General features: G+C 47.3%; 22 protein-coding genes and 2 pseudogenes across 27 annotated transcripts; 7 read left to right on the forward strand and 17 right to left on the reverse strand.

The window, feature by feature from the left end:
* Positions 1 to 22629: 22629 nt before the first annotated feature.
* CCKBR (cholecystokinin B receptor) lies at positions 22630 to 32465 on the reverse strand. Its single transcript, XM_047753789.1, has 5 exons — positions 32286 to 32465; positions 25174 to 25425; positions 24770 to 25019; positions 24300 to 24472; positions 22630 to 24104 (listed from the first exon to the last, which is right to left on the reverse strand). Exons 1-5 carry the CDS (start codon positions 32428 to 32430, stop codon positions 23566 to 23568), a joined length of 1359 nt encoding a protein of 452 aa, XP_047609745.1. The 5' UTR covers positions 32431 to 32465; the 3' UTR covers positions 22630 to 23565.
* Positions 32466 to 44282: 11817 nt separating this feature from the next.
* CNGA4 (cyclic nucleotide gated channel subunit alpha 4) lies at positions 44283 to 50705 on the reverse strand. The gene is made up of 6 exons (XM_047754063.1): positions 50246 to 50705; positions 50022 to 50123; positions 49716 to 49822; positions 48802 to 49447; positions 47713 to 48062; positions 44283 to 45375 (listed from the first exon to the last, which is right to left on the reverse strand). Exons 1-6 carry the CDS (start codon positions 50305 to 50307, stop codon positions 44867 to 44869), a joined length of 1776 nt encoding a protein of 591 aa, XP_047610019.1. The 5' UTR covers positions 50308 to 50705; the 3' UTR covers positions 44283 to 44866.
* A 4009-nt stretch (positions 50706 to 54714) lies between these two features.
* Positions 54715 to 77414, forward strand: FHIP1B (FHF complex subunit HOOK interacting protein 1B). 6 transcript variants are annotated; one of them, XM_047754064.1, is made up of 12 exons: positions 54716 to 54848; positions 64026 to 64354; positions 64484 to 65122; positions 65487 to 65645; positions 65820 to 65906; positions 66098 to 66265; positions 70014 to 70093; positions 70316 to 70521; positions 70918 to 71697; positions 74089 to 74267; positions 74438 to 74600; positions 76891 to 77414. In XM_047754064.1, the coding sequence occupies exons 2-12, from the start codon at positions 64217 to 64219 to the stop codon at positions 77250 to 77252; spliced, it is 2961 nt and encodes a 986-aa protein (XP_047610020.1). In that variant the 5' UTR covers positions 54716 to 54848; positions 64026 to 64216; the 3' UTR covers positions 77253 to 77414. The 6 variants fall into 6 exon arrangements, with proteins under 6 accessions (XP_047610025.1, XP_047610020.1, XP_047610024.1 ...); XM_047754068.1 differs by having other exon boundaries at positions 54717 to 54848; positions 70316 to 70479; XM_047754067.1 differs by lacking the exon at positions 54716 to 54848 and adding an exon at positions 62750 to 62889.
* Positions 77415 to 77535: 121 nt separating this feature from the next.
* On the reverse strand, positions 77536 to 82777 carry C11H11orf42 (chromosome 11 C11orf42 homolog). Its single transcript, XM_047754070.1, has 3 exons — positions 82638 to 82777; positions 78097 to 78895; positions 77536 to 77869 (listed from the first exon to the last, which is right to left on the reverse strand). Exons 1-3 carry the CDS (start codon positions 82707 to 82709, stop codon positions 77739 to 77741), a joined length of 1002 nt encoding a protein of 333 aa, XP_047610026.1. The 5' UTR covers positions 82710 to 82777; the 3' UTR covers positions 77536 to 77738.
* A 4794-nt stretch (positions 82778 to 87571) lies between these two features.
* On the reverse strand, positions 87572 to 88564 carry LOC125111886 (olfactory receptor 52W1). Its single transcript, XM_047754035.1, has one exon. The coding sequence runs from the start codon at positions 88532 to 88534 to the stop codon at positions 87572 to 87574; it is 963 nt and encodes a 320-aa protein (XP_047609991.1). The 5' UTR covers positions 88535 to 88564.
* Positions 88565 to 101216: 12652 nt separating this feature from the next.
* On the forward strand, positions 101217 to 102744 carry LOC125111140 (olfactory receptor 52B2). The gene has a single exon (XM_047752973.1). The coding sequence runs from the start codon at positions 101666 to 101668 to the stop codon at positions 102632 to 102634; it is 969 nt and encodes a 322-aa protein (XP_047608929.1). The 5' UTR covers positions 101217 to 101665; the 3' UTR covers positions 102635 to 102744.
* A 7022-nt stretch (positions 102745 to 109766) lies between these two features.
* On the forward strand, positions 109767 to 111542 carry LOC125111245 (olfactory receptor 52B2-like). The gene is given in 2 exon segments (XM_047753140.1): positions 109767 to 109865; positions 109868 to 111542. Coding segments are annotated over 2 exon segments (945 nt in total). The 5' UTR covers positions 109767 to 109834; the 3' UTR covers positions 110782 to 111542.
* A 4705-nt stretch (positions 111543 to 116247) lies between these two features.
* LOC125111364 (olfactory receptor 688-like) lies at positions 116248 to 117225 on the reverse strand. The gene has a single exon (XM_047753306.1). It carries the CDS (start codon positions 117223 to 117225, stop codon positions 116248 to 116250), a length of 978 nt encoding a protein of 325 aa, XP_047609262.1.
* Positions 117226 to 122563: 5338 nt separating this feature from the next.
* LOC125111735 (olfactory receptor 688-like) lies at positions 122564 to 123529 on the reverse strand. Its single transcript, XM_047753792.1, has one exon. It carries the CDS (start codon positions 123527 to 123529, stop codon positions 122564 to 122566), a length of 966 nt encoding a protein of 321 aa, XP_047609748.1.
* A 12182-nt stretch (positions 123530 to 135711) lies between these two features.
* On the reverse strand, positions 135712 to 136808 carry LOC125111367 (olfactory receptor 56B4-like). Its single transcript, XM_047753309.1, has one exon. It carries the CDS (start codon positions 136765 to 136767, stop codon positions 135712 to 135714), a length of 1056 nt encoding a protein of 351 aa, XP_047609265.1. The 5' UTR covers positions 136768 to 136808.
* A 10568-nt stretch (positions 136809 to 147376) lies between these two features.
* On the forward strand, positions 147377 to 149073 carry LOC125111198 (olfactory receptor 56A1-like). The gene has a single exon (XM_047753066.1). The coding sequence runs from the start codon at positions 147542 to 147544 to the stop codon at positions 148052 to 148054; it is 513 nt and encodes a 170-aa protein (XP_047609022.1). The 5' UTR covers positions 147377 to 147541; the 3' UTR covers positions 148055 to 149073.
* Positions 149074 to 158209: 9136 nt separating this feature from the next.
* LOC125111645 (olfactory receptor 56A4-like) lies at positions 158210 to 159313 on the forward strand (annotated as a pseudogene).
* Positions 159314 to 166652: 7339 nt separating this feature from the next.
* LOC125111613 (olfactory receptor 56A4-like) lies at positions 166653 to 167605 on the forward strand. Its single transcript, XM_047753617.1, has one exon. It carries the CDS (start codon positions 166653 to 166655, stop codon positions 167592 to 167594), a length of 942 nt encoding a protein of 313 aa, XP_047609573.1. The 3' UTR covers positions 167595 to 167605.
* Positions 167606 to 174998: 7393 nt separating this feature from the next.
* On the forward strand, positions 174999 to 178303 carry LOC125111445 (olfactory receptor 56A4-like; annotated as a pseudogene).
* Positions 178304 to 182567: 4264 nt separating this feature from the next.
* Positions 182568 to 183509, reverse strand: LOC125111732 (olfactory receptor 56A3-like). The gene has a single exon (XM_047753788.1). It carries the CDS (start codon positions 183507 to 183509, stop codon positions 182568 to 182570), a length of 942 nt encoding a protein of 313 aa, XP_047609744.1.
* Positions 183510 to 194577: 11068 nt separating this feature from the next.
* LOC125111700 (olfactory receptor 56A3-like) lies at positions 194578 to 195525 on the reverse strand. Its single transcript, XM_047753749.1, has one exon. It carries the CDS (start codon positions 195523 to 195525, stop codon positions 194578 to 194580), a length of 948 nt encoding a protein of 315 aa, XP_047609705.1.
* A 10060-nt stretch (positions 195526 to 205585) lies between these two features.
* On the reverse strand, positions 205586 to 206545 carry LOC125111372 (olfactory receptor 56A3-like). Its single transcript, XM_047753315.1, has one exon. It carries the CDS (start codon positions 206543 to 206545, stop codon positions 205586 to 205588), a length of 960 nt encoding a protein of 319 aa, XP_047609271.1.
* Positions 206546 to 217515: 10970 nt separating this feature from the next.
* LOC125111373 (olfactory receptor 56A3) lies at positions 217516 to 218466 on the reverse strand. The gene has a single exon (XM_047753316.1). The coding sequence runs from the start codon at positions 218464 to 218466 to the stop codon at positions 217516 to 217518; it is 951 nt and encodes a 316-aa protein (XP_047609272.1).
* A 9654-nt stretch (positions 218467 to 228120) lies between these two features.
* On the reverse strand, positions 228121 to 229167 carry LOC125111374 (olfactory receptor 52E5-like). The gene has a single exon (XM_047753317.1). The coding sequence runs from the start codon at positions 229165 to 229167 to the stop codon at positions 228121 to 228123; it is 1047 nt and encodes a 348-aa protein (XP_047609273.1).
* Positions 229168 to 238942: 9775 nt separating this feature from the next.
* On the reverse strand, positions 238943 to 239884 carry LOC125111610 (olfactory receptor 56A4). Its single transcript, XM_047753611.1, has one exon. It carries the CDS (start codon positions 239882 to 239884, stop codon positions 238943 to 238945), a length of 942 nt encoding a protein of 313 aa, XP_047609567.1.
* A 7817-nt stretch (positions 239885 to 247701) lies between these two features.
* Positions 247702 to 248685, reverse strand: LOC125110490 (olfactory receptor 52L1). Its single transcript, XM_047751750.1, has one exon. The coding sequence runs from the start codon at positions 248647 to 248649 to the stop codon at positions 247702 to 247704; it is 948 nt and encodes a 315-aa protein (XP_047607706.1). The 5' UTR covers positions 248650 to 248685.
* Positions 248686 to 255225: 6540 nt separating this feature from the next.
* LOC125111764 (olfactory receptor 52E5-like) lies at positions 255226 to 256167 on the reverse strand. The gene has a single exon (XM_047753833.1). The coding sequence runs from the start codon at positions 256165 to 256167 to the stop codon at positions 255226 to 255228; it is 942 nt and encodes a 313-aa protein (XP_047609789.1).
* A 12577-nt stretch (positions 256168 to 268744) lies between these two features.
* LOC125111608 (olfactory receptor 52E4) lies at positions 268745 to 269680 on the reverse strand. Its single transcript, XM_047753608.1, has one exon. The coding sequence runs from the start codon at positions 269678 to 269680 to the stop codon at positions 268745 to 268747; it is 936 nt and encodes a 311-aa protein (XP_047609564.1).
* A 5424-nt stretch (positions 269681 to 275104) lies between these two features.
* LOC125111698 (olfactory receptor 52N2) lies at positions 275105 to 276094 on the reverse strand. The gene has a single exon (XM_047753747.1). It carries the CDS (start codon positions 276076 to 276078, stop codon positions 275113 to 275115), a length of 966 nt encoding a protein of 321 aa, XP_047609703.1. The 5' UTR covers positions 276079 to 276094; the 3' UTR covers positions 275105 to 275112.
* Positions 276095 to 282224: the final 6130 nt, after the last annotated feature.

Genomic DNA, 282224 nt, shown 5'->3' on the forward strand with positions numbered 1-282224 from the left:
TCGCTTTGTCTCAGATGCGGTCCTAAAAAGACCAAAAAAAAAAGACAAAAAAAAAGCACAAAACCCCCCCAAACTCAGCAAACAAAAAAACCGCATCTGGGGCACACTGGGGCTCATAAAGCCAGACCATTTAGTTCCTCATAGGGCATCTCTTCCAGTTAATAGAGGATGGCAACTCATAGCTAAGACAGACGAGCTCTCATTAATGAAGTTTTATCTAAGATTCTCCAAGCTTTATAACTTGGGGGGATTCAAGTACAGATTTAACTTTTCCTTAGAGTCATAACTTGATCCCCGCTTACTCTTTTCACACACACGCAGGTTTTAAAGCATTTTAAGTTTTACTTTAATTGAATTCCAGTTTCTAGAGGAAGCCTCAGAGACGTCTATCTACACACACAGACTCATATACACACCTGTCTGCATATGTGTGACTACACACACGCACACACACACGTATTAATTGCCAAAAACCAGTTAGGAATGTCAAGTTACAACTAAATTAATATAAAATTAAAACACAATAAAATCACCCGAAAAGAGAAGGAAAGGACATTTCTGAGAACGTCAATGAGCAAGTTCAGGCAGCACAATGTAAGTCCAGCTAATTTTCACAAAATCAATTCACAAAAGGCATTTCAGTTTTAGCTCATGTTATCGTGTACATTTGGTTCTCCAAATAGCAAGCCAGACGTTCCAATTTTTAAATCTAAAAGCAGTTAAAGAACATTTAGCTTTTAGTCGTAAGAAATTTCAGTCATTTCAGTTTTACTCTAAGCAACCCTCTGCGTGCCCTGTCTATATCCCCAAATGAATTTTCTGTAATACTTTTCTGGATTACGACAGAAATAAAACATGTGGCCGTCTTCAAGAATTAAGAATTTAAGAACCTGCTAGCCTAGTGGGTTAAGGATCTGGTGTTGCCACATCTGTGGCTTGGGCCACTGCTGTGGTGCAGGTTCCATCCCTGGCCTGGGTACTTCTGCATACTGCAGGTGTGTTCAGAAATATTTTTTTAGAAAAGAATTAAGGCTCATAAATGACTTATCTCACCAATAAACACATTTCTTTTTGGCCACACCTGCAGCATATGGAAGTTCTGGGGCCAGGGATCGAACCCAGGCTTCAGCAGTGACACTGCAGAGACCAGGCCAGATCCTTAACCTGATACACCACAAGGAAACTCCCAGTTTTCTGTTTCAATTAGCAACATTAGATAAGGAAACACGCAAATGCAGAGATAAGACATCTTATACATTTTTGGATACTTTTGGATTTAAAATAAAACTTTTAGAATAAAAGTTGCCAAACTTAGAATTGTACAACCTGATTCAAGAAACCTGGTATAGGAATTTCACTGAAGTGGGAATTGTGGTGCATTCTCTCTCCTTCCTGCTCTGAAGCAGCTGCTTCCAGGTAAAAATTTTAACTGGCTCAAAGACTCCATCCATCCATGTCTCCCCCTCTAGAATTTATATGTGGGAGAAACTTCTCGCTAATTAAGCATATTTCATTTTAAGTATCTTTATTTTTCTCCATGGTATGGTGTTTGATTTGGTCCATTAAGATCATACTTATCCCTGGAGTTCCCGTCGTGGAGCAGCAGAAACGAATCCAACTAGGAACCACGAGGTTGCCGGTTCGATCCCTGGCCTTGCTCAGTGGGTTAAGGATCCGGTGTTGCTGTGAGCTGGGGTGAAGGTCACAGACACAGCTCAGATCAGGTCTGGTATTATTGTGGCTCTGGCGTAGGCCAGTGGATATAGGTCCGATTCGACCCCTAGCCTGGGAACCTCCATATGCCGTGAGGGGTGTGGCCCTAAAAAAAAAAAGTGAAAGCAAATAAATTAATAAACTTAAAAAAAGATCATGCTTATCCCTGAGAGAGAAAATTCATGAAAAAACTGTTATGGGAAAAAAAAAAAAAAAGCCTGACTTTAGATAGGATTTAACTCGTGATCGCATTTTACTTGCCCAGAATGGAGTCCATCCTGCTTCAGAACACTTGAGGACCATAGGCTGTTTTGGAATACACAAAGCTGATGGTAAAAAAAAAAATGTTTTCACAGACAAATCACACATTTCACCAGAACCGGTAAAATTGACAATTTCTTAACTTCTCACTCGTTCATTCGGATCAAGAAATAACTTTCAAGGAGTTCCCGTTGTGGCACAGTGGAAAGGAACCATGAGGTTTTGGGTTCGATCCCCGGTCTTGCTCAGTGGGTGAAGGATCAAGCATTGGCGTGAGCTAGGGTGTAGGGCACAGACACGGCTTGGATCTGGCCTTGCTGCGGCTGTGGCATAGGCCGGCAGCTATAGCTCTGATTCGACCCCTAGCCTGGGAACTTCAATATGCCTCGGGTGAGGCCCTAAAAAGAGCAAAAAAACAAAAAAACAAAAAAAACAAAAACTTCCAAAAAGGAGTATCTCATATTTATGAATGGAAATTTTATATTTCCAATGAACTATTTGGAAGGCCTCTATTTAAGCGAACATATTTTGGAAATGTTGCCACATCATTTCAAGATTGGAACACCCTCTCTCGGCCCCTACTCCTGGGAGACATTCCTCTTCTCGATGGGCAGAGAGAGTGACCACACACATTTCAAACGGAGCAATTCAGAGCTGAAAGCATCCATTTCCAAGCAGCCCGGGTCTCAGTGTTTCCGGCTTCAACGTCCTCATTTGTCTCCAGTTGCCAGCGTTACCCCTTTCACCTCCGCTGATTTCTCTTCGCCTTCCTTTGCTAAGTCACGATTCTTCATGATTTCAGGTCCGCTCCATTTGAAATTGACACGTGGAGGGACATTTTACCTAAAGTTGGAATTATTATTTCTTTGATTTGATAGACCTTGCCTTTACAACTTGCAGACCAGTATGCGGATCTCAGGCAGTTGATGTACTTAAGGTCCCGCTAAGGGGTCAGAGAACAGAGGTACCACTAGCAAAAGGAAAAAATCCCCAGTGGGGAAATCCGTAAAACATCACGTCGCTACCTGCAACCTCATGGGAGAACAGGTTTTTCGGCACCGAGAGCTTGCCGATCTCTGGATAATGGTTTGGACTCAACAGAGGCTATAGTGAAAACAGCAACAGGCGTGAGGTCATTTGCGGAGGAGTGAGAACCCGTCCTGACTTCCAGTGCAGCTTCCTTTCCACGCAGTGAACAGGTGACCTGCACGGAGCGCGCAAGTGCAAGGGCCCTTTGAGGGTCTAGACAAAGAAGGCCACTCGGATTGCTTTTATTCCGTGTTCTGGGAGTTCCACTTGATGTAATAAGAAATAAAAATAAAACTATGTGAAATATCAAATATGTAAATTTGGGAAAAAGTGTCATTAATGTTGACTTAGCAAAAGTAGCACAATAAGAGTTGTGTAATTCCACTAAACAACAGAAGCGCTTCAGGGGTATAAGCTACCTGTTGGCAGTGGAAGGAAAAAGATACCCTCACATTTAAATTTCTGTACTTCTCCTTATTTACACTTATGAATACGTATTCGTTTTGTTAATAAGGGAAAACTCTACCTGACTCCAAGCCCTTAGGCTACAAGTTAAATAGCTCTCTATTTCTTTCTCTTAAACATACATAAATACTTCACAAAATCATTGTCCAAACAAACTTTTATATTTCTTTTTTTTTTTTTTGGCCATGCCTGGGGCATGTAAAATTTCCCTGGCCAAGGATTGAACCTGTGCCACAGCAATGATCTGAGCTGCTGCAGTGACAACTGGATCCCTAATCCACTGCACCTCAATGACAATACCCCAAATTTTACATTTTAATTTTAATTTAATTTTTTTTCTTTTTTAGGGCTGTACCTGAGGCATATGGAAGTTCCCAGGCTAGGGGTCGAATTGGCGCTGCAGCTGCAAGCCTACCCCACAGCCACAGCCACACCAGATCTGAGCCAAGTCTGTGCCCTACACCACAGCTCATGGCAATGCCAGATCCTTAACCCACTGAGCGAGGCCAGGGATAGAACCTGCATTCTCATGGATACTAGTTGGGTATGTTAGCACTGAGCCACAATGGAAACCCCAAATTTTATATATATGCTACATATATATATATAGCAGAAGTATAAGCAGAAATCTTGAATTAAGAATTATATACTTTTTTCTTTGAATACACTTGGCTTTTCCCCCCTTTTTCTCTTGCAACTAGAGGTATATGTATAGTGTAGGAAATTTTTATCATAAAGAGTTAAGCAATCAGCATAGCATATATATATATATATATATATATATACAATGCAAAAACTAACATTTACAATTGTGAAATTTCATGCAGCTATCAAAATTTATTATGTAATTTTAATTATAGAAGGAAATTCTCAAATTATAGTGGTTATAAATAGCAGAAAATATACCATTTGCACAGCATGATCCCACCTACGTTTGAAAATAAAATGTGCATAAGAGGAAAAGGACTAGGCTGAAATGCTGCCAGTGACACCAGGACAGGTCACATTAGCTGCTTCTTTATACTTTTTCCTTAGTTTCCAAATCAAGGAATTTTTGCAATGAGTACATATTGCTTTTGTGAATAGAAAAAAGTGAATTAAAAAAGTTATATGACAGTGAAACATAGATTCGAGAAAATAAAAGCTGTCAGAAATGAGAATGAGCTGTATGGGTATAACGTCAAGGTAGGAGGTTGAGCCAAGTCTACGCTGACAGGTGAAGAATTCGGAGAAGAGCTGAGACTCGGCTTAGTAAGAGTGCCTCATCTGATTTATAGGGAAGGGTGTCTTGAGGCTGGAAATTTATTTTTCCCGCATCCAAATCGGGTACTTTCAAATTGTGCTGAGAGGCTACAACAGGACAGAAGACAGGTCTTCTCTGATTAGAATCCCAGTGTCCCCAGCAGTCCTTCCTCCCCTGACAAGCTTTAAGAACGCAGGGCTCCTCCCTCCCAGCCGGGCAGGCTCATCTCATCTCATCAGCATGGGGAGGAAAATAAAGCTGCAGGTGTCTGAGTTACTCCCCGGGAGCTCAAGCTAAATGAAGAGGTGACCGCTGGGGGTGGACGGCGATGCCTTGGAGCCCAAGTACCGGCCTGTCAGGCATCAATACTCAGGCTGCACAGAGTATCCACAAACTAGGGGACATGGCTGAGCAGACAGAACGAAAAGACAGGCATCTCCGCTGGGGACGAGGAAGACAAGACGGCCACGCAGTGCCCATCCGAGACTCATGCCATCCACCACCTGAGCTGCTGTGTCAAGGCCACCTGGCCACTCTGTCACAGCAGCCAGGTCACTGTCCATTGTGCTGGAGTGTCCAGTGCAGCCAGGACCCAGGGGTGGGAACACAGAGGGCTTCAGCTCAGAGGGACCCGGGACCCCGAAGAATGATGTCTGGAGGCAGGTGTGTTTCTGGAAGCGACACGCACTGGAAAAGGCTTTCGGATCATATTGAGACCGGTGACTGTTTCTGACCTTTGTTTTGGTTAGCAGCCCGGAAGACGGCCGAAGGGGTCCCCAGAGATTCGTAAATGACACCTAAAGTAGATGAATGCTGCATATTACATTCAGCTCTGGCGGGTCAGAAAAAGGTCCAACAACCCTCTGCTCTCCTGGTGGGGACGGCAGCTGACCTGGAACTTACCCAGCGCACTTTCCAACGCCCTGGAGCAGCTCAAAGCTTGCTGCAGCCGTGGTGCCGGCATTCGCAGGGACTGCTAGAAAGAATGGGGGTGGACAGAGGACAAATGACCCATTTTTCTGGTCAGGTAATGAAACCAAACACATCCTGTGGATTTCAATGGTCCAGGGTGGAGGGAGGCGAGAGCTAACATGTGGCCTAGGGCTGGAGGCTGTTGAGCCTGTAATCAGCCACTTTCTGGATTCTTTAAGCATCTCAAAAAGCTGCCAGAAGCCAAGCTCTTTCGGGTAAGTCACAGGGTACTGCTCACTATTTTTTTTTTTAGGTCTTTTTAGGGCCACACCTGTGGCATATGAACGAGCTACAGTTCTGTTTGGACCCCTAGCTTGGGAACCTCCGTATGCCTCGCGTATGGCCCTAAAAGACAAAAATACCAAAAAAAAATTAAGAAGAAATATGGCAAATGCAATGATAATTTGGACCAGTGAAATATGCCCGACTGGGAAATAATTCATAACAGGAAAAAGGTTGGAGAATTGAGGTGCAGGGATTGCCCTTTCTAAAGCCTGGAGTCCAGCCGTAGTAAGCGGAGCAAATGTCCCCCTGATCTTGAGGCAGTGTTTGTCCCCCACTTGGCTTCAGTGAAACAAGTCCTCTCTAAACACAGCATTCTCTCTCTCTCCTTTTTTTTGGGGGGGGGGCCTATGCCTGCAGCTCGTAGAAGTTCCCAGCCAGGGATTGAACCTGTGTCACAGCAAGGTCCAGATCCTCAACTGCTGGCCCACCAGGGAACTCCTAAACCTATCATTGTCTAGGAGGCAGCATGTGTACCTGTTGATGGTCCAGAGGCTGGTCTGCAATGAAGCTGGACATATCCTGTATCTTTCCATCTCTCCATCTTTCAGAGGGATGCTCCATGTGTATAATCCAGCATCTCAGGAGCATCTTCATGTTACAGACCTGATGCTGGTTCTGTCCAAGGGATGTCTTTCATTGTGGCAGCTTTCGTTCTCAATTTGGAAGAGGCAGGTGCCTTCACTGCCTTTGGAAATCTCATGAATAAGCCGTACCTGTTGGCCTTTTTCGGTGTAGACTGTAGCAGGATGCCGAAATATTTTGGAACGCTTGACGTATTCTTTGGGGCAGTCTCTTTACACTTTTCCTTCATATCAAGGAGACTTTTGGTGTCACGCTAGACAAGTATTTGACAGAATGGGTCTTCCTGAGGTATCACAAATCACCATTCTCCTGATTTGGCCTCTCCGGTCTGGGATGTGTTGTGCAGGGCGGCGGGGGGGAGGGGGGGGGATTTTTATTTAGACCTGGGAAAGGTATCGTCCACTCACATGAAGACATTTTCCTACGGGGAGACCTTATTCATACCGCACAGCTTCTAATTGGTGGAGGATGTCACACCAGAAAAGCAGATAGACCGCATCGCGGCCACTTGGATGCAAAACAGCACCAATTAACGGACCAAAGTCTCTGTCGGTAATGAAGGCTATTCAAGGAGACGAGAGTAAGATCACCGCTTCGAACATCTACGCTTCGTAATTGACAGACCAATTAAAACATAAAAAAGCATTTTTTTTGGGGGGGGGTCTTTTTAGGGCTGCACCTGCAGCATATGGAGATTCCCAGGCTAGGGGTCCAATCAGAGCTCTAGCTGCCGGCCTACACCACAGCCACAGCAATGCTGGATCGGAGCCGCTTCTGCAACCTACCCCACAGCCCACGGCAACGCCGGATCCTTAACCCACTGAGCAAGGCCAGGGATGGAACCTGCCTCTTCAGGGATGCTTGTTGGGTTTGTTTCCACGGAGACACAATGAGAACTCCCAAAACGCATTTTTTATGACAGTATTTTGTTCCCTGTGTAAGCCCGACGGAGGCGGGTCGGAGCATTGCAGAAGAACTGAGATGGGAAACAGCTGATTCTGAATTTTGTGTCTGAAGTAAAGGAAATGAGGAACCCATGGGCCGTGTTACCTACAAACATATTCTGCAGGGAGAGCTGTTTCACGAAGGACAAGGAAAAGGTGTAAACGGCCACTTCATGCTCCGTAATTGGGGGTGAACCTTTGAAGGCAATAACATTTTAAAGCAGTTTTTTGGGGGAAAAAACCCACAGTGGTTGGTCATACCTAATTAAAAACACATCATTTTCAAATATGACATTCCAGACAAGGCCTTGGTTACAGAACCATCTTTCCCAGTTTTATTTAGTAAAAGGAGGGTGTATTCTTATTGAATCTATACAAATAACTATGTTGCTAAACCATATGACCATTTCACAGTAAGGATATTTAATAAAAGTTTCTGAATTTGGAAGGGGGTGGTCAAAGCAAGCAGGAAGAATAAAGCATTATCTAAAAATGTTTCAATTCAGGGAGTTCCCAACATGACTCAGCAGGAATGAACCCAAGTAGTATCCATGAGGATGTGGGTTGAATCACCAGCCTCCATCATTGGGTTAAGGACCTGGCGTTGCTGTGGCTGTGGCGTAGACCAGCAGCTGTAGCTCTGATTTTACCCTTAGCCTGGGAACTTCCGTATGCCACAGGGACTGCCCTAAAAGCAAAGAAAAAAAAAAAAAAGGAAAAAAAGTTTCATTTCCGTTTAAAAATCGGAGTCCACTAAATTGTTATAGGTTATATGTTAGTTAATATGAAAGAAAAAGGGCTTTTTTTTGGTTTGTCTTTTTGCCTTTTCTAGGGCTGCTCCTGGAGGTTCCCAGGCTAGGGGTCTAATCAGAGCTGTAGCCACCGGCCTACACCACAGCTCATGGCAATGCCGGATCCTTAACCCACTGAGCAATGCCAGGGATGGAACCTGCAACCTCATGGTTCCTAGTGGGATTCGTTAACCACTGTGCCACGACGGGAAGTCCAGGGCTTTCTCATATACCCAGAAAACAGGACATTAAAGCAGCAACAATAATATTGCAAACAAATAGCTACAATCATCTCTCATTAGTTTATCCAGCCTATATCATCAATTCTTGCTCAGCCGTACCTTGGGTTACAGAGCACCGTGTGCTTCTTGACTGAAAAGAGTTCTGGAAATCCTGACCGAGCCCAACAGTAGGATCTTAAAGCTGTCTGAGTGATGGCAGCAGAAGCCTATACCCAAGGCCTCTCTGTTGAAGGGTCAGCAGTTGGCAGGACCTGGTACGGTCCTTTTTCTTGGGCTCTGGGGACCTTGCATGATGTGATCTGGCCTGAGGCTGATTGCAGAGCCTCCCGGGGAGCTTCCAAGGCAAACAAAAACTATCTGCACGTGCCAGAGACGTAAAATGCCTACAGTGCCTACGGAAGAGGGTTCATATCAAACACGATGCAACTGACAAGGACATTTGCTAGTTTCTGTTTCCTGCAAAATGAAGCGAGTCCAAAGAAAGAAACAAACGCATAAAAACTTTGACCACATGTCTGTGCATATAACGATTAAGGCTGTTTTCAAAGAAGATACTGAATATCACATCCGATTTATAAACAGGGATGAACGTATTTGTTACAGAGGAAAAATTCTTGGGATATGCACAATTTCTGAGCCATAATATAGGTTATATATTTTATATACATAACGTATATAAAATATACACTAAGAATATAGCAAGAATGTATCAAGAATATCAAGGAAAGAGATTTGAAGCAGGCCCTAAACATTTGTATTTTAATAAAATTCTGTAGATAAGGTTGACATTTATCTCCACATGAAACTAGAAGACGCAAATTAAAGAAGATTCCCAGGAGTTCCCGTCATGGCGCAGTGGTTAACGAATCTGACTAGGAACGATGAGGATGCAGGTTTGATCCCTGGCCTTGCTCAGTGGGTTAAGGATCCCGTGTTGCTGTAGCTCTGGCGTAGGCCGGCCGCTGCAACTCCGATTGGACTCCTAGCCTGGGAATGTCCATATGCTGAGGGAGTGGCCCTAGAAAAGGCAAAAAGACAAAAAAAAAAAAAAGATTCCCAGCAAGTGAACATTTTAAATAGTGGCTAAAATGGTCACTGGTGACCCTACATTGTGGTTGCTTCACATCAAGCAAAGCATCATTGGGATGCAGATAAATAGAAACACGGACAAATCTCCAGGGATTTCTCACGAATCATTCAGGTTCTGACATATTTACAGCATTAATAGCTTACTTACACAAATTTAACCTAGGGAAGGCGGAGTGAGCATCTTTTCTTTTCTTTTATCTTTTTTATGGTATGTGTGTCTTTTTAGGGCTGCACCCGTGGCATACAGAGGTTCCCAGGCGAGGGGTTGAATAGGAGCTGCAGCCCTGACAAAACAGACAAACAAACACAGGACTAACAATCCAGATTCTCCATCGTCTCCCACTCAACAGAGAATAGATCTCTATAATCCACTGACCCATTTACAGAGATCACCGACGGGTCAGACCTGAAAAAACAAATTCACTGCTGCCACTGATGGGTTTGGCTCTGTTTGCACCCAAGCGGACATCAAAACCAAAAGACAAAATTAGTAGAGAGGAAAATGAGAATTAGAAAAAGAGGCACGTGCCTTGTCACTGTGGATTTGCCTCTGGGAGCCAAGGGCAGATGAGCTTAGGCTTCAGCCGCTCTTTCCAAGGAACGCACTGGGCGTCTTGGTGGAAGAACCTCCCCAACGGTTAAAAGGCCACCTGCAAAATTAAAAAAGTATGATTCCAACACACACGTCAACGTGTCAAAGATTTTGTATAAGTCGTGAATGCGAAGCCAAAGAACAGACACATTTGCAGATTAGGAAATGTTCAGATGCACGTGCCGGTGGAGCCCGGGCAGTTTTTGCGGGGTGGGCTTTGGCGGGAGGGAGGGTTTTGCTTTTGCTACGGTCTGTGGCTTCTCAGTTGTAAGACAGCGCCTAGAGAATCAGAGGCAGGTCATGGGTAGCATGTACTCTAGACAGTGCATCGTGTTATTGAACCTCCATTTATTTCCCCAAAGGCCATCATTAAGGTTGAGAGCAGACGTCACTCCTAAACTGGGACGATACGGTCCTACTTAACCTGCCTGTGATCCAGTCACTCCCAGGCTCCCGTCACTGCTCTGGGATTATGTTTACAACCCTTCCCCATCCCAGGCCTTTCATCCAATCCTGCCAGGCCCTCCCACCTAAGCACTCGCAATATCACCACCCCAGCCACACACAGTGGGGGAAAAAAAAATCAACTTCTCATGTTTCTGAAACGCTGGTGTGAAAAGCTAAAGATAAAAAAAAAAAAAATTTTTTTTTAAACTCTAATTCATTTAAAACCTCCCTAACTTGAGTTTCCAAAGTAAAAACATCCAGAAATCTAAAAGCATTTGCCTTAAACTGATCTCAACAAGAAAAACAACAGGCTTCCCCTACTTCTCCGTAAAAACGCTTTTTGACTCAGTCGGGGTGAACTGCCCAATCTCACTTCTAAATGGTTAAAAAGAGGGGGAAAAAGACACCTTCACAAAAATATACCGTAAGAAATTGTTAATAAGGACAGAAAGGAAAGAAGAAGGCAGTCGGTCCCTCAGATGTCTGAAACAGTTCTCATAAAAAGATGGAGATGCTCCCCCCGGAAGGCTCTAGAATGAAACCACGTGGGAGCAGAGTGGGGCTGGGAGACAGGACACATGCTGTCCTGGGCTCGCTCTGCCTTCGATGAGGCCGAGGCCCACACGCACAGCAAAACCAGAAACATCTGTCGGTGGCCAAGTTCCCTTCCTTCAAAGTGGGTTTCGAGACCACCTTCTTAGGACCAGCAAAGGAGGAGCCAGTGGGAGAAAATTCTGTGACTCCTAGACCCACCCACGCCCCTCCGTCCCTCACGGTTTGAGGCAGAGGAATCGGAGACGAGACTTTGGAAAAAGCAGTTGAAACCCAGCGGCATTTTCCCTCCCACCTCCTCCCCTTGCAGGAGGCTGGGCGCCTCCTCACCGCAAAGCTGGCGAGAAGGGGCTCTGCCAGGTCCGTACCCTTCCGACGGAGGGGACTGAAGCATCTGGTGTGGGACCCAGGCCGGAGACGTTCAAAGGCCACTGTGGCTGGAGTCAGGTGCAAAGAGGAGGGGGAGGAGGGGGAGGAGGGGGAGGAGAAGGGGGAGGGGGGAGGGGGAGGGGGAGGAGGAGAAGGGGAGGGGGAGGGGAGGGGGAGGAGGAGAAGGGGAGGGGGAGGGGAGGGGGAGGGGGAGGAGGGGAGGGGGAGGAGGGTCCTTCCTTCACAAAGCTTTCCCAGGTCCCCGCAATCAGAAGCTTTACAGAGTCCACCACTGCCGCATCCATGGAGGACCGTCTGCTTGCCTAAAGGTGTTTTATGGACACCTCTGTCTTCCAAAAGTGGTGGACCCCGTCCAGACGTGGGCCACGTTGCATCCACCGTCACAGATGCAGCCTCTTGTATGTCCTGTCCCCTCTCCTTTCCTATGGCAGCAAACATTTGTTCACTCACATTCCTCAGTGGCTTGGCCAGAACCATACTCCTCACCTCTTAGACATAGTCTCACTATTCCACGAGGCTGAGAGTCACCAGGGGGGCTGGTTAAAAAGTCAGACGTCTGGATTTTACCTGAAACCTTACAGGTTGCATTGTTCAGGCAAAGAGAACCAAAACTTGTCGTGCTAACAACGGCCCCGGGTAATTCTTATCATGACAGAAATTCAGAAAAAGCCACGGGGTGTGATTTAGGTCAGGGAATTAGCAGGTGCACCCGAAACCCTAGGTGTTTGCTCATTCACGTATTTTTTTCCCCTGTGGTTGAACAGGTGTTACCGCAATAGGACTTGTTTTTCTCCAGCCCTTTAAAGGGGAAAGAAGGAAAAATGTGTGTTAGATAGAGAAGCATGACGTGGTAGATGTTTGAAACTGGCAAGATAGCCTGGACTGGAGAGCTAGATTAGAGGGGAACTCTGCAAAGAACAGACCGAAACCCAAATTTGGGAGAGAATCAGCCTGGGACAGGAACGCCTGATTAGACGAGGAGTCGTGTCGTATGTATAATTCACTGTGAACTTAATCGTGATGGTTTTCCCTCTAAAGCAGGTTTCCTCATCTACGTTTTACAGGTTAGGAGACTGCGTTTCACACGGGCCAAGGGAACACGCATCACGGAGCTGCTAAGCAGAAAGGGCTCCCCAATATGGTGACTGTTTATTCATTTAACACATATTTGTTGTGTCTGCCATGTACCACGTACCTTTCTTAAACACAACTTGTTCTTTCCTCTAGTGTGTCAGCTTTTCTCTTTGTCTTTGGTTTTATTTATTTTTTGCTCTTGATGTGGTCAATATTAATACATCCAAACATTATGCAGCAACAGCCTACAAGGCTCTGTTCCGAATGTGGCCCACGGCATGGAAAGGAGAACAAGACTTGAGATCAACCGTCAGGAAGCGAACAATTAGCTACCATTTTTCTTTGGTTTCCTGTAGTTTCATTATGAAGACTCTAGGTGTTGATGCTTTTGTGTTTATTGCGATTCATAGGGTTTCTCGAATCTGTGGCTTTCCTTTCTTGCTGGAAGCTGCCTCGCCATGTGTCCACTCTCAAGACTCAGGCTCTGATAGCACAGCCGTCTTCAGAGTGACATCCGTCACTGTGACAGATTCTCCTGGTTCAACTAAAGTCATGCAGGTCCCTCCCCCACACTTGGGGGGCGGGGGTGGGAGACCACCTAGAGCCCACTCACCAGAGTTTCCTAGAGAACTCCCCCCTTTGTCAGCCCCCGGATTTGATTTTCTGTACACTGGATCCACGACACCGTCAATTTATCCTCATTTGGGGAATATGCAAGGACCTTCAGGGCAAAAGTGGCTCCCAGGCCTTCTTGCTCCTTTGAATTGTTCCCTTCCCATGATGGCACGTTATTCCTTTTTATTTTTATTTTTAAAAATCATCTCTTCATTGATCTTAACAAACTGTTTCTTGAATTTTGTCCAGTTTTTCTCTTTCAAGTTGTTTTCAGCCAGAGGGTTGATCCAAATAAACTTGCCCGCCATTCCCGGGAAAAAGAAGGCCTGATGCAGTGTTTCAAAGACTCAGATGGCTGTTTGAGGAACAGTTTGGAAGGACACAAGCGTGGAAGCAGCAAGATAAATTAGTTCGTTATCGCAAGAAGCCAAGTGAGGGATGATAGTGGTTTAGTGTCAGGTGGCAACAGTACAGACACCCCAGACCGAAGGGATAAATAATTGAAAGATAAGCCCTTGAACAACAAACATTTGAGATTTTTATGTCGTCATGTTCTCCCAAGTGAGATAAGTAAGGCTAGGGTTGAAGAGAAGCTCACAGGACCCTGAAATCTACTGGGTGGTGTTGCATTCTAGAATTTTTCACATTTCAGTGGTACCATTATGGTTCCATTGCCAGCATACCTACCATCAGACAGCCAGTTAAAACCTTATATAATTTAGCTGTACATTTTAAACTTTTTTTTTTTGTCTTTTTAGGGCCACACCCGTGGCATGTGGAGGTTTCCAGGCTAGGGGTCCAAACAGAACTGCAGCTGCCAGCCTACACCACAGCCACAGCAACGCCAGATCTGAGCTGCGTCTGCGACCTACACTGCAGCTCACGGCAACGCCGGATCCTTCACCCACTGAGCGAGGCCAGGGATCGAACCCGCAACCTCATGGTTCCTAGTCAGATTCGCTTCCCCGCGCCATGATGGGAACCCTTAGCCGTACATTTCTAGAGGACAGGCCCTGAGCTAGTGAGTAATAAACTGCCTTGTGCTGTCATCAGCATTACGAAGGGTGTCCCTCCCGTTTTTCTGCAGAGAGGGCAGAGGGAAGGTGCATCTCCATCCTCAGAGGTGGACGCCCCACAGGCATCACTTAGGAGGGAAGCCACTTCAGATAGTCTGCAGCTTGGAGATGGGGTTTGTGGTCCAAAGAGCCTCTCAAATACTTCTTATTTTCTGGGTTTGAGAGGTTGGTGTCTCTTGGTGAGTTCTTTAGGTTGCTGGCACTCGGTGTTGCAAACAATTGGTCTTTGCGTTTCCTCCAGTGTGTGCCAGGTCACCTCGTGCAGGAGGCTCCGCCAGGTTAGCCGGGGTTTGTTTCACCGTCTCTGCAGTTCGGCAGCATTAAATTCAGGCCTCTAAGGGAACATTCCTGTCTCTTGGGGCAGCCCAGCCCTGCTCAGATGTTACCCCTAGCCTGCAAGTACCCCCCTGCCCCACCCCCGAGTTGTGGCTGGACCCCTGCCTTTCTCTCTACCGTCCTTTCATGCCACTTTGCCCAGCCTCGTGGCACCTCTGTCTCCCGGACTCACCAAGCTCGTTCCTGCCCTAGAGTCCTCCCTCCCTAGTCCATCTGCCTGGGAGGCTCTCCCCCGAGACCGTCGGGTAGTGGCTCCGCCTCATCATTCCAAAGTCCCCGGACCCTCCCTTGGGTTCGGCATCGGTAGATGAAGCCACACCTACGTTATATGGGTCCTGCACACCAACCAGAAGAAAGGGTAAACCCCGGCTAAGACAACAGGGGAGCAGGCAAGGCGGTCCAGACACTAGAGAGAAGGCCGTCACCCCGCCTCCCCCCTGAGCAAAGGAGCCACGGTTTCACCGGAGCGTATCTGACACCCATAAGCGGGGAGTCCTTTACGGCTCTGGTCTGGTCTGGTTGTTCGTGTTCCCCCCAAACTCATCTGCTGAAGCCTAACCCCCAAGATGATGGTTTTAGGTGTGATTAGAGCATCTAAGCAGAGTCTCATTGTGGGAGCAGTGCCTTTATAAAAGAAGCCCAAGGAAGCTCCCTGGCCCCTTCCACCACGTGAGGGGTGGGTCTTGGGGAGGGTGGCGTGGGAAGCTCACAGATCCAGTTTCCCCGGGGTGGCCCAAGCGAGGTGACCTTCAGGTCTGTCCCAACCGGGAACTCAGAGCTTCCCAGGGCGGGCGTGGCAGGCCCAGCACTGAACCACCCCCTTGGGCACACCTCACGTGTTGAGGTGGCCTCCAGAACCGGCTTGGGTCCGTCTCTCCTTCAGGCCCTGCCCTTGGGACGACTTACTGGGAGGCAAGTTGACAAAGGCAAAACCACAGGCAGGGGCCCAGAACCCCGTGGCGGGCACGTCCTCCTTGGCCTGCTCTCTCTCGAAAATAACTGATTTGTGACGTCTTTATAATTGTCAAATTATTATTGTTATACTTAAAGTGATTATTCAAGGAATGCACTGAATATGCTGGTAATGAAATTCTATTTCCACAAGTGCCAACCGAATTTGCTCCCTTAAAGGTCAAAATTTTCCTCCCCGAGCAACGCATCAGACCCTGGATATTTCAGTAGAAAAACCAAGAGGGGGAGGGGAGGGGGGGGCCTAGGTTCCCTTCCAGGAAAGGTGACACTTTGAACAGAGGCATAAAACTTGCTCTCTTTTTAAGCCCCACTCAAAGGACAGTAAAGGGATTCCCAAAGCATTATTTGCAATATGGGTGAAAGGGAGAGAGAGAGAATAGGATTTTCTTCTCTATCCTAGGACAAAATGTACAACCTGCCCCCTTCTCTTATGCTCTCTTGCCCCTCTGGCTCCGGGCGGAGGAATGCCCTGATCCCTTAACTGAGTTTAAAGGGATTTCTTTCTTTTCTTTTCTTTTTTTTTTAGGGCCGCACCTGCGGCATATGGAGGTTCTCAGGTTAGGGATTATATTGGAGCTATGGCTGCCGGCCTACACCACAGCCACAGCAATGCAGGATTTGAGCCGCATCTGCAACCCATACCACAGCCCAAGGCAATGCCAGATCCCCAACCCACTGGGCGAGGCCAAGGATTGAACCCGCAACCTCATGGTTCCTAGTGGGATTTGTTTCCCCTGCACCATGATGGGAACTCCAAAAGGGATTTCTTTTTAAATCCTTAGAGATGATGAGAGAAAGAGGCAGTGACAAAATTTTGGAAGCTGGGTCACAGGTGGACAGGGGTCTACTGACTTAGCAGACCCACGTCCGCAGAAAGCTAACCCTTTAGGGTAGGCAGGGAGCTGCGTGATGGGATGGCAGGACCCTCAGAACTGGTGGCAGAACCCTCAGAAGGCCTGGGAACTGCTGGTCAGGCTTATCTCTGGAAGTGAGGGTGGAGGGGAAATAAGACTGATGGGAAGCTGTTGAGAAAGGGATTTCTAGGTCCCTTCCCTGACTCTCTGTTGCTCTGCTCACTGGGCGGAAGGCAAATTGGTCCGAAGAAGGTAAAACAGAGAATCGTCCAGACTACTTTACAGTCAGGGAGGCCGTTAAACAACCGGAAGCTTAAGTGCACGTGTGCACACTGCATGCTGGGTCAGCTTCCCACCCGAGGCTTTCTCCCACTTGCTCCCCAAATGCCAGGCCCTGGCTTTTATTTATTTTCTATTTAGGACATTGGAGAAGTTCTCTAGAAGGTCTCACCAGCCGACAAGGAAAGAACTCAAGGTCCTTGTCCCTGGAGTTTGGCAGCAAACAGCCTAACCAGGTCACCCTACCTTGACGCTCCCAGCAGACAACCTCCCTCCACTCTCTGAATTCCAATCAGGGAGTTCCCATCATGGTGCAGTGGAAACAAATCTGACTAGGAACCATGAGGTTGTGGGTTCGATCCCTGGCCTCCCTCACTCAGTGGGTTAAAGATCAGGCATTGCTGTGAACTGTGGTGTAGGTTGCAGACAAAGCTCAGATCTGGCATCGCTGTGGCTGTGGCTGGCAGCTGTAGCTCCGCTCCCACCCCTAGCCTGGGAACCTCCATGTGCCATGAGAGCAGCCCCAAAAAGCAAAAAAAAAAAAAAAAAAAAAAAGATTTTCCAGTCAGCTGTTAGTCCTCCATTGTTAAACTGAATCCTGTCTTAATGCAAATAGGATCAACCCGGACAACCAACAAAATTCCAAAACTGACAGCCACTGCATAAAACAAAGGATCAGAAGTAAAATGACTTTGGTGTTCAAGGGATACCCTCGGAGTTCTCTTGTGGCACAGTGGGTTAAAGCTGCGGCGTCGTTATTGCTGTGGCTCTGGTTCTGTTTCTGGCCTGGGAACTTCTGTATGTTACAGGTGCAGCCAAAAAAAAAAAAAAAAAAAATCCCCAAACAAAAACCCCCATAGCAAAAAAACAAACACACACACACAACTTTAAATATTGATAAAAAAATTCCCGGTTCTAGTATAAGGGTAGATTTACACATATACAGACTTAAAGTTATCAAAAATTTACTTTCCATGCATTCTTTCTCAGAAAGCTTTTAGGGTATGTTAGGGCCAAGGTAAAGTGAGGTGCTTTCTTGTTTGGGGGGCAAAATTTAAAGGAGCATCACAGAATTTAGTGATTGAAGTTCCTTGATGGCTCAGCACGTTAGGGATTCCGCGTTGTCCCTGCGGTGGCTCAGGTCGTTCCTGTGGCTTGGGCTGGATCCCTGGCCTGGCAACTTCTGCGTGCCGCAAGTGCGGCCAAAAAAATTTAGTGATCAAGATAAAAAAAGCATTTTAGCGCAATATTAAAACAATTAAAATTATTGCAAAAAAGTCTGTGATTAACAAAAGCATCAGGATGTTCAAAACAGATCCCCGCAGGTCTGGGATTGAGGCGAAGCTGGGCAAGTGCAGGGTGGGATCCTGCTGTCTTTAAATGTTGTGGTGTCTTGTGGCTCATACACGTCAGCCCCTTCTTAAAGCGGGACGTGCCCACATAGGGTCATGAATACAAGGAGACGAGTATCATCGGGGGTCCCCTGGGAGCCTGGATATCACAATAACAAAAATTATATTCTTATTTTATGGGTCCAAAAGGATCTGGGGTTACCTCTGGTTTGAGGCAAGAGAGGGATTTTTTTTTTCCCCTTCCCACAAACTGAGTTCCCCCTGGAAGGCTCTGCTCCTGTCTGCAAAGGTGGGCCCTCTCCAGCTGCCTTTCTGAGTCCACACGCAGTGTCACGGCCTGGCTCCTTGACACACAGATGGATCTCGCATTCTGGCTGAGTGTCTTGTGTTCCGGCTGTCCCTGTTGCTCAAAACCCATTTATTTCGCCCTGGAAAATGCACTCTCACCAGCCTTATTGTTCAGATAAACGTACATTCCTCAAGAGCCCGTGCATATCTTATCTCTCACTGCTTATCTGTCAAGTGAATGTTCTGGAGCCGGAAACTGTTTGATTAAGACAAGAACTTAATTTGATAAGACAAGCCCTTCATTTGATTAGGACAATGTGCCTAAGATGAGGGGCCTCGTGGGTTAACCATTTCCTTTCTCAAGATGAGGCTACCTCGCGGGGCTGAGGTGCTAAGCTTTGTGCCTGGTGTTAGCACCTGGCTGAGCAAGTGCCCCCTGAGGTTGAGGGAGAGTGAGGGAGGTTGAGAGAATTGAGAGCAGCCAGGAAACCATGGTTTAGGCCTGTGCCAAGGACTGCCTTTGCCAGGATGGCGCTGCCTCCAGGCGTTCTATCCCAGCAACGAAGCTTTGTCTTCGGATGGGGGGCTGTTGTCTTCCCTGCCTTTTCCGCTGGCCTTCCTTCCCTCCCACCTGCTCGATGGAAGAGATGCAGAGGGCAAGGTATGCGGGAAGGGGCACAGAGCTTTTACGCCCTCTCCCCAGATCTTCATGTGGTCACCAACCTGGAACCTCCTCAATCCCTGCCCTTTTTTTTTTGGTCTTTTTTGTTTTTTAGGGCCATACCCTTGGCATACGGAGGTTCCCGGGCTACAGGTCCAATTGGAGTTGTAGCCACCGGCCCACACCAGAGCCACAGTAACATGGGATCCGAGCCTTGTCTGCAACCTACACCAACGGTTCATGGCAACTCCGGATCCTTAACTCGCTGAGAGAGGTCGGGGACCCCTGAACCTGCATCTCATGGATCGTCGTTGGGTTCGTCTCCACTGAGCCACAGCAGGAACTTCTCCTTTTGGGATTTTACGGAGGCTTCATTACGTAGACAAGATCCATTGAATCTTTGGCCGATTTCAATGTCTAGACCCTCTCCCCTCTTCGGAGTTTGGGGAGTGGGAGGGAAACTTAAAGCGCTCTGATCACCAGGTTGATTCTTCTGACAACCGGCTCCCATCCTTAGGCGACCTGGGGGCTTTCTGAGAGTCACCTCATTGACGTAACAAAAGACATCTTTATGGCTCTCTTTACCTGGGGAATTCTGAAGAGTTCCGTGCCAGGAATAGGACAAAGACTGAAGGTCTATTTCTTACTATAATCACAGCATCACATAAGTTAATGTAATTATTCCCATTTTTACAGCTGAGACCGAGACTCACTGAGGTAACTTGCACAAAATCATTCAACGTTTAAAAGGCATCGTCGTGGTCTCTGCACCTGGGTCAGAAAGAAGAACTTTCCAGATTCAAAGCAAGGTGAAGAAAAGACAAATTTATTGAGGTGAGAGATGACGTTAAAACAGTGGGTCAGCTTCCTGATAACGAGGGGGAGAGCCGACCCCGGGCACATGGGCATGTCTGTTTTTATAGCCCCGGAAGAGGAGAGGTCTCAGGATACGCCTGCTGACCTGCTGATTGGTTGGGGAAAGAGGGGTCTTATGATACACTTGCTGGTTGACTGGGGCTGTGTAAGGCCATATGGGGCGGGATGAAGAGTGGGCCCCATATCTTTCTTGGTAGGTATGTAAGAAGGAGTAGGCCAGGGGGCTCAAGGTGGGGGAAGGGGCGTCACAGTGAGATGGGTGAGAAGGGGCTGCTCATTCTTGTCTTGGCCAGAGGCTTTGAGTTCAATCTCTTTGAAGGGACCTTGACGTCCCACTGGCAGGACCACTGGAACCCAGATCTCCAAGGCTTAAAGGAAGGCAAGCAACACAACATGATGGAAAGAAACAAAGCCTTGGAGGCAGATACCTGAGCTCAGGTCCTGCCTCCGTCCTAGCTGCAGGACCTCGTGTAACTCCCCTAAGCGTTCTCAGCTTCACTTTCTTCTTCTTCACTTTCCTCTTCTGTTGTGTTGCAGAGTCCCGAGGATGAAATGAACGGGTGTACATAAACTATGCTCCCTCGGCACCAAGAAGCAGCGGCTCTCACCCCACCGCCTCCATCACCCCACCTCCCAGGGCTGGGCTCTGTCATCTACCCCCTGCCCAGGATGGGAAATCAAGCAGGAACACAAATAACTATGAGAGAAGAGAGAAAGCAGGAGGTGCTCGAAGAGCAGACAAGCCTGGTGAGGATGCCCAAGCAGGACTTTATGGAGACAGTGCTGTTCAATCTGGACCTGACCTGTTTTGTCGGATTTCAGGAGATGGAAATAGATGGGAGGCTGTGAGACTTCACATCTGGTAACTGGATAGGGCGCAGGGTGGAAGGGTGGCTGTGTCGGTTATTCCACGAACGAAAGGGCTGCTTGGTGTGTGACATGGCCTGATTCAGGCCCTGCCTTGGCGCTAGGTTCTAGGTGAGCCCTGGGCCCTGCGCTTAAGCTCACACTCCAGGCTGAGAGGCTGCCTGGATCCCTTCCCCCATGGGGTTCCCCACTGCTGTCTGACTCTGCGGTCAGCAGGACCCCAGGTCCCACCTGGAGGGGCTCCCTCTGGGGCAGCCTCTGGGTTGTATCTCCCTCAGAAGGGATGGGGGGTGGGGGGGCGGGGAGTGTGGCAAGGGCTATGGGCAAGCCTACCTCCACCCCCCTGGAAAAGCTGGCATGAGAGAGAAAGGCCCAGTATCTTGCTTTCGGCATCTCAGACCAGCTGGGATTCTATTTTTAACCAGCACCGTCTTCGCTGACAGCTTGGAACGGCTTCTCCCTCCTCGTCTTCCTTCCTCCTGCCTCTTGCAGCCCAGCGTCCTGCAGGAAGCCCCGAGGGGAGCAGCCTCAGCACCGGTGAACAGAGGACCACGCCTTTCTCATTGTCCCTCACTCCACCCGACCCTGGTCCAGCATCATTAGTGGGTGGATGTTGAAGGTATTATTGGCTGTGACACTAACGAGGTTGAAATTTCAGGGCTTCTCACTTGCCTAAGTCTCTCCCAAGGCCCCGGATCGTGTCCTAGCAATTGTGTATCTGTAATTTTGTATTTTTTTTTTTCTTAAAAGAGACACCCAATTTTATAAGCTCCAGGCCTTGCAAAACTTGGGTCTGCCTCCTGATGGGTGTGGCTTCTCTCCCACCTCCAGCTCAGCCTCTGCGTCAATAGGATTATTTCTGTCTTGCTCTAATGGAGCGCATGACCTTGAGTAGCTTTCTTTCCTGCTCTGGGTCTCGGTTTCCCCATCTGTTTCAAGACGAAGTGTCAAGGAGCCCCCTCCCAGCATATCATGCCTCTGATTATCCATATCTGTCCCCTTTGGTGAGGCCATCTGTTCTTCTCCATTTGTCACTGGGTTCGTGGAGGGGGGATGTTGCAGTCTCTGCCTCTCTCTGGGGCTGGATCAGTCTTATATTCCCAAGGGAGGCTGGGCTCTGGGACTCCTATTCAGGTCCAGCTCCCTGCCTCCCCACCCCGCCCCCTGACCCCCTCCTCCACGTTGCTGACCAGTAAGGATGCTTCCGAGGGGCAGAAGTTTGAGCAGGTTCTGAAGAGGACATTAGAGAGGCCCTGCTCCTGGGAATTCCTGCGGGGATACAGTGGGTTAAGAACCTGACTGCAGCTACTTGGGTTGCTATGGAGGTGCCCAGGTTCGATCCCTGGCCTGGGAGCTTCCTTATGCTGCTGGTGTGGCCACGATTTTCTTTTAAAGGCTTTACTTGGGGTTCCTGGCACGGCTCAGTGGAAATGAATCTGACTAGCATCCATGAGGATGCAGGTTCAATCCCTGACCCCACTCAGTGGGTTAAGGATCCGGTGTTGCCATGAGCTGTGGTATAGGTCGCAGACAAGACTCGGATCTGACGTTGCTGTGGCTGTGGCATAGCTACAGTTCCGATCTGACCCCTAGCCGGGCAACATTCATATGCAGTGGGTGTGGCCCTAAAAAGCAAAAAAAAAAAAAAAAGAAAGAAAGGCTTTACTATTTAATTAATTCTGTATACCTGTCATGGTCTGATCCCTGGTGTTTCTTTCTTTTTTAAATTTAATTTTACAATTTTTATTTTAGATCGGAGTATAGTTGATTTACAATGTTGCGTTAGGTTCGGGTGTACAGCAAAATGACCCAGTTATACATACACACATTGAATAAACTGGGTCTTATCATACAGTGCGTCCTCTTTTCACGAGAATTTTAAGAAGCATCTATGAATACAGGACCTTGACAATGTGCTCCGGGATCACGATGTGTCCTCCCCTCCCACCCCCACTCGCAGCTGCTACGGACAAGGACACTGAAGTGCAGGGGCCAGCGTGACCGCCTGGAGAGAATCCACACCGCCTCACATAGCCACAGACGGTGGGCTTTTGGGCAGGGGTCATGCACAGCAGGAGTGAGCAGCAGGGACCCGACAGAGAGGACGCCACAAAGTCCCCTGTGGCCTCCTCGTGGGCCCCAAAAAGCCCAAAAAAGAACGTTGAGGAGGAAGTCAAGTCTGTTATTATTTCTTGAAGAGGTCGGGTGAGGGAGGCGGGGAAGGAACGAGGGGACTTTTCTGTGCAAAGCAGCCTGTGGGTCTGGGGAGCGTGAGGTTGGGCAGGCTGGTGTCTGCAGCGCTGCCCGGGGAAGGGCACTGTGAGGTCAAGGGGTGGGGGGCAGCCTGGAGCCTCTCAGGCTTCATTCCTGTGCCAGGCTCCAGACCCTAAACCATTCAGTACCAGGACTATACGTGTGAGAGGCAGGTTGGCTCCGGGTGGAGTTTCCACTGCGGCAGGGTAGGTGACAGCTGGGGACGCTGGGCGTTTGCAAGGCCAAGTTAATGTCCTGTCTCCATGTGCCAGGCTCAGTCCCGCGTCCAGAGCGCCTCCTTTGCTGAGGGAGGCTCGGGTTCGTTTCCTCTGTGCACCTTGTCCCGTGCAGGGCAGTGAGTCAGTCTCTTGTGTCCCTTGCTCTGTGTCTCTTGCGTGTCCGGCTGGGACCATGCGTGTAGGAATCCGTCGGTCCTGCCTCGCACCCCTGCTCCCGCTCCACCCCTCAGCCAGGCCCCAGCGTGCTGATGGTGGTGTAGCTCAGCCTGGACAGGGATGCGATGGAGGGGGTGGGGGGGTCCTCGTCTGGCAGGGGTCTGGGGCGAGCTCGCGGAGGCCGGGGGCAGCAGCGGGCGCACGTGTCCAGGCAGGCCTGGCGAAAGCGGCGGTGCATGAAGCAGTAGACCAGGGGGTTGACACAGGCGGAGGCGTAGCTCAGCAAGTGGATGAAGGAGATGGGCGCCCCCGAAAGAGCGCGATGGGCACCCGGGCCGTCGAAGGCGCGCCAGGTGTTGGCGCTGTACACTGGCAACCAACACAGGAAAAAAAGCACGACGATCACCAGCAACATCCGCACCACGCGCTTCTTAGCCAACAGCTTGGCCTGGGCGGGCCGGGGTCCGGATCCTGGCCCGGGCGTGGGCGCCGTCAGCGCAGACATCTCCAGCGCGGGCCGGGAGCGCGGAAGCTGCACGTAGCAGCCATCGCCATCCTCACCCGCCAGCCGCGTCTCCGACCGGCAGTGCCCGTTCGGGTGGGCAGGACCTGAGCACAGACGGTGAGCGGTCGGAAGAGAAGCCGAGGCCTCCAAACCTGCAGCCCTCTCCACGTGCTGCCCTGCGGTTTCCAGCCTCTCAACAGACTCACACGTCTTTCCCAAGCCCCACCCGCCTTTCCCGAGCCCCACCCACTCTAGGCCCCGCCCCTCCCAAAGTCCCGCCCCTCCTGGACTTCACGCACCTTGTCCTGCCCCACCTGGCAGCCCTCCTTGACTTCCGACCTGGCTCTGGCTCTCGCAGTCACTGTCACCGTCAAAGCGAAGCCCCAAGTAGAGCTCTCGGGAGATGAGCCCATAGGCCACTGCCATAACCACCCCTGGCACGAAGAACAAAAGCAGGAGCAGCAGGACCGACCTGGGGACAAAGCACAGACCAGTCACGTGGGTCTCCGTCCAGCTATAATCATAGATGGAGGAAGACCCGAGGATTGATGTTTCTAGAGCTGGTGGCCAGGCCCCAGGGGTACAAGTAGGATTTGGGGGTGCAGCTGGGAAGGGCTTGAGAACTGGGGAGGAGCCCCGAAAGGGGTGCCGAAAAGGAATTGGAGTGGTGATTCTTGGAGAAGCTAGAGGAGGATTCTGGGGGATGGCCGTGATGCTCTGATGGAGACGGAGATGGCAATTCCCAGGAATGGGTACCAGGCACCCTCACCAGGTTTGGCGAATCCGCGCGCTGGGCCAGCGATGCATGCACTGCAGCACACGAGGTCCCGCCGGCTGCACGGCCGTGTACACCGGGTAAGGCACCATGAGCAGCCCCGACAGCATCCACGTGGCCACGATCACCCGAGCCGCGTGGGAGCGGGTCTGCCACACCCGCGCCTGCAGTGGTCGGCAGATGGCGCTGTACCGCTCCAGGGCGATGGCCACGAGGCTCAGCGTGGACACACTCACAGACACCCCTAGCAAGGGGAGAGGAAGGGGTCACCCAGGAAAGTTGCATTACACACTCAGCAGTGTGACCTCCTCACCCCGGTCAGAGACGGACCCCTCCGTCCGGGAAAGGCTTTAGGAGAGGGAGACGGGCAAGGGAGGCAGGGCTGTTGCCTCACTTACCCATGAAGTAGGAAACCGCCTTGCACACGACCGTGCCAAAGATAAACGTGCCCATGAGATTGGGCAGGAGAGTGAAAGGCATGCAGGCCACGGCCAGCAGGAGGTCGCTGACGGCTAGCGAGAGCAGGAAGGCGTTGGTGACGGTCCTCAGGCGGCGGCTCAGTCCCAGGACCACGATGATAAGCACATTTCCGGCGACACTCATCAGAAAGATCGCCGCGTAGAGGGTGATCCGGACGGCCAGCTCCAGTTCTGGGTGGGAAAAAGGACAGGTGGCAGCAAGGGCTCTGGCCCCCACTCAGCGGGGTTCTCCCTTCTCACTTACCCCCACCCCCCACCCCGGGCCAGATGCCCCGCTCCCCAAATCCCCCCTGCGACTCCCAGTGGTCCATGACACTGCCTTAAACAACAGCAATAACGGTAACAACAACGGAAACCCCTTCACCTGCTCTCAACTGTCTGCGACCCTCTAGCTGGGCATCCAGATTCTCCAAGAACTGCCCTGTTCCTCCTCCCACCCCCTCCCTGCAATGCACCCACTTACCTCACCGGATGACTCAGGTTCTAGAAGGCATCACCTGCACCCATGACTTTCCCCCTTGCTCATGATGGTTTCTCAGCCTAAAATGCTTTCACCCCCCGCCCCCCCCCCCGCCGCAATGAACACCCCACATTAATCCCCCCCAACAACAAACTTGGTTTCTGTTATCTGGTGAATTCCTGTTCACCATTGCCTTTCAAGACTCAGAGTGGCTGCCCCCCTCGGCAGGGCCTTTTCGGCCACCTTACTTGGAGCTAATCTCCCCTGCCTCTGACCCGCGGGTGTTCCCTACGCATCTGTTGGAACCATTTTGACTTTCTGCCTAATAGCTGAATTATCTCCAAACATTCATTTTCGTGCCAAAAGCATTTACAGAGGACTCCCGTCATACCGGGTTCTGGGGACAAAGTTGAGCAGGACGAACGCCCCGCCGTCTAAAAGCTCAGTCTAAAGGGAGCCTCAGATGTATACACGGAGAATCGTCACATGCGTGATAAAGCAGTGGGGTTGAGGACTCCACCCAGGACTCTGGGAGCTCACAGGAGGGACACGCAGCGTGGCTGGACTAGACAGAGGGCTGACCCCATTCATTTGCGTCATTGTCTGTTGGAAGAAGGATTCATCTTGGCGCTTCCATGTCACAGCCGGGCAGACCCAGACAAAACGGAATTGAATTAAACTGGACCCAGTCACGCATCCCCATGGCCTCGGCATGAGGGAGATTGGAGCTTGGAGGGAGAGAGGGCAGGGACAGAGCCTCGAAGGCTGCAGGGACGGAAGGGCCCAGAGCTGCAGCTCCGCCTTCTAGGACCCCAAACATTGGCTGACTTTTGCTTTGGCTCCCAAAGTAAACCATTTCTCCATAACAATAACTAGCTTATTCAGAAGCTCCTGTACACTGCAAGAAAGTGCTGCTTACAAGAGAGCCCCTTGCTCAGAGCACACAGCAAGTAAGGGGCCACGTCAGAGTAGAAGCCAGTCTCTAGATCCCGGAGAGGCTTTGCCTTCTTCGGCCCGCCCACTTCTCTGTCATTCATCCGCTGCCCCTCCCTCTCCCTAGACTCTCCCACGGGGCATTCCTCACTGTAGGGTGGGTTCATTTTCTACTTTCCCCACTAGATTGTGGGCTCTCGGGGACAGAGGCAATGACCACCGGGTTCTCCAGCATATCCCCAGCGCTTGGCATAAGGTCCCCCACACAGGAGGTGTGGACCTCTGCCTGCTAATGACTTTGAAATACCCCTCTGTCGCTCCCCACGCAAATGCATCCATCCATCCTTCACCTCTGGGCCTCTCCATCTCCAGCACTCTCTCTCCTGGCTGCCTCTCTCTTTGGAGACCCGTGTTGGAGGATCTTTTGGGTGGTGGTGGGGAGGGGGTCAGTAACAGGCCGTGACTTTGGAGGTGTTACTTTTGCTGTCATCTACCAACTGTGGGTCTCATTTAGAAGCTGGGCCCCCTGTCTTTGGGGAATGCTTATGGAGGGCGTACATGTGACCCTTTGAGGTGTGTGTGTGTGTGGGGGGGGGGGGAAATGACCTTGGGAAGGGGATCTCTGTCAGAGAGGTCCCTGGACCCAGAATAAGAGAGCTGGTGGTCCATCTTGCACCCTGTGTCTCCTCCCGGTCCAGTGCCCTCCCTGCCCACTTACTTTCCCTAACTCTATAGCATCACTTCTTCTGGATGTTTCTTTTCGACTAGTTGGTTCTTGATTCAACAACCACACCTCAAGTTTGTACAGCACTCTAAAGGGTGAAAGGCCCATTTCTCGTTCATTCATCTGGCTAATACACCCCAGGCGTGTGCCCTTGAACTTGGCTAACTGTGGTGGAACTGAAAGATGGGACCAGGCCTTCTATTATGAATTTCCCACACTGCATGGGGACCTCTGAAAACTAGGGGACAACGTCCCAGTAAAAATGACCCACAACTGTGCAATGCTTTGCTGTTGTACTGGACTTTTCCGGCGATTAGCTTATTTCCAGCCACCACTATGTCCCTACGTCTTTGCTGTGGAACAGTTAGGAGATGTGAAAAAGGCCAATTAAAAGCAATCTCAGAGCTAGGGGTCTTGGGAGAGGGCGGGAAGGACGACGAGGTGGAGCACAGGGGCTTTTAGGGCAGTGAAACTACTCTGTATGATGCTGTAATGGGGCTCAGATGTCATTATGCATTTGTGAAACACCATACAACATACAACGCAAAGGGTGAACCCTAATGTAAACTATGGAATTTAGTTCATAAAGCGTCAATATTGGCTCATCAGTTGTAACAAGTGTACCACACACATGCAAGATGTTAATTGGGAAAACTCTGTGTGTGTGTGTGTGTGTGTGAGAGAGAGAGAGAGAGAGAGGGAGAGAGGGAGAGAGGGAGAGGGAGGGAGGGAGAGAGGAGAACGCCCTGTGCTTTCCATTCAATTACTCTGTAAACCTAACACTGCTATGTAAATAGTCTATTAATTTTTTCGGTCAGAAGAAACAATCGGAACGAAGATGTGAAAGTGTGAATGCATCCGTGTGTCTGTGGGTGGCATATGAGTGACCACAGTGGCTTCAGGGCCAGGAGAATGGGAGTTGCACCTCCTGGGTACAGCCAGTAGTGCCTTGGCAGTCTCCCTGTGGGCGTTGTGTCACTGGGGATGCGCGGAGAGCAGGATTCACACTGGGGGACTCAAAAGACTGGGACAGTTCAGTTCTGCCTCTGGGGTCTAGAGGAGCAGCATTTGTTCTGTTCGGATGATGGCAGAGGAGTATGGGTCCAAAAATCCAGATAATGTGACATGAAACAAAAACTAGGCTTTTCTGAGAAAGGACTCCGCAGGCCATTGAAGCTGTTGATGCTTCCAATCTTGCCATTCACTGGCGTGTTTGGGTCTGGTCTTTCATCCCACAGACAGCAAAGTGGTACCCATGCCTCTGTGGTGAGCATGGCTGGTGTCCAGCTGATGGCAGTTAATAGCTGGGTGATGGGGACATCCGAATGCCCACTGGTACTAACTAGGGGAGCAGACGTAATATGCAGGGGTGTGTAGGTAAGATCAGAGCGAGGCTTTGAGACGATGTCTGGGCAGGTGAGAGTAACGTATTTCTGCGGACAATGTCTGGAGAAGGGAACAGCTATGTATCTGTAGGTCATATCTGAGTGACAGTGACAACACTTGAACGGGCAAGGGTCTGCAGGTAACATCTCATTTTATGCCTAACATCTTCAGGAAGCAGGGGTCACATTCGGAGGTCTGCAGGTGAACAGGGCCCTATGCAGCTGACGGTGGTCGTGGCTGACTGAGCAGAGGTCACGTGCAAGGATACGTGGGTGATATTTCAGTGAGCGTGAATGTGAGATGCGAAAGAAACAGACGAAGATGCTGGTCTGATGGAGTGAAATAACTGCGCACCCCGGTGAACAGGTAACATCTGCTTCTCTGCAGGTAATAACTGAACACCTAAGAGCGGTCCCCACGATGTTATGGTCCTCTCTGGAGAAGGGTGCCCGTGAGCACGGGGAATATTCGATTATGTGTGGATAATACCGAAATGAGAATGAGTGTGTTTGATGGATGAGTAGCATCTAAATGGCAGCGGGCAGTGTTACAGTGTGGGTGACATCTGGTTTCCTGTGGGCAGCTTCGGAGTGAACCCGGGTAGCTTTCCAATTGAGGTGGATGATATCAGAATAATATGAGCAACACATCCATATTTCTTTTTTTCCCCCTGTGGTGATGGCATGCAGCAGCTTGAGGTGGGGGTCTTAGTTCTCAGGCCAGGGATGGAACCTGGGCTGCCGTGGTGAAAGCACTGAGTCCTAACCACTAGGCCACCAGGGAGCTCCTGACATCCCCCTTTCTGCTGGTAACACTGCAGGTGGGTGAGATGCATCTCTGGGGTTATTAGCTGAGTGCGTGCGGCTGACAGAGTCCCTGTGGCAGCTTCCAACTGCCCGTGTCACAGCCAAATGTGTGGGCAGCAGTGTCCCCTTGAGGGAGGCCAGTTCTTGCCCCTGTGCCCTGAATCGCTTCACAGACTAGCTGCTGTCTTCTGCACTTCAGCCTTCCTCCTCTCTTGGCCTATCTCCATAAACTTTTAAAAATGCTTTTGTCCCTGTTATGCACACACTCAAAAGACAAACCACACACACACACACACACACACACACACTCTTCCTCAATCTCATGCTATTGCGAGCACTGTCTTGTTTTTCCTTTGTCTCTCTCTCTATCAAACTTCTGATAAGCTTTGTCGACACCCCTTGGTCCCCCTCTCAGAACCCCTCCCTCATGGCCCAAACTTCAGCCTGTCCTAGTCAGGCCTTCACAGCCACAGCTCCTCCTGAGGGCTTCCTTGTCACCGAGTCTGAAGGATGCCAGTCTCTCCTCATTCGACCCCATCCTCATTTAAACTCAGTGGGTTTCCGAGAGAATCATCTCCTCCTTCAAACCTGTTTCTATGTCTCTGTATCCTTCTCACAATATAGGCCCAACATCCAGCCAGCTGTCCATGTCAGAAACTTGGGTGTCACCTCTCGCCCTCTTCTGCCCTCGCCATTTCTAATAAATCATCAAGTTCTGTTGATGCCACTTCCGGAGGTGCCTCTCAGATCCATCCATTTCTCTCCATCCACTGCCAGTCGCTTCGTCTGAGCCAGCATCATCTTTCGCCAGGACCAGTGTCATATAAGAACCTTCTAAAGGAGGCCCCTTTCCTGTCTCTTGGCCTCCAGTCCATCCTCTGCTTTGCAGGACTAATCCTGGCAGTAGTGCTGCAATTTTGGCAGCTCCCATTGCCCTCAGGATAAAACCCGCACGTCTTAGGTCCACACGGCTCTCTGGAAAGCTTCCAGCCCGTTCTTTAGCCGAGTATTCATCACTCTCCTCCCCGGTACTTGTCTCAGGCACTCAGAAACTATGACACACCGAACAAAACGGCCACGGACCTAACCTCTGGGTGTTTGCATCTACGATTCCTTTGCTTGAGATGCTGTTTGCCTTATCTGCCTCTTTGCTTGGCTGGCTTTCCCTTGGCTTTTTAATTTTTAGTTCAATTTATGCTTTACCGCTTCAGGAGGCCAACTTTGATTCCCAAGGCTGGGCCAGGCTGCAGAAATGCCTCGTCTGTGTTCCCACACCCCTTTCAAGGCACTGCCCGCCTTGACTGGCAAGTCCCTGCTTACTTGTCTGTCTCTGTCACTAAGCTGTGAGCTCCCTGAAATAGGAGCTTTGTCAGTTTTGCTCTCCTCACGTCCCTAATGCCTAGCGCCATCTCTGGTTCAATAAATATTTATTGAATAAAAGAATCTCAATGTAATAACAAGAGCGCGTGTAGCGACCGATCTGAGAAGCATGCGATATTTTACGGGGGGAAATAAATACTTGCATTACAATTTATTCCCACTTTCCCTTCCTGAGCTCGGAATCATTTCCTTCTGCTTAATACTCTTCCCTCTCCTGGCATCCTATTTCTTCCTCTTCTGCCCATGGAACTTGAACTTCAAGGAGCCCTCTGTGAAGTTTTCAGACCCCACCTCTTTGACTGCCCATGATTTGCTTGCTTTCGTTGGGGAGTCCCACGCTGATGTCATTTTCCCATTGGTTTTTGTCTCCCGCCTGCACTGGAGATGAGGGGCCAGCCTGGGTCTAGTGCATCCCCGTGTACCCAGCCCGTGGCCCTGGGACTGTCATAGCAGGTGTCCAGGAACCAGTTAAGAAAGAAAAGGTACTGGAAGGGGAAAACCATGACTTGAGCTGGGTCGTCAAGGAAATGTGGGTGTTGGCTGATGGCAAGAGTGAAAGTCACTTTGGGGACTGGGTGTGTGGAAGCAGTGGGGGTGGGGGGGGGGAAGGTGGCACAAAGGGATAGGATGATGAAGGGGGCAGCCGGGCTGTAGGAGGGTGAACCCTAAGGGGAGGTGGGCTGGAGGAGGGGCTTGGAAAGGACTTGGAGACAGCAAAAAGCAGGAGGGTTTAGAGCCTTGAGAAGAGCTCCCACTTGGGAGGCAAGGGGATTTGAGGATGAGAGAAATGGGGACAGCCTCCCCTCGCCCCGCCCCCCAAGCAGTCCCCAGTCCCATGTCCAGCCTGATTCAGGTTAGGGGAACTCTTGCCGGGTGGCAAGGGGTTGTGGGGGGGGGGGGGGGAGCGGGGGGACGCAGGACACTGTAACTCAAATTCCCACGCAGGCCTTCTGGAGTGCTCCCTCCCCCAGCCAGCTCCCCTCTTACCCCAACCTCGTCTTCCCACCTCCCTTCCCTTCCCCGTGGTGGCTCCCCGCACTGGGTGTAAAAGGACAGGAGAGACTTGGGAAGATTGGCCAGAGGCGGTCCTCCCCTTCCCCATCTCTGTCTAGGAGGCGCTGCGTTTTGGGGGTGACCAGAAGCTACAGGGTGGCCAGGGAGCAGGGTGTGAAAGGGCTCTGACCAGGTAGTGCGTAGGTGCGATGGAGTTTTAGGGGGACAAAGGTGGCAGGGGAGCTGTCTGGGGACTGAGGGGGGTACTCCGAGGGGACAGCGCGGGCGTCTGACTACCTCTGTCGGCCTCGCGGGGTGCAGCGTGGAGGGGGCTCGGGGAGGCACCCACCTCGGGTCCCGGCTCCGCGGATGCGTGGAGGCTCGCAGCTGAGATTGCCCGCGCCGCTGCCGTTGAGGAGGGGGCCCCCCGGGCGGCACAGGGCAGCCCCGGGCCCGGGGCCCGGCAGGCTCCGGTTCAGCTTGAGCAGCTCCATGGCCCCGGCCCAGCCGCCGCCTCCCCGCGCTCGGCCGGCCGGGCTCCCGCGGCCGCTCCACCTGCGCCCGCGGCGCCTCCAGCCGAGGCTCGCGCCCCGCCTGGTCCCCGCCCCCAACCTCGAACCCCGCGCCTCGGCGCCTCTTCTGCCCGCCCCGCCCGGGCGCGGGGCCGCCTCCGTCCCGCCAGGTGACTCTCCCTCCGCCCTGCTCTCCGGCTCCGGACTTATTTCCACGCCCCCGCCCCCGGCCACCCCATGTGACTGTCCTCCAGTCCTGGGAAGATTTCCTTCCCGCCCACTCCTCTCTATCACCGTCTCGGTTCTGGGAATTCTCGTGTGTGTGTGTGTGTGTGTGTGTGTGTGTGTGTGTGTGTGCGCGCGCGCGTTGGGTTGGATGGAGAGGTTTCGGGGAGGAAGGTTGGGAAGCAGCGAGCCTAAGAGGGGTGGGGTAGGGGCGCGGCTACCTTGTGGCACCGAGAACGTGGAGGTGGCAGTTGGGACTGGGCTGGGCTGGGGAGGGGCGGTGCACTGGCGGCCCCGCTGATGCCCTGACCCAGCGGAGCACTGCAGGTGACTTACTATGTCGCAGTGGCCGCAGGGACGGCGACACCATCGCTGGCAGTTCCCTGCAGCTCCTCGCCGCGAGCTGGGGTAGCCCCTCCACCTGCTCCCGCACCCCTGCTCCGACCTTAGGCCCAACACCCAGGCTTCTACCCAAAGGGCCCAAGAAGCCCTACGCAACGGTGAGGGTGGGGAGAGGGCGGCATTTGTCCCCGGGGAACCCTGGTCGGGGAGAGGGATGTCCAGAGGAGGAGTGACTCGGGTGTTGAAAGCGGCGTGGGTAGAGGTGAGAGTTGTCCGGGATGAAGGCGGGTAGGGTGGGAAGCGAGCGAGTGGGGCACGGTTCCATTCCCTGCCGAGTGTAGGCATAACCCGGGCAGAGGCAGCTGGCTTCGGCCCTGGTCTCCAGGCAGCGCCCACCCTCACCCGACACACTCACGCTCCCTCTTTGCAGGTGGAGCAACCTGTTGTAGGGCATGGGGTTCCCACGGGAGGGGGCAGGAAGGGGGCGAGCGCGCCCGGGTGCCGCGGGGACGAAACTCAAGGGGGCATGCGCAGCACCGCGGTGGGCTCAGCTTCTGGCATAGGACTTGCCTCCTCTAATATTTCAGCCCTGCTGGATATCATTCTTCTTCATTCCAAAGAAAGGCTCGTAGGACCTGGAATTCCATTCTCCGGCCTCCAGCATCAGCTGTCAGAGGCGGGAGTTCTCTCTCAGTCCGTGAGCACATTAGACGGGGGCTGAAGGCTGAGTTTGGGAGTTCAGAGTCTTGTTCAATCCTTCCTTTGGAGAGGACTCGGTCCGGCGAGCACAGAGTTTGTAGGGGGTGGGAACTGAAGGAGGATTTAATCCTGAGGTTACTGAGATTGGCGTCACCTCACCCTCCCTTCTCCTGGCACTGCCTGCCTTCCCCACCAGAGCAGCCTGATGTGCTGTTTGTTCAGCTCCAGCGCAGGTGAGGCCTCAGATAACCTGCCCGACTTTTCCCACATTGGATGAGGGTAGGGTGTGGGGGCGGGGCAACACAGGCCACGTTAGGGAGGGAGGAATGGAAAAAGAAGTTGGCTGGCATTCACTTATTTAGCAAAGCATGTGCCAGGTATAGGGCTGAACGCTGGCCCTCCGATACAGGTGAGCCAGTGATTACAACCTGTGGTGCATCCCCCAAGCTACGCAAATCAGGCTTTTAGCAATCGTCATGCATGTGCTACTGCCTTAGGTTCCTGCATCCCTGTGGTGACGGCTGTGATGAAAAGCTCAGACTCTTGTTCAAAAATGAAGGATGTCTTCTCCTCCTCCTCTAACCCTCAACGGTCAGCCCCTTTGGGAGCTGTCTGAGCTGAGCAGGCTGGCTCACCTAAGGTCATGTTCCCTTTCTGGGGCATCCTGCATCCCATGACCGATGAGGGGAGAGGACCAAGCGTGCAGCTCCCTCACCCGGGAGAGCACAGCTCCGAAAGGCGGTCACGGCTCCTCATGGGGTTGACTGAGGTCTCCGTTGGGGCTGCTCAGCTTCTGGCTTTGCCCAACCCCACGGTCCCCCCTCTCTCTTACACAGGTGTTGACTGCGAGAGCGCTCCTTGGTAAACATCCTCCCAGTAAGCTCTGTCTTAGAGTCTGCTTCCTGGGAACATAGCAGTCTCACGCCCATGTTCCATCAATCATGAAGGGGTGTTGATTTTAGCTACTGCGTGTTCCTTGAATCGGTTGGCTTGCATCTCCAAGGACACTGACCCACGGGTTCTTGCCCTGCTCTCCCAGCCTCCTAAGGGGTCCGCATTTTACTCATGCCTCCTTACGTCCACTCTCCACCTTATCCCCAAAGTGATAGGTTCAGAATAGAAATCTGATTATGCTGCTCTTTTGACTTTTGCTTTGAGGGTAGAGAAAGCCTTTTAACAGCGTCGAGGAAGCCTGCCTGGCCTGATTTCTACTGACCTGGCTAAATGCCTTGTTTCAGGTCAGTATGCTTCTTGTTCTCTCCCCTGAAGATACTTCGGCCTTCTTTTCATGTCAGTTCTCCGGTGACACGGTTCCCGCCCATGCTCTCTGGAAGCTTTCTTATCTGATGAACTCCAGCGGATCCTTCTGATGTCAGCTCAAGGGCTCAACGTTTCTCAGGGGAGGTTTCTCCTGGTTTCCTCTCTTGGGGAGGCAGAATCACAGGAGGGTGCCCAGGGCCTCTCTCTCTTGTATGACCTCCTTCCCTGCCCTGTGGGCAGAACCTGTGTACGTGATGAGGTGCTACTCCCGCGAAGACGTTATATGCCAAAGGGATTTTGCAGATGTAATGAATGGTGCTGATCCACTGACCTCAAGCTAGAGAGATGATCCAACTTGTCCTAACTGAGTCGCATGGATCCTTTAAGAGCCAAGAGTTTTCTGGGGTTGGCAGCAGAAGAGAAAGTCAGAGAGCTTTGAAGAACAATATTGGATACACTGTATCTGGCCTGAAGAAGGGGGGGTGGGGGGCATGAGGCAAGGAGGTGGTTGGCTTGAGGTTGGAGGAGGGCACAGAATAAGCACTTGAGAGTGGCCTCTGGCTGAGAATCGTCTCTGGCTGACAGCCAGCAAGAAAATAGGATCTTCAGTCCTACACCCGCAAGGAAATAGCACCTGCTAATGACACACGTGAGACTAAGGGCAGATTTTCTCCCAGAGCCTTGGGCAGAGACTTGAGCCTGGCTGGCACCTTGACTTTTGCCTGACGATCCCCACCCTGAGCAAAGAACCCAGCCAGGCTGTCTGTGAGCTAATAAATGGATGTTTTTAAGCTACCAACTTCATGATAATTTGTTATTGTAGCAATGGAAAATAACAAGCCTCTCATCTCAGGAGGTAACAAAGGCAGACACTTGCAAGCCATGCAAGGAAAATGGGAGGCACTGGCAACGTGTTAAGATTGAGAAAGATGTGGAAAGATTGCAGTGACAGCTGATACGGACTGCGACGTGGGGAGTGGGACCAAAGTGGGAATCCAGGACAGGAATCCGGTGGGAGAGATGGCGGTGGCTTGAGCTCAAGTCGGGAGGGTGGCGGAGACGATGGATCTGAGATTCTCGGACGGTTGAGAGAGTTTAGAGACTGTGGAAGGTGAGGGAGAAGGATGAGATTAGAATGTTTCCAGGAACTGGATAGGAACTGTTTGATTAGCACCTACTCTGTTCCGAATATATTACGTTTAATCCTCCCAAAGACCTACGAAATGAGGCACAGTATTATGGACCATCATTTTTATTTATTTTAGTTTATTATTTTTTGCTTTTGAAGGCTGCAGCTGTGGCGTATGGAGATTCCCAGGTTAGATGTCGGATCGGAGCTGCAGCTGCTGGCCTACGCCACAGCCACAGCAATGCGGGATCCGAGCTCGCCCGCGACCTACAGCTCTCTGCAACACCGCATTCCCAACCCACTGAGTGAGGCCAGGGATTGAACCCCCCTCCTCATGGATACTAGTCGGGGTTGTTACTGCTGCGCCCCAAGGGGAACTCTACTGATCACCATTTTAAATGAAAAACCTGGCTTAGAGAGAGTTTTAGTAACTTGCCCCAAAGCCACAAAATTACTAGGTGGAAAAGCCACACTTCAAAGCCAGGGATGTGGAAAATCAGAATTTAAATGCTCCTACTATGCTGCTTCCCAGAATAAGCAGAAATTTTACCATATCTCTGGTCACCTTTTTTTATCATTTTACAATTTTTTTTTTCCAAGTGTTCTTGACTCAGGGTTCCCGTTGTGGCTCAGCGGAAACGAATCTGACTAGTATCCATGAGGATGCCGGTTCGATCCTTGGCCTTGCTCAGTGGGTTAAGGATCCAGCGTGCCCATGAGCTGCGGTGTAGGTCACAGATGCGGCTTGGATCCCACCTTGTTGTGACTGTGGTGTATGTAAGCCGGTGGCTACAGCTGATTTGACCCTTAGCCTGGGAGCTTCATGTGCTGGGGTGCAGTCCTAAGAAAAACAAAAAATTCTGGAGTCATAAAATATCTAAGTCCATTTCTCACCCGGATGTGTATGCGTGTACACACACACACACACACACACACACACACACACATCCCGTCTTCCACTCATAACAAATAACATAACTTACTACTTCATAGAGAAAATAGTAGCTCTTAGACAGCAACCCCCACTGGGGAATCTGGTCCATTTCACATGTAACGTTTCATATTCTCATTGGAAATCTAAGCAGGAGCCCCTGCAGGAAGGGAGGGGAGAGTGACATGACAGAAAGGGCCTGGGTCTCCTATACACTCAAGCCTTTAAATTTCTTTAACTGGAAGGTCCCAGGCTAGGGATCCAATCGGAGTTGCAGTTGAGGCCTACACCACAGCCACAGCAAGGCCAGATCCGAGCCGCATCCGTGACCTACACTGAAGGTTGCAGCAAGGCCAGGTTCTTTAACCCACTGAGCGAGGCCGGGGATCGGGCCACATCCTCATGGACACTAAGTTGGGTTCTGAACCCAGGGAGCCGCAGTGGCAGCTGCTGCTCAAGCCGTTTTGCCACCTCAGGTTCTCCTGTATAAAAAAAGAAAGAGACTAGTCTTAAGGCTCCGCAATTTTTTCTCTCTTTTGTCATAGCAACCTGATCTGTAACTTAATGAAGACAGTGGGTGTGTAGATTTGGAGGGAGCTGCTCTCTGCTAGTTTCTATTTTCTCTATAAAGTTGGAGATCTTTTTGTAGTGAATCTGTGTGTGTGTGTGTGTGTGTGTGTGTGCGCGCGTGCGCACGCATGTAATTGAAATTTTAGAGTTAAGATGTTTTCAGAAAACTGTCTATAATGGGAAAAGGAAGGTGGACCCCTGAGAAATGCAGTAGGATAACTAGGAAAGCGTGAAGGACCCGTTTAGGGGTTGATGACCGTGAATTTCTAGTGGCATCAGTTTCTCTGGCAGGGCTCAGACTGTTGGATGCAAGCATATGGAGAACTGAGATGGTTCGAGTCCTCCTACGCTGAGATTTGACCAGGCAGGTGGGATGGAAAACAAAGGAAAAAGGGTGAAAGGATGGGCCGGGAAGTCTCAGCTGGGCATGGAGAAGGCAGAGCGATAAGGTGGGTGACAAAAATCTACGTAAATCCTAAGTAGGCTCTAGAAGATTGTGAGTTGTCAGCAAGGAGGAAGGGAAGAAGGTGGCCCAGTGAACGGACGGGTGACAGAGGGCAGAGGTCTATGGAGAGTGAGAAGCAGCATCTGCGAGCGTGAAGGATCCCAAAATCTGTGTACCTGGATTACGAGAGGATGAGAAGCAACCTCTTTCTTTGGAGGATGTACCATCCTCAGGAGAACTGGCTGGTTTTAATTAACACGGGAGCTGAGAGAGTGTACCCAGAAGTTGGGGGCAGGACTTCCCGTTGTAGCTCAGCGGGTTAAGAACCCACCATGTTGTCCATGAGGATGTGGCTTTGATCCCTGACCTCGCTCAGTGGGCTAAGGATCCGGCATTGCCCCGAGCTGTGGTGTGGGTTGCAGGTGCAGCTGGGATCCTGTGTTGCTGTGGCTGTGGTGTAGGCCGGTGACTACAGCTCTGATGAGACCCCTAGCCTGCGAACCTCCATATGCCGAGGTAGCCCTTACAAAAAAGAAAAGAAAAGAAAAGAAACGATGTAAGCGTTTGCTGATGGTGGAAAAGGGTTTACAGAGGACGAAACTCCTCTGAGAAGCATTCCTTAATCCCCCACATCCGGGTCAGCTGCCTCTCCTGTGTACTTCTGGGATGACTCCATCTCTCATTACGCTAACTCTTATAATGACATGTCTTGTGATCACCCTTTGGCTTGTCTATGTTCCAAGGCCCTGATGCCTGTCTTTTTCCACAGTATTTCCACAAGCCACGCTGCACAGTACTCTCATTTCTTATTGTCTATCTTTTCTTTATGCTCAAGGAACCATGAGTTGCCTATAGGTTCACGGCGCCACATTGCTTATCCGCTGTGTGACTTGCTCGCCTTCCTCCTTCTAACTGAGAGGCAGATGGGGGAAGGGAGGGGAGATGAGGGCCAGGAATTGGTGGGTCTCAATCGTTTCAAGAAAAACACCAAGTCAGAGGTACAGTAACAGGCACCTCCCATGAGCAGAGGCGCTGGGGGGAAAGGATGCAAACGCAATGCTAAGAGGGTCGAAGCCCATTTCTCAAAATCAGGAAATACGTTAGTCAACGCAAATGATTGCATTGAGAACGGATGGGCCAGGAGGTCCTGCTGGACAGCACAGGGAACTATAGCCGGTTTCTTGGGATAGACCATGACGGAAGGGAGTTTAAGAGAGGGGATGGATATGAATATATGATTGGGTCACTTTGCTGTACAGCAGAATCTGGCACAACACTGTAAACCAACTCTACTTTAAAAAATTTCATGTAAAATATCAAATAAAACATTTAATAAGTAAATTAAAAAGTCTGAAAATCCCATCCATGCCAGGGATTAAGCCAACGTTTGGAGAGGATGGGAAGGCTTAGGGCCCAGAAACAGGGGGACCTTGGCTCAGAGCAAGGGGGGAACTGCAGTGTCAGCATGGGGAGCCAGAGGAAGGAGCCCTGGACCCTTGTCCCATAACAAGTAAGAAAGCTAAGAGGTCAAGGATGCAAGTTCAAGAGGTCATGAAGTGAGACCAGGCTCCATGTCCAGGGAAGGTCTTTCTGACTCAGGCCTAGACCGGTCAAGGTTGTCAGTCTTTTGGTTTTGGGGGCGTGCGTGCGTGTGTGTCTTACAGGGGCTGCTGGCCCACCTCACGTCCCTCCTGTAGCTTTGGACAATCTACCTTGGCCTTGGAGAGGTCTCAGTTGCCCACACTACTTCCCGAGATGGGCACATGACCCTTCTTTCAACAGTTTATATCACACTTGTGATAAGAGGGCCATGTTTAAACAACACTTCAGTGCAAGTTCGAGGGAAAGAACGAAAGAGAGGCGCTCACGGTGCTGGATGCTCAGGCCCATCACCTGCTTTCTAAGGCAGGGCCTCTTCCCGGCATGTGAAGCTCATGGAACAGATTCCGTCTCGGAGGCCCTGGCCCTGCCACACAGCCGCTGGGATCCAGGGCGAGGTGGGACCCGGCACTTGGTCCTCGGGTGCCCACTCGGGGCTCACTGGCCCTGCCCCCCCCCCCCCCCCCCGTGCCCATTAGGCTGCCTTGTCTTTCAAGGCCTTCTTTTCTCTGCATTTCTGCGCTGTGCAGACAGGCTTCTGTGCCGAGCTCCTCCCCCACACTCCCTGCCCACGGAGATGCCCTCCTCCTGGCGTGATTAAACAGAGGCAGTGGGTTGAGGAGACAGATGGGCTGGAGCCAGAGCAGCCAGGGATGGTGGGCAGAGGAGAGAAACCAGGGAAAGGCATGGCCCTTTCAGAGCCAGGGCTTGGGTAGCGCAGAACATGCAGGGGGCTGGGTCCTGCTGGGGGGTTACAGCTGGCTTCGGACGCGGACTCTTACAGGGGGGCCAAGAGGGGTCTGGATCCCCCAAGCCAGGGCCTCCCTGGAGGGCCAAAAAGACCACAGGAAGGCTCACCCGGGAAGTCACCCAGGAATATCTTCGCACCACCAGCTCTCTGTGGGACCTGCTGGTGAAGGGCAAGGCTGAGCACAACAGGCCGAGGTACCGCGAGCAGGAAGGCAATGCCAGACACGGAGAGGGGCTGTGCGTTCTGGGTGAAAAGCCAGGAGGGATCCCAGCCATTCGGTGGTGCTGCCCACAACAGGTGCTCGGGCCCTGGTTGGGTGCTGCTCCCTCTGAAATGTCTCCCAGAATCACCACGGCTGCATGTTGGTCTTTGCTAAAATATGTGAATAGGGTTTTTCACAAATCCCTTGAGACCATGATTCTGTCTCAAAGATTCCCTTCTCCCTGGGTAATTCTCCCAGTTTTGCCAGGCAAGGCAATCCTGAGGCCTGGGAGGGAGGGAGCTGGAAGGAGGGAAGGGAAGGAGAGCCGTGCGCCCTCTGCTGGCCAGACACGGCCACGACCGCACAGCCCCAAGGCCCAGGGCCAAGCAGGACTGCGCACCCCAGGGCCTCAAAGGCATGAGCTGCCAGAAGGATGGGAATAATGGCCGTAGCTATGATTCCTTATCAGCATTTGCTCTCTGTCGGGATCTGGTGGACATTCCTTATCTCATTTACATTTTAATTCTCCGAGCATTTCTTCCAACAACCTTGAAAGATTTTTTAAGAGGCCCAGAGTCCCCGGTAGTTAGCAATCAACTAAAATCTGACTCTGACTGGCTACAAGCACCTGATTGGCTCCGAACTCTGACCTATCTGGGGTGCTCTGAGGCCAGCCAGCCTAATACCTGCCCTGGCTCGGGCCACGCCTTGACCCCAACTCCAGCTTGGCTTGACCATCTGTCTCTGATCCAAGCCTCAAGCCAAACCCTACCTTCAGCCCCGAGCTAGAATCCACCCACCTTGGCTCCTGCTCCTGGCTCTCCGGGTTTGCACCAGCTCCTCCCTGGGTTGGGCGGCCCATCTCCCAGCGAATCTAATTTCCTCCCAAGCTTGATCCTTTACTTCCATCTGTCTTGGGGGCTGGCAGCCAAACCCTCAGGAAGAAAAAGGTGAGGCAGGCTAGGCTGGAGAAGCTTCTGTGGGGGAGTAGCTGGCTGGGAACACTGAGGAGCCATGTAAGTCTCAAATCTTAGCCAGGTGTCTTGAGGTTAGTGACCCCAGGAGGGAAGTGGGTGGGGCCCTAGGTCCCTCGGGAGGGAGAGGAGCTAAGCCAGAAGCAGCCGGGCTCTCGGCAGGAGGGCCCTTGAACAGTTCCTGACACCCTGCAGGAATCTAGCCATGACTCCCCAACCCCTGCCCTCCTCCCACTGCTGCGTGGGTGCAGGCGTGTGCAGGCAGCTGGAACTGGCAGCTCTTCTCCAGAGCAGTGGGTGGTCCCTTGTCTTTGGATCTCACTTCAGCACCCCGGGCAGCGCAGGCTCGCTGGTGATTCACAGGCCCTGCTCTGCTCCGTGACTCTCTCCTCCTCTGGTTACCACCCTGCTACCACTGTTACCGCCCTCAACAGTCATTCTCAAGAAAAGAAGGAGCTTGCCTGGCCTTGGAAATGGTTGGGCTGAGATGGTAGGAAAACCACTTGAGAAATTGGGATGCATCTTCCTCCAACATTGGGCCCTTACCTGCTTTAACGCCCATCTCTTTGATGGCCAAATATATATTTAAGGACCTACTGTACGCCAGGCGCAGTTTTGGCCCTGAGGATACAGGGGTAAACAAGACAGAGCCAGTGCCAGCCTTGTGGATCTCCTCATTTGTGGGGAAATATCACAAAATCACCGCCTATTTTAAAATGACTTAGCAACATGGATGCGTCTAGAGAGCCTCCTATTAAGTGAAGTAAGTCTTAAATGAGAAAGACAAACAACATACAATATCGCTTATATGTGGAACCTGAAATATGGCACAAATGAACCTGTCTATAGAACAGAAACAGACTCACAGACACGGAGAACCGCCTTGTCGTTGCCAAGGGGGAGAAGGAGAGGAGGGGGACAGACTGGGAGTCTAGGGTCAGTAGCTGCAAACTTCTGCGTTTAGGATGGATAAGCAACGAGGTCCTGCTCAGTAGCACAGGGGACCACATCCAGTCTCTTGGGACAGCATATGATGGGGGATGATACGAGAAAAAGAATGTATATATTTATATATGTATGTATGACTGGATCACTTTGCTGTACAGCAGAAATTGGCTCAAGATAGTAAGTCAACTATATTTTAATAAAAAAATACAAAATAATTATTTCATGTGCAATGACTCTCACCATATCTCCTGACACCTCGGCTCCAGCCCCTGCCTCAGTCTCCATGGCCATTTGAAAAAGTTTTAACTCAAGTCCTTCTTGTCTGAGTCCATCTGTGTCACTTGCATCATGTCTGAACCGTCGGTCAGCTTTGAGGACACCAAGAGCTCTGGGCAACACCGTGACCACACATCAGCAGGTGCCGCCTACGCACCCCGCCCTCACGGCACTGAGGGTCCCGCCCTGTGTTGCCTTGGGTCACCTATAATAATCATTCTTGATCGCCTATAATCGATGATTCGGCATCTTGAAATCATGAGAAAAGTCAGTGACCAAGGCTGTTTACCTCTCCCCTGTGGTCTGACTTTCAGGGTCACTTGAAAATCGTATGATGAACCTTTCAACTGTGAGCCCCCCTGTGGCATTTTGCTTCCTGCCTGGTAGGAGAAGTCCCCACCTAACAGCTTTCCACCTCTGTAGTAATAAAGCCTTTTTGCCCATGTTTTCTTCCTGTTCCTTCTGCCTCCTGACCAACCCTGGTGCTTCCCCACATGGCCTCGAATGGCAGAGTGCACCCTCCTGTCGGGGACTGTAAGTAATAAATCCTTCTTTCAATGGCCTTGATCTGTGTCATCAATCAATATAATATAAATGTATCAGTTTAATATTGGTAAGTTAAATTCCAGACATGTTTTAAAATACCAGCTGGCATAGCTGGCACTCAAAGCCTGGCCCGGCCCTGGAGGAGCTAAAGTTGTGCTGAGAGTGAATCTGATTCAGAGGTGACACCTGACTCTGCCTCAAGCCTGCAGACCCCTTCTAGGTGTGCCAAAGATACCCCGGAACTCCCCAAACGCGCATCTCCCGCACTCTCCAAACATGATATTCCATCCTGCCTAGTCTCCATTCAGTGCACTCTGATTTTGAAATACCATAGAGAGGTGGGCTGGATTTCTTTTTTCTTTTTTGTCTTTTTGCCATTTGTTGGGCTGCTCCTGCGGCGTGTGGAGGTTCCCAGGCTAGGGGTCAAATCGGAGCTACAGCTGTCGGCCTACGCCAGAGCCACAGCCATGCAGGATCCGAGCCACGTGTGCAACCTACCCCATAGCTCACGGCAACACCAGATCCTTAACCCACTGAGCAAGGCCAGGGATCGAACTCGCAACCTCGTGATTCCTAGTTGGATTCGCTAACCACTGAGCCACGACGGGAACTCCGAGGTGGGCTGGATTTCTGTCAGGACTAATGCCAGCTCTGACAACCAGCCTGGTAAGACGGGCCAGGTGGGTGCTGCTGGAAACAATTCTCCCCCTGGAGTCAGTCCTGAGTGCAAGGTAGCCCTGGCCCCAGGGCGGAACCAAAGAAAGGAAGAAGGGGCAGGGGTCGGACTCTGACTGCCACGCTAGATCCATCCCCTCAGAGCTCAAGGGGCTGTAAGAGGCAGTGGTCAGTGTGCGTGAGTAGGTCTCTGAAAGCATGTGCTTTCGAGGCAGTGTGATGCAGAAGCCTGCTTTGCCTGGGCTCAGTACCGCTTCTAGAGTCATCAGGGAGCCCTGCCTCTTTGAATCCAAGCCCGTGCCCCTTGCCCCTGGAAATCAGAACTCAGACCTCAGACAGGATCCCCTGGCTTTGCTTTATCCGGTCAGCCCCAGAAATGCTCAGCGAAGAGGCAGATACTTTATTGAAGCACAATCGCAGGGCACCCTTGTCGGCCCCCCATAGGGAGAGGCATTTACAAGCTACCTGGGAACCAGAGGGCTCTGGGAGAGCTTCTGCGGGCTCACCTGTGTGTGCAAACCTGTGCAGGGCATCCGTGAGACTGGCGTGTGACTCCAAGTGTGTATATGATGTGGGTATAAGACACACCCACGTGAGAAAGCATGTGTGCCCTGAGAGGGGGACTCCAGAGCATTTTACTTGAAATGCACAGTCTTGCGGCAGGTGCGTCTATGTGCAACTGGGGTGTGCGTGTGTGTGTGTGTGTGTGTGTGCGTGTGTGTGTGTGTGCACGCCCGTGTGTGCTGGTGAGCTAGGGGTGACGTGTACCCGCATCTCTGCAGACCCAGTCCCCTGCCTTCTCCGTAACCAAGCGGGCAGGATGGCAGTGTCTGCAGGCTGGCTTTCCTACAAGTCGGGACTCCGCTTGGCGGGGGGGTCGCGGGATAGGCCTGGGTCACTCTGGGCCTGGGGTCCCTCCTGGCCAGCTCTGCCCTCCCCCTCCTTGGACGTCCCCTCCCCGGGCTCGGCCTCGTCGTCGGCCTCGGCCAGCTCCTCGGGCAGGGGCCACTCCCGGGTCTGCCACTCCAGCCGCTCGACGCGGTAGGCGATCTTGAGGGCGCTGGACTCCAGCTCGGCCAGGAGGCGAGCGAACTTGGTCTGGAGGTCGTCCAGCTGCTGGTCGAGGCCGTGCAGCCGGGCCTCCGTGGCCTCCTGCAGGGCGATCTCGGCCGCCTCGGCGTTTACGTCCAGCTTGTTCATCTTGAGCAGGATCTCCCGGCCCTTCTCCTCCATGACCGTCTGGGCCTGCGGGTACTCGCTCAGCACTTCCCGCAGGTCCTCTTTGCTCAGGCAAAACAGGTCCGAATAACCCAGACTCTTGATGTTGGCTGTGCGCCGGTTGCCAGACATGTTCCCTGGGGCGCAGGGGCAGACACGCGGGGGACAGTTAGTCAGGGAGGGGGTGGGGGCAGTCTCTCCGGGACCAGGACCCCCGCCCCCAGGGGCGTGCCTGCCAGCCTCTTGCTGCCTCTTTAATTCTTTCATTCAGTGATGCGCCGGTGGGGACAGGGCACCGTGCTGGGTACATGTCAGCGACCTGCCTCTAAGAACACACAGGCTAGAGGATATGGACACTCATTTTTGCGTTTTTTTTTTTTTTTTTTTTTTTTTTGATGTGTGGCCACACCCGCAGCATATGGACGGTCCCAGGCTAGGGATTGAATCAGAGCTGTAGCCTCCAACCTGTGCCACAGCCACAGCAACGCCAGATCCGAGCTGCATCTGTGACCTACACCGTAGCTTTTGGCCATGCCAGATCCTTAACCCACTGAGCGAGGCCAGGGATCGGACCCATATCCTCATGGCTACGAGTTGGGTTCTTAACCTGCTGAGCCACAACGGGAACTCCTAGAGGACACAGACATTTAACCGGATAGTTATATAACAGTATAGCTGATGCAGTGTAGACGCGCATCTGTACTGTGGGAAGACAGGCAAAGAGCCCCTAAAACGCTGGAAGGCAGAGAATTTAGGGAAACCTGGAGGAAACGCTGTCTGGATTGAGTAGGAGGGAGCTGGGGGAGTGGAGGGGGCAGCTAGGCAGAGGGCTGGAGGCAGGAGAGAGGTAGGTAGGTGGTTGCAGGAAAGAGTAAGCAGCCCAGGGTGGCTGAGGAGCAGGGTGCGAGGGGGAGGGAGAGGTGGAGAGAGGCGAGACACAGCGTCTGAAATACTTAAGCAGGGGAACTGGTATCATTAACATTTTAGTATTGGTGGGTGGTGGGTGGGAAGGTAGGTTGGTCTGGATTCTGCAGTCTCAGAGCTAAAAGGACCTTAGCAGGGGCAAGGGTGGAGTGCCCGTTGTGGCTCAGCAGGATAAGATCTAGTATCCATGAGGATGCAGATTCATCCCTGGCCTTGCTCAGTGGGTTAAGGATCCGTTGTTGCTGAGGCAAAGGTTGCAGATGTGGCTCAGATCTGGTGTTGCTGTGGTTGTGGCAGCTTTCAGCTCCAATTCCACCACCCCTGGCCTGGAACTTCCATACAGCACAGGTGCAGCCCCCCCCCCCCGCCCCTGCCAGAAAGGAAAAGAAAAAAAAGAAGGGGCAGGGGAGCCACTGCTTGTTGAGCTCCTGCTATGTGCTAGGCACTGTGCTGAGTGCTTCATGCATATAGCTCATTTAATCCTCACAAATACCTCTTTGGGTTTTATTTTATTTTATTTTTTGCTTCAGCCCATCATGTGCAAGTTCCCAGACCAGGGCTCAACTCTACGCCACAGCAGTGACATCAGCCACGGCAGCGACAATGCCAGATCCTTAACCCACGGTGCCGCCAGGGAACTCCATGCTGGGTTTTTGGTCTCAGCCCTTTGGGTAGGAGAGGAAACCAAGGCCTAAAAGAGGGAAGTGACTTGTCCAGAGTCAGGCAGACAGTGGCGGACGGCAGACATGGGGTGCGGGGAGTTCTTGGAGGAGAGACGTGAGGCCTTTAGGACAACTGGGGAGTGGGACCCCCAGGCGGAGAGCATATCCAGCCTCAGTCAGTGACCGTGTGCTCACCCTCTTTTCAGCTCTTCCCACCCAGCGGCCTCAGCGTCTTTCCCTGTGACTGGGTCTAACAGCTCCCCTGCCCAGGCTGATAAGAGAACAAACGAGCCAGGGTGCAGTACCTGGCCCAGACTGCAGCTGATGGAGTAGATAGGAATTCCTTCCTTCTACCTCCCTTTCCATGTGGCTATGGGAAAGTCGTCCCAGGGATCGGCCCCAAGTGTGTATACTTAGGACGTGTGTGCCCTTGGACAAGCTCCCCAAACTCTTTGTGCTCCCTTTAAAATGGGGATAACGGTACCTATTTTATAGAGCCGCTGGGAGAATTTAATGAGTTGGTGTATGTGGAGCATTTGAACAGGGCGTGTAGTAAGCAGGCAATAAATATTAGCTCTTATTATTATTATTAATTGCTATTATCTTTGCCACTTTCCACTGGTCCGTTGGTGCCTTTGGTGGACACCCACGGCTCAGGTCTGCTCTCTCTTCCGGAGACCCACCTGCTCATGGACCTCGGCTCAGCCTCTTCTCAGGGAACAGACCCTCTATGTCCTGCTTCCCTCTCGAGCCCTCTAGGGACTCAGCAAAGGGCCAGGTGTCCTCGGTCTGTAGGCCCCCAAGTGCCACCTGGTGTCAGCCTGGAGCGCTGCCGTCCCCGTTGCCCCTCCCCTGGCCCTGCCCCTGGAACGAGGGCGGGGTGCTCACCTTTGATGTTGATGATGCTGATCTCCCCAAAGTAGAGCCCTGCGCCAAGCACGGCGTACTGCGTGACACCATCGTCAGCCACCACGGCCAGCTGACCCTCTCGGATGATGTACATCTCTCGGCCGATGTCCCCCTTGCGGCAGACGTATTCGCCTGGCGAGTATGTCTGGGGCTGCAGCTTCAGCACCAGCTCCTCCAGCAGGCTGGCCTCACAGTTCTGGAAGATCTGCACCCGGCTCAGGGTCGACAGGTGCACAGACACGGCCACTTCCGCCCGCAGCCGCTCAGGCAGGTGCTTTAAGATGGCGACCTCATTGGTCATCTTCTTGTTGATCTGCAGGTGCTGGTACCTGGGGGCAACGGTGGCCTCAGTTCCTCCCCAGCCCCCTACGTGCCTCCCTCTCTCTGTGCCTTCCATCAGGACTCTTCAGCCAAGGACCCAACCGCACTGAGAGCTCACGGGGGTCATGGGACTACTTGAGGGTTGGTTGATAGCGAGCTTCGGTCCGCTCTCTGTGGGTCACGATGTTTGGACCTCTCTTCCCTCACACAGGGCCTGGAGGCCGCCACCCGTTGAAGCGAAGGGGACAGACCCTTCCGCTGCGGTCAGGCTCTACCTACCCGCCACTCAGTGAGGTCTTGAACCATCCCTTCAGCCACCAGGCCCCGTCTTCTTCAGAGGTCTGCTCTAGCTCCCCGTCTTGGTGCCTCTTCCCTTTGTCCAGCCTGTGGTGTGGACTCCGGGACAGCATCACCCATTTCTTGGCCACCCCTTGAAGAGCACTGCTCTTCTCACTTACCCCTTCCAGGGCCTTCTGAGTCCTACCTGGGAGTGGCAGTTCCAAGGCCCTGGATGCTGGGTTATCCTTCCTTGTGTAGGAGTCGCTGTCCCTGTCCATCAAACCCAACTCCTCCCCCTAAGTCCACCTCCAGTTGGTGGAGGACCAGCCAGGGAGCCCCCCCAAGGAAGGGCCCAGGCATCCTGATTGCCCTGCCTGGCCCTCGGGCCCGCAAGACCCCAGCCGCGGTCCTCCGACTCTGCGGCTCCACCGGCCCCTGTGCCCGTCTGGATGCCCCCAGCATCCTCACCAGTCAATGACGCGCCGCTCCAGCCGGCGGTTGACGCGCTGCAGCTTCAGGTACTTCTTCACCAGCGCGTGGTCCGGGTAGAAGGCGGCGTCGGCGGTGTTCATGTTGTAGATGACGGAGCTCATGCTGCCCATGATGGTGGCGAAGCCCATGACGGCCAGCAGGAAGTCGCCCACCATGAAGAGGTACTCCTCCTCCCGGGCGGGCAGCGGCGTGTCGCCCACGGTGGTCAAGATCAGCGTGGAGAAGTAGAAGCTGTAGAGGTACTGGCGCCGCAGGCGCTCAAAGCCAGGCTGCGCGGGGTCGGGGTACACCCAGGCGTCGCGCCCGAAGCCCAGGTACCGCGACAGGGCGAAGTACAGGCAGCTGTTCCAGTGGATGACGACGAAGATGTAAAGCATCAGCTTGGCGATGCGGAAGGCGTTGGGGTAGGCGGTGCGGGTCTCCGTGCGGTCGAAGGCCTCGAAGAGGCGCGGCACCCGCAGGAAGCGGTTCAGCCTCAGCGTGGGGACGTGCGGGCCCAGACTCACGTAGGCCACGTCCGTGGGCAGCAGGGACACCAGGTCCAGGAGGAAGCTCCAGGTGCGGACGTAGCGACGGGAGATCCTTCCCTTGTCCTCCACCAGGATGCCCTGATCCAAAAATCCTGGTGGGGGCGGGGCGTCAGCCGTGGGGTGCCGTCAGGGCACCTGCGGGCTCCAGGCGTGAGGGTCAGGGCGGGACAGGGTGGGGTGGGCCTCGCCCTGCTTGGGGCTGGGGGGGGGGGTGTTTCTGGGGTGAGCAGAGGGGTAAATGATAAAACAGAGGGGCTTAGGCCGAGGCTCTCGGGGAGGGGTCGCTTTCTGATCCCTAAGAGGCTCTCTTTAGGAAGGCAGTGTGGACCAAAGGGGCCGTCCTGGGACTCACTCACTGACCAGTGTGGAAGTGAACCGCAATGTCCAGGAGGTAGAGCAGGTCGCTCGTGTAGTCCAGCACAAACCAGGCCACCAGGTAACCGCGCTGCAAGTCAGGGAAGCAGGCTCTGCGCGGCGGGGACAGAAGGGCTCGGCCTAAGGGCACCCTCGGTTGGGGGGGGGGGGGAGGTGTTCTCCCCAGGCCTCGGCTGCCCCCTCGCCCCGGTCTGAGGCGCCGGCTCCTCCACCCCGGGGAGAGCCCGCCCTGGCTCCCGGCCTCACTCTGCAGCCCTGGTCTCTGCCAAGGCCGTTGGCCCAGTGCCACACCTGCACACGACAATGACGAGGTTGTACATTACTGGGAAGACCATGGTGTTCAGCCACCAGTAGTAGTAGTCCCCAGATGGGTCCAGCACGGGCAGCAGCCTCCTGTGGGCAAGGGCGGAAGTCGGGTTTTATCCATGCACCCGTGTGACCGGGGGCACCATGAGGGCATCCAGTGGTACCTAGCGAGGCAGGTAGATCTGACAGAGGGGACCCGCATCTCTCACCTGGCCTTGGATGGGGCGGGGGGGCTGGACTCTGTCGTCTTCACTTTGCTGTTCTGGCTCATGTTTCTGTGCACTGCGCCCTGGGTGCCCAGGGCCTCTGCCTGCAGGTGCCTTCAGGAGGTGCGGGCTGGTCCTGCCTGCCTGGAAGAAGCCGCCCTTGGCCTCCGGCTGCGATGCCTCTGTCTTTGGCTTCCGAAGCTCTTAGCAACACAACCAGGGCCAGCCGCTACGGAAGGGGCGGAGGCAGTGTGGCTCTGGTGCTCTGCCCTGTCTCCTGGGGCCTGGGCTTACACCTGCCCAACTAAACATCTCTAATGAGGCCCCTGGAGATGGTGGGGGGCATGCCTGACAGGGAAGGCTGGGCCCTGTCTCCCCCGCGCCTGACTCCTTCCCCAGAGCTGAACTGCATCGGGGTCCTCTAGTCAGGAGTCCCGGGAAGCCGCGTAGCCTCAGAAATACATTCTGTTCTACCCTGTGCAAGTTCCCTGCTCCAACCCCATTTTTTTATTTACTTAACAACGATTTACCGAATGGCTCACTTCTGTCAGGTGCGGAAGGGGTCTCCAGGGACAAAGAATGCCGGGTCACGTCAGACGTAAGTTCTGTTTCCATTACCTGCACCTTACCTGCGTCTCATCCCTCTCCCTTCCTGCCCCTGGATAGTGTGATGGGGGCCATCCCGTGACACTGCTGTCCTCATTCCCTTCCTGTTACCTCTCATGCCTGATCTTACCAGTTATGTCTTGTGTTTTCTAGAACCTCAACCTCTTCCAGTTTTCCATCTGTGCACATGCTTACATCTCTGCTACACCAGAACGAGCAAAAAGCCCTAAAAATTTCCCCTCAATGTGATGTCTCTTTCACCGCTGTCATCTTTCTTGGTCAACGTCATAACCAGAACACCTGCTATGTGCCAGGTTAATATCGTGCTAAGTACTGGGGATAAAAGATGAATCAAACACATTTCCTGGCCTCCGGACACTCACAGTCTGGTAGGGGAAATAGGTAGACAGGTGATTACACATCTGATGGGTATTCTCTTAGGTGGATATAGAGGGGGTGAATACAGTCCCTAGGAAGGGTCTCAACTGAGGCTGGGTTTTGTAGGATGAATAGGAGTTGCCGTGTTTAGAGATGGAAGAGTGAGAAGCACCACACGCAAAGTGCCTATGAGTATGCAAAGGCAAAGAGATTTCAAAAGATTTGGATGACTGGGGCACGTCAGTTTTTTTTTTTTTTTTGTCTTTTTAGGGCTTTGCCTGTGGCATATGGAGGTTCCCAGGCTGGGGTCCAATTGGAGCCGCAACAATGTGGGATCTGAGTCACGATTGTGGCCTACACCACAGCTCACAGCAACACTGGATCCTCGACCCACTGAGCAAGGTCAGGGATCGAACCCGCATCCTCTTGGATACTAGTTGGATGTGTTACCGCTGAGCCATGATGGGAACTCTGAGATTTGGTTTTTGAAGAGAACCTGAGAGGCTGGTGGTGAATGCTGAGGCTGAATGGCTGACGGAGGACAGCTCAGGGAGAGCTTTGTTAGCCACATTCCAAAGCTAGGGTTTTCTCTAAAGGCAGTGGCAGTCATTCCCTTGTGGGGCACAGTGGATTAAGGACCTGCCGCTGTCATTGCCGTGGCTGGGGTTGCTGCTGTGGTGCAGGTTTGATTCCTGGCCCAGGAATTTTCACATGCATCGAGTGTGGCCAAAAATAAATGAATAAGGAAAGGCAATGGAGAACCTGCAGAGTGTTTTGCACGGTTGAGCCACGTGGCTAGATTTGTGTTTTTGGAGAGTTTCTTGGAAGAAGCAGCTACAGTCCCCAACATTTCGTCTCATTTGTTTTTTGAAATCTTCTTTTCCATGGCTTCTGTTGACACTATCATTTCTTGGTTTTTCTGTTTTCTTGATTCTTCTTAGTCTCTTTCCTCAGCCCCTCTGGCCATCCCTCTTGTCAGGGTGATTTTGAGGCCTCTGTGCCAGGCCTTCCTCTCTCTTTATCCTCCCAACTCTCTCTGGCCGATCTTGGGGACCCACAGGATCTTCTTTAGCATCTCATGACTCCCAAGGACTCTGTTGGAGCTCCGCGCCTATCTCAGATATTCCACAGCCACCTTCAGTGTGTTGGCTCTGTAACCGAGCTCATTCATTTCCCCCATCTGCTCTTTCTCTTATGATCCATATCTCTGGCCTTTTAGCCGAAACACCCAGCAGCAGTATTTATTATTATTATTTCTATTGGATAACATGGTGGCAGTTTTAGAGAACTTATGCTCCTTTCTTGTGACCGTTTCAGCCAAGGGAATCTGGCCGGAGTGAGGCTGTGTGACCTCTGAGACTAGGTCTTAAAAGGCCGTGCAGCTTCCTTCTGGTTTTCTGAGAACATTCACTCCCTGCTGGAAGCTCCCAGAACATTCACTGTCTGGACGCTTCCCCTCAGGATGCTCCCTCTTGGACCCTAGCTGCCACGTTGTAAGAAGCCTGAGCCATAGGAATAGTCATGTGTCTGTCCTTTGTTTGACCATCCCAGCTGAGCCCAGCCTTTAAGTTGTCCCAGCTCAGGTATGAGACTCAGGACTGAAGAAGCCTCCAGATGATTCCAGCCACCAGGCTCAAGTCATCCCCCCCCCCCCCGCCCCCCGCCACCAGGACTGAGCGCTTTCTAGATGAGTTCTCAGACATCATGGGACAGAGACAAGTCGTTCCTGCCCCGTCTTGTTTGAATTCCTAGGATCTGCATTTAGGCCATTGATTTACACTGAATTTGGGATGATTTGTTACACAGCATAGTAACTAGAACATCCATACAGGAAAGTACGCGTTTCCTAAGTACACAGCTTGATACATTTCACAAAGTGGACACACCCATGTAACCAGCACTCACATCACACCACTCTGCCCTCTTCCGGTCAAAGGTTTTCCAGGAGTAATCACTATCCTGACTCCTAATCCCATCGTTTAGCTTTGCCTGTGTTTGAATTTATACAAACTAACTGCCCACTTTTTAATCCTTCCTCTTGTTTTCCTTTCATATCCATTCAGTCATCAAGTCCTGATGATCTAATAACCACATCCTTACTAGTCTACTTTGGGCCTTGTCAAGCTGATCATAAAATTATTTATAGTTCTCTATTATCCTAAGGGTAAAGATCTAAACTCCTCAGCAGGGCCTACAAAGCTCCCTGGCGCCCGACCTCTGTCGGTGCCCCTCAGCCTCATGTTACAGTGTTTCTTCGGCATGCTCCTGAGGCTCGGACAAGCCCTACTGATTGGAGCTTCCAGAGAATCTCTCACATGTTGTCCATTCTTTCTCACTTGTTACGTGCTGATCCTTTGGCCTGAAACTTCCATTTCTTTTTCCTTTAAAATACTTTTTTCTTTGGAATTATTTTTGGGCTTACTGAAAAGTTGCACAGGTAGTATAGAAAGTTCTTGTAAACGCTTTACCTGTGTCCCCCTGTTATTATCTTATACAACTAGAGCACAATGATCAAAACCAGGGAATTAATGCAGATAGAATACTTGCAACTAAACTACAGTCCTTATCTGAAACTTCCATTTCCCTGTTTCTCAAGTCTGTTCCATACATCATCTCCTCCCGGAGGGCTTCCCTAGGCCCCTTTGCCCTTCTTTTCCCTCCCACTCTAAGCGCATGAAACACGCTAAGTGCTGCTCCTCCAGGACAATTACTACGTTGCAATTGCCTGGCTATGAGGGCTGAGATCCTGGAGGGCAAGGATTGGTTCTAATTCATCTGGAATACCGCCAGACCAGGAGTTTACACCGTGTTCCTTGAATGACTGAAAAAGACAGTGCCCGAAGGATCACGGGCAGCCGCTGCAGAGGAGTCCACAAAGGGCGCTCATCGCCGGGTTCTAACCGAGCCCTGAGCGCAGCCGGGGCCAAAGCGGACCACACGGCTCGCCACCGGCGCATGCCACGGCTCCGCTTTGCCACGGGTCCCGCCCACCTACTGACTCCGCCCCTCGGAGCCTCCCTCTGCGTTAGCCCGCCCCCTCCACGCCCCCCTCTGCCCCCGTGAGCCCCGCCAGGACCCCGGGCCCCGCCCCTACCACGTTAGTCTCGCTTTGAGCCCGAGCTCTCCTAAGCTCCGCCCCCCGGTCTTTCCCTGCCCCTTTAAGTCGCGTCACTCTCTAGGTCCCGCCTTCTGCCCTCTGGTTCGACCTTTCCTCCCCAGGCTCCACCCCCACCCCGCGCGCCTCCGCCTCCCCAGAGGTCTTCCCCTATGACACGCCGCAGTTCTTCCGAAGGGCGGGGTTTGCAATGCGAGGGGGTGGAACCCGGGAAGAGGCGGTTCTCCTTGCCCGAGACGCCGTCGGCGACCCCGCCCCTGCGCTCTGCCGTTGCCAGGAAACAGGCATCGACGCTCTGGCCTAGGCCGGGCCCAGCCAATGAGCTGGTACGCCGCTGCCCAGCGGTGCGTCGCTGGGCGGCTACGTGTGGTGCGCGGGGGCGCAGGTTGCGTGTGGCGCGGGGCGGGGCGCGGCCGGTGCGCCTGAGGAGCGATGGCGGCGTTCTGAACTCACCTAGCACCGCGGTGGCGGTCGGGCCTGCTCAGAGCCGGGGTTCTGTGGGTGACGGTACGTCAGGGCCAGAGGGCCCGGCCGGCGCGGGAGAGCGGGTGGAGGCCTGGAACGACGGCCCCCGGACTGGACGGTCCTGCCGTGGGGGGCCGGGTGAGGGGCTGGCATGCGGCGAGGGGCCCGGTGCGAGCGTCGGAGGTCGGGGAGCGGGGTCGAGAGCCCCGGGGAGAGGGGGTTCCTCAGGAGCCGGGTTGTGGGAGGGCTGGGGTGCCCTCTGAGGGCCGGCTGGAGGGGCCGTCTGTACGCGGTCTGCCCAGGGGCTGGGGCTCCGGGGCACAGGTGAGGGGCAGCCTTGGGGCCGGGGCGGGGGGCCGGGGCCTGTGCGCGGACGGGGGGAAGACCGGGCCAAGGGCCGGTGGCGGAGCGGGAGGGAGTCGAGGGCAGGGCGTGCAGGAAGGAACGGGGGTGGTGAGGCTTGGAGGACGGTGAGGGGTTGGTGCCGAAGCCGCCTGGATGCAGGGTCCTCCCCCGTGAGAGCAGAGCTTTAGGTGGAGTAGACAGCTCGCGGGGAAGTGTGCTGTCCGGGGCGCCTGTGCTCCCCGGGCTCTGCGTGTTTGAGACGATCCGAAAATGAAGGCGTCATGGCAGGAGTGGCGACGATGGTGAAAATCGTTCGCGAGGCTTACTCTTGACGGAGTCGTCGCTGCAGTCCCCCGTCCCCTCGAGTTTCTCCCCTGGGACCGCACGCTTGAAGACGGCCCCTCTCGGGGAGGGTTTTTGGCGGCAGCTGCCTGTGCTCGTGTCCTCTCTCCCTGAATCTGGGCAGCCTTCCTCTGCCGCCGCTCCTTTCCCGTGCCGATCCGTGGGGTTTTGATGGGTGCCGTCGATGTTGGACTCACCACTTGGAGTTGCTAATTCTACTTTCGCGGAAGTCATCTGCTCTGTTACATACAACGCTGTGTTTAGATTTCCGAACCGGATGGCTTGGCTCTCATTTTCTTACAGTTAAAATTAAAGAAACCCCGTAGTTTGTGTGCAATAAACTGCTCATCTTTAAAATGTACATCTTTGATGCGTTTTGACACTTGTTCATATCTGTGAATCCATCACTACTTTGAAGATACTAAACATTTCTGCCATCCCTCAAAGTTTTCTCTTATCCCTTTGCAGCGCGTTTCTCCCAGGACATGTTATTGGGTTCATTTGTTACAGGTTTTTTTTTTTTTTTTTTTTCCCTGCTCACCCATAACGCACGTGAAAATTTGAATGTTCTAGAAAGCTGGGTGGGCCCTTGGTGATAATGGCCACTTCCACCCCATTAAAATTTCCTCTCTGTTGACTGCCAGGCACAGAGCAGCTACCTCCCCCACCCTCGGGGAGAGGTAGACCTTCCCCATCCAGACCTTTCTCTGAGAGTTAGTTAGGGCAGCCCGAGTCCCCATTCTGTCTGGAGTCTGAGCCTCTGAACCAGCTGTTCTGTCTTACAGTATGTTTCCTCTCCGGAGGCCAAGCAGGTTTTCGTGCTAGTGGATCCCTTGGCAATTTGCTCAGATGGTGAGAACCCTAGAGAACTTACATGTGTAGTAAAAGGGCTTAGAGAAGTGATTTCTAAACATTGGACCAAAGACAGTGCCAGACCTGATAAAGTTTTTGTCTGTTTAAGGTGGAAGGAGAGAAGGACAACATATGGAACATGAGTTTTTCATAAAGATAAATTTATTCTTAGGTTATCATTCCTGTTCTTTTTTTTGGTGTTAAAGTGCTCTCTCACTGATGAAGTAAAGGTGACAGTGGAGAGTGGGTAGAAAAACCAGTCTGTTTGCCAAAGTAAAGAGTAACAGTTCTATTTTTGAATTTTAAAAACCTATTTCACCTGGTTCATGAAATCCAGAAATTTGGAGGGATTATGGTATGGCTGCTGTATTGTGGAGAAACCATGTATTTATAGAGTAATTCTTCTCTATAACTCCTGACATCTAAATAGCATTCCCAAGTTACAGAGCCATCTCAAATTTTACCGGACTTAGATAGATACCCTTTAAAGTATTCAGGGGCAAGAATTCTTATTTTAGAGATGGGGAATCAAATGCAAAGTTCACACAGTAGCAAAGCGGGGCCCCAGATTTGGTCTCCTGAGAGTGATCGTGCCTTGGGAAAAGACGGTTTGTAGCAGAGTGAAGGCGATGGGCAATGGAAAGCATGTGACGTATGGGAAAGGTGGTGACGATGTGACAAAACCCCTTTTTAAAGTGATTTGTAGTTGTTCTCTTTCCGAAGGAGATTAGAGACTTTGAGGGTGATGAAGATTTGAAATTTCCTCGGTTTAATACTGTGGCAGAGACACAGGAACACGAGTACATGAAACCTGGGTCACGTTGTGAACGTGATCGGGTCAGTCAAGTCCTGTGTCAGAGGGTTCTTAGGGGACTGTTGAGATTCTCGATTGTTCTGGAGAAAGCACTGGGTTTGGTAAGCTCCTTGTCGGTTATACTGACCTCTTTGTTGCATTCAGTATAATGGATTTTGCCTTGTGACGTGGACAGCTGAGTGGAAGGTCTGAGAAGATGAGACCTAGATGAGGAGGAGGGTGGAAACGTGTCTGGAGCGCTGGGTGTAGCCTTCATTCCACATCTACCGTGTGCCAGGCCCTCGGCTGAGAGCTGCGAGGAGAAATTCATTCATTTTTATTCGCAGATTAATTCATGTATTCACTCAGCAAATACTTCTTCGGCAGGTAGTCTGCCCTTGTGATACTCACATTTTATGAGATAACAAGGCCAATAAAATGTGGTCCTCTGAGCTCTTAAGGCATTCGCGGTCTGGTTGGGAGAGCTAGACCCATGAAAAGAGAGTTTCAATGTAGGGAGAAGACGTGAAATATGCAAATATGATATATCCTAGTGCGGTGATTCGTGCTCTGTATCTGGGCTCAGTCTCTCTGTGTTTCTGTCATATTTATTCAGTGATCTCCCTCTGTATCTCCTCAGGCATTGCAAAGTTAACGTGTCCAAAGCGGAACTCACTGTCTTTGCTCTGAAGCCTGCTCTTGCCCCAAATGCGGTATCTCAGTCCAGGCAAAGACTTCAACATCACCTTCCACTTTTTCTGCTCCTCACTCTGTGTGTGGTCTGTCGCTAAAGTCTTAATAGTTCCACTCTGCCTTTTACCTCTGTTCTCTTCCTGTCTGCAGCTCCGTCCTCACTGGTGAGGCTGTAGTGTATTTCCTCTTCGTCTCTCATCTGGATTCCCTGCCCAGTCTTCCGCCTTCGGATTTGGTCTTTTCTGGTCTGTCCCTGGAATGATCTTTCTAAAAATACAAATTCGATCACGGAACTCCTCTGCTTGAACACTTTTGGCTCCTTGTGGCCTGTAGGACACCGTCCAAAGTCCTTAACGTGGCATCACTTGGCCTCGACTCACTTCTCCAGCCTCATCTCCTGCCGCTCTCTCCTCTGTGTTCTAGCTTGAATAAATTGTTCACAGTTCCCTAACAAACATGTTACTTTTTCGAGCCTTGAAATCTTTGTAGTAGCTGCTTCATCTGCTAAGAGGGAGCCAGTGAACGTTCCTCATCCACTGGGATCGAGTTCAGTTTCAGCTCCTCCTTGAATTCTTTGTCCTCCTCCCACAAAAGGGGAGGAGAAAGCCCAGTGTGCCCTGGAGATTCCTGTTTTTTTACTAGGTGTGTTTTTGTTTTTGTTTTTTTTTAAGCGTATAATTGATTTACAGTTTAGGTGCCAATTTCTGCTGTACGGCAAAGAGACCTGGTCGTACGTAGATGCACCTTCCCTTTCTCGTGTTACCTCCCTCGTGGTCTCTGGGATTTACTGTGGTCAGGTGGGGTCCCCAAGCGGAAGCGTTCACGGTGTGGGTTGGAAGGGCTCTGCTAGAGCTGGGTGGTGGGTCCCTACAAGAAGCACTGGGGACGGGGAGGGTGGGAATCGGACCGCGTTACTGGCATCTCATTTGTCTTACATGTAGAGGCTGAGGGATACACGGGGAGGTTCTGTGTAAGCTGAGCTCTGGTTGAGATTGTGGGCTCCTAGGAGGTGGGCTTCCCCCCCCCTTTGTATTCCTTTGAGGTTTTAACCAGATCTTTCCGCTTTCAGAGGGTGACAGCTGATCCTTTCCTCTCCCCTCAGTGAGAGGACGAGCCTAGGAGGAGCCATAGGAGCAGGGGAGAAGCCAAGCTGTTCTTAGAAGGTCCTTTTGGTCGCTCTCTGTCTGCCTAGGTGTTGCAGGTGCATTCCCGCCCCCAGCTCCCTCCCTCTCTTTGCCTCTCCCAGGGCGAAGGTTCCTAAGTGAGGCCCAGCCACTTCCTGCCTTGTGCCTGCTGTTTGGAGGTTAGTGGACACCCTTGCTGGGTGTGCCTGTGAGGCTGTATTTGGAACCCTGTGACGAGTGTCTGACCTTGACCGTGTGGTGGTGGTCGTGGGGTCTGAAAGATCAGCTCCTCCTTTTTTTGCTGCGATGAGTCTGTAGGTAAATTTGGGCAGAGGGGTGACTTTGCTGTGGGAGGAAGGGGCACCCTGATAGGATGGCGCTTTCACTCTGGCTGTTTCCGAACCGTTTTCACTCTGGCTGTTTCAGGGCTTACAGGGAGTGAGGGACCTGTAAGCAGGTGACAGGAACACCGAGCTGTGGCTTTCTTGTGGTTTGGCAGAGTTCGAAGAGGGCCCTGTGTTGGCTTTCGGGTTCTGAGACGCCGCTTTCAGTGCGGCTCTTCTCTTTGCAGAGAAATGGGGGTGGGGTGGGGAGGGCAGGTCCTGGAGGCTGGTGCCCCTGTTAGCTAAGCGCTGGAGCAGGAGCCCCCGGGGAGATCACGAGGTAGAGCTGTCCCTCCGTCATTGGGATTGCGTTCTAGAAGCTGGAGGCAGGGCGGTGTGGCCGTGTCGGGGCCTTGTGTAGCAGAGGGACTGCGTTTATGAAGGTAGGGGAAGCTGAGGGGTGAGCTTCCCCGGGGTGTGAGTGTGAGGTGGTCGGGATGGACGTGTCACAGATGAGGGCTCCTTGGCCCCACGGGATCAGGAGACGGAAGCACGGAAGGAAAATGCCGTTTATAGAGCCTCTGACTGCTGCATAGCTTATCTTACGTCACTCTTCAAACAGTAACCGTGCGTATGTCATCAGGAATTTGTGGGCTCTGACGTGTGAAGAGATTTATTGGAGGTCATGCAGTCGGGGCTGGTGGACTGAGAGTCAGGCCTTTGTTTGAGGGACTCCAGGGCTCATGGCTTAGTTACTCCTTGGTGGGACTTTTGCTTGACCTCAGAGCCTCTGTGTGTTGTCTGTCCTCCCATGAGGTGAGCTTGAGAGAAGCTTTCTGTAGCCAGCAAACACTCTTGGATCAGTCCGGGTCCTCGAAGGCAGCAGGTGGCGCAGATTGGAGCTGGGGGGAATTCAGTAGCAGAGGGACTGCGTTTATGAAGGTAGGGGAAGAGTTTATGGAAACTAGCAGTGTCCCGGGGCTAAGAACAGGGGAGCAGGTCTAGGAGCAGGGGAAATTCCTCAGCAGGTATCTCAGTTGTCGGCTTGGCTTTCACCGGCCCCTGTGCACCTGGGACCCTGAGTGCCAGGGCAGTGCCTTTCCCGGCGCATCCCCGCTGGAGACAGTTCCTGGGCGGCGGGTCACCTTTGGTGGTTTACAGCGGACCCCCCTGCGGCTCTTCCACCTTCTCGCCCCGGCTCCTCTCCCTACCTCCTCTCCCTACTGGCGACTCTGCTGGGTGAGCCAGGGAGGGAGTGGGTAGGTGGGTGGGGGGATGGTGGCGGGAGATAGTAGCTGCCCTCTTGGTGTTTTCAGAGCTCCTGGGAGGGGCACCCGTCTTTATCTTGCACGGTTTTCCTCCTTTCTCAGAGGAGGTAGTACGCTTCGTTTCTCAGACTAATCTTATACTTGATTTTTCTGTCAGTTGTCCCCTCGTATTTATCCACAACCTGTTGCTTTCTTCAGACTCCTTTTCCTCACTTGGCAAACCCTTGAGGCTCCCCATCCAACCAGCCTCAAACCTTGCATCGGTCTTCACTGCAGTCGCCTCTCCGTAGACGGTGCCCTAGGGGCGACCCGGTTTCCTGGAACTTCCTGTCCTCGATTTCTCCATCATCGTTGTTTCGTGGATTTCTCCTTCCAGGTCCGGCTCCCTTCACTCGACTGACTCCTCCTCCTCTGCTTTCCCACATCCTGGTTTTCCCCTAGAACATCCAGGATTTCGCATGGGGCTCCTTTCCTGATGAGCTGCTCTCTTTGGATGGTCCCATCCGCTTCTGTCGCCTCATCTGCCGCGTGTAAGCCGGTGACGCCTAGACCCACATGGCTGGTCTTGATCTTGCTCCTGAGCCCGAGCGTATTGCTTCTTGCTTCTGGACCCCATGGCTAGTGTGTGGGTATCTCAAGACTTAACACGTCCAAAACTGTCCTCATCCTTTTACTGAAACGGTTCCCTTTGTTGCCTGTTCCTGGTCTGTTCATAGAATTACCTTTTACTGCGTCTTTTATACGGGGTAGCAGGGCCTTCTCTTAGCCTCTGTTTATTGGGTAGGTCTCCTTGCTTCTACCTCATGAGTAAGTTAAATCCGGAGGCAGATTATCTGCCTTTGCATCCAATTCTTGCCACTTACGAGCTGGCGAACCTTGACAATCTGTGTAGCCTTTATAGGCTTTGATTTCCCTCAGGTGTAAAATGAAAATAATACTGCATTTGGGGTTTTTATTAGGTGTGAATGAGCTAAAACTTGTTGCCTAGAATGGTGCCTGGCACATAATAAGCGCTTAGTGTGTGTTAGCTGTTATCAGTTTTTCCTTCAGCATTCAGTTCCATAACCGTTTTTGAATGCCAGGTACTGTGTTGGCCCTGGGATTTCAAAGAAAGACTGAAGGATGCGCTCTCTTTTTGTCAAAGAGCTTGCTCTTAGTGACAGAGAGGTTACATGGGTAAATAATTCCATTATCACATGAGGCAGGCGGAGATAGAGGTGACGCTCAGATTTGTCTTTCCTGATTCTGCTCTCACCAGTTTAGTTCGGGCCACCTTTTTCTGTCTGTTCCAGTGAAGTAATGAAGCAGGTTCTCATGAATTGTCTGCTGCCGTCAGTCTCTCTCTGCTTTACCTTATACTGACACATTTTTAAAGGCAAATTTGGTCTTGCCATTTCCTTGTTCAAAACCCTCCTCTGTCTCCAGGGTGTCCCTAGATAAAACCTGAACTCCTTAGCACTCTCAGTGATGTTATAACCTTCGGCCCCGTTGCCCCTTCAGCTCAGTATTGTCTTGTACGTGCCGTCTCTAAATGGTCTGCGATTAAGCTACACCAGACTGGCAACTGTTCTTCCGATTTGCCGCGTTCATTCTCAGGGGCCGTATTTTTGTACATGCTGGTTTTAATATGAAGAAGGCTTTCCCTCTGCCTCTTTGTGGCCAGTGTCTCATTGTGGACGATTTAAGTCCGATACTGCCTTTTTTCTAGAGGCCTCTTGTAGTGTCCCAGGCAGACTTAGTTGCTTTCCTTGTTGCCCCCCGGCACATTTTTGTAAATACCTCTGTTTATAACATTTAGTGGAGTTGGGGTTGTGCTCCTCCAGCTGGTTTTATCCATCTTTGTGTTGCCAGTGCTTGCTTAGCACGGTGCCCAGGCCTTATCCGAGTGTAGTAACTGGAGTTAGTCAGTGAGTGGGCCCCGCCTGGTGTCTAGGACGGCCCCACCCTTCCCGAGTCTGGTTCTCCCAAAGGTTTCCCTGAGCCTAAGGGCGACCTTCCTTTAGTTGTGAGCTGGTAAGGGTGAGAGGGTGTGTCTGGGTGGAAGCCGGGGGTTAACAGACCGGAGGGGGAGGGAGAGTGTGGGGCTCTTGCCAGGTCTCCAGGTTCCTTTGGCCTTTGTTGCGTGTAAAGAGGAAGGACAGCGGGAGCCCCACCTTTCCTCTGGAGTTTTTATTCTTGGGAGAGACAATACTGCTGAGGGGGCGGTGGATGCGAGGAAGAAGGAAGGGGAGCCTTGGCCAAGGCCAGCAGCTGCTCTGGTATCTCCCCCACTCTCTAGTGAGGAAGACGTGGCGTGTGCCCGGCAGGGAGTGTTGGATGCATCTGGCGGGAGCGGGTACCTATGTACGTACCCGTGTCGATGGGCCTGGGTCTTTGCGTTCTTTGCTAGAGTGAACATTCTCATGCTTTTTTGGTGGGCTCCGAGTTTTTACCGCTGCAGAGTCTTCAGCCAGTTAAGGGTCTGTTTGGGTATTTCCTGCTGGGCGCTTCTAGGGAGGGGCCTGTAATAAATAGTTAAAGAGAACTCTTGTCTTCCTCACTGGTCCTAGAGGGCTGGGGTCGGATCCAGACCGAATTTCTCCCTTGCTCATTGTTCGTTCGTTCCTTCCTTCATTCACTTAAGCATCTGTACATCGAGTCTCTAGGAACTGGGGACACAAGAGTAAATAAAATGGAAACGTCTTGCCCTCAGTGAGCTTACATTGCAGTGGGAAAGACACATACGTAATAAGCAAATAAGTATTTTCAGATAGCAAACAAAACTGCTGAGAAGAAAATAGAATTAGGAAGCCAGAGAGCGACGGTGGGAAGATGTGCTATTTAGATAGAATTGTAACGTCGGTCCTCTCCGAGGAGATGGCCTTTGAAAAGAACTGAGCCATGTGAGCCACGTGAGGATCAGGAAAAGAGCGCCGCAGACCCACGGAGGAGAAAGTGTCCAGAGGGCCGGCAGAGGGCGGGTGAGGCGGGGGTGGGGCTGATACAGATCAGGGCGGATGGAGCCCCCGAGGCCAAGGTTAAGGATTTGGAGGCTAAGCTGTGCGGATCGGGAATCTTTGCTGGGCGTTCAGCAGAGGAGGAGGAGGTATTATTTATGTTATTTATGCTTGCTGTGTGGAGAGTAGACTCTCGGGGGCACCACTGGAAGTGTGGGGACCACCCTGGAAGCTGTTGCCATGGTGACACATGCTTGGAGGGTTTAGACGGTAGGCTGAAGACCTAGATGTCGGAAGGAAGGGCAAGAAGAAAGAAGGATGATGCCTGGGCTTTGCGCCTGAGCAAGTAGGTGCATATTGGTAGACAAGGCTGGGGGGTAACAGGTTTGGTGCTGGAATGCGTGCTGTCTTGGACATTTGAGTTTACACGGCTGCCAGCGTACGTGGAGCTTTCGGCCGAGCGGTGGTTCTGTCTGCTTCCTGCTGGGCGGCAGAGAGAGGCAGACTTCTGCTAATCCCTGCCATCCTTTCTCTTTGAATTAGGTCTGTAGGTCTGGATTGGGCCGCGACCTCCGGGCCCACTGCTCCAGCCGGGTGCATCTTCTGGCTCCATGGACAGCTCCTGGCTCCTACAGACCGGATGAAGCAGGCTAGAGACACGCTCGGAGAAAGCCTCCGGCTGGCGGAGTCTCAGAGCGTGGCCCACTGGCCGCCGGCCCTGCCCAGCCTGCCTCATGGAGAGGATGAACTGGCTGAGCAGACTGGCCTCGCGGGGCCCCGGGCACCGTGCACCCCAAGGGGCCAGTCTGCAGACCCCCGTCATGGCCGACCCTGAGACCTGCCTCATGGTCCTCAAGAACCACTGGTCCCAGGTAGGAGACTGCGCCGAGGGGCCTGGTCCGCTGGCCGCTCGAGGCCCTCTGTCCCCGTGTGTCTCTCCCCTGGCCATTTCGCCCCCCTGTCCCCTTAGATGCCTTCTCTCGGCTGTCCTGTTCGCCCAGGTGGTGCGGATCCTGGAGCGGCAGGGCCCTCGGGCGGCCCCCGGGGGTGCGGACGACCTCAGCGCCGTGCGCAACCACACCTACCAGATGCTGACCCTGCTGGCCGAGGATCGGGCGGGCCCCTCGGCGCCCACGGCTCCCGGGCCCCTGCTGGAGTTTGCGCTGCGCGAGGATCTGCTCACCCGTGTGTTGGCCTGGCAGCTTCAGTGGGACGAGTTCGGGGACGGGGTTGAGGAACGGCGGGCTGAGCAGCTGAAACTCTTTGAGATGCTGGTGAGCGAAGCTCGCCAGCCACTGCTGCGGCATGGTCCAGTTCGCGAGGCCCTGCTGGTCTTGCTGGATGCCTGCGGCCGCCCCGTGCCCAGTAGCCCAGCCCTGGACGAAGGCCTGGTGCTCCTCCTCAGCCAGCTGTGCGTGTGCCTGGCCCGGGAGCCTTCGCTGCTGGAGTTCTTCCTGCAGCCACCTCCTGAGCCCGGAGCTGCGCCCCGCCTGCTGCTCTTTTCTCGCCTTGTCCCTTTCGTCCATCGAGAGGGCACCCTGGGCCAGCAGGCCCGTGACGCCCTACTCCTGCTCATGGCTTTATCAGCTGGGAGCCCCACTGTGGGCCACTACATCGCAGACCACTCGTACTTCTGCCCGGTCAGCACCTCCTGGGATGTGGGGAGGGCGTGGTGCGGGCCCCGGAGAGCACCTTCCTGCCCAGCAGGGGAGGAGGGCCTCTCCTTCAGGAAGTGGGCCTCCCTCTCCTCTTCCCCCCTGGGGGGGTTGGAGAGCAGCGCCTGGAATCGGGGTGGGGCTGAGACATGGGCTCATGTGGCTAAGGCGTGAAGGCTCTTCACGGGCCGGTGTCCCCAGGTGCTGTCTTGACACCTCGGGTAACTAAACACCTGCCCTGGTGATAGCTCTTGGCGCGACTGCCATCGAAACTCGGGGCTGGCCGTTCCCGGTTGCCCTCTCGTGTCGCCCAAGCCTGTGGTAACCTGTCCTCGGGGATGGCCCCTAGGTGCTGGCCACAGGGCTGAGCGCCCTGTACTCTTCACTGCCCCGAAAGATCGAAGTGCCCGGGGATGACTGGCACTGCCTGCGACGGGAGGACTGGCTGGGAGTGCCAGCCCTTGCGCTCTTCCTGAGTTCCCTGGAGTTCTGCAATGCGGTCATCCAGGTGGGACTGGGCGCCCGGGAGGTCTGGCCCTTGGTGGTTCTGGGAGGTGGGGGTGAGGGGGCGCAGTCTGCGGAGTTCTGGTTTTCGGCCACGTTGGGGGTAGGGCGCTCTCTTCTGCTCCCCTTCGGACGGCGACCCCTTCAACATCTGCCTTCCCCTCTCTTGCACCTGCAGGTGGCTCACCCTCTGGTGCAAAAGCAGCTGGTTGATTACATCCATAACGGGTTCCTGGTGCCCGTCATGGGCCCTGCCCTGCACAAGGTGAGGGTCCCGGGGGGGAGGCAGATGGAGGGCTGAGGCTGAGGAGGGGTAACCTCGGGGCCAGGAGCTGGGCTGGCTCCTCCTCCCTCTTCCCCATCTGGGCCTGGTACCTCCCCAGAGCCTCAGCAGAGCGGCTCCGTGTGCGCGCGGGGCAGCTCCGCATTTCCACCTGTTCCCTTCCGTTGGTCCAGACCTCCGTGGAGGAGATGATCGCCAGTACCGCCTATCTGGAGCTTTTCCTACGGAGCATCTCGGAGCCCGCGCTGCTCCGGACCTTCCTGCGGTTCCTGCTGTTACACCGGCATGACACCCACACCATCCTTGACACCCTGGTGGCCCGTATTGGCAGCAACTCCCGGGTATGGCCCCCGCCTCTGTCCTGGCTTACGAGCCGTCTCCTCTCTCCCTCCGACCTCTGTCCTGGGAGGGTGTTCCTGCCCTTCTTTGGCCTTTGTCTCTAGCAGCCACTTCAGAGTTAGGTGGCATTTTCTTGTCTTTTTCTTTTTGGCCGTGCCCGCCCCACGTGGAAGGTCCTGGGCCAGGGATTGGACCCGGGCCCCAGCAGTGACCCCCGCTGCTCCTGTGACATCATTGGATCCTTAACCCACCGTGCCACAAGAGAAGTCCCAGCATTTTCTTTCTAGTGTTAAACTTTTAACGGTTTTGGGTACCGTTTGAGTTACTCCCCTGTGCTTGCAGTATATGAATCTAGGACACGGTTTCCTGACTTTGGCTGCTCATCGTGGCTGTAGGTTTTTTGGCCATTGTGTGACGCTCGTGGAGTCTGATTGGCCCAGGGTTCTCTCCAGCCGGGTAGTGTTCTGTGAGTGACTTGAGATCACATCTCCAGGGTTTGTGTCTGCTTTGGTAGGTGGTCCAGCCGCTGCTCGCGGGCGTCCCCTTCCTCCTCTGGGTGTGCTGTATTGACACTGCTATAACTTGGGGCCCCCGTCTGCCTGCCTGCCTGCCTACGTTTCTGCCTCCTGAATGCTTTGACCGCCTGCTCCCTCTGCCACAGTCTTCTCTGGTACTGAGGACGGCGTGGGGAGCGGCGGTTGGTGGGGAGCGGCGGTTGCTGGCTTCACGGGGCTTCCTTCCTAGAGGAGGCGGACATCGAACATACAACTCACATATGTAACTGAAAATCGAGGTGATTCTTATGAAAAAGCCAGTAGGGTGCCTAGGAAACAGGAGGTGGTCGGGAAACCTCTGGACGGGGTGGCATTGAGCTGAGCCCCCGAAGTCCTGGGGGGCTGGCTGGCCGAAGAGCGGGTGGAAGAACAGTCCAGGCGAGGGAGCAGTGCGTGCGGAGGACAGGCGCGGCGGGGGGGGGCTGAATGCGTTTGCAGAAAAGAGAGAGCAGTGTGACTGGAGGTGGAGTGAGCAGGGGGAGATGGAAGGACAGGCGGCCAGGACTCGACTCCCGGGAGGCCTTGTAGCCCATGGGAAGAAGTTTGATTTTAACCAATAGAATCGTGGGTAAAATAGGAGTAAACTGTTTCTAAGTAACTAAGACCTGAAGTCTTTGTGGGGGAATAAAGCAGGAGGTTAGCTGTGGGCTTTATAGTGTTTATTTTGGCTCTGGCACTATTTTCGTTTCCGTCTTTTATTTCAAATAATTGAAGTCCTCTGGCTCCTTGTGTCTAATATAGAAGGTCTCGGATCACTTATGGTTCTAGAAAACTGTTCTAGATAACTGAGATGTCTGGTAGCAGGGCTGCAGGTAGGTAAAGTTCCCAGACAGCTATGTTCTGCGTAGCTGAGTTAGGGGGTATGTGAGCTATCTAGACTGATTCTGTTTCTGAACGAACCGTACACTTGAAAGTATTCGAAGCTCTGCCTTAGATCTCTTGAGTTATCATCCTCGGAAGCGGGCCCACGGCATGTGTGGCATGTGTACTTTCGCAGTGTTCCACATGTAGTGATGATACCCATCTCGGGTTAAGAAATAGTGGTTCACATCGATAGGGGACAGATGCTGAAGCTTTGGTTTTACCCAGATGTCGACAGAGTTGTCTTTTTCATTACGCCCAGGTTAGACCATGGGTCAGTTTGGCCTCATGGAGTGTCCTGTTCATGTTTTGGGACTGTCGATTTTCGTCTTAGGGTTGACCTTTTTTTCCCGTACGGGGCTCTTTCTGTCTTATTTTTATCTTACCTGAATCCCGACATCGTTGATTCTCCCTCGTGGTCTTTAGTCTTTAGTGTCTATTTCTGTGAGTCTCATGTTCGGTCCCCCGTCCTTGGGAGCCTTTCGTATTCTTGGAGTATTCAGTCTTGAGGCCGAGTTCTCGGAGGAACGGCTGTCTTCTGGCTTCAGGACGCCCGTGTTAGATGCTCACACGCCTTCCTTTCCGCCGATGGGCCTTCGAAGCTTGATTCTGTTGGCCTGACCTGTGTAACTGCTCTGGCCTGTGTTTCGTATCTTAAGGTGGATCATGCTGGCTAGCTAGTCTGAGTGCTTGAGGAGCTGTGTTCGTTTCCTATACCTGTCGAAACAAGTCACCACAAACACAGTGGCTTAAAGCAACACACAATTACTCTCTTACATTTCTGTAGGTCATATATCTGACATGGACCTCACCCCACTAGAGAGTCAGAGTGTCAGCAGGGCTCTGTCCCTTCTGGAGGCCTCTAGGAGGCTTGTTTGTGTCATCGGTAGAACTTACTTCGTTGTGGTTGTAGGGGCGAGGTTCCCTCGTTCTTCTCTCTTGGCTGCGGTGTGCAGGGACTTGAGGTGGGATGTCAGCTTCCAGACCAGGGACCGAACCGCAGCAGCGAAGGTGCTGAATCCCAACCATCAGACCACCAGGGATGCTTCCTCTTTTCTCAGGGACTGTCAGCCGCTGGCCCTTCCTAGCTTCTAGAAACCAACCAGATCCTTGAGTGGTGACCCCTTCTTCCATCTTCAAAGCCCTCAGGGGTGGACGGAGTCCCTGTCACGCGTCAGTTCTCTTCTTGTTGACCTGGCGAGCGAAGGTCCTCTGCCTGCGCAGGCTGGCGATTCGATGGGGCCGCTCTCTTCTGGATGGTCCAGGCCACTCTCCCCATCTCAGTGCTGTGCCCTTAGTCATACCTGCACCGTCCCTTCTGCCACGTAAGGGCAGGTATTTACGGGTTCTGGAGATTAAGTTCTGGTCTCTTTGAGGGGCCATCTTTCTGCTGCCGCACAGCCTTTCACCGAGGCCGAATGGGTTCACTGCCAGGCGAGGTGGCCATTTAGGAGAAACATCCATGCGGTCAAATGTCAGCTGCTGGGCCCTCTCTTTGCCCTGTGACTGGCTTTAGTTCTCCCACATGTTTCCTAAGTGGCGGCCCCTCGGCTGGGCAGGTCGTGTCCCGCCCTGAAACCTGGGAGTCTCCGGGAGCTCAGGGTCCACTTGCCGGAAGGGGCCTCTGGAGAAGGTGCTGCGGGGATTCGATGGAGTGAGTCTGTTCTCTTCACCCTGCCAGAGCCACCCACCCTCTTTACGTCTCGGAAACAAAAGATTTCCCTTGTTCTGGACCCACCTATTTTTTCCTTTTCCTGTCGGTGGCCTTGAACTTGTCCTGGTCCCTCCTTCTGTGGGATGCTGCTGGTGGAGAGGTGACTCAGACCCCAGGTTCGCGGCCCCGCCCGCTTCCCTGGGGGATTCTTCCAGCTTTTGGCGCTGGCTTCCTGTGGGAAGGCGCTCCCGTCCGGTCCTCCGCTGCCACGGTCCGCTGCCAGGCATTCGCTCGCCCACCAGGTTGCTCTGGCCTCCTGCTCAGTCATCCGCGCACTCTGGCCGTTTCCTGGGGTCTCTTTGTGGGTTTTCAGGCAAGTCGGGCAGGAGTCTCTGTGGCCAGGTGTGTGCAGCCCGCGTCTGCTGACCTGCGCCTGGGCTCTAGAAATCCCCTCAGTCTGACCCGGGGTTCCTCATTCCTGTCTGAGGAGAATAAAGTTTTGACCCCAAAGATCCTGTGATCCTTTCTTTATATTCGAACGCTTGTTGCGTGTTGGGCCCCGGACCCCTGTGGCTCAAGGAGGGGTCGGTTGCGCCTGGGGTTGGGGCTCCCGCTCCGGCTCCGGCTCCGGCACCGTCTTGGGGGGCGGGGCGCTCTTGTGACTCCCTGCCCTCCCTCCAGCTCTGCATGGTCTCCCTGAGCCTCTTCAGGACCCTGCTGAACCTCAGCTGTGAGGATGTCCTGCTGCAGCTGGTTCTCAGGTACCCGGGGCTGGGCTGAGGGATGGCGAGCCCGACCCCTCGGGGCCCTCGGGCCTGGGGCCCTGCTGGGGCAGTGCGGGGGGCGGGCAGTGGGTCGCACTGGGCTGGCTCGCGTGTGTCCCCTCGAAGCCCGGCTTAGCCGTGCGGTTCCACGGATGTTCTCCCAGGCCCTGTCCTTCCTTCCTGATCCGTCCTGGCCCCCTTTCCTGCGGTCTCTGCCAGGTATCTGGTCCCATGTAACCACGTGATGCTGAGCCAGAAGCCAGCCGTGCGCGACGTGGACCTGTACGGCCGGGCAGCAGACAAGTTCCTCTCCCTCATCCCGCGCTGCTGTCGGCACCGTGCCCCCAGCCCGCCCCGGCCGGAGCATGCCTCGTGGGCACGAGGTGGGCCTAGCCGAGAGGCAGGGAGAAGGGAGGACACGACGGGTATGGCCTGGGTTCTGGGGGAATCTAGCAAGAGGCCGGGCCGAGGCTGGGAGCGGGGAGGGGGCTGCGAGCGGCCTTCATCCCCGGGGAGGTTGCTGAGGGCTCGCAGGGCGGCTCTTGACCGCCAGCAGAGGGGTTTGGCTTCCCAGCCAGGCCGCTGCCTTTCTTCCCCCCGGTCCCCTGTACTCTGCTCTTTCTGTCATTTCTCGGGTGTTGGGGGTGGGAGCAGGCAGCGGATGCGGGAAGGCGTCCTTCGGGGGGTGGCGAGTCCGCGGTCTGGATAGGTCCCGGGTCCCTGCGGCCTTGTGGCCTTCGCTCGGTTCCCGTGGGGTCTCGCTCGAGTCGCCTCCTGCACCTCGGTCTCTGCGATTCCTCTCGTGTGCTTTCCCTCTGCAGGCCCTGGAAGCCCAAGCGTTGACTCCTCTTCTGTGGTGACGGTACCCCGGCCCTCCACACCGTCTCGCCTGGCCCTCTTCCTGCGACAGCAGAGCCTGGGGGGCTCTGAGGCCCCAGCCCCAGCCCCTCGCTCCCCAGGGCTCGCTGCATCCCCAGCCTCCAGCCCTGGCCGGCGGCCCAGCCCCGCGGAGGAGCCTGGTGAGCTGGAAGACAATTACCTGGAGTACCTGCGTGAGGCGCGCCGTGGCGTGGACCGCTGTGTCCAGGCCTGCCGAGCCTGGTCTGCCCCCTATGATGGCGAGCGGCCCCCTCCTGAGCCCAGTCCCCTTGGCTCCCGGACTAAGAAGCGCAGCCTCCTGGCGGAGGAGGACGGGGACAATGCGGGGGAGGGCGAGGAGGAGGAGCTGGGGGGCGGGGGGCTGGCTGGGGGTGCTAGGGAGGGCCCCGGCCACCTGCCCCCTCCCCAGCTCAATGGGGTACCGGGACCGTGGCCTGAGGGGGCCAAGAAGGTTCGTCGGGTGCCCCAGGAGGGAGCTGGGGAGCTGCCGGAGGGCACCCCCGAGGCCGTGGCAGGACTAGAGGGCTTTGGGCAGGAGCTCCGGGAGCTGGAGGTGGCCCTGAGCAATGGGGGCGCCGGCTCAGAGCCCTCCCTAGAGCCTTCACTACCTCTTGAGGAGGAGGAGGCCTACGAGAGCTTCGCCTGTCCCCCTGAGCCCCCCGGCCCCTTCCTCAGCAGCCCCTTGCGGACGCTCAACCAGCTGCCAAGCCAGCCCTTCACTGGTAAGCCACGCAGCCCAGGCCTTCTCCTTTGGGCACTCTCTGCATGTTCTCGACGCGTCTGTGCTGGTCTCCAGACTTCTTGGCCACGTCATGCCTGCGTACTCGCCCCGCTCCTCATCCGTCTGCTTGCGTCCCCTCCAGATACACGTCGTGTCCCGCTCGTGTCCGTGCCTCTCTGTCCACCTCCCCTGCTTGTGCTGGTTTGTAGTGACTGAGGGCCAAGCCTTGCGTGTCTGTCCTGTGCTCTGTCCTGTGCGCATGATCCTCCTCCCCGGCCTGGCCGCTTCCCGGGATGTGTGCTCAGGAGAGTCTGTGTTTGGTGTTTCCTGGTAAATTACAGCAGTCACGGGAGCCACGTGGAGGACATGCGTGCCGTCCTGCATGTGAGGCACCTGTCCCGTGCCGTCCCCCAGTATCCCTCCCTGGGCGGTGGGTCTCCTGTCGGTTCTCCTGTGGCCCGGGGTCCGATCTTTGGTGTTCTTCCCTCTCCAGCCCAGGCCTCCCTTCTCTCAGCCTCTTCAGAAAAGGACTCAATGTCTAGTTTCTTTTGTTCCCTGTCCTTGTACCGTGTTGGTCGCCATGACCGCTTAGTAAAACGTCCTCGAGGGTTTATGGTTAACAGTACAGACCGAAGCAGATGGAAGGAAAAAGGTCTGTTTGGGTAAATGAGATTAGGGACATACCCTATCCGGGCAAAGGGCAAAGCATGGCCCTGAGCCCCCAGCTGAGTTCTTTTGTTTTCCCCCAAGACCCTGGAGTTCGACTTGGCCTGAATGTCCGAGCCGAGCGCCAGCTTTACCCTGCCCAGCTCGCGTCTGGCCTCTATCCTTACGCCATGCGGGGAATTAGGGGGTGGCGAGGGGACTTCGGGGAAGCAGTGTCATGCTTTGGATCAGATGGACCCGGAGGTGGTGTGCCGTCTGTGTCATTGATGCCTGCCAGTCGCTTGCGGGGACCCTGGTGCACTGTGAGGACCCCGCACGTGGAACTGTAGGGCTGTCATCTCTGGGGTGCCTGGCAGATCCAAGTTGACGAAGGCAAGCGCCCGCGCTCCTGTGTGGTAGCCAGGCTATCCCGCGTCGATCAGTCCACGTCCTCACGGGGCCTGGGACGTCCTGCCAGGTGCCTGTGCAGCATCAGGCCTTCTGCTCTGGTCGACTTGCTCTTGCAGACTACAGAAACTCCGTCTTTGCATTTAGTTAGCCTTCGCTCTGTTCTTCCCTGCTCTGTGCCCCTGGAAGAGAGTGTGCAGGTTTCACCACATTCTTGAGGCGTTCATTGGAGCTCTGACCTTTTCCTTCTTTGTAATAAACTCATCTGGGCTTTTTTCTCTTGCAAGAAAGTCCTAGGAACGAGAAGGACAAAGTTATGGGGTCACCTAGGACTCTGCTAAGTGAGAGTTGTTTTTAGAGCTAGAGCTGGTCATGCGCATGTGGGATCTTTTCCAGGCCTCACTGCCTCTTCCCCTCATTGTTCTGCCTCAGGTCCTAGTGCGGTTCCCAGGTCCCGTCCCTTTTCCCTGCAAATCCCTGACCAGACAGGCTGTGGTGGTTCGAGCATCCTCCCGCTGGTGACCTGGCTCGGTTGAGGCCAGTTCTCACAGCAGATGATTCTGATCCCTCAGAGAGCAGCCCTGAGCCCGCTCTTCTCTGGCCCTGAGCTAAGCTCTTTGTTGTACAGATTCCGTTCCACCTTCTTGGTGCCGCGCTCCTGCACAGACCCGATTTCTTCCTTCGTTCACCGAAGATTTCTCCCCTACGACCAGTGTAGCCTCCTTCTTGGCCTTCGCAGGCTTTGTTCTTGTTTGCTTTCTGACCCAGGTCTGTCCTGTGTGTGACCTCATTTCTTCTTTGGGTCCTAATCATTTTCTCACTTGTTTTTCTTTGGTTGTCTCTTGGGTGGAGCTTTTAAAAAACTGAGAAAGATCATAGAGCTTATAGTTATTACTGAATGTTTGTAACTTGCTAGATCTTGCCCTAAATGCCGTGTATCAGTATCTCTCTGCTCCTCCCGATGACCTTAGGAGGTGGGTTTATTGTCTTATTTTGCCTAGTAGGAAACTACTCTCAGAGAGTTTAGATTCATCCAGGACCTCAAATGGTAAAGCTAAGATGTGAAACTGGATCTGTCTGATTCTAGAGCCTGTGGTCTGCCTCCCCAACTCAGATGTGTATAAAGCCGGCTTCTGGACCTCGTCTGGGTCCGTGTGGTGCCTGCCATCTTATTTCCTCCAGGATAGGTGGTCGTAGGACATTTGAAATACCCAGAGGCTGACACATAAAGAGTTTTCGTTTAGTGGGGAGTGGGGGAGGGGGGGCGTCTCTTGTTTTGGGGAGGAAGGCGTGTGGTGTGCCTTGTGTTCAGGCTTTGTGTCCTGTGCCCACCCCCCAGGCCCCTTCATGGCTGTGCTCTTTGCCAAACTCGAGAACATGCTGCAGAACTCCGTCTATGTCAACTTCCTGCTGACGGGGCTGGTGGCCCAGCTGGCCTGTCACCCCCAGCCCCTGCTCCGCTCTTTCCTGCTCAACACCAACATGGTCTTCCAGCCCAGTGTCAAGTCCCTGCTGCAGGTGTGCGATGCATGCATGCATGGGTGCGTCCAGGCTCCATGGTGGGCCAGGCCCACAGCTGGAGTGGCCCCCAGGGTTGGGGGAGGGCGCTGGGAACAGGCCCCGTGGGACCAGAAAGGGCTGTGTCAGTCCAGAGCCCCCCAGAAATGTCATGAAGTCACGCTCCGTAGGTGCTGGGCTCTGTGAAGAATAAGATCGAGAGCTTCGCAGCCTCCCAGGAGGACTTTCCCGCACTGCTCTCCAAAGCCAAGAAGTACCTCGTTGCCCGTGGCAAGTTGGACTGGACCGAGGGCTCGGCAGCAGGACCTGCCCCCCGCCGCTCTGATTCACTGGGTGAGGTCTGCCCCGCCACCCCGCCCTGACCTCCCGGACGGCACAGTAGCTCAGGTTCTTGGAGGTCAACAAGGGTGGAGCCTTGTGCCAGGAACCGGATACTTGGCAGAGAGTGGAGTCTTGATTTTGTCCTCAGGCCTCTGGTCGGAGGATAAAACCCAGTTCTGTCCACCAAGAGCCAAGTCAACAGTACCAGCAAAAACTACCCTAGAAGTTGGGGACAGGCAAGGTGACAGAGCAGTCTCTACGTTGAGATGCTACAGCTTGGTGAAGGACATGGCATTTGACTTGGGCCTCAGGAGATGGGTAGGACTTGGGTAGGCAAAGGAATGAGACGGCCTTATTCTTTCGGTCAGGGGCTAGCACGAACTGTTCAGTTGTAACAGGATTTGAAAGATGGCAGAACAGCTTTGACCAGAGCAGAAGGTTCTCAGAGTAGCAGTTGGGCTGGGTAGACGTCGTGAACGTTTAGGCGGTGAGACACCCTTGGAGGTTCTGAGCTCTGGGAGGGGACAGCTGAGTCTGTTCATTCGCGTGTCGAATGCCCCGGAGCTGTGCACATGGGACCTGTGAGGCTTGAGTTGGACTAGTGGAAATAGGAAGAATTGGCAGAGTTTGGTGAGTGGTTGTGGAAAGAACAAGAGAAGAGTTAAATTTGACCATGAAGTGTTAAATCTAGACCTGTCATCAGCAAGCATCTGGGCACCTGGGTGCTAGGTGTGGTCTTTGGCAGAGGGGACTCAGGGAGCTACAGGACCAGATCTTTGCTTTCAAAGAGCTGGTCGTCTAGACGGTGACTGGCGGATTGTCCTAATGGAGGGAACAGGGCCCCAGAAGGGAGTACGTGGGATTCCGAGCCCCAGCCAAGGCTGTTCCCCTTTGAGACAGAGGAGGAGAGATCAAAAGAGGAGGTGATAGGTGTCAAGGGCGTGCTGAGGTGTGGAGGGAAGCTCAGGACACTGGGCCGTCCTTTCTTGCTCATCAGAGCAGCAGGCAGGATCATAGGCTGACAGCAGGAGGGCAGGTGAGAGGGGGCTCAGGGAGAATAGTGTATCGGTTGGGAGGAGAGGACCGCAAGAGTCGTTAGAGTGGGGAGAGAGGACCAGCGGGGTTATCGCAACGCTCGAGGCTGAGCTTCCTTGGCGTGATTTCCGCCTGCTCCAGTGCCGTGGGTATTTCTGGCTTCCCCGGTCCTGCAGGGCCCAGGATGTGCAGGTAATTCAGACAGCGTCCCCCCGCTGAAGCTCACAGATTAATGTGTGAGGTAGGACACACGAGAACAAGTTATTAAAACACACCGCGGTGGGGCAGTAAAGTGGGCAGTTGAGGGCATAGTAGAGGAGAGCTGGGCATGGGGAGACTGGGCCAAGGATGCCGACGTCGGGGAGAGCAAAGTTAAGGCAGAGGGGCCGCAGAAGCATGGAGAGAGCCTGGAGGGTTGCGGGAAGAGCAGACAGGCGTGGATGCAGAAGCAAGGGCGCTGGACAGGGTTTCGAGACGTGGTTGGAAGATGTGTGTGAGCGGCTTGCAACGGGCCCTGCACGCCGGATTGCAGGTGCATTTGTCCAGCAGGTGTCTGCAGCCAGTACCACAGGTCGAGGACGACCACTGTCTCGTGGTCTGGAGACCAGCTCCCTGGCGTCTAGGCGCTAGGTCTTGGGCATGGGTCTGAGCCCGGAATCTCGGAGAACATCAGAGGAGGGAGGGCAGTGGCTTAAGTGGCTCATTTGACCTAAGGTGACAAGAAGCGGTGTGGCCACGACTAGTGGGAGGTGGCTCGGGTGGGTCTAGGAGAGGGATGGAGGGAAGGCGAAGTGGTGGCCCAGGAGAGCAGATTTTGGAGGGGCAGTGCCGAGTGGCAGATCCGGTGAAGTCCCTGAACTGTGGGCGCCTGTAGCCCGTGGCTCTTGCAGGAGTGAAGGCTGTGGGCGAGCCGGTCCAGCCCGCTGGCGGGGAGGAAGTGCCGCCGCCAGCCCGGGAGGGCGCTGGGACGCAGAAGTAAGGGCACCGTTAGGGACCGGTGGAGAGGGCAGAGCAGCAGGAGGCTCCCTCAGGGGACGGCCTGGAGAAGGCAGCGGGGACACAGGGGCTGAGGTGTCGCTGGCTGGCCCTCATGCCCGTAGGCTGGCTGCTGGCGGCAGGCCAGAGGGGAGGCGGCTGGGCAGCGAGTGCTTTGGTGTGGCGTCCAGGTCGAGCCGGCCGTGAGCCTGGGGGCTGGGGAGGCCGCCCCCCGCCGAGGCGGGGGCCCGGCTGAGCCCAGCCCCCTTGCGACACTGCTGTTTGTTCCCAGTGAAGAGCCGGAGGCCGTCCCTGGGGGAGCTGCTCCTGCGGCACGCACACAGCCCGACGCGGGCGCGGCAGGCGGCGCAGCTGGGCATCCAGCCTGGCAGAGACAGCGGCGGACTGGGCCTGGGCGGGGGCTCCCCAGGGGCGTCGACGCCGGTCCTGCCCCCCCGGGGCGGGACCCCCGAGCGCCAGGGCGAGGCTCTGCGAGTCAAGAACGCTGTCTACTGCGCAGTCATTTTCCCTGAGTTTCTCAAGGAGCTGGCGGCCATCTCCCAGGCCCACGCGGTCACCTCGCCCTTCTTGTTGGATTCTTCCGAGGAGGCCCCCGGCCCTCCCGTCTCAGGCTTCGGGCCCCTCAACCCCTAACTTTCTTCGGTGGACAATCAGGGCCTTGAGTGGCCTGCGCTGGGGCTCGGCCTGTCGGCTCCTTTTTACGTTTGCAGGCAGTGGCGAGAGGACTTTTTAATTTATTTCCAATGAATGTTTTCTGGAGAACTTGTTGCAATATGTATAAAAGGGAAATCTCTATGCTGTGCTCATTCTTCTTTGCCACCCCTCTTCTCTGGGGCTGCAGCCCCCGGGAAGTTGTACGTAGACGGGGAAGTGGTCAGGGGTTTTCTCTCTGCTGAGGACACGGTGCCAGGGTTTCAAGGTACTCTTAGGCCTCTCGAGGGTGAGGAGGCGTGTGGGCTAGGGACAAAAGCTGGGACTTTCCTCCTTCCCCAGACCCCCGCGGGAAGAAGCGGCGTGGGCCCAGGAGGCTTTGGGGGAGCAGCAGCTGATGTTTATTGGGGACCAGAATCCCTAGGTCAGATCTGGGGGGCCTCGCCCCCTGCCCCTCTCGCCGTGGCTTCATTCGTCGCTGTCGAACTCTGAGGACAGACCCTGCAGCAGGGGCAGGGACATGGAGTGCCGGTCGGGGTCCCCGGGGCCCCCACCCTGGGCTCCTGGTGGGGGGTTGCGGGGGCTGAAGAGCCAGTTCTCTGCCAGGGTTGGGGATAGCCACAGCTTGACTCACGCCCTGGTCTCTCTGCCCCCCAGTCCCTCTCCCCGGCCTTCTGTGCTGTGCCCACCCCCTCGCCAGGACCGCGTGCCTGTCTCTGCCCCCCCCCCCCCAACCAGTGCGCCCAGCACATGCCTGGGCTGTATCCCCGTGTGCTCTCCCTCCACCGTGGCCCACCCCTCCCCTCTCCACTTCCCCTCGCAGTACCTGACAGCATCTGGGGTCCCCTGCGGAAGGGGTTTCGGCCCTTGTGGGAGAGTCTGGTGGGTCTGCCCTCTGGCCCTTCCTTGGGGGGTGGCGTAGGTGGGGCTGGGATAGGCGGCGACACCCCAGCAGCCTCGGGGATGTCATCGGGGGCTGACGCTGGGGCCGGAGGTGGTAGGATGTTGAGGTTGGGTCTGACCCAGCTGGCCCCATGGGGCAGGGGGTCTTTGGTTAGGGGCTTCTGCGGCCCCAGCACTCCCTTGGGCTGCAGTGAGAACTTGAGGCAGGAGAAGGCAATGGGCAGTGACCGTTGTAAACGCAGCAGCTGGGGCTCCTGGGCTGTGGGCAGCAGCCCCAGCTGTAGCCAAGAGCAGGAGAAGACCTGGTAGATGACATAGATGCTGTGGGTGCTTCGGAGCCAGGGAAGAGTCTGCCGGAGGCCCACCTGCCCTGGCGGCAGCAGCAGGAAGGCCACTTTCTTGCGCAGGCCGCCCATATGTAAGCGGATCCGGCAGGGCTGCCCGTCCAGCAGCCGCATTTCTTCATAGGCTATCTCTGCCCGGCCGTCGGGTGAGTATTCCCGGGTGCAGTGGGCAAAGGCGCCCTCAGACCCGGCCTGCTCCAGGAGATTCGGCAGTGGCCCCACTGGCTGTAGCACCCGCCGACCCTGCCGACCTGGCAGAGCCAGGCGGGTGTGGGCCGGGCGGGACTGTTTCACCAGCACGCCCAGCAGGTCATAGCAGGCTGCGTCCGACAGGAAGGGCACGGCCACCACATTGGGCCCGAAGCGCTCCTCGGTGACCTGCAGGCGGCCAGGGGATAGATAGTCAGGGGCTGGCTTCGGGGTGGGTAGGAGCTCCCTAGCAGTCCGTTGCAGGTCCCCCCGCCTCCCACCATGCCACGGTTGGAGCCCGTCTCCGCAGTGCGCTCAAACTGTCGTGCGGCCCGCTTCTCTCCCAGTGTCCTGCTGCAGCAAAACCTCGAGTGTCTGCTGTGCCCCAGGCGCTGCTAGAGGCTGGGAGGGATGGCGCAAGGAGACCGTCCTTGGCCTGACGCAGCTCCGTCTAGCGGAGGGGACAGGCGTCAGCAGCAGTTGGCAGGTCGGGTAGGAAGAGGCCAGGCCGTGGGGCAGTGAGAGGGACCTGGCAGCCTTTGTCTGCGGTGGCAAGGCTCAGGGACAGATCCTGGGGGGCTCCTCTAACTTCGAAGGGCTCAGCTGGGGGGGAGAGTGCTCAGTCCAGGCGAGGGAACAGCCGTGAAAAAATCCGAACCCCCAAACTCAGAGGGGCCCAGTCAGGAGCCTATAATTTCACGTTGCTTACGTGTGTGGAGAGGGACAGGCACGCAGGCACTTGCTGATTCAAGGCCTTGTGTGCGCCCGATGGTGGGACTTTTACCTTGGGGACAATGGGAAGCTACTTGAAGGGTTGTGGTTCGGAGGGGCAGGATCAGAGGGACATTCCAGAAAGTTCCTTTTGCAAAGGAAGGCATACATGAAGAGGCAGAAAAATCTGTTCAGAGGGCTGTGAAATTCCAGGCAAGACAGGGCGAGGCTGGGCATGAACGCGGGGGGAAGATACTTGGGTGCAGAGTGATAGGACTTGGTCATTTGGAGGGTGTGGGCCAGGGGATCCTGCAGGAGTGTTCTCAGGGGACGGGTTATGTGGGTGATGGCATTGGCCAAGACCGGTCCCCTGAGCTTGACCTGGAAATCCGTTCCTAACGCGGTGTCCCTAGCCCCGTGTGTCCACCGCCGCCTGAGCGGTGGGGGATCACGCGTGTTGAGATTCGAGGTCTGTGTAATGCGCATTCCAGTATGTACCCTTAGGGGTTACTGTTCCTCTTGGTTTTGTCCTTCTTGCCTTTGCCGTTTTGGGCTTGGGAACCCAGTTCTGAAAAGGTGAACGTCTTGGCCAACCGAGAAACCCTGTGAGGTCCTCCCCAGTGATGGTGCTTCGCTGTGATCTTGGCTCCGCCGGGACATTGTTGACCGAGACACTGTCTGGGTCTGTGCTCTGCCGGGGGCACACACAGTGCCCTCTCGGGGCCCCTTTCACGTTAGAGTCCTGTCTCGAAAATGCTGTGTGCTCTAGTCTCCCCTCAGCCCCCACATGGCATGTCTGCGCTGCTCCCGAAGGCCTCCCCCGCCTGCGCTGCGGTGGAGTGTGCGCCAGTGGCCCCTTAAGGCTGACCTGCTTTTTGCTGCGTAAAGCTGTGTGGCAAGTGCCGCGCCCTCGCTAACTGGTGGAGCTGTGTCTGGACGTCACACAAGCTCAGGTAGCTTGGAGACCGCTGTCTTTTGTCCTCGAGCTGAGGCAGTAACTGGTGCTCTTGGTTGATCTGCATGGAAGACTTTGCCATCATTCTTCACTTCTTCGTGTGTCACTGAGACACGGAGCACTTACTTCTGGGAGGGGGCGTCTGGTTGAAGAACAGGACCCGGAGAAGGGCCCGTGGTTTCCAGGGGTGAGAGCAGAGCAGCGGTGGGTTAGCGTTTTTGTACGGAATGCTCTGCCCCGTGACAGTGAGAAGCATGCCCGTCCAGCATCACTTCCGAATCCCACCCGCGCTGCCCCGATGGTGCCTGGGATCCCGTACAGATGAGGTGAATGAAAATATCTTTGGGAGAGACCTCCCCCCAGCAGGAGTGTGATGTTTAAAGTACCTGGTTCTTGGAGTTCCCGTCGTGGCGCAGTGGTTAGCAAATCTGACGAGGAACCATGAGGTTGCGGGTTGGATCCCTGGCCTTGCTCAGTGGGTTAAGGATCTGGCGTTGCCGTGAGCTGTGGTGTAGATCGCAGATGTGGCTTGGATGCCGCATTGCTGTGGCTCTGGCGTAGGCTGGCGGCTACAGCTCCAATGAGACCCCCTAGCCTGGGACCCTCCACATGCCATGGGAGCGGCTCAGGAAAAGGCAAAAAGACCAAAAAAAAAAAAAAAAAGTACCTGGTTCTTGATGGTCTTAAGTTTCTGCTAAAAGTTGAATCCCTGATTTGATTGGAATTTCTTTCCCAGAATATAGATGTGAATTTGCCCCGGACGTTTCTTGAGTCCTTAGTCTTTCCCTCGAGGGCCCCAGCAATGAGCCTAAACTAGGGCACTTCAAGTGCCCAGGTCTAGGCCAGGGCGACCGTGTTCTTGGCAGAGTCCCCATTTGAGACACTCCCGGATGCCACTGCCCGTGTGTTTCTGGGTGGCGGCTCTGAGGGACTCAGCGGCCGGCAGGTTCCGCTCTCCCGGGGACGTGATGCTGGAAGGTCATCTTCCTGGAGGGACTGTGGCTGTTGGAATTGTGGGTCGGGAGCCCGTGAGCCGCATCTGCTTCGCCAGATGTTCTACCGAGAGCCCGGTAGACCACAGGCAGTTCTGGAGGGAGGGAGCCACTGCTTGAACTTGCCACCTCCCGCCCGTGACTTCCCCGGGGGTCCCTACCTTGACTTTGCTGACGGTTGTCCATGTATGTGGGATGCGGTGTTTTCCTGATGCTCGGCGATGGCGCAGCCTTCTCGTGGCCAGAGGCCCCGCTTACTTCACCCCGGTTTTGACTGATCTGGTCTAGGACCCGCCTTTTACGCTGTGGAAACTAGTTCCTCTCCTCCTGGGAGGACCTTGGCGCTCCCGTTTCTGCTTCCCTGGGAAGCTGCCCTTTGTGGTGAGCAGCTGCCCCGTGTCGTGTGGGAGCCGCGTGCCGTGGAGGTGGCTTTGAGTCTGGTGGGCACTGCTTTAAGCTGATTGTTTTAAAACGGGGTGGGCTGCCTTCTGCAGATGCCTCCCTCAGCACGACCAGAACCCGACCCCTAAATTCTCTAATCGCAGGAAGGACTGGCCGTCTAGCTTTGGGGGCGGTTTTCTGGGCACCTGCCACGCAGATAGAGTGGAGATCTGCCTGCTCCTGGAAACCTGTGTGTTGGGCTCGACGGCTGACTTTCTCATCCTGTGGCAGGGAAGCTGGAGGGCAGAGCTGTGAAGAGGCCCAAGGCAAACTTAAAAGGCCCTTCGTCATCAGCCCCTGTTCCTCCTCAACCTCACTTTCACCACTGCTCTTTTGAGCTCTGTTCGAGAGGACGTTTGCAGTTCGCAGAGACACAGTTGTCTTCTTTCCTCCTGGCTTTTGTGCATATTCTGCCGTCATTTAAGCCACGGTTCATCCACCCCGCCACCCACCTGCTCATGAACGTGTTCGGGGGTTCACGTGGCAGGCGCGCCTCTGGCCTCCGTGAATAGCTCCTACTCGCCGAGCCACAGTGTCCCTCTCTCCGGGAGCCTTCCTGACCTCCTGAGTCTGCCCCTGACTGAGCACTTCTTTCTGCTCTCGCAGCCCCCAGTGGAGTGAGTGTCTTTCAAGGAGTCCTTCTTAGAGTTTTTGCGCTTGGCATCGAAGTGGACGCTTGGCGCAGAGCCCTTAGGGCCGTGCCCGCCACGTGAGCCAGCACTGCCTGACTGACAGTCAGGCCTGTCTTGGGGCTTCCCAGCCCTTCCTCTCGGAAGCTGCTCAGGCCCATTGAGGTCACCTTGTTACTTCCTCCTTAGCCCTCTTTACCCACCTTATCTTTGATGAGGGTCCAGGCGGCATCAGCTTCATCCAGTGTCAACAGGTGGGGGGTACCAGCCAACATGACGGGGCGTGGGAGGGGTTAGGCAGGGCAGTGGCTGCTGCAGGAACCCCACGCTGCCCAGGCAGCTCAGGCCCCGGCCCTGGGCTCTGTCCTGCTTCAGCGTGAGGTCACAGAGGTCCTGCTGGGTGTCAGGGCCTTGGGCGGGGAGGGGGCGGTCTCTTGCACAGCCTCACTCTGCCCGCAGCCCGCAGCCCGAGTGCGTTACCTTTAGTCACCTACTCGTTCCCCTGCTTTAGGGGAGGAAGACGCAGGCATCCTGGAGGGTGTGTTTATAGATGTTTGTGTGTGTGTGTGTGTGTTTCCTTGAGGGTGTGTTTATATATGTTTGTGTGTGTGTGTGTAGTTCCTGGTCTGATCTTTGAGGAAAGAGGATCAGGGCTTTCTTCCTTAAAATAATTTGCTCTGCTGTCTTGTCGGTTGCAGATGCTTCTTTGTGAGGCTGGCTTGGGCTCCTGGGAGAAGCATAGAGATCAGGACTTAAACTGAGAACAAAGCAGAGGGCTTCATCCTTGGCTGAAGGAATTACCTGGGAGGTTTAAATATTCCTGATACCTGGATCCTACTCCCGGAGATGCTGCTTTAATTGGTCTGGAGGATGCCTGCGCATCAGGATTTCCAAAAGCGCCCCAGGCAGTTCTAATGTGCAGCCTGGGTTGAAACCCCTTCTCGGGTGGGTGACACTTGCCTGAGAACCAGGTGTGTGTGCAGGAGGGTGCCATGCTGAGCGGTGACAGCGTGGGAGACAGGCAGTGAGGTGGGATCTTGTTGCCTTAGTAACCGGAGAGAGCGTTCAGACAGCCGCGATCACCCAGATAAGTGGAAGGACGCTTTTCTTCCTCCTCTACGCCCTCTCCCAGGCTGCTTGTGTCTGGTGCAGCTCTGATCTGTGTGTGACTTTCCCTCGTGCCTCTGTCAGAGAGCTCGGTCTGTCTTGCGCTGGAGAAGAGCCCTGCTGGAGAGTCTTTCTAGGAGCTGCTTTCCCGCTGCCCACCTGCGTGCCCAGAGGACCCTTTGTGTGGGAGCATCCCCCTCGCCCCCGCCCGGCGCCGAGGGCCGACCCAGAGCCGGCTGAGGCGTGGAGTGCGGGGCACGGGCAGGCCCTTCCACGGTGGGAGAGGCCGTTGCCAAGAAAAGTTTCCTGCAGGAGCGGGAACTGGCCCCAAGGGAGGGCAGGGCTCCCAAGACCGAGCTAAGGCTTAGGGTGCCAGGCCGTTGGGCGCAGTTGGACGGTGAGCACGGGCCTGTGCCCCAGGAGAGGGGTTAATGTCTCCGTGTTTGTTGAAATCAAATGTGTCAGGGGCTGTTCCGCACGCTTTGAACACGAGGTAATCCTTTGAGGAACCTCTTGAGGTATTATTTCCCATTTTACAAGTGAGTTAACAGGCTCAAAGAGCTTAAATAAACTAGTGCAAGGCACACAGTGAGTTAACGGAGGGCCTGGGATTCAGATGCCTGCCTGATGGTAGCTTTAACCATTAGGCACAGCTCCTTCCGGGGACGGGAGAGCACGGCCTGTTCCTTCCGCTCCCCTGGGTGGGTGGGTGGGTCTGTGTGTGTGTGTGTGTGTGTGTGTGTGTGTCGGGGGTGCCAGGTGGAGGTAGCGCAGCGGGTGGAAAGGGAGCGGGCGGGGTGTGGGAGGAGCTGCAGGAGGCCAACCCGAAGCCCCCAGTTTCTTGTTAGGTGGCATTTGTTGGGTGACAGCAGCTCTCCTGCTTTGGCTGGGAAAGCAGAGCTGGCCTCTCCGTTGGCTCAGAAGGGAACCGGGAGCGAGGCAGGCGGAGGTGGAGGCAAGGACGGGAGACACAGGCCTGGGCAGATCCGACCGTGCCAGGAGCCCGATGCCAGGGGACAGAGACGCGCGTCTGCATCCCGAGGGGCGTCCAGGGTGGGAAGGGGGGTGAGCCGCTGGCGAGATCAGACGGGCACCGGGGTGGGGTGGGGTACGGGGCGCCCTTGAGCTCCTCAGCCTCTGCCTTCTCTCTCCTGCCGTCCGAGGACCCTAATTCTCTGGGCTCCCCGAGTCCCTCCTGCCCGACCCAGAGGGAGCCTGTCTTTCCTTTTGGCTCCCAGAGCCTGCGTCCGGACGTTGCCGCAGGAGAACACAGGGCAGCCGAGTTCTGGGTGGAGCTGAGGAGCCGAGGGCTGGGCAGTTTGGGCCACACGGTAGCGCGTCCTGGGGTCACCGGCCTGGCTGAGGGGGACCCGGGGTGGAGAGCGGAGGCCAGCGGGCGGGTCGGGGCCGCTCGTCCGGGAAGCCCGCCGTCCGCCCTGCCAGAGCCTCCAGGGCGGCGCGCGGCGGTGCTGCGGCCCCGGTAGAGGGATGAAGGGCCCGCTCGAGCCTCTGCCCTCCTCGCAGCCGCACACATGGTCACTCTGGTCCCTCGTCCCTTCCTTGAAACCTTTTGGGGTGACCGTGTTTTGGATGAAGCCGTTTTCAGATGTCGGGGAGGGAGTCTCGTGCCTTTGTGACAGAGGAAGGAGTATCCCAGTGAGACGGAGGGCAGCGGCCTGCCACCAAAGCCGCCAGTGTTTCTGAGGCTAAATGTGTGCCTGTTCACACTCAGTGAGAACATAAAGCCTAGAAATGTGATCACCACGGGCCAGGCCAGATTTGGGGTCAGAGTTATGGAAAAAACCCTATTGTTGAGAGATGTTTTATTTTGGAATTACGGATAAGGGATTGCGGGCTCACAGTTGTTCTCAGGTTGTTGGGAGGAGGAAGAGTGCCAGAAAAGCCTTCTAGACACACCACACGGTGGGTGGGTGTGCAGTCTGAATCCAAAACCAAATCCACACGGCCAGGGGGGTGGGCTTTTGGGCTGAGGGTGAACCGTGTACAGCTCTGGACTCGGCTGCACACCCACAGGTGACGGTGCCTTAGAAGAGAGGCTTCCTGGGGTGGGAGAGAGACGGAAGCCACTGCTTATGAGTCCCCCCTCCATGTACCAGCGGGGGGACAGGAGGTGGTGCGCGTGCGCGTGGCCCAGGACTGTCACACATCGCTTTATATTTCTTATAACAATGTTGTAATAAATATCTTCCTGCCGACGTCTCTGTGCGCGTCTCTCTCGTTATTTTGTCAGGAGACAAATCACTAAGAGAAGGATGGGTACATGGTAAAGACTCACGACCTACTAGGATTAGAATTTCATCACAGTCGGGGTTCCCATCGTGGCGCAGCGGCAACGAATCTGACAAGCATCCGTGAGGACGCAGGTTCGATCCCTGGCCTTGCTCCGTGGGTCAAGGATCCGGCGTTGCCGTGAGCTGTGGTGTAGGTCACAGACACGGCTTGGATCCCACACTGCTGTGGCTCTGGTGCAGGCTGGCGGCTACCGCTCCCATTGGACCCCTAGCCTGGGAACCTCCATATGCTGGGGGTGCGGCCCTAAAAAAGCAAAAGCAGAAACAAACCACACACACACAATGTACTTCATCACAGTTATCTGCAAAATCATTGCCTGGAGGGCTTTTAAACTTAGAACCTCCAGGCAGAGCTGAGTCCTGAGAAGGCCTGGGCCACCCTGGCTGGAGGAGGACGAAGAATTTCCTCCCTGTCCCCTTGGCTTCACGGGATGTGACAGCACCCCTGAAACGCATGCAGAGCTCCTGGGCTGTCCTCAGGTCCCTGTTCCTGAGGATCTGACGGGACCCCGCGTGGCCCTGGAGGTGGCATCGCGTGCTTCTTCAGGCCTGCAGCCTCCTGCGTGGTGCTCCGTCCAGCTCTCTGCCGAGCGGTCCTTCCTGCCCCGGGCTTCCAGGCCAACTCCAGTGCCCGCAGTTGGGATCGTTTTGCCGGAGAGCCTGGGCCCGCGTGTGCAGTCCGTGGCTCTCTCTGACCTCGTAGCGGGACTCGCTGCTTCTGTCTGAGGATGTTCTCCTTCTGGACGTCGTGCTGGCAGTGCCCCTCCCGGCAGCATGGAGGCTTTTAGCCGGCGGGAACCCCATGCGGGCACCACCATGGCACTTCCTATGTGGGATCTGTTCTCTGGCGGCCACAGCAGTGCCAACTGTTGCTGTTTCGTCACGTCGCACCTCCATTGTGTGCTGCTTGTGCCCCTGGCCAGGGCAGACGGGGCGCTGATGAGGCCTGTGTCTGGGGTTCTACGTACTGGGCTGAGGATGCACGGAGGGCAGGTTGCTAAGAGACCCTGATGACCTGGGCCTCGGGCCAGCAGGTCAGGGGCCCACAGTGGTTTCCCAGAAGCAGCAGGCCCAGGGAGCGACATTCTCGTCACTGACTGCCGCGACCTTGGCGGGTGGTGAGGGTTGGGGGATGGGGCTCAAGCACGAGACCGAGAACCTTCTCTGAGCTGAGAGCGTCTTACAGATCAGTGTCTTGGACGCACGTGGGGCTCCAGGGCCCTTTATCCTGGTTCTCAGAAGGGGGGGAGGAAGCTTTTATCTCCTTCCCTCAGGACAGGATCTGACCCCAGGGATACAGGGCTGTGGTCCCAGACAGGACCCCGAGCACCTGCCTCCAGAGGCAGCGTCACCCCCAGACTCCCAGGCCCCGGTCTGGTTCGTGTGGAAACCGAAGCCGACTCAGGCTTCCACGATGGGCGGAGCTGGGGCAGGAAGAGAAGGAGGGTAGTTTTCTTTAAATCGAATCCATGATTCCTGGATCCCTTATTTTCTCTGCCTGGTCGCTTGGTACCCCGCCTCCTGCCGCCTCCCCAGCTGGACGGGCCAGTCTCCAGATGCCACTGTGCCCGCGGCAGACCCTGCCCAGCAAATATCTGCTGAGCGATTGTCACAGTCGTGTGCAGACCGTGGGGCAAAGATGACGTCATCCGCACCCCCAGGGACCCTCTGAACTTCTCCCCACCTCCACCCCCAGGCCCCACGGCTTTCCCTGCCCCTTAGAACCGGCTCTTGCTGGGCGTGAAGGTTTCCAGGAGCCGGCCCCTGATCTGCTTGGTGCGGGCCCCATAGATGAGAGGGTTGAGGGCAGGTGGCAGCAGCAAATAGACGTTAGAGAGCAGGATGTGCACAGGCTTCGGGACGGTGCGACGGCCGAAGCGGTGTGTGAGGTAGGAGAAGAGACCGGGCACGTAAAAGGCCAGGATGACCCCGACGTGGGAGCTGCACGTACCGAAGGCCTTGGCCCGGGCTTCCCGGGTAGGCAGCCGCAGCACGGCGTGGGCGATGAGCCCGTAAGAGCCGGCGATGCCTAGAATATCCACGCTGGACACGGCCAGCGAGAGCGCCAGCCCATACAGGTTGTTGGCCCGGGTGTCCCCCGCCACCAGCTCTACCACCGCCATGTGCGCACAGTACGCGTGGGCTATGGTCCTGGCTCGGAAGTGCCCAAACCGCGCCACCAGCAGAGGGAATGGCACGACAATAGCCACAGCTTTGAGCGCCAGGGCCAGGGCCGCGTAGCCCACGCGGGCCTTGGTGACAAGGCCAGGGTAGTGCAGTGGACGCCCCACGGCCACAGCTCGGTCACAGGCCATGGCCAGCAGCACGCCAGATTCCACAGCAGTCAGTGCGTGGACGAAAAACATCTGGACCAGGCACGCGGCGTAGGGCACCGGCCGGGGCCCAAGCCACAGCACAGCCAGCAGCCCCGGGGCTACCGACGTGGCTAAGCCCAGGTCCGTGGCTGCCAGCACGGCCAGGAGCAGAAACATGGGCTGGTGTAGTGTGGTGTCCGCGTGCAGCACCGCCAGCAGGGCTCCATTGCCCAGCAGGGAAAGCAGGTACATGGGCCCGAAGACCAGTGTCAGCCAGGCCTGGGCGCCCCCCAGCCCTGGCAGGCCGGTCAGTATGAAGAAGGCTGGGCGGGAGAAGGTGGAGTTGGGCTGGGGAGCTTCGGCCATCCTGTGGCGTCAGGGCTTTCGGGCTCATGGAGGCAGGAGTCCTGATACGGGAAGGACAAGGGAGGGGATTTGGGGCTGTCACGGTGGCACGGATCCATCCATGTACGGGTAAGCTCAGTGCAAGGCTGGGAGGCTCGCCACTAGGACCCGTGATGGAAGTTCGGGATGGCTAGTCAAGGTCACAGCCCCGGTCAGGATGGGAGGGTCCTTGTACCTGACATCCACAAGCATCGAAGGGAGAGCCAGGGGGACAGAGGTGACGGACGGGGTGTCTCTGCTGCAGTGGCTGCCCCGCCAGAGCCCTCCCGGTGGAGCTCAGCTGAGAGGGGAGCTGAGAGGAAAGCCTTTTCTGCCCTCAGGGTCCAAGGAGAATCAGTCTCGGTCTCTGCAGGTGGGGAGCAGGCCAGTTCTGGGGGGCTCAGGCCTCAGGATGGCCCTACTCCTGCCTGCGTATCCCGAGGCACGACTCCCGGGCCTCAGCCTCCTCAGCTCTGTCCTGGGGGCAGGACACAGGGACACTACACGTGGCCAGCTTGAACCTTCCGAACCAAGAAGGAGGAGGACGGTGGACAGAAAGGGAGAAACGGGAACAGGAGGCAGACGGGCCTTGAGTGCAGCTGTGAGGCCGACGTGCGCGGAGGACACCTGGTGGGTTTGGGGGTGTGGGGGGCTTACGTTCGTCTTAGCCTGGCGCTGGCGTGGTGAGCTCGAACACGGGTCGGAGAATTGCCCCTGGACCTGGGAAGCCGCCGAGAGAGGGATGGCAGCAAAACGAGTCTTTCCTTCTTCACGGTCCAGAAGCGGGTTGCACTCCAGTCTCATTCCTGGGGTGCCCGAGAGCGTGCAGGTCACGGAGGGGAGGACGTGGCACTCCACCCAGCGTGCCAGCCATACGAGGAAGAAGCAGCCGCAGGAGGAGGAGGCAGGAGCAGCAGAACGGATTCCTTCGAGGAGCTAGCCTGTGGACGCTGGAAGGTTGGATGGGTAAATGCAAGAGAAGGAAGGCAGCAGCAGACGACTTGACCGAGAAGAGAGCTGAGCAGGGCACGCTGGCAGCTCCTCTTCGCCTTGACTGATGCCTGCGGGGCCCTTTATGTGGCTCTTCTACCCGCCTCCCTCAGGACCCTACCCCTCCCACTGGGCCGCATTACCGCTTCCCTGTTGGGCTTCTGAAAGCCTGGGGAACTCGCGAAGTCGAGTGAGGAGGCAGCAGTGGGGGCAGCAGGAACAGAGACTGACTTCTGGCTGCGGGAAGATCTGAGATAGGGGAATGCTGACCCCCTGAGGTCCGGAGGGAAGACCTTGCTCTCTGTCTTCTTTGTGAGTATCCGCCCCCCTCAGCTGTCCTCACTGGTCTCTCTCTGTCCCTCTGGACTGAAAGAGTAACAGGCAGGGCATCTTAGCTTCAGTCTCACCACTGCTTATCGCAATGCCTGATAGTTATTTGCCTATGAATAAATATTGATTGCTCTTAATTGGGGGACAAAACCCAGCAGCAGTTTTGCCAACGAACAGGGGCCATGACAGTTTCAGAAGCTTTAGGTGTCCATGGAAACGAGAAAGAGTTACTCACCATCAACCACAAGTCCCACTGAGCACCATTCTTTCTGTGGGAACCATACATCTTCTAAAAATCACCACACTAGCAAGATAGTCTAACAAAACCACAGAAAAGTGGGAGAAGGCCACAACATTAAAAACTTCATCAGTCACACATTTAACAAGGAGAGGAACCTAATAAAAATGGTGGTACCGTTTTACACAACACACGCTAACTGGCTGGAAAGTACATAAATACACCAATAAATATGACACTTTACCTGGAAAGAGACTTGGAGTTTTCCTTGTGGAAGTGGGTGTTGGAAGCAGCTTGTGAATTACTGTGACGTGGTAGAAAGACAAATTGAGAGTCAGGTGGAATGTTGTAACATTGGATGAGGTTGTGGCTTATGACACAAGTGGTGAATGGAGGCAGGTGTTGGATGTTCGTGGCTGTGCGTGTGTGCATGTTGGAGTTTCCCAGGAGGCTTGGTTCAGCTGGTACAGTTTTCTGCGTTCACTTAGTTTCTTGCAGAGGGACTCACGCATAAGCAAACAGGAACTTCACATTAGGCTCAGTCCCCTAATATACCAATGAACATAAGTGCAGAAATCCTCAACAAATTATTAGCAAACCGAATTCAACAATACATCAAAAGGATCATAAAACATGATCAAGTAGGATTGTTCCTTGGGGTGCAAAGGATGGTTCAACATACGCAAATCAATCAACGTAATAACGTCACTTTATTAGTAGAATGGAAAAAGAAACAAATGGTCATCTCAATAGATGCAGAAAAAGCATGTAACGAAATTTAACATCCATTCATGATAAAAATTCTTAACCAATTAGGCATAGAAGGAACGTATCTCAACATAATAAAGGCCATATATGACAGACACACATTTAATTTCACATCAATGACGAAAGGCTGAAAGCTTTTCCTCTAAGATCAGGTACAAGGCGAGGGTGCCCACTCAGCATGCCCGTTCAGCGTGGCACTAGAAGTCCTACCTAGAGCAAACAGGCAAGAAAACATTAAAAGATACCTGGAATGGAAAGGAAGAAGTAAAATGATCTCTATTTTCAGATGACATGATTTTATATTTAGAACATCCTGAAGACAACCAAAAAGCTGTTAGATTTAATCAATGAATTCAAAAAAGTTGCGGGATATAAGATTAACATGCAAAAATCAGTAGCATTGGAGTTCCCAGTTTGCCTAGCACTTAAGGATTTGCCACTGTCACTGCTGTGGCGATGTTCCGTCCCTGGACTGGGAACTTCCATGTGCCAAGGGTGTGGCCCCCCCCAAAAAAAAATCAGTAGCATTTCATACACTAATGACAATCTTTCTGAAAAAGAAATAAAAAATTGATTCCATTTACAATAGCATCAAAAACAATACAATAATTCGGAAGAGATTTAGCTAAGGAGATGAAAGATCTCTACCCTGAAAACTCAAGACGTTGATCAAAGAAATTGAGCAAGACACAAATAAATGGAAAGATATCTCATGTTCATTGATTGGAAGAATTAATTTTGTTAAAATGTCACTACTACTAAAAACTATAGATTCAATGCAAGCCCTATCAAGATTCCAATAGTATTTTTTACAGTAGTAGAAAGAAATAATCCTAAAATTTATATGGAACCATAAAAGACCCTAACTAGTGAGAGAAATCCTGACGAAGGAGAACAAAGCAGGAGGCATCACGCATCCTGATTTCAAGCTATACTATAAAATTATAGTTATCAGAATAGTATGCACCGGCAGAAAAACAGACAAATGGACCAATGGAACAAAATCGAGAGGCAGAAATAACCCAAACACACACAGTCAACAAATACTTGACAAGGGAGCCAGACATACTCGATGGAGAAAAGATAGTCTTTTCAATAAATGGTGCGGAGGTAACTGGATATTCACATGTAAAAGGACAAAACTGGCTTCATATCTCATACCACTCACAAAAAAATTGACTCAAAATAGATTGAAGACTTAAGTGAATGGACCTGAAACTATGAAACTCCCAGAAGAAAAAGAAGTACATTTCCTTGGGATGGATCTTGGTAATAATTTGGGGAGGTGTGACACTTAAAACACAAGCAACAAATAAAAAGTAAACACATGGCATTACATCAAACTAAAAAGCTTCTGCACAGCAAAAGAAACCATTAGAAAGTGAAAAGACAATCTACAAAATGGGAAAAATGTTGGCGAGCCATGTATCTGATAAGGGGTTAAAATCCAAAATATACAAAGAATTCATACAATTCAGTAGCATCAAACCAAATAACTGATATAAAAAATGGGCAAATGACCTGAATAGACATTTCTTCAAAGACTATATATGGAAGGCTAACAGATACATGAAAAGATGCTCAACATCTCTATTGATTAGGGAAATTCAAATCAAAGCCACAAAAGGTTGGGAGTCTGCACACCCCTAATCCTTTCATTGTTCAAGGCTCCGCTGTCTATCCAAAGGACACGAAAACACTAACTCCAAAAAGATACCTGCATTCCCAAGTTCATAGCTGCATTATTTGCAATAGCCAACACATGGAAATAGCTTAAGTGTTTACTGATGGATGAATAAAGAAGTTGGGATAGACATATATTTTTCATAAATGGATAAAGAAGTTGTGATATATTATACAATGGGATATTTTTCAGCCATAAAAAATGAGGAAAGCCTACTATTTGTAACAACGTGGGTGGGCTTTAAAGGCATTATGCTAATTGAAAAAGGTCAGAGAAGGACAAATACTGTATGATGATGGCACAGTCTAAAGAAAGAACAAAAGAAAGGAAAGAAATGAAAGAAAGAAAAAGAAAGCAAGAAAGCTCTCCCCACCAACTCAGAGCAAAAGAGATCAGAGTGTTGGGTACCAGAGGTGCAGGGTGGGGGGAAGAGAAATTGGAGGAAGGTGGTCAAAATGTACAAACTTTGAGTTATAAGATAAATGAGTGCTAGGAATGTAATGTACAACATGATGGCTCTAGCTCAGATTGCTGTATAATATATAGGAAACCTGTGAAGAGAGTAAATCTTAACTAAAACTTTTACTCAAGTAAACTCTTGAGTTCTCGAAACAAGGAGAAAAAAAAATGTTCCTTCTTTTTATATCTGAATAAGAAGATGGACGTTAGTCAAACCTATGTGGTAATCATTTCACAATATATGAAAATCAAACCATCATGCTGTTTGCCTTAAATTTGTAGTCATGTGTGTCAATTATTTCTCCATAAAACTGGAAAAAATTTGCTAAGGTCTATTTTATGGTTCATAATAAAGTCTGTCTTGGTAGTTGTCCATTGGGGCTACTGTCGGGTGGTCTTCTGTGTATGTCAACCAGATCCTGTTGGTTGATTTTGCCCGTCAGTTCTATACCCTTCTTCCTTTTCTGCCTCGTGCTTCTATCAGTTGCTGAGATGGAAGAACTTCAACACTGAGGGGGCTGTTGATTGTATTTGTGATTTGTCTATTTTTCCTTTCAGTTTATGCTTAATGTGTTTTGAGGCTCTGTTGTTTGTGTGTTTGTGTGTGTGTGTGTGTGTGTGTACATACTTATCATTTTATCTTCCTGGTGAATTGATACTTTTATTATTAAGTAATGTATCTCTCTGTCACTAGCAATTTTCCTTTCTTTGAAGTCTTCTTTTATCTGGTATTGATATAGCCACTCTTGGCTTTTTTGATGTTTGTGTGATATATAGTTTTTTTTGATGTTTGTGTGGTATATAGTTTTTCATCCTTTCATTTGTAACCTAGCTATGTCACTGAATATGAAGTGAATTTCTTGTAAACAGCAGGTAGTTGGGTTGTGTGTATTTTTTAAACCACTTTGCCAGTATCTCTCTCTCTTCTTTTTCTTTCTTTTTTTTTTTTTTTGGTTGCCCTGTGGCATATGGAGTTGCTGGGCCAGGTATCAGAACTGAGTCGCAGTTGCAAGCTACACCACAGCTGTGGCAATGCTGGATCCTTAACCCACTGTGCTGGGCCTGGGATCACACCTGTGTCCAGGGACGCCGCCAATCCCATTGCATCACCGGGAACTCCACTGTGTTTTTAAACTCCACTCCGATCTCTGTTTTTTAACTTGTGTGTTTATGGACCATTTACAGTTCATGTAATTATCAATATTTTAGGGCTTAAGCCTACCATTTTATTATTTATTTCCTGTTTGTTCTGTTATCTTATTCCTCTCTTTCTGTTTTCTTGCTTTTCCATGGGTTACTTGAACATTTTTAGGATTCCTTCTTGATTTATTTATAGAGTTTTTGAGTGGATGGCTTTGTATAGCTGTCTTTGTGGTTATTCCATTAAAATATACACATACGACTCATGGTCCACTGGCACCAACATCTATTGCCATTTGCGTCCCTTTATTCTTCCCATTTTAAAATGTTATCATCTTGAGTATTGGATGGTGTAATAACTTTTGCTTTAATCATTGCATGCAACATAAAAAACTCATGGGAAGAAGCATTCACCATATTCCTTCCTCTTTCATTACTCTTTCTTCCTTCCTGATGCTCCAAAAAAAAAAAAAAATCCTTCTGACGTATGTAGACACCCATGAAGCCCATGCTCCTCTCGAATATAGACTATTGTCACCAGAGAAACTGCCTTCTGCTTCCTCCCACCTCAGAGGCAGTCACTGTTTTCATTGTTATCACTGTAGACTGGTTTTTGTCTTTATGGAACCCCATGTAAACGAAATCACACAGTGTGTAGCCTATACTGTCTGGCTTCTTTCACTCAACATAATGGTCTTGAGTTTAATCTGCATTGTTGCATGTTTTAGTAGTTCATTTTAATTGCTGGACAGTATGCCATTTTATGAATATATCACAATTTTCTCTCCCTTCCTTCCTTCCTTTCTTTCTCTCTTTTGTCTGTACCTGCAGCATATGAAGGTTCCCATTAGGGATCAATCAGAGCCATAGCCACTGGCCTGTGCAACAGCCACAGCAATGACAGATCTGAGCTGCATTGTGACCTGTGCTGCAGCTCACAGCAATGCAGGATCCTTCAGCCCACTGAGCAAGGCCAGGGATCGAACCTGCATCCTCATCGATACTAGTGGGTTCTTAACCTACTGAGCCACAATAGGAATTCCTCTTCTATTTGTTTTTTATTCAAGTATAGTTGACTTACAATGTTGTGTTAATTTCTTCTGTACAGCAAAGTGATTCAGTTATACATTATATATACATTCTTTAAAAAATATTCTTTTCCATTATGACTTAATCACAGCATATTTAATATAGTTTCCTGTGTTAGACAGTAGGACCTTGTTGTTTATCCATTCTATATGTAATAGTGTGTGTCTACTAACCCCAAACTCCCACTTCGTCCCTCTTCCACCCCCCTCCCCCTTGGCAGCCACAGGTCTGTTCTCTATGTCTGTGAGTCTGTTTCTGTTTTGTAGATAAGTTCATTTGTGCCATATTTTAGATTCCACATATAAGTGATATCATATGGCATTTGTCTTCCTCTGTCTGACTTACATCACTTAGTAGGATAATCTCTGGTTCCAACCATGTTGTTGTAAGTGGCAGTATTTTGTTCTTTTTTATGGCTGGGTAATATTCCACCGGATCGTCTTTATCCATTCATCTATCAATGGACATTTAGGTTTTTTCCTGTCTTGGCTCTTGTGAATAGTGCTGCAGTGAACATATATCCATTCTTCTTTTGATGGACGTTTACGTCATTTCTATTTTTTGGCTACTGTGAGTAAAGCTGCTATGAACGTTTTTGTTTGTTTTTGTTTTTGTTTTTTTTAGGGCCGCACCCATGGCATGTGGAGGTCCCCAGGCTAGGGGTCAAATCGGAGCTGTAACTGTCAGCCTACACCACAGCTACAGCAACACCCGATCTGAGCCACATCTGCAGCCTATACCACAGCTCATGGAAATGCTGGATCCTTGACCTTTTGAGCAAGGCCAGGGATTGAACCTGCACCTTCATGGATACTAGTCAGATTCATTTCTGCTTAACCATGACTGGAACACCTGCAATGAACATTTTTTTATAAGACTTTGTGAACTTATGTTTTTAATTTCTCTTGGGTAAATACCTAGGATTGGAATTACTGAGTTGATGGCTTTTTTTTTTCCCTTCCTTGGGTTCCTAGCAACTTCTTTGCTCCAAAAGTTACAAGATGAGCTGGGAAGAATTACTCTCCTCCCAGCAATGTCAGAGGAGAGTATGTTGTAACACTTTTAATCAACCTTTCATTTACTCCTTCTCTCTTGAGTGGCTGACCCTGCAGAGTGGCTTCAAGATTCTCCTTCTCAGTTCCCCTAATCAGTGTTTCTGGACTGAATCCGAACCCTCTGACATGTTCACTGAGGGAGCTTTTGTCTTTCCTCCTTATTAGCTGCTTAGTCTCTCCAAGCCTGTATTTCCTCATCTGTGAAATGGACATAAAAATTATGCTTTAAGTCACTGGGTTGTTCTGGGAATCAAAGGTGATCATTTATCTTCAACCATAACACAGGGACATGGGTTTAGTAAGGGCTCAACAAACATTAGCTGTTATCATGTTACTAGTTTGCTGCCAGGATTTCCATCACAGCTCTTAAGCTGGGTCTTCCAGTACTTTGTGTGCATATTTTTTTTTTTGTCTGGAGCTAATTTTTGTCCCCAGAGTAACAGTCTCTCTTGGCATTAGGGGAGGGTTTCTACTTCTCCTTTGGTTCACTGACCAAAGGAGAATGGATCCCAGGGGTGACTCTGACACCTGCCTCCCGAAGAAGGAAGACAAGGTGGTGTCTCAGTCTCTAAATATAAGCACCCTGTACAGAGCAGGAACAGGGACACCCCCCATGCCAACATGGTCAATCTCCAGCTTTCTCTTTGCTCCTCATTCCTCTTCTCTCAACAAGCAACATTTTCAGCTGTTCTCTGCCACTTTCTCAATCCCTCACCTGGTACTGTGATGTCATAGGTAAGTTTAAGAGAATTGATGGTCGGGGGAGGGATTAGCAGAATTGTGCGTGTGTGTTTCTCTCTTGTGTGTGTGTGTGTGTATTTAGGAGTATCACTAAAGGACAAAGACAAGCTGGGAGAGAGGAAACAGGTATGTGGGAGAAAGAAAAGCAGGAGAGAGGGATTGCAGCACGACAGAGCACGGCAGTGACGGCGGTGGGTGCGGGTGTGGGCACTGGGGGAGATGCAGTGAGTGTAGGAAGTAGCCCTGGTTAGAGTGGAAATGCAGAAAGGGACCTGGAAAAGCACCCAGAGAATGTGTGGGAAGAGAGACGTCTTGATGTAAGGTTTGAGGGCAGTTCATAGAGCCGTCAGAATCAGACTCTACCGGGACAGGGGATCTCAGTGGAGGCTATGCACGAAAAGAGCTCAATTTTGATCACCGCCTTGGAGACACAATCAAAGCTATTGCTGAAAGGTTGATTGACACATTCTATGGTTCATTTGTTGCGATATTTCCTAGGGACCGATGTGCCGGACCCCGTGCTTAGTGCCGTGAGCATCCTCATCTCCAAGGGAGGAGGGCTCTTGCGGAAACGTTCTCTTGGGGATCTGGGTGTCAGGTGAGTATTGACCAGAACGAGCCTCCTTTTGTCTCCCACCCTGCCTTTTGCAGACCAGATACAGAGTCTGGGAGAAGAAGGGGTTGCGTCTTGGAACTGGGGTTCTCCCTGTTTTTGCCGTCGCATCGCAAGACTATTGTGATGACAGTTCCCCCCGACGTACCACCATGTGCTCGCTCGAATGTTGACAAAATCCTCAAACCATTTATAGGGAGTGAAACAAACGGTTGATCCACATTTTTCTTGAGATGTTTGTTTACTAAGAAATGTGAGTCATTCCTAAGGGTGTGTCAGTGGATTAATGGTACCTCAGTGCTTCTACAGCATAAACGGCACTGGCTTTAGATTATGAAAACATGTTACCTGCCGGCTTTAAGTGGACATGAGCAAGGCTGAGGTTACTAGAGCTATAAATCTGAATTTGTTCCAGTTTATTAAAAGAGTGAAACCATCTGCAAAACCGGTACTTTGCTTCTCACAACTAGTGCTTCTATATATTGTGCTGCAAACAGAAGCCACCCTTATAACCCGAAGTGGGGGGCAGGCTGTTTTACCCATTAGGGACATGGCTTCAGTCTGGGCACTTTTGGGGGGCTGCTGTGGTGCCAATGCCAGGTCCTTAGCCCACTGAGCCACAGGAGAAGCTCCCAGACTGTGCATCTTAAAGATTCGAGTGACGAAGGACATTTGAGATCTGAAACACATGTGAAAGAAAAGCGGCCAAATAAAATGAATGCTTGTTTAAATAAATGTCCTGATAATATAACTCGGCAAAAGGCAACGGCCTCAGCTCCTGTTTATCTAAATGTTGTATCTCTTGTGGTTTGTGGGTGCATTTGAATATGTTATGATGATAGGAGAGTCTTCCAAAATAAAGATGCATGAAGAAATGAAGGGACCTTGCATGTCCCCCTAGAGAGGGGAAGGGCGGAACCCCAAACAGAGTTGGGTGGGACTCAGGAAGAAAGGAAGACCTGGGGAAAAGAAGAGAGAGCAGCGTCGGGTCGGGGAGTGCAGGGAAGAGAAGGCTCCCTCCTCCTTGGGCCCGCCAGACTCTTCTGTGATTCCCACTCCTGGCTGTCCTTGGTTCCAGAGCTGAAGCTAGGACCCCTCTGCCCTGTCCTCGGGCACTCTGTCAATGATGCCATACGCTCTCGCTCTGTTTCTGCCAAGGCAGATGAGTGTTTTTCCAAGCACTTGAAGGAAGCCTGCCAGGTGGTTCTGACCCAAGCTAAGCCCATCACTGGTGGCCTTCCTGGTACCACCCAAAGCCCTCAGGTCTTGGTTCTGAGAGATCTCTTTTCAGGCTATTTCTCTCCTTGGGTCCTTTGCTTCTCCTTTAGTCCTGGCAAAGAAATTTCCTCTGGACATATTGTGGGGGAAGAATAAAAGACTTTACTATAGCTGAACTTTAAATTAGTAAAGTTCATTAATAATTTTAATGAACCTTAAACTTCATGATTGTGTTTTGCCTATTGGAAAAAAATAGGATGGTGGCCAAATTGATTTATAGCTAAGAGTCATCTACTCTCCTGAGCGCTTGGTATGAATTGACTTGTTTAATCCTCTTAATTACCTTATAAATTTATTATTCTCCACACTTTACAAATGAGAACATGGAGGCAGGCGGGGGTAAAGGGACCTGCCCAAGACCATCCAGCTGGGAAATTAACCCTGCAAGTCTGGCTCCAGACCAGGGAGCTCACCTGCCGCCCCATCTTCTCTCGCACTCAGCAGGCTCCTGGCTCCAGCTCTACGGTGCTGGCTCTTTTTTTCTCACTCATCTCAGTATTCTCTTGGGACTCAGACAGGTTCTTTCTGTGAGACTTTGGATGTGCCTTCTTGTGCCTGGGACTTCCCTCTCTTCTCACCCTTGACTTTTTCCTAAATGAAACTAGAACCCTCACAGGGTTCTAGGGCTCCTTAGACGGAGGCCCCCCCCCCGCCCCCCGCCCCAAGCCACTGAGATGAAAGTCCTTCTTCACACAGGCAGACCCCCTTTCCAGAACCTACCTCATCAACAGCCAGCCAGGCCTCACCGCCTCTCTCCCCACCCTGCCTTTGGTGTCTCACGGCTCAGGTTATAAGGCACCAGGAGAATTGCAGGCAGAGAACTGGAGTTGTTTTTATGAGAACATATATATCAGGTATTTTTTATTCTCAGAAGTCGTATGCTAATAACTAACGGGCTTGGGAGAAGGGGTGAGAAAATTTTTCAGTAAGTTTCCTTTTTTTTTAGCCCTATAGTAAGTATTCACTGAAAAAAAAAAAAATCTGTGTACAGGAAGACCTGCACAGTTCAAACCCATGTTTTTTAAGCGTCAATATGGTACTTATCTGCAATCTGTAAATATATATATATATATATATTCCCCCCCCCGTAAATTTCCTTCTAAGGTAAATGAATTTGTTCTCTGGTGGCGCTTTTGTTCATAAAAGTTTGGGGCTGGTGCTTGAGGACACAAGCAGGGCAATGGCCCTTTGTCTCTGTGCTTATCCCAGGAAAGCTCAGCCGCTCCTCTAAATAGAAGCTGGATGAGTATTTAAAATACACGAGCTGGAAGGATGTCAACTTACTAGCTCATCTGGGGCCCTTACTTGTCCGACTCCGGCCCTGGTCCCTTCCCCATGCCCATCTGGAGTCCCATCGCCCCCTCCCCACAGCCCATCACACCCTGGCACGCGCATCTGCACGAGGCTGGAGGATGGACTCGTGACCCGGGGCTTCGACCCTTTGGACGTCTTCCTTCCCGGGACTCTGAACAACGAGATCAGTGGAGCCACCTGGAGTTTATTTGGTTCCTTTACCTTCCTGGTTTTATTCTCTCTAGGGTCTCTTTTCCCCGCATTTTGGCTTTTCTGCCAGATTTTTTTCTTTCTTTCTTTCCTTCTTTCCTTCTTTCCCTCTTTCCCCCTTCCTTTCTTCCTTCCTTTCTTCCTTTCTTCCTTTCCTTTCTTTCCTTTCTTTTCTTTTGTCTTTTTAGGGTCACACCCTCAGCATATGGAGTTTCCCAGACTAGGGGTCTAATTAGAGCTACAGCTGCCGGCCTACGCCACAGTCACAGCAACACCAGATCCGAGCCACGTCTGCGACCTACACCACAGCTCACGGCAACGCCGGATCCTTAACCCACAGAGCGAGGCCAGGGATCGAACCTGCATCCTCGTAGTTCCCATTCGGATTCATTCCCACTGATCCACAATGGGAACTCCCAGATAAGGAGATCTCGACATAACATTTACGGAAGCGTTTAGGGAGGAGAAGCTGATAAATATGGTCCCTCTCAATTCCACCAGCGGTCCCACTCCTCGCAGCTTTGTGGGGTGGGGGGGATTTGAACTTGGGCCAGAATGGGAGAATCCATTCCTGAGGCTCCTTCTGGCTTTCCACTTGGTGCTCCACTTCCACAATTGCCAAGACGTTAGGCAGATCTCATGTGAAACCTTCAGCGTACTAGCCAGATAAATCCAATGCGATTCACTTATAATCAAATTCAACATAGTTTAGCTAGGTGTTCAGGAAGGAGATGTTTTGCTGTGAGCAGGGGCCACTGCAAAGCAGTGTGCTTTACGGTATTTTGAGGTTGAATTTTGAGTAAGCAGAAGGGGAAGGGAAATTCAGGTAAACCCAGAAGGAGCAATGACTTAGGGGAAGGAGGAGGAACAGCGGGTAAGAGGTGGCAGCTGCTCGTCCGGAGATGGTAGAAACAAGGTCAGACAGGCAGGCTGGGGCCCAAGTTTGGGAGCAGAGGACCCGGAGGCAGGCTGAAGGCTCTGTTGGCTCCCGAAGCATGACAGCCATGGAAACTCTCCCTGCAAGTCAACACCCAAGGTCAGAAGTCACTCCTCCACCCAGCGAGCCTCTCTGGGAGAACGTTCCCCTGGAGAGCAAGCAGCCCAGTTGAGAAAGCCAGGCTGTCCTCCGCGATCCCTGGGCACACTCAGCGGTGCTTCTGTTCCTCTCGCTTTCAGCAGACTCCTCCGCTGCTGACGCATCCTAGAGGGGACCCCAAAGGGCAGCATGACCCACGCCAACCTGACCCTCGTCCACCCTGCGGTTTTTGTCTTACTGGGCATCCCTGGGTTGGAGGCTTATCACCTCTGGCTGTCGGTACCCCTCTGTTTCATGTACGTCACTGCCGTCCTGGGCAACAGCGTCCTGGTAGCGGTCATCACCACAGAACGTCGCCTTCACGAGCCCATGTACTTCTTCCTCTCCATGCTGGCCGCCACCGACATCTTGCTGTCCACCACCACCGTCCCCAAGGCCCTAGCCATCTTCTGGTTCCATGCTCACGCCATTGACTTCGAGGCCTGTGTCACCCAAGTTTTCTTTGTCCACACGATGTTTGTGGGGGAGTCAGCCATCCTATTAGCCATGGCCTTTGACCGCTTTGTGGCCATCTGCAACCCCCTGCATTATGCCACCGTGCTCACGTGGCCTGTGGTGGGAAGGATTGGTCTGGCCATTGTCACCCGAAGTTTCTGCATCATCTTCCCAGTGATCTTCTTGCTGAAGCGGCTGCCGTTCTGCGGGACCAACCTCATCCCCCATTCCTACTGTGAGCACATCGGCGTGGCCCGCTTGGCCTGTGCCGACATCACCGTCAACATCTGGTATGGCTTCTCGGTGCCCATCGTCATGGTCCTCTTCGATGCCATCCTCATCGCGGTGTCGTACTCCCGGATCCTCCGAGCGGTGTTTCGTTTGCCCTCCCAGGACGCCCGGCACAAGGCCCTCAGCACGTGCGGTTCCCACCTCTGCGTCATCCTCATGTTTTACGGTCCGTCCTTCTTCGCGTTACTGACCCACCGCTTTGGACGGAACGTACCTCGGCACGTCCACATCCTGCTGGCCAATCTGTACGTGGTGCTGCCGCCGATGCTCAACCCCATGGTCTACGGCGTGAAGACGAAGCAGATCCGGGAGGGGGTGGCCCGCCGGCTCTTCCGCATCCGGGTTTGGTGCTGTGCTTCCCCGCTGGGCTGAGGGCTCCCCTCGGAGGCCCACTCCCAGCTGCAGGCGTGAAGCACAGAGATTTCCTAGACCGAGAAGCTTTTCCCCTCACTTCCTCTTCCTTCTTCTTCTTCCTCCTCCACATTTTCTCTTCTGGTTCTTCTTCTATGTCGTCCTCTCCTGTTTCTTCTGTTTCCTCTTCTGGTCTCTTCTCCCCTGACAGTCTCTCCCCAGGAAGAATATGTATGTGCGTACGCCTCTGATATGAGCACTCGGCATCCTCAGCAGAGCACACACACCCCAGAAACACGGGGAGCTGAGCGCCACATGAAGTGAGGGGAGCAGAAATGGATGCACATAATTCTGTATTTGCTATCTGAAGGGATTCCAGTCTTTTCGTCCCCAGATGTGCACTGATTGTTTGCACAAACCTCCGTAGCTCTCCACCCACTTCTGTCCCCTGGAAAAATGCCTGTTCATCTGCTAAAGTTCAGTTCGAGAACTGCCTTCCCTGAGATGTCTTCTCTGGTCTTCTCGGGTAATCCCAGGCTTCTATCTCTGTACGTCTATTGCATCTTGTACCCATCTCAAAATATAGGAAACGAGTTATAATGGGTTGCTTGTTTCTTTGTACCCCGCGTTGACTGTATACGTGAAAGCAGAAGATTGTGTGTCATTCGTATTTGTACCCTCGGTGTGTCCCCGAATGCGTGGAACATAATAACTGTTTGAACAATAACAGGAGCACAATTACCTTCCTCAAGTTAGAACATGCGTCTCTGTTTTGCACTAAGGTGACCAGCCAGATTAGTCCACAAACCCAGGGACTGGTGAACCAGTTTCCTACAAAGGCAGTTTGTCATACATGCGGATTCCTTCCTTTTCAGGTCTTTGCTGTACTTCAAAGACCAGGGAGAAGCCAAGAGGAGAAGGACACAGGGTCCTCTTCCTCTGATATCTGGCTTCTGGCTATATCCCCGATACTAGGAAATAGAGCACATTTTTTTCCTGGCCACGTTAGCCAAGTTAGAGTTCACAGGTTTGTTGTTGTTGTTGTTGTTTGCCTTTTAGGGCCACACCCACGGCATATGCAGGTTCCCAGGCTGGGGGTTGAATCGGAGCTGCCGTTGCCAGCCTACATCACAGCCACAGCCACGCCAGATCCGAGCTGAGTCTGTGACCTATGCCTCAGCAATGCAGGATCCTTAACCCACTGAGCGAGGCCAGGGATCGAACCCAAATCCTCATGGGTACTAGTTGGGCTTGTTTCCGCGGTGCTGCGATGGGAGGAGTTCATGGTTTTGGCCCTTGTTCTTTCATGTTTTCTCAGAAAAGGTCATGTACACTCCTTTCTTCAACCACCACCTGCCTTCGTGGGTCCCCCATCTCTCTCTCTCCATCATGGAATTCTCTTCGAAGGTTTAGACGCCCGAGTCCAACTATCAACTTGTTATCTCCTCCAGGATATAGACTCCCATGCAGGCTGGATTTCCTCCTGTCCCTGTTCCTTTTCTTGGGACACCCGTGAGGCTGATCCTGTCCATTTCACTGAGCTGGAAACCCTGGGGAGTTGCTCAGCTCCTTCCTCTCCAGCCTGCTCCCCAACAATTGACTGCTATTGACCACAGCACTAAATAGTTATCTGGCTGGTATTTGGAGTTGTGTCAGGATTTGAGTCCTATCCACATTGTTTTCTAGCCATGGGAACCTGTGAAATTTATCCAGCGTTTTTAGTCCCCAATTTTTTTTTTTTAATCTATAAAATGGGAGAGCAGTAGAACCTCATGGGGTTGTTGAGAAGATTAAGTGAAATAAACCCTGTATTCACCCTGTTATCTTCAGTGCATCGCACCTGAGAAATGTTTCATTACTGCTATTAGTATTGTTAGTTTTTTCTCCACATTGTCCCTTATCCATTACTTAGACCCCTTATCATCTTTTCACCTCAGATATGGCACAAGCTGCTTAATTAATTTCAATGTTTTAAATCTTTTACACCATAACCTAAATTATAAATTAACCCTCCACATTAAGCATTCTCAAAGGCAGGGCCAATCCTACTTCTTTTTGTCAAGTATTTTCAAGCCGTCTTTGTTTGGGTTTTCCACAGAATATTCCATAGCAATAATGACACATATCATCATGGAGGTTTAAAAGTTCCAGAGTCGAAGAAGCATGAAAAATGCTGACCCCATGAGTCACATAGATGGCCATCCAAGAGAAGACGAGAATTTGCGACATTTCCCACACTTAGGTGACCGTAGATATTTGTATCTGTGCTTACGTAACTTCTTGATAGCACATCCGTTTACAGCTGTAAAATAGCCTCGTGTTCCATCAGTTTGGAAATCACAGGACCGCAGAGCAATATCTAACCTAGACATTGATGTCATGATCTGGTCCTGCTTTACTTTTCTATCACTGTCTCGAAACACGCCACCCCATAGTAGTGACTTCATAATAAAATAACGTTGCTGACAATAATAACTGTGACACTAGCTAGTGTTCAGTAAGAGGTCACTCTGCGTTAGGAAGCGTGTTAAGCGCTCTGCTGCACTAGTGCATTTAATGCTCATACAACCTCATGAAATAGCACGGTTGCTCTCTCTGTTTATACACGGGCCACCCAACGCTCAGCTGGGATAAGTAATCAAGGCCCTCTGGCCGGCAAACGGTCGTGTCCTGAGGCCAACTGCTTTTATTTTTCATTTTTAAAAAATTTTATTTTAATTAGAGTTGATTCACGATGTTTTGTCAATTTCTGCTGTGCAGCAGAATGACCCATTTATACACATATATATATGTATATACACTCTCTTTCTCATAATATTTCCCATCATGTTCCATCACGAGGGATTGGATACAGTTCCCTGTGCTATCCAGCGGGGCCTCATTGCTTATCACCCCAAATCCAGTAGTTTGCATCTACTAACCCCAAACTCCCGGGCCATCCCACTCCCTTCCCTCCCCCTTGGCAACCATAAGTTTATTCTCTATGTCCTTGAGTGTGTTTCTGTTGTGTACACAGGTTCGTTTGTGCCGTATTTTAGACTCCGCACATGAGTGATAGCATATAGTCTTCGTCTTTCTCTGTCAGGATGAGACTTTCTAGTTCCAGCCTCAATTCCTCTTTGATGTCTTTGCCAGGTCCCCTCTGTCCGAGGGGACCACCTTGTCTTCTGGGCCTCACAGCAACGGTATTTATGGTTTCAGCTAAATAGTCATGACTCTGGGAAACCACTTGAGTTGTCGGAGGGCAGAGACTGTGTTTTAGTCACCCGTATAGTTCCAGCATCTGGCACAGGGTTTAAAATGTTGGTGAGGTGGTTGACCTCTGGACACTTCACTGATGATATTATCTAATTTTATGACGGAAAAGCATTTGGGGACAGACAGACAGACACACACACACACACACACCACTCAGCTCTTTCTGACTTACTATTTCTTCTCTATTGCTCAAGTTTCTACATACTGTGAGGTCCAGCAAGCATAGTCAGGGCTTAATGTTCTGTGTCTGAGCAGCAGCAGCTAATGCCTCCTCGCCCACTCTGTGTCCCTATGTTGGCCAGAGACAGAGCATCATTAGCAGCTGCCGTTTGTACAGACTGCTGCCGGGAGGGCACTGATTGCCCACGCTCTCTGGTTCCTGGGTCAGAGATCTCTGGAGACTGGTCCTGCTGGGGTCTGTTTCTGGGCAATTAGGTGAGATGCCCCCTAAAGACCGATGAAGGCAGAAGCTCTCTCCTCCCCAAGGGAGTCCTGCAGACCAGGCACAAAGGCTGCCCTGTTTCACTCTTCATTCTGCCTCTGGTACCTTCCTTCACGTGTTCGGGAAGGACTTTCTCTGGAACTGGGGTAAGTTTTGGGAAGGGAATAAACGTTTGGTTCCTGGGGTTTTTAGGTTTTTCTGGAATAAACCCAATGAACTGTGGATTGAGGCACGATCCTGTTGAGTCCTCTGTGAAAAGGAGTAAAAGTACACACTCTCCGGGGGGGGCATCACAGCGTCTTGAGCGGCTGCACACGGTTTTGCTCTTCTGGGCTGGGACTATGGCTCATCTTTTCCCCAGAATATTAAAGGGATTTAAAAACTTTGAAACACTGAAAAGCAGGTGTAGGGGTAACGAACCCAACTAGGATCCATGAGGACGCGGGTTCCATCCTTGGCCTTGCTCTGTGGATTAAGGATCTGGCATTGCCATGGGCTGTGGTGTAGGTTGCAGATGCGGATCGGATCTCCGATTCAACCCCTCGACTGGAAACTTTCATATGCGGTGGGTGTGGCCCTAAAAAGACACCCACCCCCACAAAAAAGAAAAGAAAAGTAGCTACGGTAAAACCCACAACTTAGTTTAAGTTAAAATATACTGTTTATATGAAAATTAGAAAGTACTATAATTTTACTGGCTTTAATGGAAGACATAAATAATATTTTCAGAATAAAATTATGGAAACATTTAACCATTAAAATCATGTCCAACATGTAGAGGTGGCCCTTTAAAAAAAAAGATTTGAGCCACATGGTTCCACTTCTATGCAGATGTTTTTCCTTTGTAAATACTGCGGTAGTCTACCATCCCTGGTTGGTTTAATCCACGGAGGCAGAACCACCAATAAAGTTATACACAGATTTTCTGCTATCTGGAGGTGGGCGCCCCAACCCCTGCCTTGTTCAAGGCTCATTGATACACAGGGCCTCCTATTTCTCCTTTTGCCTTGAGTCCCATGTGGGTCAGTACAGCACTGTCAATCCTGCCTTTATTTAAAATTTTGATATTTTGTCTATCATGATAGTGTGCAGAATTTTTATTATAAAAGGATTCTATGAAAATATTGTTTATCTTGCTTACTGAGTTTTTTGGTACTTTTTTTTTTTGGAGGGGTCTTTTTAGGGCTGTACCAGTGGCATATGGAGGTTCCCAGGCTAGGGGTTGAACTGGAGCTGGAGCTGCCGGCTTACACCACAGCCACAGCCACATAGGATCTGAGTCAGCCCTATACCGCTGCTCCCCGCAAGGCTGAATCCTTTACCCACTGAGTGGGGCCAGGGATCAAACCCGTGTCTTCATGGATCCTAGATGGGTTCGTTACCGCTGAGCCATGATGGGAACTCTGTTCGGTCCTTTTAAATGTACCCAAAAGGCAAGTGCCTCCACTCGTCTCACCTTAACCTTGGCCTGAGAGCCACACCTGGAAGATAGAGCGGAGAGTCAGAGAGAAATGGAAATCCGGATGATGAGTCTTGCATCTTTAGATAATTCTTCCGACCCTGGAAACATATTTTCAGTTTCAGAAACAAAGACCTTTCCCTTTGTGCTCAAGTCAAATTAGGGTTGGATTTTCTGTTACTTATAGCGTGTCATAACACACACATAGAAAGAAATTATCTTATGTATTTTTAATCTTGAATTTGCTTTTTCACTTAACCATATGCCATGGTTAAGACACTTTTTTTTTTTGGCTGCACCTGTGGCATGCAGAAGTTCCTAGCCATGGGTTGAACCCATGCCACTGAGCCACAGCAGTGACAAAGCCACCAGGGAACTCCATTACTCCTTGAAAAAAAATGGAAACAAGACGTTCCATTGTAATATATGTACCATAATTTATTTATTTACAGATATGGAAGTTGCGGTCATTTACTATTGCAACAATGTAGCAATGAATATTCCTACAGATGTATCTATATGCTTTCACGTGGTGCCATCAGCACTGGGAGCTGATTGTTTATTTTTACGTTTTCCAATTGATAAGAAAACTACCATATTTTATTTAGTATGATACTGATGTTCACTTCTTTACATTTTGAACGTTTGTTCACACATATATTGGCCATTTATTTTCCTTGTGTGAGTTGCCTATTTTGATTCTTGGCACAGTTTATAATTTTCCTTATTCACTTATACCAACTTTTAGGATTTAAGGATATTAACCTTTAGTCGATTACATGCTTTGTAATTTTTTCTCCTAGGATTTTTCTTTATCCTTGACTACATTACATCATTCAACTGTTACTGCTTATGAAGTAGGGTTTTCTTATCTCAGGAAGCGCTTTCCAACTCCCCAAATAGTTTCCTGTGTTTTCTCCTAAGACCCTCACTTTATGTTTTAATATTTTTGTAATTAAAAAAATACATCTTCAATTTATCTGGAGTTTCTATTTTTTACTGAGTGAAGTGGGAACTGATTTTATTATCTGACAACGATAACATATCCCAAGGCCATTGCTTGAGCAGGGCTTCCTTTCCCCCCTAAACTGAAATGCTGCTTTGTTACATTTTAAATTTCAAATATAGTAGTTCTGGACTCTATTAATTTGTACTGATTCACTGAATACTAGGGTTTATTTAGTATTTCTATGCCATGCACTATATTAGGTAGTTTACAGAAAGTATGTAATTTAAACCTTGTAAAATAAACATGAATAGTTCGTTTTCACAGATAAGGCTGAATTTTTGCATTGTGAAAAACTTGCTTATTGTCAATAATCAGAAAGTTGGAAAACCAGAAGTCGAACCTGAGGAAGGCTTCCCAGATGATAAATACTGAACTTATGAATTGAAATATTAATAGGAGTTTAACACACACTAAAGGTGGAAAAGTGTGGTCCAGATTAAGAGAAAAGCTTGAGCAAAGTCATGAAGGTCGGAAAACTCAAATTTTGTGTGGAGAATGAATCGTAGTCTAATTTTACTTTGTTAGCGTGCCTAACGGGGATTAGAGCTAGAGAAGAAAGCATGCCCTCTGCATCCTTGAGAAATTTGGACTTTATCTTGTACACAATAGATCATTATATAAGGCTTGTAAGAAGATGCACAGAAAGATTTGTTTGTTTTGTTTTGAGCATAACGCCTAGGTTGCCACACACCGATGACTGTGGAGAGGTTGAGGATGGGAAGCTGGGAGAGGAGGAGACCCGATTAGCTGTGTGAAGCTATTGCAACAGAGCAGGTGAAGGATGGTCAAAGCCTGAGTAGGACCATGTAAGTGAGAATGGGGAGTTATGTCAGGAGTCTAGACATTGCTGTGTTGCGATCAGGAACCTATGTCAGTATTTATGTTTGCAATGCTAGCACAGGATGTCAGAGCATAACATTACATACTCTAGGTCAAGGCATGCGTGATTGACTCCATTCTCTAATGTTCAACTTTTAGCGAAACTTATAGCTGGTTCTTCTCGCCGACTCCCAGGTTCTGTCGTCTTCATAGAGAGATTCCAAAACAGGCATCATGTTTGGGGCTAACCTCACCATCTTCCACCCCACCTGTTCGTCCTACTTGGCATCCCGGGACTGGAGATCTACCACACCTGGCTTTCCATCCCCTTCTGCCTCATGTACATCGTCGCAGTCCTGGGAAATGGAGCTCTCATCCTTGTTGTCCTCAGTGAAAGCACCCTTCATGAACCCATGCATGTCTTCCTGCCTATGCTGGCGGGCACCGACATCCTGCTGTCCACCACCACTGTGCCCAAGGCCCTGGCTATCTTCTGGTTCCATGCTGGGGAAATCGCCTTTGATGCCTGCATCACTCAGATGTTTTTCATCCACGTTGCCTTTGTGGCTGAGTCGGGAATCCTGCCGGCCATGGCATTTGACCGCTACGCGGCCATCTGTGCCCCGTTGAGATACACAGCCATCTTAACTCCTTCCACAATCGTGAAACTGACCCTGGCCATCTGGGGACGGGGTATTGGGGCCATTTTCCCTATCATATTCCTGCTGAAGAGGCTGCCATACTGTCGGACCAATATCATCCCCCACTCGTACTGTGAGCACATCGGGGTGGCCAGATTGGCCTGTGCTGACATCACTGTCAATGTCTGGTATGGCTTCTCGGTGCCGATGGCCTCCGTCTTGGTAGATGTTGCATTCATTGCTGTTTCCTACACTTTGATCCTCCAGGCCGTGTTCAGACTTCCTTCCCAGGATGCTCGGCACAAAGCTCTCAACACCTGTGGTTCCCACATTGGCGTCATTCTCCTCTTTTTCATCCCATCTTTTTTTACTTTCCTGACCCATCGCTTCGGCAAGAATATCCCCCACCATATTCACATCCTTCTGGCCAATCTCTATGTGTTAATTCCCCCCATGCTTAATCCCATCATCTATGGAGCCAAGACCAAGCAAATCAGAGGTCGTCTGGCTCACATGTTATCTCGCGTGGGGATGTCTTGAGAAAGCTCATAGTTCCTTCATAGTTTGCAGGCTTTCAAAGCCGCAGGAAAAAAGAGAACTCAGCAACCAAGCTTCCAAGTGTAGGCACTAGAGTGTATTGCTGCAGAAAGCACATGGCCTTTGGAATAAGATGTATCTGCATTCAAACCCTGATCCCTTACTTTCAGATGCTTGACTTTGGGCAGCTTCCTATCTTCTGGAAATTTAGTTCTAACCCATAAAGTGGAACCAATTGTACCTCTGCTCTCAGAGCTTTGTAACCAAATTAAATCTGTAAACAACTTGGTACATCGCTTAGCATTTAGTGGACTCTCAATGTTAGCTGTCATTCTAACCCGAAGTTTTTCCCCTGAGGAAGATGTTTCAGATTTGATGTCTATGAGATTCCAGTGTTTTCAAAGGCTCCTCTCCCTTCAAAGGCCATCGTCACCTCCAACACCGTTGTCATCAAACAACAATTTTGCCACACAAACCAAATTAGGTAATGCATATAAAAGAGTGCTTTTTAAAACAAAGGTATTGAAAAAGACTAAAAGGGACATTGATTACATTTTATAGGTAAGGAACTATCGCCATGATTATATTAAAAGAGATATCTTGACTTACGCAACAAAGGGAACAAGTGACACAGGCATTGCCCTGAGAGAGCTGATTGTCTGAGATGGACACATGAGCAAAGACTATGTTATGGGATCACACAGATGATAGAAAATATGCTGCAGCACACAGATATTCGAATGTTAAAAAGATAGAGTAAGCTAATAAATACCCTATGATTTTATGTCCTCTTCTCTCTCTATACACATAGTTTTCTTCTTTTTCTTTTTTTTTTTTTACTTAACTAGAGAGAGTCATGCGGCTTCAAATTCCATTTCTAAATTAAAATGAGTTCTAAATGGCTATCTCCAGACTAGACTTTTCTCTTGAGATCCATGTTCATATATTCAACTATTTCTTGACATCTCTAGTGATCGGTCCAGTAGGCATCTCAAAAATAAACACGACTGTGTCACGATAGCTTCAGTTCTACTTAATTTCAATCCACTAACGACACAAATTCATTCCCATCGCATTTAAAGTGCAGCATGTGTTGACAGGATCTGTTTGCCACGCGGGCACTCAGGGATGCCAGATCCTGTCGTCTTGTGAAGTTGTCCCAACCGTGCGTTTCTCAGAGTGGCCAATGCAGGGAAAGAGAGGGAGGGTGAAGCCCTCCGGGGACGAACCGCCTTGGTCTTGAAGTCACTCGTCGCTTTTGCTCACACGTTCATTGTTGAAGATGTGGCCTCCGCAAGGCCCCAATTCAAGTGCAAGGGGAGGTGAGGCATGTAGGCGTGTTCGTGGGTTCGCAGTGAGTACGATTTGTCTCTGCCACCCTCTGTGCTCTTGACGGCTTAACATTTCTTTTTTCTCTTCTTCGCTCCAAGAGAACACACTCAGGTCCTCTCCATGGGACAGAACCCCAAAGTCCCATCCAGGTACTTCCCCAGCTCCAGTGTAGGCACTTTAATTAACTGACAGTATTTAAGGGAACTTTTGCTTGAAGCTCTTAAAAATCATGTCTTACTCTTTGGTGTTTAGAAACAGGTCATTTTTCCATTTCTGGAAGGCTCTGAGTTTTTTTTTTAAACCCTCTCTGGGAGGCAGAATATGCCCTCTGAAGATATCTCCATCCTAATCCCTAGACCCTGTGTATTAGAATACATGGTAAAGGGGAATTAAGGTTGCAGATGGAATTAAGATTGTGAACGAGCAGATATGTGGATTATGTGAGTGAGGTCCCTGCAATAACAAGGGTTTTTATACGTGAAAGAGGGAGGCAGGAATGCGAAGGGTGAGAGTGAAAGAAAATCATCAGAAAGACAAATAATGTATAGAACATTCACTTGTGGTATCTAACCCCACCCCCCCAAGCTCACAGAAAAGGAAGAATGGTCGTTACCAGGGGCTGGGGGGACCGTGGGGGAAGTGAAAATATGCTGGTCCAAGGATGCAAATTTCCAGTCCTAAGACAATTAAGTTCTGGGGATCTAATGTTCAGTAATGATGATGGCAGCTAAAAATACTGTATTATCCTGAAAGTTGAAAGTTGCTTAGCGAGTAGATTTAACTCTTCACATCCCCCCCAAAGAGAAGATAATTATGTGATATGATGGAGATGTTACAAGGCCGCGTGTCATCATTTTGAAATATACAAGAGCATCAAATCAATACACCAAACACCTAAAACTCAGCATGTCACCTGTCAGTTATGTCTTAGATCTGGGGGAAAAACACGCGGAGGAGAGAAATCAGTAGTCATTCAACCTACAATGTTATTTTTTTTTTCTGTGTGAATATCAAGTAATTTTGTTGGGTTTAATAAATGAAAATTTGAAGTTATATTCATACATTCACTGCATTAGTCTTATTTTGTTTTTCTTTTTCGGCGTGGAGTTCCCGGGCCAGGGATCAGATCTGAGCCTACACCATGGCTGCAGCAATGCTGGATCCTTTAACCCCCTGTGTGGGGCACGGGATCAAACCTGCGTCCTGGTGCTGCAGAGACGTCACCGATCCCATTGCGCCACAGTGGGAATCCTGGATTAGTCTGATTTTCATTATTTTTGAACCATGAGAAGCAAATTTAGCCTATAGGATTTAATGAGGATGAGACGAAGTTGCCTTTGGGGCCATTTTCAAGCCTCCAAACACTCTATATAGGGCACTGCAATTATTCTTATGCCCCCTCCAGGTGGATACATGGGTGCGATTGGGTTAATCTGGAGCCCTCTTCATGATAACGTCTCTCTCTCCTGCATGTTGGATCTGAAATTGCTGACCCCTGAGGGAAGAGCCAGCCTGACCTGTTGGAAAAGAAGGCAGCTTCTCTTCTCATGCTGTCTCCAAACCCAGCCCTCAAATCTGCGCATCCCAGGTGAAGGGCCGGTTACCTGTAGCTCTGCTGTGGGTTTTCTGCCTTCATGTCCTGCCTTGCATTAAACCGCTCAGGCTGGTACCTCGTGGTTCCTAGCACTGCTCACAGCCATCCCGGGTCTGTCTTCCAAGGAGCTGATGCCCACGCGTGGATTCGTCCACCAGCTTCATGAAGGCTGTCCTCAGTGCATGGTCCAGAACCTTCTATTTTACTCTTAAAATACATTGGAAAAGACGCTAAATCTACTCTCCTCTGAGTCCTTCACACAGAATTTGTTAGGTAGTGGGGGGCTGCAGAGGTCCTGTGCTAAACATACTGGTTTTTTTTTTCTTATTTCTTTAAAAGACTTCATTTTTCAACGCATTTTTGGTTTAAGGCATAAGTGGGTGAAAATGGCGGAAGGATTGTAAATACCCCTTGCCCCCATATACGTAATGAACTACCCCAGTATCCGTATTCTACACCACGGTGGGGAATCTGGTGCTGCACATTCTACGAGCGTTTTTTTGTTTTGTTTTGTTTTGATGGGCCAACCAAAGGGTTGGAACTTTTCATTTTTTTAAATTTATTTTTTAAAGATTTTTATTTTTCTATCATAGTTGATTTACGATGTTCTGTCAGTTTCTGCTGTACAGCAACGTGACCCAGTCTCTCTCTCTCTCTCTCTCACACACACACACACACACACACACACATTCTTATTCTCACATTATCCTCCATCATGTTCCATCGCAAGTGACTAGATATGGTTCCCTGTGCTCTACAGCAGGATCGCATTGCTTATGCATTCCGAATGTAATAGTTTGCATTGACTAACCCCAACCTCCCAGTCCATCCCGCTCCCTCCCTCTTCCCCTTGGCAACTACAAGGCTGTTCCCCAAGTCCATGAGTTTGTTTCTTTTCTGTAGACAGGTTCATTTGTGCTGTTTACATTCTATGAGTTTTGACAAAAGTATAATACCACCTGTTCACCACCGTGGTTTGATACGGAATAGCTGTTTGGCAGCCCTAAAAAGCCTCAGTTCTCTGCTAGTTCGTCCCTGCCTCTTATCACATGCTCTTTTGTCCACAGTTTCACTCGAGCAATAAAACCAGTAAACATTCATTTAGACACCACCAAAAAGGCTCTTGGGGCCATTTGTCCAGGCTTTGACTTTTATCGCAAAAATTTTTAAATCACCTCTCTATGGGCTGTGCGTATTTTCTCCCATTATCTTTCAATTTTATCAACCTCCTAATGACACATGGAAATAGTGAATGCTCCCGGTGTACAAATGAGAAAAAAAGCAGGGAGTTTAGGTAAGTTGCCAAAGACTGTGTTCTGTCTCCTGGGATGCAGTTGACCAAAACAGAACACAGGTTGTAAGCAAAACTGGAACTTAGGTTCTCATCAGATTGAAGACTTAAAAGCCAGACTGCAGAAAGGGCAAGGATATTAAACCACGGGGAGGATGGGAACGAGCCTCCTCCATCTGTCATCTCTATTATATCTGTGTGAAAAAACGCCTGAAACGAATATAATTTGGTAAATCAACTATACTTCAATTAAAAAAAGAAATTCACAACAAAAAGATGCAGATAGGTCTAGACTCTGTTGGGATTGTCTTTATCCACTCATCAAGGAAGGTCGTATTATATTAAACTCCAAAACGAAGAGATTATGGGGCAGATGGTCTCATTACGTTTATTCCAAAAAGCTTCTTGGTTCCAGTACAAATGGAGTCCACAGAATGTGAAGGAGGACAGCCTTTGTCAAGCTGTAAAAGAACTTATTACATTCTTGCCACACATAATGATTTTTTACTCCACTGATTGAAGATCTGCTGCTTTGACTGTTAGACAGGAATTTGGCTACATTTAAAAAACAACCACTTAATTCACATACTGTAAATTTAAAGGGTACAATTCAATGGTTTTTCATATAGTCATAGAGTTATGCAACTACTACTCACCAATTCTAGAACATTTTTATCATTGCAAAAAGGGATCTGTTACCCATTTGCAGTCATTGTCACTCCCCATGCCCAACGTCCCAGCCTCTGACAAACACTGTCTGCTTTCTGTCTCTATGGATTTGCCTATTATGCACCTTTCATGTATATGGAAATATACAATATATGACCTTTATGTCTGGCTTCTTTAAGTAGCATAATGTTTTAAAGGTTCGTCCATGCTGTAGCAGGTGTCGGTAATGTCAGTGATTCATTCCTTTTTGTTGCCTAAAAATATTTAAAATATGGACAGACCTTATTTTTTTAAATCTAGTCATCAGCTGATGGACATCTGAGTTATTTCCACGCTTGCAACTTTTAAATGTAATTTTTTTTTCCCATTGAAAGCCATGTATGTAGTTCTGCGTAGGCAGGAATTACCTCTTGTATTTATTTTCATTTATAATTTTTTTTATTTCAAGAGAGGTGAATTTTTGTTCATGTGTTAGCCAACACATTATATTTCCTAATGAAAGGGGGAGATCAAATTCACACCTGTATTTGTTGGACTTTAAAACCTGTGCTCTTTTGCAGCACAGCACATCTTTAAAGTTGTGTCACTTCTGGAGCACATTCTCATGTAACCCAAGCACCCTCCGGAAGCCCACTCTGAGCTCATGGGCCCTCAGAGCATACACCATGGGGTTAAGGGCTGGGGGAATGACAATGTTAAGCACGTTGAGAAGGACAGGGAAGATGGGAACGGCTTTTCCGGCCAGCTGGGCTATGGACACTACAACAATGGTTGTGTAGAAAAAGAAGATGAGGATGAGATGAGAGCTGCAGGTGCTCAGAGCCTTGACTATTGCCTCAGCAGAGTTCAGCCTCAGCACAGAGCGAAAGATCAGAACGTAGGAAATAAAGACTAGAGCCATGTCACTTCCCCCAATGACCCACGCCAAAGCCAGCTGATAAAACCTATTGATGGTGATGTCATCGCAGGCCAAGCCAGTGACCCCCGGGTTTGAGCACATGCAGTGCTCGATTTCGTTCTTGGAGCAGTAGCATCTCTGGGCAGCCAGTACAGGCACTGGGATGGTTAGCAGGACATTCCTAAGCACCATGAACACCACGGCTTTGACCACAAAAACTCCAGTGACGACGGAGGGGTACTGGAGTGGGTGGCAGACAGCTACATATCGATCCACAGCCATGCAGAGGAAGACGCCTGACTCCATGCTGATAAAACAGTGGACAGCGTAGATCTGAGCAAAACACTCAGGGAGGCTAATGGCCTTGGCCTCAAACCAGAAGATGGCCAGAATTCTGGGCATGATGGTCGTAGCCAAGCCAATGTCCACTACAGCCAGGACACTAAGCAATTGGTACATGGGCTGGTGCAGGTTAAGCTCATGGTGGATGGTGATCACGATGAGGAGATTGGCACTGAGGGCTAAGAGGTAGAGCAGAGCCAGCGGCAGGGAGAGCCAGTGCTGCCACTCGTGAATGCCCGGGAGCCCCAGCAGGACGAACTCAGACACCTGAAACCCTGAGCTGTTGGTAGCACTCCGGGAGGTATACACATCTGGAGGCATCTTAATCCTTAGTGTCTGTCTGTAGATACAAGGAAATAAGAGGGAGTCTTGGTTAAGTTTTCAGCTGAGATTCAGATTTAATTTAAAGATGCCCTGTTGACTCACACGTCCATTGATCATGATATTTCCCAGATCTCTTTTGTGTCTGGAAAATTTTCAGAAAGAGCAACTGAGATGGACGAAAGAGGCCCTCAAAGGAAGATTACAGCAGAAACATAGAGTCAGAGAGGAGTCAGTTATTCGCTTCATGTCATTCAACGATGCTTTTTTACTTGGAACAGGAGGATATCGGACCCAAAGCAGGGGACACAATCATTGTGAGCAGTCTGATTTCTCAGGAGGTAAGTACAAAAGACAGAATACAGTCTTTAAATATTAGTATTTAAATATTAATTTAAATATTAAATTTAATATAAATTTATTATGTTAATATAAATATATAAATAGAATATAAAATTATTTTATTATAAAATAATATTAAATTAAAATAGTAAAATATTAACTATTTAAATATTAAATATCCACATTTAATTGGGATCTTATGAAATATGAATATTAATTTATAAAATTGACATCTTAAAAGTGTTTTCTTTATTATTCAGTAATTTGTTGCATCTCTTTCTTTACTTAAATTTTTTTTAATACCTGTCACTAAAGGGTATTATTTATATGTCTTAATGTTTCACATTATTTTCTCTTACAGTATTTAAAATTTTTTTGAGTGGACTTTGTTTCTAGAGTAGATTTTCTAATTAATTGGTGCTAGTGGTAGGAAATCTGCTGATTTCTGTTATTTTGCTTTAGAGTCTGTCTATTTCATCGTCCGTTATAAACACCTTTTACTTCGTTTTTTTCTCTGATTTCCTTGTAAGACCCCATAAATGTTATAAAAATGACAACTTCGACTCCTCCTTTTCAGGTGTTGTATCTCTTATTTACGTTTTTCTGTTTTATTTTAATCAGAAAATAGTGATAGAAGCCCATTGTATTTTCTCCGCTTGGTTGATTTAATAAGCCTGTTAAATTTCACGCTGACAGTGGTGGTGGCGTTTTACTAATAGAACAAACAGTGTATTAGAACAAAGAGTGTAATAGAACAAACAGTGTCGAAATTATGAAAGAATGGAACCTTGCGATTCATAAAATTCTCTGATTTGGGGAATCTTTGCTTTATCATTTATTATTCAAGAATCACTTGGTTTGCCCATTTACTCACCAGTTTTTTATTGCGAGCTTCCTGTGTGTCCGACGCTGTGAGAGCCAAGAGGTTTCCTTCGTGCAGTCCTCTGGCTGGAGAGTCCCATCACGTCCACCATGGACGAGAGCTCAGCCTCATGTCTTTGGCCTTGTTCCCAGATACAGCTCTTACCCTCTGCCCAGGTCAAGAGATGGATGGAAGGCAAAGAAAGACAGCTTGAGAGATCTGAGGAGAGCGAGCCAGATTTCGAGGCCAGGACAGACTCCTAGGGGGATGGACGGCCTCCACCGACGCTGCTCCCACTGCCTTGGCATGGGCAGGCTCACTTGCTGCTGCAGGGGGCTGTGAAGATGGATGGCCACGGGCTGGTGCTTCCTCTCGGGCTGTTTCCCCTCTCCTGCTGCCTCTGCTTGGCCGTTTGTTGCCCAGAGCAGATCTAGCCCTCTCTCTACCACGCCTGGGGTTTTGGTTAAGCATCACCGTGGGAATGACCTGGTCTTGGTCTGACCCTCCCTGGCCCATCCCGTGGCAACCCTCAGTCTCACGGAAGCACCCCTGGGGCGGGCTGTTTACTCACGCTGGCAGGACGGCCCCTGGTGGCTCTGAAGCTTTGTCTTGGTGATCCTGGGAACAGTCCTATTTAAGCCTAGTCCTGGGGGCAGGGCTGCTAGGTGGACAGCTCTGCCAGGTTGAATTGTTGGTGGAGGTGTGTTCTAGGCTTGGGTTCTTCTCCACTTATTCTAGCAAGGGCAGCCAGTTCTTTTATAATGTGGCCCACGGATTCTGAAACATCACCGTGCTGCGCAAAAATCCCACACGAAATCCCCAGGATTTATGGAAAAATGGAGTTATGAGTGCAGTACTCAAAACTTAGTGACATATTTTAAAAAAGAGAGAGAAAACAAACAATAAACAGTACCCGAGTTTTACACATGTTAAGAGCAATATAAACGATGACATTTTTGGAAGACACCGAACTTGCTTGTGGTGGCAGATAAAAGGGTTGCAGCTGGTGGGTTATTTGAAGTGGTAAAAGGAACTTTATCTGAAGTCAGCTGGAGAGCTGTGACGTGAACAAAGCTGGTGGATACTAGAGTGTGTGCACATGTGTGTTTGCTGTACTTCCAGGCGGCTTGTCGCCAGCTTGGTGCAGTTTTCTGCATTCAACCAGTGCAACTAGTGGACAAAGTTGCCCAAAGGCAAATGCGCAATTCAGTTATGCTCATAGGGTTTCGTAACACATCGCTGGTGTTGGGACATATTTCTACGTTCTTACCTAGTGACACAGCAGGACTGAGTGTATCCTTTTCCCCTCCGTCAACCGTCTTCTTCTCTCCCATATTATGCACCTCAGTAAATGAAGATTCTAAGGATGGTCAACTTAAAACAAAATCTCTATTCCACACACTTCTCCCTAAGTCTGTCCATGGCACCTTCCAGTCTCATTCCTGTATCCTCAGGATCTGCCTTTCACGACCTACTCTCTTTTCAGAGTCATCTTTGTGTGTTACCCTGACTTCTTCACTTTTTAATCTATGGTCATGTAAAATCTTATCACTGCATTGAAACTGCGTGTGGTGGTGGGATGGACTTGGAGTTTGGGGTTAGTAGATGCAAATGATGGCATTTAAAATAGATATGCAGGAAGGTCCTATTGCATAGCACAGGGCACTCTGTCCAATCTCAGGGGATACAGCGTGATGGCAGATCATATGAGAAAAAGAATGTATATGTTTGTATAAGTGGGTCACTTTGCTGTAGCACAGAAATGGGCCCAACATTATAAACCAACTCTACTTAAAAAAAAAAAAGAAAGAAACTCTTTTGCTAATGTTTTCCGTGCTAACTACCTGAATAGGCACCATAGCAGAAAGAATCCCAGTAGGGCAGCAATGGCCCACTCAAATTAGAATAAAAAAAAATATTGGTGCATAGTCAACGTATTATATTATGTTCAGGTGTACAATATAGTGATTCAAGATCTGTGTATATTGCAAAATGGTCATAATACGTCTGGTTAACATCCATCCCTACACATGGTCTCAGACTTTCTTTGGTGATAAGGACGCTCTCTTAGCAACTTTCAACTATGCAACACACTGTGATGAACCAGCGCTGCCATGCTGGGCATTACAGCCCTCTGACTTCTTTATCTATGACTGGAGGTTTGGCCCCTGCTGACCCCTCAACCCATTTTGCCCCCTTCCTCAACTTCTGGCAGCCACACATCTGTTCTTTGTGTCTAAAAGCTTGGTTGGGGAGTTCCCCTCAGGGCTCAGCGGAAACGAATCTGACTCGTTTCCATGAGGATGCAGGTTCGATTCTTGGCCTCACTCGGTGGGTTAAGGATCCAGCATTGCCATCAGCTGTGGTGTAGGTCACAGACATGGCTCGGATCTGGTGTTGCTGTGGCCGTGGTGTGGGCTGGCAGCTGTAGTTCTGATTTGACCCCAGCCTGGGAACCTCCATATGAAGTGAATGTGGCCCTAAAAAGACAAAAACACACACACACACACATAATGTATACATATAGGATCATTTATTTACAATCAGTGTGGACTCATGGATATGTATTTTGTACTTTAGTTATAATCCAGTACTAGAGCTTCTGACATACAAAGAACTTGGAATCATCACAGTACTCCTACAACAAAAAACTAAAAAAAAAAAAAAGGAAATTCAATGATTTTCCTTGGACTCATCAAGAATTGGCATTGCAGGCTAGCTCTAGCCCCACATTTGGACAGACGGTGAATACATAGAATGCAGAGAGTCTGGCTAATAGGAGCAGAAGCTGGAGTTCCTATTGTGGCTCAGTGGAAACAAATCTGACTAGTATCCATGAGGACGCAGGTTTGATCCCTGGCCTGGCTCAGTGGGTTAATGATCTGTCATTGCTGTGAGATGTGGTGTAGGTCGCAGACTCAACTCAGATCCTGCGTTGCTGTGGCTGTGGTGTAGGCCAGAAGCTATAGCTCCAATCTGAACCCTAGCCTGGGGCGGGAACCTTCATATGCAGTGCATGCTGCCCTAAAAGAAAACAAAAACAAAAACAAACAAACAAAAAGGGAGCAAAAGCTGCTAGAGCCATAAACTGGTGGGAAGACTTCAAAGGTAATTTTGACAAATCCTGGAGGATGAATGTCGACTAGCACGAAAATGAGAAATACTTGGAGCTGCCGTCTTAGCAAAGCTCCACACTCTACACCCAGCGACTCCAGCAGATTCTCATTGTAAGGATCTGAGAACGGAGCATTCTCCCTGAGAGGGGCCTCCTCTCCAGGAGAAGACATTCACAGAGCCGTATCCCACCCAGGGGGAGGTATTTTCCTGACTCCAGGGTGTTGTTTAGCCCTGCAACCTCAATTCTCCGATGGGTCCAGAAGAGTGGTTAATTTTTAGTTTGTCCAGCTTTGTCTTGATGTAAGGGAGTGACAATTTCTAAGCTTTTGTTATATTTTGGAACTGAAAATAAGTTTGAATTTTCTTTTGCATTCTGGTCGTGGCCCCCAAATTTTCACTAGTTTCTTAGTGTTCCAGTCTCTCTATGTCCCTTTAAAGATTTTTTTTTTTTTGTCTTTTTAGGGCTGCACCTGCGGCATATGGAGGTTCCCAGGTTAGGGGTCAAATCGGAGCTGTTGCTGCAGGCCTACACCACAGCCATAGCAACGCAGGATCCAAGCCACATCTGTGACCTACACCACAGCTCATGGCAAAGCCGGATCCTTCACCCAGTGAGCGAGGCCAGGGATGGAACCTGTGTCCTCAGGGATGCTGGTCAGATTCATTAACCACTGAGCCGCGACGGGAGCTCCAGGTTTGCTTGGATTCCAATCTCACTCTACAACTTCCTTCCCATTTGACCTTGGGCAAGTTTCTCAGCTTTCTTGCCTCATCTGCGAAATGTGTAAATAACAATTGGTCTTGCTTCGTAGGATTGTTATGGCAAGTCCATGAGTTAATGTTTGTGAAGTGTTTCAGTCAGTACCTAGTAAGTGCTATACACAAATAGGTAAATTAATTTGAACGGATGACCCTAGCAAGTGGGAGATGTGGGCTCCAAAGTCTGAACTGTTGGCCTCCAAAGCCTGTGCTCATTCCGCAACACCAAACGATATACTTCTGGCATTTAAAGCGGGCTTATTTCCTAGCCACATTCCCAGCCAACCCAAGCACCTTCTGGAAGCCCATTCTCAGTTCCTGGGTCCTCAGCGCATACACCATGGGGTTAAGGGCTGGGGGGATGACACTGTGCAGCACGTTGAGGAGAACGGGGATGAGGGGAAACTTTCTTCCTGCCAGATGGGTGACCGATACCACAACGATGGCTGTGTAGAAAAAGAGAATGAGGGTGAGATGGGAGCTGCAGGTGCTCAGGGCCTTAGATGCTGCTTCCGCAGAGTTCAGCCTCAGCACGGAGCGGATAATCCAAGCATAGGAAGCAAAGACCAAAGCCATGTCACTCCCAACCATAATCCAGGCCAAAGCCAAATGGTAAAACCTATTAATAGCGATGTCATCACAGGCTAGACGGGTGACCCCCAAGTTAGAGCACAGGCAGTGGTCGATCTCGTTCCGGGAGCAGTAGTGTCTCCGAGCCGCCAGCACGGGCACTGGGAGGGTCAACAGGCCATTCCTGAGTATCATGGACAATGTGGCTTTGACCACAAACGCTCCAGTGACTACGGAGGGGTACCGAAGCGGATGGCAGATGGCTACATATCTGTCCACAGCCATGCAGAGGAAGACGCCTGACTCCATGCCCATGAAAGCATTGATGGCATACATCTGCGTGAAGCACTCAGGGAGACTGATGGTCTTGGCGTTAAACCAGAAGATGGCCAGGACCTTGGGCATGATGGTGGTAGCCAGACCAATATCCACCACAGCCAAGATGCTAAGGAATTGGTACATGGGCTGGTGCAGCATAGGCTCATGTTGGACTGTGATCAAGATGAGGAGATTGGCACCAAGAGCGATGAGGTAGATCAGGGCCAGCGGCAGGGAGAGCCAGTGCTGCCACTCGTGAATGCCCGGGAGCCCCAGCAGGACGAACTCGGACACCTGAAACCCTGAGCTATTGGTTATTCTCAGGGTGGTATCCATCTATAGGCTGTCTGGTCCTCAGAATTTACCTGAATTAAGGAAAACCAGAATAGGCTGTGGTTAGCTCAGCTGAGGGTCAAAATTTGTGTAACATTATAAGAATCACCAGCAATAACTCTGTCCTTTTTATTTTTTTAATTTTTTTGTCTTTTTTTTTTTTTTTTTTTTTTTTTGCTATTTCTTGGGCCGCTCCCATGGCATATGGAGGTTCCCAGGCTAGGGGTTGAATTCGAGCTGTAGCCACCGGCCTACACCACAGCCACAGCAACGCGGGATCCGAGCCGCGTCTGCAACCTACACCACAGCTCACGGCAACGCCAGATCCTCAACCCACTGAGCAAGGGCAGGGACCGAACCCGCAACCTCATGGTTCCTGGTCGGATTCGTTAACCACCGCGCCACGACGGGAACTCCAACTCTGTCCTTTTTAGTGTACTGTATCCTGAACCCACTTGAGACTCTTGAAAAAGTTCATCTAAGAACAATGGAAGAGCCCAAATAGAGTCTAAGATAAAGTTTTTAGCAGAATAAAAGTCAAGATTCATGGCTTTGTGTCCTTGAAATTTTGGGTAGATTTTTTTAATATGTGCAGAAGACATGTGCACATACAAAGAACCCCGACTTTCAGGAGGTAAAGTTTAAGGGCGGAGATTTTTTTTTTTTCCTCTTCTTGGGGAGCTAAAGAAAGAAAGTGGCTACCAGGAGAACCTCGGCTTTCTTTCCTTTCAACAGTGCCTATAGCCGACAAATTGTTTCTGACACAGCCCATTTCATGTAATCCTCACCAAACAAGTGCTATTATTTGCATAGGAGGATGCAGAGGTTGAATGATTAATCTAGACAGGACTACACTGAAAACACTCATAAGGGAGAAAGCCTCAGAAAAACTTATAAGCTTTTTAATTTAAATCTTATCTTTAAATCATAGCGAAAAGGTCAGTACCTCTTTGGAATATCCTTTGTTTCCTGTTTTGATTAATGATCTACTTAAAGTACTGTTTTTATTTTTAATACAATTTTAAAAGGTTCTTTTCCATTTACAGTTATTACACGATATGGGCTGTATTCCTTGCGTTGTGCGGTACATCCCTGAGCCTGTCTCACTCCCAATAGTTTGTATCTCCCAGTCCCTCATCCCCAACTTGTATCTTCCCCTTTCCTCACTCGTAACCACTAGTTTGTCCTCTTTGTCTGTGTATCTGTTACAGCATTATTTTTAAAAGTTCAATTTTGTTAATAAAATAAAATATATAAAGAGAGAAAATTGGAGTTTCTGTATTGGCGCAGTGGAAACGAATCCGACTAGGAACCGTGAGGTTGTGGGTTCGATCCCTGGCCTCGCTCAGTGGGTTAAGGATCTGGTGTTGCCATGAGCTGTGGTGTCGGTCGCAGACGTGGCTCGGATCCTGCATCGCTGTGGCTGTGGTGTAGGCCGGCGGCTACAGCTCCAATTAGACCCCTAGCCTGGGAACTTCCATATGCTTTGGGTGCAGTCCTAAAAAGACAAAAAGACAAAAAAAAAAAAAAGAGAGAGAGAGAGAGCGGGAGAGAGAGAGAGAAAATTATTGAAGAACTTCCATTCATGTCCAGATTTTTGTGTAGCGTAGGTTGGAAATACAGCTGGCATTTACTGCAAACATTGAGATTTTTTTTTTTTTTTAAAGGCTGCATCTGTGGCATGTGGAGGTTCCCAGGCTAGGGGTCGAATTGGAGCTGTAGCCACTGGCCTACACCAGAGCCACAGCAACGCCAGATCCAAGCCACGTCTGCGACCTACACCACAGCTCACAGCAATGCCAGATCCTTAACCCACTGAGCAAGGCCAGGAATCGAACCCTCATTCTCACGGATACTGGTTGGGTTCGTTACTGCTGAGCTGCAACGGAACGCCTAGACCTTTTTGCTTAAGTAATTTCATGGCTCATTCTTGGCCCTTTAAGACTTGGTCTTCCTTGTTCTGGCATTCTTGATTTTGTTTGTTCTTGAATTGCCGTACAATATTTGGAAGTGTTTGTATCCAAAAAAGGACATGGGCATTCAACTTGAGGAATTCTTTAGTATCTTAGAATTCTCTTTGTTACCTTGATCGGGGAATAATTGCTTGCTTTGTCAAATATTTAGGTATCAGTATTTCCTTCCCACGTCTCTGCCTTTGCTTCGTTTGACGGCCTTACGTGTAAGATCAGGGTTCCGCCACCTCTGTGAAGAATGAAGGCCATGCCATTCACAGATGATCATAAACATAAACACCCAGGAAACTGATGAGGAAAAAGAAGAAAAATGGTAACAGTAGCGCTTTTAGAAAACAAAAAAAGTTAAGAAAAATAACTATAAATCAAAATCTCGACAATGGCAGTGGGGTTTAACATTTTAGAATATTTAATTTTCACCCCTTTTCTTTGCAATCTTTTGATACAGATGAAGTTTCATGTAAGTAGAATGCATTATTTTGTGCTTTTTCTTAATAAAGGAGGTATACATTTCCTAATTCATCGGGAAGCTCTTTATAAACACTTGAGCTCATTATAAATGTTCATTTCAATGGCCACTGAAAATTGTCGTATGGTTTTTATAACATTTCCCCCAATTTTTGTTTGGTTTTACATGATGTGCATTTATTTTACCTTCATATTTATACTATTTTCTCTGTATTTTTTTCTATGTCTTTTCAGCTTAAATAGAACTTTTTTACCGATAATTTATGGGTGGTCTCAATGGGAATCCGTGTATTTCCCAAATTTATATGGAAAATTTTTGTCTACATTTGCATAATTCTAGGGCAGGGTCTGTGTAACTTTCATCACACTCTCAAAACATTCTATTTTGCAATAAAAAAAAAAACCATTACAGAAAATTATTCTTTACTCAAAATTTTGACCAATATTAATTTCCGTATGACTTTCAGTTTTTAATGCCTGACATTCTGTTTTGTTTTTGTCTTGTGTATTACCCACTTTGCTAAAGTGTTGTCAATTCTTAGATTTATCCCATTGATTTTCTTTTTCTTTCCTAAATTTTTCTGGGTAGAGCAAAATTGCTTGCACACAATGTTATTTTCTTTTTTTTTACAAATATTAATAGATCTTAATTTTTGTTTTATGTCTCAAAGAAATGGTTGGAAATTCATGATCAGTGTAAAATACGTATCATGGTAAAAAAAAGTTTAATTTTTTGGTTGGATTTAATAGGAATTCCGCTAGAATGTGATCTTCAAAAGTTATGTCTTTCTTTTTATCAGATATAATAGTCCTTTATTTGAAATTGCTTTTTGTTCTGAGAATCTTGAATATAGAATTTATTATTCTAGAGCCCTTGGTTCATCAGTTGTTAACTGAGAACTTTCGAATTCAGCATCATTTCTCTCCTGTTTCCTAATCACTGAGCTCAGTCCCTAAAAACGTGAAGAGCCTGAGAGAAGGCAGGGACTAACGGTGAAGAATCAAAAAAGAAGAGCCGGAGTTCCCGTCGTGGCGCAGTGGTTAACGAATCCGACTAGGAACCATGAGGTTGAGGGTTCGGTCCCTGCCCTTGCTCAGTGGGTTAACGATCCGGCGTTGCCGTGAGCTGTGGTGTAGGTTGCAGACGCGGCTCGGATCCCGCGTTGCTGTGGCTCTGGCGCAGGCCAGTGGCTACAGCTCCGATTCAACCCCTAGCCTGGGAACCTCCATATGCCATGGGAGCGGCCCAAGAAATAGCAACAACAAACAACAACAAAAAAGACAAAAGACAAAAAAAAAAAAGAAGAGCCAACTACGGAAGCCAATGATAAGGCACAACATCAAAATCAGTCAGGACAGAATGATGAGAGCAGGGGAAGCATCCATCCCCTTACCTGTCGGAATGCAGGTCATTCATTGTTTTACTCACCTTTTCCGAGGGAGCTTTGAAGAGGCTCTCAGGCTGCAATGCCTTTTGCTCTCCTGGCTTCAGTGGCCTGTGCTCAGCCCCTTGTTGAGCAGCGAAGATTGCCGTCCTCACCTCCCACCCCTGGAGTCTGGAGTTTTTGTACAGGTATGATGCCTGGGATGCCTGATCCCAACCTGCTCCGCTCTGAGCCCTCCCTGCTCCATTGCAAGCATCCTCCAGGGGTGCTTTTATTTTTTTAACATTGAACCCAAGTGCTCTCGGGGGTTAGCCCCATAATGTCTGGCATGGATCCAACTCTGGTCCCAGGGCAGCCCGCCCGATGGGCAGCTTTTCAATGCAGGATCCTGAGGGATTATGAGGCCACCCTTGTCTGCTGCACGGTGCCCCTCATCCCTGAAAAGTTTGGGAGGCTCCCTCGCTCCAAGTGTGTCTTTACTCCACGTCCTTCCCAGAGACTGCTTCGCAAGTGCTGTGACTCCTTAACTGTCGCTTCCTTGTCCTCATCTCCTTTATGCTTCTTTCTTTCACCGAAATTTAATTTTGTCTCAACATCACATAGAAATTGCTCTTGCTAATGACCTCAGCTGCCAAAAATACCGCATAGTTTTTAGAACGTAATTTTACCTGAACTTCTTTATTTGTCTGGATCGATCAGTTCCTTCCTCCAGGGCCACTGCTCCTCTTGTCTTTCATGACATTGCATTTTCAGTCTTAATTAAATCGGAATAAAAGAGCGATATGGAATGTGTATTCTGATAAAATGCTGCTTAATGAGAGATGCATTCTCTGACCATTCTATCTAAAAGAGCAACTCCAGACTCTAAAATCTCTGCTTTTTTAAAATCTCCTCAGCACATATCATGGCAGGCATATTGTACAGTTATGTTTTTTTTTTTTTCTTCTTCTCATACTAAAATGTCAGTCCCCGAGAGCAGGCTTTTTGTCATTTTTACTCACTAGTCTTTCCCCAGCACCTAGATGAGTTCCTGGCACTTAGTAGTAGGTGTTTGACAACTATTTGTCAAGTAGATGAATGAATATTAGGGAGGAGAGGAGTGGAGCAATCTAGGAGAATTTCCAATTGTGATGCTGGTACTTATACATGGTGACTTTTTACCCTTTTCTCTTCAATATTTTTATTAATTTTTTTGGTCTTTTGTCCTTTTAGGGCTGCACCCGAGGCATATGGAGGCTCCCAGGCTAGGGGTCTAATCAGAGCTGTAGCCGCTGGCCTACACCACAGCCACAGCAACTCAGGATCCGACCCACAGCTGCAACCTACACCATAGCTCATGGCAACACTGGATCCTCAACCCACTGAGGAAGGCCAGGGATCGAACCTGCAACCTCATGGTTCCTAGTCAGATTCGTTAACCACTGAGCCATGATGGGAACTCCTCTGTTCAATGTTACTGTGTTTCTAGCAGTTTATGACTATGAGAATCTCTGACTGGACTCTTTAGGCAACTGAGAGGTAATTGGGAAAGTTTTCTTCCCCCCCCCCCCCCCCCCCCCCCGCCCTGCAGCATATGGAATTCCTGGGCCAGGGTAATATGGTATTAAGTGAGGTGCAGTTTGCTAAAAGTAAGATATACTGAGTCATAAATTGTTAGTATTATTATTCTCTGGCTACGCTAATGGCACGTGAAAGTTCCCAGGCCAGGGATGGAACCCAAGCCACTGCAGTGACAATGCCGGATAAGGAGAGCCTGCTGTGCCATAAGGGAACTCTGTTGATTTTTTTTTTTTTTTACTAGCTCTAATGGTTCTTTTGTGTGTTTTTTAGAATTTTTTGCATGTAAGGCCTCATCTGAAAACAGAGATTTTCTTTGTTCCTTTACAATTTGTATGCCTTTTATTTCTGTTTATTGCCCAATTGCCCAGGCCAGAACTTCAAATGTAATGCTAAATAGAAGTGAAAGTGGCCATCCTTGTCTTGTTCCTGATCTTAGGGATAAAGCTTTCAGTCTTTCGCAATTAAATCTGTTAGCTGTGGGTTTTTTTTTTTTTTTTTTTTTGGTGGATGTACTTTATCCGGTTGAGGAAGTTCCTGTCTATTCCTATCTTGCTCAATATTTTAATCATGAAAGAGTTTTGGATTTTATCAAATATGTTTTCTGAAGTAACTGAGATGAGGTGTGTTTTTTTTCTTTATTCTATTAATATGGTGTACTACATTAATTTTGTATATTGAACCACCCTTGCATTCCTGGGATAAATCCCACTTGGTCATAGTATATAATCCTTTTAATAAATTGTATTTGGTTTGCTAGTATTTTACAGAGAATTTTTGTGTCTATCTTCATGAGGTATTTATCTGCAATTTTTCTTTCTTGTGATGTTTTTGGTTTTGATGTCTTGGTAATTCTAGTCTCATAGAATGAGTTAGAAAGTATCCTGTTCTCTCTTTGGGGGAATAATTTGGGAAGCGCTGGTGTTAATTCTTCTTTGAATATTTGATGCATTTCACCAGTAAAGCCATCTGGAGCTAGGCTTTTCTTTGCTGGAAGTTTTTTATTATTACTGAGTCCATCTTTTTACTTGTTATAAGTCTGTTCCTATTTTCTATATATTTTTGAGCCAGTTTTGGTAGTTTGTATGATCTCAAAATTTGTCCCTCTAATGGAGGTGGTCTAATGTGCTGATGTACAATTTTTCCTAGTATTCTCTTATAATCCTTTTCCCTCTGTGGGGTCAGTAGTAGTGTTCCCATGTTCATATTTAATTCTAGTACTTTGAGTCTTCTCTTTTTTCTTCTAGGTCTTTCCAGCAGTGCACCCAGCCCGGGCACACTTGGTGCCTTTTAGATCCCCAGCAATCTGTGGGAACTCTTCAAAGCTCTTATTCACCAACACACCTCAGCCTTTTGTCCCAAGTTTCTGGTGTATCTATTGTCTGCTTTGACTGTCATTCTTTTTTTTTTTTTTTTTTTTAGTCTTTTTGCCATTTTCCTTGGGCCGCTCTCGCGGCTTATGGAGGTTCCCAGGCTAGGGGTTGAATCGGAGCTTTAGCCACTGGCCTACACCAGAGCCACAGCAACGCGGGATCCGAGCCGCGTCTGCAACCTACACCACAGCTCACGGCAACGCCGGATCGTTAACCCTCTGAGCAAGGGCAGGGACTGAACCCGCAACCTCATGGTTCCTAGTCGGATTCCTTAACCACTGCGCCACGTCGGGAACTCCCTGACTGTCATTCTTACCCAAGTAGCAGAGGCTAACACATTTCCCTTTAAGAATTTTTGCCGGAGTTCCCGTCGTGGCGCAGTGGTTAATGAATCTGACTAGGAACCATGAAGTTGCAGGTTTGGTCCCTGCAGTTGCTCAGTGGGTTAACGATCCGGTGTTGCCGTGAGCTGTGGTGTAGGTTGCAGACATGGCTCAGGTCCTGCGTTGCTGTGGCTCTGGCGTAGGCTGGTGGCTACGTGTCCGATTAGACCCCTAGCCTGGGAACCTCCATATGCCACGGAAGTGGCCCAAGAAATAGCAAAAAGACAAAAAAAAAAAAAAAGAATTTTTGCCAAATGCCCCCAAGTAACCCCCACTCTATCCTGGGAGAGTTCTGAATGAGGTCTTCCATGAGCCACCAGACAGATTAAAAAAAAATAACAATTCTTTGAGAACAAGTTCTGCCCTGCTTCCTCCAGCACCATAAGCCCACGCAGGGAACATAGGCTGCGGGTTTTAAGAATGTCACCAAGCCAGGGAGGGAAGGATGGAGCCTGGGTAAGTTAAAATGCTACAAAACTCTCCTACAGAGATTCGGTCACTTTTTCATGTGCCTTCAGGCTTTGCGGTAGCGTGAACAGCTTCTTCAGCACAGCTTCTGTGTGTGTGGTGCCAGCAGCGTCCCGTGGTCAGCAGCCCCCTGCACCTGACCCCCAGCAACTCCCTGGCCTGGTTGTGTAGCCCACTGCCTCTGGTAGTGCCTCTGTTCCCGTGAACAGCTTAGTCTGGCACCCTGGAAGTTGGATTTCCAGCAAGTTCAGCTGGCACAGCATCACAGCCACTCTCCTGTTCAGTGTAGCAGCCTGTGCCCTTGTCATCGGGGCCTGGATCTCGGCTGGGTGGAGCTCTTTCTTGGACAGCTCGATGCCGTCTGTAGTGGTAGTGGCTGCTTCTCATGTCTGCAATTCTTTATTCTTTAGGACGCTCCCTGCACATGAGCCAATCCCTTGGTGTTTCAATGCCTTGTTATAGCGGACATCTATTTACATTAAATGTTTTCTGTTCAAAAGATGGGGCTTTCCTCTCCTGATTGATACATAGAAGGATGCACTGGGGAAACGTGTACGAGAAATGGCTGTGATTGATGACTTTGGGCAAGCTGCACAGTGAAACCGAAATGAATTTGGGTCATGTGATTGTGAGTGATACGAAAAGTCCCCAAATACTTCTGACCTAGAGGAGACATGCTTTTAGTAAATCTCAACAATGACTGGGACCTAAAAGTCCAAATGATTTCGGCAGGATCCAGTGTTCCAGTTTCCATGCTTGGCGCAAACCATCCCAAACACGAGCGTAAAACGACGCCTCTTTCATTAGTCACAGATTCCGGGGATGAGGAGTTCAAGAAGAGTGCAGTGGAGACGGCTTATCTTCACTCCACACGTTGGCAGCCTCAACTCAGAAGATGCACATAGACGGGGTGACGCATGGCCAGGGCCCGGAGGTATCTTCACTCATGTGGCTGGCTCCTGGAATGGTACGATCTCAACGCTGGGCTCCATTGGGACTTTGGGCTAGAGCAGCTGCCCATGGTCCCTTCATGTGGCTGAGACACCTCATGGCAGGGCAGCTGGGTTTTCAGTGGGGAGAATCCAGGGAACAAAACAGAACAAGAGACACAGGCGGATGCTAGACGCATTTTTCTTTTTTCGTTTTTCTTTTCTTTTTTTCTTTTTGGCCATTCCCTCAGCATAAAGAGTCCCTGGGCCAGGGATCAGATCTGAGCTCCAGTTGTAGCCCATGCCTATGCTGAGGCAATGCCGGATCCTTGACCCACTGTACCCACTGAACCTGAACCTGCATCCCAGCCCTCCAGAGATGCCTCCAATCCCATTGCACCACAGGGGAACTCCTGAATGGGTTTTCCTGGCCTAGATTTCTGCCACATTCTATGGTGAATAAGAATGAGTGAATAAGGCCAGCTCAGATTAAAAGGGGAGGGGAATTAGATTCAACTTCTCAATGGGAAATTTCCCATATTACACTGAAAAAGAGCCTGAGGGTTGCAGATGTCATGCTCACCTCTGGAACAGGCCATACCCAGTGAGATGTTTGATAGGAAACAAAAGCACTATGAAAAGTGCTTCAAGTTCTCAAACTGAGCTTGGAATTAAAAGGAAAAAATATGGAATCACTATTATATAATTTGGGAAGAGAATAAAGAAATATAAGGTTGAATGTATTCATAAATTTATGAATAGAGCAATTTGTCCAAGAGGCATATTCAATAAAACTTGCTAGTCAAGTTAGTGAGCACATGGGGAAACCTATGAAATGGGTCAATTCAGCAACAGTTGGAAGTTTAAAAAAACACCAGAAAATGTAATAAAAACAAATAAGATGATAAAGGCCGATACAAAGATGGCATTGTGACAACTGTGGCTAGATTGAACCGCCCTGCTCAAAGGATACCTTCTTCAGGTTAGGTTAAGTAAGAGAGACACAGCGAGAGCCGTTTTGAGAAGACAGGCCCAAATTAAACCATCAACTGGATATGAAAATAAATGTGTGAGAAAAGATAAATAGGCAATTAAAATAAAATAACCTGATGGTATTAAAATTATATAAAGTGAAACCAGTGCATATCACACATGCAGCAAAGAGGAATAGTTGGTTAAGATGAAACAGAAGGCACGCTGCTTTTTATACACACGGCTCATAGCGCAGAGAGAAAAATCAACTGCTGTGATCTTTCTCTCGTGTCAGAATTTTTGTTGAGTCTCTAGGTTGGATGTTGGATGCTCACATATTTTCAAGAGAACTGAGAGACACCCCTGCACAGCTGTTGGCACTGTCTGCCCTCTGGGCTGCTGCACAGAGACTCGCCCTCTGTGTTTTGAAGGAATAGATGAATGAAAACGTCACAAACCGTGTGACATATGTGTCAATGAAAGTTTAGAGGCAACTTGAGGATGCTTAGCACTGCGATTTACCAGCGGATCAACTTGCATAATGGATCTGCCTGAGCGCCTGTTTCTTGGTGAGAAAGGATGAACAGTAATGCTTCCTCCCGAAGAGGGGTGCTATGAAATTTACATGAAATCCGTCGATTCATTGTGGGAAAGCCTTTTGCAAACTGTAAAGCGAAGTTCAAGGTTAGATGTTGTTGTTACTCATCTCCTTTGGGGTGGAAAGAGGAAGTTGGCTGAAGTTCAGGTTCTTTTCCGCTGTTGCCTCTTTGCCTTTTCTTCCTGGGGAATTGCCCTCAGTCAGGATCTGCGGTCACTGACCGGAAGGGTGAAGCAGCAGCCCCTTTTTGGAGGAAGTTGAAAGCCTCTGACCTTGGGTAAGTTTCTAGGCATACCGTGTAGGATGGCCTGTCCCATGCTGTGCCCTGACTTCCTGCAGGTCTGCTGGGTGGTCCAGCATCCACTTCCCCCGTGGGCTGAGCTCACGGTTTGTGATGATGCTTCAGCCCCAGGACGGTCTTCCCAGAGGCTGTTCTCTGAGGTGGACTGGCAGGCATGCTTCCTGAGGTCACTCTCCAGACTGCAGTCCGGGACGTCTTCTTAGATATCTGGGATTCAGGGGACCATGTGACTCCTGCCTGAGTGACTGTATCACGATTGCATTATTATGCATCTCCCACGTGCAGAATTCTGTACTAGGCTCAGGGAATGTACAAAGTGATCAAGGGTCAGGGTTCTTATACACAAAAAATGTGCATTTTTGTTAGAAGTGCAAATGGCACAATTTCCTTTAGATTGAATTAATTGGTATTTGGAACTATTTTTCCAGGGCATTTTCTGGGACCACTTTTTTTTTTTTCTTTCCTAGGAGGAAAATTTTGCCACATCATTAGATTGATCTTTCCATGGGTATATTGCATCTCAAAGCATGTGCTCTTTATCATGTCTTTTGGTTGCCACGGGGCGCTGCGACTTAGCTCTGCAAACCGTCATGATTGTCACAACTTTTAACTTGAAGAACCGAAGCATAGCAAGGTTTCATAGGTTGTTCAAAATCATACAGAAATTCTGGAACAGAGCATGACTAAGAGAGAGAATGGTGCTAAGGTTACATAATCAGACTCCCAAGGAATTGAATCCCTGCCCCGCACTTGAAGCTGCTGGCTGGGGCCCGTTCTGTAACCCCCAGGGTATGTAAATTACAAATGACCTTGTACCTGCCAGATAGGGTTGTTATGGGGGGTATTAAATCAGATGATATATATGTGTGTATATGTAAAATACATAATATGTTCAGCTCAGTTTTTTGGCCTATAAGAAGTACTTGGCACCTGTTATCCATTCATTAATAATAATAATTTTTATTATTATTGAGGTTTTCTGGTACGAAGATGAAAGTTTTCTCTGCCCTCTCTTAATACACATTTATTTAAAAATTTTTCTTGTTATGAAAATTACCTAAGAAAAACACATACATCTGTAACAAAGTAAATTTACATTAATATTTTTAAAGGCTCCATTTTCTGCTAACGATAATATCACAACCAACTTTTTATGAATGTTTGCTTACATTTAGACTATTGCTTTTGGATATTGTTTTAAAAACAGACTTACTGGGTAAAAGAATTTGAACGTTAATGAATATTTGAAAGTTCTGTCAAATTGCTTTTCGGTCCCTTTGGACAAATTTACGGTCAGTCCTACTCGCCGTGCAGAAGACTGTCAATCACAGGGTGGCATCAGTCGTCAGGGAGAGAATGTAAAAATTTCCTTTTTATTGGTATTTGATAGTAATAGGAACTTTTATTATGTTCCTGTGCATGTTTTGATTAGTGAGACTGACAGGTTACATGAATTTATTGGTCACTTTCTCCCTAGTGAGATGTTTGTTTTGCTTTTTAGGGCCACACTCATGCATATGGAAGTTCCCAGGCTAGGGGTCACATCGGAGCTGTAGTTGCCTCCCTACACCACAGCCACAGCCACAACAACTCAGGATCCGAGGCGAATTTGCAGTCTACACTGCAGCTCACAGTCAATGCCGGATCCCTGACCCGCTGAGTGACGCCAGGGATCGAACCCGCATCCTCATGGATACTAGTCGGAGTCATTTCCATGGTGCCACAACAACAGGAACTCCCCCCATCCATGTTTTGAGAGTTAAAACGTCTGTCCTTTCCTAACACCTTAGCAGCCTTCTAAAACTGAGGTCACTTGTGGACACATCGTCCCCCAACCCAAGCAGCCTCCAGAAGCCCAGCCTGAGTTCACGCATCTGCAGCGCGTACACCACGGGGTTGAGGGCAGGGGGCATGACGTTGTGCAGCACGTTGAGGAGAACGGGGATGAGGGGCGCCTTCCTCTCTGCCAGGTGTGTGACAGAGAGCACGACGATGCCCGTGTAGAAGAAGAGGATGAGAATGAGGTGGGAGCTGCAGGTGCTCAGAGCCTTTGACATTGCCTCTGGTGACTTCAGCCTCAGCACAGAGCGAAGGATTAGAGCATAGGAAGAAAAAACCAGGGCCATATCGCTCCCTGTCAGGACCCACGCCAAGATCAGTTGGTAGAATTTGTTCACGGTGATGTCATCGCAAGCCAGGCTGATCACGGCCAAGTTGGAGCACAGGCAGTGGTCAATTTCATTCTTGGAGCAGTAGTGGCACCGGGCAGCTAGTGCAGGCACTGGGATGGGCAACAGGCTGTTTCTGAGCACCATGACTCCTGTAGCTTTGACCAGAAACATTTCCGTGACTATGGAAGGGTATCGAAGGGGGTGGCATATGGCTATGTATCTGTCTACCGCCAGGCAGAGGAAGATACCAGACTCCATGCAGAAGAAGAAGTGGATGGCATAGATCTGAGCAAAGCACTCAGGGAGGCTGATGGCCTTGGCATCAAACCAGAAGATAGCCAGGATCTTAGGCATGATGGTAGTGGCCAGGCCCATGTCCACGATGGCCAATATGCCCAGAAAATGGTACATGGGCTCACGCAGCGTAGGCTCACGTTGGATGGTGATCATGATGAGGAGATTGGCACCGAGGGCTAAAAGGTAGAGCAGAGCCAGGGGCAGGGAGAGCCAGTGCTGCCACTCATGAATGCCCGGGAGCCCCATCAGCATGAAATGGGAAATCTGGAGGCTGGAGCTGTTGGTAACAGTGGTAGAGGCATCCATGGGATAGGTGCCCAGTTCTCCGCGACTGCCCATAAAACAGAAATAAGAAGGAGTTTGCATTTGAACGTTCAGCTGAGGGTCTTGATTAGGGACTCCCTTCCGCCAGTGACCCAGCTTCTTTTATTCAGGAATGATTCTCAACTTTTTTTTGGCTCTTGGAAATATGCCACCGAGGAGCAATAAAGCAAGCCCGAATTAATCCTAAACGGAAAGGTTTGATCAGCTGCTTGTCATCACCACTTGTCGGTCTGATAAGCATGTCCAAATATATCAGCAATAATAGTATCAGTAACAGATAACAAATAATATTTGGTTTACTTCCATTTTTTTTTTGCTTTATATTCAAGCAGTTTGTATCATTATTTAGAGAGATTACATCTAGCCTCCGTCTTTCAGTAGTGTGCTCCAAGACACAAAATAGGCACTCGTAAAAATTTATTGCATGGATGAATAATGAACCATGATTTTCCAGTCTCATTAAAAGCACTGCAAAATCTGGAGTCCCCGTTATCTTTCAGCAGAAACGAGTCCGACTAGGAACCATGAGGTTGCGGGTTCAACCCCTGGCCTCACTCAGTGGGTTGGGGATCTGGCGTTGCTGTGGCTGTGGTGTAGCCCAGCAGCTACAGCTCCTATTAGACCCCTATCCTGGGAACCTCCGTATGCCACGGGTGCAGCCCTAAAAAGACAAAAGACCAAAAATAAATAAATAAATAAATAAATAAATAAATAAATAAAAGCAATTTGAAATCTTAATTTGAATGACTGCTTCACATTTCCATGTTTGACTCTTTGACAAATTACTCACCAATACTTTACTTTTCAGATTATTTCCTTTGAGTAGAATTTCAAAAAATGATGCAGAAGTGATACATGCAAAGGGCATAGCCATCTTAACGTTTCATTCTTTAGTGTAATTTAGAGTTCCCATTGTGGTTCAGTGGGTTACGAACCTGACTAGTATCCCTGAGGATGCGAGTTTGATCCCTGGCCTCGCTCAGTGAGTTAAGGATCTGGCGTTGCTGTGGCTGGGGTGTAGGTCGCAGACACGGCTGGGATCCCGCATTGCTGTGGCTGTGGCGCAGGCCGGCAGCTGCAGCTCCAACTCGATCCCTGGCCTGAGAACTTCCATATGCTGCAGATGTGGCCCCTAAGAGGAAAAAAAAAGGTGTTAAGTGTCTTACATGTGCATGGGGAAAAAATCGAATCAAATGAAAAATAAAAACAGTGGAAAATAAGACACCTGTATTTGGGTTTCCTAAAACCTTTCTCTCTCTCTCTCTCCTTTTTTTTTTTTTTTTTTTTTTTAACCAGAGGCATCTAGTAATACCAGTTTCTTGGGAATTCTTCCAGAGAAAGTTTTTGCACAGATAAGACTATATATATATTTTTTTCCCATAAAGGAAAAAACAAGTGTTAACATACTAATCTTCCTCTTCTTGTTTTTTTCCTTTCCTTTTCTTTTTTAACTTGATTATCTTGGAGACTGTTCTGTATCATGCTGTAGATATGTCTCCTTGTTTTATGTTGCATATTTTGTATGATTAGTTTCCAGTATTTTGCTACTGTAAAAAATGATTCAGTAAGTGTAATTGTTCATATATCTTTAATCATATATGTAGGTTTATCCATGGGATACTTTCCAAGAAGTGAATTGCTGTGTGAAATGGGGAAAAAATGATTTTTGATATTGCCGTCCTGTCTTTTTAGGAGGTTTTTCTGGCCCCGTGTGGCAGTAGGGGCTCTTATGCTCCTGACATACGCTGAAAGGTGGCTTCATAGATTCACCATAGTGTTTTATGCAGCCAGAATTGTTCATGAGTGTTTATTTCACCACATTTGTGCCATAATTGGAAATTTTAATTAAAAAGTCTTCATTAATAGAATAAGTAGGGAGTTCCTGCAGTGGGTTGATGATCTGGCCTGTCTCTGTGGAGGTGCTACTTGGATTCCCCAGCCTGGCACAGAGAGTTAAAGGGTCCGGCATCGCCACAGCTGTGATGTAGGCTCTAGCTGTGGCTTGGACCCAACCCCTGGCCATGGAACTTCCATATACTGCTGGTGCAGCCATAAAAAAAGTAGAATAAGTAAACATTGATATTTCAATTTTGATTTACCTTTCACATTATTTTGTGAACTTTGACTTTTTTTGAACTTTGACCAATTCAAAGATTCCCCCCCCCCATTCATATGCTTAGTCAATTTTCTCCTTTAATGCATCCTGTGACCTTAAATGAAAGAATGTTTTTCAAGTGCTTAGGATGGAGTCTGGAAGCACAACCTTGTTAACTTTTTTTATGAGTTTCATTATATGGTAAGACAATTACCTCTATCTGATAAATTCTCTGGAAAATTTTCCCATTTTCAATTATCCTCTTGAAAAAATTACATATGAGCCTAAGCAAACCTTTATGTATTCATAACAATTGCACTTTTAATATTAATTATTTCATGACTTTTTAAGCTTTTAATAATTGTAAAATCTGGTATTTTAATAAATGTTGACTTGCATTTTCTTTACAAAAAAAAAAAACTTTAAAATTAACTTTGTAGCCAATTTGAAATTTGACTACAATTTAGGAGTAAGTACCTAAATTAATTCTACCCACAAACAGCTAAATTATTGTTCTGGCACTGTTCAGTAAATAAACTTTACCCTCCCCACTAATTCTCAATGTCCTTTTTTTTACGGTCAAATATTAAATTCAAACATATATTCAAGGGTCATTTCCTGACTAGACAGTCCTCTCTGTTTTTAGGCCAGTACTAACTGAATTAGTATATTTACCATGTGATAGGGAACGGTTTTACTAGTCATTCTTCATAATTTTTAAATTAAAAAAAAGACAATTTGTCTTTTGAGTGTTAAATTGAAAAATAAATTAATTATGGAAGAACTGATATCTTTTCCTCGTTGACCCTTTCTGTTTAGAAATCCAACGTTTCTTTTCTGTTACATAGGTATTTTTATAATTTTTCACCTTATTACTTTTTTATTTCTTGTTTACATTTCCTATTTGGCTGTTCTGACTTAAAACCCTTCTGATGATTATTGCTTTAAAAACATTTCATTAGGAGTTCCCGTCGTGGCGCAGTGGTTAACGAATCCGACTAGGAACCATGAGGTTGCGGGTTCGGTCCCTGCCCTTGCTCAGTGGGTTAACGATCCGGCGTTGCCATGGGCTGTGGTGTAGGTTGCAGACACGGCTCGGATCCCGCGTTGCTGTGGCTCTGGCATAGGCCGGTGGCTACAGCTCCGATTAGACCCCTAGCCTGGGAACCTCCATATGCCGCGGGAGCGGCCCTAGAAATGGCGAAAAAAGACAAATAAATAAATAAATAAATAAAATAAAAAATAAAAACATTTCATTAAATATAGCTAGTTTATACTACTGCTTTCCTAAGCTAATAACTACTAAATTCTCTTTGGACTTTTTTTGGGGGGGAGGTGGTAAAAAGATGCATTACCACATTATTATTAAGGTAATTGTAAATAGTATCAGCTCTTATTTTTATTTTGCATCTTTCAGAAATGTTTGTAAATCTCTAAACAATTTAAAGAAAAATTGGAGTTCTCTTGTGGCTCAGTGGGTTAAGGATCTGCTATCACTGCAGTGGCTTAGGTCACTGCTGTGATGTGGGTTCGATCCCTGGCCCAGGGATTTCCATGTGCCTAGGATGAGGCAAAAAAAAAAAGACAGAAAAAAGGGGGAAAAAAGAAGAAATATTGACAGTGCACACCTTCATCTGGGGTCTGGATTTGAAGCAGAATGTACCCTGGCCCTCCTTCTGCAGTGCAATGCTGCTAACACTTTTCTGATAAATGATCTTTACTAGTTTGGGTAATTTGATGTCTATTTTTGTTCTTGATATTTAATTTAAATTAATTTTTGTCTTTTTAGGGCTGCACTCCAAGCATATGGAGGTTCCCAGGCTAGGGGTCCAATCGGAGCTGTAGCCACCAGTCTACACCACAGCCAAGCAATTGCGGGATCTGAGCTGCGACTGCGACCTACACCACAGCTGACGGCAACGCCGGATCCTTAACCCACTGAGTGCGGCCAGGGATTGAACCTAAGTCCTTCTGGATCCTAGTCAGATTCGTTTCCACTGAGCCACGATAGGAGAGCCTTGATTTTTTTTTTTAATCAGAAATAGGTGAATTAAATGGCTATCTCTGTTCAGGATCTTGGATCTATCATTTCCATGGAAAGCTCCCCCGCTTTCACCAGCCTTTCAGCATTTACCCCAGGTCTCCCCCGCCTCGGGCTCCGTGAGAAGCCTGTTCAGTGGCTCACCGTTTTCACTTGTTCTCCAGACCTCAGGCTCCTGTACAGGTGCAGATCTTAAGAGAGAAGAGGACCAGAATCAGAAGGATCAAACTAAGGAAAGAAAGGGCGAGCACCCGGGAGGGAGGAGGGAGGCGGGAGGAAGAGGGCCGCCGCCAGAACCGAGAGCGGGAAGGCGGAGCTGGGAGCAGCGAGAAGTGCCCTCCGCAGCGGCTTCTGGTCTCCCGGCTCTGCCTCTCCTTTATGGCCTTGCTGTCTAGAGCACATCTTCCTCTTCCCTGGCGCCCGGGATGTTGCACAGATTGGAGCCCCGAGGTGCCCTGGACCGTCTATGCTGCTCCCTCGGTCCTCCGCGGGCTCTAATTTTCCCCCCGTGTGCATCAAAACATGATGTTTCTTCATTGCAGCCTGGCCGTGCCTTCCATGGTTTTAGGGGAATTTGCAGCCTGTCCCAAGGAACAGGAATACTCAGCCCGCTGTCCCCTGGGAAGCACAGCCCCTGCTCATCTCTGTTTTGCTGAAGGTTTAGAAGGAGGTCTCCCTCCCTCGGTGCGACCCCCTCAAGGCCTGTGCCTCCCCCAAGACACATGCTTCTCTCACCCTCTTCAGGGACCACTTCCCAGCAGATACACCCTCTCTGCTTTCGCCTTTACCACCTCCTTTCTCACGGGTTATCTGTCCCATGTAGACACATATATAAGGTATTTCCTCTCTTGGGTGCCGCCTCTTTGCCCTCCTGATCTGCTTTGCACCTGCTCCGTGGGCCGAGAGGCTACTACTGCCTCTGGAAATTCACTGCTGGGGCTCTAGTTGCTGCTGTGTGGAGGGCTTGATCTCTAGCCCAGGAACTTCTGCATGACACAGGCACGGCCAAAGAGAAAAAGAAAAAGAAAAATGTAGGACAGATTTTAAAAAATTTTTTTATTTAAAAAAATTTTTTACTCAATGAATTTATGACATTTATAGTTGTACAATGATCATCACAATCCAGTTTTAGAGGATTTCCATCCCACACCCCCAGCACATCTCCCCCGACCCACTGTACTGTGTCCTTTGGAAACCAAAAGTTTTTCAAAGTCCGTGAGTCAGTATCTATGACAGATTTTTTTTATCCCAGTTATTTCCAGTGGGACTCTAAATGATACACAATATCATATAATTTGAATGTTAGCGTGTCAATGTGTCATGTTGTAATTGGAGGAAAAGTGAGAAACTCCCACGGATGGGGCTGTCTTGTTCAGAGGACAATTCAAGGGGTGAGTAGTGGATGAGTGAGAAAAATGTGTCAGTGTTTCTGTGGAGAAAGCAAAAGTAAGAAGTCAGTGAATTCAGATACTCATTTAAAGGTCATCGGCTAGGATGCTGGAAACAGTACGACTCAGGACGGGAGGAGTGGGAGCTACCCAGCAGCCCTTCCCACTCTCTGGGCTTGGCGGCAGCCCCCCTTTGGAAATCTTTGTCTGTCCGGTGCTGTCTCTGCACAGCCTGGGTGGGATCCAGGGCTCACCTCGCAGCACAGGGAACGGAGCTGTGCTAGGCACAGTGAGTGTCTGCCCATTTTCCAACGCAGGGTGGTGGCTCCTGGGCAATTGTGTCCACAGGTGCATCAGACTACGCAACAAGGAAATCAAACAAATCATTTATTGCCTAAGAAATCGTGTGTCTAAATCAGGGGGACATGCTACAGGCTAAAAATTCACATCTCAGATTATTTCTCTGTTGACCGTATTTTTTGCTTGAAGTGTAAACTTCTCCAAACTTTTCTCAGATTTAGCCTTAATTTAAGAAGTTAGGAGTTCCCGAGGTGGCTCAGAGGAAACGAATCTGACTAGGAACCCTGAGGTTGCAGGTTCTATCCCCGGGTTCTCTCAGTGGGTGAAGGATCTGGCATTGCTATGAGCTGTGGGGTAGGTCACAGACGTGGCTCAGATCTGATGTTGCTGTGGCTCTGGTGTAGGCTGGCAGCTCTGACTCCAACTGGACCCCTAGCCTGGGAACCTCCATATGTTGTGAGTGCGGCCCTGAAAATCTCAAAAAAAAAAAAAAAAGAGAAGTTATACCATATGTAAGCCTCCCATAGTTATCTATTACTTCATTTATATGCATTTATTTTTCATCAGAAGGTCATTTGCATGCAGTGGGTGTCCCATTGCTGCGAAAACTGGAAATGCTTGAATGCTTAGTTCAGCCTGTACTCAAAAGTAACCTTTGTTGTGTTAAACACCCCGTTTTTGACTTACCTCATTTTTGTCCTTGATCCACCTCTAAAACTTAGATTTGAAACATCCTACTTCCTGACTACTGCCTTCTGACCTCAGGTTCAAATTTTAACCAGTGCAGTCACAATTTGTGGACATCAGACTATCAATGCATTGAAAGAATTCCCTCCATTCTATTATTTATCCCCCTCTCTTCTTGACTTTATTCCTTGTCAAGCTTAGATTCTATGGCCCATCATTTAATTACTCTCTTGGAAATCGTCTAACCTACTGTGTTCTCTTCCTCCACTGTAGTTGCAAACGCTGTTTAAATCTAAACATCTGTCTCCTCTGTGGAAGACTGAAGCTTTCTAGAAAAAAAAAAAAATCCTGTAAAGAAACTTGTTGATTTCACATTCAATTTATCATCACTCACTTCACATGTAAACTCAACAATACCCAGAAGCCTTATGATAGGACACCATTGCAGTAAATGAGTCCATATTTACCAGGTTATCAAAGGCAGAAACCTAAGAATTACATTTGATGTCTACATGGAATCCCTCACATCTAATTTATCAGGATATGTCCTTGTCTACTCTTTCAAAATTTGTCTACTCCAATCTATCTCCTCTGCCATCAGTCTGGTTCAGAACAGCATCTCCTGACTGCACAGAAATAGTCTTCTGCCTGACCTCTCTGCTTCTGCTCGTACTTTTCTTCCCACTCCTTCTTCTCTTCATTAAGGCTTTTTGATCCAACCTAACTAAAGTAATGCTCCTGCAGTCATGCTTGTTGATGACATATGACGGGATTTTGTATATTTTCTTTCCTAAAATTATCAAAAGCTTTCTGCCTTTTATCTGTATGATTAAAGAATAAAAGTAAAAGCATATTTAATTAAATGACAGAAACATATGCACTTAATTCAAAATTTTAAGTTAAAAAAGGCATTCAGTAAAGGTGATTCATTCTCTATACCAGTATTATTTCCGATGCATATAATGAAAAACCTAAGTAGTGCTGCCTTAAACAAATTAGAAAACATTTTCCTTCCACATAAAAGCGTTTCAGAGGCGGACCTCCAGGGATGAAACCAGACCATCCCTAAGTGTCTCCGTTTCTGCTTAGCCAAGCTGAGACTCTGCCTTTCATCCTCAACGTTTAAGGGAGAAAATTCGGGCATCAGTCCTGTGCCTGTTCCATGGGGAAGGAGGGAGGGGGACTGACCTTCATTTCTCAGCTGAGTCAGCTCATGTTAAAGAGTTTTGCTGAAAACTCTGGCCAGTGGCATCTACTGATCTGAGAGCTATGGTATTTTGGCAGTGGACATGGGGACCCAAGCAAAATAATGCTTTTTGTTCCTACGGAAGAACCAGGACATCTGGGCAAAGCAGCAGCCATCTCTAACACACCGTCTTGCTCCCGTCTGCCAAGTTTGACCCATTTGTCTTTCTCCGAAGAAACTACTCTTACAGGTTTCCTGCGTATCCTTCTTCAGGTAACTTGATTATACATAAGAACATGTAATAACATGTGCAGGTATGTACCCTAAATAAGTCTCTCTATTCTTGGTATTGCATTCCAAAATGATTTTGTGCAGCGTTCTGTGTACTAATTTGCCTCTTGCTTCTTTGCTAAACCATATATCTTAGAAATTATTCAAAGAGGTACATTTAGAGATGCCTATGGTTTTGAACGATCCCATGATTAGAAGGAGCACGAGGTGAGGACAGGGCTGTGTTTACCGTCCTTACCGTCGTGTACAGGGTCTAATACCGTTTGTGGAGCAGAACAGGGAGTTAGCATTTGTTTAATGGGTGGGCCACGCAAATAGCAAACGTCAGAGCTAGGATGCAAATCTGCTAGTGATTTAAATGATTTCATTTGCATGATCTTATCCACAACCGTGATATGTCAAGTTAGATGGACAGATTTCCTTCTATTGAACTCTCTCCGCGTTCTTTAGGAGATACCTTTATTTATCAGTTAGACCAGTTGTAACAGTTTCTGAACTCGATGGGCTAGGATTTCAGCGCCTGTCGTCATATCATCAGAGCAGCGGTGACATTTAGGACAGCCATTGGGGTCAGATCAACGTGGCTGTGAACGTAGGCTACCTGTGTGACTGGCCGAGGCTCCGTCTCTCTATCTGTCCCCCCTACACAGTAGGGGTAATAGTCCCTACTTCAAGCATTGCACATTCATGTATAAGGGAGATGATTCAATGAAGAAAAAACATATAAACATCTTAGGTAGTTTAGGTCACTGAGAAATCATTCAAAACTTTGGCATTATCATCGTAATCAAGGCCCTTTTGCCTCTTTTCCTGTATCTTCAACCATGGTTGTGTGCCAGGCTTAGGCACCAGATCCCTGGCTTCTGGTTTCTAGGCAAGTTCTTACTTCAGTTTCAAGCCACTCCATCCCTTGCCTCCCAACTCCCCACCTGCAGGAGCCCCACGAGACACAGTCCCAAAGGACTCAGCTCCTTATCTATCAAGACTCAGCTTCCCAAGCCATCTTTTCCCATCTGGGGTCTAAGTAGGAGGTAGGAGAGGAACAGGAGCTCATAAAACTCCCAAGATGTATTTAGCCAAGTCCAAGCAGTTCCTACTACAGCTGACGCATCCTTAGGTCTTCTGTAAGTTCCAGGGCCAAGGGAGGAAAGCAGAGGCTGTACTGGGTGTAGATAGAAAGAATGACAAGGAAGATGGGGGTCCTTTTCTGATACGCAACCTCCAATAAACAGGAAGAAAAAGGCGATGAGGAGGCGGGAGGTGTAGTGACCCTGGATGCGTTAGCATCTGGAAATCCTAAATGTCTGTAAGGAGCCTCCGAGTTTTCTTTCTTCCCTCTGCCTTCCGAGAGGAGGGTCCCATTTCCTTGCTTGGTCAGGAGAGGAAGCGCAAGTAGAGAATCGGGCTTCCTCTCGCCTGCCCAGGAGGGAAATGGGGTCTGTACACCCTACAGTGGGATGCGGAGGGTTTGGATGCTGAGTTTAGTACGTCACCAGACATGGATTTAGGAAAAGTACGGATGAGGAAGTGACCCCTCAACTCGGCCCCAGGAGCGCCGTTTAAACTGGAGAGAAATAACTTTCTTTAGAATGATAGAAATTGCTCTTTCAGAGTTCACCAACCCCAGTTTTTCTGTGGTTTTTCTCTGATGGACCTGGTTTTGCCTTTTCCCCTAAGATAAACATGCAGATAGTTTGAAGTTCTCACTATGTCCTTGTTTTCACATCTATACTTTGGGACAAGGAATCCCCTCTCCCTGAAAGGGAGCAAGGTCTTTTATTATCCTTGATGCGGAACGTCTTAACAGGGAGTAGCCTGAATTAGACAGGCTACTCCAGGTGGGTTAACCAGAACAGAGTGGAGATAGATTCTCAACCACTTTGTTCTTGATGCAGTGTGTCTGTGAAATAAACGAATACATATAACACTCTTAGAAGACTGCCTGGCAATACAGCATGGTTGATATATGCTGGCTCAGACGGCCAATCCAGCTTTAGAGTCCTTAAATTAATTTTTACTCTCTGTACCACATTATCGTGCGCATGTATATGCACTTCCACCTGTTAAAACATCTTGTAACTTAATTCTCTTCTGCTTCTCTCCCAGTCCAGAGTTTTCCCCCTGCCTGTTCTCCAGGGTTAAATAGTGAAGACACTGGACTTAGACTTAGAGCTTACGTGATAACACTGGATAGCTGAAGGCAAGTATCTTGGGCTTGATGAGTTTTGGGCGGTAGAGTTTCCACAAATAAAGGGTGAATCTGTGATGAATGGAAACAGATAACTGGAATTGATCAACCAGTGGTCTTTAAGGAAGAGCATGGTTTGAGGGAAAGGGTAAAACACAATTATCCATCTCAAATTATACTGGGTGTACCAGTAAGTGAGGGCTTCACTGAAGGTATCTCCACCTCCCAAATGACAGAAATTATCTCCGAAACACCTATTGAAGAAGCCACCATAGGTCTGTTGTCCCCATCGTACATGTAGATGATATGTAAACTAGGTGTGTTTTCAGCCCATCTGTATTGAGCATTTTGCCTTTCTTACACTGGTAGCTTTCTCACCTCATCTGTTGCACATTTTTAATGTTGTGAGCTTAACACTCACGGTCAATTTTTTCACTGAGCCATTTCTCACACTGTAGCATTGCTTGTCAGGTCCTTCCACTGTACCCTGAAGGTATTGACTTGAATGTTCCTTATTTGGGAAGAGTCTCTTCTGCACCGTCAGTGTCCTAGAGGTTGAAAGTCAATTAAGCAAAATCCCCTCTTGTACCTGCCCACGCGGTCAGTCGAGAGAAGAATTCTCAAGCTCAAGATACAGGGGATGGCATCCGCCAGCAACTACTCCTCTGCTCCGGTCCCCGAATTCCTCCTCACCTGCTTCCCCAACTACCAGAGCTGGCAGCACTGGCTGTCCCTGCCCCTCAGCCTCCTCTTGCTCCTGGCCATGGGGGCCAACGCCACCCTCCTGGTCACCATCCGGCTGGAGGCCTCTCTGCACCAGCCCATGTACTACCTGCTCAGCCTCCTCTCCCTGCTGGACATGGTGCTCTGTCTCACCGTCATCCCCAAGGTCCTGGCCATCTTCTGGTTTGACCTCAGGGCCGTCAGCTTCTCTGCCTGCTTCCTCCAGATGTTCATCATGAATTGCTTCCTTGCCATGGAGTCCTGCACGTTCATGGTCATGGCCTATGACCGCTATGTGGCCATCTGCCACCCTCTGAGGTACCCCTCCATCATCACTGACCAGTTTGTGGCCAAGGCTAGTGTGTTTATTGTCACACGAAATGCCCTTCTAACTGTACCCATTCCCATCCTCTCTGCCCGGCTCCATTAGTGTGGGAGAAATGTCATTGAGAACTGCATCTGTGCCAACCTGTCTGTGTCCAGGCTCTCCTGTGACACCTTCACCCTCAACAGAATCTACCAATTCGTGGCCGGTTGGACCTTACTGGGCTCGGATTTCCTCCTCATTTTCCTCTCCTACATCTTCATCCTGAGAGCCGTGCTCAGGCTCAAGGCCGAGGGGGCTGCAGCCAAGGCTCTGAGCACCTGCGGCTCCCACTTCACCCTCATCCTCTTCTTCAGCACCATCCTGCTGGTCGTCGTGTTGACGAACGTGGCCAGAAGGCGGGTCCCCGCGGACACCCTGATCCTGCTCAATGTCCTGCACCACCTCATACCCCCTGCCTTGAACCCTATTGTGTACGGGGTTCGGACCAAGGAGATAAAGCAAGGAATTCAGAAACTGCTGCAGAGAGGGAGGTGAATACGTAGGACCCATTTCTAATCCCCTCTCCCCTTCCTCCTAGCGGTGCTTCCCAGGCACGAGGTGGAGAAAAGCCTCATCCAGGTGTCTCCCTTTACCCTGGCCTGGTTCAGGGAGGGGTAGGCAAGAGCAAGAAACGCATTTGTCTTGAGTAATTGCTTTGAGCTTCCGCAATTATAGTGAAGTAATTTAATCTTTACGACACTCTCGTAGGTGTTATTACTTCTATTTTGCATGGTAGAAAAAAGAGGATTTTAAGAGCGCAAGCTGCTGGAGCTCGTGTGTCTGGCAGATATGTGACAGAGCAGAGAGTCAACCCCAGACTAGAGATTTCTTTCTTTCCACAGAAATACCCCTTCCTGTGCAACTGAAGCTGGGGGCCAGGACTTCACCCCACTTTCCTCTGCCTGTGCTTCATCCTGGATGTGCATAGGTGTTTCCTGCCTCTACCTGCTACTTGGACTGCCAGGGGGTTCCTGTCTGACACAGCATCTGTCGGACCACAGGACAAGAGGGCTCATAATGATAATGTAACCTCAATGTCCTTGTATATTGATAATAATTATAGCAATAACATGGCAATTAAAAGCTCTATCTTTTGAACTCTTGCAATTTACCAGTGTTTGTCTATGAGAGCATTTCACTTTGATAAGAGCCTTCCGTGGAGAGTTATGACAATGAGCTTTTAAAAAAGTTCTAACAGAAACGATATAATTCAAAGGAATACGGTAGTATTGCCAGGGCTATTTTCAAGCCTCTGGTCCACTCTATTGGTCTCTGCCTTTGCTGTGCTTTCCCAGCTGCGAACCCAGAAGGGACTCAAGGAAGAGTCTGCTGCTGGGTTGAAATTCAGATCTTCATCCCTGAACTAGGCTTCTCCAGATCAGTGAAGTGGCCAACACAGCTACGAGAGGCTTGACTCAAACTGGGTGCACACGGGGTCGAGCCTATTGGCGCGTGGGAGGGATCTGTCAGGAGGTGGGGACAACATACCAGTTCTCGTTCCTCACAGTAACTGGCACAATTTTGGACCCTCCAGGGCTCCGTAAACATGCCCTCACTCCTGATGCTGAAGCTGCTGCGTGAAGTGTGGACAGGGTCTGCAGTGCATCTTGTTTCACAGTAGAGCACTAAACAGACCAGCCCAGTACGTGGGGTTGGCTCTCTGCTCTGGTTCTAAGGAGAGAGGTTAAGAGGACCTCAGGTTCTCACAAAGCTGTCAAGCCCAGGGCCAATGGTTCAAGGGCCTGGACACAGTGGTCCTAAGACAGGCTTTGGGGTGAATCTGCATAGAGCCAAAGGGCGTGGAGGAGCAGGATGACTCAAAGAGCTTGATCTTGAAGGGCAGACACGCCTGTTGTGATTCTATCATAGCATTAAAAAAAATGTACTCGGCAGAAATCTTTAAACTCTGTCTTGAGTGGATAGACTGAAGTAGCATATACCAGAGGCATTTTAAACTGGTGGCATAGAAACGTACAAACTTCCAGTTATAAACAACATTGGAGATGCAGGGTACCACGTGACGCCTAGAGTCAACGCTCCTGTATATATGAAATTTGCTGAAAGAGTAAATCTTGAAGTTTTCATCACAAGGAAAAAACCCCTTTTTTTCTTTTTCTTTTGGTACCTACATGAGCCGCTGGATATTAACTATACTTTTGTGGTACTCATTTCACAGCACATGTAAGTCAAGCCATTGTGCTGGGCACCTTAAACTGATATGGAGCTGTATGTTGATTCTATCTCAATAAAACTGAAAGACAGAGTGAAAATAAACTGGAGGGTATGGATTTTTTTTCAGTGGAACTGAGAAGATGTGTGAAGAGTCTCTTTGCTAGTAGAGGCTGATGGTGGTTCACTGCACTGCAAGGAGTGTACCAGGAAACCGAGACGGTGGAGAGGAGACACCTGCCCGAGCCATCCCCCTCCCTCCCTGGTTTGCAGGTGCGTCACACCTGCGTGAGGAACACGCAGCCTTTTGAGAGGGAAGATCTGAAACCACTGAACTCTGCTATTCCGGAACAGAGTGGGTTTAAATCAAGACCCAGCAGCAAGAGCAGCATGTTCCCTGGAATTGAATTATCTGGAGGAAAGAGGGCGTCCATGCTGGGGACCAACACTGGAAATGAACACCTACATATCGTGGAGGGAACAAAACTAGGTTTGCCGCCGTGGGGTTGGTAGTCTCTGGCTCTCTGTGGTGCTTTGGGATAGATTCTAAGCATGTGAGCGTGAACCATGAAAGCCGACTGTGCAGCCGGGAATCCTGAACCAGATGGCTTTACTGCAGAGTAAATAAACGCTTCCATGTGGACTTGTCAACAGTGCCCCCCTGTGGCCATACATAGGAACAGCCATGGTGGGGTGCGTTTCCAGTTCTCAGTGTTGGCTTGTTTTTGAAAGCGGATTGCAAACTCTTGAAAAACTCCTGCGTTCTCCAACACGCAGGAGGAAGGGGAGTGAGTCGCTTCAAGAAGAAAACACTGTACGTCCTGCTTATTGGGAGTTGAAAAAAATAATTTAAAAAATGAAATGGCTGTAGCTATTATAATCTAGTTTTCTTTTCCCCCGGACTTTTAAGAACAGTATCAAACCATTGACATGAATCCTGTATTCATAACGTCTGATGATATTTAATCAGGTGTTACATCAGCAGTATTTGCTAAGAACTACATGTAATAATAACCTTCATTTCTTCATCTACACAACCCCAAATTAGTTATTTAGTGTTTTATGTGTGATTAGCCTAGTAGAGATTAGCGTAGGATGGTTACCAAATGGTAAACTACTTTCAGAGAGGTTATGGTTAAAATAGCCCGTGAAATATCATTATCTCCAATTTTGCAGAGCAGGCAACTGAACAAAAAATTGTTCATTCAACTATCAGGAACAAGGGTGAAGAAAGAAATTAGGATTGCTTGCTAATAAATCCATTTTCCCTATTGCATTGTCTAGGAATTTAGCTATATACTTTTTTACTTCAGCTAGATAGATTTGTAGTTTTCTGAAGTTTTTCATGCTCCAGATTATAGACAGCAAAGGCAGTGCCCATCAAAAGCCATCATATGTTGAACTAGTAAATTGCAGGTAAAGTTAGACACTACAATAAAGATACCATAAGAATTTGACACGATGTAAATTTACTTCTAATCCACATCCTGATTCCACTGCCCGGAGGCTTTGCTTCATGCCAACCTTTAAGGACCCATGCTTCTGTCACATGTAGTTCTGAGCCCTTCGGGGCTTGCGCTGGTGCTTCTGAATCTGGCTGTCACACAGCGAAGGCAGAGGATGTGCAGATCTTGGAGAAGGTTTTAGGGGCTCAATCCGAGAGCGGCTTCCATCATTTTCTCCATCATTCCATTGGCCAGACTCCTCACAAATATCCAGCTGTCTACAGGAGGAACTGGGTCTCTCAGTTTTCACAATATTCATATTCATTCTTAGTCTTAAGAGTCTTAAGAGACCCTCAGAGTTCCCCTTGTGGCTCAGCGGGATAAGAACCGGACATAGTGTCTGTGAGGATGCGGGTTCGATCCCTGGCCTCACTCAGTGAGTTAAGTATCCAGTGCAGGTTGCATATGTGGCTTGGATCTGGTGTTGCTGTGGCTGTGGTGTAGGCTGGCAACTGCAGCTCCGATTTGACCCCTAGCCTGGGAACTTCCATATGCCACAGGTATGGCTGTAAAAAAGAAAAAAAAAGGAAAAAAAGAGAGAGACTCTCACATATAACACATAATTAGCCTCTTCCCAAGTGAGGTGAAACAAACTCTCATCTAGCACAGAGTCTGAGACCTCCGGGAGGGGGTGTCATCTCCACCACATCCTGATGTGGTTCCCCCTGGACCAGCATCTTCCTTCTCCCGGCACGTATTTAATGATGCTGCAGAAACCAATTACCAGCCTTAAAGACTCCCAGGTGGAGATGCACCAGGGTGTATATTTAGCAGGAACTGTCAGGGGTAATGGCTGGATACTTTGGGGGCAGGCACTGCAATGCTTGCATCTCCAGATGGTGAGGCAATTCCCTGACTAGACACTGGTTACCTTCTCCAGGAAGGATTCTCCTGGCCACTGTTTTCTGGGGCCCCTTGTTCTGCTCTTGGGGGGCTGTGCCTTCTTCAACGTCCCGAATGACACTAAATGAAGCAGGTATTGGAGCCTGTGGCTTCTTCCGTAGATACCACACTGGAGCCTTCTTCCTGCGCATAGAATATGAGGATCAATGCTTATTTTAATCCTTAATGAAAAGCTTTTTTAAAAGCCAAGTTCATGTTTCTTTGGCAATGAACCTCAAATACCTAACAGATTTCTGATGTATTAGGTCAGTTCCTTGTGCTAGAATCACACATCCCTTATGCCCCCAACAATTAGCTTCTTTTATTGTCGTGTAAATACCTGACATCAAGCTTTTCACTGCTGAGGCGTCCTCTCTAAAGGCATTCATCTCAAATAAACACACCGCCAACTATATAACTAGGTGAAGAACCAGGATACCCAGTGCATGAAAGTCCCCTTTTTAGAAAGCTCTGGTTCACAAGAGGCATTTCTTTTTGAATAGCCCTGCTTTTCCCTTCTTTTGCTTTAATTCCCACTCTGTTTTAAATTCAGCAATGAAGAGTGAACCTGTGAAAATCTAGGGACCTCAACCTTGACCCCAATAAGTCAGAACCTCAGGTCCCTTCTCTCTCTCTCCCTCTTCTGTACCCCTGACCTTGTTGTGTGGCTCAGGTGTGCCGTTTACCTTACAGGACTTGTGCGTAACAGACCTTGTTTTTCCAGTTTCCTGATGGTTGGTTGTGGCTGAGGTGCATCTTGTAATCCTAATAATGACAAGAGTTGGCTCTGGTTGGGAAGATGTCTGTGGGGGGTCCCAGCACCCCCAGGCATTTCTAGCCAATAGTATCATTACGCACAGACTGAGACCCACATAAAACACACACCCAAAGGATTCTCTTAGGCATGATTTAACATTTTTTTCTTTCCTTTCTTCATTGTCTTCCCCCTACCCCCAGGCCCCCCCTTTTCTACATTATGGTGTCTATCAAGTCTATCAGACTTGAGTAGAACAGCTGTCTCCATCCATCCGTCCATCCATTCAACCATCCATCCATCCATCTATACATCCATACAGCTCTTCTCAGGGCTGGTTTCTGGGAGTCTTTGGTGCTCAAAGACATTCTAAAACTTTCTCTTAACTTTCGATGTCCCAAGCAGCAGGAAAAGTCTTCAAGACTTTGTATTTATGGACTTTCTCTATTATGATTAATTTCTGCTTGAAAACCAGCTAACTTCCTGCTAGGCTCATCTATTGCAGATAATAACTTGTCAAATAAAATCAATAATTGCAAACATAACTACTATTTTGAATTCTTCCAACAATTTCCCCTAGAGTTCCCATTTATTAGCCATGTCAGTTTTCCTTGTTAAATGATCATTCTTGCGTTGGATGTCAATTTTCTCACTGTCTTCAGCCTTATTCAAGATCACTTGGCAGCTGTCAAACAACTTCCTTTTGTCAGTGGTTTAACACAATACAATTTTATTTTCTGATGTATCCAGCCCAATGCACCTGGATGGGGAATGCTCCCCTCCACACAGTCACTCAGGGCCCTCGCCTCCTCCATTGCCTGGTTCCACCATTTTCTGTGGGTCCTTGTCTTCCAGTGGATTACATGCAATTGGCCAGAGGAGGAGGAAGAGACGGAGAGGAGAGGACACCAAGGACGTTGTAAAAGCCATTCCTGGAAGAGGTGCCTGCCATTCCCTTGGCCGGATTTAGTTTTATAGCCCCACTCAGTTGTAGCTATGTCTGGGGGATGGGCATTTAGTTGTGTTTAGGAGGAAAAAGCACTCTGTTTGGAAGCCTACCCTGGTCTCTGTCATTTATATTCCTTGATTGTCAAGCTGAAATCCATCTTGTGGAGTAAGAACGATGAGTCGTAGCAGGAACCTCTGGAGAGCTCTGTGGCCCCTGGTCCCTGAGACACTGTCCGCCCAAGAGCCGGATCTGCCCCTCATTTGCCTCTTCCAGATGCTTTGGTAAGTAATGCGTCATGTTTACTTTAGGCTCGTAAGAGAGAGAAGGAAAGGGCCCTTCCATGTTTCGGGTCCTCCCCGTCATCCGAGGCAGGAGGAGGAGGGGCACTGGGTGGAACCTCGGCGGAGCTGCAGCTCAGGGATAGACGTTCCGGGAAGGATGCAGGGGTTTGAATCCTCCCCAGACCCAGCCTCTAGCCCCGGGCCCTCTAAATGGATTCTGAGCCCTGCCTTGCCATTCTGCTACAGCGACAGCGGGAGGCCAGGGTTTGATTCAAACGAGCGAGCGAGCGATGATTGTCTGCTGAGCCTTTGAGTGTGTGCAGTTTGCTATTTGTCAGGAGATGCTGTTGGTGGGACATAACTGGGAAGGGGCTCCTTATTTAAACACACACACACACACACACACACACGCGCATGGGCATGTTCATGTATGTATTTTTTTTTTTTTTTTTGGCCATGGCATGCAGCTTCTTTATGTGGGATCTCAGTTCCCCAGAGCAGGGATTGAACCTGGGCCTCATTCGAGTCCTATCCACTAGATCACCCGGGCAGATCATGCAAACCATCCATATTTTAGTTTTATTTTCTCACAGATATGGACAAGAGCAATTTTTTAACTGTGTGATTTTCTAAATCCAATCATATACATAAAAACATTAACTGTGGTCACTCAGTAGATTTGTCCTTTTTCCTTGTTTATCTCCAGTCTTCCTCTCCCCCCCTTCCCTTTTTTCTTTCTTCCTTCCTTCCTCTTTTTCTCTGCTCCTTTTTTTCCTGCCCCGATGTCTCCTTCTCCAGCAGTTCTAGGTAGGAAAGTGTGAGCCCTAGAATCACACCCAGGAGCTCCCTGGTGGCTCAGTGGGTTAAGGATCTGGCATTGTTGCTGCTGTGGCTCCAGTTTGATCCCGGGCCTGGGAATTTCAGCATGCTCCAGATGCTGCCCCCTGCTCTCCTCCCTCTGTGATCTCTGTGCACTGAGCCCCAAAGACCTGCATTTAGCCTCTGTGTCCCTCTCCTGAGACGCTTCATGAGAGCGTCTCAGGAGAGGCTATTTTGTAGGTCCCATTTGCATCCGTTCAGTGTGGGCCACCCTGGGGACCGTCACGCTTGTTTTCCCAGGAAAGCCACGCTAACTATTGCTCTGTGTAAGGCGAGTATTGTTAATAGCAGCATTTTCCACAACCATACTTAGGTAATGGTTTAGACGAAGAACAGCCCTGCAGGTAAAGTCCTGGACAGGAAACCGCTGTGTAAACAGGGCCCCTCCCAGGTATTTGCTTGGGTCCAGATCAGTGATCGGCCCATCGCAGAAGATGGGCTCCCGGGGAAAGTGACTCCTACCCCTGCCGTTGTCCATGGTCCTTGCTCCTTGGAGGTCCCTGCTCCATGGATCCCTGGGGACAATCTCCTGCCACCTCCTCCGCAGTTACAGCGCTGCGAGGAGTTTATTCAGTTCCTTCCCCAAAAGCTCATCCCTAACAATCCTCCTGAGAAGATTCGCATCATTCAGTTTCCTCACCCCTCTTCACCTTTTTTTTTTTTTTCTTTTTAGGTCAGCACCCGCAGCATATGGAAGCTCCCAGGCTAGGGGTTGAATCAGAGCTGTAGCTGCCGGCCTACGCCACAGTCACAGCAACGCAGGATCCAAGCTGCAACTACGACCTATGCCAGAGCTCACTGCAATGCTGGATCCTTAACCCAGTGAGTGAGGCCAGGGATCAAACCCACGTCCTCTTTAACACCAGTCAGACTCATAACCTGCTGAGCCACAACAGGAACTCCCCCTTACCCTCCTTCTTGGCAGGGGAGTTCTTTCTTTAGACCCCAAGAGCCTTTGATCTCTCCTGCAAATTAAGCCTTTTATAATGTACTCTCTGGAGAACTAGACCTTAGGGCTTCAGGTCCAGATGTCTAACCAGAACACCCACCCCTGTGAGCAGTGGGGATGGAAGGGGCCTCGTGGAATCAGAGTCCATAAAAGCAGCCTCCACAGCCTCTGGCGGGGCCAGTTCGGGTGCTCTTGTCAAGAGCCAGAAAGAGCAGCTGCACAAACTTCTGAAGCTGGTAAATCTCGAGCTGGGGCCAGGAACTTTGTGAGGAAGGAGACAGCGAGGGGAGGAGGCGAGTCCAGGCGGCTGGAACGAAAAGGAGCTGAGCCTCTTTCAACAGGGCCTGGTGTGGAGGCCGACCCAGCCGAGATGCTGAGCTCCTGGTACAAGGGTGAGTGGCAGCTGTGATTCACTCAGCGCTGGGGCTGAGTCATTCTGTGCCACGCAAGGTTTGTGGGCACTAAACTTCTGTAGGCTCAAAGACCCTCATTCATAGAGTATCATTTATCTGGTTCATAAGCAAGAAATCTAGGTATCACAGTGTTTAAATAACTGTCAGGATCATAGAGGGAGTATAAAAGCCAGACTTGGAATTCACGGCCATCTGAGGCCAACTTTTCAATCATAGCTCATTACTTCATTCACTTATATTTTTGTCTCTTTCCCACCATTTTCAGATCATTTTTACCAGAGCCACAACCATACTGTATTATAAGTGTTTGTAAGTCAAGTTTCCTGAATTAATTAATCTCCCAGAAGATGACTTTTTATTTAATCCATGTTACACATTTGTACGCCTAGCAAGACCTGAGCAGATGCAAACTATTCTCTTTCCCTTTCAAGTAGTTTGAGTCTCTTTGAGGATCTAGAACGTGAGGTTATTGGAAAGGAGAAGCCTTTTCAGAAAAGGAGGGCATGTTTTCTATCCTTATTTCTCTGATTCGCACTAGGAATAGTTTTTCTAATCCCAAATGTTAGTACAGAATAGACATGATACCCCAGATATGACTCCTGAATCATTGATTTCTTAAAGCCATCCAATGAGTAGAAATGTGCGTGCGCGTGTGCGTGTGCGTGTGCGTGTGCGTGTGTGTGTGGTATAATCTGTATTTGGAAAGTCTAGGACATTCACAGTGAAAGTCTTCATACTTTTGGTGAACCTCCTGGTATACCCACAGTATCGACGGCCTCTGTCACCAGAAGAGGAAATTCTCAATTCTTTCTAAGGACTCGAACCAAAGAAAGCCCCTTGAAGCATCACCAGGAGAAACAAGAGCAAATAATCCAGGAAGGCAATGAGAAACCTTGTGCCTTTAAAGTGGAATCCTCTTTGGGGCTGGAAGAAAGTGTTGTCCTTGGGGGTCAGGGGCTGCTCCCCCTCTAATCTCATGTTTCCTCAGTAGTGGAAATAGAGGCTCGTGAAGTCAGTCGCTATCCAGTGGCACAGAGCAGAGGGCTGGGCTTTTCTAGAGTCAGCCGAGCACGGGTCTCTACACAGCTGTCCCTTCTAAACTCTGAGGGACGGGGGTGCTTGGTGACGTCACTGTGCTTGCTGAGGCTGCATCGTGTGCAGGGGTGGGAGCAGGGACTCTAGAGTCAGAGTCCCTGGCTCTCCGTCTTGGCTTCACTATGCTCTGGCTGTCTAATTTTGACCACTATTAAATTTGGGATCTCTAATTTTGATCAAACTATTCTGCTCCCTTTATCTCTACCCTTTCATGATCTGTGAAAATAGGGTAACAATGGTAAAAATTGTTAACTCTTTTTAAAAGGATGACATGAGATAATGAATATACACAGTCAACATAATGCTTAGTACACAGAGTGGTGGTGGTGGTTGTGGTCCCCGATGATTAATGATATTGGTGATTTGAAAATTTCGTTGGGACAAGTCAAGGGTCACAGTGGAAACTCGAGTTCTATTGTGTTTATAATGCACACTCCCCATGGTGATGTATTCTGTCCTGCATTTTAAGGACTCTGAATTTCCAGCGTGATCAGGGTACATTACATGGCATCCGCCAGCAACTACTCCTCTGCTCCGGTCTCCGAATTCCTCCTCACCTGCTTCCCCAACTACCAGAGCTGGCAGCACTGGCTGTCCCTGCCCCTCAGCCTCCTCTTCCTCCTGGCCATGGGGGCCAACGCCACCCTCCTGGTCACCATCCGGCTGGAGGCCTCTCTGCACCAGCCCATGTACTACCTGCTCAGCCTCCTCTCCCTGCTGGACATGGTGCTCTGTCTCACCGTCATCCCCAAGGTTCTGGCCATCTTCTGGTTTGACCTCAGGGCCGTCAGCTTCTCTGCCTGCTTCCTCCAGATGTTCATCATGAATTGTTTTCTTGCCATGGAGTCCTGCACCTTCATGGTCATGGCCTACGACCGCTATGTGGCCATCTGCCACCCTCTGAGGTACCCATCCATCATCACTGACCAGTTTGTCGCCAGAGCCGCCATCTTTGTTGTGGCTCGGAATGGCCTATTTTTTCTTCCTGTTCCCGTCCTTTCTTCGCGACTCAGATACTGTGCTGGGAACCTCATCAAGAACTGCATCTGCACTAACCTCTCCGTGTCCAAGCTCTCCTGTGAGGACATCACCTTCAATCGGCTCTACCAGTTCGCGGCCAGCTGGACCCTTCTGGGCTCCGACCTCGTCCTCATGGTCCTCTCTTACTCCTTCATCCTGAAAGCCGTGCTGAGGCTCAGGGCTGAGGGAGCAGCCGCCAAGGCCCTGAGCACCTGCGGCTCCCACTTCATCCTCATCCTCTTCTTCAGCACCGTCCTGCTGGTCCTGGTCATCACCAACCTGGCCAGGAAGAGGATTCCCCCGGACGTGCCCATCCTGCTCAACATCCTGCACCACCTCATCCCCCCAGCACTGAACCCCATTGTTTATGGGGTGAGGACCAAGGAGATCAAGCAGGGAATCCAGAAGCTGCTGAGCAGGTTCTGAGAGGTACCTCAGAGCACATCCACCTCTGGGGTTGTCAATGCAGGTCAGGACTTACTTGTATGTTGGAAAAGACATTTCCCTTTTTAATCCTGGAATGAATTCGGATTCTCCTCGTCTTACTATTCTTAATGAAAACCTTCTTCCGTGCATCTTTGCTTCCCGTGGTTCCAGAGGAAAACCTCCCTCTCCTGGAGTCTGTGGTTATTTGGGAATCTTTTCCCTACCAAATCCTTGACTGAGGGTCTCCCAACCCTTAGCCCAATGGAGCTGGATTCGAGTGGGAGCGTTTGACCCCTGAGAAACAGAATATATGCATAACCTTCCAGAAACCTTCTTGTCCCCCGATTTACTAGGACCCCATTTCCTCACCTGTCTCCCGACTCAGCCTGGCAGAGCCCCACGTGGCTTTTTCACTGGAGAAGGTGAATTGGGTGGAGTGTAGACGTTTTCTCCAGAACCCTGGTCTTGGGGTTGAGAGCTACACCCTAAACACCCCCGACTCTCCTCTCTGGCGCCTGTGTAGACATGCCATTTCCTGGCTCTCGGATCCTCCCAGATGCTTGTGACGACTTTCCGTCTCTGCACCTTCTCCTAACTTCTTGTTATCATTTTAAAGGATGAATAAACTAAAGCATGAGCATTTTTTTCCCAGTACTTTCTTTCAGTGCACACACCAAATTATCTCGACAGTCAGTGCGTGGTGGTTGTTTTCATTCTCCTAAGCCCACTGCTTCCTGCTGCCCTCTGAACAGGAGGCAGATCCCTCTCTCCCAGGCATGCCGTTTTCGTCCGGCTCTGTCCCTGTGGTCATTTTGACGTCTAGTTTATTCTCTTGAGAAAAGTGTGTGTTTGCGAGTGTTCAAACTACTGGATGCCCCAAGAAATGGTCAACTGCATGTTTTCTATTCATATCTGTTTCAGTCTGGGTGTGTCATGAGGCCCCCTTCCGAGACCAGCTCAGCAGGATGGGGATGAAGATTGGGTGCTATGGAACTTAAGGAAAAAAGTTAACATGAAACAAGAGGCAGAGACATTTATTTTAAGTAAAGGTGGGAACCAGGGGACTCAAGGTCTCAGGGACCAAGAGCCCTGCCTCAAGAGACCACACTGCTTTTATTGTGCTCTGGAGGATGACCTCAAAGGAAAAGGGGGTTGTAGGTGCAGGGTATAGGTTTTTTTTTTTTTTTTTAAATTTTAAAAGTCACTTAGCTGGTAAATGGTTAAACTTTTTACTCTAAACTTTAGGCATTTAAGAATCATTAGCATTTGAGTTAGCTATCTATGCATAGCATTTCAGAGAATCCTCACTGTGCTTCTGCAAAAGATATGCTTAGTTGTGGCAACCCTGGGTGCCTAGGTTTGCAACTTGGTTCTCTTTTCTAATGCATATTCTGTTAATGACCTCTCATAAACCACTTGGTCACGAGGTTCCTCTTTCTCTTATTCTTTAGAGGACATATCATGCTTGTGCAAATGGCGTGCCAATCTGTACAGGTCAGGCGTGCCTAGACCATTGTATTATGTCCTCATTCAGCTGACCCCGCGAATAACCCATGCCCTTAGGTCTTTGTTCTTAAACTTAAGTCATTTACCATCACTGTGACTGTTTCTCAGGCAGGAAGACGGGACAAAGTAAGGAAGGACAAGATGGAGTTTTCAGCAAAGAGGCTAAGAAAATACGATAAAAACATGTCTCGCAACAGCCCCCTACAAGCGTATCTTCTGGGACCCCAAAGGATGGCCACTGGTGATGAGTGGCCTTGGTACCACCCCAACACTCACACCCTTTGAAGCTCTCTGGGTTCTACAATCACTTGGAGCAAGGCAGGTTCGGACACACCAGCCATGAAGCAGCAGTCTGCCCTCACCCCACCCAGGCGGCAGTCTTAGTATCGCATCTTACTGACTTATGTGCAGGGGCTTGGCTGCTTTGCAACCTCGGCCCCGGCCAGCACAAAGGAATATCACTCTCTATTTTACCTGTAACATAACCAGAGACATAAATAGAGCCCATGACGCTAGGTATCTATCATTCCTCTCCGATCCCATGGAGTCCTAATTTTAGCCCAGTTTTCCTTCTGGGCTCCGGCAGCTTCTCTCGGAACCAGCCTTGACGTGGCCCTTCAGCTGGGAAAAGCTGCTGTGTTCTCAGTCTCTGCTTCTGAAAAGTTCTCCGGGGAAGAGAGGGCCGGTTTCATTCACTGGTGCCACCGCCTTGGTCGGCCGCTGTCTTGCCTGCCAGGGTTCGCTTTCTTTGACTGGTTACCCTTCCCAGTTTAGACTCTTCCTGAGAGTTCTCTGTCTTTGTTTCTGGCGCCACGACCAGACGTAGAACAGGCAGCAGTGGGAGCTCCCTGGGCTCACCCCTTCTGTTCAGAAAGAGATGCCAGAGGTGGAAGGATAACGTACAGCAGGATTATCTCTGCCTTTGGGTATTACCTATGGTCAGGACTAGCTTGTCCAGATGGGGCAAGAAACTTGCTCTCCAACCCAAGTTTCCCTTCAGAAGACACGGAGATGTCCCAAGCACGAGAGAGAGAGTCTCTGCCGAGCTCCGCCCCGCCCTCTGAACCGCACCTGCAGCCCCAGTCCTGGGACCCAGACCTTGGAGGTGGGAGAGACAGGGCACCGTGCCTCAGCATCCTCTCCAGCCCCCTCACACCTATGTCTCATCCCCAGAAGCTTTCTAAGGCATTTCCCCTTTACTTCTGCCTGTATTCAGATGAAACCTATTCGTATCCATGAGTGATGCTCTTATCATGTCCTATCATTAATATTAAACATTTCACTTGTTCATTCCTATTTCTAATCAAGCCACTGCATTGTGGGTAATAAGGAAAATGAGGTCTCTACAGCACGTTACACTTCTTGGCCTTTTCGGATGCATTCAGCATAAGGAAAGCACCGCTTTTAAGGATAATACTAAATTGTTATTGAAACGTAATTTGAAGTGTACACTTCATGGCCGAAATAAATTTCTCTCTGTCTTAAGTCTAGAAATATTTATTTTTCAAACTTATATACCCTGCTCGCGTAGATGCCTCTGTCCCCCCCTCCCCGCACCCCATCCCTTCCCCGCCGGGTTTTCCTGGTTGAACGCTCTGAATTCATCACAAATCCCATATTGGATTCCATTCTCTGTGTTTCCTCTGCTCCGCTCTTTCCCCTTCTTTCCTCCCGCGCCTCCCTCACTGCTTCTCTTTCCTCCCCATCCCTCCTCCTGCCTCAGAGGAATGGGCCTGTGCCCAGGGTTCAGGTGTCTAAACGGCTCTTAGCCCCTGTGGGCTGGGGGCCGGGGAGGGACAGCGGGAAGTTCAGGGCCATAAAAATAGCCTCTGAGGGGCTGGGCCAGATGGTGCAGGAAACAGAAGGAACAGCCATCCTGGGCCGTCTCCTCAAGCGGGTAGGTCTGGGTTAGAGCCAGAACAATTAGGAAGAGGGGCGGGATGGGGCATCGAGGCTTCCGGGTATTCAATACAAGCAGAGAGAAGAAATTCTCTGGGCAGGACTAAAGCGGGTCCGGTTCTGCATGTTCAGAGTCTACACAGGGTTCCCCCAAAGCTGGAGCATTGCTCGTTTCCCCTGGGAGCCAGGTTTTCCTGTGTCGACCGTATGCTATCCACCTAGAAAAGCCGAGAGGTTCCCAGTGAGTGCTCTTGAATGAATGCCACGCCTTCATTATTGCCCGTGGCAACTGCAGGCCAGGGGGTTTATATTTTCACCTGCAGTTCAGCCCCTGCTGGAGAAGCGCCGGGGAGATAGGGTGCCTGGAATCCCAGCTGCCTCGACCACCCCTCCCTGCCGTCCTGTTTCCTCCTTGTCCTTACTTCTCCAGCTGAGACGGAAGAGCATATTTCTTTTGCTCAGGCCGTCATGCTCTCCCGAAGATCTGAGACTGTGTGTAGAGTCAACACTTTATTTTCCCTTCACCGATCCAGGGGGAAGGATGCAATAACCAGCTTCCCTAACTGCAAACACAGCGGATGAGTTTGTAGAAATCGATTTATTTACTCCAGATAAGCGGACTCTGGCCACAGGTGCGTTCGTCTTGTCTAACAGAAGAAATCATTTTTATCTGGATTGATGTCTGAAGCTTCGGTTGCTTTCTAATTCCAATCCTACCTTTTAAACCTTAGCTCTGCGGCCACCCCTTGTTGACAAAACCCAGCTCCAGCTTCCAAATGTATCTTATGTGAAGGAATGGCGTTCCTATGACTGCAGTTGGTGATAACTGGACATTTGGGCATGTTTTACTGAATAGTGACATTGATTTAAAAACCAATTAAGCAGCTACACTGGTGTAGGGAGGTGGAGGTGGAGGTGTAATCTAATCTGAGTCAAGGAAGCTGGGATTGCTCGACAGTCTCTGCTAGTGGTGTCTGTTTTCCAAGTTAGGAGTTCTGGGTGGGTTGATTATCTCTGTCCTAAAGGGGGTGTTTGCATCCTGAAGCTTGAAAGATCACTTAACTAAGAAATCGCCAAAGGAAGCTCGATGGGCAGTATTGAAAAAGAAAGTTAAAACTGCAATCATGAGCTGACCCAGAAGTAGAGCCAAAGTAAAGGACTTGCCATATATAATCCACTGCCGATGTCCAGCCCCAGCAGCCAGGGAGTGCCGAAGGAGAGGATGGGCTACAAACGGCGCGGAAAGAATTGGAGCCAACTCCTCAGCTGCGTGCTGCAGATGACCCAATTTATTAAATGAAAAGCATCAGTTTTTATACCCTATCACAATCAGGTTTCGTGTAAGATTTGACATTAACATTTGATTTAAAGCCCTTTTGGTTCCCTCCACCTGAGATACAAAAAAAAGGTTAGTTAAAACATGTTCCTTTCAACTTTAGATTTTCCTTCGAGATTACAAACTTAAAGTTTCACACCGTATTTTTCTTAAAAGGTCAACAACAGTAGCTATTCTATTCTATATTAAGAACAAAGCTTTAATAAGTAATAAACTATGATACCTAACATTCTTTAACTAAAGTTGTATGTAGTTAACAAAACGCATGAAAGCCTTGGGCTCAAGACATTCTTAAAACTACGATTTATTTGGCACCAGCAAGCTAAGCATTTAACCTATTGTGCTGATTTACGTAAATTCCAAACCACCAATTTCAATAGAAAGGAGTATTATGCCCAAAAATTAACAAATGCCTCCATAAAGGATAAAAGTTACAGGTGACACTGTTATTTGATAAAAAATATATCTATTATAGAAAATAGCAATTTATAGGCCAAACAACATTTTTTCAAGCCCCAAACTTCTTATTAAGTAAAGGGACTGAAATCACGTTTCCCCTGTATACTCTCACAAAATAGGTGCCATAAATTGTTACTCCAAAACAAAGGCTTTTTCCATTACATTGTTCAAATAACTTCACTCTGTTTTGGTTCAAGTGTTTTACGTACCCAGGGTAAAGCTTTAGGAGTAAGAAAGCTGTGAATAGGAGATAGAAAAAGAAGGATAAACACAGAAAAATAGATTAACATATTTTTTAGGGGATATCATTTTTATTTTCCTGGAGCCGATGTCTTTCAAGGGATTGCTCTGCAATCCTTCTTCTTTCTTCAGCTTGTCTGTAGCTCTGCTAACCAGACAAGCCTCATGCAGGTGCCGACTGTGGCTTTGCTTTCTTTACTGGAGCAGCCTTATGGCTCCCGACAATCCACGAATGCCATGTGGCCCACCCTGAGAGCAAACGCATACCCGATGCAACATAAAAAGAGAAATGTTTAGTTTTCCCCAAACTCTAGACTAGTGGTGTCCAATCCCATAGCCAGTGACCACATGGGGCCATGGGGCCCTGGAAACGTGGCCGTAGTCAGAATTGAGATGTGCTGTGAGTGTAAACTGTACAAAAACAAAACCCAAAAAAGGATGCAAAATAGCTCTTTCAACAGTTTTTAATGTTTATTACGTCTTAAAGCAGTAATATTTTGAGACATTGAAAATCTCATCTATTATTAAATAAAATCACATCTATTATTAAAATTAACTTCACACATTCCCTTTTACTTTTTAAGGTAGCTCCTACAAATTTAAAATTAGGTGTGTGGCTCACATTATATTTCTGTTGGAAGTTCTGGTATAGATTATCTGGAAAGTGACAATAATGAGGCAAAGTAGGAAATTTGCTTCTTCCAACATGGAAAGTTGCCTTCAAATATTCGTGCTTAAACTTCTCGGCTTTGAGGACAGGATGCCATCTTCTCAGGAGAGAAAAGGGAGCTGACTCTAGAAGCCTCAGAACTCACGGGAACCGCTGCATTGTTGAGAAAAACAGGCGGAGGCTGGGCTTCTTCAGAGCATCGACGGCAAATAGTGTCCCTGTGGCACAGCAGCCAGCGTTCTGCGGTGAAAGCTTGAGCACGGCGGCTGCGGGCAAGGCCATCTCCTAAGTGTCTTAAATTTGTTCCTGACTGGTTCTGGTGCCCGGGACCAGGCACCTGCGGGAATCTGGTTACTCTGGGTTTGTGACTGATGGGGAGTCCGTGTGCAGTCAGATAAAGACAGCTGGCCTTGCCATCACTCTCCTACGATAGGACAGTTAGACCCGACGTACTGACTCCTGCTATTTCTTGGCCTTCTCTCAACGGCTTGCCCAAGACATTAGGAGACTTTTTCATATGTGCTTACTGCAGAGATTTCCTTTTGCAGACTGCGCTGAGGAGCGCTTTCCTGGACAAATGACAGTCATACCTCTCGAGTCTCCCGGAGTTTTCTGGTGATGCTCATAGGCTGGATTTCTTCCTTGCCCGTGTCACCCTCTTTCGGTGGAAGGGCAGGCACAGGCGTGTGTGAACGGCCCTGTGGCTGATCTCCTCTGGCAGCAGGGCCTGCATGTTGAGGAGACAGAGGCAGGCAAGGTAGGGGCTGAGCGCTTTAGCTGCAGGTTCGGGTCTCCTACGTCACGGTGTCCCCCCTGTGACGTTAACAAAATGACATGACTTACCTTGGATTTTGTCTCCTCATCTGTAAGGTTGGAATAGCCACGTGTTTCCCTGTAAGGAGGAAAGTTATGCAATTTATCAAGGAGGTGGGAGACCATGAGAGGGGCAAAAAATGGGCATTGTCCAGACTAAAGAGGAAACACGATCCTCCTACTACCACACTGCTTGCAGGATTTTTCACAGAGGGCATGGGTTCACATTATTAAAGTACTTAGGACAGAATGTATGGGTTCATACTTATAAAATACTCTCTTTGCTGTTATTATTTTCCAGTGACTCTTTGGAAAATGAGCTGCTTCCCCATCGGTATTCAAATTGTTTGAATGGATTTATTTTTGTCTTACCCTTCAAGCTTTTCTGAAGTGTCAGTTGGGACCGGAATTTTTGCATGGCATCCGCCAGCAACTACTCCTCTGCTCCGGTCTCCGAATTCCTCCTCACCTGCTTCCCCAACTACCAGAGCTGGCAGTACTGGCTGTCCCTGCCCCTCAGCCTCCTCTTCCTCCTGGCCATGGGGGCCAACGCCACCCTCCTGGTCACCATCCGGCTGGAGGCCTCTCTGCACCAGCCCATGTACTACCTGCTCAGCCTCCTCTCCCTGCTGGACATGGTGCTCTGTCTCACCGTCATCCCCAAGGTCCTGGCCATCTTCTGGTTTGACCTCAGGGCCGTCAGCTTCTCTGCCTGCTTCCTCCAGATGTTCATCATGAACAGCTTCCTGACTATGGAGTCCTGCACCTTCATGGTCATGGCCTACGACCGCTATGTGGCCGTCTGCCACCCTCTGAGGTACCCCTCCATCATCACTGACCAGTTTGTCGCCAAGGCAGCCATCTTTGTTGTGGCCCGGAATGGCCTTCTTACGATGCCAATCCCCATACTTTCTTCGCGACTCAGATACTGTGCTGGGAACCTCATCAAGAACTGCATCTGCACTAACCTCTCCGTGTCCAAGCTCTCCTGTGAGGACATCACCTTCAATCGGCTCTACCAGTTCGCGGCCGGCTGGACCCTTCTGGGCTCCGACCTCGTCCTCATGGTCCTCTCTTACTCCTTCATCCTGAAAGCCGTGCTGAGGCTCAGGGCTGAGGGAGCCGCCGCCAAGGCCCTGAGCACCTGCGGCTCCCACTTCATCCTCATCCTCTTCTTCAGCACCGTCCTGTTGGTCCTGGTCATCACCAACCTGGCCAGGAAGAGGATTCCCCCGGACGTGCCCATCCTGCTCAACATCCTGCACCACCTCATCCCCCCAGCGCTGAACCCCATTGTTTATGGGGTGAGGACCAAGGAGATCAAGCAGGGAATCCAGAAGCTGCTGAGCAGGTTGTAAGCAGTAAAATGGGTGAGAACTTACCTTGGGAACAAAAATTGGTAATGGGGAATTTTTTGCATGATGCATAGGAAATTTCAATAGTTACTCTAGGAATAGGTTTGGATTTTGCTTTCCCCAAGTTTCTGTGGATCATGAGAATCTCCGTAACATGGCTCCTGTTCTCTATTGCACTTACTGCTACAGTAGTTTTTTGCATTTTGGAGTTACCTTGATGTTTCTCTTGGCCTCATCTGGGTAAGAGGGACTTATCAAGCCGTAATGACAGAAACGTAATTAAAGTTATATTGTGTTTCAAATAAAGAATAAGTGTTTCTATGGTCTGTTTATGTTTTATTTGTTTTTTATATTTCACTTGTGAGATCACGCAGCATCTGTCTTTGTCTGACTTATTTAATTTGGCATGATATCCTCTATGTCTATGCTTGCCAAAAATGCAAATTTTTATTCTTTTTAAAAAAATGCCAGAGTAATAGTTCATGATTTATACATACCACATTTTCTGTATCTATTCATGTATGGATGGACACTTAGGGTGCTTCTCTATCTTGGCTATTGTAAGAAGTGTTGCTGTGTACATGGGGTACATATATCTTTTCACGATAGTGTTTTCATTTCCTTTGGATGAATATGCAGAAGTGGAATTGCTGGATCGTACGATAGTTCTATTTTTTTGCTTTCTGAGCCTCTTCCACCAATTTACGTTCTCACTAAGAGGACAGAGGGTTCCCCTTCCTCCACATCCTCACCAACACTTGTTTCTTGTCTTTTTGATAATAGCCAGAGGGTTTGAGCAGGGTGTGTGTGGAGGGGTAGAGACAGATGAAATAGGCGAAGAAGATTAAGAGGTAAGAAGTTCCAGCTATAACACAAGCCATGGGGATATAATGTACTACGTAGGAAATACAGCCAATAATGTTGTAATAACTCTGCAGGGTGACAGATGGTAACTAGACTTAGTGTGGCGGTCATTTGTAATATGTAAAAATAGCAAATCATTATGTTGTAATATGGTATTGTATGTCAGCTCTAATAAAAAGAGAATAAACGTTATTCTAATCATTTTCAGTGGCTCTCCATTTCTTTAGTTGCTTAATACTTTGCTATGCATTAGAGATTTTGGTTCCAGCTGGCACAGGTCGAACTGGTTTGTGCCATAAAAGAATCTCTTGTGGTAATTCAGAGGTTGGCTCCAGAACTTTGATTCTTATAGTTGAGTGAATAGGGCTGGCTCCTTTAGCCCTGCCAGATCTTGTTAATTTTCTAATGTCACTTTTCTGGATTATGAACATCCTGCAGCGCTTTCTTTCTTTTTAATGAAATAAAAAAAGTTTAGTGATGACTCCTTTGTGCATGTGTGCACACTTTGTAAATGAAAATGTTCGTCCTTTTTTTCAGATGTGTTTTGCCAACTTCTGACTTCATTCCGTCCTCCCTGACTTTTCTCTCAGATTTCGGGCGCCCTCTAAACCCCTCATTCTCTGTTGCTTATCTTAGATAAATCTGAATTGACTTTCTCATTCTGCTTTCAGCCCTGCTGGGTCAGTTCTCGTATCCTGGGCCAGCACCAGCCTATCTTCCCATAGGATCCAGGCATCTGAATTTATGTGTTGGTCCAACAAAGATAAGCTCATTTTACACTTTCCAATTCCCTTCCTGACCGTGCCCTAAAAATGGTGGGGGCCCAGGTATTGGCCAATGTTTCCCAGGATTAAGTTACATCCGTGACTAGATCCCTTTTTGGATATATTTCAAACATGCTCTTGTATGAGTCAGTAGAGAACAGTCTGTAACATAGCTGGTCTATGATGAAGCTGGCCATTCTTAAGAACTTACAAGATCATTTATTGTTTCCATGGTATTGTCTTCCATCAAAGCTTTCATCTGCTCTCTTCCGTTTCACAATGCCAAAGACTGATTCTAGCCCAAGTACAAAGCTGCTCGGACATTCTCAGCCATATTCTTTCTAGTTGCCCCTGTGGGTCCGTAAACTCATTATTTTCAGATCACGCCTTCTGTACTTTTCCTTAACGTCTATGCTCAAACATCTTCTTCCACATGGAACACCCAACACTAGTGTCTTCATTTGCCATTGCCCACGTCTCAATTTAAACCTGTCCCCCTGCACAACCCCTTCCTGTTTTTACCCGGCGGAATTCTTCCGACTTATCTTGGGCCACGTGTGTGTCTCGCTCTGACACTAGATGATAAATTCCTCTGAATCTGGCAAAACCTGTTCTTCTAAACTTTACATATTTTAGAGCTGCTAATACAAGTCTTTGCTTATTGTGCTTCTTCCTGTTGAAGGAAAGTGAATAATTCATACCCGCCTCCCTGTTTTTTCTTTCCTCTGAAATCTTCCCAGGGAACGAATCAAGCTGTGAATACAATGAATGCTCTGAAACACTTTACAGAAAGCCTTATGTAACTCACAGTTCAAAGCACTTTTATGTACTATAGAAGCTAAGGCTGCTTCTTATCTTGGAATGAGATGAGAAGGACTCTTACTTAGGTCCAGGTTCACCACTTTGGCCACTGGTTAGATGTGTAACTTTTTTTTTTGTCTTTTGTCTTTTGAGGACCACACCTATGGCATATGGAGGTTCCCAGGCTAGGGGTCTAATTGGAGCTGTTTGCTGCCTGCCTACACCACAGCCACAGCAACGTGGGATCCGGGCTGCGTCTGCGACTTACACCACAGCTCACAGCAACGCCAGATCCTTAACCTACTGAGCCAGGGCAGGGATCAAACCCGCAACCTCATGGTTCTCAGTCGGATTTGTTTCCACTGCGCCACAATGGGCACTCCTAGATGTTAACTCTTCACTCTCCAATCTGAGCTCTAGTTTCCTAATTTAAGAAGAGGGAAAATTGCCCTCTGATTGTGTGAATTATCAGGTTGTTGGATGACTTCGTTTATGGGAAGTTTTTCCTTCTTTCTTTTTTTTTCCTGCTTTTTTAGGGCTGCACCCATGGCATATGGAAGTTCCCAGGCTAGGGGTTGAATCAGAGCTGCAGCCGCTGGCCTAAACCATAGCCAAGGTGACACAGTGTCCGAGCCTCATCTGTCACCTACACCATAGCTCACAGCAATGCCAGATCCTTAACCCACTGAGTGAGGCCTGGGATTGGACCCACATCCTTATGGCTACTCACTGGGTTCCTTACCACTGAGCCACAGTGGGAACTCCTATGGGAAGTTTTTCAGTCAGAGCTCAAAATATGCTCGTAATTTATAAATGGGACCTCCCTTTATTATTTTCCTCTGCACGCTGCTTTCTCTAAGGTCTTTAGATGTTGTCCTTCATTATTTATATACAATGTTCCCGCCACCCTGCGTGTCCTTCTCAGCCTCGGTGTAATTTATCAATCACTGGGTCTTCCTGACTTATAAAATCCTTTCCTTATTTCCTTATTTACGCTGAGGCACACTAAGCCGTTCCTTGTTCTACGTCATCTGTGGAAGTCTTGGTCCTGCTGCTTCACATCAGACTCCGCGGTTGGCTAACAGACAGGTTGGGATGGACTCAGTCTGCAAGCACTGCTCTTTCCAAGGAGAGACTGTAGGTCGTTCATAAAGAGAGAGCAGAAAACGGGGATCTCAAGTCAGCCCGTGAGGGGTATTTGATCATAGATTCACTGCATGTATCCTGATGAAGGGTCCTATTTCCAGTGCTCTTTCATTTGGGGTGGGGGGTGGCAATTTCATGAAGCCGGAGAAGAGAAAGTTTCAACTTCATTACAATTTACCTCTTGAAGCACACAAAATACTTAGATTTTTCACATCGTCAATCACTTTTCTTATTTCTGGCTAAAATTTCATATCCACAGAGGTTTTCAAGTTATCAAATCTGTAGTTCTCTTGAAATTCTCAATAAAGAATATTTGGTCAACATGCATCCAAGATTTGCTTAAATGCCTCTAAAAACCACCTTTTAGCACTTGAGAGAGAATACCTTTGTTTCTGTTTGGGATTTTTAAAAATTCCTCTCGTTTGCTTGCAATTTCTTCCTTGGGTTCATGTGGAAACACTTTGGGGTGAATTAGAATTCCAGTACCAGTTTCACGACGTTTCCACATGGTTCTTTTGATAAGCTTGTGGGCTGGATGGCTCTCAGAGAGGCGTACTCCTTCCTTCCAAGTCAATTCGCATTTCTCTTTAATGCGCTGTCTCTTACAAATCCTAGTAAGTCAAAATTTGTTCACCAGCTTTTGCATTTCCTACTGAGCCATGCAAAACACCAAACGCCTGAAAGATATTTAGCAAATGTTTATGAGATATGTTAATAAAATGTGGGATTCAGTAAAATGGAGAGAGGAGTGATATATGGACTATGGAATGAAGTATACCGTAAAATGGAACATGGGTACAGTACATATGGTAATGGAATATGGGACTCAGTATCTGTCATCTCTCTCTTTTACAAACAAATACTCAAACGGGTGGAGTTTCAAGATGCTCTGGGGTAAGTGCCATAAGCCTTTATTTTCTCTTTCTCTTTGTACCTAAATGCATACATCCCCCCTTCACCTTTGCCGGTGCGTAGTTTGGGTGGCTGTGTGTGCACGGCAAGGTAGGCAGGTGTGTTCGTATGGGATGTAATACTTCAGAGAGTATTCAGTGACCAGGAAGACAGGAAACCCAAAGCATCTCTGTGTCTTTGGGCTTAATGAGAGGCAATGTTATAACTGGAGCAATTTCATCCGTGTAAAGGATTTCCTAATTTCCATTTTGATTTTTCGTGGACCCATAGGTTATTTAGAGGTGCACATTTAGTTTTTATGAAGAATGGGTTTTAAAAGTACATGAATGTTGCTTCCTGCTTTAATTTCACTGTGATCAGAGAACATATTCTGAGCAATGTCACTTGTTTGAAATTAGTTGAGTTTTTTTTTTTTTTATGTTTGAGCATTTAGTTGGTTATACACTTGGAAATAGCATTAATCCTGTTTTTATCATGTGCCACGTTCTGTCTATGTAATCTGATGTTTCAGACCTGTATGGATTTTCTTTCTATTGGATTGTTTTATCATCTTTTAGGACAGGTATGCTGAAGTCTTTTACCACGCTTGTGGATTTATTTCTTCTTTTGTTGCTGTTAATTTTGCTTTATTTATAAGTCTAATTAATGTCTCTCACTGTACACAGTTACAGAACTTTTTTTTTCTTGTGATGAGAATTCTTTTTTTTTTTTTGTCTTTTTGCTATTTCTTTGGGCCGCTTCTGCGGCATATGGAGGTTCCCAGGCTAGGGGTTTAATCGGAGCTGTAGCCACCGGCCTATGCCAGAGACACAGCAACGTGGGATCCGAGCCACGTCTGCAACCCACACCACAGCTCACGGCAACGCCGGATCCTTAACCCACTGAGCAAGGGCAAGGACCGAACCCGCAACCTCATGGTTCCTAGTCGGATTCGTTAACCACTGCGCCACGCTGGGAACTCCGAGAATTCTTAAGATCTACTCTCTAGCAACTTCCAAATAGGCAGTAGAGTGTTATTAATTAGAATCATCATGCTGTATATTAAATCCCCCGACTTAATATTTTATACTGTTAAGTGTGTAAATTTCGACCTTCTTCAACCATTTCTCTCATATTCCCACCCAATCTCTCTTCCGTATCTATGAGACTGTGTTTTCTGTATCTATTAGCTTGTCGTTGTTGTTTTAAATTCCATATCGAAGTGAGATCATAAGTATTTGTCTTTCTCTGTCTGATTTATTTCACTTAACATAATGCCCTCAAGCTCTAACCACATTTTCACAAATGACATTTTCTTTGTTAATGGCTGAATTATATATATATATATATATATATATATATATATATATATATATTTTTTTTTTTTTTTTTTTTCATCTGGGCTCTTTGGTTAGTGAAGTTTTTATGTAATTTTTTTTTTACTATTTTTTTGTTTTGGTGCTAATCCTTGAACTAAAACCCTGTGTCCTAATCAAATGTATGTACTTTACTGTTCAGAATTGCATACATTAAAAAAAAGAATTGCATACAGTTGTTTTCATTTAAGTGACATTATTTTTCCTGTGTGAAGCTATTTTTAAAAAAATAACTAAAAATTAATGATAAAATAAATCATCATTAAGTACTCACTTTAAATACAATTTTTTAAAATTTCAGAGTGGTTTTAATTGTTTTGAAACGATTTTTCTAGAATGCAGTTAATTTATAACATGAAGTCATTTCATAAGTCTAATGACATCTGTCTTCTTGAGAGCTGTCTTACACACATCCTTCAAGTCCCCAAATGGTATTCCTTTCCATGACAAATAATTCCTCTCGGTTTATGTAACTTTCAGACACCTCAAGAGAAACCATAAACTAGTGACTGCTCTTTTATTCCATCTGCGGTTATACGCAGAACTCTCTCTCTTTACCTTAGAAGTGGGTGTTTGTCCGCAGGGAGGGAGGGTCCCACGGGGGCAGGATTTTTCCAAATCCGCTCTTCATGATTCTGGACACAGGAGAGTGGCTGTAATAGACACAGCATCTTCGTGCAGCTGTCCAGGGCTGAAGCCACCAGCAGAGAAGTCACAGCTTGCCTGGAAGCAGCCGGGTGGCCACACTGTAAGACTCTCCCTGTAAGTAACTTTGGGAGCCGTGTACTGGAAAGTCAAGCGTAAGTGACACTTTGAGTTTGGTGTTCAGCTTACTCGCTGCTCACTTCAGAGGATGTTCTTGCAGCCTCAGATGTTAGTATGTGAAGACCCCCAAGGTCACGGACACCAGAGGAGCACGAACACATTAGACTGTGGCTCAGCCACGCTCGCAGAAGGTCAGCTCAGGTCTGTCTCTGGCTGGGAGGCGGACGGGAGTGCATTCTTTATTATTAGACTATTAATCAGAGGCATAGGGTAAGTGTCTGGATTTGAGCCACTACCACACCCAAGAAAGAAGCATATCGTGTCCTTGATCTTAATGACCTTAGGGAGCTGTATGAGCCACCAGGAGAGGTGGCTAGGAACTATAGGGTCAGGCAGAGAGAGATGAAACTGTGAGAAAGGACCTATGAAATTCCCAGAGAGTCCACGAGAGGAAGATGATTTAGAAATTGGGAGAAGGGCGATGGCCCCGAATGGTACTAAATAACTGAAAATCATGGAAGAAGCCGCCAGTTTGATGTTTAAAGCTGAGCAGAGCGTGACCAGGGCTGGCTAAACGGAGGCAGCAGTCTTGGGTTACAGTTCGTCTCGATTAGAGGTTAGGTCAGTTACCCCAATTCTGTCATTCCCCAAGTACTGTCCTTGGAAGAGCAGCATCTGCATTACCCGGCAACTTGCTGGAAAGGCAAGTTCTCAGGCTTCCCTCCAGACCTGCAGAACCGGTAACTCTGCAGTATGTGGGTCAACAGCTCTCTGGGTGATTCTGAGCCGCACTCACCCTGGAGAACCACCGGTCTAGACAAACGCGAATCCTGATGAGAAGCCCAGACTCTACAGCCAAGGAACACCACACAGCTCCAAACCTTGGTAGGGAGATACTTTTTCAGGGATGCTTCCACAACCTGCCCCGAATCCACCTACAGAAAACGATCTTTCCTTGCTTTGGAGGAGAACACAGCAGAACCTGGCAACTTCTTCAGCAGCAGAATCCTGGGTGGATAAGAAGACACTGCAAGGGAGCTGGAGGTCCAGTCTGAGACAGCTTATCCTGGGACATGTTTAAGTGTTCCTCGGTCCTTCCCTTGTCTGAGAAGCCTCATTTCCTTAATTCCTCTCCTTTGCCTGGGAAAACGTTATGTGATTTGTTTGCTTTAAACTTACCAGATACACATGCAAAAAAGACACCACGCGGGTATCTCTTGTATTTATTGTTCTCACTGCTGGGTTATTTATTTTCCCCCTCAGCACTAAAGTATTTTTACCTCTTCTGCTTTGTTCCGCTTTTTCCTGGGTGTTAGGCAAGAGGGCCAGTGATTGATGGTAGCGAAAGATAGGGAGACAGTAAGTGAAATTAGTTCAAGGCGTTGTGATGCTTTCCGCAATCTGTCAGTCTCCTGCCTCTGAGCTGTACTTGTTGAGAGCCTGTTACATTAACATGTATGGGGCATTTTTCTCTGCGCTATAATGAAGAGAGGAGACGGCATTGCTGGCAGAGGGAACACAGACTTTTTGGAAGACAACTAGGAAACATCAAGGAACACAGGGGCGTTTTGTTGAGCCGCACGATCAGGCTATTTAAGGATCACGGAGAAACAGTGGGACAAAGAAGCATCTAACTATGTGTGTAAAAAGAGTAATAGGAGTTCCCATCGTGGCTCAGTGGTAGCGAACCCGACTGGTGTGCGTGAGGACGTGGGTTCGATCCCTGGCCTCGCTCAGTGGGTTAAGGATCCGGTGTTGCCATGAGCTGTGGTGTAGGTCACAGAATGTGGCTTGGATCCCGTGTTGCTGTGGCTCTGGCTGTGGCTGTGGTGTAGGCTGGCGGCTGCGGCTCTGATTCGACTCCTAGTCTGGGAACCTCCAGATGCTGCGAGCATGGCTCTGAAATGACAAAAAAATAATAATAATAAAAATAAAATGAGAAGAGTAACAGGAAAAAAAAAGATTTTTCCCTTTCAGTTTCTAAGAGGTGTGACTTGGTACAAATAGGACGGGGTTAGCAGAAGGTAGTTAGCTGATGGCAAGAGAGATGATTCTAGAAGAAGGATGTGACGCATGTAAACACACAGAAGTGAGACAAAGCCAGGCACGCCCTATGGGGCTGGGTCGATGTGTGTGGATCTGGAACGTACTCACGGGAAGGAAGTCATTCTTCATAAAGCTACGAATGCTAAGGACTGACATGGTCCAATTTAACTTTTAGACAGGTTTTGTATCAGTAGAATCGAGAAGAACGCTGACAGCCTAGAGTGGAGACAGATCAGTCAGTTAGGAGGTTAATGAAACAATCAAACCGTGAATTCATATCTCTTTTCTTTCAGCCAGTTTCAGGCCCCCTGGCATCATGGTGTTATCTCTCAACGACACGGGGACCCAGGTGACTGAGTTTCTGATGATCTGCTTTCCAGGCATGCAGGATACACAGCACTGGCTGTCGACAGTCTTGGCTCCTCTCCTGGTTTTGGCCCTCGGGGCCAACTTTGTGCTACTGCTTGCCATCTGGCAGGAGGCCTCTCTGCACGAGCCCATGTACTACCTGCTTGCCATCCTCTCTGCGCTGGACCTCATCCTCTGCCTCACCGTCATCCCCAAGGTCAGACCTGCCCTGGATTTACTCCCAGGCACTTAGTCAAACGGTACCTTGCTTCGATGCTGTGAACAGTCCTGCACTGTCACCCTAGGACCATCACAGTTCCCAGATGAGTCCCTCTTATCCTCAAGTCCTGTGATTTCCTTTTAAAGTTTCATTTCCTCCCCCAAACTTACAGGCCCTCTCTCATTGTCTGAATTAGTGGTTCCAAGTTTTGATTTTCTCTGTACTTCTAGGGAGATCACCCCAACCTTATGCCCAAGGGCTCTAGAGATTTCTTTCTAAAATGTAACTGGATGCACTGGGATAGGAAGCATACTTGGAAGAAGTTTCTTGTGTGCAGGGAGATGTCGGAGGGTGTCCAAATCTAGGGATTGGACTTACTGGGCTTGATGGCCTTGGGTTACATTTGGATGGGCAGATGCGTTCAGCTGGAGTTTGGGTAAGAACTCTAGAGATCAAGAGAAAACAGGCTAGAAGTAAACCTTTTGAAACAAAAGGTGTGATCCATAGTTGGAGAGAAAAGGGTAGAAACCAGGCTTTGGAGGTTGGCATGCCCATAGAAGGAAGGTGTCTGAAATGAGGATGCTGTCCCAGCTTGGATTATGGGGCTGTGGTTTGGGGATATGGATGATTAAAGGCATCTAAGGGCTCTCCCAGGGTTTACCCCAGGATGGGAACAGACGCACAATTTTTGAGAGTAATATTAATCCCGGGAGGTCCTGCTCATCTTCTGGTTCAACATGAAACCCATCAGCTTTGCGGGGTGCTTCCTGCAGATGTTCATCATGAATACATTCCTCCCCATGGAGTCCTCGACCTTTCTGGTCATGGCCTATGACCGCTATGTGGCCATCTGCCACCCACTGCGCTACCCGTCCATCGTCACCGAACGGTTTGTCATCAACGCGGCCCTCTTCATCGTCTTCCGCAATTTGGTGGCTACTCTGCCTACCCCAGTTCTGGCCGCCAGGCTCAACTACTGTGCCAGCAATGTGGTGGAGAACTGTATCTGTGCCAACATTTCTGTAGCCAAGCTCTCCTGAGGGGATATTCACCTAAACAAGCTCTACCAGTTCGTGAGTGTTTGGTGCCTTCTGGGTTCTGGTCTGGTCCTCATCTTGCTATCCTACTGCTTCATCCTGAGGGCTGTTATGCATCTGCAGTCGGGGGATGCAGCCACCAAGGCCTTGAGCACGTGTGGTTCTCATCTCATCCTCATACTTTTCTTTTACACCTTGCTGCTTGTCTTCATCTTCACAAACAAGGCGGGCAAGAAGGTGCCCCCGGAGGTGCCCATCCTCCTCAATGTTTTGCACCACCTCATCCCACCAGCCCTGAACCCCATTGTTTATGGAGTACGAACCCAAGAAATCAAGCAAGGGATCATCAAGCTACTCAAGTACCAGCGCTGAGAGATGTGAGTCAAAGATGAGGGATTATGGAAGTGTGAGCATTTTGGTGATGATTTCAACGGCATACCCACAAGGAACACAATGTAACGTCCATGCTGCTGTCCTCATCTTGAATTTAAACCTCCCTTAACTACTGCCCCCTCCTCAAATCTTCATCAAATCCATGTTTTCTTCATTCTGACTCCCTGCTACTGTGGTTCCTCAATTACTTGTTCATTAAATAAGTATTTAGTAGCTTTCACATACTTCTCAGTATTGACATTCTGAATGCCTCTCACATTTACTTCATAGGGTGGGCGTTCCCGTGTGGCTCAGTGGGTTAAGGATCCAGCATTGTCACTGCTGTGGCTCGGGTTGCTACAGTGACTTCAGTTCAATTCCTGGCCTGGAAACTTCTGTATGTGACAGGTGCAGCCAAAAAATGAATAAATTAGTTCATAGGGCAGGGATGGACAGTGCTTCAGACAGGACATGGGGGGTGGGCAGGACTGGGGAAACCAATGAGGACTTTATTTCAACCATTCTGGTGAAAAGGGGTCATGGCTTGGACTAAGGCGATGAGTGGAAACTGAAGTCATAGGTCCCAAGATTTGCTGGGAGTTACTCTGTAGAGCATAAAAGATGGAGGAGAAATGATGATACTAAGGTATTTTTCAGGAGTATCTGGAACACCGGAAAAGAGGAGTGCCGTTAACTGACTATCTATCTTTATATGTGATATCAAAAGTCTGACTTTAAACACACTGAACTCTATTTCTACAAAGGATTCTTTTTTTTTTTAAATTTTTTTCTTAGAGCCGCACGTGCAGCTATGGAAGTTCCCAGGCTAGGGGTCCAATCGGAGCTACAGCTGCCAGCCTACACCACAGCCACAGCCATGCAGTATCTGAGCCATGTCTGCAACCTACACCACAGCTCAGGGCAACAGAAGATCCTTAACCCACTGAGTGAAGCCAGGGATAGAACCCGTGTCCTTATAGATACGTCAGGTTCATTTCCACTGAGCCACGATGGGAGCTCCTTGACTCTACTTTTAAAAAATGATTTATTTTGTTTTTGTTATTGTTTTTCGGCTGTGCCCATGTCATGCAGAAGTTCCAGGGCCAAGGATCAAACCCATGTCACAGCAGTGACAACACCGGATTCTTAACCTTGACTCTACTTTTGAAGTGACTATTAAATATCCAAACAGAAATAAAAGTAAGCGACTGACACTTTTCAGGGGCCAGATCCACAATGGGGACAGGAGTTTGAGTTATCAGAGTATAGATGGTACTTAAATTCCATTTTAAAAATAAATAAGTCATGGGGAATGCAATGTACAGCATGGAGACGCTACTTAATGACGCTTTATCGCATTTTGAAAGTTGCTAAGAGAGTGGATCTTGAAAGTTCTTATCGCGAGAAAAAAGTATAACTGTATATGACGATAGATGTTAACTAGACTTAGTGTAGTGATAATTTCTCAGTATATACAAGTGTTGAATTATTAGGTTATACTCCTAAAACTAACGTGTTGTATGTCGATTAGACCTCGATAAAAAATAAAAAAGAGATGCAACCAGCAGGATGTTACTAAATACTTCGTCAACAGAGGGAAAACTTGAAACTGTGCACCCCGCCCGCCACCTTGTCGCAGATCCTGGAATCCCTGATAAAGTGCATGGGGAAGGCGATTGGTTTAAGCCTTTTTGTTTACAGCTACTCCAGCCAGATTCGATAATCTACAATGTGGCTCAGTTCTGCCTCCCGTTGCATCCAGTCCTGGAGTAATGAGGATGAAATTACATCATCCATCAATATTAGAAGACGCCTTAGTGCTGAGCACCATTCCAGCTAAACTCGCCCAGGATAGAAGGTCTCTGTTGTAACGTTCCCTCTCTGGTACCGTTATGATAGTAGGATCTGACCTTTAAATCCCAGCCTCTTCTTGGTATGTCTCTGGTTTGTAGGGTTGGGTCCCTGCTTCGGTTCTGAGCTGAGTTCCCTTTCTCTTATTCTGCATTGACCCCCAGTCTATTGCCAGGCTTAAAGTGATAGCCATCTTCCCATTGCCAGCCCTTCTTTGTCTGTTTGGAGCTAGAGGTTCTGCTACCTGCTGTCAGATCTCCCCTGTAACCTCTGCCTTCCCCTCCCCATCACTGTATCCCACACACCTGCTGGGATGTCCACTGCTTCTTGGACCTTCTGCTTGTTCTCAGCTTTAAGCCACCATAGTCATTGTTCCATCTGATTGGAACAATCTTACCCTTATGTTCAAACGATGAACTTGTTAACATTTACGATCTCAATTCAAAAATCACCTGCACGGAGGTTCCTTAATAATTACACCCAAAGTAGCTTCCTTCTCTTAGATCACTCTAACGCTGTGCCATCTTTTTTCTTTGTAGAACTTATCACTTGCTAAAGCTATTTATTTATTTAATAATTGAATTTCCCTTGAAATGTACTTTGATCTAAGTCTCTTTTGCTCGTGAGGCTATCCTCAAATCCTAGATCTTGCTATATCTGGCATATTGCTGGTGTTGAATACATATCAGATAAGGGAAAAAATGCTGCCAAAATTTGGTGTGTATGGCCACTGCCATGCCCTGTGGAGTTCTGAAATATATTCTTAGGTCAGTCTCCACTTACCATGACGGAATGTGGGAAGGTCCACCCCAATGGCTTAGAGGGGAGAAGTGTGGAAAAGAGACTCAACGATATGAGTCATGCTTGTCTGAAAGCAGGGCACGCTTTCAGGGATTATTAGAACTAGATATGGGTTTTAAAACAACTGGTTCTTTGTCTCTATGCAACAGATGAGGACTCTGAAATTCAGCGAGGCTGCTGATTTCCTCCTGGTCACATGTCTTATTTGTGGTTTGCAAGGCCCAGAACGCAGAAGACCATCTAAGGCATGGTCTCAGGCTTGTCTTTTGTTTCGAATTACTGTATTTCTATCTTGTTTTTTCTCTCTTTTTTTTCTTTTTTATGGATGCACCTGTAGTATATGGAAGATCCCAGGCTGGGGGTCAATCGGAGCTGCCATGATGGCCTATGCCACAGCTACAGCAATGCCAGACCTGAGCTGCATCTTTGACCTACACCACAGCTTGGGGTGATGCTGGAAGCTGAGCGAGGCCAGGGGTTGAACCTATATATATACACACACACACATATATATACACACACACACATACACACACCTATATACCTATATATATATATACACCTATATATACCTATACACACACACACACACATATATATATACCTATATATATACACACACACACACATATATATATATACCTATCCTCATGGACACTGTGTTGGGCTTTTAACCCGAGGAGTCACAATGGGACCTCCCCCTCATTCTTTCTACTCCCTCATATGTAGAAGAAAACACTCCTTCAGCATTGTAGGGTCTAGACTGGCTTTAATTCCATTTGAACAACATGTGAGTTCCTCAGTGATTGCATGTTTATTCTACGCATCTTCGTTCCCTTGAGTTCCTGCACCACAGCCGGTGAATGGAACATCTTTCTTCAGTTAATAATAAGCCGTACTATATTTCAGTGTCATTCCTGGAACATCTTCTGACATTGTGACATGTTAGTACCCTAAAGCAGAGCTCGGTGTACACATCACAAACGGATTCATTTTGAACCCTAAAAAGGAAGCTTCGAGGGTAGACAATGGTGCCAAGACACTGAGGAAGAAGCCTTGTACAACCTTCTCCTAAACACAGGAAGTCCCATTTCTTCACATGTGAGCAGTTCCTGCAAGAGCTCTGTCCTTTGGAGGCTTGCACCTGATAGCAAGATACAGGCTTTGCTTGATACAAAGAGTAGGAGGACCTGGTTGGAGGCAAGTGAAAGAGATGCGCATAGAGACTCTAGCTACTTTTCTTCATTTAGGGCTGACATTTAAAATACTGTGATTTTCTCGCAACTGCATTATGTCACTGAATTAATAACAACAATAATGTTAACAATAATAAAGACATACAAAGATATTTATATCCCTAATTATACATAATTTTAAAAAGTACGCATGCAGACATAGTGAATACAGTATTAACTGGGATTTATTTCTCCACTGTAGAATTTCTCCTCCATATGTTCTCATATTAGACACAGCAAAGTAGTAAGTATTGGGAAAACATTTTAAAAAGTCTCAGAAGTGTCAGGCATTTAGCGGCAAGCACTGAGGTTTGAAGAAGAAGGATAAAGTCAGGAAATTGCTTCAGACTTAAGCGTATTTTCTGCTCTTACATCTCTGAGCAATGGATTTTGGCCAATTTCTAATGAGCTGGTTTAAAACGCCTCCTACTGTGGGGGGCAGAGCCTCAGCTGTGCTCGTCACCACCCTTTCTTCAGCAACCTCTGGATTCCTTGCTTGATCTCCTGGGTTCGCACCCCATAAACGATGGGGTTGAGGGCGGCCGGGATGACATGGTGGAGGACATTGAGCAGGATGGGCACATCCGGGGACACCTTCTTCTTCGCCACGTGAGTGAGGACGAAGACCAGGAGGATGGTGTTGAAGAAGAGGATGAGGATGAAGTGGGAGCCACAGGTGCTCAGGGCCTTGGCCACGGCGCCTTCTGCCTTGAGTCTGAGCACGGCCCGCAGGATGAGGGTGTAGGAGGCGAAGATGAGGACGAGGTCAGAGCCCAGCAGCGTCCAGCCCCCAGCAAACTGGAGGAGGCGATTGACGGTGACATCGTCACAGGAGAGCCTGGAGACAGACATGTTGGCGCAGATGCAATTCTCAATGACATTTCTGCCACAGTAATGGAGTCGAGCAGAGAGGATGGGAACAGATACAGTTAGAAGTGCATTTCTGGCCAAAATAAAGATGGCTGCCTTGGCGACAAACTGGTCAGTGATGATGGAGGGGTACCTCAGAGGGTGGCAGACGGCCACATAGCGGTCGTAGGCCATGACCATGAAGGTGCAAGACTCCATGGCAAGAAAACAATTCATGATGTACATCTGAAGAAAGCAGGCAAAGAAGCTGATGGCCTTGAGGTCAAACCAGAAGATGGCCAGGACTTTGGGAATAACAGTCAGACAGAGCACCATGTCCAGCAGGGAGAGGAGGCTGAGCAGGTAGTACATGGGCTGGTGCAGAGATTCCTCCAGCCGGATGGTGACCAGGAGGGTGGCGTTGGCCCCCATGGCCAGGAGCAAGAGGAGGCTGAGGGGCAGGGACAGCCAGAGCTGCCAGCTAGGGGACCTGACAAAACAATTCAGAAGGAAGTCTGAAACCTCAGTGGAGACATTTCTGTGAGGTGTCATCTTGGGGATTTTGTTTTTACAGATGTCCTTTTATGATCTAAAAAATTAACCTCTGAGCGTGCTAACAAAGGAAGAATCATTCAACTTAATCGGGAGTAATCTTCGGTTTTTAGCAGGTCATTTTTCTTTAATTGAAGATTTTGCATGTTACTACAGAAAATAAATTCATTTCAATCTTTTGCAATTTTTATGTCTTCCCATTTGTGAACTCTTTCTAATTTTCGAATAAAAAAATCTTAGAAAGAGCATGAGTTTTAAACAATTAGCTATAGGACATGTCCTTTTGGTGGAGGGTTGGGATAAAAAGAGGTCCTGTGGTTTCAGTTGGTGTCTTCCGTGATTCCACTCTGAATCTCTTTGCCCGGGTGCCCAGATAATGTCACCAACATCCACATCAGATCCTGTTAAATGCTGCCACTCCTTTCTTCTTATTTACCTTTTATTTACTCTTTACATAGAGGGAACACAACGATTAAGTATAATCCTTGTTCTCAAGGATGTGCACCTTCCCCGGGGATGGTCGATTGTGAGACAAAGCAGTAAGATAAGGACAGAGCCATGTGCAGAATATTTTGAGTGTCAGTGAGAACTAACTTCATGCACATGAAAGTAAAATGCTCTCAGGACCACCCTCCTGCTAGATTTGAAAGGCAGATACAAAGAAGTCTGCGAAACATGCATTTCCTCTACAGTGAGAGATGCCTACGCAACGTTTGAGATCAGAATTTCTGGAATCTTTAAAATCATTTTGGGTAAAGTCCTAGATCTCTCTACTTTGTACTGCTGTTTGCCTAGGTGTCATTCCATGAGTATAAATTGAGTCATCCCTATTTAAACTTCCCTGTTTGGCGTTCCTGTAGTGGGTCGGTGGGTTAAGAATCTGGCTCGTATCCATAAGGGTGCGGGTTCAATCCCTGGCCTCACTCAGTAGGTTTAGGATCCAGCATTGCCATGAGCTGTGGTGTAGATCATAGATGCAGCTCAGGCTTGGATCTGGTGTTGCCTGTGGCTATGATGTGGGCCTCTGGCAGCTGTAGCTCTAATTTGGTATCTAGCCTGGGAACTTCCACATGCTGTGGGTGCAGCTCTAAAAAGCAAAGCAAAAAACAAAACCAAAAAAAAAAAAAATCCAAACAAACCAAAACCAACACCCCCCCCCCCAAAACAAAAGAAACCATCACCCTTTTGCATCTGTTTGGCTGGCTGGTAAACTGTGAACATGACTGCGGTGTATTAAATGGACTCACCAGACACTGTGCTAACGTGTACGAGGAGCGTTAACTCCATTATTAAAACGACCCTGGGAAATACATCTTCTGTGACTTTACAAATGAGGGAAACGAGGTAGAGGACGTTTGAGAAAATTCCAAGATCACACAGAGAGCAGAACTTTCCATCGAGATGCAAAATCCTACTGATTTTAAACCCCAACCTCTGTCACCTCGGCTGCGGTACATTAATTAGCTAAGGGGCCCTGGCTGGACCTCAGGATTCCTCGGAGCCCTATCACGCTACCATACTGTATCTGGTTCCTCTGAAAAGGGAACAGATCTGCCCCTCGAGGGTCACGACAGCTTTTGAAACTTAAACACAGTGGTAGAGAAGTAATTCTGGAATGGGATGGGGGCTAGATAGAAGTTATGTGGTCAGGAAGGATTTTTAATAGAAGTAAGAATCTGAAATGATTTCTCAAGCACAAAATCCCTAATCTGATGTAACTTTAAAATGACCCATCCCCCCGTCTATGTGCGGCCTCGATGCCACACTTCCAGGCCTGTGCCCTTGGGTTTTTCTTAGACCGCAGCCTTCCTACCAAGTGGCCTTGGGAATGGCTAGGTCGGCAAAAGCTATTCCCCAATTCTTCTCTTCCTTCCTTTTGATGTCCTGCTTTATTTTATTTTATTTTTTTCCAACTTTTATTTTCTGCATTATAGTTGATTTAGAGTGTTCTGTCCATTTCTACTGTACAGCGAAGTGACCCAGATATACAGATATATATATATATTCTTTTTCCCACATCATCCTCCATTGTGTTTGAGGTTTAGCTTTAAAAATCAAGGGCGGGAGTTCCCATCGTGGCGCGGCAGAAACGAATCTGACTAGGAACCATGAGGTTGCGAGTTTGATCCCTGGCCTCGCTCAGTGGGTTAAGGATCCGGCGTTGCTGTGAGCTGTGGTGTATGTAGGTCGCAGATGCGGCTTGGATCCCATGTTGCTGTGGCTGTGGTGTAGGCCGGTGGCTACAGCTCTGATTAGACCCCTAGCCTGGGAACCTCCATATGCCGCAGGTGCGGCCCTAAAAAGACAAAATAAATAAAAAATAAAAATCCAGGGAGTCCTGTCTTATCAGGGTCTGCCAGGAACTGCCCTTCTCCCTGGAAGCAAAAATGGGTTCAAGACACCCCAGGGGTGTATGTTACCTCTCAGTTCTTTTGGTGTTGTTAGAAATAGCGCATGTTAAGCATGCCTTGGTAAACTTCTAAGTGGCTTTAAAATGGTCTCATCTGTGCCAATGCAAGAGTTGCCGTCGTACCAGCTAGTTTTGTCACAGCACATGCAGGTTTCGGCGTCAAATTCTGACACACCTTCCTTCCATCAGGACTTTGCCATTTGCCCTTCACTTGGCATTTCAGCTCCTCCTCCACTCGTCCACTGTTGTAGCATTCCAGCACTTTCGCTCTTAGCAGAATCCCAAATCTCACCGTGATTAGGCTGGATGAAAGACCCCTGCCTGATTTCTGGAGGACCCGGCCACAGGGAAGCACCTGTCGGAAAAGAGGATCCATAAGGAAACCTAAAAGAAATAAAATATTTAAAAAATTCCTGGAGCGTCTTGGAAAGAGTATTCCAGCACTAGGATAGAATTTCTGGGGAGTAGAAGCAAAAAACTGTCCATCTTATTTTCCATTCTTTTTTAAAGAATATTTTTGGCCTTTTTCTCTTTTCTTTCTTCAGACAATAATTTCCAGTAAACAATGAGAATCTATCACCTGTGGGGCTAAAGCACTTGGATGACTTGGATGTGTGTGTATATTTTTCTCTGCCTTTTTCAGTCGCCCTCTGCAATCAGAGACAGTTGATGGCAAGAGCAGGACTGAGCCCTCAGAGCTAATTATTTCTTGTGTTCATCAGGGTCAAGCTGAGGAAGCCAGATGAAGCTGGAGACCAACGCGGGGAAGGAATTCATGCCTAGGGTCCAGGACGGAGCTATGTCACAGCACCCTGGAAGCACAGACTGAGATGTGGAAGGGATGAAAAGGATTGCTTAGCCTCATGCTATTTTTCTTATTAAAATTTTTATTTTACTCGATTCATCAATGGTAAATTCAACATTTTATTCTCTCATATGATGCATATACCGTGTCCCTGGTATTTTGAATATATCAGTCAGGTTCTAAGCTTGAAAATAGAAACCTAAGATTTTTTTTTTTTTTTTTTTTGGAAAAGGAATTTAGTACTAGGGGTTGCTTACCCAGGAAATAGAAGAGCTGGGAAACTGAGCAAGGATAGTGAGAGGCAGCTCAGAGATGGGCTGGTGCCAGACACCTGGAGAAGTGGGGGACCAGGGGCCAGATGTGCCTGGCCAAAGCTGACCAGGAGACAGAACCACTGCCAGGACACTTGCCCCATGCTGTTTGGTTAAATGTGAAGCCGTCCCACCAGTCTGTCTTATTTTTGTTTTTTCCTTTTTTTAAAGCTGATTTTATTTTATTTATTTCCAATGTTCTTTTATTAGAGGGTAATTGACTTACGATGTTGTATTTGTTTCAGGTGTGCAGCAAAGTGCATCAGGCATATATGTAAATACAGCCATTCTTTTCCCCCTTATATGGTGATGCAGACTTCTGAGTCGCTTTTCCTGTGCTATCCTGTAGTAGCTTCTGTTAATTGTCTATTTTATACAGGAGGGCGTATGTGTTATTCCTGCCTTCCCAATTCTTCCCTCCCCCAATGGGTTTTGCATTTTTAAAAATTTATTGGAATGTATTTGACTTACAAGCCACCAGTCTATCTATTAACCTTACAGACTGGATATAGAGACAAAAAAAGTACTCCCCCCGCCCCCGGCAGATCGTTCTAGTATTAGCACTTCGGCTTCTAGAAATGCTTTCAATTGAACTGAGATCGCTTTTGCCTCCCCTTGCCCTCACACACATCTTTGTTTTCTGATGGGTCACTACAGCGAGATTATTCCTCCCCCTGATTCATCAAGTGTGTATTCACAGATTTTCTCTTGCAGGGAAATCTCTGAATTTCCAGACCTCAGACTGAAAGCACCCAATTCATTCCACTAGGTCCTATTCCTCAGCTCTCCCGAGACATCCCTTCGTTTTCCCAGGACAAGCCCCAGCTTAACGTGGACCCCGGTATGGTGCACGACCCCCCCCGCAGCTGGGGCCAAGGCAGTCAGGAAGGCTCCTCTTGTCACACAGGACACTGATTCTGCCACCTCTGCTCAGACCGCGCAAGCACGCCTGGCTGGCAGAAGCTCAGGGATACAGGTCTGGGCTGAAGACAGAGGGCCCCTCGACCTCCTGGCAAATCTCCCTGTGCCCCTCAGGCCCCTCCCCACGATCTCCTTCCCCGACTCACTTTCAGAGGATGCAGTCGCACCGGGGTGTTCTCCGCTGATGCTGGAGCTGTAACCCATATAAGCTGAGACTGTTATAACCTCCATGGCCTCGGGGACCCTGCCCTGGGGGAAACTGCCCACCCTACTCCCTCGAGAGGAGGTGGAAATCAAGACAAGGAAGCACTTATGGCCCTTGGGGGACCACTGGGATGTACTCTTGCAGGGAAAAGGATGGTGGTGTCTGAGCCGAGAGGAAGCGCTTTTGGGAGCCCAGCCCTCCGAGGTGCTACATTGTCTCCAAGCCTTGCTGTGAGGGCATCATTTCTCTGGAGACCAAGAACTTACATATAGAACCGAATATTCACACATGTACAGGCAGGATTGCTTTCATGTCCCTCCAAGGCTGCAATAATTGCATTCACGCGTTCTTGTGGGCATTAAGCTCATTCTCATGGGAGAACAGGTATCGTGCATGAACGTTATTGAATATGGATAGTGACCACTTACTGTGACTGAACTGTGACATTATAATGACAACAGTGAAATGAAACAAACAAAAACTTAGTTACTGAGAAATGAAATGCATTTTTCAAAGAGGCTACTCAGGCAGAGGTATTTTTGCTACAATGAAAGATTACAAAGTGCCGTTTGATCTTGAGTTGATAATTGTTATGGAAAATGGAGTTTTCCTTTATTTATTTGTTTTCTTTTGGGATGTCTGGTGCCCAGAGTTGAGGAAACTGCACGCTTCACATTGTGGCATATTAATATCATGATCCTGATTTAGCTTTATGCTAGCATTTTTTTTTTTTTTTGGTCTTTTCTAGGGCCGCTCCCACAGCATATGGAGGTTCCCAGGCTAGGGGTCGAATTGGAGCTACAGCTGCCGGCCTACACCACAGCCACAGCAATGCCAGATCCAAGCTCCGTCTTCGACCTACACCACAGCTCATGGCAATGCTGAATCCTTAACCCACTGAGCGAGGCCAGGGATGGAACCTGCAACCTCATGATTCCTAGTTGGATTCGTTTACATTGAGCCATGACAGGAACTCTTGTTTTGCTATCAGGGTAATTCTGGTCTCATCAAATGACTTAAGAATGATTTTCTTTTCTAAGTTGTTGAAGGAGGACTATTATTTTGTCCTTAAAGCTTTACTAGGATGCATCATGGACGTCACGTGTAGGCTTTTCTTTATGGAAAGGTTATAAAATAGAATTTCTTTAGTAGACGGAATTCCACTCAGATCTTCTTCTCTTTCTCTCTTTTTTTAATGGCCATACCCATGGCATATGGAAGTTTCTGAGCCAGGACCTACACTGCAGCTGTGGCAATGCTGGCTCCTTTAGCCCACTGCGTTGCTCCAGGGATCAAACCTGCACCTCCCCAGATCCAGAACCTTTGCATTTGTATTCTTAACTCACTGCACCACAGCAGGAACTCCTCTATTCAGATCCTCTATTTCTCCTCATGTCAGTGTATTAGCCAAGTGTCTTTGGCGAAACAAAACCAATGGGATATTATTTACATATTGTATATATAATGTATATATTTATGGACACATACGTATGTGTGCAAATGTGTGTAACACACATACATATCTATATAATCTATACTATACATAGAATACATACAGTATTTTATATATAGTGTATATTAATAAAATAACGGGCTCACATGAATATGGAGGCTGGCATGTCCAGAACCGACAGGGTGATGAGGCTGGAGACCCAGGAGGGCTAATGTTCCAGTTTTAGTCTGATGAGCATCTCATGTAGAATCAGGAAGAGCCAAGGCTGCAGTTGAAGTTGGGACCGTCGGCTGGAGAATTTTCTCTGGCTCAAGGTGAGAGCCGACCTTCTGGTCCAGGCATGCCTTCACCTGATTGGGTGAGGCCCACCTGCACTGTGAACTGCTTTGCTCAAAGTCCACTGATTTAAATATTAATCTGCTCAAAAACACCTGCACAGAGACACCTAGAGTAACACTCAGGGTGGGTTATACTTGGCCAAATATCTGGGCATCTTGAGGCCCAGACAATTTGACACATAAAATTAGCTATCATACTCAGTTGTAATACTTTGTGTCTCTCAAGAATCTGTTCATTTTGTTTCGTTGCCAAACGTTTGTCAAATTTATTGGCATAAGATTGTTCATAATGTTTTCTTTTCCAAGCGGTGACCCTCTTAGATCCCTGCCTTCGGTTCCCCTTGGCTACGTCCTTCCTACCCATGGATGTTCTTGGGCTTCCACCTCTTCCAGGTTCAGGGCTTTTGCACTTGTAAACACGGACCTTGCCCATTTACTCGTTGCTCAAACCTTAGGAGCAAACGAGGATCTCTCGCCACGAGATGTCAAAGCAGATGTGGGGGATGACATGGTGCTAAATACTGGCCTCAAGGGTCGTGACCATTCCCTGTATGTGCTCTCCCAGCCCGACGTCCAGGGTCGGCTGGGTCTTCTCGCAAACGTCCGTCTTAATCTTTCTGGATGAAGGAGGAAGTGTCTAAATATGGGTAATGTGTGAGCCAATGGCAAGGGTCCACCAACCCAATCTGAGCTTTCACATTTTATAGATAATGGCGATTTGGTTTAAAGAGACAGGTTTCCCGATTATGTGCTTTTTATTTTTCCTTTTTAAGGCCACACCCACGGCATATGGACGTTCCTGGGCTAGGGGTCAAATTGAAGCAGCAGCTGCCAGCCTACGCTGTAGCCACAGCAATGCCAGATCCAAGTCACGTCTGCGATATATGGGGCAGCTTGTGGCAGTGCTGGGTCATTAACCCACTGAGCGGGGCCAGGGATCGAACCTGCATCCTCATGGACACCATGTCGGGTCCTTAACCCACTGAGCCTCAACAGGAACTCCCTCTGCTCGTATGTTTATAATAAATTATAATAATCTCACTATTAAATATTTCATAGAACACATGTTTTATGGAAACAAAAGAGCATAAAGAGAAGTTGAAAAAGTACAAATTATGATTGCTATCTTCTACTTTCTGATAAACCTTTGACGGTAACATCTATTGTTTACTCTAAGCGCTATTAGTTTTCACTTAATCATGAGTAAAGTTTCTGTTTACATTTTTCATTAAGTTCTGTGACTGCCAAAGCTTATCCACAGCTCCATTTCAGCTCTGTCACTGCAAGGTTTGAAGATTGCAGGTTGTAAACACCCAATAAATGAACACTCTCTTCATTTCGTCTTCACACATGGAGGTCTGGGGTTTAGGCTCACGTCAGCCGGCGCGCTAGGACAAAGATGTCATCACGCCTCTTCTAAAATCCTCGTTTCCTTTTTTTCCACACAGTGAGACATAAAAGAGAGGGCAAAATCCCAGCCAAGAAAAAAGAATGCAGCTGTAACTCTTTCCCAAGAAGGGTACATTCTTCCCCAACCCAATTACTCTCCTACCCATTTTTTATTTGCCTTTGAAAAGCAAATGTTCAGTGTTGCACTGATCAATATAGCAGCCAGTGGCCACACGTGGCAATTGAGTCCTCAAAACAGACAGTCCCAACGGAAACATCCTTCAAATGTAAAATACACACTGGATTTCAGAGACCCAGCACACAGCAAAAGCATGCACAGTATTTGTTATTAAATGATCTTACATGTATTCTTTGTTGAAATAGTATTTTAGGTATACTAGATTAAATAAAATGCATTATGAAGATAATTGAATGTTTTCTTTTTTTAAATTTGGTCATGTGAAAGTTTAAAAATATGTGGGTTTTTATGGAGAGGACTGTTTCAGAGGAAATTCTTAATTTTTGTGGACTAAAGCCATTGTTAACCTGCTCACTTTGTTTATCAGATGACTCTATCAGAATGCTCTGATATGGGTCCTCTATCTCTGTAAAAGTTGCAAAAAAGATGCAAAGCCATCAAACAAGTATTTTTAAAAATGTAACTATCAGTATTCCTTGGAAGACAAAGCTTGTATAAAATTTCCTCAGTCCTGGGGGGTGGGGTATGGGCTCTAAATCCACACTGTGCCCCTTTTTACATTCATGTTTCATCTCGCAGCTAATTTGAGAGATCTGGGCTTGATAAACAAGCGGGGTGACCCTGGTACAGAGGGTGGCTCCCAATTTGGGGGCCCTCAATGAGTAGGTGTTTATACACAATAGTGCGAAAACTTTTGCGTACGATTCCTATTTCCTAAGAGAGCAGCTTACATTTACCTGGGAAACACATCTTTCTATTTGTAGGACCCCCATCAGTATCCATTCATGCACATTTAAACCAAACCATTCTTCTTATGCCAAATATTTGCGAGAATGAGATTTGGGGGAGTTTCTCCCCAAGTAACAGAGGAAAAGCTTATCTGTTGTGTGAACTTGGATCTTGACAGACTGTTTTTTTTTTTTACTTTTGAGAAATGTATGAACCCCAACTAAAGTATGAATTATGTACCATTAATTATTTTTTTTAAATGTGAGCACCTGCTCATTTTTCAGGTGGTACTTCCCAGTGTTATGAAGGGGCAGTAATTTAAATCACAGTTTGTTATTCTTCACTGTGAGATGAAGAAGACGACGAAATGGGCAGAGCTTGGCAGAGTGAAAGCTTAAGTCAACCAAGGATGTATGATTGCAAGTGCTTCCAAAGAAGAGGGAGAGGCTCAGGCTTTGGAGACAGTCTTGGTTTGGACCATGGAGAGATCTTCCTTATAAGCTGTTGTCGAGGCACAAAAGCTCGTATTTAGAAAAGATCTAAAAGTAATTGTTCACTGTTCTCAGGTTACAGATGGTGAGTACGTGAAACACCTCTTTTCCCCAAGAACCCTGTGTGTGTATGGGGGGGTGTGTGTGTGTGCAAGGCTTACACCTCAGCCTTCTAACTCTCTAGCCACTGCTTTCCTATGTTGCTGTGTCTTTCTGCCCCTGCAGGTACCGTTCTTATCTCCTGTTACAAGGAAAATATTCCTGGAAATCAGATTTGTATTTATCCTAATCAAGATGTGAGCTTCTGAGGGTAACAACATCCTATTCATTTTTGTGTTAAGAGCTTCAGAACTCCCAAGATACAAAATGTGCTTAGAATCTGTGTATAGAATAAAAAAGCAACCTTCAGATAGTCTAATGCTTATGTTAGTATTAGTCCTGGATCGCATATAACAATCCTTACACTCTTTTAACACATTGGCTGAGGTGTTTGCATACGATAAACTGTGACACTCTGAATCCAAAAGATAAAAGTCCAAAGCACGGATCTACTGGGGAGGAGAATTGGGAGTCTCTTAAATCTAGTAAAACTCGGAGTTTCCGTATCGCTCGGTGGTTAACGAACCTGACTATTTTCTATGAGGATGAGGGTTGGATCCCTGGCCTTGCTCAGTGAGTTAAGGATTCAGCATTGCCATGAGCTGTGGTGTAGGTCACAGATGCAGCTTTTATCTGGGGTTGCTGTGCCTGTGGTGTAGGCCAGCAGCAACAGCTCGGATTCGACCCCTAACCTGGGAACTTGCACGTGCCACAAAAAGACAAAAAAATAAGTACATAAATCTAGTAAAACTCTGCTAATTGTTGCAGGAAAAATCCTGTCCTCTTGCCATGCACATTACAAAAGATCACCAGGTCTGCGGATGAGGTGGTTGAGGGTGAGAGAAAAAGAGTCAATTTCCCACCATTTGCAACTTTCCCCCATTCAGGATCCTCTGTCGAAACAAGGGTAAGAACACATCGCACCACGCAGCCCACATAATCTGCAAAGCTGTGTATTCAGGAATATAAGATTCTTGACAGATTAACAGTTGTATAAATGTCCAACTTTACCATGTGCCCCAGGAGTCTCAGGTTTTGGACAATTTTGGATTACATGTCTGGGAGAAAAGGAGAAAGGGTTAAGGAGATGCCTGATGAAGGCTGAGAGGAAGAGACTTAAAATGAAACTGACGTTGTCCTAAAGAGAACACAGTATCCAGTTTATCCAGTTTGAGATTAAAACTCACAGATAGAAATTTCAGCTCACTCATTCATTATATTTCCTTTTATATTTTCTTTTTTTAAAACATGAAGTACAATGTTGTGTTCGTTTCAGCAGGTGTACAGCACAGTGATGCAACTTTATATCCGTCTGTCTGTCTGTCTGTCTGTCTATCTATCAATCATCATCTATTCTTTTGCAGATTCTTTTCTCTAACAGGTTGTTACAAAACGTTGAGTAGAATTCCCCGTGCTCTACAGTACGTCCTTGTTGGCTATCAATGTTATATACAGTAGTGTGAATAAATTAACCCCAAACTCCTAATTTATCCCTCCCCCACCATTCCCCTTTGGTAACCCCAAGTTCGCTTTTCAGGTGAATTAAGCCAGACAAAGACAAATAACACATGATATCGCTTGCATGTGAAATCTTAAAAAAAAGGTACACATGAGCATACTTAAAACACTCAAATAGACTTACAGGCCTAGAAAGCCACTCTTCCATTATGGATCCAAAACTCCTCCTACTGTGGGGGGCAGAGCCCCAGCTGTGCTCATCACCACCCTTTCTTCAGCCACCTCTGGATTCCTTGCTTGATCTCCTGGGTTCGCACCCCGTAAACGATGGGGTTGAGGGCGGCCGGGATGACATGGTGGAGGACATTGAGCAGGACGGGCACATCCGGGGACACCTTCTTCTTTACAAGCAGAGTGAAGATAAAAACCAGGAGGACGGTGCTGAAGAAGAGGATGAGGATGAAGTGGGAGCCACAGGTGCTCAGGGCCTTGGCCACGGCACCTTCTGCCTTGAGTCTGAGCATGGCCCGCAGGATGAGGGTGTAGGAGGCGAAGATGAGGATGAGGTCAGAGCCCAGCAGCGTCCAGCTTAAAGCAAACTGGTAGAGGCGATTGATAGTAATATCATCATAGGAGAGCCTGGAGACAGACATGTTGGCACAGATGCAGTTCTCAATGACATTTCTGCCACAGTAATGGAGTCGTGAGGACAGGATGGGGATGGGCAGTGTGAAAAGGACATTTCTGGCCAAAATAAAGATGGCTGCCTTGGTGACAAACTGGTCAGTGATGATGGATGGGTACCTCAGAGGGTGGCAGATGGCCACATAGCGGTCATAGGCCATGACCATGAAGGTGCAAGACTCCATGGCAAAGAAACAATTCATGATGAACATCTGAAGAAAGCAGGCAGAGAAGCTGATGGCCCTGAGGTCAAACCAGAAGATGGCCAGGACCTTGGGGATGACGGTGAGACAGAGCACCATGTCCAGCAGGGAGAGGAGGCTGAGCAGGTAGTACATGGGCTGGTGCAGAGAGGCCTCCAGCCAGATGGTGACCAGGAGGGTGGCGTTGGCCCCCATGGCCAGGAGGAAGAGGAGGCTGAGGGGCAGGGACAGCCAGAGCTGCCAGCTGGGAGACCTGACAAAACAATTCAGGAGGAAGTGTGAAACCTCAGTGGCGATGGTGCCATTTTGGTGGGCTGTCATATTGTGTCAAATATGCCTGCAGGTTCCTTTTAGTGATCTGTAGAAAGGATAAAATTAGTTACTGGTTCAAGTTTCACGAAGACAGAAGAAGTTGCCTTCACTTAGGTGAAACTTGTGGATTTTAGCAGAGTCTCCAGCACGAAGTGAAATCATTTGTCTACTCTTTGTGCCATACTCTTATTATCTTAAAACAGTGCAAAAGGATGGAGTTCTTACCCTGGCGTGATGGGCTCTTTGGTGTCTCTGCAGCACCAAGACACAGGTTTGATCACCAGCTCGGTACAATGGTTTAAATGTACCAGCGCTGTCACAGCCGTGGCATAGGTAGCAACAGCAGCTCAGAACTGACCCCTGGCCCGGGAACTCCATATGCTGTGGGGCGACCAAAACAGAAAACAAGCAAACAAACAAATGTAGAAGGATCAGGTGATATGATTTCTTTATAAATATTTGACTTCAAGGTTAATTTTTGGCAGAGTAGTTGAAACTTTACAGAAATTAAGAGGAGCTTACTTAGAGAGCTGTTTATACCAGGGGCGTCTCTAAATTTGTACTCATGGTCCTTCTTCATTAAAAAAAAATGAAGACATGGACTACCGTATCTACAACTTAACTAAAACAACACCTGCAAATAAGTAGCAGAGCCCGGCACAAACTAGGCACTCAGATAAATGGCCCCAGACCCCCAGCCACACCAATCTGAGCTTTCAGCTGTATTTATTTTGCTTTAAATATAGATGTTTAAACATTATCAACTGAAAATAGCGTTGGTTACTTTGCAAAGTTGTTTGATTGAGCACGTACGGATTCTACCTAAAGATTGCTTTATGCTTGCTCTATTTCTAGCTTTTCATGTTGGTAGCATTCCTACCTGCTGGAAGAGCCAACTTTAAAAGGAGAATGAGCAACGCCCACCCAGCTATGCTGTACCGATACCGATTATTGAAGAGGATGGAAGCTGACTCTCCCAGTTCCGTCAGTGGGACAGTGGTGAAGTCCACCTGTCAAGTCCTGCCTTCTCCTTTCTGGTTCCCCTTCCCATCTTCTGTATAGTGATCCAGGTACACACTCCCCCCAGCCTTCCAGGCAGTAGTTCAAGGTTGCCATTGTTCTCATGATTTAACCACCCCCCCCAACACCCCACCCCCCTGCCCCCGCCCCCACCACATGCTGTCAGGTACCAGGGTCAGAAAATTGAATTGAGACCTGTCGTTAACTCTGAAGGAGGTAAAACTAGAGCCCTTCTGGGGATAGTAGGCAATAATACCAAGGAGTGCGGGCAACCGCAGGCTCTCGCACAAACTACCCTGAGAGTGTGGGCGAGGCTGACTGGCTGAGGGCGAGAAGAGTCTGGAGAAAAGAATTGTGGATAAAGGGATGTGGTGCCCTCATTTACATTAGAGGAAGGATCTAAGGCTCTCCTCCGCCTGAGTCGTGACGGAGTCCAAAGAAGGCTGTAGCCTGGCAGAACGCACAGGTCAGGTCATCCTGGGGTCCTTCAATCACGTGGCCCACTGCATTCAAATCTGTCTACACTGACCGGGGTCTCTGTTAAAGTGCTGTCTCATGAGTTTAGAAACTTTTATCAGGAGTTTAGGAACTGCCCTCTTTATGTCCCCCCAGGTTCACTAACATGATCTAAAATAACATACGGTGTAGTTTCTGAACTCCTACCACCTCGTGGCAATTGTTCCCTAACATCTAGGGCTTCATTTCATGTAATCGTTCACCTTCCTGGGAGATTAAATATTATCACCACGTTACAAACAAGAGAACTGATTTTCAAAATCATAACCTTTCATACAGCATTAGGCTCACCCTAGTCCTGTGTAATTCTAACCCAGTGTGTTAGATTTGCGTAATTTCTAGGCTCGAGGTTCGCTCTGGCGCTCATAGCTAATTCTATGATGACGAGCTTTCCTCAGCAAAAGTATTCTTTAAAAAGCAAACCTTACTCATGACGAAATTATTAGTTCTGAGACTCGAACTGGTGGAGGAGAGAGAGCTTTGGAGGGAGGCAGGGGACGATGGAGAGGAGGCTTTAATGCCACTGCGGGCCCAGAGCTGAGCGCTGTGTTCATGCCAGAAGGAACCTACTTCCGCTTTTGCTGAGGTTCAAGCCGTGTGTTCACTTCCAGTGCTGATTTCTGCGGTCCCAATGCAGTTCCAGCCCTGCTCATCCAGCAGCTCCCGGAGGCTCCTCCTCAGAGGGTCCCGGCTGGGAGCGTGGGCTGGCTCTCAGAGGAGGGAGGGCGGGCCCTCCCCCCAGTCTCCTGGTCCTCAGCTTCCCCCGGCAAAGCGTCCTGTCCAGCCAGTGCTGCCTGGCACTGGCCTTCCCACCTGACCTTCAGAAGAGATTCAGGTGATGTTCCGATTCTCCTCTTGCTCATAGCAGAATGCACTTCGCAAAGACGTTGACGGTTTGGGGGTGAATTTTGGAGGTTCTGTGCTTTATGACTCAGGTAGTGTCTCTTATTACTGTTTTCTTGGGCTTGCCCTCTAAGTGGCAACCCCTCAGGAGTCAATAAAAATTCTAAAGCAACTTTCATGGTCACATTTTTTCTATTTTTCCCCCCTAATTCATACCTCACCCTCTTCATCGCAACTTAGTTCATCTTGTCTAGCAGGTCAGGGCTTTGCCGGGTGGAGTTGCCCACCAAGAGTGAGCGTTAATGAACGTACAGGGTGTCATTAAGATAAGAGTCCATAGAAACACAACTTCCAGTGTTGAGCTGCGGCCAAAGGACCTTCTCCATGTTCTGGGCACTACGTGCAGTCAACTCACTTTGCTCTCCCTCTTCCTCTTGGAATGCATTCACTGGCTTCTAAATTTGAGGCATAAACCCCACGAAGCCCACCACTTGCTGCAGTGATGGAAGTCCTGTGAGCTTTGCTGTAGCCACACCTTGTACAACTTCAGGCTGTGGAATTCCTAAAGTCCCCTTTAAACCCCACCTCCTGCCTTTTTTTGTCAGTTGGCCTTTGCTCATCTCATCCTCTGATCTTACTCTGCAAAAGTTTCACATTTAAGTCTTACAAGTCATGGTCCCAAATCTCACTATCCTCAAGAAGCTTTATCATTTAGGGGTTTCAAAGGACTTCCCGAAAGAAATCAGAATTCTCTGCACAGAGCAGGGAAAAGCTTGGAATGACCTTCAGAGGGTACAGCCAACTGGTGGTTCAGACGTGCGTATCCACGGGGGAGCCTGGGGAAGAGGCGTGATTCGGTTTCTAGAAGAGTTTGGGGATGATGGCGTCTAACTGGAGAGTGAAATTTCTAAGAACAATGCTAGAGGACTGTTTGGTCTCTCTCCCTCACTCACCGACTCTGCTTTTCTCTGGAGTGTTTGTTCCTAAAAGCTCTTCCATCCATGGGTCATTCAAGAAGCCTTGCACCACCTACTCAGCCTCGGAAGTCGAGGAAGGAAGCATCAAGCTCTCCCTTCTCCGCTTTCCATCTTTGTTTGCAGTCAGAACTTGCCAGTGGCAGCCCTGGGGCTGAGGACCTGGAGCCAATTGTTACTGGTTCCAGCCAGGTGAGGACGAAGCCCGAGAAGGCGAATGGTCCAAGGCTGAGGCGGAGACCCAGCCGCCAAGCTTTTCCCCGGCAGGGTGGCCCACAGCGCAGCACTGGGAAGCTCTGCTTTAAGAAGCGGAAGCTTGTTAGGGACCACCTACCTCCACAGCCTCAGACAGACCTGTCAGACACCTCTCCAAAGGGCAGTTAGGCATTGTGACCGAGGGCATCCAGACAGGTGCCTCATTGATCTTCTGACATTGCTTTTCTGGCTGTGGCAGCTGTGGCTTTTTAGAAATGATTTAGACTGAGCCGAAATCTGAGGATCTTCTTTCTGACTCGCCACGGTCCCCGGGTGTGCACTCTGTCTTCAACCTGCTATGTTATATGCAATAGACTCCATTCCCGCCCCAGGAGCCCCCAGTTTCCGTGTTCCTCATAGAAACGCCCATATTTTCATGCCTGGGCTCCAGATGAGGCACTTTCAGCTCCCCCCACCCGCTAATCTCCCACAGACAAACTCCGGCTCCTCTGCATCTCGGTCACCACCGAGCAAAGGGTCAGAGAATTCTCTGAACACAGGCTTCACCCCGATGCCCACTCGCCTGAGATAGGATGCAGTATCCAAAATCCCGCCTTCAGATGGTCTCAGCAGCACTGACTCAGCAATGGAGAAGGACACAGATCTCCAGGGATGAGGCAGGTCCCTCCTGCCTCCTGGTCAATCTCAGAATAGCTGCCTCCCGAGCACCCGTCACCCAGACTCACTCACCGAGGATGTGAAGATGGGGGTCTGGCTCCACTGACACTGGAGCTTGCAAAGTTGCTGACTACCCGGGTGGTTATAACTGCAGAGCCTCAGGGGCTCTGCCCTTTGGGAACTCCTCTTCACCCGCTCCCGTGGGCCCCAAAGGCCATCGTAGTTCACACAGGCTGGCAGATGGTGAAAGAAAATGGTTGTCTTTCTCTCTAAAAGAAAGGACCAGAGTTCCCGTCATGGCTCAGTGGTTAAAGAATCGGACTAGGGACCATGAGGTTGCGGGTTCAACCCCTGGCCTTGCCCAGTGGGTTTGGGATTCGGCCTTGCCGTGAGCTGTGGTGCATGTTGCAGCTGCGGCTCAGATCCCGCGTTGCTGTGACTCTGGCGTAGGCCGGTGGCTACGGCTCTGATTGGACCCCTGGCCTGGGCACTTCCATATGCCGCAGGAGTGGCCCTAGAAAAGGCAAAAAGCCAAAAAAAAAAAAAAGAAAGGACCTTTTGGGAATTCAGCCCTATTTTGACATGTGCTCTGCAGGCAGTCTGTTTCCTGGTTGTGAGTGTCTTACCTGCATCCTTACATGTTCATACCTGTTTGCATGTACACACCTGACACTGTCCACGGAGCCTGTAAACTCACTGAGAAGTTGTCACATTATCTTGCACATGCTTAATAGATAGGGACATCTAAAATCATGCAATTGAATGGCTTGTTGTTAACTTATCTTTTATTATGGCATTACAATGATAAAAATGCAAGAGAATTTGAAGAAAATATTACTGAGAAAACACAAAGTATTTTTCAGAGAGAAAATACTGCACTCATATTTCGCCCATGTAAGAGTTTTATATGGGATTTGCATAGAATTGGTCACTATGAAGCCCGATCTGTTTCTTTATTTTTATTTTTATTTGAACCTCATGTGAATTATTTACACTTTTCGAATGATGAAACAAACATTTCAATTTCTTTAAAGGCCATCCTTTTTTTTTTTAAACATGTTCAGCGCAGTTTTATTCATAATAGACACACAAAATGTAACCAACCCTAACAGCCATCTGCAGGAGAATGGATAAACCATTGTCTCTTTCTCAAACCGTGGATTCTACTCAAACTGGGAATGTATTTCTGATTTAGGCAACTTCACAGGCAGCAAAATGTAAGCAGAAAAATGTAAGGGTACTTGCTCTATGATTCCATTTCCATGAAATTCAAGAAAAGGCCAGAAAAGTCTGTGGGGATAGAAGTCAGAGCAGGATTTGCTTTAAGGCTATTTTTTGTTTCTTTTTAAGTTTTACTTGCTTTGGCATTATCTCAGCATCTTCCTACGTGTCTTTCCTTCTGAAAAGTGAAATCTTCAGTGTATTGAAAACACGTCTCTCATTTCTCTCCAGGGTGCTTACTTAGCTCTGCGCTTGTGTAGAGGAGAATGGCTGGATGCTGATTTTATATAACTGCTGTTGGGTTATAAATCTGATGCGATTTTTATTTTCCTTTTTTACAGAGAATTTATCGGAGTGTTGTTTACTTACGATGTCCTGTTGGTTTCAGGTGCACAGCAAAGAGACTCAGTCATTCATATACACATATCCATTCTTCTTTTTTTTTTAACCAAACCTTGAAAATCGATACATGTTGCTCTGAGTTGACTTTATTATTATTAGTAGTAGTTGTTGTTGTTGTTTGCTTTTTCATTTTTTGGCCGCACCTGCGGCGTATGGAAGTTCCTGGGCCAGGGAGTGAATCTGAGCGGCGGCTGCAGCAATAAGACCTTGACCCAGTGCTCGGGGCAGGGGTGGAACTTGTGCCACCACAGGGACAACGCCAGACGCTTAAGCTGCTGTGCCACATGGGGAACGCCTCCCACGCTCCTTTTGGAGCTTGTTTTACCCCAGATCAACGTGAGCCCCACACCTGTGGACAAATTTCTGACCACGGATCTAAGCTTTGGCAGTAAAATCTGTCGCGGAGCCTATACGTGATGTTTTATTTGGACTTTATTCGTTTTGACGGCTGCTCAGTTTCCTTCCTGCCCACCATCCCTTTCAATGGGAGGAGCCAGCACCCACGTGGCGTGTAATTAAGTATGACCCCAAATGCTGCCATTGTCTACATCCATGTCCTTCGGTTTAGAGACCTAGAGAAAGTGTACTGCGGGAATTTTGTTTCAGTGATGGCGTATAAATATATTTATTTTTTATTTTTATTCTTCTGAGGTGTAGTTGATGTGTCGTACTCTGTATGTTTTCAGGTGCGTCAGATAGTGATTTGCAATTTCAAAGTTACACTCCATTGATAGTTATTATAAAAGGATGGCTCTATTCCGCTTGTCGTGGAATAGATCCTGTCACTTGTTTATTTTATACGTAGTGGTTTGTGCCCCTTCATCCCCTACCCTTACTTTGCCTGTCCTGTCTTCCCTCTCCTGACTGGTAACCTCGAGTTTGTTCCCTGTGTCTTTGAGTCTGTCTCTTTTTTGTTATAGTCACTGGTTTGCTTCATTTTTTAGATTACACATACAAGCAATATGTCTTTGCCGTATTTCACTGAGCATAATGTCCTCCACGTCCATCCGTGTTGCTGCAAATGGCAAGATGTCCTTCTTTTTCACGGCAGGTAGTATTTCACGGGGATATGCACAGACCACATCTTCTTTTCCATTGAAGTATAGCTGATGCACCGCATTGCTGAAGTTGCAGGTGTCCAATATAGGGATTCGCAATATTTAGAGATACGGAGTTCCCGTCGTTGGTCAGCAGTTAATGAATCTGACCGGCATCCATGAGCACGCAGGTTCGATCCCTGGCCTCGCTCAGTGGGTTAAGGATCCAGCGTTGCCATGAGCTGTGCTGTAGGTAGCAGAGGTGACTCGGACCTTGCATTGCTGTGGCCGTGGCGTAGACCAGCAGCTACAGCTCCGATTGGACCCCTAGCATGGGAACCTCCATATGCCCCAGGTGCAGCCCTAAAAAGCAAAACAAAACAAAACAAAACAAACCAATTTTTAGAGATTATATACCCCATTTATAGTTACTATAAAATATTGCCTATGTTCCACGTGTTGCGGGATATGTCTTTGTACCTTGTCTCTTTCATGCACAGTAGTTTGGGTCTCTTCATCCTCACACCCATTTTGCCCCTCCTTCCTTCCCTCTGACTGCTGGCAACCACTAGTTTGTTCTCTGTATCTGTGGGTCCTGTTTCTTTTTTGTTATATTCCCTAGTTGATTGCCTTTTTTATGAACTCGTGCATGTGACACATTCCACATATAAGTGATACTATACACTATTTGCCTTTCTTTGTGTGATGTATTTCACTAAGCATAATACCCTTCATGTTGTTGCAAATGGCAAAATTTCATACTGTTTTAAGGATGAATAGTATTCCATTATATATATATATATACCACCTCCTCCGTATCCATGCACCTGTTGCTTTAGAAACCTTGTATTTCTTTTTTAAAATTTAAATTTAATTTTTTTTTTTTTTGTCTTTTGAGGGCCCCACCCACAGCATATGGAAGTTCCCAGGCTAGGGGTCTAATTGGAGCAGTAGCTGCTGGCCTACACCACAGGCACAGCAGGATCCAAGCCACATCTGCAATCCACACTGCGGTTTGCAGCAATAACAGATCCTTAACCCACTGAGCGAGGCCAGGGATCAAACCTGCATCCCCATGGATACTAGTCAGGTTCTTAACCCTCTGAGCCACAATGGGAACTCCTTGTATTTCTAATACAGACATTTGGTGCTATGTATTTTCTCCTAAGTATTGCTTTAGCAGCATTTCAAAATTTTTGATATGTTGTATTTTAATATTTTTTAGTTTTAAAAATTTCCATCTTCTGTTCTGATTTCTTCTTGGTCTCATGGATTGTTTAGAAGGATATTGTTTAATTTTATATGTTTTGGTGTTTTTCTAAGCATCCCTTCACTGTTGATATCTAACTTAATTTCACTGTGATCTGAGACTACACTTTGCACAGCCTGAATTCCTTTCATTACAACAGGACGCGTTTTATGGCTCAGAATCCGGTCAACTGCAGTAAATGCTCCGTGGGCCCTTGAAAGAATGCACATTCTTCTGTGGCTCTTAACTTTGAAACTTATTTTTTTCTGGTACTAATATAACCACTCATCTTTTCTTTCGATTATTATTGGTATCATGTATATTTTCCTTCTTTTGCTTCTAACGTGTGTCTTTGGTTGAGGTGTACTTTGCGTAGGGAGCATTTCCTTGGGTCTTTCTTTTTCTCATCCAACCTGATAAGCTCTGCATTTTTCTTGGGCTTGTGTCTGTTCATTTATACTTAGTGTGTTTATGGCCGTGGGTGGCGCTTACATCGGTCATTTTGCATTTGTTCTCAGTTCCCTTCTTCCTTCTTTTGGATTAAGGTATCAGAAATTTTGTTCTTTTTTGTTTCCATATGTTATAACAATTTTATTTTGGGGGGTACTTTAGGGATTATTGTATCCGTCTCTAACTAATCACAGCCTACCTTCAAGCGGAATACATCATTTCATACAGGTATAAGATCCTTAAAATAATGTGCTTTCATTTCTCCTTCCCTTGTTTGTACTATTACCGGTATCCATTTCACTGTTTCATATGTTATAATCAGCTAACTCCTCTGTTGCTATTTTTATTTAAATAGAAAATATTTTCAAATGCATTTCAATAATAAAATGCGTTTAACCTGTTTAAGCGTGTAGTAACACATTTCGATGCTCTCTGTTCCCTTATGCAGGTCCATATTGACATTGGATGTCATTTTCTTCTGCCTAAAGAAGCTTTAAAAAAATAATTTTAGTGAATGTAGACTGCATACACAAATACGGGAGTAAAATCTGTAGGCATTAGATAGTGGCAAGTGCTGTGCAGAACAGTGAAACAGAGAAGGCATCAGGAGAGCATTTGTAGTTGGGGGAATATTGTTAGATCCTATCTAAAAGGTTGTGGTCAAGGCAACCCAGTGGACCCAAGGCAAAGAGCTACGAGGACAGAGCGACAAACGGGAAGGTCTCAGAGGCAGGATGTAGTTCGGTTTCTGAGAAAGTGCCTGGGAAGCAGTGTAGACGGCGAGAAGTAAATGACGTCCACTTAGAGAAACAAAGGCTTCTCTCCCTGGGCTTCCAAAGTGCCTTATGCATGCGTTTTTTTTTTTTTGTCAAACTCTTATAACATTGCAATATGCTCAATTTTACATATTTTTGCTTTTCCTGCTGGGCCAAGTGCTTTTGAGTAACGGGACCAAGATTGGTTATGTTTTTTCCCCCATTTTTTAAGTAATAGGCTGGATAAAATAATTTGCAATAAATATTTTTGAATGCCTGAAGAAAAATATTAAAACATGATATTTTAAACACTTTTTAACAGCTGCTTTTTACTCTTTTTAATCTTATGTTGACTCCTCCAAAGTCAAAGCACTGATTTAAGTAGGTTTTCCTTTTGGGCACGCATTTTTAAGGAAGTATAGATTTTTCATCTCCACTGGGTCTGCTTGGGCTATAATAGGGAGCAGCAATGAGGTGTGAAGCTGGACTCATCAAAATCCCTAACCCCAGGCCTGGGTAATATGCTAGGAGGCTATATACCTAGGGCCTTAGTCTCTGCCAAGACACTGGGGCAAGGTAAGAACCAGGATGGGACTCTTAGAGGAAACACACAGCTCATATCATAGGCATGAGCAGGGAGAAGATTAGGCCTGTATTTTTATCTCTAGTCCCTGCCTTTCAATTTTGATTTTGACTGACTCTCGATGGAGACAAGCAGCAAGAACATAGTCACTTCCTGCTGTCACTCCCTTTCCTCAGGAATTTCCAAATCCCCTGCTGAATCTCCTTGGTTCGTACACCATAGACGATGGGGTTGAGAGCTGCAGGAATGACGTGGTGGAGGACGTTCAGTAAGACAGGAACATCAGGTGACACCTTTCTCTTGGCCATGTGGGTGAAAACGAAAACCAGCAGAATGGTGCTGAAGAAGAGGATGAGAATAAAGTGAGAGCCACACGTGCTCAGCGCTTTGGCAGCTGCCCCCTTTGCCTTGAGTCTAAGAACAGCTCGGAGGATGAAGATGTAGGAGAAGAAGATGAGGATGAGGTCAGAGCCCAGCAGAGTCCAGGCCGCAATTAACTGGTAGATTTTGTTAAGGGCCACACTATCACAAGAGAGCTGGGACACAGAGAGGTTGGCACAGATACAGTTCTCAATTATATTTTCTCCACAATAATGGAGCCATGCAGAGAGGATGGGAATAGGTGCTGCAAGAAGTGTATTCCGGGCCAAGATGAAGACAGTTGCCTTTGCAACAAACTGGTCAGTGACGATGGATGAGTAGTGCAAAGGCTTACAGATGGCCACATAGCGGTCATAGGCCATGACCATGAAGGTGCAGGACTCCATAGGCAGGAAGCTGTTCATGATGAACATCTGGAGGAAGCAGGCAGAGAAGCTGACGGCCCTGAGGTCAAACCAGAAGATGGCCAGGACCTTGGGGATGACGGTGAGACAGAGCACCATGTCCAGCAGGGAGAGGAGGCTGAGCAGGTAGTACATGGGCTGGTGCAGAGAGGCCTCCAGCCGGATGGTGACCAGGAGGGTGGCGTTGGCCCCCATGGCCAGGAGGAAGAGGAGGCTGAGGGGCAGGGACAGCCAGAGCTGCCAGCTGGGGGACCTGACAAAACAATTCAGGAGGAACTCAGAGACTTCAGGAGAGAGGGAGGTGTTGCTGTAAGACAGCATTGGCAGTGACTTTGGTGAGGTAGATGTCTTTGAGTAGCTGAAGAAGAGAGAAGGAGTTCATTCCACCACAGGCTCTGATGCGTATGGATTTAGCTTATAAAACTCGGGAGGCTAAGGACACAACCCACCCCCTCCACCCCACAGCCCTTGTGCCCTGCACATTTTTGACACATAGAGGTTACCAATAAATTTTTGTTGAATACATAAAACGATGTTCCTCAATTGTTCTTTCATCTGTGCTTCATCTTACATTTTCTCTTGTGTGAATGTAATTTTTTTCAATTCATTTGCATGGCTGCCATCTAACAAATCATAAATTGTTTAACTATCTGATACTTAAATGGAAGATGTAAAATCGAAGCCTGAGGACATATTCAACTTTAAATTTTAAGCTTGTACGAATGCATTCAAAATGCTCGATGAATCCATCATCATGTTTTCAAGAGGGTAAAAGATGAGCATATGCAGGGGTGTGATGGGTTGTACATAGACCAATGTCCTGGTGAATGTTAAAAAAAATCATATCTAAGGTCATGTCTATGTCTAATCTCTGTCAATACCCACCATCCATAGCCACACCCACTTCCTTACCTGTACCTCAACCTACACATCTACTGAAGGCCTTGAATGCATCTGTGAACAGGCAAAAAAAAAAAAAAAAAGGAAATATCAGGCTAAGGATTGAGTGAAAATCAGACATCGAAATGAAACATTCATGTCAGCTTTCACTGGTGGCATTCTATGAAGGTAAGCGCCAGTTTTCATTACTTAACGGAGCTCAGGGCTGGAAGATAAAATCCAGGTTCCAGCAGAGCTGGAATCTATTACATCATCTCTCACACAGGCAGGACTTTACACTTCTTTCTGCATGGAGGTGTGCACTAGACATCCACCCACTCCTTCATCTCCCTCTGCCAGACCTGAAACCTGGAGTAAATGGACTACCTCAAAGCTTGTGACATGGGAGAAACCTTCCCTGTAAGTCCTGCTGCACAGGCTGGTTCTCATGTGACTTTATGCCCTGAGTTCACACCAACTGCTTGGCTCAAGGAATTTGAAGAAGGAATTTAAAGTTATCCTGGATGGGCAGTGGCATCAGAAAAGAACAGAAACAAGTCCAACATTTTTTGAGGACCCAACTTTTGTCTCAGGCTTCAAAGAATTTCACTATAGAAACCTCTGAAGGAATCGAGTTGTTTGCAGTGGAAAAAAATAATTAACTTGAAAAGAGAAAAAAATGAGGGGTTAAAGCCCACAAAACAATTGATAGTAGAATTCAACTTACAAAAATTTGAGATATTCATTTTGATATGGATATTGAACAAATTTCCTGTTTTTTTTAAAGAAAAGATAGAATAAGCTTGAAAATATGAGCGAAAGAAAAGCATACTTAAAAGAAGAATCGGTCATATCTCCTAGAAGTGAAAAGGATATAATAATTAAAATTAAACAATTAAGAGATAAATTTGGTAGCATATAAGCGGTGATTGAAAATACAATTAGTGAACTAGAAGATGGAACTGAAGACATTTTTTAGAATGAAGCTCCAATGATACATAGAAAATTTCAAAAGTGTAGATAAACTCCCCTTTAACTACATGGGATTTTAATAGACATAGTCCGTCACTCTATCTTTTTTTGTCTTACTGGGATTAAGAAGGTCAAATCCAAGATTGATATTTTGTTCCGAACACTGGAGGCTATAAAAAGTAACAAAGTATGTTTGAATGAGTCTCTGAAATTTTTGAGAAATACAATAACAAAAATAAGAACTCAGTCAATGCATTTAACAGTAGAGTAGAGAGAGCTAAGAATTAGTAAGTTGTCGGAAGGGAGATCAATTTGAATGACGGTTGGGAGAAAATTAAAACAGATGGGAAATGCCAAAGAAAGTATGAGAAACTGAGGACAGAGTGAGAGGGTCTAACAAATAAAATTTGAGTTCCAAACTGAAGGGGGGAAAGAATGAGGTAGAGGCTTTTGAACTTTTCAGAAGAGAGAAAATACATCACTAATCATATTCAAGAATTCCACTGAATCTCAAGTGAGATAAAACAATTAAAAAGCACACCTCCGTATATCTAAATATATCTAAATGTGTACACCTACAGATCGTTGTCTAACTTCAGAGATGACAGACAGAGGAAAGATCTTAAAAACCAGCATGATTATTTTAATCAGTAGAATCCAAGGAGTTCCCACTGTGGCTCTGCCAGTTAAGAACCCGGCATAGTCTCCCTGAGGATGTGGGTTCCATCCCTGACCTTGCTCAGTGGGTCAAGGATTCGGCATAGGTTGCAGACGTGGCTTGGATCTGCTGTTGCTGTGGCTGTCGTGTAGGTCACAGCTGCAGCTCTGATTCAACCCCTAGCCTGGGAACCTCCATATGCGTCAGGCTATGGGTACTAGAAGTCCACCTTATGAATTGTACATTACCTGAAGAATTGTATTATATTTATAGTTGTACAACCATCATCACAACCTAATTATAGAACATTTCCATCCCAAACCCCGAGTCCACCCCTCCCTCCCCCCAGCCTGTCCCCTTTGGTAACCTTAAGTTTTTCAAAGTCTTAGCCTCTATGTTGCAGGTCGCTTTTCTCTCACTGCCCTCATTCTCCCCCAACCCCGTGTATGCATATCATTCTGCCCTCTTTCCCCAGTGGTTAGGTTACCCGGCAATAGGTTAATAAGATTTCCATGCCTGTTTTGTTGTCAGCCTTCTTGGGGCAACAGCTGTGATCTCTAAGGGCCATCAGACGAGGGACCTCAGTGACGTGTCCAGAGGAGTCCCATCTCTGCAGAGACGTTTCCCAAGATCACTTTTGGCTACGAAGTGAAGTCTATAGAAGGTGGATAGGAATTCGTATTAAGCTTGAGGAGGAGTGGGCCTGATATGAAACCTCTTCAGTAGGACCTGGAGGCAAGAAAGAGGGCCGGGGAGTGATGCACATTATGAGGGAGGGAGAAAAGCTTTGCGACGAAGGCGGTGCTGTCTGCTTGCTGCCCCTGGCGCCCTTTATCGGTCTGAAGGAGGCTGTGCATAGTCCAGTGATTCCAGGCCAAACAAACACATAGTCCAGTGACTCCAGGCCAGACAAATGGAGGCAGGGAGCGTGCAGAGAGGTAGGGGAACAGAAGCACACATGCCCTGAAAATAGGTGGTGGAGGGAAGATGGAAACAGAAAACGGACGTTTACAACAGAAGAGATTGGATGGAGGGCAGAAAGGACAAAGGGAGCTAGAGAAGTAAAGGGAAGAGCAGAAATAGGAGTGTGTGTTTTTATGACGTGAGAAAGGCGGTCAAAGCAAACCAGTGAAGGTTTCTAAGTAACGACCTCAAGGGAGAAGGGTGGGGATCCGGCTTTCCCTTCCAGGTGTGTGTCCCCCCCCCCCACGTTCCCATTAACGCTCCTTCATCCTCCACTGAAGGATGTGTTCCACCTGACACTCTGCTGCAGACTCGTGAACCCCCTCCCGGACTCAGCCCCTCCCCAGCAGGTGCAGAATTCTGGGCTTAGCTCTGCCATGGTCGTTTTTGCCTGGCCCCATGCCACTTCTTGCTGTCATGTCCCTCCAAGCTCCCATCTTCCACCTTCAGTCCTAGTTGCAAGCCCAGCCTGGTCCCACTGCTATCCTTGCCCTGGCCAGGTGTCCGCTATCACAGTGGTGGCTTTAGCGCCTTCTTTTTCTGATGGAGCCAGACTTACTGGATGGAGACAGCGATTTCTGCCAGGGAGAAAAAGCTCTGGCTCTGCCTGATTGAATCTTCTACCCTCTGGCTTTCAGAAAGGAGAGTTTATGCCTGAGGCTCTACTTCCCCAGGGAAAAGACGGCCTTGCTGGCCCTGTGGGGCAGAGAATCAAGATCCCAGCATCCTCTTGGCCCTCCAGGAGAAAGCTATGCTTCCAGCTCCTCATGTTCTGTGATCCCTAGGCAGGCAGCATTGCCCCGAAGGCATAGTGAGTCTCAGTGTTCACTGCCCTGTGCCAGTTAAATGGGGAAATGAAAGCCCGTTTAATTCTAGAAAGCAAAACCCTAGGGCGAGATGGTTCAAGGCAAAATGCTTTGACCCCAGTGGGTGTCAGCTTTGGACTTTCTAGCAATGCACTGATAAAACATATGCCTGATGAGCATAAATCCCACCATGTGCTTTTTGGGACTGATATTTTGTAGTAAGTTGTAAAGCACTCAGATCTGTTGCCTGATTTTTTCATGCCTGGGACCAGAAGTTCTACTTGAGTGAAACACTTTTACTGTAAAAATCCAAGAGGATGATTGATATTTAATTGCATACTTTGTAATATATTCAGTTAGTGCCTGGCAGGTCCAAAACATGGTTGATCTGTTATTAAATTTTTTCCTAACTGCGGCCACAGCTCCTTGGCTAAAGATTAAATAGAGCAAAACTCAGCTCCTAACTCTGCCACTTGACATGTTGCTTAAATTACCTGCCTCATACTCCTACTTTGCATATTTGCTGTAAAGAATCAATCATGTTCGGAACCCTTGACAGTTATGGCATTGTTATCATTATTCCTATTCCTATAAAATTTGGCTTCTCGGCATTTTTTTTTTTTTTTTTTTTAGAAAATGGTTAGTTGCCATGAACCATGAAATAGCTGCTGCTTCTCATCATCTCAGAGCCTTTTACATAGCACGGCCCATGTCGGAATGAGGTTGACCTCTAATTAGTGCCTACCATTTGGAGCTCTTTCACTTACAATGGTTGGTTTGGGCTTGTCTTCTGTCTTGTAGTTTTATTTGCTCAGAGCACCTTAAGAAACACGATTGTCTCACTGGATGTCTCATGCGCATCTGATTGTAACGGGGGGTCGTGTCTTGGGGAGTACCACCTGTCTCTTGGAGATTCCCCTCTCATGTAGCACCTCCTCTTGTCAATTTCTACACGCCATGTAGTTCGCTTTTAAAGCCAGACATCCCCACATCTCTCCAGATCTTCTCCTTTGGTTGGTAACCAAGAGACACTTCATAGCATTTAAGCAACATACGCTTCCTTTTGACCTTGTTGGATTGATTCGTGTCGGGGTCTTGGGAGACGGGGCACTTCTCATGCTATTAACCCTTTATCAGGCTCGGTCTCAGGACAAGTGACTGCTTGCATTTCTAGAGCCACTTTGCAATCATAAAGGGGTCTTTCATTTCATATTCATTCTTACATATTCAGTTGCAAAGTGTATGTCATTTAAAGACATTTATCATTGATAGTCACTTATGAAAACAAGTTCTGTTGAGTATATTTTCAGAGTTTGGGCTGGAAAGAACCATTACCTGACACCTGGCAATTGCAAAATGTCCAGCCAAACTTGCTATGGGACCAGTGAGTGAAAAAGGTATTGGAACCCTCCTACACTATTTGTGGGAATGTAAGCTGGTACAACCACTATGGAGAACAGTATGGAGGTACTTTAGAAAACTCTACATAGAACTACCATATGACCCAGCAATCCCACTCTTGGGCATATACCTGGACAAAACTCTCCTTAAAAAGACAGAGGCACCTTCATATTCATTGCAGCACTATTCACAATAGCCAAGACATGGAAACAACCCAAATGTCCATTGCCAGATAATTGGATTAGAAAGATGTGGTGTATATACCCAATGGAATACTACTCAGACGTAGAAAAGAATGAAATAATGCCTTTTGCAGCAACATGGATGGAACTAGAGACTCTCATACCGAGTGAAGTAAGTCAGCAAGAGAAAGACAAATACCATATGATATCACTTATATCTGGAATCTAATATATGGCACAAATGAACCTTTCCACAGAAAAGAAAATCATGGAGATGGAGAACAGACTTGTGGTTGCCAAGGGGGAGGGCCAGGGAATGGAATGGACTGGAATTTGGGATTAATAGATGAAAACTATTGCCTTTGGAATGGATTAGCAATGAGATCCTGCTGTGTAGCACTGGGAACTCTGTCTAGTCACTTATGAGGGAGCATGATAATGGGAGAAAATAGAATGTATACATGTATGTGTAACTGGGTCACCAGGCTGTACTGTAGAAAAAGAACTGTATTGGGGAAACAGCAATTTAAAAAAAAGGTATTGGAGAATTTCTCTTTATAGTAATACCTTGTACAATTTATAAACTCTTTCTCTTAAGACCGTTTCCACTTGGAGATTCTCATTTGCTACCTAAAACCTGAAAGACACCAGCAGGCTCAGCTTTATTATTTACTAAGAAGCGGTAAAGGAGAAGTGACATAAAGAATTGCTGTTCCTACCAACATGTATCGAATACTTTTTATGCGAATTGAATGCTTCCCCCCCTTTTAAGGCTCACAAAATACTGTGATAGAAGTCATATTACCTGAGCTATTTTACAGATTAGAAAACAAATGCTCAAAAGGGATAAGAAAATTGTTCAACATTGAAGAGCTATACCTGGAGAGGACAGGGTTAGAAAGCAGATGCATGAGATTGGAGAGCGTAGCTCTCTGTAGTAACATTACGAACTTTCTATGGAACAAGGAGTCTTTGGAAAAATATCCAGGAGAGGGTGGGGCTTCATTATCTATAGATACAAAAGCCACACAGGATATAATAGGGAGTTCTGGGATTTAATTTACTTTAATTAAAAATGTATACATGGAGTTCCCGTCACAGTGCAGTGGTTGATGAATCCGACTGGGAACCATGAGGTTGCGGGTTCAATCCCTGGCCTTGCTCGGTGGGTTAAGGATCTGGTGTTGCTGTGAGCTGTGATGTAGGTCGCAGACAAGGCTCAGATCCTGCGTTGCTGTGGTTCTGGTGTAGGCTGGCGGCTACAGCTCTGATTGGACCCCTGGCCTGGGAACCTCCATATGCTGCGGGGGCGGCCTTAGAAAAGGGGAAAAAAAATGTATGCAGGTGTACATTTCCTTAAGAACATTTTGAAGATAAAATGGTATAAAACCAAATTCATAACATTAGAGTTGCAGACCTCATGCGGGTTGAGAATTACCCAATTAAGGTCCGAGGATCAGGATTCAGGATTCAATAATGGTAAGATTTGGCTGTCCTTGAGACGTGTGTAGGTCCAAAATTACACTAGTGAAGACTTTTGGCGTGCGGCACGCCTCAGAGTTACACATTGTTTTGTTTTGTTTTGTATTTTCAAATCTCATATGTCTGTTTCTGCCTTTTATGTGGATTATTTAGAGCAGGGTTTCTCAAGTAGCCTTGGCCTCTTGACCAGACAATTCCTGTTGCATGTGTGGGTCTATCCTTGCATTGGGGGAGGTGTAAGGGCATTCGGGGGCTCCCCTCGCTATGTGTTAGCAGCACCCCCCTTTTCTTCAGCTCTGGCCCCACAGTTTTCAGAGGCAGAATTTTCTCTGGACGTTGTCATATGTGTCCTAGGTGTGGAAATGGACACCCTTTTCTTCAGCAGGTGCACCAATTTGAACAGCACGTTTTTACCCTGTTGATAGGATTAACCCTTGTCCACACAAGGCTTCTTTCATTCCGCGTGGGAGAGTGGTTGGTTCAGAGACCATATGGCCTTCAAATCCTGGCCTTAAGGATCTGGGCTTCGTAAAGAAAAAGTTGGCGGTTTCCTGCTCTAGGATTTTCACTGTGCATATTTCGGTTATCTCCGTCAATCTTCAAATAAACTTGACATATTTCGCATATAAAACCAGAAACCATATTTACTTCTATTTTATCACTCCTTATCTTTTTTTCTATTTTCCTGTCCATCTTAATCTGCATATTTTTAAAGTCTGAGGATGTTGTCATTACGTTTTTCTTCCCCACTTCCTTCTCGTCTACGCCTTCAATTACCAAGGACAGGGATGCTAGACTGGTTAATATTGTCTCACATTTTTTTTCTCCGATTATACTGTCTCTACATCTCTTCTCCATTATTTCTCTCTAGGCTTCAATTTACGTAGATTATACTTCTATATCTTTATGTATGGTTTTTTTTTTTTTCCTCTCTGGTGTCAAATCTGCGGTAAACCTATTCAATAAGTTTTATTTTTTCTTCATATATTATATAGTTTTATTCTAAAGAGTCCATTGGATTCTTTTGTGTACTTTCCTTTTATTTCTTTATGTTTTAATAAATCCTTTTCATCTTTATAAATCTTGTGTTAATATTTTTATCTTTATAATTCCATTATCGGCACTTTTCTTTTTTTGATTGCTATGTCTGCTTGTGTTAACTGATTTTTCTCCTAATAATAGGTTATATTTTCCAGCCTCTTACTATGGCTATTGATTCTTTGTTGGATGTTGGAAATCTTTTTTTTTTTTTTTTTGGCTTTTTGCCGTTTCTTGGGCTGCTTCCGCGGCATATGGAGGTTCCCAGGCAAGGGTCCAATCGGAGCTATAGCGGCCGGCCTACACCACATCCACAGCAACTCGGGATCCAAGCCGCGTCTGGAACCTGCACCACAGCTCACGGCAACGCCGGATCCTTAACCCACTGAGCAAGTTCAGGGATCAAACCTGCAACCTCATGGTTCCTAGTCGTACTTGTTAACCGCTGCGCCACGATGGGAACTCCGGATGTTGGAAATCTTATGATGCTGGAAATCTAGATTGAGTTGTATTGCTCTAAAGAATGTTTTAGGTCATTTGGGCTGCTATACTAAAATGTCATAGACTTAGTAGCTTATAAACAACAAGTTTATTTCTTATAATTCTGGAGGCAAGAAGTCCAAGATCAAGTCACTGGCATTTTCCTGTTCTGGTGATGGTCCTTTTCCTACCTCTTGCTGGTGCCTTCTCATTCTGTCCTGCTTTCCTCCATCCTATATCCCCCCAGGGCCCACCCTCTGGGGTGGCTACAGTGGCTGATGGCTTGGTGGCTGAGCGAAATTTGTTGCTTACCAGAATGGCAGGCAACATTTTTTTTTTTGATTTACAGCTATGTTAATATATATGTAGATGACAAAACTTGCAAACTTTTAATATTTCTTAAGATGTAGTAACTTAAATTTACTTTAGAAGAATATTATTATAGCTATATTTGTAAGATATCTCCATTGGTATCCAGGTATGTACATTTTAAATTAAGGCATTCTTCTTATGAGCGAATGAGTTTTCAGGGACATCTTTGCTTCCAAATAATAAAGAAAAAAGGTTACCTATTTATGTGAATCTAATTGGATATTGATGGATTGCCTTTTACTTTCAAGAAATGTATTAAATATTGATATATGCTTTTACTTATTGTTTTCGATGTGAGTGCATGCTGATTTCTCAGAGAGTAGCTCCTAGTGCTCGGAGGGAGCTGAGAAATCAAATACCAATTTATTGTTCTTCACTGTGAATGGAGCAGAAAGAGAAATGGACAGAGCTTTGCAGAACGAAGCTTAGTCAGCCAAGGACATATCCCTGGTGCTTTCAGGGAAGAAAGAGCCAGACTTTGGGGACAGCCTTGGACTTTTGGGAGTTTCTTTCCGTGGTCAAAACAATATAACACACTTATAAGTTGCCACTGAGACACACAAGCTTATGTCTAGACAGGACCGTCTAGACAATCATTCACTATTTTCAGGTAATAGTAATATAGAATAATAGTGAAACACAGTGAGATTCATTTTTTCCCTGGGAAACTATTTTTGTGTGGTTGTGCAAGGCTTAGAACTTGGCTCTTCTAACCCTCTATCCAGTGCTTTCCTATGTTACCAAGTATCTTAAAGCCCATAGAGGCACGTTATTCTGTTCCTCACCCCTTTTCATTTGAGGAGAATATATTCCCGGAATTAAAATTTGTATATCTCTTAATCAAACACTGAGCTCCTGAAAGCAATGATAATATTTACTTATTTTTGAACCCTAATACCCAAAAGAAAATTCCAAGAACACAAAGTATGCTTAAAAACAGTTCAATCAGGAGTTCCTGTCATGGCTCAGTGGTTAATGAATCCGACTAGGAACCATGAGGTTGCGGGTTCAATCCCTGGCCTTGCTCGGTGGGTTAAGGATCCGGTGTTGCCATGAGCTGCGGTGTAGGTCACAGACGCGGCTTGGATCCCGTGTTGTTGTGGCTCTGGCGTAGGCTGGCTCCGATTGGACCCCTAGCCTGGGAACCTCCATATGCCACGGGAGTGGCCCAAGAAAAGGCAAAAAGAGCAAAAAAAAAAAAAAAACCCAGTCCAATCAATAAGAAAAAATGTCCAAATAATCTGTTATATTTCAGCATTATTATTGAATCATATACTGCAATGCTTACAATTATTTCACTCGCTAGCACAGCTATGTTGGCATACCACACACCATGACTCCCTGGATCCAGAAGGTAAGTATTCAAAGCATAGACCTATGGGGGGGACAAGTCTCTTAAATCTAATAAAACTATTTGATAACTGTTAGATGCATGAGCAATTCAGGAAAAAAACGTGCCTTCTTGCAGTGCATATGTTATGAGAAGCGAAGAGAAAAGGGGGCGAGACAGAGACAGAGATATAGTGACAGAGAGGCAGAGGGAAAGACAGTGAGACACAGAGAGACGGTGAAACAGAGATGAATAAACACAATAAGTGGCTGAGAGCTGAGAGAAAAAGACTCAGCTACAGAGCAGTAGCAAGCTTCCACCATTCAGGACTGAAATCTCAACTCCTACGTCTCTGTCTCCAAAGTGCTCGCGTCTGTGGAAATAAGATTAAGTACACATTACACTTTATACACAGAATACCCACAGGTGTATTCTCAAGAATATAAAATTTATGTCATCTGAACAGCTGCCTATTCAGGAACATAAACTTCTCACTTTAGAACCTGTGTAAGGAAGCTCAGTATTTTGGAAAACATAGGACAATAAGTGTGGTGAGAAAAGATTGATGAGTGAGAGAAAGAGAAGCTTGAAATTGGACCTTTATTAAAGAGGACATAAATACAGTTAATCCGGTTTGGAAGAATAACATACAGATATGAATTTCAGCCCAGTCACTCAGCACTGATTTAAACCTCCTCCTACTGTGGGGGGCAGAGCCTCAACTGTGCTCATCCCCACCCTTTCTTCAGCAACCTCTGGATTCCTTGCTTGATCTCCTGGGTTCGCACCCCATAAACGATGGGGTTGAGGGCGGCCGGGATGACATGGTGGAGGACATTGAGCAGGACGGGCACATCCGGGGACACCTTCTTCTTCGCCACGTGAGTGAGGACGAAGACCAGGAGGATGGTGCTGAAGAAGAGGATGAGGATGAAGTGGGAGCCACAGGTGCTCAGGGCCTTGGCCACGGCACCTTCTGCCTTGAGTCTGAGCACGGCCCGCAGGATGAGGGTGTAGGAGGCGAAGATGAGGATGAGGTCAGAGCCCAGCAGCGTCCAGCCCCCAGCAAACTGGTAGAGGCGATTGACGGTGACATCGTCACAGGAGAGCCTGGAGACAGACATGTTGGCACAGATGCAGTTCTCAATGACATTTCTGCCACAGTAATAGAGACGTCCTGAAAGACTGGGGATGGGCAGTGTGAAAAGGACATTTCTGGCCAAAATAAAGATGGCTGCCTTGGCGACAAACTGGTCAGTGATGATGGAGGGGTACCTCAGAGGGTGGCAGATGGCCACATAGCGGTCGTAGGCCATGACCATGAAGGTGCAGGACTCCATGGCAAGAAAACAATTCATGATGAACATCTGAAGAAAGCAGGCAAAGAAGCTGACGGCCCTGAGGTCAAACCAGAAGATGGCCAGGACCTTGGGGATGACGGTGAGACAGAGCACCATGTCCAGCAGGGAGAGGAGGCTGAGCAGGTAGTACATGGGCTGGTGCAGAGAGGCCTCCAGCCGGATGGTGACCAGGAGGGTGGCGTTGGCCCCCATGGCCAGGAGGAAGAGGAGGCTGAGGGGCAGGGACAGCCAGAGCTGCCAGCTGGGGGACCTGACAAAACAATTCAGGAGGAAGTGTGAAACCTCAGTGGCGATGGTGCCATTTTGGTGGGCTGTCATATTGTGTCATATATTTCTACAGCTGTCTCTTAGTGATCTGTAAAAATGAGGATAAAACTTAGCTACTGATTCAAGATATGTAAAAAGAGACCAATTGCTTTACCTCAATAAAACCTTTCTATCCTAGCAGATGATTCACAGCCAAGGGACTCCATCTGTATGTCCTGCAGGCCATGCTACTGTGACATTCCTATTACTTTAGACAACATAAAGGATTGAGGAGACATGATTTGTTTATACATGTTCAATTTGTTCAAGATTTATTTTTAATAGACTATTAAGATATTACAGAAACTAAAAGAAGGAAAAATCATTTAGAAAACTACGTTGTGACTGGTGAGTGTCTAAATTTGTACTTATTTATAACTTTCTTCTTTTTCTTAAAAAAAATGACCACATAGATCCCCATCTCTACAATTTAACTATAACAATATACCCGAATAAGCTGCAGAGTCTGGTGCATCCAGGGACGAAGATAAATGACGCTAAACCTCCAGCAATCTGAATCTGACCTTTTAGCTGTACTTATTTTGGTTTAATTAAATAATACTAAAACCATATCGAAAATAAAGTGAGTTCATTTGCATTTTGTCTAAAAAGTCATTTTAATTTGTTAGGTAGAGATCCTGAGAGCAATGGCTTTTTTTTTTTTCTCTTTATTTTTTTAGATTTTCATACTAGTAAGATTCCGAACTTCTGGAAGAAACAACTGAAAAGCAGAACAAGCAAATCTCTCAGCTTATGGGGGAGCAATACTTATCCTTAAAGAAGATGAAAATGGATCCTTCTGATTGCAATATGCGAGGTTGAGGAAGTCTACTCTTCAAATCTTTACATCTCCTTTCCATTTCCATTTTCATTCTCCAAGAAAGTGATGCAAGGACCTTAGTTCAGAGTTGCCATTGTTCTCTTAACATTTTTCCGTTTGGATTCTGTTGGGTACTAGGGTCACAACACTGAATAAGGCATTGTTCTTAACTCCCCAGAAGGTAAAACTAGAGTCATTCTGAGGACAATGGGGAATAATAATAGGTGCTGTGAGCAATGATGGGGTTTGCTTAAACTATTAAGGGGGTGCTGGGAGGGCTGGTGCGGGGAATAGGCTGGAGAAAAGGAATTCGGAATGAAGTGGTGTGACTTCATTTACATTTGAGAGGAAGGATCTAAGGCTCTCCGGGACAGAGTCCAAAGAAGGCTGCAGCCTGGAAAAACGCACAGGTCAGGTTGTCCTGGGGTCCTTCAACCACGCAGTCTATTGTATTCAAATCACACAGTCTATTGTATTCGACTCTGTCTAAACAGGCAAAGATCTCTTGGAAGTGCTGTCTTGCGGGTTTAGCAACATTTTCATCAGGAGTCGGAGAACGGCCTTGTTTATTGCTCGTTAGGCTCACAGACACGTGATCACACATTAGCTTTGATCGACAGCATTCCCGTGTAGAACTGCATATCGTATTTGATATTCTGCTTTACGATTTTTAGGCCGCTCGCCCCCTCAGTACTAAGGGCAGTTTTCCAGCTGTCAGGAACCTCCCTTTTGTTTCCACGTGCAGCTCTGCCTCCTGCGTCCCGGCTCACAGAGTCCCCTTTCCTTCTCATCCTCTTTTGTATGGAGAATCTTTTGATCATTTTCTTGGGTTTTTTTTCTCTAAGCGGTAACCCCTGAAGGGCTCAGTAAAGACCGAGTCAGTTTCCACAGCCAGTATTTCTGTTTCAGAGCCCCACTTGCTTCACTGCAGCCCAGTTCATCTTGCCTAGTAGTGGTTCAGGGCTTTGCCTGGTGGGTGGTTCACAAAGAGTAAGAGATACCAGAGTACAGGGGGTCCTGCTGATAAAAGTCCATAGAAATACAGCCTCCAGGGCTGAGGTGTGATCAAAAGCCCTTCTCCACCGTCCGGGCACTACGTGCATTCAACTCTGCCCATCGCTTCCTCTTTCTCTCTGAATCCGTTCCTGTGTAAATTTCAGGCGTAAACTCTTCGCCCTCGCTTAACCCAGAACGCGACACAGTGACACAACCCCTCCCAGCGCTGCCTGTATCCACACCATGTACAGCTTCAGTTGCCAAATTCTAAATGCCCCCTTCGAACGCCAGCTTCTGCATTTGGATTTTGCCAGTTGATCTTTGCTCATCTCACCCTCTGATCTTACTCTGCAAAACTTTTACATCTAATCCCTACTAGTCACAGCCCCAAACCTCACCACCTCCAGGATGATTTTACCTAGGATTTTAATAATTACCGAAAGAATTAAGAATCCCCTGCATGGAAGCAGAGGACGTCTTGACATGAACTTAGGAGGGCACTGCCAATTAAAACAGCTGGTGGTGAAGACGGGGGGCAGATCAGAGGAAGAAGAGTGACTCATTCTTCTGACCAGCTTTGGGATAGTAATTTCTAGTAATAGGATGACATTTCTGAGAACAGGGCAACAAGATTATTTTGTCTCTTTTCCCCACTCATGATACTTCTTTTTTTTCCTTCTCTTCTCTCTGGGGTGTTCATTCCTACATGCTCTTTACCCTAGAAACCTTTCAAGCAGCATTGAACAATCTAGTCTTAGACGTAAGTTAAAGTATTTGCCCCATCTCCATCTTTTTTTTTTTTTGCCATCAGAACCTGCCAATGGCAGCATTAGGACTGAGGATCAGAAGCTAGTGATTTCTGGTTCCACCCAACGGCAGGAAGAGGCCAGAAAAGCTGAAGGTCCAAGACCGAAGTGGAGACGCAGCTGGCCCAGCTTTTCCCCAGCTGCTTGTTAGGCTGCAGCACAGCACTAGGAAGCTCTGCCCTAAGAAGTGGTTGTTAGTAATCACTGAACGTCACAGACTCAGAATCTTCTCTTTGAAGTGTAGTTTCTGACATTATTGAGGGCATCCAATGACAGATACCTCATTTTTCTTGAGGTCTAATTTCCTGATTTATGAAGCTTTTTACGCAGAGATGAAATCTGACCAGCGATTTTCTGATCCCCGCCGACCCCACTTGTGGTCTCTGTCCTCAACCGGTGAAATTACATGGAATTCCAAAATTTAAGCCTTTATGGGCAGTCTTTGCCCTAATGCCTCTAGATTTCCATATCCATAGTTGACACCCCTCCAAATTTAAAAAAATGGGTTCCAGGTGATTCACTCTCCAACCTTCCACGACCCGTTAATCTCCGGTGGACAAATTCCAGCTCCCGGATCTCTCTCAACAGCAAGCAAAAGGATCAGAGATGGGAGCTCCCACCATGGCTCAGTGGTAATGGACCTGAGGATGCATGTTTGATCCCTGGCCTTGCTCGGTGGGTGAAGGATCTGGCATTGCTGTGAGCTGTGGTGTAGGTCGAAGACATGGCTCGGATCCCACGTTGCTGTGGCTGCGGCATAGGCCAGCAGCTGCGGCTTTGATTTGACGCCTAACCTGGGAACTTCCATATGCCATGGGTGTGGCCCTAAAAAGACACACACACACACACACACACACACATACATACAAGAGACGATAAGAGGAGAACAACAACAAAAAAAAAGGTCTCAAGCACAGGCTTTCTCTCACCTGCGCCTACTCACCTGAGACAGGATGCTGTCTCTGCTACCCAGGTTTTAGAGGACCTCAGCAGCACTGACCCAGGACTGGAAAGGAACCCAGATCTCCAGTGAGGAGACTGGTCCCTCCTGTCTTCTGGTTAATCTCAGTGTTGCTGCTTCTCAGGCACCCTTCACGCAGACTCACGTGAAGCAAAGTCGTGAAGAGGGCTGTGGCTCCACTGCTACGGGAGCCTTGGGTGGTTCCTGAAGTACCCGGGTAATTATAACTCCAGAGCCTCAGGGATTCTGCCCTTTGGGAACTCCTCTGAACCTGCTTCCTTCCACCTGAAAGGCCCTCCTTATAGGCAGGAAGATGGGAGAAGAAAATGATTTTCTATCTTTTTTTAAAAAGGACCTCTAATAATCCAGCCCTACACAATTAGTCTTCTGGGTTCAAGTGTCCCACACACATCCACACATGTTTAGACACTTTTGCACGCCTGACACCTTCCATGGATCCAACAAGCTCAGTCAGGGGTTCTCATGGGCTTCCTGCGCCTGCTGTTAGATAGATGCACCCCAAACCATGCTACATTTTTAAAATGTATGAGCCGTTCTTCATTTCTATTCTTCAAATATTGTCCCCCTCCCATTTCTTTATTTCCTTCTGTGACTCTTCTTCGACCAAATTTACATTTTGGTTTTTTTGCTGGAAGTCTCTTAGTAATTTCTTCCTCCTTCCTTTTGGCTATTCTGACCATTATTAAATACAACCAGGATTTTTGTTGTTCAATCCAGCTCATGAATATGCTATCCAGCTGCATTTGTTAGCTATTCGACTCACCCACTAAAGGCCTCATAGCAGCTGTTTTATTTTTTTAATTCATTCTTTTTATAACTGAATGTCCTGACTTTCTATTTCCAGTGTCTGAGGGCGTTAACACTTTTATTTATCAGATAAATACTTTTTTGGTGCTTACAAGCTAAATACAACTAATTTATCTGTGACAGATATTTTGTCTTTTAGTCATTAATTCTGATGCTTATGATTTCATTCACTGTCTTTATTTCATTGTGTTTCTTATTTAATTTTTTAAATACAACTAATTTATCTGTGACAGATATTTTGTCTTTTAGTCATTAATTCTGATTAGTTCACTGTCTTTATTTCATAGTGTTTCTTATTTAATTTTTTTTTATTCTGTACTCACATTTTCTGAAGGCATGAGTACTTTGGATAGTCAGCTACACCTAGGGGTCAAAGGAGACGGATCCGAGAGCAAGTTCTAGGCTGCGAATCCTCCAGATGAGTTACATCTGTGATTGTCACACCTCAGAGAAGGGCCTCATTCCTGACTGTGGTTTCATATGGTTTCCTACAACCTGGGCAAACCAGCCCCGCGGTTAATCGCCTGTTACCCCTGCTCCAGCACCGCTCCCTTCAGCATCTGCTCCTAAATAAAGTTACCTGGACCCCAGCTGGAACCGCAGGGGGCCTGCTCTGCGCTTGCAAATAACACGCCATGAGCATCGCTCTGCAGCCTCCTTCCCACCCAATGGTTTCAGGATGGTACCAGCTGTTTCAGGACAGTACCGTGTTTCTCCACGGGATTGCATGGGAGAAATAAAGACCCCATAAGTCTATCCCCTTGTCTAGTTTCCTCGGGTGCTGGTCCTCTCCTGCTTTAGGCGGCAGGGACCTAACCAACCCTGACTTCGAAAGGTTCGTACAGGTTTTGCGGTAGCTTCTGACATCACAGGATGCTCAGAGTCTGGGGCAAGGGGCAGGCTGCACTTTGTTAGATGCTTTTTCTGTATATATTGAGGTGATCACATGGGCTTTTGCTTGTTTGTTACTGTATCAAAATACACCAATTGATATTTAAATGTGAAACCAACTGTGTATTCCTGGGATAGACCAAACTGGATCTTGTCCAGTTTGAAATATCAAACGTTTGTATACTGTTTAATTTTTTGGACCTATATCTTTGAAGGATAGCTCTTTATTATCTTGGTATGTAATGTATTGGTCTGTTTTTGGTATAAAAGTTTCTTACAGCATGAACTGGGTAGTATCTCTTCTCCTTCATTTTCTGGAAAAGTCTGTGAGGAATCGGTGCTATTTCTTCTGAACCCAAAATACATACAACATGACTTCTTTTATGTAATGCTTGCTTAAGGCAAGAAACAGCGTAAGAAATCAACTTCAGGGGAGTTCCCATCACAGCGCAGCAGAAATGAACCTGACTAGTGTCCATGAGGATACAGGTTCAATCCCTGGCCTCGCTCAGTGGGTTAAGGATCCAGCACCACCATGAGCTTCAGTGTAGGTTGCCGGTGAGGCTTGGATCCTGTGTTGCTGTGGCTGTGGTGTAGGGGGCCACAGTGGTGTAGTTTTTCAGTAATGGAACTAGCCTTTAAAAAATTTTTTCGGTGGTTGTTAATATGGTACACACTTTATAAAATCTCATTACACCATATGCACCTTATTGGCTTTTTTTCTCCAATTTTCTATCCCTGCTGGAAAGCTCAGGTGCACCCTACTGTGTATAAACTATACCTTAATAAAATTTATAGAAAAAATACATACAAAACCAACAAAAATGAAGAAATAGGGATGCCAATTTATATTTGATCAAGCTAAACATTAAAATACTATCATACTATTACCATTATTTTTAAAAACGGACATTTTAACACTCAAAAGAGGATGATCAGAAGTCTCAGAATTAAAAAATTCTTTGCATCCTATATACTAGTATTTCTGCCATTCTTAATATTTTTCGGACACACAGACCTTTGAAAACTTTGCCATAGACAGCCAGCAATTCATTGTGGGGCATCTGGGTCCCTTGAGTAAGAATGCCCACCAGCCGAGAGGCACCGCAGGGATTCAAACCCAGCTCCCTTTGACTCTGCAGAAGACATCGCTGCTGTCTGGCCTTGGATGTTCACCCTTCCCCCACAGACCAACAGCGTTCGCTCAGAATTACCCATGAATCTTTGCTGGGGTACCTGTTCTGACCTCAGAAACGGCCTTGGTCTGAGCCCAGCGCGTTCAGGAAGTGCAGGCTTGTCAATTCCTACGAGAACCGTCCTCAAGCAATGATTGACAGGACTTGGGTACCCCAGCCTTCCTGCCCTCAAATGAATAACCTGAAAGAGTTTCTAATCAGTCTCCCATGTGCTTCCAGAGGGACGGAGCTAGTTGTTTACAGCAATAACTTCCTCATGATGCCTCTGTCTTGTCCCTGAAACTAACTCCCCATCATGAGCAAGACGATCAGTCTTAACCAGTGCTGCCCCCCGCTGGCGGAATGGCACAAAGACCAAGGCGTGCAAGGTCGTGGCCCACAAACACACCCCGGTTTAATTCACCAGCACAGTCCTTGAATAAAGCATGGCTATGGCAGATAAAGTTGAAAACAAGTAAATTTTATTACGACGAAGCCCCAGGGATAACTGGTGTGCCAGATGTGGCATCTTTAATAAAAGGGACGAGGTCTCTAGCATTTACTGGACAGATATTTTTCTGCTGATGTGGTCTCTCCGGTCGAATTCTAGCAATAGAATAGATCAAAAGGAGTTTCCATTCAGTGGGGGTAGGCAGCAGTCACAGGCAAAGACTTTCCCAGGGCTGAAGTCATTTTTGCTCCTCGTCACAACGTAGGTTGAAAGAACCTTGACGGTTTCGATGCTTCACGTTGCACGTGGCTGAGCCATACTAACCGGAGTGGTTAAGCAGAGAGCGCCAAGGTCCCTGGATTCTCTGATAGGACACCTGCATATGGTGAAAGTGAAAGTCTCAGGGAGATTCAGGAGCTTTTGCCACATTAAGCACTTCTTTACATTTCCAGTGATTGGGAACATTCTCAGCCATCACTCCTGTGTCAAAGGGCAACTTATTGTACCTTGCACCTCCTACCATTAAGGAAGAGGCCTCTCTGGATTTTGGAGACTGCTCACAACACCCTCAGGGATTCAACCCTCTTGGGGGTTCTAATTGGATCCATGGGGCTATAGACCAGGTGAGACTGAAGATTTGATTGGGACCAAGCGTAAGGGAGAGCCCAGCACCGGGTTTAGGATGACATTCAAGCACCCTTGCTTCTCAGAACATAGGATTTGCAGATACAAAGTCTCTCCTGGTATTGTTGGTAGATAAAAACCTGGGCGGAGTCTCTGGCAAGTTGTCATATTAGAGTCTCAGAATCAACCTACGGTATGTGCAGCAGAGAACAAACCAGCCACCATTCAAAACACAGCTTGGGTTACCTGAAGTATGAAGCAGTAGAGTTGTTCAGGGAGAGCTGTGACCCATCCTAGCACGACGATTGCATTCTGGGGATTGCCTGGAGCCGCCACAGAGGACACAATTTATGTTACAGAACCTGTTGTCCAGACATCATTTCGCCTCCCTCATTTGCATGAATGCATTCCCCTCTCCTCACATCACCAGCCTCCAGGAGGCCCCCCCATGACCAGATAAAACAGGGAGGTCAGAGTTCGGGACCAGTAATGAATGAGCGAGGTCACCGCATGGAAGCAAAAATGGGCTGTTGAAGCATTACAGCCTTAGTCATGGGTGAGCCACAAAGATGGAGACAGAGCTGCAAGCCAGGCATGCCGTCATCATCTTGGTATAAAGAGAGAGTCAGCAAGACTTGAAAATCGGAGGCACAGAGCTTGGGAAAGGAGCATGTGAATGCTTCCTGGGATTTGGCATAAAGCACACAGACCTCGTATGTCAGGGAAGGAAACAGGAGACAAAGAATAACTGGGCAGTTAGAAAGAGTGACTTCTAAAAGTGCTGACGGCATGTGAGTGAAATCAAGAAGGGGCAGGAAAGGAGGGAGGTGAAGACCAATGAAAAACACTGGACCACCTGCAGGAGCAGGAAGGTATCTTCTTGTCCTAAATCCTTCCCTAGACATTGTCACAGGCCACTATCTTGAAGAGGTAGTGACAGATCAGAGCCAGTATCGCGGGGAACGAGAAGATCTGACAGTGCGGGGGGCGGGGGGGGGGCGCTGTAGCCCGTGATCTTGGTGCCCCGTCCCTCCTGCGCTGTCCTCCTTAAACACCCCCGAGGTTCTAATGCAAACACCTGGGGCTCTACCTGGGTGCGCCCTCTAGCGGTGGGAGTTGGGTAGCTTCCTCGTGGGACATGGCCAGTGCCAAGGGATTAAAGACTTGAGAAACGGTTTTTACACAATGATGGATAGAATTAAGACAAGATCTTTCCAATGCTTTTGATCATCACTTGGATCTGTCCACTCTCACAGTTCTATCCTGATGCATTCTGGTGGCTGTCATTTTAATAACTGTGCCAGAAGCAAATTATGCTCATAAGATCCCTGCGTATGTGCTGGAGAGCTATCCGATATTCTTGGGGTCTCACTGGATTCAAAATTTACCTCTATTGCTCTTGAGGTATGTGGATCACTAGGGAGAACTACAGGATGACCAGAGGCCAGAATTGGGAGAATATTAATAATTTAAGACAGTATGTGATGAGGAAACGGGTTCTTTTTCCAGCTGTCTTCTTCCAAAGAGTTGCACAGATCCACTTGTCCCCCCGGAAAAATTTTTATCTATAAACAACACATAACATAACTTATCATCATCATCACTATCTCCTGGCACTAAAGTTTCCATCTATCTTTTTAGCTTCCTTGTTGAACTGATGAATTCTTTTAGATTTCAAATTCCAAAACGGTCTGATAAGAATAGAATAACAGCTAAACCTGTTAAATCCAGCCAATCTCTGACGACTCTGGCAAGTTTAGCCTGTTGCGAAACACGAGGTTAAATCGTACACATGCAATACACCTGTACAGTGAGTCAGGGACCACAGATGTGTGGTCAGGGTGGGAAGATAGTCATCAATGTCTCCAGTAAATCTTTTTTTCCCCTAAATTTGGTTCAGAAAGTCAGTTGGGCTAAAGCACACAGTGCTTGAGCCAGTTTAGAATACACGCCTTGCACTAGACTTTGAGTTGTCCTTCTAGATGAATCCAAAGAAGAATACCTACATATGTGTGCATATACGCACCCAGTACAGACACATAAAAGCATATAAATATGTATATATACACACACACATATACACATATGCGTATTTATATTTATATATCCTGTTATCATATGTCAGCATGATTGGGACGGCTGAGCATCAGATCTTTAGGGTTAAGAATTCTTAGGACTTGCATTCGAATTTGCTTTGTCCTGACCCCGTAGATAACGGGGTTGAGAGCAACCATGTAGAGATTGGCCAGAAAGATGTGAAGATAGCCTGGGATGCTATGACCAAAGCGATGGGTTAGAAAAGAGAAAAATGCTGGGATGTAGAAGATGAGCATGACACAGACGTGGGAGCCGCAGGTGTGGAGAGCCTTGGATCGGGCCTTCCACGAGGGCAAATGAAGCACTGTGCGGAGTATCTTCCCATAGGAGAAACCAATTATGACAAGGTCCACGAACCCCACAGAAAAGGCTACCATCCCAAACACATGATTGGCCCTGATGCTGGCACAGGAAAGACGGGCAATACCCATGTGCTCGCAGTAGGTGTGGGGGATGATTCGGGCCCCACAGAACGACAGGAGCAAGAGGAGAAACACGAAAGGGGTAACGAAGAGGAAAGATCTCACCACGGTGACGGTGCCGAGAACGGCCACCACCCTGTTGGTGAGATTCGCGGTATATCTCAGGGGGTTGCCGATGGCAACGTAGCGGTCTACGGCCATGACCGTCAGTATCCCGGACTCCAGGCCTGTGCACAGATGAACCACAAACATCTGTGCAAGACAAGCCCCAAAAAGGATTTCCCTGGAATTGAACCAGAAGATGCCCAGCATCTTGGGGATGGTGGCTGTGGACAAGCCTAGGTCCGTGCAGGCCAGCATGGCCAGGAAGTAGAACATGGGCTGACGGAGACCAGGCTCAGCCTGGATTACAAAGAGGATGACAGCGTTCCCCAGGAGGGCAATCAGATATACGGCACAAAAGGGGAAACCAATCCAGAGGTGAACATGTCCCAGGCCTGGAATCCCCAGAAGGATAGAGGAGGAAGGGTGGAACCGGGTGGAGTTGTGTGATGAGCCATCCTCATGGTCACTGGACAGCTTTCCCACACTTTTAAGATGCCGATCCCATGCACGTCCTTCTCTCAGGTCACGGAGACACATGGCATCCCTTGGCCTCAGTACTCAGGAGACGCTCCTGGAGTGGAAAGGGATAGAAGATTTTGAAAGCTCCCAATACAGAACTCACCAGATTCTTGATATTCTTTTTTTTCCTTGTCCAGGACACATCCCAAACTCGATGCTCAGCTGCACTCCCAGGAATGATATAAACTGCACTTAGCTTTTAGAGGGACTTCTGCAGTGTCACCATGGAAAGTGGATTGAAGAGGCAGGTTAGAGTGTGAAGTAAGTTGAGTGAGCGCTGATGCCAACCGGATCTAGATAAATGATGATGGAGAGGGCAGGGTGGTGGCAAACGGGAGTGAACTATGTTTGATGTGATTTAGGAATGAAACAGAGGAATAGGTCTCTCTTAATTTCCAGGGTTCACTCTTGGGCAAAGGGGTGATTATTGCGCTCTTCACGGAGAGGGAGAAGAACCATAAACAAGAGAGCTTCATTTGTTTACTTGAGGCGATGCGTGTAGGTGTTAACATCCGTTCTGAAGTATGTAGATGGGAGTTCATGCTGAATCAAGACAAGAGTCTCAGCAGGAAGAGTATTAGTTGAGCTCCCAGTTTCAGGGCATCCATGATTTAATAAAGCACAAGAAAATTTCATGCACGTGACCCCACAGGATCCCTATTGTGATTAAGATTATTATATTTTGGTCTTTTTCCATGTTCAAAATATGTACAAGGTCCAGAGAGCTATATTGGGAGGATTAGCACAACATTGCTGACTCGCGTTATGTTCTGAGTCTCCAAAAGTAACCAAGGAAGCAAGAAGCAGAGAAAAGAGCCTGTCTCAGAGATGACAAATCATATGTCTCCAGGGGGGGAAGGGTCTCATACTTTTGTTATACTGGCCTTCATGGATCTCTTTGTATATTTAGTTTTCTGCCTTTCCACTGTGCTAAGATTTATGATAAAATATTGAGTAGTTCAACTAAATAAGAAGTAGGTTGGATATTGTCTATGGGAACTAACGCGTGGACATATTTTAGATGGACATTATTCTGTTTCGCTCACTTGTTGTATTCCTTTCCTCCCTAAGCTACCATTACAGGTTGAGATCTGAATTAGTGCTCAACATTGGATTTTCTTTTCTTTTCTTTTCTTTTCGGGGGCTGCGCCTGTGGCATATGCATGTTCCCAGGTTAGGCGTTGAATCTGAGCTGCAGCTGCCAGCCTACACCACAGCCACAGCCACACCAGATCTAAGCCACATCTGCAACCTACACCACAGCTCACAGCAATGCTGGATCCTTAACCCACTGAGCAAGGCCAGGGATCAAATCCACATCCTCATGGATACCAGCTGGGTTCATTATCGCTGAGCCACAAGGGGAGCTCCAACATTGGGTTTTAAAGATCCCAGTTTTATTGGACCTTACAGCACCAAGAAGGGTGTAGTTATGTCCATTACTGACCTCTCTCACCTTCTGCACCCCAAATCCCTCCTTTGATCTCCGTGTCTGCGTGTTCTCCCTCAGAATGGATGTTAGTCCATGGAAATTATGGTTGTGCTTCCTCTTAGAGCATTCCTCGGCTGCTGCTATTCCTTACCCCCAGCAGCTCCGTTGCCTGTTTAGTGGAAAACCTGAGAAGTCAAATTCTGTTTCAAAGTGTCATCGAAATAAGCAGGACACAAGATAACAGCAGTGTCACATTTCTTTTTCTGCTCTCCTGCCACCATAGATGGGCACTGGCTCTTCACTAGTTTGTCTCCCAAACATCAGAACCAGCGGTTTACTTCTCCTGGACGTACATATACCCCCACATCAGTTGATTTTAAAGGTCTAATTCTTATGGGTGTCAATGTCTTGTTCTCTATGTTAAAGTAAAATTTATTCACACGGAGATTTAAAACATTTATGTGATCATTAATGATCGCCCTAGGAAAATTTGTTCATTTCACTTCTTTTTTTTTCCCCCTGTGTTTATTTGGCATCTATAAGCAGTGAGGGTTGCTCTTACTTTCTTACTTTGATTTGGAAAGGAACCCTTCATTAATTTTAAGACATTTTCTTTTACGTGTTCCCATCAGCCAAGCACAACCTTTGCAAAGGGGAAATAATATATTGACGCTGAGAGTTACGTAAAAAAGGAATGCTGTGGTTGGAACAAGGATACCCCAAAACACCTAAGAAGGATATAAAACCCTAAGGGAAGCAGGACTTGAATGTTACTTAATTGAACCTTAGCTACAAAAAGAATGAAAGTCCCACAGTTGGGGAAGGGTTGTTTAATGATATAAACACAGGAAGGAGAGCAACAGATCACATATGTCCGCCCATACCTGGGTATTGAAAGTACACTTTCTTGGTCTCAAAAACATGCTCCATTCAATGCAGGCATGCTGATGTGGATCCTGCTTGTTTAGCTATGTTCTGAGATGAACATTTTGACAATATTGTTCTTGCACAAATGTTTAGTGAGCATCCGGTTACCGGGGGTGAAAATACTCAGCGAGCAAACATGGTGCCTTGGTGCAGAGAGCTAGCTTTCGGTAAGTCGAATTTTGAAAGTTGATTCCTTTTAGATGGGCTCGGAGCGTGCTCATGCTAGACAGACATGGGTCTAAGCCAAGGTAACCAGCAATCACTGCCTCACACAACGTTCGGCAGGGAGTGGCTGAACCTACTCCTTCTGAGCCTGGCCATGTCGAAGGCTTTGAACAAATCCATTTTGTCAAAAAGCTCTAGAAATCCATGAAACCCCTACCAATTTTGCCTTCCTGGGAAGTCTGTGGGCACACGCCGCTCTTTCTCAGCATGCACCTTGGGGATTTTCTCTCCTGTACTTTCTTCTCTGCTACTTAGAAATTAGTTTTACTGACATCACTCTGTCATTCATTTCCATCTGAATTACTCATTTTCTGTGTTAAGTGACATTTAGAAAAGCCTCAGACAGTGGGGAAAAAAAAAAAACTTACAGAACTGTACTGAAAAAAAAAAAAGAAAAGAAAAGCCTCAGAAATGAAAATCTATAGCACAGCAGGAAACTTTCAAGTGGTAGAAAAGCTGTTAACAGATGATACCAAAACTGAGGGTTCTGAAGGTTAAACATATTTGGAGAAAGTAGAGTGAACAAAATTGAAAAGATTGTTTTCAGTAGGTCTTATTATAGCCTTTACATATACAAATATAAGTGTTCAGATGCTAAGAAATGGAATTTCTGTGATTAAAATATTAAATCATAAACTACATGGAAATAGAGTATTAAAATAATTAAAATGAATTCACAGCAGCATATCCTTAACTTATGATAACAGAAAATCCATTTAATTAAACAGCTAAAGTTTAATTAGCTGCGAGCAGAACAGTGTTATTCTAATGGGAAGCGTGTATGTCTTAGGTTCTCTGACTCTTTCTGAGATGTAAATGTTTCAATATTTATTTAATTTTTATTATTGACTTTGTCGATGGTGTTGCTGGATGTGGAAATAGCTAAGGTGTATGGTGGTCATAAAGACACAGTCCTGGAGTTCCTGTCATGGCACAGTGGTTAACGAATCCGACTAGGAACCATGAGGTTGCAGGTTCGATCCCTGGCCTCACTCAGTGGGTTAAGGATCCGGCGTTGCCGTGAGCTGTGGTGTAGGTTGCAGACGCAGCTCGGATCCCGCGTTGCTGTGGCTCTGGCGTAGGCCGGTGGCTACAGCTCCGATTAGACTCCTGGCCTGAGAACCTCCATGTGCTGCAGGTGTGGCCCTAGAAAAGGCAAAAAGACTAAAATAAAATAAAGAAACAGTCCTTTTTTCCCCTACTCTTGCATTCTAAGTTAGCAAGAAAGACAATACACATACAGAAATAATGAACTTATGCCAGACAATGACAGGTGTTATACAAATAAAATTAAAATAGAATTAAAAGTCAACAATAATAATAGAAACAAACCAATTTAGAAGAGAAAAAGACTGAACAGACCCTTCTGTAGAAGGTACCCAAATGGTCACTAGCAAATGAAAAGTATTCAACATCACTGGTCATCAGGGAAATAAAAAATCATATCATAAAGTGATTCCTTTTGATACTCCTTGAATAGCCAAGGGAAAAGTGATTGATATTATCATATATTAAAGACTATATGGAATAATGAAAACTCTCATACATTAATAATAGGCATGTGAAATGTACAACTACTTTTGAAAGCTTTTTGGCATATTTCTTAGGAAGTTAAAAATAAATCTTCACTATTATTCAACAACTCCACTCCTAGATATTTATGAAAGGGAATTAATATCCAGTGGACATACCAAATAGACAATTAGATATATATTCCTGAAGCTCAGGTAAAGGACATGGTTGGTTATAGGTATCTGGGAGTCGTCAGTGTATCACATGCTCGATACATTTAATCTGCGTTTGTATATATGGGTGGGAAAATGAAGAGGAAAAACTATTAAACAATAAGTAGCAATAAATATTCTAATTTGTTTTTCTTCTGCACCAATATTTTATGGTCTAGCATTGATAATATAAATCATACAGGAATACAGTTGGTAGTTCAACTCAATTTGAATTTTGTGTGTGTGCACACGCCCATGCCTCTGTGTGTGTGTGTGTGTACGTGTGAGACAGAAAGAGAGACTATGAGGAAAAGAATTATACTATCACTAGTCGCTATGTGTAGAGTGTAGCTGAATTGCATATGACTGTACTCTATCTATTCATAAAAAGTAGGGATGCTCTATGCCACTCTCTCCCTCTCTATTCTCAACATCAATTAAGTATAATTTTCTCTATCCTACCCCATTCTTCCAAAGACCTTGTAATGAATGCCTCTAAGTTATCTTACTGTTCCCACTATGTCTTCCTTGGTCCTGATTTCTCTGTCTTGAGTTTCTACCAGAGTTCCATTACTCAGCGGGGAGCCAACTTACCAACTGTTTTAGCAGCTCTTCCAACTCAAAAGGGCCCCTTGTTCTGATGCTACAACCTCTGGGCTTTGCAGAGTGATAATTTTAGTGAGTAAGAATTTATAGTAAGATATTATTCTTCCCAGATGTATTTGCCCCTTGGGGCTCTCAAGGTCCTGGATGATGGGAAAAGGGTGTTTCTGGGTTACCAGGATAAACCTGATTCCTTCCCCGGTGTTAGTTTAGGCTTTCGTCCAATCATGGCTTTACATTGTACGTGGGTTTTAACTGCCTTAGAAGGTGTCAGAAGAGGTCACTCTATAGGAGCAATACAATTGTAGTCAGAACAGGACTTTTTCAAGTCCCCGCAACAGACTCGAGAATATCAAGAGTAGGAAGAACTTACTTTTTTGTTTAATCAGAAATGAGGCTCAGAAAACTCATGGGACAGGAACAGGTCATAGCCAATCGATGCCAGAGAAGAAACTGAAATCAGATTCCATTGAATTCCTAACCCAGGACTCTTTCTGATGAATGCTTCTGAGTATCCTTTTTGTTCATAAATTTGTACAGATTTGCACTCAAAGTCATGTTACCAAGTACTAGAATAATAATGAGGCAGGGATTGCTGGTTAGACCGTTTCCTACAAAGTTCTAGCTCTAACATCTTTGATAAGTCCTAGCCCAGTGCTAGTATTTACGGTGTTCAGAAAGCCAGTGGTGAAGTCCTCGTCCAAGCCTGAAGGCCTGAGGACCAGGAGCTCTGATGGTGTTCCAGTCTGAGGGTAGGAGATGCTGGGGGTCCAGCTCAAGCAGTCAGTAAGAGAGAGAATTTCCCCTGGTTTCATCTTCATTCTATTCAGGTCCTCAGTGGATTGGATGGTACCCATCTGCACTGGGAAAAACAACCTGCTTTCCTCCATCCGCCAATTCAGATGTTAAGTATCTTTCAGAAACATCCTCATTGACACCCCAGAAACGATGCTCAACCAAACACCTTGTGGCCCAGTCAAGGTGACACGTGAAGTCAACCATCACACTGCGCGGAATGAAGAAATTAGGGAAAGAAACTTCAAGATCTTAAATCTGTAGCATACTGACTAACAATTGCTCCAGCACTTAAATACTGAAAAGAAAATCCCTTGCAGTATCACATTTGCCGTACATCAGGTCACGATATAACTACGTCTCTTTACTTCTACTCCCCATTCCAACCATTGCTTTATTGGCCAATATCACACCAGCCTAATCCTTGAAGTGTGTGGTAAAGTCTTGTTTGTGTTTTGGGTTCTTTGAAAATCAGCATTTGAAAATCAGCCTGCCAATTTCCACCAAAAAAATCTGTTGACAATTTTGTTGAAATTTCACTAAATCTATCTATCAATTTGGGGAGAATGAACACCATCGCATTACTGAAACTGCCAGTCCACAAACAAGACATATATCTTGATTTATCTAAGTATTAAAATTTTTTTTTCTCAGTAATGTTTTCTGGTTTCAATGTAGACAACTTGGTCATCTTTATTCCCAGGTATTTGATATTTTTGATGCCATTAAAATGGTACTGAGTTATGAATTCTATTTTTCATTTTTTTGTAAAGTATGGAAATATAATTGATTTTATATATTGACTTTCTATGCAGCAATTTTATAAAATTTGCTTATAAATTCAAATATTCTTTTTAGTGGTGCCTTTGGATTTTCTATCTACAGAATGCCGTTATCTGCGAATAATGATGTATTTATTTCTTCCTTCCAATCTTTACACCGTGTTTCCTTTTTGCTTGGCATTTACTATTTCCCCACTGAATAGGATATGGGCCATAACATATTTTTCAGCCGTAAGCGAGAACAATATCCTGTCATTTGGGACAACAGGGTTGGAACTTGAGGGCATTGTGCTAAGTGATATAAGTCAGAGAAGGACAAATACTGTGTGTTTTCACTGACATGGGACTAAAAACCAAAACAAACCAAACTTATAGAAACAGACAAGTGGTTGGTTCTTGTCAGAGGGGAGGGGGGGACCGTGGCGGAAATTGGGGAAGGTAGTCAAGTGATGCCAACTTCCAGTTTTAAAATAAGCAGGCTCTGGGCTGTAATGTACAGCACGGTGACTATACTTCACAGCTGTGTGTTGTGTACTTGAAGGTTGCTAAGAGACTAGATCCTAAAAAGTCTAACCACAAGAAACATGTCTAACGATATGAGGTGAAGGATGTTAACGTATCAGTAAACTTACCATCCCACAATATACGTGGCTCACATCTTAATGTTGTTCACTTTAATGTGACATGTCAATGTAAAAAATGGAAATAAAATAAATCCACATTAAAATGAGCAAAGTGATTTAAAAAGCACTGTGTTACTACATAGAGCAGGAGGATCTCTCTATAACAACCATGTTGGGACTTGTTTATGAGTGTGTGATTATTCTGTGATTCAAGCTTTATGGATCATCTCCTACTGGCTCTAAACTTCTGGGCATCAAATTAATATTTATAATGTATCTACTATAGGTGCCAGACACCAAGCTTGAGCCAGGAGTATGAGAAGCTTGGGAAGCTGTCACACAGGTGTCACACCCAAAGTTGGGACCTGTAGTTCAGGCTTCAGGAGCCCAAGAGACATTCAGTTGCTGTGACCCTGGAGGTCATTTTCTCCTCTGAGCTTCTGTTTCTTCATCTAGGGGCAACAGAAAACCTTTGCAGGCCAAATGCATAGGTAAAGTAAGACTGCCTATAAAGTGTTTGGCACATGATAGGTATTCATGTAATAGGAACTCTGTGGAATGGAGAAATTAGAAGAGCTGAAAGAAAAAGACAGAATTCAGCCACCTCAATCCCTTGACCTTTGATGAGACAATGTTGCAAAATGTGATATAATAGACCCTACAGAAGGTTCTTTCAAAATCATCACTTTAAAAACGCATTCATGCAGTGGCATTTATATCTCCCAATATGCAAAAGAATATGTCTAGTCGCAAGAAAGACATGCTGAAACTATGTTCTCATAATAAGAAAAAAAATAACTATGAAAAATGATAGATGTTAACCAAACATATTGTGGTTATCATTTTAGAGTATCGCATATATCAAATTGCTACGTTGTACACCTTAAACCAATACTATGTTATATGTCAATTATATCCCAGGAAAACTAGAAAAAATAAAATGATGTACAAAAGGAAAAATACGAGTAGAAATATTACATTTCAGTCAAGTCATTCAGCAAATGTAAGTTTCAATATAAAAGTAAGTAGAATAGACCAACTGGGAAATTTCTTCAAATGAGTAAAAATGATGGGCTTGAACCTCTTAATTTTCACCTTCAAAAGAGACAGGTTGCTGGTATAAAATAATCCTTGGAAACACTGGACTACTGTGTGGCATCATTAAGAAGGGGATTGCCAAGCGGTTTGATTATCTATGAAAATCAAACCCTACACCTTCCATGTCTGGAAAACTGTTGACAGCTGTACCAGCCACTCAGGACAGAAGCTAAAGCAAACAGGGAAGCAGAAAGAATGAACAGGGCAGCTGATTTGTGACTAGGATGAGCAAGTCAGAGTTAGGTAGGGATGGTGCCTGTGATGTGATTGAAAGTTCTAAGTCCCGGAGTTCCCGTCATGGCGCAGTGGTTAGGGAATCCGACTAGGAACCATGAGGTTGCGGGTTCGGTCCCTGCCCTTGCTCAGTGGGTTAACGATCCGGCGTTGCCATGAGCTGTGGTGTAGGTTGCAGACACGGCTCGGATCCCGCGTTGCTGTGGCTCTGGCGTAGGCCGGTGGCTACAGCTCCGATTGGACCCCTAGCCTGGGAACCTCCATATGCCGCGGGAGCGGCCCCAGAAACAGCAAGGGGACAAAAAAAAAAAAAAAGTTCTAAGTCCCTTACAGGTGGGTAAGATGGGATAAAGTGAAGATTATAAAGCCATGAAGATGAGGATGATGAAGAAAAGAACATATAACAGTTCAAACAATCCAACTTCTTCCTAGGACAGACATCCCTAAATGTCGTCATTCTCCTTTACAGACAAAAAATGGAGGAAGAATTTCAGCAGAGAGAAGGGAAAAAAATAGGAAATGCTGCACCTGCAGAAAATCTTAATAGGTTCTGGGAGGATCCAAGGAGCCAGAAGAGGCACGTATGCCACAGGTGTCAGAGAAGAGAGTCAAGGATGTTCAGGGGAAAGCTGACAACATCAACACCCAAAGTTCTGGAATAAATGTCTATACTTCATCCCAGTCAACCCTTCAAAACAAAAAAGCCACATAGGGCTCTGCCAGGCTGAGTCGGGAGACAAGCAACCAGGTCTTTTACAATTCAGGGGACAGGCAGACCTCTGTAAGGCTATCATATACATTTTGTTTCTTTAATGGTCAAATAAGCTTACTCTAATCCAGATCCATTTGGCTAAGGCTTGGCAAGACTTTCTTTAAGGATTTGGTGAGGGAAAATTCTCAAATAACCACAGAATCCAGGAAAGGGAGGTTTCTGTTGAAGCAATAGGAAACAAAGATTCACAGAAAAATGCTTTCGTGGTTGTCAGAGATGTGAAGAATAAGGAGAATCCAAACTTGTTCAGGAATTAAGGTGAAAAAAATTTCTAGCATCCAACTATTCCGTATGTTTATTAACAGTCCAAGAGGTGGATCTGCTCTGAGGTAACTCTTTTTTTTTTTTTTTTTTGAGGTGATATCTCACTGTATATATTTTTTTTAAAAAATTTTTAATGGTCTTTATTTTTCCATTACGGTTGGTTTAGAGTGTTGTCTCAATTTCTACTGTAGAGCAATGTGACCCAGCCACACATATATATACCTTCTTTTTCTCACATTATCCTCCATCGTGTTCCACCATAAGTGACCAGATATAGTTCCCTGTGCTATACAGCAGGATTGCGCTGAGGTAACTTACAACCTTCTCAGCAGCTTCTGGATTCCCTGCTTGATCTCCTTGGTCCTCACCCCATAAACAATGGGGTTCAGCGCTGGGGGGATGAGGTGGTGCAGGATGTTGAGCAGGATGGGCACGTCCGGGGGAATCCTCTTCCTGGCCAGGTTGGTGATGACCAGGACCAGCAGGACGGTGCTGAAGAAGAGGATGAGGATGAAGTGGGAGCCGCAGGTGCTCAGGGCCTTGGCGGCTGCTCCCTCAGCCCTGAGCCTCAGCACGGCTTTCAGGATGAAGGAGTAAGAGAGGACAATGAGGACGAGGTCGGAGCCCAGAAGGGTCCAGCCGGCCGCGAACTGGTAGAGCCGATTGAAGGTGATGTCCTCACAGGAGAGCTTGGACACGGAGAGGTTAGTGCAGATGCAGTTCTTGATGAGGTTCCCAGCACAGTATCTGAGTCGCGAAGAAAGGACGGGAACAGGAAGAGAAAGTAGGCCGTTCCGGGCCACAACAAAGATGGCGGCTCTGGCGACAAACTGGTCAGTGATGATGGAGGGGTACCTCAGAGGGTGGCAGATGGCCACATAGCGGTCGTAGGCCATGACCATGAAGGTGCAGGACTCCATAGTCAGGAAGCTGTTCATGATGAACATCTGGAGGAAGCAGGCAGAGAAGCTGATGGCCCTGAGGTCAAACCAGAAGATGGCCAGGACCTTGGGGATGACGGTGAGACAGAGCACCATGTCCAGCAGGGAGAGGAGGCTGAGCAGGTAGTACATGGGCTGGTGCAGAGAGGCCTCCAGCCGGATGGTGACCAGGAGGGTGGCGTTGGCCCCCATGGCCAGGAGCAAGAGGAGGCTGAGGGGCAGGGACAGCCAGTGCTGCCAGCTCTGGTAGTTGGGGAAGCAGGTGAGGAGGAATTCGGAGACCGGAGCAGAGGAGTAGTTGCTGGGCAATGTCATGAGGTAAATCCTAAACCGAGGAGACTTCCCCTGCACAAAGACACAGGAAATAGGACAATAGAAAACAAAACTGCCAGACTATTCACTAGCACTCACCTGTCCAGAAAACTGATGAGACGTAGAAAAATCCCAAATGAAGGCAAAGTTCAGTAAAGACACATATGAATGGTGGGGAGGGGAGCAGATTATCTCTAAGGTTAATTTCAAAAAACAAGTTAGATAAACAAGCCCCGAGATTTGGAAGGAAATTAGTGAGAATTACCTCATTAAAACATAGTGTAAATCTACAGAAATTTCCCCAAGCGATGCTGACCAAAGCAAATTGTCTAATTATGTGTCTCATAGGCCAGAAATGCTCACTAGCTTATACAATAACCTAGGTTTCATGAAGCTGTCATGAAATCATACTTACCTATCGGTCTTTCTAGTGAATATGGCTGATATAATTTGTTAGTTAGTGGTAAAAAATTAGTTTTTCCTCACCCTTTATCATACTTCAAAGTGAATTTGAGATGGAAAAATTTCTCATATACTCCCAATCCTATGAAAAAGTAGAAGGAAATAGAAGTTGACATTGATGACATATGAAGAAGTGTCCCCAAAACTCCTCTATGATATTCTGACTTCTTGATCCTCAAGCAGAACCCATCCTGGGCATACTTAATCCAAGCCTTCACAAGTGCAGTTCAATGTTTCTACAGAAAATTTAATGCAGGCTGTTTTCGTTAATGTTTACAGCCACTAATCTCAAATGAGTACTTAGTAGATGTATCCACTTATACCTCTGTTTAATCACTTCTTCACTCACTGCCAGCAATTTTTTGAATTATCTTTCTTTTTCCTTTCTTTCTTTTTTTGCCACCAACATCATGCAGAAGTTCCATAGCTAGGGGTCAAACCCGTGCCACAGCAGTGACCCAAGCCATAGGGGTGACAACGCCACTTACCCTAAGCTAGGTAAAATCTCATAGGACACTTAACCCGCTGAGCTACCAGGGAGCTACCTACATTGTCCAAATTCTTTTTAAATCCTAAATCCTCTCCTCTCCCAGAAGATGACCTCTCCAGGTGCACGAAGACTAGGAGATGCAAGTTCCTCCCTTTCCATGACAGACTCCTAGCCCATCAATACCTGTACCTTCGCTCCCCTTTGCACCAAGGACACACGAGGCTCTCTTCCTCCTCCTACCTCCAGTCCCCCCACCTCTGTGTGGAGTCCATCCACCAGAATCTTCTTAGGAACTCTGACCTATTAGTTCTTCATTCCATTTCCTATGTATTCAATCTCTCCCTCTCTAGATCTTGCCTGTGGATGTTCAAAACGCAAGTCTCTCTTGCCTTAATAAACTTCTGTATCTACCCTGCATCCCATTTGGTGGAGAGACCATAATTTCAGTTTTGGGCAAAGAGGCTAAATCTCTCAGTCCCTTCTTCCTCTATCTTTCACACCCAAGCTTAAGGAACCAGAAGAGGCAGAGGATATCTAAAAGGAAACAAGCTACCATTGGACTAATAGCCTTGAGAAACCACCATCTATAAATAATGGCTCCAGAATGGTTCTGAGGCTGTAGAAAAGGGGCACCTTTTAAAGACAGAAATATGTTGGCATAAACAGGGATTAGACTGGGTAGATCTACAGAAGAAGAGAGGGTAGGATTCTAAAATTGTATAGTCTCTTTTGGGTTAATGACAAAATTTCACAGGATAAGCCACAGGCTTTGAAAAGATTTGGTGTATGTTGTAGAGGCCAAAGGTGATGGATCCAGTTTTGACGTGTTGAGTTTATAGCGTCTCTAAGCTATCAAAATATACATGATCAGGACCTGTTGGACTTGAAATTTTGGAGTTAAAAGTAGAGAATTGGTGGGAGTTCCCATTGCTGTGCAGGCGAAACGAATCCAAATGGTATCCATGAGGATGCAGATTTGATCCCCAGCCTCGCTCAGTGGGTCAGGGATCTGGTGCTGCTGTGAGCTGTGGTGTAATCCAGCAGCTACAGTTCCAATTCATCCCCTAGCCTAGGAACTTCCATACACCACAGGCGTGGCCCTGAAAAGCAAAAGCAAAAAAAAAAAAAAAAAGGTAGAGAATTGGAAATTATTAGCTTCGAAGGCATCGTTCAAACCATTATTATCCTGTTTCCTCATCCTCTCATTCTCCTTTCCTGTCTTTTTCTGCATCTTTGAAAGATCCCTTCCTTGGCTCTTTGTTCTGTTCTTGCCCCTCATCTGCCGTCTCCACCACAATCATGCTTTACGAAGTCCCCATCTCTCATGCATCCACTCCTCTGTCCTCATTCCTTCTGCACCTGGTAGACATCAATTTTCATTCAACGTATCCTTCTGCTACCTGGATTTCACTAAGAAGGATGCACTTGACATAAAGGGCGATGAAAGAGAGGATAAGAAGGAATCAGTACAGAGACAAGGGGGTCTGGATGTACTGTCAGGTGGACCCACAGACATGAATGTAAGGTAAAGTTTTGATATATTCAGTTAAAAAGAAGATTTAGAAGCTAGCTCTGCTTAAAGTAACAGTGATCAGAGAAAAAGTAATTATTCTATTCCAATTTTCTCTGACTCAGCCATGCATAGAATACTGTGTCCAGTTCAGTGCACCTGGATTTAAGGGACAATGTTGAAACTTTGCCACCTAGAAGAAGGTGTCCAGGATAAAGACGGCCTTAATAATTCAAAATGAGGAACAATTTAGGAGCATGAAGATAATTTACATAAGTGACAACTTCGAAACGTATGACTGACGCAGGAAAAAAACTAAGACCACAAGGAGAAAAATCACAGAGAAATCTGTTTCTGTTGCGTATGAATCCTGTGTAATTATCAGAGGAGACTGTTAGGGGAAGACGACAACCAAATTTCCTCACCAGCTTTCTCTCTGAGCTCATGGGCTGGGTGCCGAGTGTCACATTAACCTCTAAACAAAGTCCCTGTCCCAGAACCATTCTTTCTTTTTCTAAACTCCCTAGACTGCTTTTCTGGGCATGCCAGATGGATTCCAATCACATACTTGCATGAAATTCTCAGCCATGGGATCTTTTGTGTTTAATGACATGGGATTGCCCTCTTCCAAGAGGAATTTAGAATTTCTGAATGTTCATCCACCCAGTGCCTCCACGCCTGGCCTTTTTGGTCTTTCAACCTGGGAGCCAGTTTAAGAAGGAGGAGGTCTCCTACTCTGAGTCTTCCGGCGACCCTGCTGCTGCCTGCTTCCCTGCCCTTAGCCCTGAAACTTACGGTGCTGCAACAGACTGGGTCCTGCTGAGGCACCAGCTGCCTGCATCCAGTAGCCAGGACTGGAACTGCTTCTTTGGCTCTGCTGATAAAAAGGAGAGGGTTTTATAGTCTACAGTCAATTCCGCACACTGCTCCACCCCCTTCTCCAAGCCAGCTGGGAACAGCAGCAGTTGGAGATACTGGGACCCTGCGGCTGCTGAGCTGGATCTCCTGGGAACCTTCAGCTTAACTTACGTCAAGGTGCTACTAGGTGGGAGTTAAAAGATGGGAAACAGGATCTTGAAAGTGACCTGAAGTTCAAATCTGTGTCTATCTGCCTAACGCCACAGACCATCCTCTTAAACGTTACTTTATGCCACTTTTGACGTCGTGAATATCATGTCAAAACTTTCTAGAATTTCCTAACGAAACTATACTATTTACTGCTTTTTACATTATCCTGAATTCTGCTCTGCTGTTTGATATCTGCATGAGTTGGGGCAGCTAACGCATCCTACGTGAACCCCAGTCATTCAATAAATGTTTATTTATTATTCTCAAGCATATGCCCAACACTAGAATAGCCACAGAGTAAAAGGGGCATAAAGCAGTTGAGGTCTCTGCCGTCATCAAGTTTCCATGGTACTATTTCCATTGTATCATAGCATCAGTAGCCTCCCATTGTTCATAACATGAAACCAGTTTTCATAATATGTGCCACTCAAGTCTGCACACGAATAGGACTCTTAGCTGTGAGGAGCATCAGACCCCTGTTGACTCTGTTCCTCATTAAAGTGGTGTTTGCAACATTGTAGAATCCACACGTTTCTTACCTGCTTCATTCATTCAAGGTCCTACCTCATCAGTGTATTTGAAACCATTTCTCTGAGCGGGTGATTATTTCAGTGACAGATATTACTGAATAGCTCTTGGGTGGCTGTGATGATGAAGTTAACGGAAAATCAGTCCGATTCATTGCTTAATGTTTTTTCTCCTTCACCAAACCGAATAAGAAAGAGGGAAGGAAGGGAGGGGAAAGAAAAGGGAGGGAAGGGCAGGCTGGGCTTTCTCTGAAGGACAGACTGTCCCTTGAGAATTCCTGATCTCTAGTCTGCCCTTAGGATGTTTAGGGGCCCGAATTCATGTAACTCATGTATCCTAACATCTCATGGGTAAACTGTTGGCTTTACCAGCTTAAAATTATTTGTATCCTTCCTTTATTGTCCTCCATTTCCTAGGATGGTCTGTGTGATAACGTCTTCACTCAATGCATTGATCTCTTGTGCGTCTCTCTTTTCCTCCGATAAATCTTCCCAGGGCTGTATTAATGTTATTAGTCTTTCCAAAGAGTCAACTTTAGTCTTTGCTGATTTGTTGATTTTTCTCTACTGTGTCTGCTTTCAATGTTATTGATTCAGCTCTTAAGTAATTTCTTAGTACTGTTTACCTTGGGCTTTATTTATTCTTTTTCTAACTTCTTAAGTTGTTAACATAGATAATTGATATTACATCTTTGTTCTTGTCAGATAACAGCACTTAAAAGTACAATTTTTCCTCTAATTTTTCTTTAACTGCATTCCACAGCTTTTATTACGTGTCTATCAACTAGTTTGAAATATTTTTCTAATATTCCCTATGATTTCATATTTGAGCCATGGATTATTTAGATGTGTTCTGTTCAATTTCTAAGTGTTTGGGACTTATCATGACATGTTATGGTTATTGTTTTCCAGTGTAATTCTATGTTGGTTTTCTTCTCTAGAAATTGAGACATAATTTACGATCCAGCATAAACACGTACTCTCCCCCTCCCTACATTTTCTCGTCTTCCTGTAAGGTTATCGACCTCAGCCAAAGAACATGAGAGGAGCCCTGTGCTGCCTCCTAGGGAAGAACTTCTTCCCTTCACCTCCCTTTCCGCAGAGGAAGGCTTTTCTTCCTCTCACCCAAAGGGGGAAATAATAGGAGGGAATTCTTCTGCTGTCTTTCCCTCCCTCCTTCCCCTTGCTTGCTTTTCCATATGTGAAGTAGGATCACTAACACAACTGGACAGAAGTTGCTGGGAGCAGTGGGTGGAGTTATTGCATCCCAAGAGTAGGGAATATGTTCCAAGCTGTCTGTTTTACTGTCTTCCTGGAGAACCTGTCAGGGCAGCAGTGGACTCTCTTTGGTTGTATTTGGATATCATAAACTCACCTGTATAAGAACAGCCTGTGATCTGCTTCTCAGAGAGAAGCCTGGGAGCCAGTCATCTTTTTTCTTTGACATTTTGTATTCTTCTAGGACTCCATCCATTTATGGCGATCCTACAAACCTCCTTGCAAATGACTTGTACTTGGAGCCAAATTTCCAAATCAAAGCCCACCATATCTGGGTGGGGGGGAGGGAGTAGGAAGGGACCCTAAGATCTAGAATTAAGGGAATAGATCGATGGCTCCTTCTTTGTCTTCTGGTCCCAAGTACATGTTCCAGTCATGATCCACCAGAGAGCCATGCCTGTGACATGTACTGGCTTCTAATTATTATTAATTTATTCCTTGCGAGCCTTGTCTACTGTTAGGAATGCATAGGGGTTAAGGAGTGAGAACGCTGTACCTTTCATCCCCAGCAGCACTCCTAAGCTTCTTTGTTTCTAAGAGGCACCCTGTCTCTATCAGGTGAGAGCATCTAATTCTGGCATAGGAGATCCATCCTCCTAGCCTTAAACAGAAAGTCACGATAAAAATTAATGAAAAGGGGACAGGGGAGGGCGTGGGATGGACTGGGAGTTTGGGGTTGGTAGATGCAAACAATTACATTTAGAATGGATAAGCAATGAGTTCCAGCTGTAAGGCGCAGGAAACTATATTTAATCTCCTGGGATAGACCATGGTGGCAAGAAATATTTTTAAAAGAATTTATTGACATAGATATGACCGACTTTGCAGTACAGCAGAAATTGGCTCAGCATTGTAAATCAACTGGACTCTAATAAAAAATAAAAAGATTTAAATTAGTAAAAGGAAGTACTCTTTGCAGAGGTGTCACATGTATGCAGTCATTGAATCTAATATTACAAATAATAACGTTGCTCTGCCACTTTCAACACAAGTTTCCATCCTTTGATCCAAGGAAGTTTCTTCAGACCTCACCGTCATATCCACTTCCCAAGTAGGAGAAAAAAAATTACTCTTCTTTATAATGTGCCAAGCTAAGCACCTCTAGGGTCAAGATTGTTGTTTTCCAGTGGGTGTGATACACCATAACCTGGGCTTCCCCAGGACAACTTATCAGGGTTTAAGCTCCAGACGTAGAACCAAGGTGATGAGAAGGTGTGATTCCTACAATGTGAACTCATGCCAGTCCTCCCTAACTCACCCACATGTGCCCACCATACGGAAGTCTTAATACTCAGTCTCTGTAACAGCATACTCTTTGTTAGGAGTACGATTTACAAGGAAAATAAAAACTGGAAACACTAACCATCTACTCTACCCCTTCAACCCTGTGGAACCCAAGACAGGATCCTCTCACCACCTGAGCATCGTACCTCTCGATACAGTGACTTAATTTCTTTCAGTACTGAACATAATTGTTACTTTTTAAGAACAGGAAATAGTTAAGGCTAATCTTAGGGCATCAACCAACAAGCAGGATGGAATACACCAAATGTAATAATCCTCTTGTAAGTTTTTACCCCATTCCTGTTATCAGAAGTGGAGGGAGGTCTTAACTGATATCATTCTATATTCATTCCAAAAAGAGAAATTATTCTTTCAAGTGGCTTAGCTATCTAAATGTGCACTGAAAAACCTATGTTTACCAACACCAGACTCTCACATGTTTTATATTTCTCAGATACTGATGGTTACATAGTTGCTTTGCTTTGTTAAATTAAGACCAACGTCAATACTTGGTCTTATTCCCTCTTTACCCTAAACAAAAAAATTAGTAAGTTAAAAATACAAACAGACCTTTTTAAAAAGAAATCCACTCTACACATTTATATTCATTCCTAGGAAATATCTTATTACTCTGTGAACCTACTGAAATGCCTTCTCTTCTTGAATTTATTTTAAATAAATGAGCAACACTCACATTGCAGTGAAAGGTGTCATTTCACTATGCACCTGTCTCACCTGCTTTGAGAGTGACCCAGTGGGTACTCAGGAGCCCAGCGACTTGGAGATGACATCACTACCTCAGAGAGTTTCAAGACAGTCCAAAATTAACATCTGGCAAAAGTTAGGATTTTCCATTCCCACTTCAGACGATGTTGAAAGGTCAGTTATTGGATGAAGACAGAAAAAAAATGACATATTCAAGGTTATCATCTTTCTCCAATACCCAGTCTCTCCATCACATGGAGTAGGAAAATGCTGGGATCAGGAGCAAATGAAAGAATCAGGGAAATATTCACAAGTCGGGTTATCCAGACACATCCCAACCCACTGTGGAGCCAAGTGCTCATGATGTTCTTTGCTGTGAGACCACGAGGACCTCACTGTGCGAGGGCCTCCATCCACACGGCCGAGACCAGCCATGGGCTCCTGGCAGTGCCTTTGGCGGGAGCCTCTGAAGAAAATGATTGGGATGTGTCCAGATCTACCCTTTTATGTAGAACACCCTGAGGACTCGCTGGCGGATCTGCTGAGTCTTCACCCCGTAGACAAGAGGATTAAGTGCAGGTGGCACGAGGAGGTAGAGTGTAGCCAGAAGAACATGGACGTGATGGGGCACCTGGCGGCCAAAGCGGTGCGTGAGGAAGGAGAATATGCCAGGAACATAGAAAACCAGGATGACACAAATATGAGACCCACACGTGCTAAAGGCTTTAAGTCGGGCCTCACCCCCTGGGACCTTCAGCACCGCCTGGAGGATGAGGGCATAGGAAATACCAATGGCCAGGACATCTAGACCAACCACAAGCAGGGCCACTGCCAACCCATAAGCTCGGTTCACTGTGGTTTCTGAACAGGCAAGCTTGACCACGGCCATGTGTTCACAGTAGGCATGGCCTATGATGGTGGCCTGACAGAAGACAAGTCTCTGCAGCAAGATGGGGAAGGGGAGGAGGAGGAGGAGCCCCCGCACCAGCACTGCCACCCCCATGCGCCCTACGATCCCTGCACGCAGGATGGTGGAGTGGTGCAGAGGGTGGCAAATGGCGACGTAACGGTCCAGAGCCATGGCCACAAGTACACCTGACTCCATGGAGGAGAACGCATGGATGAAGAACATCTGGATCAGGCAGATAGTGTACCCAATCTCATGGGCATGAACCAGGAGCACTGCGAGGGTTTTGGGTGCAGTGGAGGAGGCCAGGACCAGGTCAATGCCAGAGAGCATGGCCAGAAAGAGGTACATGGGCTGGTGCAAGGACGGGTCAGTCCAGATGGCGACGAGGATGGTGACATTGCCCCCTAGGGCAAGGAGATAAAGGACACAGAGTGGCAATGCTATCCAGTGCTGGCTTGCCTCTAAACCTGGGATGCCCATCAGGAAAAAAGACGGCCGGATCAGCCCCCAGCTGGAATTACTCAGGGCCATCATCAATGTCTTGGAAAGGGAAGAAGCTGAAGAAACCAAAATCACGATTTCTTCATTCTTGATGGGGTATCACTTGGTCCAGATCTGGCTACCATCATCATGAGGAGAAGAAAGAAGCTTAAACTGCAAGACAAGGGAATAAAATTAGGTACAAGGAAGAAAAATCTCTTTTCTTGAGATAATTTTTTAAGACATAATCCGCATGTCTGAATTGAGGGAAGTCTAGTTTCATTTGGAGATCAGAGTAAGTATATGCTGCTTTCAGAGAAGTGCTGAAACTCAAACATTGAATATCTTCTAGTTTGGACCTGTCTGCTTGCAAGGATTCTCTTTGCTACCTCCTGGCATTACCGAACACTCTAAATCAGTCTGTCATTTTTTAAAGTAGTCTCCCCCAGTCTGTCATTTTTTTTAAAGTCGTCTCCCCCAGTCCCCATGGCATAGTGCTCTGCTGTATTTTCTCCTGTCTCCTAGTCCCGCCACCTCCCCGTCGACCTATTCCTTACACGCTGTCCAGTCTAAGTTCCCGTTCCTTCCTCTCTTCCTGGTTCTATACATTATCTCGGATTGTGTTTATCCTTTCACATGGGTTTAAGTCTTAGAAATACTTTACTTTCTTCCAAATAGGTTTTGGAGTCAAATATCTTTCTGAAACACAAATCCTCTCTTCTGTGTGCTTCCTAAATATTTGTACCCCACTCAGCATATTCGAGATGAAACTAACCTTTTCTTCACAAATCCGCCCCACCTCCCTGGCCATGTCTGCATGAACTGCATCACTGTCGACCTCTCCAAACCAACATACGAACCTGAAATTACCGTTACCTCTTCTGTCTCTCTTCCCTTTTACCTGTTCTCCAGTGCCTTGACTGCATTTTAACCCTTCTTGTAGTCTCTCCTTTCTCTCAACCCCCCAATGTCCCCGGCTAGGACACACCCCCAACTTCTCCCAACTGGATTGTTCCCTTAGATCTTTCTGCTTTTGCCACGAATCCTTCCAATCCACTCTCTGGACTAAAGTCAACTGTTCTAAAATGCATCAAAGATGCAGATGTCATCATGTCACTCCTATGATTAAAATCCTTTAGTTCATTTAATCTGTGGGATAAAACCACACACTTAAGGCTGGCATGCAAGGCTTTCAAAGGCTATTTCTTTAAACTTTAACTTATACTTAACATATTCCTACATGAATATTGTGCTTTAACCATTTTATTGGGTTTGGGAATTATATGCATTTAGGATCCTATTCCATATGTAATTTTTGTGTGTGCTTTCTCCTCCTCTTTATTTGAATTGGTGTTTCTCAACTTTCAAGATTCAGAGTCCCTTGTCTCCTGCCTCTGAGAAGGATTCATGGATTGTGGTGGGCCACCGATTGAGTTGGGAACATTTTATTTTATGACCCTTCTTTGTGTATCCACCATTTTCTGTTTTATCTGTATTATAGAAACCCTTTCAGTGTCTTAATGATTAGCTTCATGGAAAGGACCACGTCTCTTTAGACTTTATAATTACAAACCAGCTGGTAGAGGCTTCACAGTGAATGGGATAGCACAAGCTTCGCAGGCAACCAGACGAAGATTTTAATTCTGTTCCATTCATATTCTACGTTGCCTCATCTGATGGTTAAGTAAATAACATAAATCTGCCAGGTGTTATAAACATGATTAAATGATGTGTATAAAGTTCTGGTATAGAGGTTATTCTATAAATTATGCACAAACTCATAGCTGGTTCTGTAAACTTACCCTCAAAGCAAGTCCTTTCTTGATACTTCTCCAAAGCAGTCTTGGTGACTGTGAACAAGGCCCTGGGAAGGGAAGATGTTATTACCACTTGGCAGGTCCCAGAGGACACACAGACTCACTGAGGCAGAGCCAAAGTTAAGCTCCAGATTGGTTGGAGGCACACAGAGCTAAGCCTACCGCCCCAGGGATGGCTAATTGGGCAGAGGGACAAGCAGGGTGTGGCACCTGCCCTGACCAGGTGGCCCATGTTGTCCAGCGTTGCTCGTCATCCCTAAGCCTGTACATACTAGGATAGGAAATCTGATGTCCAGGGAGCTAGGAAACCTCATATTGCTCTGTAAGCTCAGACTTTTTATTTTCACAGGTCACATCCAGACAAAATGCATTCTTTAGTGGACTCTACAGTTCAGTATGCTCTGTCTTCTACCTACTGTGGGTGTTGGCTGCCAAAAGCTCATAGCGGAGTCACTCCCTTTGGACACAGAGAGCTGACTTACCCAAGGTCACTCTTCCTTCCTGTGTGCAGAGGTTGCTCAGCAACTGGTCTATTAACAAATACAGAGGCCTGGCCCTCTTTCTTCAATGTGATACAATAGCAGACAATACGAGAGGACTTTTTCAGCTCGGGAGCACCCCTCTGGAATCAGCTCAGGCATCTGGGGTGAATGGATCACAGTTTAACTTCTCCCTTTGCCCCATCCTGCTTCCCTCACTCTTGACATGTTATTCCCAAGTATACTTCAAAAGAAGCTTCCTGCATGCCAGTCTCTGCCTCAGATTCTCCTTCTGAAGAATCTACTCCAAGACAAAAGCCACCTGTCTCGGGTGAATTGAGTGCTCCACTTCTCTTTGGGGGCTGTGGCTGACTCACAGACACCAACTCCAACACTATAGCCAGTATGGGAGGAATATAGACCCCGAGACAGTCCATCCCAACAAGTTTCTAGTGAGATGAGCTAAGATCTTTTTTTTTTTTCATTTTTAAAGTTTTATTGAAGTACAGTTGACTTACAATGTTGGGGTCATTTCTGATGCCCAGCAAAGTGATTCAGTTATACATGTGCACATCCATTCTCTCTCAGACTCTTTTCCATAGAGATTATCTCCAAATTCTGGATTAAACTTCCTGGGCTATACTGCTAGGACCTTCTTTCTTCTCATATCTTCTCATCCTCACACAAAGCCTTCCCTTTTTCCATCTCAGATAGAGCAGCTACCAGTTTAGCCCAGGGGCCACATTTTTCTTTGGGATAATGTCTCAAGCACGGGCCTTTCATTCTTTCATTCAATAAGTATTTCATTGCAGTTAGTAGGGAGCCTCATCTATTCCACTCATTCAATAGATAGTAAATATCTACCAAGTCCAAATGCTCTGCTAGAGGTTGTATTGCTAAAGCTCTTGTGCATTTGCTATGATATCAATTCCTACACGTTAGAGTTTTCCCTACGGTAAGTGGTATGTTAATTTCCAATATTTTTAGACAATTTTTGCTGGTGTTGCCAAAACCTGGCCTCTGCTGTGGCTGAATAGAAATGTGGAGACAGAGATGGAGTTTTGGCGTAAGGAGCAAAAGAGAGCTTTATTGCTTTGCCAGGCAAAGGGGGCCACAGCAGGCTCATGCCTTAAAGACAGTGTCCTCCTTGGGTGAGATTAGGGGGTGGTTTTACAGTTTGGGGAGTTGAAACTAGGGCTGCAGACGAGGATCAGGGTAGAGGCAAGCTTGCATTGTCTTTCAAAGCTGGTGTTTCGTGGCCCCAGGACTAAACGTTCTCCTTCTTTCTGAGTAAAGAAGGCTTCATCAAGTCGTTCTTCCATTTGGTGGGGGTTAGATCTGCAGAAAAACTTGAAGAGATTGTTACGTAGATTCCGTGACCCTACCCCAAGGCTGCACTCTTGTCTCTGCGCTGCTCCTCTCTGGTCTCTGCATCCCCTCCCTTCTCTGATGAGCAACTGCCCTTTGGAACTTAGGGAAGATCATAGAGGCTGAAGCTTATTCCCTAAAAACAAGAAACAGAGAGGAGCTCCCCACTGTGGCACAGAGGAAACGAATCCTATTAGGAATGATGAGGATGCAGGTTCGATCCCTGGCCTCACTCAGTGAGTTAAGGATCCGATGTTGCCATGAGCTGTGGTGTAGGTTGCCGATGTGGCTCAGATCCCACGTTGCTGTGGCTCTGGCGTAGGCCGGTGGCTACAGCTCTGATTAGACCCCTATGGGAACCTTCACATGCTTCAGGTGTAGCTCTAAAAAGACAAAACACAAAACAACAACAACAAAAAAAACCCAACCCCCCCCCCAAAAAAAGAAAAAAACAAGAAACAGAGGACCTGGAAAATCTTGTGCCCAGGAGCCCACAGGTCAGTTGCATTACGGAGCCCCTTCATGTGCCAAAATTGTGCCAGCTGTGGTGAGGAATGACAGCTGGTATATTGGTCACAACATCCTTTCCAAGTCCTCATGACCAGTTGGTGGATCCATCACCTTGTGCATCCAATTTAAGGCACGTTTCTCAGAATTATACTGCCATTTACGTTAAGAGAGTCTGCATTTTCTTTCTTATCTATTTCTGATTTTGTTATCAGGATTACGTTAGTTTTCTAAAATGATTTTGAAAGTTACCAGTTTTTAATATTGCACAACAGTTAACACAGTAGAAGAAATATTTGCAAAGTTATCGTGGCCTCTGCCATCGTTGCCGAATGAGCCTCTGTCCACCAGTGCAAATTGGAATGTGGAGACAGAGTTTTGGGCAAAGGAGAAAACCATAGTTTTGTTGCTTTGCCAGGCAAAGGAGGCCATAGCAGGCTAATGCCCTGAAGACTGTGCCCTCCCTGGGGAGAGATGAGGAAGTGGTTTTATAGTTTGGGAGCAGAAAATAGGGCTACAGATAAGAATCAGGGTAGACGCACGTTTTCATTTTTCAGAGCTGGCATTTTTTTGTTTGTTTGTTTTTTTCCGCTGTACAGCTTGGGGACCAAGTTACACATACATGTATACATACTTTTTCCTCCCATTGTTGTGTTGCAGTGTAAGTATCTAGACAGAGTTCTCAGTGCTACACAGCAGGATCTCATTGTAAATCCATTCTAAGAGCGATAGTTTGCATCCGTTAACCCCAAGCTCCTCATCCCCCCCCCCAACTCCCTCCCTCTCCCCCCGGGAAGCCACAAGTCTATTCTCCAAGTCCATGATTTTCTTTTCTGCGGAAAGGTTCATTTGTGTCATATATTAGATTCCAAATATAAGTGATATCATGTGGTATTTGTCTTTCTCTTTCTGACTTTTCCACTCAGGATGAGAGTCAGAGTTGGCGTTTAGTGGCCCCAGGACTGGTCCTGGGGGTCCTCCTCCCTGGCTTTCATTTGCTGGCGGTTTCAGTTCCGCAGAAGGACTCAAAGAAACTATTATGTGTGTTCCTTAAACAGAACCAGGACACTGCCCCAAGGCTGCACTGTTTCTGGGTTGTTTCTCCCAGGTCTCTGCCTTCCCTCCCTTGAATTTCAACCATGTCCAATTAGAGCCCAAACTCATGTTTTCGCATCTCCTAGAATATCCAAAGGATCGAGTATTGGTCTTCCCGTTGTGGGTCAGTTAAGAAGAAGATGTGGTGTCTGTGAGGATGCAGGTTTGATCCCTGGCCTCTCTCAGTGGGTTAAGGACCTGGCATTGCCCTGAGCTGTAGGGTGGGTCACAGACATGACTTGGATCCCGGGTTGCTGTTGCTCTGGCTGTGGTATAGGCTGGCAGCTGAAGCTCTGATTCGACCCCCAGCCCAGGGGGAATTTCCATATGCTGCAGATGCATCCCTAAAAAACAAATAAAATAAAGTAATAAATCACAAATCAATTATCCTATCTGGCTTCCATACTCAAGGAGGAATGACTCTATATTGTCACAGAAGGCACTTGATTACATTCTGCCCTAAAACTTGCCCTGACCGGACCTGTAGGCATGGAGTCTCGCGGAGTCCTCAAACCCAGAAAGCCCCCTCACTCTTTATAATCTGATTGAAAGGCTCTGCCCAAGGCGAGGGCCCAGTCCCTGAAGACCTCCAAACACTGGGGTCGCTTAGAGCTGGAGACCTCACCTCATCCCAGGGACTGTGTACTAGGATTGCATTTTGATTGTATTCAGTAAGTTAAATCTACAGGCACCAAATTAACAACCAGACAACAAAAACATTTGTTTATTTATTTCCAAAGAGTTTGGGTTTTGGAAGCTGCAAGGATGTTCACAACAGTTTGTTGTTGTTGTTGTTTTGAGTTTTTTCATTGGCAAGGATACTGAAGCTCAAAGAACTCTAGGTGACATTCTTTGGTTAATCTTTCACCAAGGCCAGAACCTGAACTTAAACTTGGATTTCATGACTCATTATGCATTTCTCTCACCACTGTACCCTTCTTGGTTTCCATGAACGTTATTTTTATTGTCATGAACTTCAGCTTCTGACATGTGGAGGAAGAAAATTTCCCATAAGAAAGAAAATGATTTAAGGTCATTAATAGGGACCCAACTTCTTGCCAACTTTTTTCTCCCTTTGGAAATTTTGTAGTGTCCGCGGGGTTTAAATGTGAGCATTTTTTTGGTTGTACTGCTCCTGTGGCAAACAGGTAGTGATGACAAACAAGGTAGTGATTAATTTGGAACCTTCAGGCTCTGCCTTCTAGTAGGGAGTGCAGCTTATGAGTGATGGGGAAAATGTGCTTTGAAGGGCTGGTGTGGGAACGGCAGAGGACTTTGATACAAGAACTTCCAGGGTTTACTGCTATTTTGATCTTACTCTTGTCCCACTGAGCTATCACGGAAGATCCTCTTGGGGCGACATGTCAGTAGCTTTTAGGGTTAAGCATCCTAAGCACTCGCTCTCTTATCTGCTTTGTCCTGACCCCGTAGATAACAGGGTTGAGGGCAGGGGGAACAACCACGTATAGGTTGGCCAGAAGGATGTGGATGGCATGAGGGATGTTGTGGCCAAACCGATGGGTCATGAAGGAGAAAAGTGCCGGCAGGTAGAAGGCCAACATGACACAGACGTGGGAGCCACACGTGCTGAGTGCCTTGAGCCTGGCCTCCCAGGATGGGAGCTGGAAGACGGCCCTGAGGATCTGGACGTAGGAAAAGCCAATCACAGAGAGGTCAATATATCCCACCGAGAAGGCAATCAAGCCGTAGATAACATTGACCCTAATATTGGCACAAGCCAGCTTTCCCAAACCCATGTGTTCACAGTAGGTGTGCGGGATAATGCGAACTTGGCAGAAAGGCAACCTCAGGATAAGAAATATGAAGGGAGTCACAAACACCAACGTCCTCCCCAGGATGGCGACGCCCAGGATGGCAACCACCTTGCTGGTGAGGAGCAGGCTGTACCTCAGGGGGTTGCAGATGGCAACGTACCGGTCGATGGCCATGGCCGTCAGCACCACCGACTCCAGCCCGGTGCATATGTGGATTGTGTACATCTGCGCGATGCAAGCACCAAACATGATCTCCCTGAGGTGGAACCAGAAGATGCCCAGCATCTTGGGGATGGTGGCTGTGGACAGGCCAAGGTCGGCGCCGGCCAGCATGGCCAGGAAGTAGAACATGGGCTGGTGCAGGCTGCGTTCAGTCTGGATCACAACCAGGATGGTGGCGTTCCCCAGGAGGGCGACCAGATACACTGCAAGGAAGGGGAAGCCGAGCCAGACGTGCACGTCCTCCAGCCCTGGAATCCCGGTCAGAAGGAAGGAAGGAGGATGGAAGGGCGTATTGTTGGGCTGCAGCATATCTGTGGGCATTGCTTATAGATGCACTTCCGGCAGCGGGGATCTTGCTTCCGCTGGGAGACCGTAACCTCTTTCACAGTGTGGCCTATTTTCTGGAGGAATAGAAAATCCATTTTCTAATTCCATAATACGGCAGAGGAGACCTAGAGATGAGATATGAGGCAGCATTAAGAAGACCCTCTTACCACAAAGTATTTGTCTCACGTGCATAGAAACCATGCAGAAAACTTGCAACCACTGCTATTCTGCACAAGGGTCTTTTTTCCTTCAGTCTCTAAGGAAGAACTTGCTTAGGGCAAAAAAATGGCAAATATTTATTGTCAATTATATCTGTTCATCAGGATGTAAAGCCTACACAAGATGAGGAGGAGGAGGAGGAGGCTGACGTGCGTGTGTGTGTGTGTGTGTGTGTGTGTGTGTGTGTGTGTGTGTGTGTCCCAGGACTGGCATTCAGGTGGATGGCTCAGGGGAATGACACTTTCTCGCAAAACAGATATGAAAACGAAGAAGACTGTATGTGGGAGAGAACCCGGAAAAAGTGGAGGATTGAATAGCTGGGGTTTGAATCTGAGCTACAGCATTGGACTTAACGAAATTCTGACATATTGAGAGACTATTCTACAATTTCAGCAAAACAGTAGTGGTTTCAGCAGAATTGCAAAGCCTTAGTACTAGTCTTTTCCAGCTCCAGTTTCCAAAATAGTTCTTGGCCTAGATTTAATTACATACTTATTGGCTTATTTTATGATTAGTAATTCTTTTTGTTATTTTCTAGAGGTCTATTTATCTTTCTGTTATATTAGCTACCCCTGTTTATCGGTGTGTAGTCCCTGGGCCGTGGATATCAACATCATGTGCTAATTTGCTATAAATGCAAGTTATGGGACACTCGCCCAGACTCACTAACTCAGAAACTCCAGGGCTGGGACCCAGTAATAGGCTAATAAACCCTCCAGGTGATTCTGATGCTCTTTCCACCTTAAAAACACTACTAGACATTTACCATGCGGATATTATTTCTTTGAGGTCAAAATCTGTGTCAAATTAATCTTAAGGGTATACTTGATATACTGATAGGCAGAGATCAGCATTAATTAGCAAACGAAAGTAAAAAGCTTAGTGGAAATAATCTTTCCTATTATGATATCTAGGATCGTAGATAAACACAAACCTGGTTCTAGAGTAGTGGAGGGGTTCTCCAAGGAATTCCACTTGTATAGAAGTTAATAATAGAGGATCGGGTCAAAGGAGAACCTGACTCACCATGAGGTCCCATGTGGGGCCTCCAGTGACCCTCTGGGAAGTTCTGGAGCAGGAATGGTCCTGTGTGTTACCCCGCAGTGAGTCAAGGAAGTCAGTAATTTGTACTCCCCTGGCATCCTGTCCTTGGCCGTGGGTTACCCTGTGCAGTCGGCAGCTCTTTGGCTGAGGTAGCTCCTTGGGTCTGAGGACAATTCCGGGGAGAGGTGCAGGTGTGAGCTCCCAGAATCTGACATTCTCCCAGAATCTAATCATTTCTAGGTGCTTAGTATTGGTGTTCAAGCCACTCGGTGGGCAGAATCTAATCCACCTCCTGTTCTGAGGAACCATAGAGTCTAGCGAGTGGGGCCAACATTAATGAAATCCCTTAAACCAATGCAAAGTAACCACTGAACTCCTGGGAAGAGTTCCCGCGCTTCCCTCCGGGCTTATTTAACCCAGACTGGGGTTCACAGGGAATGCCTTCCCGAGGAGGAGTTTTTCAGCTGATAGCCGCAGAATAAGAATCCACTAATAAGTAGAGAGAAAAATGAGCAGAGGAAAAAAAACCTGTCTAGTTCATAGGAATGAGAAGTGCAAAGGCGGAGTGGTGGGAAACTGCATCGTAAAGAGGAAAAGTCAGCATGACGAGGGCTCAGAAAGCAAGCACCGTGTGGCTGGGATGATCTAGAGGTAGGGAGAGATCACGTAAACCCTTGGGGTCGATTTTAAGATGTTTTCTTTTCACCCAAGAAATGAAGGGAAGAAATGATAGGATTTAAAGCTGCAATGTAACATGCCCCTATTTGCATTTCAAAACTATCCTTCTGGTTGCCCTGTCTAAACTGTAGTAAAGGCAGCTAGTGCCTCTGCAGTCAGATCCGTTAGGAGTTTTCACAGGTGTCTGGGTTGAAGATGATAGCTTGTGTCATGCTCTTAGTGCCGGAGGTTGAGGGAGCAGGTCAACTTTACAGCTGGCTCTCTTCTGGCGGAGTCTTCAGAAAGAGCAATCAAGTCTATTTTTTCCCTTTCACATCTGCTGAGCTAATTAAGGCTTCTATAATCTTTAACTTTTTTTATAACTCATCCCTCTTCGCCAGTGACCTTCAAAATTTTTCTTTTTGAAAAACACATGGCTGCTCAGTATAATACTATCAATAAAATGTGATTCAGAACTAGTGAGTCAGAGCATGAGCGATGGCAGTAGGGGGCTCTGTGTAGAACGAGGGAAATGGGATGGAGGTTTTACCAGTAACCTGGGACGTCCTCTGTTTGCCCCTCCCAGTGGCACTTAGGGTAGGTAGGAAGGTGGGTGTTATTTCAGTGGTTGAACTTGTTATCTTAATCTTGCAATAAAAGGTTAAGCTCAGGAGTTCCTGTTATGGCACAGCGGAAACAAATCTTACTAGTAACCGTGAGGACGCAGGTTTGATCTCTGGCCTTGCTCAGTGGGTTAAGGATCGGGTGTTGCTGTGAGCTGTGGTACAGTTGGCAGATGCTGTTTGGATCTGCTGTTGCTGAGGCTGTGGTGTAGGCTAGCGGCTATAGTGCCGATTCAACCTCTAGCCTGGGAATCTGCATATGCCATGGGTGCAGCCCTAAAAAGACCAAAAAAAAAAAAAAGATCAAGTTCATGTATTAAGTTTCTAAAGTCTTATGTCTTACATGTGTTAATAACTGCTTCCAATTACTTACATTTTCTGTCTACCGTATTTAGGATCTTCTGCCAACTTACCCTACCACCACCCTCTGCCCTCATCTGTTATATTGATAAGTGACCAGTTATTAAGCCTTCAAATCATTTAACAAGTATATCAGGATGCTTATGATCTGCCAAGTACTGCTGCAAATGTGGGCAGTTCCATGGATTGAGTCTAGGTCGCCAATTCCACAAAGCTTAAATTCTAGCGAAGCCAGTATTTTGCCTCTTGGCCTCATAAAAGGCTTGTACTGTCATGGCTATGCTTACATTTTTAACGATCTGTGTGGGGCAACACTCTAAAAAGTGCTTTGGTGTCTACATTCCATTACGGATTCAGAATGTTTATCGTCATCGGCAAGAGTCTTTGTCTTCCTCCCTCCACTGCCTCTGCGGCACCCTCATCCTTATCGTGGCCGTTATCAAGGCTGTGACCTCCGCGGTGTTCTCATTTCCCCCGTTTGTGTGCTTAACATTTTCTTCTGCTTAATAAGCACGTCCACGTGTACTTTTAGAATTGATCTTTGCCGCTACCCTCTGATGCTCTCTCCTTCTCTGCCTTTCTCAACCCCTCTTCCCTTTCAGACACTCAGTTTCTCAGGTAAACTGATGAGCGGCTCCCAGGTACTGGTCTCCTTCCTTTGCCGCACAAGGAAATAACTCTTTGCCCAGGTTTTCGGGTTTCCATTCTCTCAACCCTTCTGTGCCCACTGTTCACCTATGCTGTAACATTTCACCAGGATGACTGTGCCCGGTGTAAGAGGTTCTCTCCTGAGAGAACAAAAGAGAAGGATATAGGGATGGAAGGACTTGATCTGCGCCAGTTAATGGGAGTTACCTCCGTCTTTCGCGTGTGCCTAGAACGTTCTTTGTATCTATATACACACTCTGGGTTTGTGGATAGCACTTTGCACCCTTAGCGCTGTGAGTGCTTTGCTTGTGCTTGCGTGTTAGTGACTGATGTGCAGCTATAAATTCAAGTTCTTCTGCCTACAGCTCCTGACTCTCTTTCTAGCTACGTTGCTTGGAGATGGCCTTCTCTACGCAGACTGGCTGAGTCGCTGGAATTCCACCAGCCCACGAACCACTTTCGTTCCTGTCCCTGTGATCCCTCTTCCAGCGTAACCAGAACCTGATTCACCTGTGACAGCAGGAAGATAGCTAGGCATGAGCAGAGAAGGGGCGCATGGGGCCAGATGGCAGGGAACCACGCATCACGCGAACAGCGGTGTCCACGGGCAGGCAAAGAAAAGCTGAATCTCCAGCATCTGAATGTAACCTGTTGCTCAGTGTGCCCTCCTTACAATGAAATTATAATAATATGCCGATAAGTCCATTATGCTCCCATGCACCAAAGCCATGACACCTCTGATCAAAGCTAAATAAGGACAAAAATCCCTTCTTCCTTTCGGAAGGTGGAGCTTCAATGAAAATGAAGGAATATTAAATATTAAGTGAATATTCCTCCCATGCCATTGGATGCCCCTTATAACAGGCGAGCCAGAAAAACGCAGAGCGGCTGCTCCTCTTAAAGAGGTATATTTCTCACTTAAATAAATCCTTATTTTTCTTTCTCAATTTTTGTCTTGTTTCTGAATTCCTTCTGTGACAAGATAAGAACCTTCCCTTTGGGGACACACTTACCCCTGGCAAGCGTCTGAGAAATGGTCCATGAAGAACTGGATGCCACAGACTGCAACCTGCATGTGCCTGAGCTCTCACTTCCAGGGCCAAGTTGTTATACAAGAACTCTAGTCCCCTGGGAAGGGTGTTCCCACTGTGGGTTGTATCCCTGGACCTGCAGTATGGTACAGAAAACTTCCACGGCCCAAAGTGTAAAGTTCTGTACCTTCTGGTCAGAGATGCCTTCTGGTTACAGATCATCCACAATTTGCATCTTTAGCAAGTACCCTCCTGAACAGGTCCTGGGAGTCTCACTGGCCAGAGGCATAATGACCTCTGGTCAAGAATTTAAATCACCAGGTAAACAGACAGGGCAAGAGCACTCCAGGGAAAAAAATCCAGCATGGTCTCAAATTCAGCTCGGAAATACAGGTACATTTAATAAAGAGCAGAGTCAGGATTCTCATGTCAGTTCCACATACCCTGAGCTATATCTGTTGTAAGAATTATGCTAATGATTTTTGTGAGAGCATAGTGCCTCTAACACTTTGTATGATATTAATTAATGAAAAGACAAAGATACATATATACTTGTAAAAGGGGAAAGCAGCTTATCATCTACACAAAGAACATGACCTTTTTGTCCGGCTCTTTTTTCCATGACTTTGGTCAGTTTGAATTGCCATTCTAGCCTTGGTTATCTCACAGGGGAAAATGAGAAAAATATCATATGACTTAGGAGATTTTTGCGATGAGATCTAATAAGATGATGCCTAAAAGTGCTCAGTAACAGTTTATTAGAATTCTAATTAATTAATTAATTAGTAATAAACACTGGCTATTAGAATTGTTTTATGGCATCGCTGGAGTTGATGTTTTAGAGTAAAAACTTTAATTTTTTTTTCTGCAATGCAGTAGCTGAGAGATGTTAAGCACCTTTCTGCTCTGAGCCTCACGTTCCCCCTAATAGAGGTACCAGGGTGATGAAAATGACAATTCACTTGTCACATGGTTTTTCTCTGAATTCAACGAGACAATGCATTTGCCTGGAATAGCGGTGTTCGATAATGGATCCCAGCTATTATTAAAAAGTTATTATCTTTATTACTTATGTTTAAATAGATGTTTTTGATGTAGAATTTGACTAGAACAACTACGCTACTCTTGAGCTCACTGGATTGCTCTTACAAAGGACTCATTTATTTAAGAAATGCACTTCGCATGACTGCTAGATGTCAGCAATGGCCACGTGACAAGCAAATATTCCTTGATTCAACCTACATTTGCTAGGCTCCTCCTATGAGTTAGTTAGCACATTATTTAGGTGCTCAATAAATATAAGCTAAATCAATAAAAGTTTGCTGGTAATTTTTGCATTATATGTATACAAGGGTCAAATCAACTATATTTCTTGAGCAAATAACAGGATATCTCATGTGAGCTATCAGGTAACTGCAATTTTTCAGGGTATTTTACATATATCTTTACTTGTATAACTCCAAAGTGAATAACCATCTTTTCTTCAGGAAGCCTGATTTCTTTTCTTTTTTTTTTTCTTCCCATTTATTTATTTATTTATTTATTTTGTCTTTTTGCCATTTCTTGGGCCGCTCCCGCGGCATATGGAGGTTCCCAGGCTAGGGGTCGAATCGGAGCCGTAGCCACCGGCCTACGCCAGAGCCACAGCAACGCGGGATCCGAGCCGCGTCTGCAACCTACACCACAGCTCACGGCAACGCCGGATCGTTAACCCACTGAGCGAGGCCAGGGATCGAACCCGCAACCTCATGGTTCCAGGTCGGATTCGTTAACCACTGCGCCACGACGGGAACTCCCTGATTTATTTTCTGATAAAAGAGTGTAAAGTATAAAAACTTAGCGACTCTTCTTGATCATTTATAATATTCTCCACAAAATGTGTTACATCTGGCTACATCATTTCATATCAGTTGTTTTTGAATTTCAATGCTAGTTAACACTTTAGAAAGCAAATGTTTTTTTTAATAGTCATGCATCTTAGAAAACAAGTAAAAGAATACTGCTGGTGTGTCAATTTTTTCTTCTTTGGGCACCAGGGGAAGAGTGATATGAGATTATATGAGAACATTTGGGAATATAAACATAGAACATGAAGACAGATACATGATTATTTTATTCATTCTTTTAAAAAAATTAATCCTTGGGGTAAACATGGACGATTTGATTTCCAAGCGTATTAGTAGCACGATTTTTAAAAATCAGCAGCATTTTGGATAATGCCTGGTTTGTCTAAAAGCGTAAAAAGAAATTCAAGTCTCCTCTAAGGGGACTCTGAGAACAGACAGAAAGACAGAATCAGATATCATTGATGTAATCCTAAAAAAAAAGAGTTCAGAATGGCATTTGAAAGAAGAATATATAAAGATGCCTGTTCTCAAGGTTTTGTTCAGGATGGTTTTCCAGCTCTTCCTCTCCGTGGCCCCACATGCTGGATGTCTTCTCCTGGCCTCTCCAGGACCGCTCCGTACTCTGCCCCCTGGAGAACTCAGAGTCATGGTCAGGGCTGGTGGCCCCCTTTGCACTTTGGCACCTGGTTGAGTTCAGAAAGTAGCACTAGCAGGAGTGGAGGAGGGAGGGGAGTCAGGCTGTTCACTCTGGCTTCCACGTGGTCTCTCTTTGCAGGTGACCTGAAGGTCATTATGGCTGGGTGGGTCCCTCAAAATAAATCCCAACTCCTGCCAGGTGGGTTTCTCCACGACATCTCGGAATCTCTAGATTTTAGGAACTGCTTCTCTTCAGGCTAGGAGTTCAAATATTCCTCACGTTTCCTGTTTGTACCGTCTCTTGTGTTTTTTCTACACTGTGCCCGTAGCTTACCATAGTTTAGGGGTCCCATCTTGAGTCTGCCAAGTATTTTTTCCAAAACTGACTAATACAGCCAAAAGGCAGCCTTTTCATTTACTGCATATTTTTCTATTTAAACTTACCTTATATCATAATATACTATACATATAACATATAACCTAAATATATATATATTTCACTGGTCTTACTTTTAACGCAGGCAGTTTTCTCTTTGAACTCCAATTGCTCAAAGCCTTTCAAACTACACTCGAATGTATACAAAGTAGCTAATGTTGTAGTTCTTAGAAAAGACTAATAGACACTTCACAAATGAAAATTTTAAAATGGCCAATAAGCACTGAAACTGTGATCAACACCACTAATCCCCAGGGGAATTAAACTCAAACCTACAACGAGATACTGATTCTCACTCACTAGAGTCGCTAAAATTCAAAAGATCAAAAAAAGAAAAGAAAACCACACTGGTGAGAATGTGGAGCAGCTGGAACTCTCATGCCTGTTGAGAGGAGTACAAACTCACGAAACCATTTTGGGAAATTGTTGGTAATTTTGTTCAAAATTTCCAGGTTGGCACCTGGAGGATGGAAGTGTCTGAAAACATCTGGAATTTTCCAAGTTTTTTTTCCCTCCCTTAGGCCAGGCTAACATCAATGCTCTGACTAAATAGTGTGAGTTTTGGATTGATGAGCCAAATGAGGGCATCAACGTTGGAAGAGATTTGAGAAGAGATTGTACCTGGATTACATATCATGAAAATGTGCTTCTTTAGGTTAGACTGAGTTGTGTCTGCTCTCAAGGCTGGTGAGGAATATAAAGTTGGAGAGAAAGAGCACTAATATTCGACGAAGCTAGACGGGTTTCTGTATTCTGGGGAGTTCCCTGGGATTCATAAAGGGCTCCCATAAGCAAGGAGTATCTGGGAGAGTAAGGGATATGCTATGGGAAATGACTTGTCCTGGGACATTTAATAAAACAGAATAGAATTAAATATGGAGTTTTGTCCTTTTGTCAGTATTTCCTCAACTATTTTTATGTTTGGTATATTTTTTCTTCTTACCATATCGTATACATTTGCTATTAAGCCTGTGTGTAAATGCACTTAATATTGAGACACTGGCAGTTTCATACCATGAGCTATCATATACAAAGCATGTGTGCACACATGATATCACCCACACTTTCATATACAAATCAATAGTCAAACTGCATACATATTATTCCCAGAACACTGGGGGCCTGCTCCAGGTCCAAGACAGTATTATTCTGACACAGATCATAGGAGTGAAATGGGAAGGTGGAAATTAGATGCATGGAGATTGAATGTAAAAATGTAGGTAGGACCTGACCTATCTCTGCATGCGGTGCCTGGGGTAAATTTTTTTGGGGGGGTGGGTCCTTGAAAACATAAATTATATAAAAAATCTATGATAAAATTCATGGACCTATGTGATATCTAGTAATTTATCAAGGACAATTTAAGATAATGAGAATTAATTATATATTTGGTTATGGTCCAGGCACTGCACATAAGGATTCTTTGTAGTTTCCAGATACTATTTCTTTCCTTCTTTCTGTTCAGCTCCATGAACTATATATACAGGCTATTTCTGGCCATTTCATTTCTCATGCTACAAAAAGAAAGTACTAACATGGTTATTACTTGCAAGGCCATGGATGTTCAGAGCAAAACAGGTCATCCTGCCTCTAGGGCTTCGAATTTCATTCCTTTACTTCTGACTGCATCATGCCTTAGGATGCAGCATCTCCATTACATCATCCGCGAGTAACGGCTGCCAGTGACCCTCTCCAAAGATTACTCTGCTTCACTGGAGAGCACCACAAATGCCAGGCTTAATCAGATCTGCCAGGAAGATGTAAATGATTATTCTTTTCTATACACATTAAATCATGTTTACATTTCATAGCATGAATGCAGAAAAACAATCTTTCAACCACTTGAAATATTAGTCCCTAATGACTGCATTAGTTGACTAGAAGGCACACACTTTCAATTCTGAGTGCTTTGCTTCCTTTCACCCAGTGTCACCAGCTTGCGGCAGAGGTGAGGCTTCTGTGGGCAGAGTGAGAACAGTCTCGTTCTTCCATGTCAAACCCCTACATCATCTGGAATTGTTTACCATTGACTCAGGATGGCATGTCATCATATCGATTGGATATTAAAAAAGGACATAGATTGAAAATTGTCGGTGGCATGACAGAACAAAGGCCTTAAACCCTTGCTAGGGGACAGGTGCCCCCACTTGAGGAGGAACGGCGGGCAGGTAGTGTGGAGCCTGTGGAGACAGTGGGAAGATCACTCTGGGTACCAGCGCCAGGATGAGGAGGGCAGTAAGGTAAAGGATGTCTGTTGCTTCCACTGCCACCTGTGGGTATTGTAGTTGGAGGCAGCATGAGCGTTAACATAGAACATAGACAGTGAGAGGCAGTGAACAGCTTTCACACAGGGAACAAGCCCTGGTTTTGGGAAAGGACCATTGATAGGCAAGAGCCCTGAACTCACCATCCATCTGCCATGAGTCATGAGTAAAAGTCACCTCCCGTCAGCAGGTCAGAACACTTCTGGTGGCTTCATTTCATGTGACTTCCTGAGAGGAGGTCTATGCCATTCAGGAAGAGTTACCTGCTCACCAAGGCACCCTCCTGAAACATGGTTCCAGCTATGAACTCTCAGGAAAACCCTGTAGACATGGGTTGCAAGCACCTTAACGCAAACGAACGAGCCAGTGGGTACTCGAAAGAGAGAATCTTAGAGATCTCTGCAGAAGAGAGTTGAGGGCTGGGCCCAGGTATGCTTGGTTAACGTTCAGGGCACCAGCCTGGGCACAGACAGGATTGCTCTCCCCCAGCCAGGTCCAAGAGCCAGAAGTGGACTTAGACAATTTTTAGGGGACTACTCCAAAGGGCAGAGGTCCCTGGAGAAGGGAGCTTAGGACAGGGTTTCTGCTTATCCAGGTCCAAGCAGGGTGCTGCCGTTTGACAGTGAACCATTTCAGGGCCAGCGATCCTGTGCAATTCGATGCACGTTGTGTACAATATTATTGCACATTAAATTTTCTACATTGAATTTCCCCTGATATCTTAATTAGGTTTAACCGGAAAGTTTCATTTTATGTGCCACATACCACTTCATATCATTGACAGTAGAGAGAAAACCTTGTCTTTATTTAGTCTGCTTATACAAGGTACAGATGTGGCCACCACGGAGCTGGCCAGGCTTTATCACTCAGAATTTATGGACCATCACGAGGAATAGCATACCATTTCCGTCACTCTTTGCTGCTCTGCTGCTTGCTCCTAAATTCAGAGCTTCTGTTGTCTCTTTTTTTCTCATTACCCACACCAATCTCTGTGCCCTACTTTCCTAGCTGTATCCCTACTGGAAGCTAATGCTGGATCTTCACTTATATACATGAAGTAGTTTTACCCATTGTCTTCCAAGACTTAAGAGTTTGTGGTCCAAAAGCTGTAGCTGAGTGATCTTCTCTTGCTACATCAAAATGACGGTACATACCTGGTAGATTGCATGGACACAAATTCCCGCCTTTCCTTGAACCTTGGTTTTCTTGTTTGCAAAATACAGGGTTTAGATTAGATCTTTCCATCTTTAAAATTCTAGGTTCCCAGGAAATTTTAGGAGCATGAGGCAGAGGCCTAAAGTAACCCCAAACAGCTTATAACCCATGCACTCAGACCTAAGGATATTCCACAAGGTGTTAAGAGTTTGCAGGAGTTGTACTTAGTATTAAATTTCAGGGCAAGAGCTACCAAATTTACATAAATTTCAAAAGATATTGCTGTTTTCCATGTCTTCTTGGCTCTCTCTGTCCTCATTCCCTGATGTGCTTGGACCTTTCACCTGCCTTTGTCCAACCTAGGCAGTGGTGCTAAAATATAGGATGTATTTGAGACTTCTGATTTCTAAGCAAGGGTTACAAATTGCCTGGTCAGTCACAAACATCAATTTGGTTCCCTTTTCAATGAGTTTAACCAAACCACACTCTCCAGCTATGTCTAGAGTTTGTAAAAGAGACTACATCTGCAAAATCTACAGGATTAATAAATTAGAGTGAGATTATTTTGAGCTTGATTCTACAAGTGGCCTTGTTCTTAAACCATAGAATGATTTTGATTCCTTTCCAAGCTTTCTGAAGCACTGTGTGGCTGAACTGAAACGGTGTAGCAAACAAGGAAACGTTTAAGTAGAATTCATTTGGAGTTAGAATACACAGGATGTACAATAATTCACATCTAAAATGCCTTTGCTTCAAGGGGGAAAACCTTATCATGGATTCCTTATGTTCACAAGGTAGATGCACGTATCCTTCCATCCACAAATCTTACTTTATTGAAGAAAGAGAGAGGGAGAGAGAGAAGGAAACTAATCATAAAGGCGAAGAAAAAAAAAACGAAAAGATTGAGGGATGATTCAAACCAAACCGAGTCCATGACTCTAGAGAAGGAAGATAACATCTGAGGATGACTGGGAAGAACCTTTATGTGAAACAATATATCCTAATTCAGGCATCATGACTAAACCATGGCATGAATATTTATTTATTTATTTGTTTGTCTTTTTAGGGCTGCACCCATGGACTATGGAGGTTCCCAGGCTAGGGGTAGAATCAGAGCTGTAGACACCAGCCTACACCACAGCTGCAGCAACGCCAGATCCGAGCTGTGTCTGTGACCTCCACTACAGCTCGTGGAAGGCTGGATCCTTAACTCAGCAAGACCAAAAACGGAACCTGTGTCCTCATGGATGCTAGTCAGATTCGTTTCCACTGAGCCATGACGGGAACTCCTGTTTTCTCGCTCTATACAATGAGATCGGCCTTCCATCAGATTCTAAACGTCCCTAAAGAGAGGACGTGGATAAATGGGAGGATTCTCACCTTTTCCACCAACATTCCACTCCCGAACCACTGCTGCCTCCAGGACACCTCCTTTTCTGTGAGTCCTTTCCCTTTGTCCAGATATATGGGAGGGGTGAGCAGAGTGGGCAGCAGTGGTAGCTTTGCTTTATCTGGTAAACTGAAGCCATTCCAAATAAAAATGAAAAATTTGGTTAGCACTATGTAAGATTTAAGAGAGCTTGGATTATTAAAATTTGAGTTGTATATGATTCTATTTCCCAGTCATGTCACATAACTCTTATTTCTGTACAAATATCTTTACAACCCGCTCTCGGATGTGCTTGGTTCTGACTCCGTAGATGACTGGGTTAAGGGCAGGTGGGACAACCACGTAGAGATTAGCCAAAAGGATGTGGACGTACCGGGGAATATGATGACCAAAGCGGTGTGTCATGAAAGAAAAAAATGCCGGTGTGTAAAAGCAGAGCATGACACAGACGTGAGAACCACAAGTGTTGAGAGCCTTTCGTCGAGCCTCCCGAGAGGGAAGTCGGAAGACAGCTCGAAGGATCAGCACATAGGAAGAGGCGATCAGGACCACATCTACGATGATAGTAGAGATCACCAGGAGCCTATAGATGACGTTGACCCCGGTGGGTGCACAGGCCAACCGGGCAAGACCCATGTGCTCGCAGTACGTGTGAGGAATGATGTGGTGCCCACAGAAGGGCAGCCTCAGGATGAGAAACACAAATGGAGTCACAAGAATTAAGTTTCTTCCAACCACAACAGAGGCTAAGATGCTGACGGTTTTATTGGTGAGGATGGCGGTGTACTGGAGAGGGTTGCAGATGGCAACGAAGCGGTCATAAGCCATGGCCACCAGTAGAACTGTCTCCATGCCGGTGAACATGTGGATGAAGAACATCTGAGCAAGGCAGCCCCCAAAGCTGATCTCTTGGAGGTTGAACCAGAAGATGCCCAGCATTTTGGGGATGGTGGAGGTGGACAGCCCCAGATCTATCAGAGACAACATGGCCAGGAAGTAGAACATGGGCTGGTGGAGACTGTGTTCAGCCTTGATCACGGAGAGAATGGTGACGTTTCCCACGAGGGCGATCAGATACACAGCACAGAATGGGAAAGCGATCCAGAGGTGGGCCGCCTCCAGTCCCGGTATTCCTAGCAGGTGAAAGAAGGGGGGGTGGAACGGGGTGTCATTGAGAGAAGGCATCCTCCTGAGGTGTCGCTGAACTCCGGTTGAGAAGCAAGATCTCACTGTCCTTAAGTTCCGTTCTTATCAGAGTCCTGGGAAGATGGAAAGACCTCTACTCAGTACAGTGGCCGTGTTGGTAGAAGCAGTTAATTTAGAAACACTAGAGATTCTTCTCTTTCCAGAGGCTAATTGAGCAGTGCCCTGAATCTAAGTTATTGTTCCGAAATCCATCATAGGTAATGGTATTGTGGCTTTTATTTTTTGCAACATATGAGATCTTTGAAGGAACTGGGAATATGTCAAAAAGAAGTACATGCTTCCCTTTTATGGCATTGCCTTCCATTTTGTCTCCAAGCCTCTTCTTGGTTACTTTTGAGAAATTATTGTACACGGTGGTTTTCAAAGTGCAGCCTGGTGTTAAAGAATCTTCCGTCCGAATTAGAACTGCTAACGTACGCCCTTATTTGTGTTTTGATATAAGTGTAGGGATCTGCCTCATGGATCTGGTGCCGTCACAAGATATAAGGGAAGTTAATCAGATGTTCTCTCTTAGAATTTTCCTCATTCTATTTCTCCCGGAAACCACGTCTATATTTGAGGCTCGCTAATCTTAACGAAAGGTGAGTTTCCAGTCCCATGCCTCCAGACTCCTTTAACTCTGTGATTCCTCGTGTTCTTACAGTAAGTACAGTATGTTGCCTTTTGCTCATAAGCTAAGTCAGGGTCTCATTCCTTACAGCTTGTAACATCGCCAATTACACGCAAAATTACACCTCGCCTCAGATATAAATTGAAAAAATATCTAGTAAATTTAAATGGCACCAAAATTAAAGTGCTGTAAATGAATCTTTCCTGATGTTTGAAAGTAATAAAGAAAATTATTTTAAGTCACAATGTCTCTAGAACATTGTACAATCCCGCAACACCTAACATAACATGACTTTATTTATGAATTTATCCATTCTCTACCAATGTGTGCAGGGAACCCTGGGATATTCATTTTAACATCCCCAACACTGCCGGCAATATAAGGATATGGTTCCCTGTTTTCAGAAATTAGCTTTTGAATAGAATTAGGATTTGTAAATATGCATATCTTTGTGTATGTATGTACGAGAATGTATGTGAGTGTGGGTTTGTGTGTTTGTGTTTCTGTGTGTGTGCATGGGAGAGAGAGAGAGGGAGAGAGAAGACCTACACTGACGTGTCGCTCTTTTCTCACCTGTCGTAATCGCGTGTGCTCTGTCGTGTTTCTTTGTGGCGAGAATGGAGAATGTCACTTTGGAAAACTTCTCAGCAAAGCAGAGGTGACTGTCTCTTCCCTCCTCAATCGCCTCTTCTCTTCCTCTCTACACTGTCTCATGTCTCATTTCCGCTGCCCATACATCCTTACTTTTCTAATATATGACCCCTGCCCGGCCCTCACTTTGGCAACGTCACAGCATAGGCCCTGGGACTAAAGAAGGTGATTGGCGTCCCATCGTGTCCCTGGGCCCCAGGTCTGTCCTGTCCTACGGAGGAAACCTTTATAGTAAGTGAGGGCTTCTCTCAGTATAGGCATGTTCCAGAATCCCTGAGCTAAGCCCTCAAAGTCCTCTGGGCATAAACATGGGCTCCTGGGTCCTTAAACCCATCTAACTATTCAGAAGTCTGTCTCCATGATGAGAAAACAGTCCTACAGAATTGCGTGGCTCTCAATATTCTAACATGATCTCAAGGGGGCACTTATGCTGTAATACACACGGAATATGGTGTTATAAGATCTGATGAGTCTTCTAATATAACTCATCTGAGGATACATATGAAGAGTCAAATTTCTGTGGTGAATGATCCTCTTCCCAGTTTAAGGGAAATACTAGGAAAAAAGTTTGGTTAAGGAGAATCCTGGCTTAAATAACGACGCTATTACTCCTTTTGTCAATTTTTTCCCCCACACCCACAGAATGTGGGAGTACCTGGGTGCTGCAGTGACAATGCTGGATCTTTAACTCACTATGCCACAGGGGAACTCCATATCGGCAATTTTGATTACTTGTGTAAAGTAATGATATTGAAACAACGTGAATTATTGATCACATCTATGGTTCTCTATAAATTAATTAACATGCACAATGCCCATACACGGTATCATTGGCATAAACCCTAATTGACAACTTGGAGTTGACCATCAGTCTTACCAGACATCCTACCAGTACAACCTACCTAACAGAAAAGTAATAAGCAGACCTTTTTTTTTTTTTTTTGGCTGCACCCACAGCATGTGGAAGTTCCTGGGCCAGGCATCGAACCCTCACTACAACTGCAACCTGCATCGCAGTGTGGCAATGCCAGATCCTGCATGGGGAACTCCCAAATAATCGGACTATTGAGACTTAACACTGAGGGACATGGTGAATCCAGGTAAGCACCCACCTGCCATTGAAGGCCCAAACATTTGATCACCAAGTGCTTTCTATCGAAAAGGGGACTTGATGAAATAAAAGTATTTTTAAGGCGGAACAAGAACAATTCAACATTATCGTCGCTGCCGTTTGAGCCACCAACCCCTCCCCTTCCGTGTACATTGTTTATCTGGATTATACATTCACTAGACCCCCTTAGAAGACACAAGAATGTTTACTCATTGAACAAAAGAAAAAGGAAGTCCTTTGGAGATAGCATTTCTCAATTCTGTAGAGTTAAGATGACTCACTACTTGCTTTGCTGGCCACATAAACTATTAATATGTTACTTTGATGAATAACCTTTTGTCTCAAAAACCGCGCGTTGACCTCTTACGGAAAGGACAGTCCCTAGAAGTTTCTGAGTGTATCTCCAAAGTTATAATACTCAGGTTTCCGTTTCTTTCTTAGATTGACTATTGATTGTTTTCATTGACACGTGATAATCAAAGGTTTCGGAACCAAATGGCCTGAGTTTAAATCCACACTCTTTCATTTACTGGACGGGTGACTTTCCCTCAGTGATTCACCTCTCTGTGCCCCAGTTTGCTTGCCTGTAAACTGAGCATAAAGTAATATTTTCGGTTGTGTTTAGAATAAAATGAGTATGCAAGGCTTACAGAAAAGCGCCTGGAAATGAATGCTAGTTTTGGTTGTGGTTTTACGCTTATCGTTTTCCTGAAAACCATTCTCTGAGGGGAAAAACGGTCCACCTTTGAGAGACTGACCATGGGGAAGACATTAGGAGTCTCCACTCTGCAGGGATGACTTGAATGCTGAGGCGTCGGAGTGGGGAACTGAGGAAGTGAGTGGAAACTGGGAAAGTGGAGTTGACGTGGAAGAGAGGAGAAAGTTGGAGAAGAAAAAAGAAGAGAGGAGACATAGATTCTGCTGGAGAGCGGAGCCTTCTAGGAAGGTAACGCATGGGGCTGCAGCTGCTGTGCAGTCAAGGGTAATTCTGAGAAGAGCAGCACGTGGCAGGCCTGGGCACTATGCCCAGACTCACAGACAAGGCACCTGCTGACGAGGCCTCTATCGATTCTGTAGCAAATCTTTCACTCCTCCTCCTTCTCTATTACCTCCAATCGTCCTAAAACATTTAGAGCCCAAAACTTGTTATTCTTTGTTTAGTCTCAATATTTAGTATATGAATTTTCATTTAAAAAAATAATCCTTCTCCTCTTTTCTTTCTTTTAAAATACTTACATGTATGTTGAAATTTATCTCATATACGATCTTTTCTGTAAAAGGTTTACTTACTGATTCCAATAGCTATTGATAGGCATTCCAATTTCATTTTAATAATCACTTTTGGGGAGTTACCTTGTTATTTTATCATAATGATTCCATTGCATTTTTTATCTTCTATCAGACTAGAAATTTATTAGCATTTTTGTATCCCTTTATATTTTTCAGTGTATATATAACATGAAGCCAGTCACATGCAAGGTATCCAGAAAAATAAACTGTTAACTAAATTGATGACAGGTTTGTGAATACTCAGTGGAAACTTGCCCATATGAAATTGATTTTGTACTGCCTGCGCAGATGGAAAGATTCCTCCTTGAGCTACAGTGTTCAAAATGAATCAGAGTTGAACCTTCTAGATGATGATAATAATAAGAATAATATCAGATACAATGTATTTAGTGGTTAGTGTATATCAGAAATTAGGCTATTTTTGGCATTAGAGTATTTAACCAGCCCAAAAAATCATTATGGCAACTCCCCCCCCATTTAATAAAAAGCATAGAAGCTGAAATTTAGAGAGATTAAGTAGTCTGTCAAAATCTAGTAGCTAGGAATTAGGACACAAAGTTTAAACTTTGGACCTATCTAAATTCAAAATTCATTTTTCCCCAACTTTTTCTCACTCACTTTTTGTTCCCTCCCTACAGAATCTGAATCCATTTTTTTGTCATCTCTCCTCTTTCTTTCATGTATATTTCCTCTCATGATCCCTGGCTAGACTCTAGATTCTGAGCATCATGAACCCAGGGGCTGTGTCATACACAACTCTGCTTCTCTTTCATCAAAACTGAGATATGACCAATAATATGACCTAAATGAGTAACTGAAAACAAATAAATGAGTGAACGAGTACATGAATTATAAGACATACAAGCAATTTAACCAAGCCATTTGTCTACTTGACTGGTAATATCACAATTATACTTTTACGTGCATTTTGAATGGAGGTGCCCTTGATGAAATGGAAAAAGACAGAACTCTTAGGCATGTCCAAAATGAAACGAAGCGTATTGAAAAAATATTTAGTTAGTAGTTAAAGTTGGGAGATTTCACAAAACATCTAAATTTAGCTTGCCTTAAAAAACACTGTAAACTATTGTAACCCTGGGCCCACATTACGCCACGGTGATAATGTGCTTAATTTGAGTGGAATTTGTCCTGTATGGAGAGGACGTGGTTGGTCCACAGCACCACAGACTCCGGGTCTTACACACAATACACACGCTGACATTAGGCTGCATTCATTTCTTTACCTTCGTGTTCACAGTAGACATGAGTCTGCAGACCCTTAAGTAAAACAAAATCTGTAAGAAATTGGTATGTTATTTCTTTATTCTGCATTCTCTTTTTTGGCAGAACTTCACACAGAAGAAATATTTCATAATATATACTTGAAAAGGCTTCAAAAAATCTGCATATGACAGGACTCGTGTTTTTAATACCATTTTTACAACCATCTCATATCTTTTACAAATGTCTTACTTCTTTTGACTTACTCGTATCTTTTACAAATTTCTTCTTCATTCTATTTTTCTCCCCCCCTTCCCAAGCAATGCATCTCCTTTATTTATTTCTTTATTAGCTGAGTCTGCAACTGCAACCTAGGTCACAGCTGCAGCAATGCTGGATCCTTCACCCACGGCGCCAGGCCAGGGATGGAACCCACACCTCAGCAGCAACCCAGAAGGCTGCAGAGACGACCCTGGATCCTTAACCTGCTGCACCACAGAAGGAGCTTCTATGCGTGTATTTTGTGATTTATTTGTCTTGAGTAAAGAGAACCTTGTCTCCAAGTAAAAATTTGATCACACCTTCCCGGATCTGTTTGGTCTTGACTCCATAAACAATGGGGTTCATTGTAGGAGGCAGAAGCAGATAAAGGTTGGCCACAATGATGTGTATGTGGTGAGGGATACTGTGTTCTCCAAAACGGTGGGTGAAAAAAGTGAAAAAAGCTGGGACATAGGTGATCACAATGGCACAGATGTGAGATGTACAGGTGCTGAAGGCTTTGTGCCGAGCATCCGCCGAAGACAGGCTCACCACCGCCCGCAATATCATAGTATAAGACCCTGAAATACAGAAGATATCGAAGCCCCCAATCAGGAGCGCTGCCAAGAGACCGTAGACAGCATTGGCCTTGACATTGCCACAGGAGACCTTGGCCACGGCCATGTGGTCACAGTAAGTGTGGGGAATGGAGTTGCCACGACAATAGGGCAGGCGCTTGGTAAGGAAAGTGAAAGGGACGATGAGCATCACACCCCTCAGGAACGTGGCAAGACCAGCCTTGGCGATGACAGGGCTGGTGAGGATGGTGGCATAGCGTAAGGGGTAGCAGATGGCCACGTAGCGGTCCAGGGCCATGAGCATGAGCACCCCGGACTCCATCCCCGTCAACATGTGCACAAAAAACATCTGAACCAGGCAGGCATTGAAGTCTATCTCCTTGAGGTTGAACCAGAATATGCACAGCATATTGGGTACCGTGGTGGTGCAGAGGGTGGCATCGGTGAAGGAGAGCAGGGCCAGAAAGTAGTACATGGGCCGGTGCAGGGCCTCCTCGTGGCCGATGAGGTAGAGGAGCCCACAGTTGCCCCCGACAGCAACGATGTACATGAAGCAGAATGGCAGGGAGAGCCAGATGTGTGCGGCTTCCAGCCCAGGGACACCACTCAAGATGAAGAATCCTGGGGTCAGACTGGAGCTGTTGGCTCCAGACATAATGACGGCCAGGAGGAGGGCATTTTACGTTCTTTAAAAGTGATAGTTTCCTGGACAAGGAAATGGCTTAGAGGTGAGTAGAGGGCTTGGAAACCAAAGGTAAAACAACAACAAAAAAGATTTTTAGGAATGAGAAGTAGTGTTGAAGTTCCCTTGGCATCACATTATCTAGATCATATTCCATCTCTGGTTCTTACCTAGTATGTGATGTTGATGAGTGGTTTAGCCATTGCGTACCTTCTTTCTCAACATGAAATGAGCATATTAGTTGTGTAAAGCTCAGTAACTTGTCAATATCATTCAATAAGATAATTTGCATATTGTGCTAAAACTGTGAATAATACACAGTGAATACTCACTAAATATTAGCAACAACGCTATTGTTGTTATTACTATTATTTTCATTTCTTTCCTCGGTATAAACATCCCATGTGATCAACTCACCTTGATTAATAGATGTAAATTTGAATGGAGCCACTCAGACCTGCTAGAACTCAAGTGCTATTGTGCATTTTAGGGCAGGAGAGGTGGTGTGAGATTTTGAAAACCTCAGTTACATTTGGTGGTTGAGAAAGAAACTTTAGAAAGCAAGCGTAGTTACTAGAGACTCCAAGAGATTAAAACATATTCTCCTATCTTACCTGACCTCACTCCGGTCTGCCAAGCACGGACCCGGAAGAGCTAGCCCATAAAAGCCTTGTGAAACCCTTCTTTGGGGCGCAGACTCCAGAGAGTCATCTCCTCTGAGCCCGCCGGCGTAAAAAACCTGAGTTCCCCAACTCAAAAAAAAAAATATATATATATATATTCTCACATCTTAGAAAAAAAATTATAAATGTCTCAACCCCTGAATGAAATCCAGGGACATCCCATCCAGCTAAAGCCCCACAAGGCTCTCGCTAAAAAGGTAGCAGGTGAGCATGCGGCAATTGGAGCTCCTGCAAAGAGAGCTGGGGTATATGAGATGCCACCTCTGATGTCTGCCTTCTTCTAAGGTAACCAGAGGGTACAAAGCTGCAAGACTGAAAAGACTTAGATACTAGAATATCAGAGGAGGGAGAATCTTAGGGTCTGCTCATCTGGCTTGTAAACTAAGACTGCTGGTGGAAAATTCTCAGGCTCTTCCAAATGTCAATGTCATATAACTAAACAATCTATCCATCTGCATTGAATCCTAAACAGAAAAACAGATCAACTCAGTGCCAGTTCTCTCCCCCGTGCTTCAGTAAGATTTCTCTTTACACCCTTTCTGCCAGACGATTCTCAAAGAGGCCCGTGAATTCTGCTATTGGGTGAGCTATTTTTAAACTTACAATATATTCAAAAGAAGAACAATCTAGATGAATCAGGGTTTTCTCTTGGAAAATGTGAGAGCAGTGTTTTATTGCATCCTTATTTCTAGAGACATGGACACTCGGATTCCAGGCGTTTCCAGGACTAATTAGCTGGATGGACTTGAACACATCTCAGATCTTCCTGTTTACAATTTTCATGGCTTTTAATAAAGGGATGGTGGTAATAGTACATATTAGGAAGTGTTAGGAAGGTTAAATGAGAATTAGTCCTCCCGGTGGTGCCTGGTATCTAGTAGGTAATCAGTACATGTTATCTATTATAATAATAAAAATAATTGTCAGATGATATGTTAAAGTATCGTTTATTTAACAGAGATTTATTGATGCCCTTCTAGTTTGTCGAGATACATTAGTGATCCAAATGTACAAAATCCTCTCCACTCACGGAGCTAATATTCTGACGGAGGTTAATTTCCACAGTCAAATTTATATTAATGCCAAGGATATATGTTACTGTCTCATTTTATATATGAAGAAATGTTAAGTGCAGGGTAACTAAATAAAAATTGCGTCAACAGAAATTTAAAAACTGGTAGAGTCAGGGTTCAAATCCAAGTTTGTCTGACTTTGTAGGTTTAATCAATCTATATCCGTTGCCTTAACTTACTGATTTTTGAGGAATTGCATAAATGGGGCATAACTAGCTTAATTTATGATGACATGGGAAGAAAGAAAAAGCTTTCTCTTAATAGTGTCTTAGAGAAGAGATAGAATATATGTGCAAAGTTACAGAAAGTCAGTCTTTAGAAAGGGACCTTTGGAGAGAGAACTTATTGGTGATATAGCCAGATTCTTATTCCTGGACTTGTTTTCATAGACATCATATGAAACCTAGTAGGGGAGTTGCATGAGACTATTTCTATGGGAAGGCTCTTGGAAGTTCCTTACAAGTGCCTTGTAGGAGTCAAGTCTAGTCTTCAGTCATATCCCACTGCCCACAAGGACCATCCCAGTGGAAGCAGTTCTGAATGTAGACATCTATCTGTCAAGGCAAACAACACCCTCCCTTTGGAGCTCGCTCTTACCTGGGCTTCTCTATCTTCAATCAACTCTAGGATAGTTTTACATTTGGTCTTCCCATCGTAGCTCAGCGGTAACCAGGATCCACGAGGATGCAGGTTTGATCCCTGGCCTCACTCAATGGGTTAAAGGACCTGGCGTTGCCATGAGCTGTGGTGTCGGTCAGAGACAGAGCCCCGATCTGATGTTGCTGTGGTTGTGGTGGAGGCCAGCAGCGGCTGCTCCAATTTGACCCGTAGCCTGGGAACTTCTACATGCTGTGGGTGCGGGCCTAAAAAGACAAAAACAAATTATTTCACAATTAGGGGAATGTTGTTTCTTAGTCCCAAACAGATGGTCCTCTATTCTGGCTGGAGTTAGGAGGAAATGCTGAGCTTCCAATCAACTATGTCTCAAACACTTGCCTTTCTTGTACTAAAACCTTTACATTTTTGGAAGATGCAAGTCTTTGGGCATCACCCAAACTCACCTCAGTGTGGGCAAAGATGAGACTCATGAACATGACTGAGACTCCTGAGTGTCAAATGGTTCTACAACAAACAGCTTCCACCTCTACATAGCATCTCTGTATCCTCTGAGGATTCTGCGGACTTGAGGGTTTACAGCTAATTGGATTTCCACATTTGATGTCTCAGAGGGCTCTGGTTAGAGGAAAGATCCTTTGGGACTTTTGAAATTACTTCTATATTCATCAACTTTTATATCTATATTTATCAGCAGGAGTGAAGATACAAAACAATAGGCATATCAAAGTTAACTATCTTCCTTGGCTGTGGATTCTAACCAAGAGACCTAATAGTCATTAGAATTTTTGTTTTTCATTTATCTTACTTTATAAAATAATGGCTTAAGTCAGTAATCATAAAATTCCAAAAATACTAAAACTTATTAATGCATATAAAATATATTGCAAATATGCTCATGATAATATTTTTCATAGAATTGTTTTTATATATATGTATTTATGCATAATAAATTTCATGACAGAGAGAGAGACAAAGAGAGACACAGAGACAGAAACTGAACTGCACCTGAGGCATGTGGAAATTTCCAGGCCAGGGATTAAATCCATGTCACAGCTGTGACCTGTGCTACAGCAATGACTCTAGCCATTGCAGTGACAATCCTGCATCCTTAATCTGCTGTGCCGCAAGGGGTTTCTCAGGAACCTTTATAGATGCACCATCATTTCAATTGCTTTCCAGTTATTTCAGAATCAGTCTTCTTCACAGAAAAATAATAATAGGGAAACTCAGGTAATAACAATATACGTAAAATAAATGCAAAGCTGTTCTGTCACAATCTCCATCCAAACACTCACATACACACACCCTGTGTTTGTGTGTGTGTGTTAAACTCAGAGCAATTGTGGAAATCCTCTTAAGTAGCCACTGAAAGTGTATCACAAAACTCCCCTGATACTGTAACTCTAACACAGTTTTAGGGAAAGTTTAAAACTGTACCACTTTTTTTTTGCAGAAAAGTTCATTAGTTTCTAATTAACTTATGTATGTACCAAGTCTATGACCCAGCAATTCCATCCTTAGGTTTATCATGAAGATTAATAAAAATATACGTACACGAAAGACTTACCTGCCAATGTTCATATAACCCAAATGTTAATGAAGGGAACTTGAATGCATGGTATGTTCCTTATGATGGAATGCAATGCAGAAATCATAAGGAACAAACTGTTTTTTCATACAACATGGATGAATTTCCAAAACATATTGAGCCAACAAACCCAGACACACAAAAACAAATTTTATGATTCCAGTTGTATGCAGTCCTGAGCAAGCAAAATTATAGAAATTGCCCTCTGGGGATTAATAATGACCCATAGGAGGAAAAGGGAAATTTCTAGGGTGGTAGACATCTTCTTTACCTTGTTTCCTGTGGAATTATAGGGGAAATGAATGATGAGAGGGTTCTTAACACCCAGTTTGAATTTGCAGGATCTGGTGAAGGCATATAAATTTAAGAATTACCCCTGAGAAGGAACAAGAAGTATGCAGCAGTGAAACCATAAAGAGATCTGAGAAAGCCACCAAATTCTCCACCAGACTGGCTGGTGCAGGTTTTTCTCTCCTGAAGTCAGTGAGTAAAGTTAAGTTGTTACCAACTCAAAACAGACTGCTATAAAACTATAAGGTGTTTTTTTGTAAGCTTCATGGTAACCACAAGCAAGAAACTACACTACATACTCAAAAGATAAAGGGGAAGAAAGCAAAGTATTTGACTATGAAAAAACTTTTAATCACAAAGGAAGACAGCAAGAGAGGGAGAAATTAACAAAAGGACTAGCAGGAAAATGATGAATAAGATGGCAATGATAACTCCTTACCTATCAATAAATGCATTAAATTGTCCAATCAAAAGACACACCTAGGAATAAACCTGACTAAGCATGTGAAAGACTTATATGCTGAGAACTATAAAACAGTGATAAAGGAAATTGAAGATGAGTCAAAGAAATGGAAAGGTATCCATGCTCTTGAATTAGAAGAATCAATACTGTTAAAATGAACAAATTACCCAAAGCAATGTACAGATTCAATGCAATCCCTAAAAAAATACCAATGGCATTTTTCACTGAACAAGAATAAATAATTTAAAAAATTGTGTGGAAACATAAAAGACTCCAAAGAGGCAAAATAATCTTGAGAAAGATGAACAGAGCTGGGGGATGTCATGCTCCTGGACTTCATACTATACTACAAAGCTACAGTAATCAAAACAGTGTGGTACTAGCACAAAAACAGACACATAGATCAATAGAACAGAATAGGGAGCCCAGAAAAAACCCAGTCCCTTATGGTTAATTAATCTACAACAATGGAGGGAAGAATATACAATGGAGAAAATATAGTCTCTTCAGTATTGTTGCTGGGACAATTGGACAGTTACACGTAAGAGAGTGAAGGTAGAACATTCTCTAACACCATATACAGAAATAATCATTAATCATTAATCATTTATCCTTCATTAATCATTTATCCTTCCATCCTGTCTTAATTTCATCTTAAAATTTGGGCTTTTCAGTACCCTATTTATAACATCTCTGCCTTTTCCAATCCAGTTCAGCACTAAGAAAACCCACAGGAGGCAAGGAAGTTGGCATTTAGATACCAACAGTTCTATAACATACATTAGGGAAAATAGGATTTAGATCTTCAGTCAGAAGGGCTTGTTTATACTTTGCCCCCAGTTTAGGCAGACTGGATCACCCAGTCTCTAGCACAGAAACATGCAAACCTCTAAGGGGGTGGGGCTGACTACCAACAGCAGCCATGTGGACCGATCAGAATGCAAGGTCTGTTTAGACGGGGGATTGACCAGTAGGAGGGATCAGGGCTTGGCATATATCGCACTCATATCAGATGCCAAAACCTGAAGCTCTTCTTATTCAGATGAATGGGAATAAGAACAGAAAGTTAAGAATGTTGGTCCAATGAGGTCCCTACACTTGAAGTAATAATAGTGGAGAATAATTGTACCCCCCCCCCAGTCTCCTGTCTTCCTTTCCTTACAGTTTTTGCTATTTGCTCTTTCCCACCCTACCGTGTCTTTTGTACAATATTCAGATTCTGTTAACCTTCCTTAAATTTTCTCCCTCCCCTTCTTTTCTTTTTCTTCTACTTTTCTCTCTCTCTTTTTTCATTGTGCTGGTTTTTCCTCTTTTACGACCCTCAAATCCCAGCTTTAAGAGCAACTGGAGTTCTGATCACTGCCTCGGGTTGCAGGGCTTTCCTCTCGGGAGCAGTACTTTGC

This window comes from Phacochoerus africanus, chromosome 11 (assembly GCF_016906955.1).
Source record: "Phacochoerus africanus isolate WHEZ1 chromosome 11, ROS_Pafr_v1, whole genome shotgun sequence".
NCBI lineage: Eukaryota > Metazoa > Chordata > Mammalia > Artiodactyla > Suidae > Phacochoerus > Phacochoerus africanus.

Coding starts and splice junctions, on each gene's coding strand:
- LOC125111886 (XM_047754035.1), bottom strand. CDS start 88,534: ATGGCCGAAGCTCCCCAGCCCAACTCCACCTTCTCCCGCCCAGCCTTC.
- LOC125111610 (XM_047753611.1), bottom strand. CDS start 239,884: ATGACATTGCCCAGCAACTACTCCTCTGCTCCGGTCTCCGAATTCCTC.
- CNGA4 (XM_047754063.1), bottom strand. CDS start 50,307: ATGAGCCAGAACAGCAAAGTGAAGACGACAGAGTCCAGCCCCCCCGCC. Junction 50,124..50,245: donor CCCGCCCCATCCAAGGCCAG/GTGAGAGATGCG, acceptor CCTTGCCCACAG/GAGGCTGCTGCCCGTGCTGG. Junction 49,823..50,021: donor CTCGTCATTGTCGTGTGCAG/GTGTGGCACTGG, acceptor CCCGCCGCGCAG/AGCCTGCTTCCCTGACTTGC.
- LOC125111700 (XM_047753749.1), bottom strand. CDS start 195,525: ATGACAGCCCACCAAAATGGCACCATCGCCACTGAGGTTTCACACTTC.
- LOC125111764 (XM_047753833.1), bottom strand. CDS start 256,167: ATGCTGCAGCCCAACAATACGCCCTTCCATCCTCCTTCCTTCCTTCTG.
- C11H11orf42 (XM_047754070.1), bottom strand. CDS start 82,709: ATGTTGGCTGGTACCCCCCACCTGTTGACACTGGATGAAGCTGATGCC. Junction 78,896..82,637: donor GGACCCTCATCAAAGATAAG/GTGGGTAAAGAG, acceptor GGCCGCCTGCAG/GTCACCGAGGAGCGCTTCGG. Junction 77,870..78,096: donor GGGACCCCAGATGCTGTCAG/GTACTGCGAGGG, acceptor CAACCCTGGCAG/AGAACTGGCTCTTCAGCCCC.
- LOC125111373 (XM_047753316.1), bottom strand. CDS start 218,466: ATGACAGCCCACCAAAATGGCACCATCGCCACTGAGGTTTCACACTTC.
- LOC125111364 (XM_047753306.1), bottom strand. CDS start 117,225: ATGCCTCCAGATGTGTATACCTCCCGGAGTGCTACCAACAGCTCAGGG.
- LOC125110490 (XM_047751750.1), bottom strand. CDS start 248,649: ATGATGGCCCTGAGTAATTCCAGCTGGGGGCTGATCCGGCCGTCTTTT.
- CCKBR (XM_047753789.1), bottom strand. CDS start 32,430: ATGGAGCTGCTCAAGCTGAACCGGAGCCTGCCGGGCCCCGGGCCCGGG. Junction 25,426..32,285: donor CCGCGGAGCCGGGACCCGAG/GTGGGTGCCTCC, acceptor TTTCCCACCCAG/AACTGGAGCTGGCCGTCCGG. Junction 25,020..25,173: donor GGCGGTTTCCTACTTCATGG/GTAAGTGAGGCA, acceptor TCCCCTTGCTAG/GGGTGTCTGTGAGTGTGTCC.
- LOC125111374 (XM_047753317.1), bottom strand. CDS start 229,167: ATGTGTCTCCGTGACCTGAGAGAAGGACGTGCATGGGATCGGCATCTT.
- LOC125111140 (XM_047752973.1), top strand. CDS start 101,666: ATGACCCACGCCAACCTGACCCTCGTCCACCCTGCGGTTTTTGTCTTA.
- LOC125111735 (XM_047753792.1), bottom strand. CDS start 123,529: ATGGATACCACCCTGAGAATAACCAATAGCTCAGGGTTTCAGGTGTCC.
- LOC125111698 (XM_047753747.1), bottom strand. CDS start 276,078: ATGTCTGGAGCCAACAGCTCCAGTCTGACCCCAGGATTCTTCATCTTG.
- LOC125111367 (XM_047753309.1), bottom strand. CDS start 136,767: ATGCAAACTCCTTCTTATTTCTGTTTTATGGGCAGTCGCGGAGAACTG.
- FHIP1B (XM_047754064.1), top strand. CDS start 64,217: ATGGAGAGGATGAACTGGCTGAGCAGACTGGCCTCGCGGGGCCCCGGG. Junction 65,907..66,097: donor TGGGCCCTGCCCTGCACAAG/GTGAGGGTCCCG, acceptor CCGTTGGTCCAG/ACCTCCGTGGAGGAGATGAT. Junction 66,266..70,013: donor GTATTGGCAGCAACTCCCGG/GTATGGCCCCCG, acceptor CCCTCCCTCCAG/CTCTGCATGGTCTCCCTGAG.
- LOC125111198 (XM_047753066.1), top strand. CDS start 147,542: ATGGCATCCGCCAGCAACTACTCCTCTGCTCCGGTCCCCGAATTCCTC.
- LOC125111372 (XM_047753315.1), bottom strand. CDS start 206,545: ATGCTGTCTTACAGCAACACCTCCCTCTCTCCTGAAGTCTCTGAGTTC.
- LOC125111608 (XM_047753608.1), bottom strand. CDS start 269,680: ATGCCTTCTCTCAATGACACCCCGTTCCACCCCCCCTTCTTTCACCTG.
- LOC125111732 (XM_047753788.1), bottom strand. CDS start 183,509: ATGACACCTCACAGAAATGTCTCCACTGAGGTTTCAGACTTCCTTCTG.
- LOC125111613 (XM_047753617.1), top strand. CDS start 166,653: ATGGCATCCGCCAGCAACTACTCCTCTGCTCCGGTCTCCGAATTCCTC.